Raw genomic sequence first — 245074 nt, forward strand, 5'->3', positions numbered from 1 at the left:
CGGCAGGGCGGCGCACGATGCTCTAAGGGGCGTGTCCCTCGGGGGCGCCGCTCAGCGCGTGGGGGCTGCAGCCCGACCCCGCCACGTTTCTTTAACCGCGTGCTAGCGCGCTGACTCTGCGCGCGGGAGACTCCCGCCCCGCGACGTGGTGGGGGAAGGGAGGGGCAGCTACGTCTGCGCTGGGGAGGGGCGTGGCTCGCACATTGAACACGAAGGCGCGCTGAACCCCTCCCTGTAAACCTGGCGACGGGGCCGCGCTTCTCCGAGGGGCGCGCGTCACAGGGCTGAGAGGAGCAAACCCTTTTAAAATGGGCCGGGGCGGGGGACACTCCTGGCCCTCGCCCCCACTGAGCGGCCGTTTGGGTTTGTCCTCCCTTCCGGCTCTCGCCGCAGGGAATTCTGGGAGTTGTAGTTTATACGCCCTTCAGGCACAGGGCCGGCGACAGAGCTGCGCGCTGGAGGGGGGAAGGGCTTGCACTCCCGCTCCCACAATGCACGGCGCGCCCACCGAAAGCCGTGTGAGGAAGCGTTGCTGTATCACGTGACGAAGACGTCACTTCCGTAAACACTCTCGGAAACCGACGAAACGGGGAGCTGCGCAGGTAGGGCCCGGGGCGGACCGCGGGGGAACATAGTTCGGGTCCCGGACTGGGAGTGAGGGGGACTGGCCCCGGAACCCTCCGCCGGGCGGGCGATGCTGGTCGCGGGCTGCTGTGAGAGTCTCGTGCTGTCTGGCCCCGGCCCCGTCCCCGTCCATCGCGCCAGAGCCTCCGCGGCCGGGGGAGACGTCACAGCATGTCAGGGTGGGAAGGGACCTCAGGAGGTTCTAGGCCGACCCCTGCTCAAAGCAGGACCAGTCCCCGCCTACATCGTCCCGCCGCCGCCCGGTGGCGCCCGAGCGATGGAGCGCCTGAGCCAGGTGCCCTCCCCAGCCCACCGCCGTGCAGCCTCTTGGGTTTGGGTGCAGTCTGACCAGGGGCTCTGGAGCAGTGTTTATAATGGGGGTGCTGAGAGCCATTTGAACCAAACTGTGACCCCCTGTCTATGGTGGAAACCACTTCAAGTGGGGGCGGTAGCACCCATGGTCCCATCACCTATGAATAGGGTGACCAGGAGTCCGGTTTTCAACCAGAACGCCCAGTCGAAAAGGAACCCTGGCGGCTCCAGTCAGCACCGCCGACTGGGCCGTTAAAAGTCTGGTCTGTGGTGCTGCGGAGCTAAGGCAAACTAGTCCCTACCTGTCCTGCTTGCGTGCCTGAACCCCAGAAACAGCCAGCAGGTCCAGCTCCTAGACGGGGTACAGGGGACTCTGCGTCCTGCCCCCGGCACCAGCTCAGCACTTCCATTGGCCAAGAGCCTGCGGGCGAGAGCGGCGCACAGAGCCGAGCCGTCTGTCGCACCTGCACCTAAGAGCCGGATCTACTGCTGGCAGTTTCCGAGACACGCACGGTGTGGTCTGCGGTGCCAAGACAGGCAGGAAGCCTGCCCTAGCCCCCCTGCTGCTCCGCTGACTGGGAGCTGCCGGTCCAACCAGAGCCCAACCCACTGCCCCAACCTTGAGCCCCTTCAAATCCGGAACACCCTTCTGTACCCCAAATCCCTCCTCCCTGGCCCCACGCAAGAGCCTGCACCCCTAGATGGAGCCCTCACCCCCTCCTGCACCCTGAGCCCCTCATTTCTGGCCTGCACCCCCAGGTGGAGCCCTCACCCCCTCCTGCACCCCAACTTCCTGTCCCAGCCCAGCGAAAGTGAGTGAGGGTGAGGGAGAGTGAACCATCGAAGGAGGGGGAACCATCGAAGGAGCAGGGCTAGGGTATTCGGTTTTGTGGGATTCAAAAGTTGCCAACCCTACCTATGAATCTGACTTGTGGCTTTTGAATTTGGGGTAAATGGCATCACAGCAGACATAGCACAAGACGAGCCCCAAACAACATCCACGGGCAGTGTCAGGATGTCTCACTCATCCTGTGAACACAATCACACGAGAACAGTCTGTACCCTGCAGAACTGCTGGCCTTGCTCTCATGCTTTCTGAAGCCAACGTTTCTGTGATGGTTGGGCATGTAGTATGAACTCACAGGGACACCCCTATGCAATCAGGCTGTTAAGATTTTTCTTGTGTCCAAAGTTGCTGCTTCATCCCCAATTCCTTTAATTTTGATCATCAATTTACAGTAATTATAAATAGTGAAAGAAAACAGCGGGCTTGGATCAGTGCATTATGGTGTCTGCGTCAACCCTGAAGACAGAGTTTCAGCAAGGCTGCTTCCTTGTAAATAAGGGCTGGCCAAGAGAAGGAAAGAATGAATAACAGAAACCCCAAGTGGGACAGAGGAAAGTTTTCATGTAAAATAGAGGAGTAGTTTTAAGTGGCAAAGGGACTGGCTTTTTCCCTCTTTCTGTTTTTCTCCATATGAAGTAACGCTGTTTGTTATACTGGTTTTTATTTTACTGCTACATTTCATATCAGCTTGCTTTTATATAATGCTCATGTTGCTACTTCTATGCAGAAAGTAGAACTGGAAAGCACCTGGGGTCTCATGTGACAAACACGTCACTTCCGTAAACACTCTAGGAAACCGATGAAACGGGAAGCTGCGCAGGTAGGGAACAGGCTTATTACTTTTTTCAGTTTTCTTACTCTGACCCCATGTGCTTTCAGTGTGAGCTTTTTTTAACTGCTGAAGGACTACTTTGAGGAAGTGACAGAATTAACTAATAAAGATTGAAGAGCAGCTGTAGGGGCACTGGCTCCACCTAGTCATTAATGTCCAGGAAATGCCATATACCAAGCTCTTTATTGCTGTTATAAAACCATACTGATGTGGTTTTTATTTGGGTACATATAGGTTATTTCTAGAATATTAATGCATTGTAAATATTACAATTGCTTCAGTCATCTCTGATTATTCTACTTAGACTATAATTGAGTAATAGTGTCTGAAAGGGTGATTTCTAGTAGACACCAGTCATGTAAAAGAACCTAAGTGTAGTAGAATAGTTTAGTTACTAGTGGGGCTCCAGCTGACTTCGAAGGCCTAGATTTGTGATCTGGTTCTGCTGCTGCTAATACAGGCTTTTCCCGCTTATCTTGAAAATCGAGTTTTTCGTTTTTGGGTAAAGCAGTTGCTGCTGATCTTTGAAGGGTTTAAAAACTAGACTCTTATACAATACACCTGAGCCTCACTACAGCTCTTTATAATAAATAATTTGTTTGGCCATTTCAATGGATATTTAACTATTTAATTCCTTCCATAAGATAAGAAATTAGTCTGAGCGCAATAGTTAACCAGCGGAAATGGAAGAAAGGAAAATCAAGAGGAGGAGCCCCAAATCATCCAGTAGTCACCTGACTCAGGTTGTTAATGCCAAGAAAAATTCTGTGCCAGTCAGTAAAAGTACAGCATTTTCAAATCCTGCACCACAAACAAATTCACAAAAACCAAAGTTAAAAAGGTAAGTCCCTAATATTCTACAAATCATTGAGGCTGGGAAAAGGAGAGACAGTTGGACTTATTGGCCTAAAAGTATTAGCTGGAGGTTAAACAGTGAACTGTTTATGTATGTAATGTATGTAAGCAGAGGTGAGTAGAGAATAGGCATGAGAACAAAATCCTTAAGCAATCTTTGTAGTAGTTAACTTTATCAGTGCTACACTGAGATCTAGTGTGGAGGTTCCAATATCAGCAGAATAGCAGAGCTTGCTGAATCTGCCACTCAGAAGTGCAGTAGATAGTCTTTCTCCATTGCATTTCAGAAAAAATGTTTTCTCTAGAAATATATTCTCCAAAATGCAAGGTGTACCACTCTAGAAATCTACAGTATCCTGCAGCTGACGTGAGAATGGACTATAATTTATCATTGTGTGCAACTCAATGTTTTAAAATACACAACAGGATTATTCCGCATATGGCAAGATATGAGGGAAATGTAATCACTGCAATATTTTGTTGTTGTTAAATTTGACCTAAACTTATTTTTATATATGAATCATTTCTGTGGATGGCCAAGCTATTAGCCTGACTTGACAAGGGGTGGTCATATGGAAATTTATTGCAGTTTCTAAACTATAGTAGTAGTTGCAGGTTATATTCAGCCAACAAAACTGTATTTACATCAGGATAAGCTACTCATGGAATAGTTGAGTAAAAAGATTGAATTCACTTGAGTTTTCTCCACACTTGTATGAGCATGCACTGTATGCAGAGTATTTAAGAATGTGTCTGCTTGGCTAACTTTCATGCAGTTTTATAGAAGAAAAATATAACTAGTGACAAGTTATAAAATCTTAGCTAATATGAATGTATACATTATCAATACCTGTTACTGCTTTAATATCTGTTCAGTGACTGTGGTTGCCTTGATATTTACTTGCCCACCCAGGGGCTTAGTTTGATGCCAAGTAGAGTTCCAGGAGTCTGCTTCCTATCAAAGTATTGTGAAGTCAAAAGGTTTTTCTTAATACTTTTAAAAGGAAAATGAGTGGATTATCCTGTGCTTCCTAATGGTAATAAGAAAGCAGATTCTTGGAGTCCTGCTTTGTATTATCAGATTGTCAAGATAGTGGCTTTGCAATTTGATCACTTTATATTTAGGTAAAATTTGTGATCCACGCTTTGTAATTTGATGGTGCAGTTAACATAGGTACGTTCACGACCGTTGTCCTTTTAAGGCCGATTTCTAGGATAGTCCTTCATTGCACTTCTTCAGCAGGAGCAAGAAGAGGAAGGTAGTCCCTTCTGTAAAATTAGATGTCTTTCATTCCTCAGAGGAATAAAAGAAAAAGCCAAACCTCCAGGAGGGGAAGGAAAAGGGGCACAGGCAGCGCCAATACAGCACTCTTTTCTCACAGATGTATCAGATGTTCAGGAGATGGAGAGGGGACTTCTGAGCCTTCTAAATGATTTCCACTCTGGCAAACTTCAGGCATTTGGTAAATATGTCGGTTTTCTTTACCCAGCTGTTGCTTTTACAGATATAAGATAGCAGTTTTTTGCAAACAGATGTGCTGGTTACAGAGAGATTGTCAGTCGTTATTAGACAAGAGGTTAGTCTATACTTGTTTAAGTAAAATTTAACTTGGTCATGATTATTTTATTGGAAATTTGAGATAGCAACCCTTTGAATCATAGGGTTATCTTTGGGTCTATGCTGTGTCAAAAAGTCCCTTTCATAGTGCTTGTGTGCTAACAGATTGTGTTCCAGTTATCATGGGACACACACAAATCAGTTTCTTGGCTTGTAGATTTAAAATATCAAGTATAAAACTACTTTGTGTATGTTAAATATTAGCGGAAATGTAACCAAGCAATAAGATGCCTTGATGAAATGAAGTAATAAATTCCAAACTAGGAAACAAATTCAAACTGTATACCCGCTAATTTTTTAATTAAAATTAAAAAGTTTAAAATTTTGTCTTATGTTGGGGGACTGAATTCTGTTTTTGCCAAATTTACATCTTGCCAGAAATAGAGTTTATATATAGAACTGCACCTTGTAACTGTTGTTTAAGGTGTGATGCTATATTACTTGGTCAAGGTGATAGGAAAAGGGGTTGGTATTGGGTAGCTTTTAGAATCTGAGTGTAGGTTATGCCTATTTCCTCTTTGTGGGTGAATTTTTGTACTATAAATTAATTACCACTGCAAACTCTTGCCTATTGTCAGAATGCCGCTGCTTCATGAACTATTGACTGAGGGTCTATGCAGATGACTCTTACCTTTAGAACCTAAGCATATCATGTGACCTCTCCACTCAATTCTGCAATGGAGTTTTTTCCAGAACCTATGCCTCATGCATGGCATCAAAGTGCTCAGTGCTCTTATTTAGGACCTAAGCCCATGGCTCTCATGAAGTGTGGTCGTTAACTTCAGTGTGAGCAGGATTGGGACTAATACAATTAATATTTGCTTTCATGCTCAGCCCATCTTACTCTTCTCTTTGACCTTGAAGTGGAATCATAATATTGTATACAACAGGTGTAAGTTTCTAGGGCTCTGCATGGGGTTACAGGGCTCTTCTGCTTAGTCATTCCTTCTGCCAAGTGCTTGAACCCTGCAGAGAAATGTGGAGGTACTTTTGCAAGGTACATAAATTAGTTCCGGGGTATCCAATTAGCTATAATTTGGTTAAATAGGAATGGTTTGGGCATGTCTGTGAGTCAGAGGTTATGAGGTGCTGGAGGAGAAACCCCAGGAACAGCCAAGTTTAGTGAGAAAGTTTAGTCTGATGACACTTTAAGTAAAAAATAAGGCCAAGTTTAGAGATGGGGCAGAGGTGGACTATATCCAGCATGCAGATCTTCCATTCAGAACAGGGTGAGAACACCACACCTTGTTAAATTATTAGTTTCTTGCCATTGAAGTCATAGAATCATAGAATATTAGGGTTGGAAGGGACCTCAGGAGGTCATCTAGTCCAACCCCCTTCTCAAAGCAGGACCAATTCCCAATTTTTGCCCCAAATCCCTAAATGGCCCCCTCAAGGATTGAACTCACAACCCTGGGTTTAGCAGGCCAGTGCTCAAACCACTGAGCTATCCCTCCCCCCCAAATTGATTGATATCACTTGATATCACATGACCCAAATACACGATCAAATACAAGGACAGAAGCTCTTATTTAAAAAGTTACAGTAGTAAACATGGAAAGAAAAACTGAGTCCTATGGAAGGTAATTGGATTTGTTTCTGATATTTGACACTTTTTTTCTCTTTACTACAAAAATCCATCTAAGATATACATGCAGTAGCTTAGACTTTGCTCCTTACCCCATTGTCAGACTCTTACATAACAGCTTTATAATCTGCTTTGTTCAGGAAATGAGTGTTCCATAGAACAGATGGAACATGTGCGGGGAATGCAGGAGAAGCTAGCTCGCTTGAATTTGGAACTCTATGGGGAGTTGGAAGAACTTCCTGAAGATAAAAGAAAACTTGCCAGTGACTCCAATTTGGATAGGCTACTATCAGATGTAAGTATAGTCAAGACAGACCATCTTCCACTGAAGTTGCTTCACAGAACTAGATCTGGGTTCAAGAACGGGATCCAGCAGTGTTGTTCTTTCTATACAACTTGAAGACTTTAGGGTCTTAGGAATTTAGGGTTCAATGTGTTGAGGAAAAACTTGATTCTAATGACCCAGGATATTTCCCATATCTGCCCAGGATTCTACTTCCTCTGCATTAATTTTGAGAAACTCTACAAGTGCCTTGTTCATCCCTCTTATTCAGATTATTCCTTGTGTCTACCAGTTTGTGCAGTTTAGAGCAGCGTTTAAGGTCCTGCAAACTGTCTCAGAGCTTAGGCTGATGTAGAACCAGCCTGAGCATCAGTGAGCTGAACCATTTTCCCTGTCGTCTTTCCTTCTATACTCTGTCACACCTATCAGAGACTAGACAGAGAGAATTATCTGGACGTATGTATTCTAAATGTATGAATCTTTTTTTCCCCTCTGGTGCCTTTTTTGGTAAACAGGAGAACTGTTAAATATCCAAAAAATCTAATTTCTCAAAACTTCCTAGTGTAGAGCTACACTTGCTTTTAAACTTGCAGTACTATCATGAAGGGTTTGTTTAATTTTTTGCAAGAGACCCTAAATTTGTGCTGGTACCATTTATAATTGTATTATCGACATGTTTACTTCATTGATTATAACTAGTGTTTTTTCCTCATACTTTGTTCATTTGTATTGCAGCTGGAAGAACTGAATTCTTCTATGTATCCTTTTTATTAAATATCATTTTTTGGTAAACATTTCTGTAATAAAGAGTTGATCAAAAACCAAAATTATACTATTAAATTTCCAGAAAATACATTTTACAGATGTTCTGTAGCTCAGGAGAGTTCAAAGGATTTCAACAGTGCTCCTTTTTGACATTCAGGGCTGTAGTGTGTCATGTTTTCAGATCCTTCTAGCTTACAGATGGCTTTCGTGTAACACTCAAACTGTAGTTTGCTGTAGATCTAAACAAAGCTTTGTGCATAGGCTATTTCTTTAAAGATTTCTTCATTAACTGTTTGTTTGAAACTTTGAAAGAAAAAGGTACATCAGACAGATATCTAAAATTGTCATAGCTGAAGTATAAAATTTTAGACTGGACATGTTGAGAAAAAAGACTGTTTAGCCAGTTGAGTGCAAACCTTGATATATACTACCCACTTTGGCTAGGAACTTTAGAGCAACCACGCCTAATAATATGCCTCCTAAAGTGTTCAGGAGTGGAGTTCTGTCCTGCTGCTGCTGATAGGGCAAAAAAATTCTAATACTCTTCAGTTTTCCGCAACACTTTTTAGGGCTCCTGTCAAAGGAGGAAACTTGCACACAAACTTAGAACATAGATCACTGAAATATGCAAAATTCAGAACTGCAGCATTACCGTTAAATGCCTAAGTATTAACAACTGCAAGTAACCAGTTGAATAACGTACATTTATATTTTTGTATACATTACCTTAAGTTGTCATTTCCATTCTTGTAAGCCTCCTAACCATTGCTGAAGGATGGCCCAGTGGTTAGGGCACCAGCCTGGGACTTGAGACACACTGTTTAATTCCCTGCTGTGATACCTACTTCCTGTGTGAAAGTCACTTAATCTCTCTGTGCCTCACTTCCCTGTCTGTAAAATGGGGATGATAGTGTTCCCCTACATTGCAGGGGTGTTGTGAACATAAATATATCCAGGAGTATAAGGTGCTCAGAAACAACAATAACAAGGACAATAGAAGTAGATGAGATAGATAAGAACTTTCCAAAATGTTTCACCAAGCCAGAGGCCAAGTGTAAAATATTTCAGTCCCAAAGGTGTATGTTTCGGAATTTGAGTAGGGTTTATTGGAAACTCTTGTGCAGCCTTGCTGATATTAAGTGAAATCAGCCCCTGCTATAAAACATTTACTATGTTACAGCATCTACAGAAATTCATGGCATAACTGTTCCCGCCCTTGTCAGAAAAAGTGGTTCTAAAATGTCTGTGCTTAATTGAGCTCTAATTATGTAAGCAACTGATCTGAGTTAGCACCTTTTAATATAAGGATAGTATTCTAATGAGGATTTCAGATGTCTTCAAATTAATAGTGAATGGTCTGTATTCTAAGAGACTTGTTTAATACATTTTCTTATGTAAATGCACAGGACCAGGGCTGTGCCCTTCTAAATACCTGCACACCTCCATTCTTTCAATCTTCCCATTTAAGATTTGTTAATAGTCTCTAAATTTAAACTTATTTTTTTAGGCAAGGAAAATATTAAATATGTATTTCATTTTTACTGTTTACATTTTATTGAAAATATTTGGATCAGGCTATTTTGTAATTGCAATAAAACAGAAGAGGATTAATTTATTTTTAAATTGGTGACAATGTGCTTAGCACTAAGATGACTTGTGATACTGTTTTTTTCCTCTGGCATGTAAACTTTGACCTTGTGTATAATTGCATCCAGTGTGTATTGATATTCCAGCATGTCAGGCCATGTGTAATATTTTGTTCTTTTCTGTCCTCTCAAATCTATCATACTCTACAAACATTAAATACCGGTATAATACAGATATTCATAAGGTAAATTATCTCTTGTGTTATCATATGAAAACTTAATTTCTTAACTCTTTGTTCCAGACAAAAACTTCATTTAGCAGATGCACAAGATATCCCAAATACCTCCACCAGCTAAAAGTGTAGGTTTTTTTGATTTAGAGGCCTCTCCAAGAAGTCATGTCTTTATTTTTCCAATGGAATCTAGAGTCTTACTTATTTTCCACAACAAAGAATTAAAGTGCAAATGCAAGTGATTATTTTCACACATTCCTGTTAGCAGATTTGTGCACTGCGATATATCAGGGTTGGAATCTATTGCTCTAACTGCAATGGTGTGCTGCTATGCTTTGTTTTATTGCCTTATTTAATATAAAAGTGTTTGGGGAAAACTTGAAAGTACATGCTCAGTGTTGTTCATATGTCTGTTGGATTTATATATGTACATATAATACGTTCACTAACATTACTCCAATTTTGACAAAGATAGCAGTGAAGATTTTTTGTAGGTGCCTTCCTGCCTAGTATGTAGACAATCTGCACACTCTTTAGTGTGTTTTGTTTGCCATTAAATGAGTGCTTATTAATTTATTTAAAAATATGCCAATCGCTATGTTAAAAAGTGTAGCATCTGTTTAATTATGGTCAGAGAAAGAGCTCTTGTATGATCAGAATTTTTACAGTCAGTTTTTTCTCTTGCTCTGTCAGCCACTTTAAAATTTCACCCAGTTAGAATTGGAATACATACTGGCAGTCCATGTCATTTGGTTTTGGCAATTTTGAATTCTCAACAATATTTAAACAGTGTCACTCCGTAATAAATCCATTCTACACTACGTTGCTTTCCATTAACTACTTTTGTTTAGTAAAGTCTTCCTTTTGGGGGGCAGGGGGTTAATGGCTGTTCTCTATTTTTAGTTATTTCAGGAGTGGGGAGAGTCTGCAATAATAAACACTGACCTTCAACACATGCCCAGTAACAAGAGGTCTGTTCCTAAAAAGTGCTTCTACAGGCAAGTTTTGTGGAGCACACGTTACTATACATATTTCAGTACTGAAGATGTTGTACTGATGGATTCACAGTTGGTAAAGCAGGCCCATAGCTAACAAGCACAAATTTACCCCACACAATGTTCCTTTCATACCGTGAAGCTGAATCGTTGCTCCTGTCTTGTAGCAGCATGAGCCCAAATCCCATACAAATTGGTACATTTCTTGAACATGGATAGAGAAAAGCCTGTGTTTGTGCAAAGACTGATTACGTGATGGCTCAAAACTTCTACCAGGGCATGTGAAAATGTGCACTCAGTGGTGCATTTGTTCTAATGTGTAGTAAAACTGTTTATTCAGATTCCATTTTTTTTGTGCGTTTGTTCTATAGCGGGAGTGAAGTCTCTCTCTCCCTTCCCTTTTGGGTTTTCTGAGCTCTTGATCTATCCACATTACTAGTGGCTGGGACAGAGGAGAGGATTCCATAGACCTTCATTGAAAGAACACAGTTCTTTGCCTCATGAGCTCCCACCTCTTTCCTTCTCAATCAATTGTAGCTTCGTCTGATCCCTAAAGTTCTAAACAGAAACTCCAACTCTGTGAGGAGGAGGCTTTAGATGCCATAATCCCCACTGAAAGCAAGCCCAACTCTTGCATCTTTTAAGTAAAGCACTGGCATTCCCTTCCTTCTCCCACCTAGAAGCCCAAATCCCACACTAAACCATCAGATTCCTAGCAAAGTTCTTCCCCCAAATTTCCTTTGTTCCGCTGTGATTTACTTCCCTTGTTACACTGTGATTTACTCACCCCTTTGTCAGTGAGACTCTTTAGAAAGAGTTTGCCACCACGGAAGACCCCTAACTCCTAATCTGATGGATTTCTTCTGGGGAGGTTGTGAGCAGAGTAGAGGAACTGGGAGCACAATACACTGACCACACTAGCAAAAGACAGTGTACCCAAGGTTTTGTCAGACTTTGGTCAGCCAATAACTAGACAGCTGCTATACGTAGGATTTTTAGCTCTAAAACTTTTTGCAAGCAGGAGTGTAGTGTTTTTATGTAGAAACTATTTGAAATCTGTTTTCAAGTACTGCAGGGAGACCTGAGGAAATGGAATATACATATATTCAAAGGGAGATGGTTGTGATTTTTGGCTTGTCAACTTTAACAGTCTCTTCAGACTGCAAGTTGCAAAGAGATTTAGTAACAAGAAAATCAATATTTAATAAGATGGTTGATGTCACCTGAAGGAGTTGATTCTACATGGGTGTTCATAGAATCATAGAATATGAGGGTTGGAAGGGACCTCAGGAGGTCATCTAGTCCAACCCCCTCCTCAAAGCAAGACCAATCCCCAACTCAATCTGTTGTTTTTTACTGTGTTCTTTACTTATATTTCCTACACTGCCACTGACTGGCTTTGTGACCCCAGGGAAGTTCCTTAACTTGCGTTCCAGTTTCTCAACCTTTACAATTAGGATAATCTTACCTAGTTCTACAAAAGCTAAGCCCACAACAGTCCCCACTCAGAATGATCTCCCTAGCTAAGAGATGCTGGCCTTTAGTCCTGACTCACTTGCAATAATGGTAGGTTGTCCCATTGTACACTAGTTTGGATGGTGCTGTGCTGTAGTTTGGTATAACTGTGCTGCTCTCCATTTGGCCTGCCCTACACTGGGACATACCAGTGCCATTCCCTTCTGTTTAGGATTGCTTCAGCCCAATTCTGCTGTGCCACTGTCACATGTGGGGTAAAGGGCCTGTTACAGTGGGAATGCAATAGATGGTTCTATGCCCATGTCACTACACGGTGTATGGGCAGCTGCAAGTTGCCAGTCTAGTGGGAGTGCGCCCACACTGAGATTTGAAGCTGTGCCGCAGGTCCTTCCCCTTTTTGGGAGGGGCACACAAGGCAACTGTAGCCTGAGTCAGGCTCTGGCTGGGAGCCCAAGGTGTAGCTTGTTGTGCAGTTCCTATGGAGATGGGGGAGTACTGACCCTCATCCAACGCAGCAATAATTCCAGCTTCCACTGCAGTTCTCCAGCGGCTTTCTCAGAAGGAAAAGCAAGAAGTATCCTCTCCTAGAGGTAAAGCATTCAAATGACTATGAACTCCCTGTTCTGTGGGAAAAGTGGGTTGCTTTATATTTTAGTTTTAGTATATTAATGTTAATAGAAAGGGCAGGGAGTAATGTCCTGCAGGCCTGACTCATACAGACTGCAGAGCAACAGGTGTAAAGATTTCAAAACTAAATCCAAAATGAACATTCTAGGTTTTTCATAATTGCTAGGTACTATGTGCATGACTGATTGTAACAGAGGCTAGAGATCAGAACTTTAAGAGGGTAAGAAGGTTACATTCCTCTGCCAGAGAAATTGAGGTATTTTTTTAAAATGAAAACTGGTGCAGATATGAAAATGCAAATGTAATTTGCAGGCAAGCAGCATGGCGGGACAAGACATTTCAGCATAGCTTTTATAGCACAATTTAAAATGGGGACAAAGTGCCATCTCATCAGCAGCTATTCAGTAAAGACCTGACACAGATTCCATAAAGGGAGAGGGGATGGGGAACATAAACAGACCTAGCATTAGATACAGCAGTACTAGGTCCATAAACTAGAGGAAATCTGGTATCCTCACCACAGTAGGTCCCCTTGTTATCAGAGAGGGACCAAGCATTGAATGGGTATGGAGAATAAACTACTCACATACAGAAATGGCAGCTTTCTAGCTTATGGTTGAGATACAATGGTGGGCAGAGGGGGGGGGGGGAAGTATGCACCACCACAACCCAACCTGTACCTAGTAAATACAAGGTAAATATTTATTTTGAAAATAAAATTCATTGGTCTCCAGGATTACAGTTCTTGCAGTTTTCATGAGTCCAACGTTAATTTAAAGGTAGTAAAAGGGAATGGTGACAAAAGAATTGTACATAAGTAGACTACTCAATTTATAAATTTGGCCCAACAATAGGGCAGCAACCCCTCTCTATACAAAAAAACCCATGGAATTTGTAATGACTAGAAGAAGGCACCCACACAAGAATAGGAGCTATAAGAATCACACCAGAACATTGGGTAAACCACAAGAAGGACAAGACACTTGTTATGGGTTTTAATCAGGCCGCAACTTTATTGTATAGATGCCTGGGACTACACGGCAGATAAAGTGTATAGTGCAGGTAAATCCATGCTTATTCAAATCAATTCTCTGGGGCTTCCACCAGCCCCCCTTTGTTTAATCCATGCTTATTCAAATCAATTTTCCGGGGCTTCCACCAGCCCCCCTCTTTGTTTCCATCCAGGTTCCCCAGGTTCCATCCATGGCTTGGACCTTAACATTCACCAGCCTTGTAAGAGGGTTAAGGAGGGCTATGAGAACGGGAAGGTGAGGGGGGTAGTGTTGACTCCCTGCCATACCAATCATAGGTGTCCCTCAACCCCCTCTCCCGTTCTGTTCCTTTATCCAGTACCTCCTTTTAAGTAATTTACTTAAGGCCATCTATCTGGTCACTGAACATCAGCCCAATATTACAAAATAAGTTGCGACATATGGCCTACCACCTTTTCTATTCACCAGAAAAGATCCTCCCTCATACCTGCTATGAGGAAGGTGAAAAAAACCACATTCCACCAAAGCCAAATCTGGTGGTGCAGGAAAAATTCCTTCCCAGCCCCCCTTTAAAAAGGGGAACTAGCATAATACCGACAGCAGGTCCTAATCCAGCCTGCCATTCGCCTCCACTAGGGGAGGGAGGGTAGGTGCTGGCTTCCTCGCTGCTTGGACATAGAGACTTGCCCCATCCAGGTTTCGTACCTTTATGCACATTCCTGGTTGGAGTGGGGTGGGGTGGGGGGAGTCATTGCTGCAAAGCTGACCACCGAGCACCTTTTACAGCAGTTTCTGACCTTTTTCCTCTCCCCCTGCCAACCACAAAGCGGAGCTGCCCTTCTTTGGGTAAGCCCAGACAAATTCTGCCCCCCTTTAGTTGTGGTGTAGTCATATGACAGAGGGCAGATTGCCACCTGTTGAGGCAACAGAACTTCCTTTGGTAGCCTGGGAAGTCTCCCATCTAGGTTCTTACTGACCAGTCCCAATGTCAGTTATGCGATCTGATGAAATCACAGCTCAAGCATTGGGCCTGCTTCTGTACATACTGAGGATGGCCTTTACCCAGCTGCCTCATCTAAACATAGGTAAGATTGCAAGATATAAGATTGACAGCAAGGTATTTTTAAGACACGAACTATATATAAAATGGGCCTGGAATCAGGCTTCTGGATCTAAATACCCCACTGAGCATAGGGGGAGTTGGGAGTGGGTTTCAGATCTGAATCCAAGTTTGAATTTTGAATTTTACAGTTTGCATCCATCTCTACTAAGAATTAATTAGATCACTTCACATATCTCTTTAGTTCACTGAATTTCTAGGTGGCTCTAACACAGCTGGTGTAACCAAGTATCGTTGCTGCAATGATGACCACAGCTTATTTAACACCAAGTCCTCACACTGTTAAACAATGGCAACTAGAGAGTTTAGGACTCCTTGGAGAAAACACAGTGAAATCCAGCAAAGTGTCTTCCAGTAAAATCCAGACCACTGGGAGCTTGAACACAAGGTTCAGCACTTGGACACCTATCGCAAACAAATCATTCAACAAGCAGGTAAGTTACAGTCTGGTAGAATTCAGAGTAGCAGCCGTGTTAGTCTGTATTCGCAAAAAGAAAAGGAGTACTTGTGGCACCTTAGAGACTAACCAATTTTCATAGGCTCAACTATCATGAAATGCACTGGTGCACATTGCCACATATCTTGAAACACCTCCAATGTGCACTTGCACAAGCAATGACAAGGAAACATCTTATAAAATATGCACTGATGCATGTTCATGTAAATTAGATCAGAAACCAACCTCACATTTTAAAAATATTACATCAACATCTCCTTGTCTTTTAACTGCTGCATCTTCATTTTCTTTGGTCATTTAACAGAAATGGGGCAGGGACTGTCTGTTATATCTCTGTACTGTTACTGACACAGTGGGGCCGTGGCTTCTAGGAGCTACTACAATACAAATAACTACTAAAAATAAAACGACAAACTGCTTCCTCGAGGCAAAGTATTTACTGCCATGATGTCTGACAGGAATTACACCTGTGAGGACCAAGGACTATTCATAGCAATAAGCACTGTGGCCATTAGCAAGCACATGATTGGCTCTATAACAATATTCAGGTACAATGGCATTACACATCTTTAATTTTTTTTAAATTACAGATTTATACATTGTTTCAATGTTTTTTTAACAAATTTTCTTTTTCCTTTAATCAAATCTGATGCTGCTCTTAACTAAATGGGACTATATTCCCCAAAGGCCTCATCCAACAGGCATTGCTGTGGCCTGGCACTAGGCTGATATACTCAGAAATTGCTCATTTTACCTGCAGAGGAAAGTGTAAAAGAATAAAAGACCTTGCTGAGTAGCAATTGGAGTAGATAGAGTGAGAGGAAGTGGACTCTATCCTCTTAGAACAGCGTAGTTTGATCTCCCTCTTGTACAGGGGTTTTGAACTAAGGGAGAGAGTCATTCCCACAGAACCCAAGGCCAAGGAGAAGGAAAATTCCCTCTGTTTCGTCTTAATGGTCCTTCTGATCTGTCCGTAATGATGTTAAGGATGGTGATTGTCAAGGCCACAATTTTCCTAACTGCTGCTGCTGCTTCAGGCTGCAGGCGTAGCAGAAGTCACTGCTGGCTGTTGCTGCCGGCAGGGACTGCTAATTGCGCTGCTAAGAAAGCCATTGCCGTGGTGACCTTTAGAGTGCTGCTGCTGCTGCTTTTCCAGGTGGACACTTTTCTGTTCTTTTTCTCAGGTAGCTTCTGTTCTTCCACAAAGCCTCAACCCCACTACACTCAGCCTGCTCGCTGTGGGCCTTATATGCTGGTTTCTCTCTCAAGGTCTGATCATTAACATTATTTATGAGCCTGGCTCAGCCAATCAGCTTCCAGATATTAGCATAATTGCTATTTTTTTCTAGCTCCTCCCCATTATGTCATACTTATTTTTAGACAGCTAAGCTCCTCCCTCTGATACCATCAGGTAAAGCTCCTCCTCTTGAGGTCTTGGGAGAAATGCTGTGTCATTCCCTATTAGTTGCTGGAACCATACCCTGACCCGGTGTCTTTCATAGAGGAATATTGCGTCTGCCATTTTGGATTTCTAACTTTAAATGATCACAAATTACTATTTATCTAAAGCCTTAATCTTAAAACTAACTACTGTTTTATGCAAGTCAAAGTGTCCTGATGCTATTGCCACCTTAATTATATCCATGGGGAAGAGGTGAAATTTTTACACTATTTAAACCCCTTTTTCAGTTTTTCTCTGTTGGTCTCTGTCAAAGTGCTGCAAGGTTTTTCAAAACAGCTAAAAGCAAAATCTCTTGTTACAGTGTCTGTGCAGGACATGACTGTGGTGCAAGCTGGTATGCTGTAGATTCATACTGTGGCTTGCCTTGCCGTGACTTGTCATATAGACAAGCCTCCAATTCATAGGTACATGAACTATGGGTCTGGGGGTGGGGGGCGCTGCAGCACCCCCTGGCTTGAAGTGTTTTCCATCATATACAGGGTTACAGTTTGGTTCAGTGGCTGTCAGCACCCCTGTCCAGTTTAATTTCTATCTACTAGGGTCACACTGCCTCCCTAAGCATCATTATACATGCATCAGACTTGTACAGGGCTGCATAACATACTGAATGAGATACGGAAATACTCTGTTTCCTTTCAGCTCTTTCAGGAAAGAGTTAGTCTCATAAGCCATTGGTTTGATCTGTGGACAGACAAGCAGCGCAAACAATTCCTCCACACAATGTTGATGAGATGCAGTAAATCACAACTGAAGTAAGTTTGATACAAGGACTAGCTTAGTGTTGTCTTTCCAAACAAGCAGGTATGTATGAATATGGATGTTACATAAAACACACATCAAACCAATTCTGTAATGAGATTTGCCCAGGGGGATCCCTGTAACCTTGTGGTATCCAGGTGAAGTCGTTGAGGGTTTAACACTCGTGCAGGTGTCACCCAGATGGATCTGATTGGGACCTGAAATTGTACCTATCTTTTTAAAGAGGGCCCTGTCAGTTTGGTTTAAAAAGGACACTGTCAGATTCATAAGACCTAAAAATTAACATTGTACCAAAACTGAGAGAAAGCGTGTAGATATTTGTCTAGTGCAGGCCTGAGGCTCCAGATTCTCCATCTTTTCCCCTTTTCATTGCATCAGTAGGGAAATAAGAAAAAAAATCTCTATCGCCTTTCCATCTAGTATTATATATTATCGGGTGAGCACTGTCCGTGTGATCAATGCTGTGCAGAACATGGAGCAGACAAGGTTCCTTTTCCAAAGAGCTCACAATGAATGTTGCAGTTTATAGGTGGGTGGGCAGACTGCTTTGCTTTGCTTGTGCAGAGACTCACTGGAGTCAGTGTGGTTCCATGTGGGCACAACAGCCTGCTCCATGTTATATTGCATAATCAGATCCCAAAGATTCAGCTTTGCAAGGTACTGAACACAAAGAGTTCCCACTGGCTCCTAATGGGAGCAGAGGGAGCTCTGTACCTCACAGGACCAGGTTTTAGTCAGCTCTTATAAACCAAGGGCCTAATCATGACATCCTTTATACACTGACTTCTATTGGTCTGTGTGTGGGTAAGGGTTTACAGAGTTGTTTCCTGGCCACTTGTGATTATTAAAAATGAGAGAGATCTTTCACTCTTTCCCTGGACGTCTTGATCCTTTCCCATCCAAACATCTGGATTGATTTGTGTGTTTGTGACCCATTGGATCACAGAAGCCCCCTTGGGACTGCCACCTGATGTACCCAGGTTACTTCTGCCCCTGCTTTCCTGCCCTGTCAGCTTAGGACTTCAGTGCCCTGCCTGGTTTGAACCAGACCCGCTAGCCTGCTGCAAACCCAGACCCAGGTCTGAACCATGTCCCCTAACAGCTGTAGGTTTAACTGAAAGCAGCTTACAGAAGTGTACCTTTCTTTAACACTCAGATGCCCCGCTCCCAATGGGGTCCAAACCTGAAATAAATCCATTTTACCCTGTATAAAGCGTATACAGGGTAAACTCAAATTGTTTGCCCTCTATAACAATGACAGAGAGATATGCACAGCTGTTTGTTCCCCCCCCCCCCAGGTATTAATACATACTCTGGGTTAATTAATAAGTAAAAAGTGATTTTATTAAATACAGAAAGTAGGATTTAAATGGTTCCAAGTAGTAACAGACAGAACAAAGTAAATTACCAAGCAAAATAAAATAAAACACGCAAATCTAAGCCTAATACAGTAATAAAACTGAATACAGATAAAATCTCACTCTCCGAGATGTTTCAATATGTTTCTTTCACAGACTGGATGCCTTCCTAGTCTGGGCACAGTCCTTTCCCCTGGTACAGCCCTTGTTCCAGCTCAGGTGGTAGCTAGGGGATTTCTCATGATGGCTGCCTCCGTTTGTTCTCTTCCACCCACTTATATATCTTTTGCATAAGGCGGGAATCCTTTGTCCCTCTCTGGGTTCCCACTCCCTCCTTCTCAATGGAAAAGTACCAGCTTAAAGATGGAGTCCAGTTCAGCTGACATGATCACATGTCACTGTAAGACTTCATTATTCACTTGCCAGCACACACGTATACAGGAAGACTTGCAAGTAAAACAGAGCCATCTACAGACAATTGTCCTGGTTAATGGAAGCCATCAAGATTCCAAACCACCATTAATGGCCCACACTTTGCATAATTACAGTAGGCCCTCAGAGTTATATTTTATATTTCTAGTTTCAGATACAAGAGTGATACATTTATACAAATAGGATGACCACACTCAGTAGATTATAAGCTTTGTAATGATACCTTACAAGAGACCTTTTGCAAGAAGCATATTCCAATTACATTATATTCACACTAATTAGCATATTTTTATAAAATCATATAGAATGTGTCAGTGTTCTTCACATAGATAATTTGCCTATTATCCAGGGCCTAATAGTTTCTTTATTGACAAGAGTCATCTCTCAAACTCCTGACCTACTAGATTACTAATAATAGAAAATGGCTACTACAAATACAAAGGTTCAACTCTTTCCAGTCTTCTGGAGAGCAATAAAACCAATCTAGTGATATAAGGGCCAGTGATATAAACATAAGTGGTTCTGATGAAATGACCACACTCTTGGCATAGTTTTGTTTGGTTTGCAAGACATACAGTTCACTAGTTACAACAATGCGATGCTCCTCTTTACATAAAAGTCTAGATTTGCCCTCAAAATGTTGCATTATGTCACTGAGTTGCGATGCTATCAATAGAGAAATGGTCAAGTAATTGAATCATAGAATCATAGAATATCAGGGTTGGAAGGGACCCCAGAAGGTCATCTAGTCCAACCCCCTGCTCGAAGCAGGACCAATTCCCAGTTAAATCATCCCAGCCAGGGCTTTGTCAAGCCTGACCTTAAAAACCTCTAAGGAAGGAGATTCTACCACCTCCCTAGGTAACGCATTCCAGTGTTTCACCACCCTCTTAGTGAAAAAGTTTTTCCTAATATCCAATCTAAACCTCCCCCACTGCAACTTGAGACCATTACTCCTCGTTCTGTCATCTGCTACCATTGAGAACAGTCTAGAGCCATCCTCTTTGGAACCCCCTTTCAGGTAGTTGAAAGCAGCTATCAAATCCCCCCTCATTCTTCTCTTCTGCAGGCTAAACAATCCCAGCTCCCTCAGCCTCTCCTCATAACTCATGTGTTCCAGACCCCTAATCATTTTTGTTGCCCTTCGCTGGACTCTCTCCAATTTATCCACATCCTTCTTGAAGTGTGGGGCCCAAAACTGGACACAGTACTCCAGATGAGGCCTCACCAATGTCGAATAGAGGGGAACGATCACGTCCCTCGATCTGCTCGCTATGCCCCTACTTATACATCCCAAAATGCCATTGGCCTTCTTGGCAACAAGGGCACACTGCTGACTCATATCCAGCTTCTCGTCCACTGTCACCCCTAGGTCCTTTTCCGCAGAACTGCTGCCTAGCCATTCGGTCCCTAGTCTGTAGCTGTGCATTGGGTTCTTCCGTCCTAAGTGCAGGACCCTGCACTTATCCTTATTGAACCTCATCAGATTTCTTTTGGCCCAATCCTCCAATTTGTCTAGGTCCTTCTGTATCCTATCCCTCCCCTCCAGCATATCTACCACTCCTCCCAGTTTAGTATCATCCGCAAATTTGCTGAGAGTGCAATCCACACCATCCTCCAGATCATTTATGAAGATATTGAACAAAACCGGCCCCAGGACCGACCCTTGGGGCACTCCACTTGACACCGGCTGCCAACTAGACATGGAGCCATTGATCACTACCCGTTGAGCCCGACAATCTAGCCAGCTTTCTACCCACCTTATAGTGCATTCATCCAGCCCATACTTCCTTAACTTGCTGACAAGAATACTGTGGGAGACCGTGTCAAAAGCTTTGCTAAAGTCAAGAAACAATACATCCACTGCTTTCCCTTCATCCACAGAACCAGTAATCTCATCATAAAAGGCGATTAGATTAGTCAGGCATGACCTTCCCTTGGTGAATCCATGCTGGCTGTTCCTGATCACTTTCTTCTCATGCAAGTGCTTCAGGATTGATTCTTTGAGGACCTGCTCCATGATTTTTCCAGGGACTGAGGTGAGGCTGACTGGCCTGTAGTTCCCAGGATCCTCCTCCTTCCCTTTTTTAAAGATTGGCACTACATTAGCCTTTTTCCAGTCATCCGGGACTTCCCCGGTTCGCCACGAGTTTTCAAAGATAATGGCCAATGGCTCTGCAATCACAGCTGCCAATTCCTGCAGCACTCTCGGATGCAACTCGTCCGGCCCCATGGACTTGTGCACGTCCAGCTTTTCTAAATAGTCCGTAACCACCTCTATCTCCACAGAGGGCTGGCCATCTCTTCCCCATTTTGTGATGCCCAGCGCAGCAGTCTGGGAGCTGACCTTGTTAGTGAAAACAGAGGCAAAAAAAGCATTGAGTACATTAGCTTTTTCCACATCCTCTGTCACTAGGTTGCCTCCCTCATTCAGTAAGGGGCCCACACTTTCCTTGGCTTTCTTCTTGACTTAAATTGACTTAAATACATCTTTAATCCCTTCCCAGTGGGTCCCAAAGCACTTTGCAAATTATGCTGTCATAGGAATCACTTCACTCCTAACAATATTCTTCAAAGAGATCTCAGGTTTTCTGAAAGGGAAGACCAACTGGGTGACAGAATAGAATCTCAACAGGATTTTAACTATGGTGAATATCTGTCTCTTCACAGGTTTACCCAAAACTGGTTTGCAGAGACGATTCCAGTGACCAAAGTGGATTTCACCAAAGTGCTGCCACGTTTCATATCTCTGTACATCTTCTCCTTTCTCAGCCCCAGGGAGTTGTGTGCAGCTGCCCAAGTCAACTGGCACTGGAAGTTTATAACTGAACAGGTGTGTTCATTGTAGGCCTGGTCCCACTCCCATGGCAATCAAGAAGAATTTTCTTATTGATGTTGATAGGAATAGGACCGGTAACTGGACATTTACAGCACTTTTAAGGCGCACTGCATACATGAAATGGGAAATCTGGAACAGCATGTTGTAAATAGCATAATTTGCAAAGCAATTTCGTATCTTGTACAGCACTCAGATAAATGCTCAACCTTCTGAAGCATTCCATGTATCTGTCTAGCACACTTAATAATAATTGGAAAGATCTTCTGTACCAGAATTTTCAACTCTTTCACGCACTTGACAAAATAATCTTTTAAACTTTGCTTTATTTAATTCACTATAACAGATTAAATTGTTGGAACCAGCTTCATCCAACCTTAGCAAGAACATCTCAATCTCTAAGAGTATATTACACATAAAGGCATTTATATTTTCTCTTGTCAGAAGCTAATTCTCATTCTACATTTCATTCTGCTGCTTTGCTTCTATACTTAACCCTGCTTTGGCGTTGGTCTTTAAATGCACACATCAAGCAACAGAACAAAATACAAAATTTAGAGCTATGTAGTTAGCTGGATATCCTAAAACTCCGTAATTTATAGAGATTGCTGTGGACCATATGGATACGGATAATGCCAGGGCTTAGCATTTTGGAATATCCACAATGCTACTGTTTGTTTTGGTCTGTCTAAATGCATAGTGTATAGCAATGCTATTTATAGAAATTAAAATAAAATAAATATTGATCTTCAGAAGCTGCTCACAGTGGTATAACAATTAGCCTACTCTTTCTCTTCTCCAGTCCTCTTAGGCCAAATATGACAATCAAAGTAACACGAAAACGCCTTTATTTGCAGGTTTCAGAGTAACAGCCGTGTTAGTCTGTATTCGCAAAAAGAAAAGGAGTACTTGTGGCACCTTAGAGACTAACCAATTTATTTGAGCATAAGCTTTCGTGAGCTACAGCTCACTTCATCGGATGCATACTGTGGAAACTGCAGAAGACTTTATATACACAGAGACCATGAAACAATACCTCCTCCCACCCCACTCTCCTGCTGGTAATGGCTTATCTAAAGTGATCACTCTCCTTACAATGCATATGATAATCAAGTTGGGCCATTTCCAGCACAAATCCAGGTTTTCTCACCCTCCGGCTCCCCCCACACAAACTCATTCTCCTGCTGGTAATAGCCCATCCAAAGTGACAACTCTCTACACAATGTGTATGAAAATCAAGGTGGGCCATTTCCAGCACAAATCCAGGTTTAACCAGAACGTCTGGGGGGTGGGGGGGGAGGGGTAGGAAAAAACAAGGGGAAATAGGCTACCTTGCATAATGACTTAGCCACTCCCAGTCTCTATTTAAGCCTAAATTAATAGTATCCAATTTGCAAATTAATTCCAATTCAGCAGTTTCTCGCTGGAGTCTGGATTTGAAGTTTTTTTTGTTTTAAGATAGCGACCTTCATGTCTGTAATTGCGTGACCAGAGAGATTGAAGTGTTCTCCGACTGGTTTATGAATGTTATAATTCTTGACATCTGATTTGTGTCCATTTATTTTTTTACGTAGAGACTGTCCAGTTTGACCAATCTACATGGCAGAGGGGCATTGCTGGCACATGATGGCATATATCACATTGGTGGATGTGCAGGTGAACGAGCCTCTGATAGTGTGGCTGATGTTATTAGGCCCTGTGATGGTGTCCCCTGAATAGATATGTGGGCACAGTTGGCAACGGGCTTTGTTGCAAGGATAGGTTCCTGGGTGAGTGGTTCTGTTGTGTGGTATGTGGTTGTTGGTGAGTATTTGCTTCAGGTTGGGGGGCTGTCTGTAGGCAAGGACTGGCCTGTCTCCCAAGATTTGTGAGAGTGTTGGTTCATCCTTCAGGATAGGTTGTAGATCCTTAATAATGCGTTGGAGGGGTTTTAGTTGGGGGCTGAAGGTGACGGCTAGTGGCGTTCTGTTATTTTCTTTGTTAGGCCTGTCCTGTAGTAGGTGACTTCTGGGTACTCTTCTGGCTCTATCAGTCTATTTCTTCACTTCCGCAGGTGGGTATTGTAGTTGTAAGAATGCTTGATAGAGATCTTATAGGTGTTTGTCTCTGTCTGAGGGGTTGGAGCAAATGCGGTTGTATCGCAGAGCTTGGCTGTAGACAATGGCTCATGTGGTGTGGTCAGGGTGAAAGCTGGAGGCATGTAGGTAGGAATAGCGGTCAGTAGGTTTCCGGTATAGGGTGGTGTTTATGTGACCATCGTTTATTAGCACGATTATTAATTATTATTATTGTAGTGTCCAGGAAGTGGATCTCTTGTGTGGACTGGACCAGGCTGAGGTTGATGGTGGGATGGAAATTGTTGAAATCATGGTGGAATTCCTCAAGGGCTTCTTTTCCATGGGTCCAGATGATGAAGATGTCATCAATATAGCGCAAGTAGAGTAGGGGTTAGGGGACGAGAGCTGAGGAAGCGTTGTTCTAAATCAGCCATAAAAATGTTGGCATACTGTGGGGCCATGCGGGTACCCATAGCAGTGCCGCTGATCTGAAGGTATACATTGTCCCCAAATGTAAAATAGTTATGGGTAAGGACAAAGTCACAAAGTTCAGCCACGACATTATCGGGGATAGTGTTCTTGACGGCTTGTAGTCCATCTTTGTGTGGAATGTTGGTGTAGAGGGCTTCTACATCCATAGTGGCCAGGATGGTGTTATCAGGAAGATCACCCACTACAGGACAGGCCTAACAAATAAAATAACAGAACGCACTAGCCGTCACCTTCAGCCCCCAACTAAAACCCCTCCAACGCATTATTAAGGATCTACAACCTATCCTAAAGGATGACCCAGCACTCTCACAAATCTTGGGAGACAGGCCAGTCCTTGCCTACAGACAGCCCCCCAACCTGAAGCAAATACTCACCAACAACCACATACCACACAACAGAACCACTAACCCAGGAACCTATCCTTGCAACAAAGCCCGTTGCCAACTGTGCCCACATATCTATTCAGAGGACACCATCACAGGGCCTAATAACATCAGCCACACTATCAGAGGCTCGTTCACCTGCACATCCACCAATGTGATATATGCCATCATGTGCCAGCAATGCCCCTCTGCCATGTAGATTGGTCAAACTGGACAGTGTCTACGTAAAAGAATAAATGGACACAAATCAGATGTCAAGAATTATAACATTCATAAACCAGTCGGAGAACACTTCAATCTCTCTGGTCACGCAATTACAGACATGAAGGTCGCTATCTTAAAACAAAAAAACTTCAAATCCAGACTCCAGCGAGAAACTGCTGAATTGGAATTAATTTGCAAATTGGATACTATTAATTTAGGCTTAAATAGAGACTGGGAGTGGCTAAGTCATTATGCAAGGTAGCCTATTTCCCCTTGTTTTTTCCTACCCCTCCCCCCCCCACCCCCCAACGTTCTGGTTAAACTTGGATTTATGCTGGAAATGGCCCACCTTGATTATCATTCACATTGTAGGGAGAGTGGTCACTTTGGATGAACTATTACCAGCAGGAGAGTGAGTCTGTGTGTGTTTGGGGGTGGGGGGGTGAGAAAACCTGGATTTGTGCTGGAAATGGCCCACCTTGATTATCATGCACATTGTAAGGAGAGTGGTCACTTTGGATAAGCTATTACCAGCAGGAGACTGAGTTTGTGTGTGTGTGTGTGTTTTTTTTGGGGGGGGGTGAGAAAACCTGGATTTGTGCTGGAAATGGCCCACCTTGATTTTCATACACATTGTAAGGAGAGTGATCACTTTAGATAAGCTATTACCAGCAGGAGAGTGGGGTGGGAGGAGGTATTGTTTCATGGTCTCGGTGTGTATAATGTCTTCTGCAGTTTCCACAGCATGCATCCGATGAAGTGAGCTGTAGCTCACGAAAGCTTATGCTCAAATAAATTGGTTAGTCTCTAAGGTGCCACAAGTACTCCTTTTCCTTTATTTGCAGATTTCCAGATAACGAAGAATTTTAAAATGAAACATCCCTCCGCTATCCCTTTAAAAAAAACAGAAGAAAAGCAAATGCACCTCTCCCACTTGAATTCATTGACATTGTCTGATTATTCATCCTCAGGAACAGTGCCAGCCTCTTCACATAAGAAAAAGTTGCAACAAGTTGAGGCAGCGGGATCGTGTATTTTTATTTGTTCCTGTAAAAGCACTAGGCACTTCATAAAAAAAAAGAAATCTCTCGAACATATTTATGGAGCTGCCATGTTTGATTTGTACTCAGATACTACGGTGATCAGTGGCAGTATGAAGCCCCAAGATTAAATAGAAAGCTTTTTGTCCTCACTCACATCTTATTGTCTCTCTCTTACCTCCTTCTTGTCTTAAGGACTGTTTGTGGGCGCCAAAGTGTGTTAAGTTCGGATGGTTCCTGCCCTACACTCCAGCAGACTGCGAATATAGCTCCTGGAAGCGACATTATATTGCCTGTGCCACCAGCTTGGATTACTTCACCCCAAGAGAGGCCACTGAAATCTATGGGACCCTCAATGAAGCAAAAGCTGAACATGAGGAGCAGGAAGAAAGGCTAAGAGAAAAATGGCTACGGAAAATGATTCGGGAGAGATTAGCGTTACACAAGAGTCAGTGGTATTAAAATAACGACCTCTTGTGAGATTAACGTTATAATAACAAACACTGTCTTCTGAAAGTGATAAAGCAGCCTAAAGTATTCAAGCAGTCAAAGACCTTTTCTTTAGGAAAACTTAGCTTCGCAGATTTTTTTTAAATTAATATTTAATATCAAAAGAGTAAGAGCTGAAAATGGTAAATATAACAATAGATTTTGTTTCTTCCATGTGGTTGTTTAGTCATATTTTATATACCTGTAGGAAAGGGATAAAAATATTCAGGCTTAATAGTGTCCAGTGGGGTTTCTAGTACATCTCAACTGTGGAAATAATAGAAACCTTAAACTGTCAGTGTGTGGTTGCTGACTTAATTTCTTTCCAGTCTGGCACAAATTGCTTTCCAATTTATGAAAACGAAGATTTGAAAGGAAAAGACCCAATACCAGGATGTCCTGTAGAAATTTTAATTATATCTACAAATACAGCCAATGCATTAAAGGAATCCTTGGTCAAGTTTAGGTCAAAATGTAGGTTTTGTATAAAATTATTTAAATAAAACCTAAGACTAAAAGAAATATTTCCACGGAATTCTAGGATATATCAGACTTTTATTAAACAGTGCTCAGCATATTGAGATTTATGTCTACAAGTCTAATAATCAGTGTATTTTATATTAGATATAGATTGTGATATTTTGTTTGGGCAACATGGTTCTCCCCCCTTCATTAATATTCGTTTGAAAGGATGTCACTATTCAGATAGTTTTCATGGAGAGCACACCTTCAGTGATGTCAAATCCTCAAGTTTTCTCTCAAGTCTCATATTTGGCATTGTTCCTAAACCGCAGCACCTGGAGTCATGTGATTATGTGAGAATCTCAGTTTTCCTTTTTTAAACAGTAGGCTTCTAGTCTTTCCGGTTAGAGAGAAAAACTTGAAAATATGAATCCCAAGTCCTCAAAAATCAGAAGGCAAATGAAAACAGTCCCCATGGTTTTAATCTCATGGCTGTTAAAACATTCTTATGATTTTTTTAAACTAAACTCATTATTTTTTGAACTATTCAGGTTGTCAACACTACTTTCATTTCAGGTATTAATATAAGACAACTTCATTTTAGTAGAATGACCAATTCCTAGCCAAAAATGAGGAGGACTTTTCAGGCAGGATGTTCAGTTTAGATAAAAATCTAAAGACTGCCCTGTAAAACTAACATGCTAATTTTCATATGGATTATTTCCCTAGTTACTGCATTGTTTCTCCTGTTAGTGTGTACTTACCCAGCAGTGGAAATGCATGGAATTGAACAGCAGTGTCTGGTGATGTTTATTTTTCAGAGGAGTTATTCAAAGCTCGACTGCCTTGGATGAGTGGTACTTGGAGCTCGAGATTTTTAAAATCGCGATTCCTGCCAAGTCAGGCCCAGACGATTCAGGACCGGGCTAGACTACAGGCAGCTTTGCAACTAATTAGGGTAATTTCCCCCAAAATCTACTTGCATTTTATCCTTTGCAAATTGTTCTTTTTTTGTGCAAGCATTAAGTGCTGAATCCTGAGATTGGTTGGAGGTGCTAACACATAGATCCTGTTTAAATCAGAACTACTTGAAATACATTCCACTTAATTAAAAGCAATTAAAACTCTTAATTGATTTATGCTTCATGTAATCCCACTGAAGTCAGCACAGACTATGGTTCACGGTTTATTGTGGACCTCATTCTGCCACCCTTAGTCATGCTGAGAAGTGCCCTACTCACTGCTTACTGCCTTTTGACCTCCAACGAGAACTTTGTGGCATAAGATACTGTGTACCATGAGTAAGGTTGGGACAGCATGACCTTAATATGTGTATAATGTTTTTGTCTGAAATATGTACGATAAAGCATAGAGATCCTGTTATACTTGTATAATTATGAGTTCAGAATGGTGCACAGTGACAATACATGACAGGCTTTGTTATAGTAAATACTGGCAGGTGTAAGTGGCTGATCAACTGGGAGACTGATGTGAGGGAGCCACTCCTGCAAAGACTTAGGCTCATGAGCAACTGCGGGTACGTCTACACTACAAAAAGCCCAACCCCATGGTACAAGTCTTAGAGCACAAGTCACCGGACTCAGGCTCACAGGACTTTTGCTACGAGGCTAAAAAAAGCAGTGTAGAAGTTCCTGCTAAGGCTGGATCCCAGCCTCGGAGACCCTCCCCCTCCCTGGGACTCAGAGCCTAGGCTTCAGCCTTAGCAGGAACTTCTACACTGCTATTTTCAGCCCTCTAGTGCAAGCCCTGTGAGCCCAAGTCAGTTACTCATATCTTTGTCTTTGCAGGATTGGTTTTTGTGTCTACTGTGTGTCTCGTATCTCATAAATAAGATTGATTGGGTGTCAGTAAAGTCTGAAAAGTCATGGCACAGAATATTTTACTTCCCAGTAAGCTTATTTTCTACTGGAAAAAGCATTTATAGCCATCAGTTATTTTAAAATGCATTAAGACTTCAAAACACACACAAAAAACACATCAAAAAGGGCTGTTAAAATGGAAGGAAGAGACTTGTAAAACAATTATTTTAAAAAAATTAGAGTCCCCTAAAGGTCATGATCTTTGCCATGGAAATCAGAAGTGACAAACGTGCAGACTTATTCTTAATACAGTTAATTTCATACTTGACTAAACTGTACTCTGATTACAGCTAGATTCAGTCTGTAATCCAACTTGTAAAGCAGTTGAGTACAATTAACATTTCTTTGTGCCTTGAAATATACATGCTAAGGTTCAAAGTGAAGCATTGGCAGAAAGTAAAAGTGTTTAGATGTAGCTGGTATGTGAGCCCAAGAAATATGCTACTGGACAATCTTCTTCTCACCCTCCACTATAAATACTCATGAACCCCCTCATCCTTGTGAAGCTCTGTATAGGATTAGTGCCTTAGTTTGTATCCATATTACTCAATTTACAAGATTGTGTCTGAGCCACTGTTAGTTGTAGTCAAGTATTGTTCTTCTGAGGAACTCAGTTAAATACATCTTACTTTGTGTCTGTCAATAATAATGTACTATCATTGGTAAAATAAGTTTAAGGTATTTTTTACTGGTAAACACAAGACAGCATTTCTTAACAGCTGCATTATGTAATCACTGAACCATATGTTATTACACTGCATCTTACATATTTCTCTCAGCATTTTTGTTTAAATGCTTTCAGGAAAAGAGTGCTCTTTCGAATCATACTCTTTCAATGCTGCTTTCTGAAGAAATGAAACCTGTAGCAAACTTTAATCTAGGAGCAGAGAAACAGCTTGTTTTGGCCTCCCTAAAAACTTTGCCCAAGAGGTAAGCAGGACTCAAGATTTTCAAAATGCTGGCCATAATCCCCAAACCACACAGAAAATGGTACCCAAAATGCAGTGATTAATAAGGGTGACAGAATACATTGTAGGAAACAGCACACAAAACTGCAGATGTTTGTGGTCATGTCAGGTGGCTTTTAACACACGAACACCTTGATGGAGCTCAACTTTGTCCATTGGTTCTAAATAATTACCACATAGGTTCCCTCTCAAAGCTGTGCTGCTCTTCCTCCGGGCTGGGAGGAGCAAGTCCACGAACTGGCTTGCAGATGATAGGTCTGGCCCATGCAAAGTCCTCCATTTAACTGACACCACTGGGGCGTAATCCTGGGGAGGGAACTGAAACTTGAGGTTGGGTAAAAACTTGGTGTTCTGTGTGGGGGTGTGACCAGAAATACTAAATTCCCACTCTAGATTCTTGGGCACAGATTGGCCTGAAGCAACCATCCTGGAGCAACCATCAGCTGATCTGGTCTTAAACCACCACCCTGAAGTTCAAAGATATGGAGAACAAGAGACTAGAGAGGCTTTCCCATGATGCAGCATACCACCCTCAACCCTGTTGCTGGTCCAGCCATAAAATGGGAACCTTGTAGAGCTATTTCATGCTAAGCCTGGATAGTGGACTAATGACAAAACTCTGAAGTCTAGAGTTGTACTTTTCATTGGCTAAATCTACTTAGGGAGAAGATCCTAAAAATTCATTTTCTTTTGTGGATTTACAAAGAACACATTGATTTGTTCTTTATGTGTATTGAGATTGTAAGTTTAAAATCTTTTCACCACAGAGCAAATGAGGGCACTGAGGAGTATTTTCCCTATCACCAGCACTGCTAAGACATAGTGTAAAAATAAACACAAAAAAGAGTGCAAATGGCTGATCTGTAGGTGTTTGGAACTCAGTGATCTCAGTAGGCAGTAGGTGATTAAGGTTAATTGTCTCACAGAAGTGGTGGCATTCAGGAGGCATGGAATAGAATAATAATACAAATTGCTGTAAATGTATTTACAACACACAACACTGCATGTCTATTTAGTGTAACTGAGGTTTAGACAGGTATTTGCATACCCTAATGGTTTATTTCTGCATTAAAGTAAAAAAAGAAAGATAATCTTTAAAGGATATGGTGCCTGAGTTTTTGCTTTTCCTTCTGTAGAAAGAATGTGACTGGAAGAAGATCCTACCCTGTGTTACCTTACAAACACTGTCAGTGTGTCTACCAAAAACACAGCAATTTTGCATATCCACTTGAGCCATATCTGGTTTTGATATCATCCAGGATTCCTGCATATGAGGTATGAATTTCTTCTAAGTCTTCTCTCTTTTTTGAATAGTTAGAGTACAAACGGGGGGAAGTACCTGAGACAGCAATCTGTTCATCCTTCCTCTGCAAAGAAAGCGTCCTTCCTGGAGTCTACTATAGCCTCAGTCCTACAAATATTTTGCTCACATGCCTAGTCCCATTAAGTGTTTACAGGATTAGGGTCTCAGCGAAAGTGCACCATAAAAAAACAAAACAAAGGAAAGCATAAGATTAAAATGTCAGTAAAGTAATACAATGGGTCTAAATCAGTGGTTCTCAATAGGGAGGGTGCAGAGGAATGTTGGGGGTCTGTGTGGTGGGACTGGAGCTAGCCCCCACAGGGGGCGGGGAGAGCGCACCACACTTCCAGCCCCACTCCGCCCCCAGGTCAGCTCCACCTCCAACCCCGTTCTGCTCTGCCTCCAGGCCCAGCTCTGCCCTCATTCCCTCTCCGCCCCCAAACCAGCTCTGCCTCTAGCCCCAGCTGCTCCTCATCCGTCCCCCATTCTGCCACTAGCTCTGCCTTCAGCCCAAGCTCTGTGCTGAAGAAACCTTGACTGTTCAGTAGTGGGGGGAGGGGCACAGACAGATTCCATTACTGGTAAGGGGCAGGGGGTGACTGGAAAAGTTTGAGCACCACGGGCCTTAATGAATCTCTAATACAGAAATTCAGAGTTTAATAGGACACTGAATAAAAAATGCTGTCTGTGCACGTGTGTGGGCTGCACAGGTTTTAATACACTGACACTATGTGATTTGAAGTAAAAAAACCCAAATCATATGGTTTAAGTACTAATTTGTGTAAGATGTTCAGTGTTATAGCTAATCAAAGACAAGTCCAGGATGCACACTCCAAAAACAGCCCATCCTGTATATTTAAAAAGTTGAACAACATCTGAGTTTCAGCAAACCATCAGTGGAAAATAAGTAGGAAGCTAAGCTGACCACCCAAGCAGTGTTTTGTTGTTTCATGGTAAAGATTATGGCCCTGATTCTAAAAATCAGTGTGTGGACGGACAGCTGTATCTGTAGAGAACACAATTAACTTCACTGGGGGTTCACAAGGCATGCCAGGCTGCTCATGCACAACGAATTGCAGGGGTGGCCTAGCTGATATTTTCCTTTCATAAAGGTTGTTGGAGAGATTATCTCATATCCATTGGCATTATGGGGCCACAGGACAAAGCTGAATAAAGAATTTCTCTGTGTAATTAATTACTAATGTGTAAAATAATAATATGTGTTGCATCCTACAAATGAATATTGAATTAAGAATGATATTTTTCTCAGGGAATTACAGGTTGAGAAAAGCAGGATTTATTTATTGAAGATATGAACTGATTTATTTCTATAGATGGTGCTGGACAGCATCAAACCTGGGGTGATTCCTGTGTTGTATGAACATTGCGGAATGACATTGGAAAGCCTCCTTTTTTACATAGAAAAGGCTCTGGATGGCCGAAAAGCAAAGAGTATAGGGATTTTTAGTGATGGAGACTCCAGAGAGATCAATTTACTTCAAGGTAGGGGCAGAGAAACTAACTGGGAACATGTCAATGCCATATCATGCTTAGGTATTCCAAAAGGGGAAACAGCATGAAAATGAAAAGTTAATCAAACTAGCAAATTGGTCACTGATCCAACTGTAATGTGTTTCTGGCAGGTGGACCTCTGTACCTTCCATTGTAATCAATAGGACTCACCCCAGGAGCAGGGGCTGCCTGGATGTAAAAGCTTGTAGGATCAAGGGTTGGTAATTAGTTAAAAGCCAGAGAAAATATGACAAAAAGATGCCATGGTAGAGCCATCTCTGCTGTCATAAAAAAGGAGATTAGACACATGATGCTAGTCCAAAGTAACTAAAGGACTGACCATGAGGTTAAATAAGGAATAAAAGGAAGACAAGAAAGAGAAACAAGCCGGCACAGAGGCGCAAAGAAAAAAGTAATAACCAGAAGAGAGAGAATACATGGTACAGAGAATAGGGAACAGAGAGAGAGAAAGAAGTTACGAAAGAAATGGAGGACAAGAAATCGCTCAGGTCTGAAAGTTAGCATATTGCCCTCAAAAAAGAGATTTGAGGGAAGACTGTGTAAGTCATGGGAAGGGAAGTAATGGTATGAGTACAGGAGGGAAGAATTTTGAGCAGAATGAAAACCCTCATGGACATTTTATTTATTTCATTGACTTTTATTTAAATGATTTTCCAGGCTGCAGAATCAGTATTGAGAACATTCTGAGCCCTGAAGTGAGAGAATTTTGGGAGAAGCTAGGTTGTGTCATATCTCCAGAGGAAGGTGGTCATGTGGACATCTTTGTTCCCCTGGGAGCATCAGGTCAGTTTTGTTTGAACTTCTGCCATGAGGGAGAATCTCCCACTCCATTGCGTATGTGTTCACTACTGAGTAGGGCTTGTTGCAATTGAGGCTGGTAGAAAATTGGGTTCTTTCTGTGGAGAATTTTGACTTTTCATTGAAAAAAATCTGAATACTGGAATAGTTTTGTGGGAGTTGTAGTTTGGGTGCCTCTTGTCCCCATTCTCCTCTGTGGGTCAACCCCCAGAGCTAGACAACATCTCATGATCCACCACAGGTATGAGGCTTCTGTTATGCACAGAGGAATGACTGTGATGCATCGTGGGACATATAGTCCAGCCAAGAAGCCTGGCTTACAGAGGAAAAGGGGGACATAGGGCATCCAAACAGCTCACATTAGACACAGTGGTAGCTGAGAGGGGGACAGTTTAACATCAAATCAAACTAAAACATTGCTTTTCAAATTGGTTCCACAAATCACATTTTTCAGAATAGAAATTTTTGACTTTGTCTGAAAGTTTTTGCTCTTTGCAGAAAAGTCAAAATTTTCCACTGGGTGAGGGGGGGGAAGAGTCTCTTTCAACCAGCTCTATTTGGGGCTGGGGCTAGGGCAGGGAGAATCTTTTTGTTCTGTGTTTGTACAGTACCTAGCACAAAGGGGTCCTGCTCCATGACTAGAACTCATAGGTGCTATAATACAAATGATGAGGGTACAGAGTCCATTAGACAGCAGAATAGTTTCACACAGCTGCTGAGCTTAGTAAAGAGACAGATATATTCTATTTCTCTCATTCTCTTCAATTACCTCAGTCTGTTTGGGAGATATTAAAGGCTGATCTTGCAAGGTGCTGAGCAAGCACCAGAATCTGTCATTTGCTCAGCCTTGCAGGGTCACCCCCTTAGCTGGCATCAAGGCAGGTCATTACAAGAACTAAAGAATAGTATCCACTCCTATTTTGTTATTTTTCTTGTCTTGGAAGGAATAAAATGCACCTCAAAGCTCTATTCTTCTCAGGGACCCCACAATCTCACAATGTGTGTCTTTTCATTGACATTAGAACTAAACTGGAGTTATTTTTCTTCATTAGGGATCTCACGCCAAAAACAGCTTTTCTAGTTTTTTGTCCATGTTAATGGATGTGATTGTTCCTTCACAGCGTCATTTTGTTAAGATACACAGGACATCTTTCATGCCATTGATAAATATAGTAGAGTTTTCAGAATAATATGATAAAAAGCATAAAAAGTACTGTTTTTCGGTGACATTTTCATCTAGCCTTGAAAAAAAGTTTAGATCTCTTTTGGTTTCAGATGAATAATAGCAGCATGGAGAAAAAGAATTGGCTAGTGTACTGTAGTGGCTATATGATGTTAGTGATGTAAATAATACAGAATTTTATGAACTAGAAAAAAGAATGCATCTTTTCAGAGGCAGGGATGGAAGTCCTTTCCCAGCTGACTCAGCTAACTGGTGTGCTCTTCAGAACCCCTACAGGAATTGCAACTGGATCTTATCAGCACAGTAAGTACAGAAAGCTGTTATACACATTTATAAAGGGAGCTATGTGGCACATCTGGTATTTGGCCACATTTTACATGGCTTGGCCCATAAGCAAAGTAAGAATTATTAGATAAAAGCAAGAGAAAATTATTCTCAACCTGCTTTTGGAAAATGACAGGTAGAAGTAGGTGTATAGAGGAAGGATGTTGGCATTTGATTAATTTTAGATGGCTAGTATTATTTACTGAAGACCCAGTGTCATACTCTAAAATCAAATCACAGATTTACATGATAGTGATCTTCAAATACTTGAAAGGCTGCCATAAAAAAGATGGAGAAAAGGTGTTCTTTTGCCACTGAGGTTCAAGACGCAATGGGTTCACACTCCAGAATAGCTGATTTAGATTAAATCTCAGGAAAAACTTCCTAACTGTAAAACCAATAGGACAATGGAACCTCCTTCACTGGAGGTTTTCAAAAGGAGGCTGGATAACCATCTGTATTGGATGGTTTAGATGCAACAACTCTTGCATCTTGGCATGGGGTTAGATTACCCTTATGGTTTCTTCTAAACTATAATTCTACAGGTTTATAACTTTGGCTACACTATTCTGCCATATTTTAAAAATTCCATTTCAGGAACAACTAAGTACTGTTTGATGTAATACTATCTGCCTGTCAGGTTAGCATAATGAAGGACAGAGGGGTTAAAGGGTAGGTGTCTCAAAGTATACATTGAGCAGAGTGAATGGGTGGGAAGAGAGGATCGTCTGGTACAGCCACATCTATATTCAGATGCTTCAAGGTCCCTGTTTTGTATGGACCATGCAATGCATGTAAAAGTGTAATTAGCAGAGGTTTCAGGTCCTGAATAAACTTGAATTTGCAAAATCCATTATGCTTTCAAAAGGGGATGTGTTTGACATTCTGTCACAGATCACTAAAAATCTATGTTTGGTGCGATCTTCTGATTCAGCATCAGAAAGTCCACTACCAACATCTTGTAGTTGTGGAAAGCCCTAGGTATAATCATGGTATCAGAAACTCAGTCAGTCTCCTGTTGAAAGGGCATCAAACTCTACTTTAGTGTCAATTACATTTTATTGCCATACTAATAAAAGTCAGAATTCTCCAGAATGATCTGAAATTTACAGCAGAGTAAACCAGGAAACAATTAATTTGTCATGATACTGTAACCACTTTTTGACCAGAGTGGTTAGCCAACATTTGGGGACTTGCATATTGTTTCTGATGGGAGGAGAAATTGATGGTGGAGTCAGGTATTTCTTTGATTCAGTCCTGTTTGTTTACTAAGAATGTACAAAGTCCTGTTTCCCTCAACATAGTGGGAATCAAACAGGAGATAGTTTCTTTGGTCAGAGTTCCAAATCTCTTTCAGGCAGTTCTCTGCTCAAAAGCTCATACTTTCAGATTTTGTTCTCTGTCTAATGCTATCCAGGCTTCTTAATTCTCTCTGTGTGCTTCTGCTGCAGACACACAGCTCTACCAAATCAGTACACCAGCTCCTGCATTGCTATATCAGTCTCCAGGGAAACACCTAAGGCTACATGGTTCAACTTCTACTCAAGCCTCGCTGGGTGCCTGCATTTTGGGTTGTGGGTTCTATTGTTTCAGCTAAATGTTCCATAAAGGAGCTTATTTCTTACACTTATGCTGAATGAAGGGCAATGGTTACAGCTACCAGTTTCAGTGAGGTTTTTGCCTAACACCCAGCATAAAAATATCAGTCCTTAGTGAATGGCTGGGAAAACAGAAGGATGGACCTCCCACCTCCACCTACTTCACTGAAGTAAAACTACAGACATGGCTCAGACTGACAGAGCTCCTGGAGGAGGCACTGAAATCTGTCCGGAAGCAGATGCAACCATATTTAAGTGAGCTGCAGAAGAATATTAGTGGCCGGATTATTGGTAAGATTTGTCGTTTTTCCTTTTTTAAACACTTCTAAAACAAATACTTCCTCAAAAAGGGTAAGAAAAAAAGACTTGAAATCTCTCCCCTCGCCCCCCAAACTTTCATGGAAACATCACAACTTTAGAACTTGTCTCTTCCTTTCCCCTTTTCTCCTGTGTCTATTTTGATGAGCAAATATTGTCTTCTGTGTCTGTGATGCACATTGTACATGACAAGTATTAAAAATAACCTACTACAGAATGAATACTTCCAGTGCATGTGTCAGCTAACACAAAGGGGCAAATGAATGGGAGAGTTATCTGCATGATCAAAACAAAGAGTGCTAAAAAAAGTTATTCAGTTGTTTTTAATAAAGTATTATATCCTTCAGCAAACTAGGTCATTCGGTAATAAGTGCGACTGCCCAAATATATGGCATCTGAACTTGCATTAAGATGCGCAGACCAGAAACCATTGCTTGCAGTTTACCTAGCTTAGGCCCCTTCTGCATCAATGCATGTGAACTATGACACCAAGACTATCTATGCCCAAGAAAAGCCTTGTCAGAATGAATGCTCAAAAACAAGAGCATTGTAGAGATCTGTAGATGTTATATTGGAAGAACTCCAGTTACTGATAGGGCAATCTACTTTTCTCCTAAAGAGATGTCTTTCAGCACACACTACATTCAGAGTATCAAGAAGTAAACTGTCTCCATGAAGAGGGTAAGGTTACATTAAATGGGTCTAGGAAACCTCTCTCAAAGTTGTTTTCTGACCCCAATGTCTGTGTTTAGACAATATCCTTTAAAGCTGTCATACAGGCCCGCCAACAAGGGGAGGGAGGGAAGGGGCAAAGGGGGCAATTGCTTTTAAATTGGCCAGGCAGGCCACAGGGCTCCTGGGCGCGTGCGGGTTAGTACTGGCAGCAGCCAAGGCAGCCGGGTGGGCATGTGGAAGCCCTGGCCATGTCAGAAGAGCATGCCCAGCAGCTCGCTGGGTGGTAGCAGCTTGCTGGGCACCAACCAGTGCAGGTGCAGCACCACTCAAATATCAGGTGGACCGCGGGCCCAGCTTGTGCGAGTGTGCACCAGCTGCCACATATGGTCCAGCTCCGCATCCATGTGGTGACGCCACGCCGGACCAGCAGCCGCGTAGGGCTCAGCTGCAGCCTGCCCTGCATGATGTGCAGCGGCAACCCATTGACTGTTCTGCCCTGGAGCCCAGAATTGCTTTCAGCAGGCCTGCTGCCACAGGTCTGAGATGTCCCTATACTGGCATAATGCCAAAGAAATGACTCTGCTTGACTCAGATCTCAGGCTGAGTTTGCAGGGCTAGCAGTGGTAGGTAAAAATATATATTTTTAAATCCAGAAAGTGAGCACATTTGCTACCATGTGATTGAGAAAAAATTGTGGGACCTGGCAATGCCATGTCTAGAGTGCTTTTGCAGAGCAGACACACACTTTGACCTTGCCTACACCGGATTTATATTTGCAGTGTCTAAGGCATTGGTGCAGCTACATCATTGTAGGTAGACTAGTGGCTAAAAACCCCAGTGTAGACCAGTTCCCTTTTGTTTGAATGCCCAACAAAATGTCAGCCTGCATGTGCGGTTGCCTATTTCCCTGACTAGAATATAGTGACTATTGTTAATGGCCATCAGGCAAGCTTATCATATCTGTTTAAAGGAGTAACTTACAATTAATGATCTTGTATTTTCAGGTCAGTTTATGTTTGATGCCATGAGCAGAGCTAAAGTACATACTAATAGAGAAACAGCCCAGACTTTCACTGATGGATTAGCTGAACTGTCAAAAAGAAGCTATGTAAGTAAAATTGCAAGGTTTTTAATAGTCGAATGATGTGGTATTTAAGGTTATTTGCAGACCTCTTCCCATTTCAGTGACTGTTGTACTAGGCTTGATGAATATTTGAGGCTTTGTTTTTTTTTTAATAAGTTCAGATACCTATTGACATGCTGGATCAGCCCACAAATACATAGGTAGGTGACGATCCATAGCTCTGAATAGGGTAGTCGCATGGACACACTTGCTTTTTCCTGGTTTGGAGTCCAAATTAGCAACGGGTCCTTTAAGAGTGGATGCTGAATGGGATGCTGGCACAGATTGCACAGTGCTTCAGACTTTCCTAGTCAATCAGCCACTCCAATTAAGCATGAGAATCAAAATCCTGGAAGGAGTGACATTAGAGCCCGTATCTCCCAATACTAAAAGAAGCCATCCTGCACTGGAGAGAGAACACAGCATGGAGAAGAGGAGTGGGATTTCTACTGAGGACAATTCTGAGCACTGTTCTGGGTGAATGGAGGTCATGGTGGTGTGATGGATTCCCTGGAGTGCAACCTGGAACTGGGGTACCACTGAGCCCTGTGGCTTACCAACCTGGGATCCCTCGCACTGTGATGCTGTGAAAAACTGCAAACCTCTCCAAGTACTGCACTTATACAGCCATCCACAGGCAGGGATGCACCCAGCTGAGTTACATGAATGTGTCCCCTAGCCATTCATGAACTAACAAGAGAGAGGCTCCAGCCAATTCTCCCAGCTCCCTAGCCTAGGACCCCAGGATGTACCATCCTGTCTTGGTCAGAAGCCTGAGCAGCATAAGTTTATTACCCAGTCCACCCCTCCCTCAATGTGGAGAGGGCATGCACCAGCTTCTGTACACTGAGCAGATTTTCCAGGCATGTCAACACACTGTTAAGATAAAATATAAAACAGATTTATTAACTATAGAAACATTTTAAGTGATTATAAGTAGTAAGCATACAGATCAAAGTCGGTTACGTAAGAAATAAAAGTAAAATTGCAGTCTGTTTTATAAAACTAGGCAGGATTTGAATCAAGCAGTGTCTCACCTGGATAATATAGTTCCTTCAGACACAAGCTGGGATTCTCCTTTCCAGTCTGGTACTATCTCCCCAGTTCAGTCTTTGTTCTCCAGGTGTGTTTCCAGGTGTTGAGTTGTGGGGGGAGAGAGGCCAAGTGATGTCACTTCCCTTCTTTTATAGTTTTCTATGGGTCAAGCAGTCTCCATTGTCTAGGTGCTCTCTCTGAGAAGTCTCTATCGTATACAATAGTCCCTAGGATAGTTGTTGTGAGGTGGATTACTTTAATGGGCCATCAGCAGCATCTGGTTGCTCCATTGTTGCACCTGAAAGGCTGGTTGTGGGTGTTCCCAACCGCACAACATTTCAGTAACACACACATAGTAAAACTTCATAACTTCACATACAATGATAGCACATACACTCCAACAGGATATTAATGTTCAACAGATCAAGACTTTTAAAATGATACCTCACAAGGCATACTTTGTACAAAACCTATCATAATTATATCACCATGGTAAATCTGGGCATGCCAGAGTACTGCTTTGCAGCACAGCATGCCACCAATGGAAAAAATGTTGGAATTTATTAAATAATTTTTCCTACACTCCTGTAAAATGGAGCAGAGATACAGGGTGTTGAAAAATTCTGTTGTTGGGTTTAAATACTATTTTTCATTCCAAATTGAATAGGGTAATATTAAAACCTTTGCCAAACTGTGCCATACAGTCAGAAATGCATTACCCCTCCCACCAGCGGCATATTCCAGGAGGGAGTTGGTTGTCATGGTAGAGTGAATACTGGCAGTATTGCAGGACATAAAGAAAGTAAGATTTAAGCTAAATGCTCTTAATGATCCTTTTCAGATGGCTTTTGAGGGTCTCCAACACATGTTCTTAAACCTAAAGAAATTTTATACAGACGGATCACATTTAAGGGGAGAGAAAAGAATAGAATAGCAAAAATAGAAACTGAAGCTTCTCTCTCTGGTGTTGATTTTCATTTGCAACCTCACTGCTGGAAAAAAATAGGCTTAGCCCTTTGTCTAATCAGCCACTTCAAAAACCGTCAAACTTGTACCAGATTGGGCTGTTTAGGGGATTGCTTTTATCTGCCTCTTTCTGGTCACAGGTTTATAGCAGTGTTGCAAAATATACAGTCTTGGTCAGCTAAGCCAGACTCTAACTAGAAGGAAAAAGGAGAGGAATAGGAAAGAGAAGAAATAAGGTAGGGAAGGAAAAAGACACATGAGGGGCTGGGGGATGAAGTCTTACATCCAAGTGGGGTTGGAATAGAGCCAGTGGAAAGTAGCAGTGTCACTTGGTCTGGTCAGGTCAGGACAGGACATCTCTCAGGATCAGGATGACAAAGGCCCAGAGTCCCAGGAGATGGTGAGAGTGGCAGCCATGATGGTGAAGCTCGCTTCAGTAGTAATTTTTTCTCCCTAAGATCTCTTTAAGAACCCCAAAAGGGAGTGATATGTGGAATATCCCATCCCTTCATTATTTTGTCCAGCAATTAGGCCTATTTTCCCAAGCATCAACTTTGGTCCATTGATTTCCAGTCCTTTACTCCTTGTTTACCAGGTGTGATCTTAACACAGTGAGTTATATCAGTGGGCCTTTTGATTTGAACTAATTTAGTCTGTCTTGATTTTCCTATCAGCATTTTTGGTTGTAGGTTATTGTGACACTTTATGAACCTTCACTCACTTTTTACAGCTGAGCTCACAATTAAGGTAAATTTGTAGGCCCAGTTATCTTCATCCCATATGGATGCAATAAGTGTTAACAAGTCAAATCCACTGGATCAGTCAGCATGAACCCCAGTCTCCTCCTCTCTCTCCTTCAGCCCACCCAGACTTGAATTTACAAGATCTTCAGCCACCATTGGCACAGGGATTGAAATTCTGAATCTCCTCCCCAAATTTCAACCTGTCTTGACTTTGGGGCGTGTCATCCCCATATAAATACACACTGTTGCTTATAAAGACGCAGCCATTAACACACTATCCCACTAGCACCTCATGATAACCCATTTTAGTGTGAAATTTACCCATTTTGACCTTGAATAATGTTTATCTTAATTTTATTTTTGGTTACTTAGGAAAATCCTTTGGAATTTCCAACATTTTTTCCTGCTGAGGAAGTATAATACAGAGAGCTTAGCAGACAGAGCTTGACATATGGTGACTAGAAGACAAATCTTGGTGCATTCATTAAGGAAGAGTGACCTCTTTCAGTGCAGCTCACTAGCCAGGGGCTAGCAGCTGCAGTGGGTTAATGGGCTTACCTTTCCATTCTTGAGGTCTAGCGTCAGTTCCTGTTTTCGGTCACAAAATAATATACATTTGGTGACCTCACTTTCGTCCCAATGGAACATTAGTCTGCATCATAAATCCACTGCTCCGGTTGAACTAGTGCTTAATCTGCTTATAAATGAAGTAGGAGGAATGTAGATCCTCAAGAAACTGCTTGGAGAAAAGGGGGCCTGAGCACTGGAAGCTAAATTTGATTTTCATAGCTAGAATAAACACTACCTGTCAAAGTTATGATAAACAAAGACATCTAATGTTAATGATAGAGCTGCAGAGCTTTAAGTATGTTATCTCAAGGGATTGTTACCCAGAGGAATAGTCTTAGTGCACTAAGATTTCCAAAGTTAATAACATTTCCCAATGAGCCATCAGCTGTTATGACCAATCACGTAAATACATATTTAGCTTTCTGTTAGCCCATGAAGTTGGCCATTATGAAGTTAGATTTTTCATTTGTGCATAAACTATACTGCTCAAGTTCAACAGTGGTTAGCTCTCAGGGAATAGCAAAGTAAAGTACACAACTTTCATAGAACAGCAAACAGCAAGCTAAGGCCCCAGCCCTGCAATTCATTGCACATGAGCAAACCTCTGGGCCCTGTGGAGCCACACCACTGAGGTCCACCTGGGCACAAGGGTTCTGACCACACACCAATTACAGGCTGGCTTTGTAAAAAGGCTTTGTGGGCACTCTTGTGATAATGGTCCCACTGTGGCACTGACCCTATAATGACTTGCACACATGTTTAATTTAAAGCATGTGAGGAGTCCTGTGGAAGTCACCATGCATACTCATGTGCTGAAAGTTACACACACATGTAAGTCTGCAAGAATGGGACTGCTTTTTGTTTGGGGAATTGAAAATATATCCCCCTCCTGAGCTGAGATCCCAAGGTGAAGTCAAGCTCATGTAAATTACGATGACTGAGTTACAGCATAAACACTCAACAATAAACACAGTAAATAGCATCACTAGTTAATGTTTCTTATATAGATGCTATAGTGCCAATTATCTATAGAATACTAATCCTAGTAAGCTATGAAATGATGTATGAAAAAAAGCTTCTGTTTAATCCTCAGGAGGATGCAAAAGAGGCTGCCACCCTGAGCCAAAAGCCTAACTGCAGCATCAGAGCAAATGAGCCAACATTTGAGGCAGTGGCTCAGTTGGTAAGGAAATCAATGATTCGTAATACCTTATTGTCTTCTGTGATGTACATGTTGGACCTGTAGTTTCTTTCCTACAGGAAAATATTGAGAAAAGTGAAAAAACTCCAGCAAAGTAGATACTGACAATGTATCTAGTCAAGTTATCAGAGGGGTAGCCACGTTAGTCTGTATCCACAAAAACAACGAGGAGGCCGGTGGCACCTTAAAGACTAAAATTTATTTGGGCATAAGCTTTCGTGGGTAAAAAACCCACTTCTTCAGATGCACAAATGTATCTAGTATTTTTTTTAAATTGTTACCCCTTATGTGAATGTCCAAAAATCATAATTCTGTTGGAATTTAGTTTGCAAGCAGACCTTAGAAAGGGATGCAACACTTCATATTATTTTTGTTGTGACTACACATGTACCTTACACATAGTTCATCCTCTGCCTCTTTGGAGTTAAAGCTTAGTCTTGTTTATGTTCTGTAATCAAGGGAATTATCATGCTTCTAGATAAACAAGAATCTTTGTTCTCTTTGAGAAGTTTAAAGTGGTATTATGCTCTACTAAGGGTGAGATCTGGGTTTGAATCCCAAAATCAGACACTTCGGGTGAAATCCTAGCTCCACAGAAGTAAATTGCAAAACTCCTGTTTATGTCATGGGACCAGGATTTCACCCTTAATCTCAGTTTGAATGAAAAAAGAATGCCTATGCAAGTGACATACTGAGCTGCCAGGAAAATGGGGAAGGGGAAAAATCGATTTTGCTCAAGCAGTGCTGCCTAGCCTTCTCTGTTCAAACATAGGTTTCCCCCGAACCACCTTTGAATTTTTTTTTTTTTAAATAAACACGTTGATTCCGCAGTGGGGACAGGATTATCAGCAGGGTTTCAAACTTAGACTGGAAGTTTTTCTAAAAGATCTGCTCTAGGAATTATTCTGGGAAATTTCCACGGCCTGTGTTACACAGGAGGTGAGACTAGATGCAGATATCCGTGGATAGAAATCGGTATCTGCAGGCCACAGGACTTTCTCGGGAACTGCAGCGGTGAAAGGAGCAGAACATGGGGCCACCATTCCCAGGAGCCAGAGACCCACACTGGCAGCTCCTCCGTCATGGTTGTACCACCTGCAGGCCCGCTCCCAGCCCTGCCCGTCCCTTCCACGCAGCTGTCTGCATCTCCTGTCTGGGAGTGTGTGCGCTGCTTGAACACAAGAGCGTGACCAGGGGCAGCTGCTGCTGAGCCTGGTGTCCACCCCAGTGGGCGGGGTTGGGGGGGCAGTACAGATGCACCGGAGGAGCTGTCGGCGTGGGCTCCGAGGAGCAGCAGCCCCACGTTCTACTACTTTCGCCGGTGCGGTTTCTGGGAGAGTCCTGCGGTTCCACGGATACCAATTTATATCCGCAGATGCAAATTTTTATCCATGGAGGGATCTATGGATGATCACAGTGATCGCTGCTGACCTTAAAATATTAAATGTATGAAACCGGAGTTCTTGTAGTTTAGGATATAGATTAATGTGTTGACAAGGGTATTTCCCTCCCTCTCTCCTGGGGTGGGGGAGGGAGACACATTGTAACTGTTTGGGGGACTCTGTTGTGTGTGTTGGACTTGCACATATGTGCATTTGGGCAAGGAAGAGGTACAGAGAAAAATTACTGATAAACATCAATAGTTTTTCTTCTTGGGTGTATCAAAACCAGTAGGTCGTATTGCAATGGTGCAAGTAGGTATTATGTTCTGTCCCTTTTTCATTGTTTTCTGGTCCTCCTCCAGCCCCAGGCCTTTTATTGTAAAGATAACCTCTTCTAACTTACTCTCCTTGTTCTGATTGTAGGATAAAAAACTTGAGAAGGACACCGCAGACGGACGAACTAAATTTGCCAGGGAGCTGCTGACAAGTGAGAAGAACTATGTACGCATACTGAAAACTGTGAGAGATGTTTATGTTACACCACTGAAAGCAGCATTAGCATCAAATCGAGCCATCCTAAGTCATGCTAATGTTCAAATCATCTTCTCTGATATCTTGGATGCCTTACAACTCAATAGGTATATTCTATATGCTGCATTTTAAATTTACTAAGAGTTTTAAATATTTTGGGTTAGACAAAAGCCGAAACAGTGCCGTTGCTGCACGGGTTATCAACATCTGTTAATGTTCCGTGACAAAGAGAAAGACTGGCCAGAATAGGACACTACGCTCCTGACTGAGGCATAGGACTTAATTAGCAGCCATCCCTCCAATCTTGGTTGACTTTTCAGGCAGATGCTTTTGGAAAGCAACGGTATCGTTACTTACTGACCTTACCTGTGAACGGTGGCACACAATGCGGGGCTTTGCAGAATATGACCAGACCATCAACATGAAAAATTAAAATCTTGTTTCCGTTTTGGTGAAATTACTGTAGATTTTACACCCTGAATGATACAAAAGTATAAAATCCTGCCTGGCTAGAACTAGTTGAGAAAATGCTGAATCCAATGAGAAAGCACAGTATTAAGATAAAAAAGGGTTATATATTGTGGAGGCAGCGTAGTCCAGAGAACAGGATACTTGATTAAGAGTCAGGAGTCTAGGGGGCATTCTCCGCTCTGTCACTGACTCATGGTGTGATCTTGGGCTACTCAATCTCTGCCTCAGTTTCCCCATATTTCTTAAATTAATCATCTTATACTTACCACATTTGAAAGGGCTTTTGAGAACTATAAATAAATCATGCCCTGTAAGTGCTAGGTATTTATCAGTCTGAGAGTGATGGTAATGTACAGGATGAAAGAAACTGGACTCTTATTCTACAACTATCCCTTTGAAGTTTTAAGATGCTTGATATGTCAGTAATAATGAGAGTTCTGATCCTGGAATCATGTGTGAATGGGCATATCCTGCATCTGCCCAGAGCCCCACTGACGTCAGCGAGGCTCTGTACTGGCACAGGAGTTCTCTGCATAAATCTGATTGCAGAATCATGGGCTAGAGAGAGGCTCAAACGAAACTCCAGAACTGTAGTTCTCAGTCAAAGTTCATAGCTCAAACCTCTCTCTAGTGGGTCAGAGTTGGACACCCCACACTTTGGATCTGGATTCTGAATCCTGAAGTTCAAGAATTTTCTTTACCGTAGTTTTGGTTCTGCCCACAATAGAAATATGAAGGTCAGATCAGAATAAGTTCCATGTTTTTGCTTCATGCCCAACTCTAGTAACGTTTAAAAAAATCCGTTTCAGTGGCAACTATTGCAAGTCTACAAACAGAAAGGAAGAGACTAGGATAAATAGTGAATTAAACAAGCAACATGATTTGGAACAAACTGAGCTTAGTAAAACATGGTTACATAATAAAAGGAAGACATCACAAGAACGTAAGCTGGAGATCTGGTTACTGACATAGTTAAAAGATGAAAAGTTATTTTAAACTTTGGATAAATAAAATCTGTAAGAGCTCAAAGCTGAGGTAATGTAAAAAACAAACTAAAATACCCCACCCTCTCATTGGAACACATCTGTCAAACATCTGAGAAGATGTCGGCATTAAGCAAACAAAGGAAAAGTACCAAAGAAAGTTCCATTAATCTAGATTCAAAGTGTTCAGACTGATGCAAGAGGTACAGATTTTAACAATGATTTTATAATATATGCCAGGAATTGAGATACGATTAATCTTACCAAGAAAAATCCACATAATCATGTTTTTATTTTCCTTGCAAGCTCTATGTGTACATTTCCCATTCCTGCAGTTTAAAAAAAAATTAGTTGCAATTCAGATGATTAAAAATAGATCCCAGGTCAACATTACACAACAGTCTCACATTCATTGGTCCTATGGTAGCTACTTGGAACTGGGGCATCAGTAGTTGAGAAACAGATATCCTATCAGTGAAAAAATATATGCATTTCCTTATGCAAAACTTTGGATAGCCTAAAAGAGGGGAGCGTTGTAAATCTTTCAAGGCAGTAAAAAAGGGCTGATTTTATAAGCTACCCACATTTTTAAGGTTTAAATGATAAAGAACTTAGAATCATAGAATCATAGAATATCAGGGTTGGAAGGGACCCCAGAAGGTCATCTAGTCCAACCCCCTGCTCGAAGCAGGACCAATTCCCAGTTAAATCATCCCAGCCAGGGCTTTGTCAAGCCTGACCTTAAAAACCTCTAAGGAAGGAGATTCAACCACCTCTCTAGGTAACGCATTCCAGTGTTTCACCACCCTCTTAGTGAAAAAGTTTTTCCTAATATCCAATCTAAACCTCCCCCACTGCAACTTGAGACCATTACTCCTCGTTCTGTCATCTGCTACCATTGAGAACAGTCTAGAGCCATCCTCTTTGGAACCCCCTTTCAGGTAGTTGAAAGCAGCTATCAAATCCCCCCTCATTCTTCTCTTCTGCAGGCTAAACAATCCCAGCTCCCTCAGCCTCTCCTCATAACTCATGTGTTCCAGTCCCCTAATCATTTTTGTTGCCCTTCACTGGACTCTCTCCAATTTATCCACATCCTTCTTGAAGTGTGGGGCCCAAAACTGGACACAGTACTCCAGATGAGGCCTCACCAATGTCGAATAGAGGGGAACGATCACGTCCCTCGATCTGCTCGCTATGCCCCTACTTATACATCCCAAAATGCCATTGGCCTTCTTGGCAACAAGGGCACACTGCTGACTCATATCCAGCTTCTCGTCCACTGTCACCCCTAGGTCCTTTTCCGCAGAACTGCTGCCTAGCCATTCGGTCCCTAGTCTGTAGCTGTGCATTGGGTTCTTCCGTCCTAAGTGCAGGACCCTGCACTTATCCTTATTGAACCTCATCAGATTTCTTTTGGCCCAATCCTCCAATTTGTCTAGGTCCTTCTGTATCCTATCCCTCCCCTCCAGCGTATCTACCACTCCTCCCAGTTTAGTATCATCCGCAAATTTGCTGAGAGTGCAATCCACACCATCCTCCAGATCATTTATGAAGATATTGAACAAAACCGGCCCCAGGACCGACCCTTGGGGTACTCCACTTGATACCGGCTGCCAACTAGACATGGAGCCATTGATCACTACCCGTTGAGCCCGACAATCTAGCCAGCTTTCTACCCACCTTATAGTGCATTCATCCAGCCCATACTTCCTTAACTTGCTGACAAGAATACTGTGGTTGACCGTGTCAAAAGCTTTGCTAAAGTCAAGAAACAATACATCCACTGCTTTCCCTTCATCCACAGAACCAGTAATCTTATCATAAAAGGCGATTAGATTAGTCAGGCATGACCTTCCCTTGGTGAATCCATGCTGGCTGTTCCTGATCACTTTCCTCTCATGCAAGTGCTTCAAGATTGATTCTTTGAGGACCTGCTCCATGATTTTTCCAGGGACTGAGGTGAGGCTGACTGGCCTGTAGTTCCCAGGATCCTCCTCCTTCCCTTTTTTAAAGATTTTTAAAGATACATTAGCCTTTTTCCAGTCATCCGGGACTTCCCCGGTTCGCCACGAGTTTTCAAAGATAATGGCCAATGGCTCTGCAATCACAGCCGCCAATTCCTTCAGCACTCTCGGATGCAACTCGTCCGGCCCCATGGACTTGTGCACGTCCAGCTTTTCTAAATAGTCCCTAACCACCTCTATCTCCACAGAGGGCTGGCCATCTCTTCCCCATTTTGTGATGCCCGGCGCAGCAGTCTGGGAGCTGACCTTGTTAGTGAAAACAGAGGCAAAAAAAGCATTGAGTACATTAGCTTTTTCCACATCCTCTGTCACTAGGTTGCCTCCCTCATTCAGTAAGGGGCCCACACATTCCTTGGCTTTCTTCTTGTTGCCAACATACCTGAAGAAACCCTTCTTGTTACTCTTGACATCTCTGGCTAGCTGCAGCTCCAGGTGCGATTTGGCCCTCCTGATATCATTCCTACATGCCCGAGCAATATTTTTATACTCTTCCCTTCTTCTTCTACTTCTATTTATATCATAACTATCATCCAGACAGATCCCAAAGCACTTCATAAGATATACAGAAATCACTTCACTGCCAGCTCTGGGATGAAAACATGGCAATTGTTTAACAGCGTATATAAACTCTAAACAGCACACTAGGACAAGAATGAGAAAACTGTATCCAATTAAAACTAGAGCAGGATTTATTTATTTTTAACACTAGGAAGAATGTAGTTATCCAAACAGTAATTTGGCCAGGAAACTGTGGAATGACAAACATCTCTCTCTATTTATTTCAAATGCAGGCAGTTTTTAAATGAGCTGACAGAAAGACTTCAAGAATGGAGTCCATCCCAGTGCTTGGGTGAAATATTCACTCAATTTGGCTGGCAGCTTCAAACATACACAAACTTCTTCAACAACTACAGTGTCATTCTGAAAACCATTGATATGGTAAGTACTATATGACTGTGAAAATACATCATACGCCAGTCTAATGCTCACATTTATTTTGTCGGAAATGCAAGCTAATATTCACACTTAATTTGGTAGAAGAAGAATTTGTTTTAATGAATTATGTTTCTTTCTATGGAATCCATTCCAATATTGATATTCTTGGTATGCCAAAATTCTAAAACTCAGGAAAATACCAGTCCTAATACAGAAGTTGCATGAAAATCAAAGGGATGATAGTCAATTAGCCTCTGCTTCTTTGAAGTCTTTATAGGGTTAAATTTGCCTTAATAAATCTGCCATTTAACACCTGTAGTGGATGTACATTCCTGATGAAGATTTTAGAAATGCCGAAGCAGTCACTTGTATGAACATATACCCTAATGCACGTACAAGGTGGGGTTTGCTTGCAAACATAGCTGTATGTGTGTGCTAATCCTTATTATGTGTCTAAGTTGGGTACGCACACATGTTTGTCTGCTTTATTGAAAGACTATTGTTTTTACACACACACACAGTCTCCCAATTAAAAAATATCAGCATGCCTTCAAAGCACATGGCACATGCACAGAGATAGAACCTTGGTAGCCACCAGTTTTCTTGTTTAGCCCTGCTCTAAATCTGCAATGGAGGCATTTAGAGTTGTTACATAATTCCAGCAAGAGTGAGTGCTAGAGTTTACAGAGACGCTTAATGTTGGTAGAACTATCAACCAGCCATTTATGCCCCCTTTTCATTTTAATATGTGCCATTAAATGTAAAAAAGATTATCCTTCAAAATTACTACTACTTCACCATTTGAACCCCCAACTCTAGGCTTCGTGATAAAACCCAGAGAACAAAGTTTGCTTGAGCATAGATGCCAGAGTATGTGCCTCACTGTTCCCTTGCTTAATCCATTCTTGCAAGTTGGAGAACTTCAGCCTGGAGAGCCATGCTCATCAAGTTCATGATCCTCACTTCTTCCTGCCAAGCGAGGCAGATTTGTGCTCGCTTTCTCTCTAAGGTTTAGAAGGTCGCCCAGCCTGAGAACAGGGATTTCAACACTGTTGCAGTTACTGTTCTGGAGGGTCAAAAGACCAAAAACAAAAAAACTTTTGTGGGGAGAGGTATGTTAAAAGTTTTGATTTACTCTTCTTGATGGATCACATCGCTTTAAAGGATACATTTGGACTAAATTCTGTTACAGCTGAGAATGTAAAAATCTTTATACAAAATAATTTTAATGACAGTATGAAGAAAAAAATCTCCAGTAAGCTGATCTCCGATAATCAAGTTTATATTGATGATCAACCCTCTACCTTTCACAGTGCAGAGAGACCATTCCTTTATTCCGTGCCTTCCTGAAAAGACATGATAAAACTGTCGTTACGAACATGATGAGGTAAGGTCTATGGTATTTACACTGTGACATAACAGAAAATCAGAATCTGGGCTTTGGATCAGGTCCACTGTGAGTATCCCAACCCACTTCCCTCCCAACTCAATTTTAAAAGCAGTGTAAACAAAGTCGTATTTGAATGAAGTCTTAGTGCAAATACATACACAAGTCATAGGAGATTATGAGTTGGCCCATAGCATATTTGTACAGTTGTTATTCTTCTTGGACTAAATGGATTCCGTATTCATGACATTTTCCAGGCTCTACACGTTCCTCTTGCCTTCCACATGGGCTCTCTACCAAAGCATAAGGACATGATCATAAACTATGAAGAAGTTTGTCAGATCAGATTGGTCAGATTTTTAATGAAAAGGACTCTGGTTTTGAATCAGTGTCATAGCGGACCATTAGCAATTGCTGTGTTATTTCTTGCAGTTGAGAGCCAGACACTTGAAAAAACTTAACTGATTAACAGACTTCTCAAACTAACAGATAGACTCATCGTGTGTGTGTGGCACATTGCTTCATGCTGATACTTGATCTAAGACCCTCTCAGTACATAAGCATCAGCTTTAGCGGGTCAGCCAAAAAAGGGCTTTCCAGTGTGTGAATCAGTAAGAGTCATGCTAAACCACTCCCAACTAGAAGTCACACTGTATAACTTACAATACATATATCGCTGAATTACTCAGGTTCCTAGCTAACACATGGATTATATCTATGTGAAAATATAGCCTACAGGAGCTGCTGCTATTCCCTTCTAAAAGGTTTGAAGAGTATCTTAATCTTCTTTATGCTCTGAGACTGCACACTCCTTCAGAACACGCTGACCGTGAAGATTTGACTGCCGCAGTCAAGATGATGAAACAATACAAGGAATACATAGATCAGGTTTGTCACCCCAATTGTCTGTATTCTCTCCTTTCAGTGTGGTATTTTTGCTTTGTCTTATGAGGCATCCACACGGAGCCAGGAGATTTAGGCGAGAATTAGACCATGAGTTGCCTTCCATCTCAGGTACTTTGCTGGGAGGAGCTGCTTCCCTCTCCAGTCCCAGAGCCAGGAGGAGACATAGGGCAGTCCCCTGAACTCTGTTCTCTCCTCATGACCCAAGTTTCTTTATAGTCCTTTCTGAGGGACTTTGTAGAAGCCAAGACATTTTTAAAGTCCCAGTTATGTCCAGTGGTGGTTCTTGATTATATCCAGTGGTTCTCCTAGGTTCGCACAGCAGTGTAAAGGGAGTATAAACTGGGTAGAGTCCCCAGTTGACCACCACCCACATAACAGGGATTTTCTCAGATGGTTAGGTGCTGCTGGAACATGATAGGGATGATAGGTTATGCATTGCAGCTGTTCTTCCCTGGTGGATGGCCCTTACTAACAACTACATCAACAGCCTTACTCCTCCTCTATTTTCTGTAGAAATAGAAGCTAAGCTGGTTCATCAGGCATGAGGAAACACCTAGCAGCTGGTAGATTTATTCCATCAGCAAGTGCCCCCCCCCCAAAAAAAAATCTCTACACACCCAACAGGAGTTCAGAGCAGAAGGATTTTGTCAAGCTCTTTGTTTACATTTCTTTGGAGATTTTACATAAGTTATTTTCTTGATCAAAAGTCATTGAGGTAAATTTAGTTTAATCAATTTTCTGTCTAACTCAAATATCACTGTACCACCTAGAATTGCCCACGAATAAATTAGGGTCTCTTATAAACCCATTGAAGTCAGGGGGAGTTTTTCCATTGACTTCTATGAGATTTGGATAAGACCCTTACATAGAACACAATCTCCTCCTTTCCCAACTTTTGTGAAGTTATTTGTGGTCTAATCTTAGTTTATTTTCCAGCTAAAACTAAACATGAGCAAAGATGAGCAAATGCTAAATGCACAAAGAATCATCCAGGGATGTCCTGTAAGTACTTCATTTTCCTTTCGAACAGTTTAATGCATTTTATTTCAGCTCTGATTTACAGCAGCACTACCCCACTGAGAGTTCAAATTTAGGTAGTCCTTCCATTATTAGTCTTGTTTTAGCACTCAAATTCTGGCCCCATTGAAGTCAATGGCAAAATTCTAAGTCAATGGGGCTCTAATTTAATCTGATATATTATATATATGTATATATATATAAATAATTCCACATGCATAATCTATTTGCAAATATGAGATTTTTAGAGGCTTTTTATGGCCCTCTCCAGTTGGAAACCAAGGCAGACCTTGGTTCTGAGGCTGGGCTTAGGACCATTCCTCAGGAAGAACTCCCCAGAATTCTGTCTCTCCAAGCAGTGCCCAAGGCAGGTTCCAAGACTCCCTTTGGAGTACCGTTTTACAGCTAAAAACTGTTTAGAAAATCCTAAGTGTCTGTTTCTTCATTGGCTTTAAGGTTTTTCTCCTCCACACACTGCAAAATTAAAGATATTGAGGCTTGTAAGGAGGGTTTCAAGAATAGCACCTTTCCTCCACACTCAGAGGGGGGACAGACAGCAGGCTGCAGCAAAACCCAGCTCCCAGGTGACATGGGGGTGAGGTCCAGGCCAAGACAGCTGAGCAGGATGAGTGGAAGCTCCCTATATGGAGATCAGGCCAGAATCAGTGACATAGACTTAAGGAGTAGGTTTTTCAAACGTTGCCTCTCCCCAGGCATGGAAGCTTGAAGAACAAGCAGAAAAGGTTCAGTGGAGTCTCCTGAGTTCCGGGGAAGGCAAAGTTGGAGGAATAAATTCCTGCTCTCAGCTGGCAAAATACAAAGATCCACGCTGAGATGGCTGCAAAGCATCCTCCCTTCCCACAAGCTGTTGTACCTATGAGGCCTTAGTTGCCATGCTCCTGTGACCTGATATCAATGAGTCATTTGTCTCCAGTGGCACTGCCTTACTCATCATTCTACGCAGTCGGTCCCCACTCAGTCCAAACCCAACTGCAGGGAATATGGGTGAAGTGATTCAGATCCCCTGCCCTGGCAGATGGGCATACCTCCTCTCTCCATCAAGCCTCCAGGGATCCCCACAGGAGGTCAAAGTGGATACTATTCTCCGCAGGGAGGCATGCAGACTTTCCTTTACCACTCCCTGGCCCAAATCCCTGAGAAAACTGGGAAGGGGTCTTATAAGGGTACGGGGAAGTAAGGCCCCTCCCCACTTTTCTGAGGGGGTTGGGCCAGGGAGTGGTGAAGGACAATGCTCACAATCAGTTTTTAAAGGGACAGTACAAACTTTTAAAACCTCTCATGAAAGAGTCTCCCCTCTAAATCCTCTAAAGAGGAGAAGAAATCTCTAAAACTGGGGTTTTAAGCAAGAAATCTCAGTCAATTACGCTTCCCAGAATTGAGTACAAAGGGCGCTTTGACTTCATAGGTCTTGGTGTTTTTAGAAAATGAAGCAGCACCACCGCCACCAAAAAAACCTTGCAAAGCTGAGGGAAAGCTGTGTAATTCTTCCTCATTTGGTTTATGAGGGTGTGATTAAGGTGGATTGGGAATTCCTTATCAAAACCTGCTTGTATTTACAGACTAGAAGTCTTCATTACTTTGTCTGAGGTTCAGCCTGCTGTGGCCTCCTTAGTAAAAGGCATAGTCATACCAGCTGAGGGATTTTTCTCAGACAGCCAAACCCACAGACAAGAGAATAAGATAATCACTCATACTGAACGCAGATACAGCCGCCTCAGACTTGAGAGTATTGGCTGCAGTCTCTCCTTGGGGAGGTCTAGGCTCAGTCTTCAAAGTACCTGTGAGAGAATTGGAGCTGCTCTGTAATGATTTATAAATATAGTATATTGACCCGGTTAGTGGGGTGTTTGTTGTATGAATATATTTGTTTAGTTTAATATAGTGTCTGTAAGGGAAAAAGCAGGAAGGGAAGAATGATGACTCAAGATAAGACATGTCTCAGCAAACACTTCATAGTTGTTAAGAGACAATGCTAGGACAGGTAAAGCCTGGAAACCAGAAGATCAAAAGAACTGTCAGGTTTACAATGAAAGACTCAAGAGAGGGAGGAGTTTGGGGGAAACATGACTGAGGTGTCTCAAGAAGTTAGCCCTGCCCAGATTACTATTAGAAAAAAAAAGCCTATAATTAAGAGACATACCTGTAGACAGTTTTAAAATCCTCTTGTTCCTACCCTTACAACAAACAATATGTTGGTTTTAAGGGGGTTGGGGGAATTTGGTCACTATATACTACTGGTCATGTACTACCAAAGGAAAGAACTGCAGGTGCTGAACCCAGTTGAACCTGCTGGGTAAGAACAATGGATACACAGGATATAGTAGCCCCAGGGCCAGCCTAAGAACTGGAGAAGTGTGGAATTCCACTCCAGGGTAGGTAAAGGCACAATGCCTGACACCTGAGGGAATGAATTCAGAGACACCAGGAAGGGGACAGAGGAGTAACTGCCTTTAACCATGATACTACCTTATACCAACAGGTGTTCTCTTTGAAACCTCTGCTCCTCCAGGTTCCAGTGTAGAAATTACAAGATTAGACCATTGTTATCTTTCCTAAGACTTGGAAGACCAAGGCTGGGATTCTCTGCAAAACAATCTAACCCCAAGAGCTTCTAATTTTTGGCGTTTCCCGAGTCTGGGCATATACCCCACCCACCCTAGAGGTACACTTCAGAGTAGTCCCGCATCTGGGAATGGACCACCTCAGAAAATGGGTGCTTAAGATAGTCAGGGAAGGCTATGCATTAAAAATTACTCACTGTCCCCGGCACAAATTTATCCTTTCCCCATAGTAAATTAAAATAAACCAACCTTAACAAGATCCCTTGCAGCATCAGAAAATTAAGTACATAATAGTCCATATACATTGGAATGATAGAACCAGTGCCACGGAAACATTTTGGTGTGGGTACAAGATTCTTTGTAGTACAAAGAGCAACAATGGCATGCAGTCTACTTAAAACCTCAAATCCATAAGGAGATAAATACAGAGTACTTCCTTTTTGGACTTGTAACTTCTCCAGAGGCATTCACAAATGCCATATCATCTCTCTCCATGTATACCCTGCTCCAACGACATCAGCAGGTTATACAAGGCCCAGCAGCAATCACTAAACAGGTCTGTGTGAACAAGTGGAAAGGCCAATTACAGCCATCACAAAACTCCAACATTTAAGCTATCATCCAAGGCAATCTTTATTTCAGAAGAGAGACAGGAGAAAATAGGAGAGGTGCTTGGAAAAATCAGAGACAACAAAGTTTCTGACTCAACTACTGAGCTAATTGGTCTCACGAATACCCAGCACAATTCTTTCTTTGTTGCAATTGCTGTCTGGAAGCAAATTAGTATATGAAGATCTTGATCCAGATCAGTACTAGATCTCTTGGTGAACTCATTCTCAATATTATTTAACAACTAGTTGATATCAGGTCCAGATACACAGATACCAGACTTCATATAGGGGGAAACATATCTGGACTTCTACATGAGTTGTGGAGGTGTGGCCCAAGGAAGAGACATGGAGTAATATAACCTGTCTCATGCTATGGAAGAGTGAGCTTGATGGTCCACTTCCAGCAGATGATTCTTCAGAAACATGGTGTGCATATAAAACTGATAAGAAGGCAGAAAACCTTCAGCGCTGCTTTGAGAAGCAGCCTTGTTCATGTCCTGGGAAGAAGCTCTCACTCTATTCCTCAGGATTCTGCACGAAAAAAGGAAAGTCCTGGCTGACCAGCTCATCAAGACACTTAAAATCAAGGGAATGCACACTATGTGCATCACAGACTGGGTTGAAAGCCTCTTGAAAGAAAATAGGTTCCTCAAGTCCAGTTGGAAAAAGCAAAAGAGGTGGTACATGAGGAACTGGAGTCTGTGGTCACCAAAAGGGCTAAAAGGCCTTTATTCCTCCGCCCCCTCCCCTCCAACCACCGAGTACAGATGGTAAAGAAAATTGTAAAGGAACAGACCACACTGATTGTAATCACCACCTCATTAATCTCAGATCTTGGCTTTCAGACCTGATTTAGATGTAACTGGAACGTACTCTTAAACTTCAAAAACATAGAACATAGTGCAGTGAGGACCTATCCTGACCCAACATCCAGTGCTGCCTAATCCATCAGCTGCAAACCTCAGAGGCTGCAACTAGTATCACTCATTCTAGGAGGGTGATCATCACCTTAGAATACTGAAGAAAAAAATCACAAGATGTATGTGTGTGACTGAGGAGTAGATGTTGGTGTTAGAAGACATCAGGGCAAAGTTGGCTGAAGCATAGCACAGTAATGTTTTTACAAGAAGGCTCACACACAGGGCGCTAAGCCAACATTTTTTGGAAACGTAGGTCAGAGAGACTAGAAGCATATTGCACTGTCAGAAACGCAGAAGAACATCGCCTCATCTTTACGTAAGATTCAGGAGAATGGCCACTCTTATCAGTCCTCTGAAAACATGCAGATTCCTGTTGTGATCTTGATCTGTGTGCTACAAGTCTGAGTAAAACTACTGTTCAGTCACAGTTGTCAGGCCTCTCTTTTCACTGAAAGGCTCTTGCCTGCTCACCACCACCTTCTCCAAAAGGGTTTCAGAGACTGGTATATTCTCAATGAAACTTCAGTTCCATGTTCTATCAAACACGGTAGTTGTGTGAACTAAGCAGGCCTCCATCCCCAATGTCACCACTGTCTTCCTCAGATAATAGGGAGTGGTATTGTTGCCCTCCCGGTTGAATCCAAACATCCTAAAGAAGTAGAAGTACATACGTAAGTTGTGAACAGAACCTACAGAGGAACAAAGGTGTATATGGCAGAGGCATACAAGCCTCAGCTACAATTCCTCAAGTTACTATGCATTTTCTGAAAAGAGCTGCAATTTTGTGGGCAGTGAGGTCACACATCAAACAGAGAGGTCTGTTAAGCTCCTACAAGATATTCCATCTTTATCAAGCACTGCAGAGTCAATCCCCTCACACCCAGGCTGAGTCAGTGCTTGGTATTATTGAATGGGGTGTTCTAACAATCTTTAAGCTCCTTTTCACTTCTCTACAGGTAAATTGAATCCTTCCTCCTCCCAAGGGATAACTTGCTGCTTTCTGCATGCCACTGTGAAGACAGACAGAGAGGACTGAGGCAGGGACAATTCTGTCTTGTGCATTTTCATTCTAGGATCTTGCACGCCAGACAGCCAGATGCCCCGTTTGGAGAACAGCATTATGTCTAGTTTTTTTCCCCCCTGCCTATTGCTCATTTGTTCAGTACTTTGAAAGAGAAGAGGGGTTTCCTCCAGGATATACCTACATTTCATAGAAGTTCTGCTGCAAGTGGTTTGAGCTGAACAGCACTTTTACACTTCAGTATAGCTAGCATTTTTCAGCGTTGGTGGCTATCATCCTGGGGAATTCTTCCTCAGGGGTAGCCCAGGCTCAGACCAAAGAAGTGCTCGGCCCCTAGTTCATGTGGAGATGGGGAATGTCCTACCGTAAAGTGACTGACATGGAGAATCCTAGAATGAAAATTTACATGTAAGAATTTCCTATATAGGCCAAGTTCCTTGGTCGGACTATATCTCCCATGATACACCATAGTCTCCCCTCAGGGCGTAAGGAGAGGGTAACATCATGGGAATCCCACAGGTATTCCATGGGAGATGTAGGCTGCAGTGGAGGACAGCCCATACAAAGAACGGGGATATGAAGAAATCAAAGTACAAGTCTCACGAGGCACCACAGCAGGATATCCAAATTATTTTGGTTTGGGGCTCAAAGTATTTCAGTTTTTGGGGTTTTTGATGAAAAATTGAGATTTTCTGTGGAAAGCAGACATGAAAAAAAAACCCCAAAATTTGTTGAAAAATAGTTGACAGAAAATTTTTAGCCAGTCCTACCTATAACATTTGCTTAATTAAACGTGCTAAAAAGTGGAAGCCAAGTGATGACTCATTCAGCCATGTCAATGTCTAATTCAGCTGAGATGTATTTCAGGAGAAGCCACAATTTGCAGAATTTTTTTTTTCTGTATCTGGTAAATAACCAAAAGATATCTGACAGTATTAATCTATTTTAGAGGCAGTACCCAGATCAAAATTCTGGCCACAAAGGAGGCGTGATTAATAAAAAACAAACAAAAAAAAATAACCCCATATTCTCTCATTGTCAGTCTGTTGTGACTTAATCTTGTAATTAGCATATCTGGATAAACTCTAAAACCAAAGTTTGGTTTCCATATTTTTTAATCCTGTAATATTTAATCCACAGAATTTATTAGAAGCCAACAGGTATCTGATTAGAGTACAAGATGTATCCCAGTTTAGCTGCTGTTCTGAGGAAATCTGTGTTTCATTCAGGTAAACAAATATATTAAAAAAATACCAAAGGGGGAGTGATAAAACACTAGATCTCACAGGTGACTGGTTACTAATTTGGAGTTGGAAAGAAGCTGTCCCAGGTCCTTGCCAATGTGCCTGAGGAAATTTTGGAGTGGAAAGAAATTAAGTAGAGGAGTTACATATTCCTCTGGAGCACTGAGGAGAGATCAGTCATTAGCATGAAGTGGTCATATTCCACTTCCATCAACTTCCTGCGGGAAGCAGGTAGCAAATTGCATTCTTCTGGTTTTCCTTTTATGAGCTCTAAGGCAGCACTGAATTAAAATATTAGATAATACTCAAGTTGGATAATCATCAGGTTCATGCAAAGGTAGTGTGCCTACATGGCTGAAGGCCACAGTAACTAAAGAATAAACTGCCTTCACATTTCTTTATCTGGTAGCACCCATCTCTTCCGACAGGTTCTTTTTTTTGTCTCAACTGTGGAGACAAATTAATTGACCAGAGTGATGATATCACTACTTAGATGTGACTGTTTCCAGCTTCAATTTTTGATTTCCATCAGAGGAACCAGAACCTGTCAGCTCTCTATCATCTGTAAAAGTTAGAAAAAATAATCAGCTCCATATTTAGGAGGTTTTCATGCTGGTGTGAAACTGAGAAAAGTCTACAAAAAACAATTCACTTGTCTGGTCATTTTCTGCATCTTTTGCTGCTATTTCAGATGTGTGTTTTAGTAAGAGCCTGTTTCCTACAAACCATCTTCTTCTGCTTCATCATACAGCAACATGACTGGAGCTGTATATGTATGAATTGCAGAAGAATTTTCCTGCTTGTAATTCTTCTAAATTACAATGTTTAAGAGTAGAATGTAAACAGAAGACATTTAAAGGAAAGTTCAAAACCTGGCCTGGATGAGGGGACAATGCAATTTAAATAGCTTAGTTCCAGAACTGAGGAGCCACAAAAATGTGTACTGAAATTAAGAGACTGGTAGTATTAGATCTAAAATTTTCCAAGTTTGTTGTCACATAAATATGAGAGAAGCTCTTTTTCAAAACCTAGTTTTGAACACTCGCAACAGGCTGGCAGTGCCAAGAATAGAAGGTAGAAGGACTCAGTCTTGATGAGAAGAGAAAGCTACTTGTAGTGAAGCCACAATTCTACTGAAAACAGGGCAACGGACAACTCAAATTCCAACTCTTCACGGTTAACAAGACAGAGCAGCCAAACAACTTGGTATAAAGGAACAGCCACTTCCCAAATGCTGGAAGTTCTAATTGGATTCTCAGTTCACCTGAAAGCCATTAGGGACTTAAATTAAAAACCAAAATTGAATGAAGCAAGCAATATTGTAGAAAATTTGAAGCCTCTGTGGATTGTCAAAAAAGTTATGTATTCTCCAACTCTATTAGCTGCAGCTTAAGGGATTCTTATAACCAGCTATGAGAATGAAGCGTGAATGTTCGATATCACCAGAACCCGAAGTTGTAATTGTAGCCCTACATGTATTTTACTTGCAATGTAAATTAATATAATACAGAACTTAAAGATTCTATCATCCCCACTTTTGTTTCCAATGTCAGATCATCTTCCCTGTGTTATTGGCCCCTTCACAATTATCACTACTTAGAAAGACAAGAAAAACATACTGATATTAATATACTGTAGCAGTATTGAATAACTCCGACATAGTTACACCAGGGGCTTGTCTACGATACCCGCCGGACTGACGGGCAGTGATCGATCCAGCGGGAGTTGATTTATCGCATCTAGTACAGTCCACCAGATCGAGAAGCGCAAGTGGAGTTGACGGGAGAGCGTCAGCTTTCGACTTACCGCAGTGAAGACACCGCGGTAAGGAGATCTAAGTACGTCGACATCAGCTACACTATTCATGTAGCTGAATTTGCGTATCTTAGATCGACCCCGCGCGGTAGTGTAGACAAGCCCTAGTTCTCAGAAGCCTCTTTAGATTTCCACATATTTCAAAGTTTTAAGCATGCAAGTAATTTTTTTTCCCTTTTGACAGGCTCTATGAACACATCAGCGATCTTAGCCTCTTTCTTTTCAACGATGCACTTGTTATTTCAAACCGTAGCATCTCTTATATTCCGTTTGAACGGACCCCAAAAACAACTTACCAGTTCTTGGCATCAGTAGCTCTTCACAGGCTTGTTGTAGAAGACATTCCACATTCAAAATGTATGTTTTATAATGTTCCTCCAGTGATCAATAATGTCAGTTTAGAATGTTCTATGCTGTGGGCTATAATCTGCTGTTAGTTTGTTTTATTGCAGTTGAATTTGGCCTAAATAAGAACTGATGTAAGTATGAGGATGGGCCCTTTGTATTTATGTGGGTGAGGTGTAAGGCTGTAAGGTACCAAGCTACAGTTCTTTACAGTGTTTCCCAAAAGCAGATGGACTAAATCACCATACAGAAGAGTTCAGCTAACACTACACTTTAGGTAATCATCACCCCTTACCCAGACCCATGTTGAGCAGTTCTGATCATTATAGAGTTCTGGCTTAGGGTCTGCCTACACTGGAGTTTTTGTTTTTTTTAAATTTCACTTGATTGCCAAATGACTTAACTAACAAGTTTGTACATGTTTGTGTGGAAGAGCCACAAGCACAGAGTGCAGGGTAAACCAAAAGTGTGCCTATCCTGGAACAAGCATTTGTGAAGTGTTCCAACTACCATGTACAAACAGACTAATTTCAGTTAATTGGCAAATAAGTTAAAAACTCTAGTGCAGACCTACCCTTGCATGGTTTCTTCCCTCCCTCTACATCCCATATAGATTAAAACACTTGTGCACACAGTGTTTTAAACAATTAAACATCACTTACACGGGAAGCTATCATCATCATCATGGCAGGGCAAGAGCTGAAGCAAAAGCCAGCATATGTCAATGGGAGACAGCAATATTGCATTTTGCCACTGTCACAGTGCAAGGCAGTAGATCAGCTTAACTCCCAGGCCGCTTACTTTAACTTCCAAATTACTATTACTAGTATTTGCCAGCAGTCAGTAGGGACTGGTGACTTTTCATGGGACCCTGAACGCAAAGGAGATATAGAACAGAACACAAGCTTGCCTAAAGTCTTCCTGTAATTTAGCAGGCAGAAGAGTATGAGTAACAGGGTTTGGAGAATGCACCCTGCAGCTGTGTTTTCCTTCTCTCCCTCCCTCCCTCCTTGAGGCTCCAGAGGCTTTAGATTTCAGAGACAGACCCACCATTAGGACTATAGCTGCATGAAGTTTTTTCCAATGCTAACTTTTTCTGCAAAAAATACAAACTGAGTGACAACAAAACATTGTGAATTTGTGTCATTTTCACTGCACTGTTTTGGATGATAAAGCCTAAAAAAATTCTGAAAAAATGGATGTGTTCTGTTGACATTTTCAGAAAGAAAGATTTTCATTTTTTGATTCAAAATGATTTTGAAAATGTACTTCATTTTATTTAAAAATTAAAGAGATTCAAGCATTTTAATTTTTTTTTTCCGGCTTAAGCAGAACACATCATTCGGTCCAAAACAATCTTTTTAGGTTTCGATTCACTGAACATTTTAAAAACATTGATTTTAGTTTGACCCAAAACATTTTTTTTCCTTCCATTTTTCAGAATTGCCAGCAAACCAAAACATCTGTTATTCACACAGCACTAATTAGGGCACCCGTCGGAGCTAACCCTTCCATTGTTCCTCCTTGAGCTCTCCTCAGCAGGTGGATTGCTCTCGTTACACAATCTAAAAGCTTTCATTATTCAATAATTGTTTCTGATATCTGGACATTTTGGCTGAATTTTACTCCTGTACCTGAAAAAAAAAAATTCAAGTTTGATCCTTTCCCTGTTCAACCATAATGAATTAGTTCTTAAGAAGTAGTTCATGCAATGCACATATCAAACAAATCGATGGCTTTGCCCATCTGCTTGAGCACATTCCACTCACATTTAACCTTCCTTGTTCACTCTGTCACTCACCTGGGCTTGACACAGTCAGTGTACACTGCACAGACCCTTGGGAAGCTGCTCTGATCTTATGTTCACTTGCTACAGTCTTACTGGTGCTTATTAGAACGTCTAGATACCTGTGGTTCTGGGACAAGTGTCTTACTTTATGGGCTAGTAAAATTGAAATGGCCCCCAGCTGAAGGATCAGGAACTGCTCTGTTGCCCGCCCCTTACGCAGCCCATGTGGGGAAACTGACCTGGACACAGCGCCTAGTATCACTGCTCACCCCTCTGCCCCCAAACATTGCTCCGCATGGAGGAAGCAGGGCCAAATAGGAGAGAAAAATCTGACCCTCCCCACCATGTGTCACCTCTGCAATGTATCCAGTTTGGGGACGCAATGCCCCTCCATACCCCTCCCAATCTCCACCTATGGTGAAATGCTTAGTAGCTTCTGTCTGCTCCTCCCCATCCCCAAGAGCCTAAGCAACCAACAGAGTAAAAAAAGAAATCTTAAACAGAGAAGGCCAGATCCATTGCTAGATTAAGTTAGCATAACTCCCTCAGAGAGCCCAGTGCAGGTCACTGGAGCTATGCCTATACACCAATTTAGGAGAATGTAGGGTTGAAAGTCAGCATATCCTTAGATTTAAAACTTTTAGCAAACACGATTCCTAAAAACATGACTTAACACTGTCCAGTGTCTCCCCTCTGATATCGATCTCACTTTGTGGGCTGTATTCTAGGGGTTTCCCATATGATACAGCTCTACATATTCTTAAATCAGACAAGCAGAAGTATTTTTTGCTATTCATTATGTCCTTAAACCATTGGAAGTCAGAATTTAAGAGTAAAGCTTATTTGCAAGATTCTATGAAACTACCACCTATCCCTTAGATAACCTATTGGTCAAGAGCAGTTAATACACTAAAGCCTTTCTCTTTCTTTTTTACACATTAACAGATATAAAGAATGCATTTATTTTACAAGGCCCAAAACGCCAGTGGATTTGTTCTATAGAGGATGAAGATGATAAATTTACATGGCTATCTGCACTACAAAGGGCAATCAACTGTAGCATTGAAAAGAATTGAGATTCATCTTAGTGTTTCAGATGCCCAACTCCTGTAGTGCGCACTAATTATTTGTGAACAGATTTTTGTGCAGTTTCCTACTGAGGACTTTTGCTCAAATTCCGCACCTTACCAAGAAGTTAGCATTCCTTTTGATAGTGGCTCAGAGAGTACCATTGTGTGTGTGCGCCTCAGACTGCAGAAACTTACAGTAGAATCAGCACTCATTGTCGACCTGTAAGACTGATCCTTTTTTGAAAAGATCACACTACTACAATCCATTTCGTCTTCAGAACTTAACGCAAAATCCGCACAATATGACTTAATGGCCTTCATAAAGATCTTCACTGTATGACAAACCGGAAGAAAGCTGCTAATTCATCGAGAATCTGCTATGAAAAGGGCTTTAGATTTTCTCCAGTGATTGCACGAGGGGACAACACTACAGTTCGGTTATGGGTAACAAGACATTTTAACTGGTATATTCTCAGTATACTACCCATTAAGTCCTTATATCATAGTTTCAAAGGGCATTAAGGAGATAGAAACATTTTACTTTTTTGCAATTTTTATTAAAGACCAAAGTCCTGGATTTTCACATAATTCCTCACTGAGTGAAAACTGTACTAAAAAATTAGTACAGCAATATGAATAATAAAGTATACAGGCTCTGGCAAATAAAAATAAGTTGTTAGATGTTACAAAGACATAGCTTTTGGAAGTGTAACTCTGTAGCTGAAAATGAAATCACCCAGCAAGGACTGCTGTAGAAGGTATTTAAGCACCATAGTAACAAGAATAGGTAAGTTACGTTTAGAATTTACATGAACAGCCAGCTCATTATCTTTCCTCTAGAATTACTATTTGTTCTGGCTCTGTTCTTACATTTAAGAATCTAATGTCAAGGAATTCTCGCAATTTGTTTTCATGGAATAGAAATGTGTTCATTAAAGGTTAGGACATACAATGCTTCGAACACTACTTCTCAAGAACTTCCTTCTCAGTAAAATGATGAGATTTTGTGCTTACTATTAAAAAGCAGATTAAGACAAATTCTTCTGTAAGTGTATTTTGGTAAGTTATTTTTAGGGCTTGTCTACACAGCAAGTTACTGCACCGCAAGCCAAGGTGCGAATCCGCAGTGTTCCAGCTTGCTGCTCAGGAACGTCCAATACGGACATTACCACAGTGCTGTGAAACTCCCAAGGGCGGCTGAGCCTACTGCTACCTCAAAGAGCAGTACCACTCTAGAACTTTCATTGCACTGTAGCAGTGACCACGCAGGACGTTACTGAGGGGTAAGCTGGTGCACTATAGATCACACCCTGGCTTGCAACAGAGGAACTTGCTAGGTATAGAAGCCCTTAGCGAATAAGACTTATGAGCACACAATAGAGGTGGGAGGAGAAGTGTATCTCAACCTACCAAGGCCCAAATGAAGAACAGAATGTTTGGCAGACTCAATGAAGGACAGAAATTATTCATGTAGGAAATTTAAAAATGCTGTGGATTCATTCCTTTAGTATAACTAACTTTTTATAACCTTCATTTTGTAATTCTCTAGTCTGGATGTCAGATATATTTTTCAGTAATAAGTGATAAAAATCCAGTCCATGTAAGACGGAACTGGTGCCTTTGGGATGAAAATGAGGGACGCTTGAAATGGACAAGAAAAAGCAGGAAGAATAATTTATTACACTGACAGTCTTTTTAAAGTAGCACTGCCTTTAAAAAAAGGCTTTTCACATATTCAATTTTATTTTGTAGATAAACAGACATGGGAGAGGACAATGAATGGGTATTGAGGGGGAAAAAGCAACAGTTCCAGCACTCGGAATGGTGGAAGAAAAGAGACAAATTAGTAGAGAGAAAAGATGGGGGGGGGGGGAAGGTGCTAGAGGGAAGAGAAAAATCAGACCAAGAAATTGATGCTGCTTGTTATAGCAGCCTGTAATAAGTTTCCACAATATGCATCTGATGAAGTGAGCTGTAGCTCACAAAAGCTTATGCTCAAATAAATTGGTTAGTCTCTAAGGTGCCAAAAGTCCTCCTTTTCTTTTTGTAATAAGGTAAGTTTTTCCAAACAGTTTGAAGAAAAATACTGTGTGCAAACACGTATTTGTGTATGAACTGTATCGGCATTTATCCTTCCTCCCCTATTTATTCCCTAAACTACTCACACTGCAGTAGCACGCAGCAGCATCATAGATTGCAACCACATTCTCCTGGGCACTGTACAAATAGAGAGTCTCTGGCCCAAAGAGCTCAGAATCAATCTAGGATTATAACAAGATGCAACAGGTAGCTAGAACAAATGGGAGACAGAAGGGAATGAGGAGGGAACATTAAAACAATTATGTTTTGCATCCCACCTATTTCCTCTAGGAATTAGACAGAATTACCTTTTACTGAAAATAAATCCTGCCCACATTTTTTAGATGAGTTAACTTTTGATGACCACCACGTAATATGATGTTCTTAAAACAAAAGACTGTAGTGAAGATGAGAAATTAAACTAGCTCTTTAGATAGTTCAGATTTTTTTCTGAATTAAAAATTTGGTTTAAAGTTCACATAATGAGTATTCAAAATAAATCACAAGAAATCTTTAAAAAAAACAGTCATCCTATTTCTCCTGCCTAGATAGAAAAGTGGCATTACTGCAATTAAGCTCTTAATTTGATGTACAATTTTGTTGATTCCATTGCAAGGATTTGAGACATTGAGATCCAATCATGCATTCAGGATTTGAGAGTAAAAGTTTTTTTTACATTTAATTCAAAGGTCTGAATGTCTGATTTATGATTTTTTTTTTGAAAAAAATCTATTTTTATAAACAAAACTGCATGGACAATTACATGCATACAGTTTTAAAAAAAAAATCATTTTCCTTGATTGTACCAGAGGACCCAGCTGGAAAGTGCAGCATACGGTCTTTCAGTGTTACCCAGCTCCTTGATAATTAGTTACAACGGTGAAGTGATCTTAGACTATTAACTTTTCTGGGTTGCCTTGCATTTCTCCTTTTTGCTTATACCTGATTTCACTAAATTTAGTCTGACACTTAATCTACTAATTGACAACATATTGTGCAAGTGTGATTTCTATATAGGCAGTTTATTTTTTAAACAAGTTATTCATTATAGAAATCTCAATCCACCTACATACAAATAAAAAGATCCACTTTTTTCATTTCACAGTGTGAAATTCATTACTTCTATGTTAAGGAATGCTAGTTTGCAAAATATGTACAAAAGAAAACAATGTTTCCATGACATTTTCAAAAAACATAACTGGAACAGGTGTTAGAGTAGTAAAATTCCCCCACAGTATTTTTGAAAACTGCAAGTATCCTGTCAATGTACAGTAATCAGAAAGGGAAACATACAAATTTATTTTCACTGTCCAAACAGAATTGCAAGTAGTAAATAGCATAAACTGTGGAAAATTTGATTTAAAATGTGCTTTTCAATAATCAATTGGTAACATGGTTAAGAAACTAATTTAAAACCAACAGTGAAGCAGGGAAGGTCAACGACTTCTAAACTGTGATCCATTTAGTTTGATTACATTCAGAAGGTACTTTAATAAATTACATTATCTAGATTTCTGTGAAAGTACCTTCTTTCACCCAAGAGTTACACTGTAGCAGCATTCTGCTTTTATACAGGATACCTAGGTTTATTTATAAATTTAAGATAATATCCATTCTACCTTAGTGCTTTTCATCAATAGATCTCAGAGAGCTTTGCAAAGGAGGTCAGTATCATTATCCCCATTTTACAGATGAGGAAGCTAAGGCACAAAGAGGTAACACGACTTACCAAAGGTCTTCCAGTAGGTGAGTGGCAGATCCAGGAATGGAACCCAATCTGAGTCCCAGTCCAGTGCTTTAGCCACTGCACCACACTGCATCCCTTATGCTTGTACTCTAGAAATGAGACAGTTTTTGCAGCTATATTAACATAAATGAAGGCTAGCCTCACTTTACCAAGAAAATCCAAGATGGCCAACAGCTGAAAACTAGAAAAACGAAGGGATCTACTGCTCCTTGTGACTGCCATCAAAAAGATTTAAAAATATATTCCTGCAGATTTGTGAGTTTTACAAGTTCCAGTTAAAGATGAATCAACAAAATTAAAATATTGTGCTGTTTTATTGGTGTAAAAATCACACAATTGCTAGTTCTGATTCTGCTGAGATACATCCATGCGGTTTAACATCTATGATCCCACAGCCAGAAGAAGCCATTAAATAGAATATCTGCTGTTAGTCAGCAATTAATGCAAATTTACAAATGAGATCAAAAGGTGTGTATCATACAATATTCAACAAATCCTAATACAGTACATCAACCCAAACAACAGGATACACTCAGAGAACTTTTTGTTAATAGTGAAGCCTGTCTATATGCCAGAAAAATAAGGCCTGGAGACAAGGTAACAGAAGGTAACCCAGAAGTCCTAAGAAACAAACTGTTTATTTTTTGGCTGGGAATTAGAAGTTCAGAGAGGTATTGACACATTACTTGACAGTACAATCTGTTACAGTAAAGACTGGTGGATATGATCTGTTAATAAAAGGTCATGTGTGAAGCATGCATTTACAGGTAGTGCTCAGGAAAATGTGCAATCAATACATTGGGAATTAACACCCAATTCTTTTCACAGAAGGGATGACCGAGGAAGGTCTGTTACGTGTAGTATCAGTTGTACCATAGGTCATTTATATGCATGCGGCTGAATCAAGATCATGAGTGGAAAAATGTGAACACCTGGCAATCTGGTCACATACTGCACAAAATATGAAACAAAGATGAAATAACCAATTTTAGATGATATGGCAAGGTAGCCTGCAAGAAATTCTGTGGCAGCCTGAGGGAGCTACTTTATTGCAAAAAAGGCAGGCTTTCTGGAATTGTGAATCACTTGCTAACTTGTGAAAGGAGGTTTGGGAGATCAATTTTGGTTCACATACCAGATTAGTTTTCCTGTTTTATACAATAAAACAAATGCTGCAGTGTAAGAGGCATTTATAGTATATGTGTGCTTTAATGTTAAAAGTTAACTGACGAGCTGTCCTTTTCTTTGACATGAAATATAGAAACCATTAGGTAATTAATTCCAGTTTGAAGTGTTTGGCCACTGAAACTGTGCAAACTCAACTCCAGCAGAAAGATCATCCATTCCCAAGGAAATGGCAGGGGAGGCAGTGCCAAGATACATAACATTCAAGGAAAAAAGTTATCCTGATTTTTTGGATTGGAGTTAAAATGCACAGATGGACAAACTGGACAAAACAGAATCACAAAATGTAATGTTGAAAAGAGCGCACTGAGCTGAATGAATGGGTCTTTCAATAGGCTTTGAACCCAATCCCCCTTTCCAAATTTAGTAAATTCACAGTTAACGGCAATTGGCTTATAGGTGAGAGAAGGGTCGAAGCTGTTCCAGTTGGACTTCCAGGGAGATTCTCTCTTCAAGAACATCCTGGAAAGGAAAGATTTTCAATTTACAGTCCAAAGTGAAAAAACATTGTGAAAAAATTCTTACTGTGATCAAAATAAGGTAAATGTTAGCATCAGCTTTGGGCCCTCACCTCAAGTTGTTCTTTAAAGAATACAAGGACCCCCTCCCGTCAGCTGAATCAGAGCCTCGACTAGTGAATTCTGCACACTCTGAATGAGACCTTTGTTCAAAAATAAAGCCATTTAGCAGGCTACATTCCTTTTTGTGCCACCTACATACTAGGCAAGGATAAGTAGGCATAAATTTATACACATGATAAATAATTTTCAAATAAAATTGGGTGAAGAGTGAGGCAGAATTTCACTTGGTTAAAGTTTCATGAACTTGAAGTTTGTTTTCAGTGAATTTCACCCATCCCAACTGTCTTTAAAGAACTATAATACAGATTTGAATTCAGACTTGTCAGTTTTCTAAATGACCTGCACTCCTATCTAGCCAGGATAGCATAAATTCAACATTTTAGCACATTTGGATTGGTTTAGTATGAAATTCATAACTAAGATGAGGTGCTGAAAAAATAAATTAGGTAAAAGTACACTGGCATCCAAAGACAAATTCAAAAGGTAAAGCACAAGACAACAGTGAGCAATTTAACTAGTTAGGTTAGACTGTTTTCTTGTGTTTATTTACTGAACTGCAATTTTTGCATTTCAGACATTTTGGGCCTCTATTTTTTCAATAATATGCTTATGAAATGAATCAGTGTTTTGTGCTTTACATTTCATTAACATGTTTCAGGATTTGATTCCTCCCCCTTCAAGGCTGAGGGAAAAAAACACAAATGCGCTTCTAAGTGTTTTTGCTAGTTTTCCAAATACAGTAACTCCTTGCTTAACATTGTAGTTATGTTCCTGAAAAATGCAACTTTAAGCGAAACAATGTTAAGTGAATCCAATTTCCCCATAAGAATTAATGTAAATGGGGGGGGGGGTATGTTCCAGGAAATTTTTTTTCACCAAATTTTATTTTATATATATATATATATATATATATATATATATATATATATATACACACACACACACACACACACACACAGAGTATAAGTTTTAAACAACAATTTAATACTGTACACAGCAATGATGATCGTGAAGCTTGGTTGAGGTGGTGAAGTCAGAGGGTGGAAGAGGGTGGGATATTTCCCAGGGATTGCCTATTTGCTAAATGATGAGCTAGCAATTGGCTGGGCCCTCAAGGATTAACATATTGTTGTTAATGTAGCCTCACACTTTGCAAGGCAGCAAAAATGGAGGGAGGGGAGACAGCATGGCAGACAGAGACACTGTGTGTGCGTGCGCGTGTGTGAGAGAGATGCGCACTGCCCCTTTAACTACGCTGACCCCACTCTAAGTACACTGCCTTTTTAAGTAGATCACCAAGTTGAGACAGCAGCTGCTGCCAGCAATCTCTCTCTGTCCTGAGCCCTGTTGTGTCTCCCCCCTGCTCTATGGAGATGGGGTAAGCCGGGGGCCGGAGCAGGGGGGAGGGGGACACCCCAACATTAGCACCCCTCTTTTTACCCCCAGCCCTGACACAACAAGCAGGAGGCTCCCTGGAAGAGCTCCAGGGCAGAGGGCAGGAACAGCACATGGCAGTGGGGGAGGGACAGCTGAACTGCTGGCAATTGATAGCCTGCTGGGAGGCTGCCGCACAGGGAACTTAGGGGAGCAGGGAGCTGATGGGGGGCTACTGGTCCACCCTGGTTCCAAGCCCCCACCAGCTGGCTCCAATGGGCTGCTCTTTCTGCAAGCAGTGGACAAAGCAGGCAGCTGCCAAACACTATAAGGGAGCATTGCGCAACTTTAAAGGAGTATGTTCTCTAATTGATCAGCAACGTAACCACGTTAACTGGGACGACTAAGTGAGGAGTTACTGTACCTTCATCTCAGAACAGTGATATTAAGTGTACAAGTTAATAATTCTTCTAGTCTTATTTTTGCTATACTTAACAGCATGTTAATTAGTAATATCAAGATAATTAGAAACAAGAAGGCATCTTGTAGAAACACTTCAACACAAACTAATTTTCTTGTCCTTTCTATTTTCAGAGTTCCACAAGAGCACATTGCAAATAGCTATCTCCTGTAATCAGACTCATAGAAATGTAAAGCTGAAAGGGACCTTGAGAGGTCATCTACTCCAGCCTCCTGCATTGAGGCAGGACAAAGTATACCTAGACCATCCCTGTCAGGTGTTTGTCCAACTTGTTCTTAAAAACCTCCAATGACAGGGATTCCATAACCTCTCTTTGAAGCCTATTCCAGTGCTTAACTATCCTTATATAGTTTTTGCTAATACTAAACCCAAATCTCTCTTGCTGCAGATTAAGATGATTACTACTTATCCTTCCTTCAGTGGACATGGAGAACAAATACTCAGTCACCTTCCTCTTTATAATAGCCCTCTTTATAACATATTTGAAGACTTATCAGGTCTCCTCACCAAATCTTTTCTCAAGACTAAACATGCTTAGGTGTTTTTGTTTTATTTGTTTATTAACTTTTCCTCATAGGTCAGGTTTCCTACACTTATCATTTTTGTTGCTTTCCCCCGGACTTTCTCCAATTTGGCCACATTTCGTTAAACGTGGTGCCCAAAAGTGGACACCGTACCGCAGCTGAGGCCTCATCAGTGTCAAGTACAGTGAGACAATTACCTCCCATGTCTTATATAAAACACTATTAATACACCCCAGAATATTAGCCTTTTTCACAACCATACCACATTGCTGGCTCATATTTAATTTATGATCCACTATGTTATCCACAGATCCTTTTCAGCAGTACTAGTGCCTAGCCAGTTATTCGCTTACGTATAAAAACAGCTTAACATTTTAAATAGCTATCTCCTATGCCCTCACCCATATACAATGTGTGTGTTAATGTACACAGTTCTCTATCTCAGTACTTAAATGGCCCCATCACTATGCTATCTCAGCCTACACATGTGCACACACTTACTTCTCAGAAACTGACATACAAAGAGAATGATGGTATTACCTTTAACTGTTGCTGTAATTCACTATTCAATCTGGCCAAAACAGTGTTTGTTTCCTTATTGCGTCTAATTGATGCCTGAATTGCCTTCTTGTCTTTCCCCACGGACCTGAGGATATATTAAAGTGTTTTTTAGAAGTCTTTTCACTGCCAAGCACTCCAAGAAATAACTTTGGTAAGTATATTCAATTCCTTAGTCCCTATTTAAAGTGTTCAGCAAGAGCTGTACAGAGGACACTTTTTTACATAATTTAGTGATTCTTCCAACTTATTTTCCTTTCTACAGACTAGAACACATAGTACACTAGCCTTGTTTGCACAAAAGCTTTGCATACCCGTTTCCTACAGAACAAATACAATGAATTACATTCTTAAATTGCTATAATAAATTTACACCTTCCAGACTACTGATACAATGCCAGATTGACTTTAATTTAATTTGATTGTGTTTTGCATAGACTTGAGGGTAAAGTTCAAGACCATCCATACTCACCAACTTTATTTAAAATTAACAATACAACATTAACATTTACACAGCACTTTTGATAGTCAATGTATTTTGCAAAACGTTAGTAAGTTTTTCATCCAGACAACTGGAGTGCCTTATTAGGTATCTCTCAACACTACTCGGGACATTTTTTGGGAGGATCTAATTAAAAAACCTTTAACATTTATGTTGACTCCCTCAGTAGTTTTATATATATGATTTACAGCCACAATCAGTTATTCAACACATTGTAAATCTCTTGTAGCTCTTCCGTAAGCTAACAGTTTTATTTGCTGTTTAAATGTGAACTTCCCAATATTAGACGTATTCATACTCATCCTGGGTTACCTAGGGATAGATGGCTGTGAAGCAAGAACAGCAGCTATGACACCTGTTTTCTGTGTATTCTCCTCAGCTTCAGGTCTCAGCTCATCTTCCGATTTTAACCTTCTGCGAATAGGCTTTGGTGGTGGAGCAAGAGGGGTGGTGCCTTTCCCCTGGGAGGCAAAAGGCAGCCCATAAGCAAACATCTCAGTGAATTATATTTCTGCTCAAATCAACCGTCTGTGCAAAACTTTCTGAGAAACTAATTTATTTACTGTACAAGTTCTGAGACATTGACTCATTGTCAAGGTCTACTTGAGTTCTCTCAGGCAGCATCAGAAAAACTGCATGAGAATAACTCATCTCAAGGGAGTAGTAATTGACCTTGGGGTATAATTTTATATATATAAAGTAACTGCTCCAGCCATCTGTTCCCCATGGACTAAAATCCTAAAAATAACCCCTGTAAGAATCAATTTTGGTAACAACCTGATCATTACATGTAAGCAATCTAGCTTCATTAAAGTGAGCCTTTACTGTCATAATTTTAGATGAAAACAGCCCAGCAAGCATGTAATATTTTAGCCAAAAATGTAAATATTCCAAGAAGTTCTGAGCCTTTGAAAATGGAGTTTTCAAATGGAAGCTTCTGCAAACTCAGGTGTAGCAGTCACTAACTGGCAACTGTTCTAATACACATTCTTCTATGTGTTAAAACCTACACTTTCCCCTTAAATTTCATTTTACGTACCGCATTAACAGGGACACTACCAGCTGCCTTCTCTTCAACTCTGGCATCTGTTTTGGAGACTCTAAGGGAGCCTGCAGAATCAGAGGGTTTTTCAACCTACAGAGAATGAGACAGTTTAGAAACACTGTATTGTTATGCAAATATTTAATTCTGTAACAATTAGGATGATAGCCAGGTATGTCAGACTGGTATGTTCTCCGTTATACGAACAGAGTTTACATTGTCAAGTCTCTTATGTGAAACCAAGTCATCTTTAAAGGCTCAGGGATGGAGAGACAGGGCTGTAGCTGACTACCAGCACCATCCTAGCCGCACTACTCTCACTATTTCTGATCTGCAATAAGATCACATCAGAGACATGAAGGAAAGTTACATTTCATGAGAGGCAGCAACAAGAGAGGATTGCTGGACCCTAAATTATAACCTCTTGCTACCGGAGCTAACCTCAGTATAAAGAGACGACCAAATAATAAAAACTTATTTGAAACTCTTCTGATCTAAATCAGATGTTACATATTATTTATACTATAGTAACTCAAAGGCCTGCAACAAAGATCAGGGCCCCATTATAATGCTAGGCATTATACAAAAACACACACAATAAGATTGTACCTGCCCAAAAGAGTTTATAGACTGGACAAACAGTGGACAGGGAAACAGGCGCAGGAAGTGATTTATGCAAGGTCTACTGGGTATAACTAACAGGGTACACCAGTGTATAACACTAAGTGGTCTACAATATATCCATTTACACTGACCTGCAAGACTTCTGAATGTGTTTCAATTTCATCCTCCTCCTCTTCATTTACACCTGATGCAGCAAATGCCTCAAACTGGCTGAAGTCTGCAAAATTTGGCTGTTCTGGTATTTGCTGAGGTGAGGTACTGGTATGAGCTATTAGGCTTTCAGCATCCACTGGGCGATGCACATGAGGACCTGCACCCTATAGCAAAACAAAGATGACAGTAATTACTAATACTGTGTTCTTGAAATAACTGACATAACATAGGAGCAAAATCTTGTCCAAACAAGAGTTTATGCAAGAATGCTAACCAAGGACAATTGTTTAATGTATTACTGCAGAAGTTACTGCCTTTGTTTAGACTTTTAATAATGCTTGGAAGTTTCTATCCTGTCACTAGAACAAACAGGTTTCTTACCATACAAGTACAAAATGACTACAACATTTGTAACAAGGGGCAGAACACTTTGGTAGTCCATTATCAATGGTACAAAAATGATCAGTGGTAAAGTTAAACTTCTTTCCTTTCACCTAAACTGTTTTGTTTTCCATTTTTCCAAGTGTACTTCTCTTTGAATGGATAAAATCTATCCTTCCTCCAAACTGCTCTTCTGGAGCAAAACTGAAACAGCAGGAAGGTGAAAGACAAAAAAGGGCAGATGGAATATTGGAACCTAAAGGCTACACAACAATTCAGAATTGAACAGTGTGAGAGGAGAAACCATGCAGCAATACCAGGGTGTGCTGGAGCAAAATGTTGGTCCATTGCTTGGGAGTGTTGTAGTGTTTGATGCCAACGGAAGAGTACCTTCAAGCATAAAAGTGGCATACCAATCATTTAAAGCGCTCCTGGATGTACCTTGTGGCTTTTTAGCGTACAGCTTGTTAATTTTAACCTTTTGTTTTTAAAATAGTTTGGGAATTATACAACATTCTCCCCTGAGAAGCAGAAATATGAAGGATAATTATTAGGGGAAGTATAACCTTTATATTGCCTCCTATTCTGAATATACATGTTTATCAACAATTTATTTTAGGATTAATAAGACTTTTTGACCCCTTTTCTGTGTCATCTCTAAGAAGTTAAGCATTCTTTTAGGATTAGTTTGCAACAACCACTTTCAACTCAATTCCTATAAGAAAAACAAAAACTAAGGATAATGAATGATTCCCAGTTTATATTTACTGATATAGTAAGTGGCTGGAGGCTCACAAACTGCTACTTCTAGAAGAGCAGCTTGTCACTTTGGGGAAGGCAAACTGAGAAGTCCCTTTTTCTTCCATCCTCTATCCCAGTCTCAAGGTTAATGTACTTTAATATTTAAAGTAAGGTGGGTGGCTGGCAGTAAAGTAGATAAAACCTTTTCCTACTGTGACATGCTAATAAATAACATGACAAAGTGCACATCAAAAAGTTTTTAAATTGTGTTTTTAAAATTAAGGTTATGCATGAAGGCAGGGTTTTTTTGATTAAAAATTCCGATGTGAACTAGCATGAATTTAACATAGAACCCATTTTAAATATTTAGGTTATATTTGATCCTGATGTTAGCTATAACCATGAGGCAACCCCTGCAGCTAACTAAATAGGACTTTGTATTGTGTCACCAAGAAACTTCATGGGGTAGTTGCAAAACTCCATGTATTAAGTGGGACCCTGTGAACACTAGAAGAATAGGTGATATTTTAAATGTGTTAGCCAATACATCTTAACACATTTTTAGACACCACTTGGCACTTGTGGTAAACCCTTGTCTACACGCTTTAAAAAAATGTTTTAGCCAGTCAGGGTCAACCCACACTTTTGCCTAAGATGGTTACTTAGGCACTCCCCTAATAGGAAGAGGGAAGTGAGTAATTTCCGCAAAGCAAGGTTCTGGGGACATGAATGTGAGCAAAAATTTCATAGCACTTAAAACTGTACATGCCACCTGTGACGGTTCTCAGGGTACCCAGAGCTATGAGTCACCTTTGTTACCCTTGCCTCCAATGAGAAAGAGTCTTTTCTTATGGTAGCTGGGTGACAGCTCCCTGATGGTGACAGCTCTTCCTTCGCCAGGCAGGTTAACAATATGTGCACTGCAATCCCTGAGTCTCTGACTCATTCCCCTGTGATACAGCCCAATATTGACTGATCACAGAAATTTCAGATGCTCTGCAATCAAAGGTGCAGTGTACCATAATTTACCAGTTTTACCTTAAACCACCACTACTGTCAATACAACACTTGTGAGCACTTATAATAAAACAAAAGTTGGTTTATTTAAGAAAGAATAACGATTTAACTAGTGAGAAAGTGATCATGGTAACTGCTTACAACACGAAACAGAATCCTTAAATGCAAACCCGAGTTTACACTTATCAATTTACCTTTCATATATAATAAAGTAGGCTGCCCCCTCAAAGTTGAGCCCATTGCAAAGCTGGCGAATTTCACCAGAACCAGGATAAACGCTTTCATGGAAGCTCCCTGCTCCTTAAGGGATTTCCTCAGTGATGGAGCCACAGTGCCCTTCTCTATACTACAGCACTTACAGCAGTGCAGCTGCACTGATGCAGCACTTGTGGTGGAAATGCTCTAAGCTGACGGGAGAGCTTAACTCCTGCCTCGGTGAGAGGCAGTAGCTATGTTGGTGGGAGAAGCTCTCCCGCCAACATAGCAATGTCTATACCGGTGCTTAGGTTAATACAACTTACATGTGGATTATTCATACTCCTGAGTTACGTAAAGTATACCAAAGTAACCTGTAGTGTAGACAAGCTCTATGTCATACTGAAAACAGGCCGGGTGAATTCCTGCCTTGTTGAAGAGTTTCTTTTCTACCTTTAAATGGTTTTGATTGTTTGTCATGGTCTCTCATGGTTTTCCATTGACTGTTTTGGGATGTGGCAAGGATCGACAATAGAACCTTGCAATGCCTAGCCAGCTGACTAGGGACTGATTAGCAACTCCCTCTTGCTTGAATGGATCATCAAGACACACTCAGGTGACTAATTTCTACTCCGAGTCCGTAAAGCATACTTTAGATAAATACATTATTCCACAGACATTACCCGTACATACATCTCAATAAGTTTGAGTCTTGACAAGTTACATGCTTTCTGTAGATATCCAGGAAGAGCAACATGTAAGGTAAGTATCCTGTCAGACATATGTTTGGTGCAGTGAGTTAGTCAGGTTTCAGGTGAGAGTTCACAAAGAACAGGGGACCTTTGCCAAGGGGTGGTCTGTCTCACCACCCCCCAACTCACGGCCCAGTAGTTGTATAGCATATTTCTGTACTGCTACCCAGGAATTATTCTGGGGATGGTGTCCATAAGTTTCTGCCGCTCCCCACCTCCCATGTGGCTCCTGGACCAGAGACACTTCCCACTGACCTCAGGAGAAAAGTACTTCAGGTCTCCGTTTAGTCCATTGCTTCCCTAGGAGCAGGTCCTCATCTTTCTGGGGAAGCCCTGCAAGGTGGCAGAAGCCTAGGCTTGAAAGTTCTGGTACACATTCATACCCCCCAATGTTTCCAAAAGACCAGCCTTATGTGCTTACTTGCTGCACATATTTTAAAGCAAAGTTAAAAATTCAACAGACTGAAAGATTATACTTGGGCAAAGAATTATATACACTATTTAATTTTTTTAAAAATTGTCACAGAGTAAGTCAACTTCACCTGTGAGGGTGGTGGTCTTGGAGGCACTGCAGGAGGGTAGGCAACAACTCCAGCTTGTTGCTGTCCTGTGAAGAGACATAGGTTCTGAATGACAGTTGGATGACAGGGCTATTTCCATATGTTAGGACATGCTCATTGCAAATATGATGAACATGTATTTAGTTTTCCACTCTGCTAACATGAAAATAAGCCGTGTTATCTGCGCATAAGGTAACATAACCAGGACTGTTTTTCAGTGAGTGACATGCCACAATTATACTGTAGCCAAGGATAAAAGGTGTCAGCTATATTTAAGATACAGAGGTAAAATATAAGTATTAATTAATGTCACAACATACAGCCTACAGGTCTCAGGCATAGCCAAATTAGGCCTTAAGATGAGTTAGCTATATTACAAAGGTAAGTTAGTATAAGTAAATTGATGATAAGCCTGCCAAGCTTGTTTCTGTTTGAGATATCCTGATGTTTTAAAAATAATTGCTGAGTTTGGATAATAATGTCTACTAGGGATTAGCTGACACCACAAGGTAACTGTTGGTGGCCAGGGTGAACTGTTAGAAACTTCCTTAATGTTGCTGTTACTATGGTGATAAGATGACAAACGTTAATGAGTATGAGAACTAACGAATTAGCCTATGAAAAACAAGGCACCCCAAAAGCAGCGGGGAGTGAAAATTCAAATAATGAAAAGGGGTAAAAAGCTTCCTAAATATGTATGAAGTCCAGTGGCTGTCAGTGTAACGCATCATAAAAGCTATACCCTCGCCTGTGCCCCTATTTGTGGGGGAGGGGGAGGAAGAAGGGGGGAGGAGAGAAGAGACATCAGCATGACTACCACTGATGGTGATTAACACTTGTTTTTCACCAAGACATATGAGTAATCCAAATATTAAACGTCCTGAATTGGTGTCTCCTTTACCAGACTGCAGTGTGTATTGTATGGTTGGCTATTGTGACAAAGTTCTTACTCTGCGTTGGTGGGTCCTGCGCTTATTGGCAGATTTTCTCACCTCAGAGGTTCACAGCAGCCCTCAGTTTGGCCACTTTCGTGGCTCAAATCTGCCATTCACTCAGTTAGCCTCATCACTGGCCAGCATGGGGAAAGGAAGAACAATAATCCCCTAGTGGAGACTTTCCCCTCTGGTGGAACCCACAGTCCAGTTCAACTCTTCTGGTATCAAATAGGGAGTTGGGGGGATGAAGGGAAATCCCAGGGCCCTGTGGATTGCAGCTGTCTACAGTGGCTCCTGCAACAGCTGTGTGACAGCTACAACTCCCTGGGCTATTTCGCCATGGCCTCCTCCCAACACCTTCTTTATTCTCACCACAGGACCTTCCTCCCGATGTCTGATAATGCTTGTACTTCTCAGTCTTCCAGTAGTACGCCTTCTCACTCTCAGCTTCTTGCGCCTCTTGCTCCCAGCTCCTCGCACACACACCACAAACTGAAGTGAGCTCCTTTTTTGAAACCCAGGTACCCTGATTAGCCTGCCTTAATTGATTCTAGCAGCTTCTTGATTGGCTGCAGGTGTTCTAATCAGCCTGTCTGCCTTAATTGTTTCCAGAAAGTTCCTGACTGTTCTGGAACCTTCCCTGTTACCTTACCCAGGGAAAAGGGACATACTTAACCTGGGGCTAAAATATCTGCCTTCTATCACTCTCCTGTAGCCATCTGGTCCGACCCTGTCACACTATTAAGAGAAATTATTGTAGAAAGAGCACTAGATAGCTTCTGTTGTGCACCGTGGGGTCCCCCTTCTGTTGATAAACTTCTCTGCTATAGTCAATCTTGTGGGCTGAACTCTCACAGATTAAAGTAGGTGTAAGCCCTCATCTTGGGGCGAGCAACTGGTTAAATCAAACCATGACTACAGAGAAGGCTACAATACTGTGGCCTCTTTGGTCAAACACAAAATTGGCAAAAGCACAGAGCAAGAGACTGAGAATCAGACCTGCGTTCTACTCCTCACATCATTAGTTTGTTATGTAAACTTCTCTACACCTCAGTTTTTTCCCCAGCAGAAAAACCTTTGTACAGTACTTTAAGATCATGAGCTGAAATTATAAAGACAGCATCTCTGTCAATAAAACAGTAAGTTACCTGTAAAAATCTTCTGAGGCTATAAATCTATTACCATCCTTTTGCATCTGAATCTGCATCTGTCACAAACTCCTACTTTTGAGCACTTTTGAATTTGGAGCACTTTCAATTTGAAATGTGGAGTCCTCATTTGGGTCACTGGGGTTCATGGCTCCCATGCTCTTGTTTATCCACTTGACTACACTGCCTCATGTACTGACACTTTATTTAGGAACTTACTGTTTTAATTAAGTTGTTGATTGAGCCACTGTTTTCCTTTAAAAGGGAGTCTACATTTTAATAAAAGCTATCAGCAGATTTAACCCTTTCAGCCTTTCACTTCAAACCTAATGCTGTCTATTTAAAAATAAAGTTAAAAAAATTTCTCTGAAGAAAGTGTTAAGATAAATATGTACTAAACAAAGTAGCAAACACATGGACATATAATGTACCTACCTGGAGTAACTGTAAAGGATCTGTTCATATCTAAAGATGATGATCGAGAATGTGAAGGATGAGGCCTAGGAGGAGGTGGGGGTGGTGCCGTGTTGTCTGGAGATGTTCCTGAATGTGACCTGCAAAACAAGTAAACCTCTGTAGAGGCTTAGACGCCCAGAACCGTAGAAATTCAATTGGAAAGTGCAACCCAAAACATCTATATGAAGAAATCTTGTTTCAAGATTAATAGCTGCCATCAGCTCCTTTTTCCCCAGCCAAATTTACTTTTTAAAGCAAGAAACTGGTGTTTCCTGCTTCTGATAACTGAATTTCTTGTTTTTATACCTTTATTTTCTCTTCAAAATGCATATTAGCCCTCCTTATTGCACTCATTACCTACTGTAACGTTTGTGGAAGCTTATAGCGTCTGACAGTAGACATCCCAAATGTTAATTCAGGAGAAGGTATGCAATATCCAACCTAGACTGGAAGCCATTATGATCAGGACTTTTGTCAAACATGCAAGTTTCTGTCAATAGCCTGAATAGGAATTGCTTTCTACTGTTAAGTGGGATGGTGTTAAAGAAAACGGAATTTCCAGTGGTTCTGCCTCACTCATATACAAGTCAGCCTTGAGCATGATCAAGCTGAGGAAGTCTCAGTGTATGTTTGCAGATGTGAGTGCTAGCTCTTCCATCTGAAGTTTCTATTACCTAGTGCATTTGTTTAGGATCTTGAGAAATACTGCCCTTATCCTTGGGCATTTTGTTATTTTGTATGAAGCAAGACATATTAGTAATGTCAAGATCCAAACACAAATGCAGATCCTGCAAAGACTTACACCTTTTAGGCAGTGCTTCTCAAACTTTTGTATTGGTGACGCCTTTCACATAGCAAGCCTCTGAGTATGACTCCCTTTATAAATTAAAAACACTTTTTAAACATTTAATCCTCTTATAAATGCTGGAGGCATAGCAAGACTTGGGGTCTCGCAACCCCGAGAGGTCACAATCCCCAGTTTGATAACCCTTGATTTAGGGGAAATCTGATGTAAAACAAAATAAGCCCAAACTCAGAATGAGGTTAAAGAGATGAAGTCTTATGTTGCTGTAGTACTAGCTGAATGAGATTTTTTGTCTAGAGTACTTTTGGTGCACTCATTTAATTAAAAAAGAAACTTGGGGGTGAGTCTATACTACAGAGGCCATGTCAGCATAACCCTGCAATGTAGATGCAGCCTACACTGACGGAAGGCGCTTTTCCTGTCCGTGTAGCAACATCACCTCCTCAAGCGACTATGGCTACATCAACAAAAACCACCATCTCAGTAATGTAAAGATTTATATAGAAGTAGACAAAGAATCAGCTTTGCAATTAAGTAACACTGGAAAACACTTTCCCACCTGTTGTACTACAAGTTAATAAAATAACCAAAAAGGGTTTGTAAACAGTTTTAATAATGTTTACTACATGAAGTCACTAATTATTTTAGTTTTAAGGTATAACTTTGAAACTGATCCTATGCTGTTAAACAGCAACGTTGATTTCCAGTCCTACTGTACAAAGCGCTGCCCCCCCCCCCCACCTAGATTTTCAGGGCTTTTAAAAACCTCTTTTATATATGATGTTCTTATTTCGTAAATCATAGAATAGTAGGACCAGAAGGGACCTATCAAGATCATCTAATCCAGTTCCCTGCACTCAAGGCAGGACTAAGTATTATATAGACCATCCCTAGGTTTGTCTAACCTGCGCTTAAAAATCTCAGACCGAGATTCCACAACCTTGCTACGTAATTTATTCCAGTGCTTAACAACCCTGACAGTTAGGAAGTTTTCCCTAATGTCCAACCTGAATCACTCTTGCTGCAATTTAAGCCCATTGCTGCTTAACCTCTGAGGATAGGACAACGAGAACAATTCTTTCCCTCCTCCTTGTAACCACCTTTTATGTACTTGAAAACTTATGTCCCGCCTCAGTCTTCTCTTCAGACTAAACAAACCCAATTATTTCAATCTTCTCTCATAGGTCATGTTTTCTAGACCTTTAATTGTTGTTGCTATTATCTGGACTTCCTCCAATTTGTTCACATCTTTCCTGAAATGTGGTGCCCAGAACTGGACACAGTACTCCAGTTGAGGCCTAATCAGTGCAGAGCAGAGAAGAAGAATTACTTCTCGTGTCTTGCTTACAAAACTCCTGCTAATACACCTCGTAATGATGTTTGCTTTTTTTGCAACAGTATTGCACTGTTGATTCATATTTAGCTTGTGATCCACTATGACCCCAGATCCCTTTCTGCAGTATTATTTCCTAGGCAGTCATTTCCCATTTTGTTTGTGTGCACCTGACTGTTCCTTCCTAAATGGAGTATTTTGCATTTGTCCTTATTGAATTTCATCCTATTTACTTCAGACCCATTTCTCCAGTTTGTCCAGATCATTTTGAATTTTATTCCTATCCTCAAAAGCACTTGGAGATGCAACCAGAGAACCATATTTAGTACTTATCTATAAATAACCACTGCAGACTTCTAAACCAAAGAAACTGGCTGTATGCTAGGTGACAACCAACTGCTTATGCATTCTTGTTTTTCAAAAGGAACCCTATATATGAAGTAGAATGTTCTCATGATCGAACATGGAGTAATAGCTGACCAGCCAATTCTAGGCTTGCCACTTTAATCAAGCAGTATTGTTCTGCTGCACCAGAAATTTTACACATATTTAGGGCAGACTGATACACTTCTCCCATATAACACTTCTCCCATATAACACTAGGGAACAGGTTGCCTCCACTTTTGATTGTTAAAATAATGGCCACCATAAATCTTTATTTGCCCTTTCAAATGCTAGCTATTAAACAGCCAGAAAGATCATTTGGGAGGGGGAAGGTGTGTTTTATAACCTTTAATATTTCTTCTGTTACTACTCTACTGACCGTTGCCGAGTTACAGTGCTTCCAATCTGTTCTGGATCTGAAGTATAGGAGTCTGAACTGCTGTAACCATCTGCTGGTAAAATGAAAGTACAAAATTTCATTTTCATTTTTGTAGTGTTAATTTATCAAAATTTAATTATGCTAAAAACAGCAACAGGTTATATTACCTAAGCAGCAATAGAAAAGATTTCAAGTCCAAAAAAGAAATATGTACCTTACTGTTGTACTTCCCTGTACGATACCATCTGGGCAGGATTCTAAACCCTGAGTCAAAGTAACTGAAAGTCCCCAAAGAAATTAACAGTAATACAGTCATTGGCAGAAAAAAGACAATGCCAACTATGTGAACTAGTTGGTGTATTTTGTTTTTAAAAGATTGAGTAAGACCTAAGAATCAGACTTATCACTTCAGAACCTTTTAAAATACATCACAAGACAAAAACAAGCAGTTAACGAGTAGAGATTCCTCTATTTTGTGAACAATTTTTGCAGGATGGAGGCCTTGAAGCAGAATTCCTTCTTAGAGGCCAAATCAATCAAAACCTTTGTAAGACATATAGAGATCAGTACCATGTAACTGCCCTGACACGTATCTGAGCAGGGCAGCAGCTATGTCTTGGACTGAATGAACTTTGACATGGGTTTCCAGCTTTAGGCTAGCCAATTTGCAGCCATGTGAGATGCAACCACAGAAATATTTAGATACAATCCTCTTACGTGATAGTACTGCCTTGGGAATTTGTCAAGTTGGGTTGACTGTTAGGATCTAAGTAGCTCAGAGTAGAACCACTAAAAACTTCTCAAGCAGACAGAAAGGCTCTCACACGTGAATGTGGAGGTGGAACAAACTGGCAAAACTGGCTCATTAAGGTGGAATTCCATCACCATCTTGAGGGGAATCTCAGATGAGCCCATACCACGGCTTCATTCTGGGGAAGCATGGTTTAGTCGATAATCACTACAGCATGAGACTCGCTATGACCTGAGGTTATTGCAGTCAGAAAAGTGGATGCCCATCTAAGAAAACTGAGTCTCAGATAATGAAGTCTCCTTTTGAGTTAGTTAGTATCTTTGGCAGAATATATTAATCTCTTATGACACAAAGGGCTTCCAAAAAAGAGTCAATACCACAAGAACCTGAAAAGAAGGTGATACAGTGACACTGGTTCATGAGATGCCAAAGTAACTGACAAATGCAGTTGGATGAAGTTAGTCTAAATTAATCTCATAGGTCAAGAAGCTGGTGAAGAACAGGTAAAGAGATCCACAATGTCCTGTTTATAGCTCAAATCTTTTTCCATCTACCATTTAAAGCATCAGTATTAATTTAGAAGAGTTCATGCATATCTAGAATTTCTCTGGCCAAAAAACCAATTTGGGTCCCTGAGATCCATGACACACAGAAGTTTCCTCATCTTTAATTATCAGGAAGCATGTAGAATAAAATCCCACCTATCTCATTGGCATGGGTCTGGATTTCCTATAGTATCTTTCACGAATAAGAGTAAGTTAAAAAGCATTCTTGGCTGAGTAACAGGATGGATTCAATAGGACTTTAAGAAAACCTAATGTTTTGGCTCTACAGAATATGTTTAGGCCCCACATTATATCCAAGACCTCTGGAGCTCAGGACAAAAGGTTACAGTATAGCTCCAAAAAACAGGAGTTCCTGGCAAACTCTGGCTAGTAATATATTCTAGAACCCTTAAAAATGTTCATTGAAAGGAAAATTAAAACCTTTATATTGCTGCTAATATGGAGGCAGAGTGCCCTGAGCACCCTAGAAGTCAGCTTTACCATCTCTTAGTAAAGGATGGTAAATCTCTCTGGGCAAGAAACTGGCTTTATCACTCCAACAGAAAGTTACTGGACTTTTTTGTAATAGGATGGTTTCTTCTAAATATGTTTGGATAAGGCAATTTGGGCATTATACAATTAATTGCAACAGTACTTCACTTCCCTTCCCTTGATGACACTGGAGGAGCGTGAGTAACTCCTGCAAGGATGGGGAAACAACTCTGCAAAAGTCCTCTCTTGCACATTGTTCAGAATTTAGATTTTTTCCTAATTCTGTCAGTAATGCTAGTTTTCTACTGGTCTGAGTAAAACTTTCTAAAAGGGAAGTACTGCAGGAGTGTATTCCCAGAGAGAGAACAACTTTATTTTCAGGTAGGTAACAGCCAGTTCAGGGAGGAAAGAAGCTGCGTTCTAGAGGTCTGTTTACTAGGTGCAGATCACCAGCTTCTTCATAACCAACCATCCCATTCCCCAGTGTATTCCAGCATATCCTGGGATGGCAGTCTGGTCTGCAAATCTTCTATGTCTCCTACATCTGATGATTCTAGAATTTCTTAAAGCCAATAGCAAAAGCCTACATGATTTAACCAGAATTTAACCTAATTTAAATAAGTAATGGATTCAAAATTTCTTACTGAAAGGTTCTCTCATGCAGCACTGCTTAGCATTTTTTTTTTTTTTATAAAACCTGGAAAAAAGAATTTTCTCCTTGCTCCAAATATTACTTGCGTTCACTTCTTCTCATGCAGTGACTCTGCAATTCCAGCTCCAGAGGAGTTCAAGTAGCTAGGCAGACTGCAAGCCAACCTCTTCTCCAGCTACTGCTTTCTAAAGAAAGGGTTTATCCTCTTCCCCCTCTACAATCAAGTAACCTGTGCAGAGAGAGAAGACCAAGTAATGGTAGTGTCTAAAGATCTTTTCACTTATTATTTGTTGGGAAATTTCATCCCTTCCTCTTGAATGTGGACTTGGTCACAGTGATCCAAGCACTTATTACTTCCAGACAGGATTACTGAAATTCACTGTATTTGAAGCTGAATGTGAAAATGCACAAGAACCTCCATGGTCTAGGCTTCCGTGAGCACATCAGACCCTTGCTTGAGTCCCTCCACAGGCTCCCAGTCATTTTCAGATACTAGTTTAAGGTCTTGGTTCTGATCTTCAAAGGTTATGGTTCAAGCCCCAGATACATTAAAGACTGAATCTGATCTGTGAATCACCGAGATAGTTGCACTCCCTCTAGGGAAATGCAGACCACAAAGCCCAGAAGGAAGCACCTGAGAGCTAAGAGCAAAGCACTCTCAGTCAAGGAGATCTGGCTATGAAACAAGCTTCCAAAGACAGATAAGTCCCATCCGATTGTCCATAGGAAACTGCAGAATTTTCCTCTTAGAACAAATCTACCTACTACAGCAAGAATAGTACTTCCTTCTACCCAAATGACTCCCTCCTCGCTCCCTGCCCAAAAAGCCACCATACAAATGAACCAAAAACTAAACAAAATGAAGTCCTCAAGAATTTTTAAACTGAAAAGGGAGACAAGCTACTGGCTCCACCAAGTTCACTAGGGACCTTGCTATTGATTTCATATGCAAGGTGCTCAGAGACTATGGTGATGGGCAGCTGTATAAAATTATCAGAAAGGAATAAGGTAACCTTCCTGGACTACCTGATTCCCCTCCTCATCCGTTAGTCCATGATGAGGAAAAAATCCTTAAAGAGACCCTCTCACATTTTGTGTGTCACAGTATTAGAGACCGTCAGTTCCATGGCATTAACTGGTTTCTTGAGGTATACAGATTAGAATAACCTTCCAAATTATTTTCTGTATGTAATTGTTTGTAATAGCATTTTGCAATTTCTCCTGGGAAAGGCATAGGCTTCCAGTGTTTGAGAAGGGTCTTGGATTTGAGACAGACAACTTCAGCAGAACATCAGGCCACTAACTGAAGAGGAATGTGACCTCTATTTTCTTTTATTCCACTACCCTCTTCTGTTACAGGAAGAATTCTTCCTGGTATATCCAGAGTTGCAAGACCTTTTACTTCTATTAAGGCCCTGTAGAATGCTAGAATTTCTCTCCCCGCATAATGATTTCCACCACTTTCAGATTTGTCCAGTAGGCAGCCACGCACTGATTTGGGCTGAGGATACCGATCTTTTGGCTTGTGTTTTGGTCTTCCACAAACAGAATCTCAGATACAGCCTTGTAACTGATATCAATGCCTTTAAGCCCTTGAGGGGAAAAATAGAATGCATTCATACAGGTTTGCCACAAAATAGAGACAGTTGATCTTGTTCACAATATTTTCGACATTTTATCATCTTGAACTTGGATTAAATCAGTGTTTAATTTCTTCCGTCAAGCTAGCATAGACTAGCTAAGAACATGGACAAAAGGAAAGGCTTGACTCTTACTTCCACTTCAGAAACATCTGTTTTGCAGATTTAATGATTTCTGAGGGAAATTCACCCTTGGTAGGAAGTACTCTAAACTTAGAAGTGGCTGCAAGAGATTTTTAAGCATTCACTTTACTGAAACTCATGTAACTGCACTATTTTGGCTGGGAAATACCAATATTTATTAAATTATATCCTCCACAAATGGATTTAGAAGCAAAGTGGAGTCTCTTTTTGGTTAGCGGTAAGAAGCTACTTCCTTATTAATATCCTCTTATCTAAACTGAGCCTGAAGAAAGCAGCTGACCTTTCTGTCCATAGGGCGAAATTAACAGCCTTCCATATGATGCTAGGTCAGATTTTTGGAGTTGGATAATTCTCCTTGTATAGGGGATCATGGTGCATAAATACTTCTTCCATTTCTCACGTATTTGCTTTCCTTTTTATATTTTTTTTTTGGAAACTTCTGGACAAGAGAAGTCAACAGGTGCCTTCATTTCCTCACCACCTGCACCTTGTCCATATCATGGCTTGAGAAAACATCTCCGCTCAATGACCTTTGACTTGCCTACATTTACCCAGTAGGGCAGAAGACTACACAACAGTACAAGAGGGGTTGCTGGCAGATTGCTGAAATAAAATATATACAGGCTAGCGTGATGAGAATTATAGAATTAGAAGAGGCATGGCATTTGCCTTCTCCTGTTTAGTGGCTGCAGGCTCCTGCCTTCTTTTCCACACTATTACTTTTGTCTCACTTGTCTGCAGGGCCAGACTGCTCTAACAAGGAGTGAGAACCAGAAAGAGCCCTTTCAGAATTCAGGCCCTGAATGGAGCAGCAGTCTCCTACTACAAGATAGCATGTCATTGTACATTTTCTCCACCATATTGGAAGACTTCTGAGTAAGGTCTGGGCACTCTGCACCAGGAAAAGGGACAGGGAAAGAGAGAAGGGGCCCAAAAAAGTGACCCAGAAAGAAAACTATACCACTGAAATAGAGTTCAAGAGTAAGGGAAATGCTGTTGAAAAAAGGGATCTATTGACGGCCTTATACGGCTGCTGCAGAATGTTCTGCCAACTGATGCCATGTGATAGTTTTAAGCTACCCCCATACTTCATGACAAAGGATCCAAGAGGACTAATGTCAGGTATTGATTTCTACTGAAGGAAATTATACAATATAATGAACAAAGTGAATGGAAAACAGTTTCAGGAATAAAAACCAGAGATTAGATACTTTAGACTAAGATCTGATTTGTGACTAGTCTGTGTGATTACATAGAACAGGCTAATTAAATCTGTACAGTACAATATATATATTTGTGTAGAGAATATTAAAAACCAAATTACTGCAACCAGGGTAAACAGAGGGTTGACAAATTAACTGTACCTAGAAAAAATGTCAAAAGTCAATCACAAGGAATTGTGGTATTTGGCTCACAATTTTTCAAAGGAACTGAAACAGTGACAGAAGATGCCTCCACTCCCTTTGGTATACAACAGTTTTCTAATCTTCAGAAAATATGTTGCTATTTGGTTTTGAGACAAGAGTGGGATCAAGCTTTACTTAAAGCTATTTCTGCTGGAGATAAAGAATAGTGCAGCCAGTTTACATTTCTGGGATTATGGCTGAGAACAGGAAAATAGTTAATTTCTTACCAGATTTTGGATTAGATCCTCAAATGGCATAAATTGGCATACTTCCAATGAAGGAGCCAGAGAAGCTATACCTATTTTTATCTGCTATTACCTATCTCTTTATCTTTTTTTAAGATGGGAAGATACTTCCTAAGTCAAAATACTATGCTGGACATTTGTTTTACTAAGTTTCTTGCTTTTCAGAAACAGTTTGTGCTCTTATTAGCTGGAGAGATCAAGAACAATAATTCAGGTTGACATTCCTTTGAAGTGTGATAAATGGGTTAAAACAGTGGTAACCAACCTAATTACACAGGAGAGCCACATAAACCTAAGCACAACCTTGTGTGAGCCAAACAGATTCTACATACTTTTGTGAAGATGAAAATGATGTAAACATAACAAAACACTAATGAATCAGCCGTTAGTATACTGTGTTGAAGCAGGTCATGGGTCTTATGAAATGCTCTGGTGGGTCTTGTTCAGCCCGTGGGCCATAGGTTAGGCACCACTGGGTTAAAAGATACTTTGATACTTACCAACTGTATTTCCAGCTACAAATTTTGATGAACTCATATTATTTTCTTCTGAGAGGTCAGGTGGTTTCACAAGTAGAGGGCTAGTGGGATTAGCAAGATCTAGGTGAAAAAAAAATTATTGCTATTCTTTTTATGTAAGATTAAGTGATATACAAAATACACTGAAACTATCCTTCTCCTCAGAGGCCAAGTCTTCATTAATGAAAGTTCAGCCCTAAACCAAAATTTTGCACTTGACTGGAATTTTAGAGATGGGTAAACTACAATGATACTATCCACACCACTATAATTTTAAACACAAACTATTAAATTCATAAATAAAAATTAAACTTTGAAACTTTACATTTCAATATTGGTATATAATTGCACCGGTTAATAGGCATATATCTAATAACTTTTCCATACATATAATCTTATAAAACATTCATTTCTTATGTCAGTCAGTGGTGAAATGCCTGAGTGTATGTATCCTTACATGCTTTCAGACATTTGTTTTGTCCTTCTATGTAATATTGTAAAATTACAGTCAAGTTTATAAAATATTGCAGTTTTAGGTTTTAAGTTAACAATATGGGTCCCATTGTGCTAGGCGCTATACAAACATGACATAAGCAAGTCCCTGCAATAGATCGCCTACCTTGATTATATACTCTTTGGGGCAGGGGCCATTTGTTATAGATCTACGCGGTGCCTAGCAAAATGGGGCCATGTCCTCTAGGCACTACCATAATAATGTACATTGGTATAAGACATGACATCAGACAAGTATGCCTTTAAGAAAAAACAAAAAAAACAAACAAACAATGCCCTTGTCAAAAGTTCTAAATGAATCTAAAATAAAATCTAAATTGATATATTCACTGATGCACATCAAAAAAACCCTCACTTTACTTCCCCACTCTTCTGAAAATCATAGGACAGTAGGCTCTGCAACATGCTCTGGAGGTCAATAAATTCATTATATGTCAGACCCAAAGGAGAAGCAAATTCCAGACTAAAGGGTCTTCCCCTACAGACTATTAATTCAAGCGCCTCATATGATCACAAACCCCAGAGTGCAGCAAAAAGAAGTGATCTCAGATACACAAGACCCAAACCACAATGGGTTTTACAGTTAAAGCTTAATAACCTGAACTGCATTTGGAAACAAATGGGATGTCAATCAATTTATGATTCACTGGTGAAGTGCACCCCATATAAAGAGTACTGGTAAACAATCTGGCAATTGCTATCTGTACTATATGCAGTTTCCAAGTGGTGTGCAAATGAAGCCCTATGTAGAGTGTGAATAGGGTGTGAACAGGTATGAGTAAATTGGCAAAACTTGCACCATAGAGGCATGTTTCATCTCCCTTGACAAATGCAAAAGGAACATGCTCTTGGCTACTGACGCTATCTGGAAATCTCTAGAATTTACAGTGTTAGCACATTATAGGAGCCCATGCGCCTCACCCAGCAAAAAAAATGAAGGTTAGACACTGGGCAATAATATGGCAAGATTGTCAGAATCAAGAGATGTTGGAGAATGGGCATAGAAATAAGTTGAGGAAGACTAGCAGGTTTCAAATGGATGAGATGAAAGCCTCCAGCAGTAACAGACCAAATCTCTATTTTACTAAATAGAACTGACCAGACTAAGTATCAAGTCATAGTCCAAAGCTCCTCAAGCACCTCAAGAACTTGAGCATGCAAATCTGGGAAAGTTCTCCCACTCCTGACACAGATCTGCATATTGATGCTTCCAATCTACTCCAAACAATCTTATCGTAGAAGCAGATGGAGAAATTCTCACAGCAACAATAAACCCTCTAAATCATTGTGTCAGAATGCTCCTCTAATTCATGAGGTTCTCCACCACTTGGAATAGTTATACTGGTTGCAGCCCCTGATACTATTGTCTAAGTGCAAGGACACAAGGCAGAATTGTTATGCAAGAAAATCGAGCTCTAAAAGTCATCACCACGTAAGTATTCAGTAAGATGTTATACGAACACAGCAGCTGCTTTCATAATTAGCACAAGACTATAGCTTACCACTTCCAGTTCTTTTAAGTTCCATTTCCTGCATGTGGATTTTGCTTGGAGTCATTCGAATGGGAACTGGGTGAACAATAGCAGTATCCTGCAGAGAAGGAAGAAAAGTTTTTATGTTTGCTTTAAAATGATTCTGTTAAGAGCTGCTTTTGACTGCATTCAGTTGCAGTTCCCAAGCTTATATTCATAAGCAAACATTTTTACTGAGTTCCTATGAACTTGATACTATGGTGATCGGTGGCAATATAAAACCCTGAGATAGAACAGGTTTCAGAGGGGTAGCGTGTTAGTCTGTATCAGCAAAAACAATGAGGAGTCCTTGTGGCACCTTAGAGACTAACAAATTTATTTGGGTACAAGCATCTGATGAAGTGGGTTACAGCCCACGAAAGCTTATGCCCAAATAAATTTGTTAGTCTCCAAGGTGCCACAAGGACTCCTCGTGGTTTCTTTCTTTTTTTTTGGGGGGGGGGGAGGGGTGGGGAGAGAAAGAGATAGGACACTGTCCTTAACAAATATCCTTAAACTCTGTGCAAGTGTACAGGTATTTAGACTTCTCTACAGTGGTCTCCAAACTTTGGTCTCTACTTCATAGATATCTGCTGGTCACACTGTACTAGCTGTGTCTGTAGCTGCTAAGCTGCCTCAAAAGACAGCTAAATACCTTAAATACTTTCCATTATTACCTTTCCCTATAACCAAATGGCTTGGTTGCCACAGGTGTGTTGTATGTCCATGAAACATGAAATGTAGTCCACGCTATGAAATACTCTATTTCTTTTTAAGCTTAATATTAGGATCATTAGATGTAGACATTTCAGAGTGCTCCATGTACTTCTGATGCTTCAAAAATGTAAAATTAGAATATCCTGGAAACTCTTACGGCTTGACAGTCTAAAAATTCTACTGTACAGTAAAATTCACACTATTTCAAGGAGCCCATTAATATATTACAAGGCATGATGGAAGCTTGTGTTCTATTTTGCCTTTTTTAAGATACCCTTCAAGAGATGTCTAACATGCCACCAAAAGACAGAGATAGTGGCTCTAAATGTCAGCAACAGTTATCTATATGAAATACTTCTATGGCCACTGTCAGACGAAATGGGCTAAGACATGAAATGGGCTAAGCTCTATAAAGGGCTACCAGATTTCGCACTCATATCCCCACCAAAGCCAAGCTCTGCACTCAAGAGTGCTCAACTCCCACTGAAGGCAATGGCAAATATGCATATGTATCTGGGAGGAGAACAGTCTTAAATTTAAAACTGCTCTTGAAAATTAATGAAAGCAAAAATTAACACGCTTTAAACTGTGTTTCAGTTAGCTCATTTTCACAAGGCCGAGTACATGTATATAACATGAGTAATTTCTACATTGTTTAAACTAACCTGCCCAGTACTGGGAAGATAAAAAGTTTAAATGTATACTGCAAATGTAAACAGAACACTTCCTTACCACAGTTCAACCACCACTATGAACATTAAAAGATCTTTAGGCATGAACATGGTTTGAGAGGATATCATGCTTTCTATGGAAGTTTTTATATACAGATCAGTCTTCTATTGTAGCTATCAACCGTCCTTCTGAATGTTCCATATGTACTCTGAAGTATGGCTATTACAAAAATCTTGTGTAATTTAAATTTAGAATAGCTTGATATAATGTTGCCCAACTTAGTTAAGGGAATGTCAGTGACAAAAGGCAAGTTTTATTTTTTACTGATGTATTTGAAAAGGCAATGTCAGCTTTCCCAAACCCAAACTATAAATTTAGTATTACTCCTCCCTTCCTTATTCCTCATATGTAAGCTCCCTGGCCCCTTTTTTTTTTCGTTTTGGCCCAGCAAGCGGTTCTCCTACAGCAAAGAGGGTTTTGAAGAAAGTTAATTTTGTGATTGCTCTTTAGTCAGTCACTAAGGGATGTTCCAGATAACTGACTCCCTGGTTCTGAAAGGCAGGAGAAAGCCACATCAAGTTTCAGTATTTTAAACGCTGTGCTGTGGTGTCATTGTCCAAGATTTCTGTGATACGAACACTAACTTGGATTTGCTGGTATTTGGTCTTCTGGTAGCAGAATATATGTACAAAATTAAATTGGTTTCATCTTGCCTCAAGATTCAAGTAGTTATGTTAGCAATAAAACTAAGCTTCATAGCTGCCTAATATTCTATAACAATCTACTTTTCCAAGCAGTGTTACTGCTTTATACTGCTTGTTACATTTCAAGTCAAGTATATGTCAAGACTTTAAGAAGGTGATTAAGCCAATATTTAATAGACACAATATAGAAAAATCAATCTGTTAAATGATCCACAGGACAGAAAAAATATATTCCCCATCTCAGTTGATTCCTTGTCATTTTTGCTAATTATTGCTAAAAATAAGTTACTGACTACAATGCAAGTTGAACAAAGCAATGCAATAGCTACAGTTCTCGATTAGTTAAGCATTTCCTAATAAGTATACTGTAAGAAATGGAGGCATTTAATAGTTGTAAAGTGATTTAACATTCTTCCATGAAGGAGTAATTAGCTTTAGATAAGTTATGTTTACCCTGAGCAATAGGGATAAGTACATAAGAACGGCCATATTCGGTTAGACGAATGGCCCATCTAGCCCAGTATCCTATTTTCTGACAAAGGCCAATGCCAGATGTTTCAGAGGGAATGAACAGAACACGTAATCATCAAGTAATCCATCCCCAGTCACCCATCCCCATCTTCTGGCAAACAGAGACTAGGTATATTTCAGAGCATGGTTTTGCATCCCTGCCCATCCTAGCTAATAACCATTGATGGACCTATCCTCCATGAACTTATCTAGTTCTTTTTTGAACCCCGTTACAGTCTTGGCCTTCACAACATCCTCTAGTAAAGAGTTCCCACAGGATGACTGTGCGTTGTGTAAAGAAATATACAGACAAAGAAGGCATGTGTGTTTACATTAAGTTGTAAGGCAGATGTTTTAATTTGATTTTTTTAAATCACACATTTGAGGGAAGCTTTTGGACTAAGTTTTTTGGGATAGAAACTATTTATACAGTGCCTACCACAGCGGAGCTCTGACTGTGGCTGGGAAAGCTAGATGCTACTGTAATACAAATATATCAGCAACAATGGTATTAACTCAGACTTACAGAGTTATTAAATTTTTAAAAATAATTTATATAATCTAAGATTTTATGAAATTAAATAAATTTACTACAGTAAGATATGTACTGGCCCCTACACCTAGTAAGGTGTTAACTATTAATCACTATTCACTGCACTTCTGCAGAGTTTCTAATGCTGCAATTAGCGCAGTTGTATTATTGCTAGAGTAACTTGATAGCAGTATTATGTATGACTATGAAGTACCACACCAATTTTGGAATACAACAAGAACATGAAGTTTTATATGGATGTTCAGATAAACTGTATAACTCAGTTATGAGTCTTTATGTGCACAACATCAACAAGGCATAAACAGAAGAGAGCTATGCTGAAATCCAAGTTTGGGTGACATAGCTGTAAGATTTAATAAGACTATTGGTTCACTGGGGCTCTATTGATTATATTTTGTTTACATTCAAAAAGTCTTAAATAAAGCATAATAAAATGTACACATCCATCAGTGTCACAAATCATTTCCTTACACAGATTTGATAGCACTTTTATTGCATCAAAATCAAGAAAAACATTGGCTGTACTCAGCTATTAAGAGTGAATGGAAAAAAAGGAAATCTCTCTTCCCATCATACACAGACGAAATTAATAAGCCTGCCACCAGTCCCAACCAAGCAAGAATCATGCATAATAGCTAAAAACACAATGTATGGAAATTCAGTGTTAATAAAATTAATTTCAAACAAGCAAGCTAAGTGATTGACTTACAGGATCAGCTGGTGCAATGTTAGAATCAAATTGGGTCAGAGTTTGTGAGCTTGAAGAGCGTTCACTAAATGTCTCCCACTGCTGAACAGACAGAGGAGAGACAAGTCAGCATAATGAGAAAGATGAGTAAAAGATCACTGGAGAAGAAATTTAGCATAGTAGTTCAGAGGTTGCACTGGAGGGTGTTTGTGTATCATATTGGCTTGACTTGGAACAAACAACATACATTAAGGGACTATTTCACAGTTTCAATATGACATTGATATACAACCAAAAGTATTACCTTTCTCTAAAGTTTTGATCAGAATTGTGTGCACCACACTGAAAATGTAGATATGCACACAATTTAGAAGCTTTTTATGTGAAAGAAATATGCAAACTGTTGATATACATACAAGATAGAGAAATGGTTAAAACATTCAGATTCTGTAAAAACAGAAGTGGTGCCACATCTTGTACATATTCATAACTATAAATCCTATGCAGAGGCTTCTCATGTTTATATACTGGCAAAACCAAAAAAGTGTTTAACATTTAGTGTTTCTAGCACTCTCACAAAAGTCAGCTGACATACTGAATTGAGCATAGAATATTCTAATTAAAACAATCCTTTGACTTGCCAGTGAACCCCCTGAGAAATGATTCTACTCTGCATGAGCACCTTTTATTTTTTTTTTTTTTACAAAAGTGCATAAGTTTTTAAATTATAACAAACAATGCAAGCAATTAAAGAGTTCAAACACATTTGAGTTTATCAACCAACAACAAGTCAACCTCTGATCAGTTCTACAACATATGGGCCATGCTATATTACAATACATATTTGCCAAACAAGGTCCTCATGCTTGGGAAAAAAAATGCAGCAGCAACCGGAGCAATTGAGAATCAAAGATAAGATTACTCTTTGCAAGAAGAATGCTGAATGAGTTACATATCTTGTAATTAGTAGAATGGCGAGTAAATATTAGTCAAATTTCATTTCAAACACCGGATCAGAAGCTTTTTGGGATAAACGTACAGTAAAGATTTATTTTTTACCAAATGGTGTTAGTATCCACATTGAAATAATATATTCCATTGTCCAATTCCTACAAAAATGGAACATTTCCAGAATATACAGAAAAGAAAATAGTATTTAAAGAGTTGAGCCCAACCATACTCATGCATTGCCTAACACCCAGCCATTATTTAGGGATTTGTCTGCAAATGGAGCTATTCAGGAACAACTCCAAGTGTAGAAACATTTATTGCGGAATAAGTGTGTTAGGTTCCTCTGTATCTTAACCCACTTTAAAAGTAATCAAGCAAAACAGGAGCAAGACACACTTATTCTGAAATAACTGTCCAAACATGGAGATATTCAGGAATAGTCATTTTTGGACAGCTATTCCTTAATAACTCCATGTATAGATAAGCCCTTATACTCCAAACTTCAACTTTCAATTTATAGGAATAATCCATTTGAGACATATTACGCCAGTATTTTATGAGCAATTAAGACTCGAAGTATCTATGTTACAACCTAAAGCAATGCTAGTTCTTCCATCTCTTATGGACATATACCGACATATCAAATATGGGTATTAGCACAGATATACCTGTATGCTGAACCATAAGATCCTACGTTAGATTGCTCACCTTATAATTATACTTCCTGAAAGACATAGTGCATGACACTCATTCTTGGATCTCAGCTCCCAAGTGCCAGACAGGCAGAACTCCTTAGGGTATTAATGTTTTGTTTTTATCTCTGAGCACAGAAGAATGTGGGTTTGTCTACACTTACTGGGGGATCCACGTGTGGCGATCAAGGCATCGGTGGTCGATTTAGCAGGGCTAGTGAAGATCCGCTAAACTGACCGCAGATTGCTCTCCCATCGACTTCAGTACTCCACTGGATTGAGAAGAGTAAGGGAAATTGATTGGAGAGTGTCTCCCATTGAGATCGCATAGCGTGGATCCCGTGGTAAGCAGATCTAAGCTACCTCGACTTGAGTTACACTATTCATGCAACTCAAATTGCGTAGCTTAGATCAACTTTTGCCTGCAGTGTAGACAAGGCCTCAGCCATTCCGACCCCATTGGAATAATGCTCAAAGTCAACACACCTTGCTTAAAGCACAAATTCTATGGGCAATCCCATCACTATAGGATCCTATATAAAGAGCTGTTGGATCCTACTTCAAATTGTGTCCACTCCTACCAGAACCTCTAAGAACCTTTTTACGTCAAGAGTATGGAAAAAGACCTCAAGGAGATGGAAATGCAGTAGGCATGGGAAGAATGTTGGCAATACAATAGACTCAGTAAGGTGGAATTCCAACATCAACTTGGAGACGGCTGAGTCCACAACCGTATGAAACACCCCAGAAGGTAGGCCATTAGCGCCTGAAGCTCACTCTACAATATGAAGTCATTACCACCAAGAAAATGCCTTTATATAAGGAACCTGGGTTCACATCTACCAACTGGCTTAAAAGAGAACCTGTGTCAGCTTTGTCAAGAATATATGAAGATCCTGACACCAGCAGCTTCTCAATAAAGTGTTGCAAAAGGATCTTTCAAATGATCTATTTAAGACTAGTTTATAAAAGGCTGAAAGGGCAGCCAAATGAACATAGCTAGAGCACAGAGGCCATGTCTACATTGGGACACTGAGGAAAATTAATCCAAAATTAACTAAAGGTGTGAATCTAAAGTGGATTAAACTGCATAAAATTTGTGTTGAAACTCTCATTCAGACTTAAAGTGGCCTTAATTTAGGTTAGTTAATTTTGTTTCTTTATTCAAAAATGTAAAGTTTAATCCACTTTAGATTCACACCTTTAGTTAATTTGGATTGAACTTCTTGAGTATCCTAGTACAGACAATCACATTTTGACTGTTGAAGTATTTTGCATAGGCCAAATGAAGTTGTTCATGTGGGCCCATTTGTACCCCACTGCAAATGTTTTTTCACTTAACTGCAATTTCTTCTTACAGATGGGTTCTGAAGCCACGAGAGGCCTTTAGATGGTACTTTTGAGACACCATAATGCAAAATAATGCACACTGGAAAACATAATCCTAACTATACATACACAATCATGAGGTTTAAATTAGCTGTTACCACTCAAGAAAGATCTTGAAGTCATTGTGGATAGTTCTCTGAAATCATCCACTCAACGTGCAGTGGCAGTCAAGAAAGCGAACAGAACGTTGTGAATCATCAAGAAAGGGATAGATAATAAGACAGAAAATATCATATTGCCTCCATGGTATGCCCACACCTTGAATACTGCGTGCAGAAGTGGTCGCCCCATCTCAAAAAAGATATATTGGAATTGGAAAAGGTTCAGAAAAGGGCAACAAAAGTGATTACAGGATAGAACAGCTTCTGTATGAGGAGAGACTAATAAGTCTGGGACTTTTCAGCTTGGAAAACAGGCAACTAAGTGGGGGGATATGATAGAGGTCTATAAAATCATGAGTAGTATAGAGAAAGTAAATAAGGAAGTGTTATTTACTCCTTCTCATAATACAAGAACAAGGGGCCACCAAATGAAATTAATAGGTAGCAGGTTTAAAACAAACAAGTATTTTTTCACACAATGCACTGTCAACCTCTGGAAAACTGCTTGCCTGAGGGTGTTGTGAAGGCCAATACTATAACGGGGTTCAAAAGGGAGCTAGATAGATTTTTTGAAGTTAGGTCCATCAATGGCTATTAGCCAGAATGGGCAAGATTGGTGTCCCTAGCCCCTGTTTGCCAGAAGCTGGGATTGGGTGACAGGGCATGGATTACTTGATAACCTGTCTGTCCATTCCCTTTGGGGCACCTGCCATTGGCCACTGTCAGAGGACTGGATGCTGGGCTTGATGGACCTTTGGTCTGACCCAGTATGGCTGTTCTTATGTACCATGCCTGTAGAGCTCTAAACAGGGTAGGAGCCAATCTGTTCTGGAAAGGGCTCCTACACTGGAATAGAATGAGGTGTCCTGACTGGGAGCAATAATTGAGGGGAGAACCTCAGTCTGACAGAATGGGCTTTGACCGCTTGCAAATGAGTTAAGAATCATACTTGTCTGGTCAGTTTGGGGTTATTCAGATAACTTTTGTTCCTCCTGAACTTTGCTAGGACACTTGTTTCCACAGGAACTAACTGAAGGGCATAGAGGATCCTCCTTTTCCCAATGGAAAGAAAAAAATGTGACCAGTCAAATTGGACTCTTCTCCATACCAGAGGCAGAAGAATATTATCTTCTTGCTCATGTGAGAGGAAGAACTTCACCTCTTGTGTTTTCCATTAAAAGAAAATCTGATGCACCACTTCCTGAACTAGAAACCACTCAATGAGGATTTACCAGGATTGCCATCAGTCCATAAGAGTGTTCCTTTGCCACTTGATACATGGCAATGAGGAATGTCTTATTGGACAGAACTCACTCTTGCCCACATTTTAGTGGCCCAGGAAATGTGACCCAGTACCTTCCCACACATCTTGAGGAAAAATGGGATTAGATGACAGTAGGTGGAACAATTGATAAATTGCCCCGTTTGTTTGTTGCCTCTGAAGCATCTGGCATTGGTCACTGTCAGAAGACCCATGGCCGTTTTTAAGCTACATGTTTGATTGTTTAAACCAGAACCGCCTTTTGATTAACAGGTCTCCAAACATCTTTGATCTCATTTCTAGAAAATATCTCCTGTTCATGGAGAGAGAAAGTTTCCTGGGTGTGGAGTCACTCTGCATGGGCTTTCTAGACTGCTACTAAAGCAAACACAAACATGAAGGTATGTCATCTGGACACAGTCTCTGACCTCTGCTGGGATTTCAGAATCTACTAAGTTGTCTTCAGATGAAACATGCCATAGGTATTATGAAAACCTAAGTGGCCAGGAGATCCAACATTCATAACAGGTCTAAGTAGTTGCCTTCTGGCATCAAGCCATACTTAAGTGTTTGGCTCTGAGGGATTGTTTCTAGAAAAGCCAGAGTTGTTCCCCATAATGCCTTTGTACTCAAGGTACATATGTAGCCACATGTGACACCACTGAACAGCATTCCCATCACCCAGTTAGAAGATGCAATAACCTGCTCATCCATTAAATAATTGCCTCAGAATTCTCAAGGGATTGAGTATACAGTCAAAATCTTGAGACAGAAAAGGAAGTCACAAAAAATAAAACTTCAGAATGAATAAGTGCTCAGTCTGGGAGGAAAGTTTTGGATTTTCCAGAGCACCAAGCTAGAGGATAAAGACCTTTTAAAGCAACAAGTGAGAGGGAACCAACTTATCTGTTGAGTTAAAGAAGGAAGAAGCCAAAGTCCTTAATATCCAAAGTAAAGGTTAGACCATGGAACTGAAATTCATGAGATGTGCTGAGGCCAGTACCTCATGTGTATTCCCAAGCTAGCAGTGGTAAGTGCAGCAAAACAAGTATAAAAACAAGGATCCAAGCACAAAGCCGGAAGGAGTAAAGCAGAAGTTCTCAAACTGTGGTTCGTGGACCACCTGTGGTCTGCAAGCTACATTCAGGTGGTCTGCAGATAGTTCCCTCTAAGGACCCTGGGCGGCCGCACACAAGAGAATGAAGGGCCACCCACCTAATTAGTAGAACTGCGCAGGTGTGGCTCCACTAATTAGGTGCCTGGACCCTGGAAATGATTCACATGTAAGGTGAGGTGGTGACCTTGAGGGGATTAAGGGGTATGTGGGAGTGGGCAGTGGGGTAAGAAGAGGGGCTGGGGGAATTTAGGATATGCAGGGTTGTGGCAGCCTAAGAAAGAGGCAACTTTCCTCAGCTGCAGGGCTGCGGCTGCCAGGGAGAGAGACGGTCCTCCTTCCCAGCCTCAGCTCTGTGGCGGGGGAAGATACCCTGTCCTTCCCAGCCCCAGCTCGGGAGGCTGCTGTGGCAGGGGAGAAAGGGAGAGACCCCCTCCTTCCCAGCCCCAGATCAGGAGAGAGGGTACATCCATCGCCTTAGAAAGGTAAGACTATTCATATTAAAATATGAATTGTGCACTTTTATTTGTAAAACAAAAAAAAGTTAATTAAGTTTTTTTAAAATATATTGCTTTTATCCAAAGCGCTTTACTACATGCATCTGACAAAGTGGGTATTCACTCACAAAAGCTTATGCTCCAATACATCTGTTAGTCTATAAGGTGCCACAGGACTCTGCCGCTTTTACAGATCCAGATTAACACAGCTACCCCTCTGATGCTTTACAATAGTTAGCTAATGGAACAAACAACATTTGGAAAGATCATTAAGTGGTCTGCAAAAAAAAAGTTTGAGAACCACTGAAGTAGACCATAAAGGACACCCAAATACTGTTGAAGCTGAATGTAATGAAGACCTGCAGCAGCAGCTGAAGAGGCATAGCTCCTGTAGGGCGCCCCGCTCTGCATGGTCAAAGAGGAGCTGACTAGAAAGATTAAAAAAAGCAACAGTTAAAGGGAAGAGTTAGTGCCTGAGCACCAGGGAAGTCCTTACAACCCTAAACACTTTAAAAAAACTTGGAGTTCAGCACAAATTCCTAGGGAAGAAAAATTGAGTGAAAATCCTTCAGATGGTATCTTTCAAGAAGTATAATAATCTTGATGTTAAAAAATTAAGTTCATCATACTATCATTTATTTTAACTATGCAGCCTAAGAAATAATTAAATGCAATATTAGTACAATTAGTCTTTGCTAGTATCACTTAATCTGGGTATTTTCCCAAATCCTTGTAGGGCTGTAAATTGACACAACAAAATCTCAGTAGAAAAGAGCCACAGGCCACTTTAGGTGAACAAAATTATCTAAGACAGAAGGGATTGTGGAGCAACTGTACTAGTGTAGTGAGGCTGTCTACCAGAAACCATTACAGGTTATTTCTTCTTTCTTGTTCTCCACACCAGTCTAATTCAAGAAATAGGTATGTTATGGATTGCCAAATTACTGGGACGTCTGTTAAAATCAAATCTTTATTGTAACTATAGGTACTATATGTTGGGAATACAGCTTTTCAACAGATAATGGTATGACCATATGACCTCCTAATTCTTAAAAGAATTTACCCTATGACTGTTTATACCTGCAAAATCCATTTTACACCATGTAGATATAATTTAGCATTAGCTGAACACAGGCTAGGAAATCCAGAGAGCATTTAAGTACAAATTCATTCTTCTAGATGCATTGTATGTAGATACAGGTACATTCACCTTACAGTGAAATGTTATTTATGAAAATTGCTCCGGGTAATATGTTTACAAAGTAGGAACAATATTTCCTTTTTTCAGCTGAAAGTAATAATTTGCTGGGTCCCAGCAGGTGACATTTCAGGAGAAAACAAACATTTTTATTTGTTTTCTCCAGCCAAAATTTCCCATATGGTGAAAACTGAATTCAGACATTACTTGGCCTGAAATAGGAAAAGGTTATATTTAAAATAAGGTATTCTTGTTCAAGTGATGAGAGTGATGTTCTTGCAGTTTTTCTCATAGCATGTTTCCATTGTGGGTACAATATGGAACTAGAACATTCTTATGAGCAAGAAATTAGAGCCTAAATTTAGTCTCAAGTCCATTTCTAGGCACCTAAATCATTAGTTTTCAAGAGTGCTGAGCACCCATTGTGGATCTCTCTGAAATACTACAGGGAAGTACACATCCTGTTAAACATCACTGAAGTCACCTGGGGACAAATGGGAGCTGCTGGATAACGCGCACTTGAAAATTTATGCCACTTATTAGGTGCCTAAATCAGGATATGGAAAATAACTTTAGGAGCAACTTATTTAAAAAAATCTTGGCTTGTATCATTTTAGTCAAGTGTATGTAAAGTCAGCGTTATCAGAGTATAGAAAAAGATTTAGTAGTTCTCCTACTCTTCTAGCTGCAGGAATGTTCACACAGAAAGCAACATTTAAAGATAACTTGGGTAGCTGAATTCAAAAATTTAGAACAAACGTCCTCTTAAAGACTGATGCATGTTAATATTTCACAAAGGTATTGTTAGTTTACTTGACTGAAATCAGCTCACTAATTTATTACAGCTTTGAATGGTCTTGCAAAGTTTTTCAGGCAATGCCTTCCACTAGTGCCACCATACATTTTTGTGGGATTGAGGCTATCTTGCTGGTGAATTACTCATTTCAGGATTATAAAGCATCTGCACTAAAAATGGCTGTCCATTTAAGATTTTTCATGTGTCAGATTCAACAATTCTATTAGATGATACATTGCAGTCCATTATACAACTAATTTACTAAAAGAATCTGTCTCAAATTTTGTGCTGCTGTAGTCTCCCACTTCACATTTTGAAAGCGAAGGTAATAAGTGAACAACAAATTCTGGTCTCAAAACTGACTACTCGCTCAAACTGAGTTCTCCCACTCTTCTTCCTATTCAGTTTGTAAAAGCTATTTCCTACTGAAATCCAAGAGATTTCCTGCAGTGGGCAGCTCATGGACACTGAATATATGAGATATCTGGGGCAAACAGTTCTAGAGAATCAGTTAATTAAGCGCCCCAGAGCCTAAACACCCACAGCTTTGGACATGCACAGAAGCAATCCTAGAGAACTCCATGATTGTTTCACTGCAAATAGCCTATATTCAATGAAACATATACAGTGCTTTGTGGCTCTACTGCAAGAGCTATTCTTCTAGGCCAATATCTCTTTACATGCTATACTATAGCTCCCATTATTTTTGTACTTTACCATAATAACCAGTATTTCCAATACTTTTCTAGTTCTTCTGCACCAAAGGAATATAGATTAAACCCTATATCATCTTATTTATATTGTGGTAGCACCTAGGAACACCAGTCTTGGAACATATGGACGCCATTGTGTTAGGCACTGTACAAACAAAATGTCTTTCCTTGCCCCAAAGAGTTTATAATGTAACACCAAATATTAAAATAGTTCTAAGAATTAGCTGGTTTATATCCTGTGTCTTACGTCATATTGTCAGATCTGTAGAAGCAGGCTGACTCTTCAAGCCAATCTTGATAAAAGATCATTAAAACAATGATACTGAAGCACACAGTCGTGGAATAAGTTGCTACCTTTAGTGATGTATCAAAAACTGAAATCTAAATCACTTGTTTGACATGGCTTAATCAGAAGTCCTTTAGATACTGCTTTGTTAAGTACCAAGGATACATAATATAAAAATTACAGTTAGTAAAAAGTTAAAACGTTAGCAGCAGTAGCTCTGATTTCAAAGTAATTTGTGATCCTGAATCACGAAATTAATAAAAAAAATGGATTCTTTATTCTGCTGATAGTGTTTTCAGTTTAAACTTTCACTTAACTCCATCATTAATGAGACTTGGAAATCCCCCTGGATATAACTGTACTGCCAAAATAGGAGTATTTTGTAACTTAGCATTAGCCTCAAAAGAACTTCAGAGTACAAGATATGGAGGGGTTAGTTATATACTAACCATTTATTATTCAGCAAGCACACTACAAGAACACTGTACTAAGGTCAAGCAGAATTTAATGATATTTTATACATCATGGGCTCCCTACTTATTTGGGAGAAAGGAAACATTACCTTTAACATGATATTTTAAATGCTTATGATTTTCCTATGTTTTAGTAAAAGATTAACTGCTCTGTTGAGGACATTCTTCAGAGCCAGCGTACATGCTTATAGTACTTCTACTGAAGTGGGGTTTCTTAAAAAAACAGAAATCTTGCATGATTATATAAAAAATGATAGAAAGTTTAATGCATTTAACTTGCGGTTTCATGTTCATGAAATAACATTCTATATATGATGTAACATGAACCTATACACAGTTTAGTTAGTGGCCACTAAATACTTCTCATATAAGATGAAACTTTTACTAACCTCGCTGCTCTGATTTAGTTCTGGCCAGGTCTGGTTTAGGGATGGCATTGATGGAGACTTGCTTGGAGGTGCTTCTGCTGGAGAGCTGGAGTAACCTACCTCACCAGACTGATCTCCAACTTCTGAAATGACAGGAACCACTATAAATCAAAACAAACATTTAATTGAGCTCGTCGTTGAAAAGCTGCTGATGCCTCATGGAAAACATAGGTTATGTCTACACTACTGACCTTATAGCAGCACAACTGTACCGCTGCAGCTGCGCCACTGTAACATTTCCTGTGTAGCTGCTCTATGCCAGTAGGATAGAGCTCTCTCGCTGATAATTAAACCATCCCCAATGAGCAGCGGTAGCTATGTTGGTGGGAAAGCATCTCCCACTGACCTAGCGCTGGTCCACACTGGTGGTTTTTTTCACTCCCCTGATTGACAAGTTTTGCCGACAAAAGTGCTAGTGTAGACAAAGCCTCCATTATTTTTTATCCTGCACCCTACAACTCCTTATTTGCCTTTTAGACACCTACATGAAACCATCTCCACCTGCTTCTTCAATTGGTTCTTGTAGAAATAGTTTTGTCACTGAGAGGACAAGCATCTAATAGTGCTTTACATCTTACTAATTCTTACAACACTTGTGAGGAAGCAAAGTATAACTCCCATTTTACAAATAAGTGATTTGCCCAAACAGTTGCTGACAGACAACTCAAGAGTTTCCACTCTTAATTCCCATGCTCTAACCTTCAGGTAGTACTGCCTCTCCCAGGATCCTCTTGAAAAACTAGAACTTGAAGTATTATTCTGTATCTTACTCCTCTTATTGCTTAATATCCATGGGCTGCACATAATGGAGACTGGGGGAGGCTAAGCGTTCCCAAACCTTGCGCCACGGGAAGTGGGAGGGGGAAAAGGACAATGGCAGATTACTGCACAGGCCCATGGCGCCTGTGGCCAGGGGCCCCAAATTGGCTGGAAAAATCTCCCCCCGCTACAGCCGCGGATCTGAGGAGCTCTCGCTCCCTACCACAATCTCAGGGCTGCAATGGGGGTGGGAGGGTGAGAGGGAGAAGAATGAGAGGTGGACAGGCCCCACAGGGAAAGAGGCAGAGCGGGGTGGGACCATTGGTGGGGCCACAGACGGAAGGGGTGGAATGGGGGAAGGGCTCTAGGCTCAGAGCTCTGGCCAGGCTGAGAGCACCGCTTTGATTCTGGCCAGGAATGAGAGCTTGATTCTGCCTGGGGCTGAGCTCTCAGCCTCCCTCCGTAGCACAGACTGAGCTCTCACCCCCTCTTTGTCCCAACTGGGGCCATGAGGGGAAGGGGTCGAGCTCTCAGGCCTCCCCAACCCTGGCTGAGGTCATAGGGGGGCTGGGAACAGTGAGCAGGCATGTGACCATGGCTGGTAGAGGCAGGGCCTTGGCCAGAAGAGGCAGTGCAGGGGGATAGCCTCCCCAAGGGGAAGCTTCACCCACTGCCCCAGTTAATATCCCAAAAAGTAAGGGCAGATTCTTGGAAATTAAAAATATATTATACAATTTTCTAGTCTTTGATGAGGCATCAGCTGTTTTAACTGTATTTAATCTCAAGAGTCAGGATTTATGGGTATTATGTTAACACAGTGATGGCAGACGTTTGAAACTAGGAACTTCTGTTTCCTGGTGGTATAACATAATGAGCAATCTATTTGATAGTTTAGAGAATGCGTATTACACCATGATGAGACAAATTTCAAATGAAAAAAGTTACAGCATTTCACCTAAAATCAAAACCATACTGGATATCAAACAAACTTCCAGTATGAACAGAAACAACCTCTTTACTTGAAAGACATCAATATTGAGAGATTAAACATCAATACAAATTGTAATCTGAATATAAAGACAGAAGAACATATAAAAGATCTATTAAACCACCTAGTCTGCTCTCTGATATCAAAGAACTGTTCCCTGCAATATATTCTTCACTGTTTGAGTTAACCTTCTTTTAAAAAACTCAAGCAATTGGGCTTCCCTTCACTACTTTTCAGAGATTATTCCAGTCTAACAATTGTCATATTTATGATGTTATTTATTCTGATTTTTCCTTAATTTCACCCCATTTCACCGAGTACTACTGAATAATCTCTCTCCCTTTGTGGCATTAAGGTATCTAACAAGTTTTTGAAGCACATAATTCCTCCCCCACCAATTTTCTTCTGAGCATATTATATTACAGAACAGTAGCACTGTATGCTCTCCCCTTGCCCAACTCCCAAAAATCATGTAACATCAAAGTTTTGAAGTTCCAACTTTTTGTGCCCACCTGGGCCTCAAACTGTGGGTATATCTATGTTGCAGCTGGGAATAAGCCTCCCAGCCCAAGCAGACAGACTCAAACTATCTTAGTTTGAGTTAGCATAGTAAAAACAGGAGTGTGAATGTTGAAGCTCAGGCAGCCAGTCAGAGTCTCCGCTGAAGCTGCAAAGTCTACACTGCTATTTTAGTGTGCTAGCTCAAGTGAAGCTAGCAGTCTGTTACCCAGGCCAAGAGACTCACTCCCAACAGCAGTACAGACATACCCTAAAACACTGATTCTCCATAATCTGCTCAGAATGAATTTCAACTAGTGTCTGGCACCATTCCCTCTTTGGGGAAGCAACATTTAAAGTGTGATTTAGGGTAAAAAGTTAGCTCTACCGTGTGTCTCAAGCAAAATTAATGGGGCCAATGACAGTCATTTATGCACATACTGCAGGACTGAGGCTATGTTGCAGACCAGAGTATTTACAGGCAACCTGATGTCAGAATAAGTGGGTGTTCCATGTGACATACTATGGTTACTGAACTGCAGAGTACCCATACAATGAAAGTTTGAGTCCTGCTCTCAGAAGCTTTCTGAGAATGTGTTGCTCTGTCTGAATTCTGCAATAGCTCCTTCTGGAATTTTGCCCTAATAGCAAATATTTTGGTTTAAGAGCCAATACTTCAAAGTACTCTAAAATCTGCACACATTTCCAGAGCTTATTTTAGAGGTACTACCAAGGAAATTAGCAGTAAAGAGGAAAGACTAGTAAAAAGCAGCAGCAGGGTAATGTAATCTTAGGGCACGTCTCCATTACAAAATTAAATCTACTTAAGTTAGGTTGACTTAAAACAGAAGGGGCGGTTGGATGGGGCAGAGGTTTGGGGAGGGGGGTGGTCAGGGGATGGGGAACAGCGGGGGTTGGACAGGTGTGGGAGTCCGGGGGCAGGGGTGTGGATGGGGGTCAGGGCAGTCAGGGGACAAGGAGTAGGGGGCATTGGATGGGTTGGGAGTTCTGAGAGGGGCAGTCAGGGGGCGGGAAGTGAGAGGGGTCGGAGGCCGGGCTGTTTGGGGAAGCACAGCTTGCCCTACCCAGCCCTTTCGGAACCCCGATGTGGCCCTCAGGCCAAAAGGTTTGTCCACCCCTGTTCTATATAATACAAATCACATGGGCTAAAAACACAATCTCTGCTTTCATTTAAAAAACGCAATCACCCAACTCCAGGAGCTGGTGCTTTAAAAACCCCCTATATCACAAGATTTGTCACAAGACAAATTCCCAAATATTGCCAATATTGGGATTTTCTGCTCCCTTTGCTTGCTTGAAGATTTTTATACAGAAGTTTGAACCATGCAAGTGTTACCTTAAGAGTATTTTAGGGAAAAAAGATCATTAAAAGGTTTGTGTTCAGAAGTTTTGTATAAAAGAGTTATTACTGAGGCAAAGTAAATACAATACTTGATATCAAATATAGGTAATTTTGCAACCCAGACAGGGTGGGTATTATGACTTAAAAGATTATTTTTTATTTGCTGCAGATTTAGCTGATTTTAATGCAACAGATGACCACTGAAAGACAGAACACTATGTCTTGCAGAAGGAGATCTGGTCAGAAGCTGGGGCTTTTAATACCTGGAAAAGTGGTGTAAGAATTCTGACCCTAGGTCAGGGATTCTCCCAAGAATTTTTTTGATGGCCTCTGTGTGGGGCCACCAATTCTTCCTGGTAGCTGCACTGACCAATTTTCCTAAAATACTTAATTAACTTCAGGAAAAACAAAAATATGCATATATACATGTCCAAATCATTGTTTTATTTATGTAGGGTGGTTGTGTGTTTTTTTGTTTGCAGACAATAATAAAAATAACGTACAGTTGTATTTTGGTGCCCTTGGCCCTTGCTGCTTCCTCTAGCTCTCCACCCATTGCCTCTGGCCACCTCTACCTCCCCCCATGGATCCCAGAGTGGTGACAGGTCCCCTGGAAATCCCCCTTCAGCAGGGACCTAAGCAGAGGTGGGCCCCCTGCGGTTCTTCATTAGCAGTGGGCCTCTGGTTTCCACCCAGTGTTCCCCCGACCTCAGATTCAATCATGAGTATTTTTAGTAAAAGTCATGGGGCTGTGATTTTGTTTTTTGCCCATGACCTGTTCCTGACTTTTATTAAAAATACTCATCATTATATCATAGTCTTACTTATGAGAGCATGTTAGTATATGGGTATGACGATCAGACAGACATTTAAGGTCTATTTTGAGCACCCGTATAAAGACCATTAGGCCTTTAGATTTAATAAAGAAATTTATGGTTGAATGGTATCGTGGTGATACCATGTATGTAAAAATGAACAAACATCACCACTACCACCACTCCCCCTCCCTTTGGGGGCTTGTCCAGGATCCCACTGACATAATTTTGGTTGCTCCAGACCCTTGGACAGAAGGGACAGCATCCTATCCTCTAGGGCCACTATAAGGGTCTTTTACAGGGAAGTTCAGGAAAAGAAAGGAAATGGAGGGTATATTAAGTACCTATGCATATCCATTTTTGGCAAAGTACAGCAGAGGTCCATTGACTGCATGGAAATATTGACTAGGAGAACCCCATGGGAAGTTATGGGGAAAAAAACTAACTGCAGCTTTCTTAAATAATCACAAAGCAAACAAGGCACAGTTTGAAGGCAGCGGGCTTTCAGGAATTGTATTTGGCAGCTACAGTTCTGCAGGCAAAGTATACCACCTTGAGGAATGAATGTAGAAAAAATAAGAATCAGCTCAGTGAAGCCATAGAAGCAAAGCAGCTAATAAGCTGAATGAGAAGACCGAGGATGTATGTTCCCAACACCTTGTCGCCAGTGAAGCCTGGTAGGCTACAGTAGCACAAAATGACATACTGAAGTTAAAGTATAAAGTGCTAGATGTGGAAATATGTGAAATTAAAAATTACAAACTCTGAGAACACTGCAAAGCTCAAAGAGAACTGAACAATCAGGGTTAGCAGAGGTACTGGAAACAACATTAGGTGAGAAGGGAAAGGAAGATGCTCGGTTTGATAATGAAAAGTTATGCAAGTATAACTCTGTACAGTCCCACCCAATAGTACTCATAGTAGTCAAACAAATTATCTAACGGGAGGTCAGGCGGTGATAACTACCACCTGCCTCCCCAAAGCCTTAACAGTCATTTTGAAGGAAACGGGTCTGTAAATGACCAACTATGATGATTGCTTAGGCATTTAAGGCACATTTGCAGCAGCTGTATAAAGACCATTCGGCCTTTAGATTTAATAAAAGAATTTTGGTTCAGTTGGTGTTGTGATGATGATGATAATAATAGGTATTATTATTCCTACAGGTAGACTGAAGGATTAGGTAGGCTTTCTACAAAATATGGTCCAGGAGCAAGGGTTTAGTTTAATAAGCTAGAAAGTACTGTAAGTTTACCACTTTCTAACTTGACACTGTAAAATAGTGAGAAATTAAGTCTGAAAAGCACCCATTCCTCAGGTCTCCACAGATCCGTAAGCTATAAGTAAGGCAACTGCTACTTCCAAACAGGTATACCTTGACAGTCATCCAAGAAAGGAACAGATTTAGCTTGTTTTTCTTTTAAGGAAATGGCATTACTGCAGTAACCTGGCCCGAATGCAAATTTACAAGAAAAAAAAAAATAATGGAACTACTTCTGAATTACGTGAATGGTTTAAGGCTCTATACTCAGGTGATAGTGGAAGATATTAAAAATGTTACTCACATAACAGGAATTGAAATGTGAATTACTGCACATTTCAGTGCCAACAGACCATAAAATGTCATCCAAGCCACCAGTCAACAAGAATACTGATATAATTTACTTATAAACAGCATGAGACTTCAAACATGCTAAGTGTACATACAACTCGTCTGACCAGATGCTCCGATATTTTTAATTCACATCTTCCTTTCCTCCTGTTTGTTTTCGCTCTGTGACACTTTCTAAATTATTTAGGGCAAAGTCTTAAATACTGGCACAGCCCTTTGCACAGTGTGGTCCTGACCCTGACTGAGCTCCTTAGAGCTACTGTAATGCAAACAGTTATCCTCCAGCTTTTGATGTGTATGTGGAGAAAACTGCTGATGTGACCCCATTCAAATTCAACACATTGGAGGACAGCAATGTAGAATAAGATACTATAGGATTGTTACATACATCTGCAGCCTCTATTTAGATGATCTGGTTGTCCTTTCTGGCCTTAAACTCTAGGACTATGATTTGTGTGAAATTCTAAGTGGCCCCAAGATATTGTAGACAGTATTTTTTCTATAAATGTAGTAGTACATGAAAAGCTTACTTTTACTTGACATTTGATTATCTTCTTCCACTAGCTTTTGCAATTCATCATGCAGTAACAGACAAGAAAGTCATCTCTGTCCCAGAGACACTACAATCTAGTTTAAGGTAGAAGCACTGTTTAAATAGTACACTGCATGATCCGGCAATGGTTTAATCCAAGAATTGAAGGTAGCAGTTTAAATATGATTTGTTACATACTTTCTGATCACAAAAAGTATATGGTTATGCAGTGTTTAGAGGAGGAATTTGCCCAAAAACATGTAAGAGTGGACAGCAAGTTCCAAGCATAGAGCACAGCAGCATGGGAGACAAAGGAAAAATCCGTTAAGGAAAGGACAGAGAGGTAAGGGTGTCATTTTTCAGATCCTTGAAACAGAGGATGAGAAACGTGAATTTGATACAAGAGGGAAAAGCCAGTGATGTTACTCAAATAATTCTGCTCTTAAAATAATTTTCACAATCCATTAGGTGTCATATTTTGGCAGCAACTAGAGGCCTCAATCAAAATCAGGGTTCCACTTTGGTTGATGCTCTGTACAGAGTAGAAGACTCTCCTTTGCCCAGAAAGCTTATTATCGGAGAAAAGCTGCATCCCATTTTGCCCAGCCCAAAGTACACATGGCAAGATATGCTCAAATACTATAAATTGAATTTGAAAAAAAAAATTCTTACATTTTTGTGAATGCTGTTGGAAGCAAGTTTTATTGCAGTGTGGCTTTCACACAAGCATTACAGAAGCTCAATTTATTCGTGTCTTTAGGCTGGTCTGCAGTAGAAAAGTTGAATCCATGTAATTTGATCTGCCAACTAAACTAGATGTATTAGCTTAACCTAAATCGATATAAACGAGGACTAACAGGTTTAAATGCATCTATAACTAGGGGCTTGCACTGGTGTAGCTACAACAATTTAGTTCCACCAGTAACTTTTGCTAAAGCCCTTAATCCTACTCAAAGAAAAGATCTTAATTCACTAAAGACTGAACATTTTACTGTGAGCGCACTCAAGTCAACCCGTTTAAATAAAATAGCAAGTGAGCTCTAAGAATATTCTAGAGTTGCCTACATGAAGCAAGACACGAGGCCTTCACAAGCACAGCCAGGATTAATGGAGCGGGTCAGAGACTATCTACCATGCTAGGGTCCCACAGCAATGTCACAAGAGTTGTCATTTTCATAATGGAGATCAGTGCCATCTTGATTTTTATTTTGGAAAAGCTTTCCCATGATTTGGAAGGCCACTTCACACCTCATATATAGAGCTCATTGTAGCATTTTTGACCAGGAAATTTTCAAATTTTAGATGAAGCTGCAGCCAGCTGCAAAACTTTCTGGTTTAAGGTCTGGTCTACACTTCAAAGTACAACTATTTTGGTTAGAGTTGATTATTATCACTACTACTACTACAACAGTAATACAGGTAAAAGCCTTAGGGCAGATGAATTTATACAGGCATAAAGATTACTTACACTAGAATGGTTATTCTTCCCATATGAGAGTAGGTATACCAGTAAAAAGCACCTTTATACTGATGTAAAAGATTCCACACTTCGGGGAGCAGCTCCACTTAGTTAAAGCAGTACAACTGTCTAGGTGCAGACAACCCAAATCAATGTTCAATGCTCTTAAACTGCTTCATATGTGAAAAAGATTAAATGAAAGTTTCAGATTCAAACTTGGAGGTTCAAATACAGCTTCTGTCTTTAGAAGTGGGCATTAGTAAATTAAGCCTTGGAAGAATGCCCCTAAATTTTTGAAGTTAACGTAAAAGGAAAGATAGCTATTGCACTTAAGTAGAAACTTGGTGCACAACTGAAAGCCAGAAGTGAAATTCATACTTTCGAAGTAGAGAGAAGAAGAGTGTCTGACTGACTTTTAGAGTTACCTATATCAAATATCTAAATCATTTTAGCAAAGATTGGCAAATACTTCAGCTCATGAGAGGAAAACACTGAAGAATGACCACTAAAAATAGATATCCCTATTCAGTGGTCACCATACCATGCACACCCATAGCAGAAGGAAAAAAAAGTTGTGTTCCTACTGATTTTAAAAAAACAAAAAACAAAACAAAATCACCTGATTTTTTTGGGTCAAATGACTAAGATTTAAGATTTAGTAGTAGTACTAATTTGCTACTGTCCTTAAAAGTGAAGTAAGAGGAAATACAAATCCAGTTTGTATCCTTTTTGCCTCTTTATGACGTGTGTCATGGCCCAACTGGTTTCTATTGATTGCTAAATCTTGTCTAATTTTTTCCCCTAGAAGGCTATCAATGACTGGTAAACTAGGCTGATAAAAGTCACCAGTAACAAGGAAGTGACACCTGAAAACCACTTCCTCCAAATTTAACTAACTTTCTGGTAATACCTTACAACTGTCATAGCGAATAGCTGTTCAAGCTTCAGTTACTCAGCATCTTCATATAAAGGACCAAGGAAGCTCCCATTCTAATTTCCTTGGCCTTTCTACAGCAAAAAACAGCATGGTCCAACGGAGAGGGCACAGAATGGTTTCCATTCTCTGCCCTTCCATAGGCTCTGCACACCTCAGTTTCCTCATCTGTAAAATGAGGCTAATATTTTCCCACCTTAGTAAGCATTTTGAGACATATGAAATTTTTTTGTATTAAATATGTATTCAGTGTGTTAAGTATTACTTAATTTTAATGCCAATTATTGTAAGTCCTCCAGCGCAAAAAAAGAAAAGATTTAACATTCAAAGCAAGTTTGGTATTTCTGAAGTAAAATTTTAATATAAATTTCAGGGCTTCTTTATGCACTGTGAAGAAGCAAAAGATGAGCACAAAACAATTTACTTCTATATATATCATTTACAGGAAATGGTAGTTTGCATTTTCCATTCAAGAAAATCAAAGTGGTTTACAAATATTAATGAACAGGACGCATCACATCCTTGTCAGGTAAGTAGTCCATTCTACAGGTAGGGAAACAGGCACAGAAAGATTAACTGGCTTATCCAAAGTCACAGAAGTCTGTGGCAGAGCTAGGAATAGTATTCAGATCTCCTGTGCTTTAACAACAATGCCATCCTTCTTCTCCCATAGGTAACAATGGCTGTATGTAACATTTTCACCAGCATTTATATGACTTAGGAGCCTAAGTTCTATTTTCAAAAGTGACTTTGGCATTTAAGTACTAAGCATTAAAACCTCTCAAGTCAAGCAAACACTTTTGAAAGTTTTACCCTCACGTATTACATGACTCAGGATAGTGGATCACTTCACGTACCATCATAAAATAAATTAAAACTTCTAAGTTTATTTGCAATTCTGCAAATATCAGCTATTTGGTTGTAACCTTAACTGGATTGTCATCTGGACATACAATGAAGGTTCTTTAGCAACACACATCTTACCTGTTGTGTCTTCCAAATCAATCAGTTTGGGCATTAAACTTTCAGGTAGTTTTTCAGGTAAGTCATAGCCATTCTTCCTAGCAACTACCAGATGAAAAGCAGCACAGAACTCATCCAGTGTCAATGCGCCATCTTTATCAAAATCAGACAGTTCCCTAAAAGGAAAACTTACTATAAATAAAATCAAATTCCTCTCTAAACCATTTTATTTTCAGATTATATTCTTTTGTTGCCTTATCTGAAAGACTGTTAGATGTGTATTTTATATAATTCCATTTCCCGTGTTAATACTTAGGACCTACAGTGCTATGCATTTTGAGTGTTCTTTAATGACAGAGATGAGTCTTCATTAATGACGGGTTCTAAAATTAACGACTGGGTTTAAACTCATTTAATATTACATTCTAAGTCTTTAGTTTACTATCCTTATTTTCTGCATTTTTAAGCACTGATGGTTCTGCTCAGCACTATCTGCAAAAATTAAATTAGTGGCAGATAATACAGCAGTTTTTCAGCATGTAGATATTACAGTTTGATACTTTGCATACTTTTATTTAATGAGGGAACAATCTTATTTAAATTAGAATCCAAAATGTAAGTTATCTGAACAGCTAATGAAGGAGACCAAATCTGCGGAGGACGAGTTATTGAATGATCATGTCTGGCATTGTAGCACTCTTTCTACACTGAAATGAAGAGTAAGCTTTTTGTTTAAGTCATTGTGGGACTTTAACAAACTTACCCAGAAGCATGTGTGACTAAATGAAATACGCATGACAAAAATGCATCTTTTTCCGTGCAATTTCAACACACTTTGGTTGTGTGAAGTACCTGACATTGTGGACTCTAGCTCCCTGTTAAGTAGGGGCCCAGTCCTGATCCCACTGAAGTCAGTGGAAAATGTAATATTGGCTTAAATGGGAACAGGATTGACACTAGAATAGCACTGGCATTTTGTGCAGGCGACACTTTCTAGGAAGGAAGATGAAAGGTGCTGACTGATTGTCAGACAACCCTAATATGAAATAGTGCAGTTCTCAAAAATAGCTACCCCAAACTTTGACACTTCACACTTACCAAATGTGAGAAAGCTCAAGAATAGGTAGTTTTGATTTGGTAAAAAATTCTTTAGCTGCAGACCCTGAAATATTAAAACAATAATGCTTAATATTTATTGCAAGCTTACCATTCTAAGGCTCTTAAAGTTTATGGTAAAAACAATTAAACAATTTAGCAAAGGGTCTAAGGGAATAGTGCTAATTAGAAGAGTAAGACTAGCAAAGCTGACCTATTATAAAGACAAATTAGTTTCAAAGCTTCAGTTTTTTTAATCACAGTGGAGCTGTACTGTACCAATAATTCAGTAAACGTAGGACTTGACAAAATGATATATAAATCCACGTCCACCAGCACGCTGTCTTTGAGAATACAAAATTGCTATACCTATAGTAACTTCTGTGTTTAAAGAACTCACCTGGAATAAAGCCGTTTAGATCAGGTTGAATGGTTTTAAACTGATTTACATAATACTGCCTTTGTTCATCAGTTATTTTCCAGGGATCATCATAACTACTCGATTGCCTACGAATTTCATTTGCAGTTGTAGCTGATGCTACAGTTCGTACTGTTGTCTGGTCCTGCAATGAAACATTTTTTCCTCAGTATTATCTGTCTAAAACAATCACATGGACTGCCATTGTCTCTAGACTACTTGCCTTCAAAGTTTAGTTATTTCTTGTAGAAGTTTAAGTGTTGCAGGAAGCTGTCAGCAAATTGCATATTTGGGACTATCAAGCTATAGGAAATATTTCTGCACATTAAATGGTGTAGAAGTGATTGCAATTATGTAAGCAACAAAAAAGTATGGAGTGTATGCAGAGAAAGCAAAGTACAAATATTCTCAGTTACTTTTAAATTTGGCTTTTCAAATGTTAGCAAATTTTTAATTTTGAAAAACTTTACTAGATTAAAAAGGTATAATACTTAACAACGCAATGATACAGAAGTATCTGTTGGGTAAATAAGCATAGAACAGATTTCTGAACTCCACAACATAGTAAATTTGGGTCCACAGTATGAGTCTGCAGTGAAAGTATGAAAAAGATGATTGCAACATTAATTTGAATGAAGCAAATCAAATGAATACCAATAAAATGTCACACCTGGACAGAAGCAGGATGCATGGCTAAAAGAGTACTGGTTGGTGGGGTATCTGCAAAACTGACCCAGTTTTCTTGATGTGGTGGCGGGGAATGGCCAGACCATATGGGATCACCAGTAGTAGATGAGCCTGAAAGCAGAAGAAACAGTTCCCTTTCAAAATATAACAACCTGAGGAAAATTTAAGAAAACTTTAGCTGGATGAAGTCCATGGAAAACCGAAATAAATGTGCTACCTAGAAAAGCACATTAAAATTGTGAAGACAATCAGAAACCAGACTGTAGTAATGTGAAAAAAATTCAAAGGCTATTCTCCAATGCCTTATTGTAATATTAGTATTTTATACTGAACAATACTCCTTTAAATATACACAGTAAAGAAAAAGGATGGGATTGCTTACTGTCACTGGTATTTATAAATTTTAGAAAAAGATCTGGGTTGTGAACAGGTGCTATATCAAGAATAATTAAAATGAAACTTCTTCATATTTTTCCCTTCAAAGAGAACTGAGAAGAGAAACCAAACATTGTACTGAGAGGCAAAGAAACTAATTCATTTATTTAAAGTTGTCATATGGCATTCCTGCAATTCAGATATCTTGTGCTATTTCTATTTTTTTCCTTCTTAATGTTTTGATTTGTAATTCCAGCAACAGCTCTTTTTTTTGAGCATCCGTTTTCTTGATAACTATAATTTAATAACTTAACTCTGTTGCTAAGGTAGTGTGACACTTACTCAACAATACTCGAATCTCAAGTCCGTAAAATTATGTAACATGGTGGTTGAGAGGCTTACCAAAAGCCGTACAGACTTGTTTTTCATAAATGTGTTCTGTTCAGTGAACTTATTTTGATTATGTAGTGTTGGATGTTCAGTGCTTTAATAACTTAATTATACTGATGTTTAAATATCTATAGCAGCTTTTTTTTTTTGGCATCTGAGTCACCCAATGCCAGGGGTATAAAAGTCTCAAGCTCCTCCAAAGTTGTGATTCAATAAAAAAAATGAAGGAAGTCTTGGGAAGGAACAGGATAATCAGGAAAATTTTAAAAATTTGCAAGAATCACAAGACTCAGGTCTGTTTCCTACATCAAGTAGAAAATATTAAACTCCTGGAAGACCAAGGAGCAGTTGTGAAATTGGCTCCCTTGAAGATTTTAAACAGAATGAAGGTTGTACAGTGCTTTTGTACAACCAAATGCAATATTGAGGTTATGTTAAATTCTCACAAGCACATTTCTACCTCATGCATCCAGTGCTAAAGATGCAAGAAGTGGGTTCATAACTTACTATTTGACTCTCATGATACGATCATGAAGCCTACACTGCACATCCGAAGAAAGGAGAAAACATTCACCACATTATAGTCTGTTAACTCTTCAACTTGGAGCCAAATTTATGCAGCAAGAACAATTAAGCTGTTCTTAGGATGGGTGTCCATAAGTAAGTTACCATGAGAGAACTTTGTATATATAAGCAGTTCTTTCACAGAATTTGAGTATTATCAACAAATCCAGGTTCATGGAGATTATGGATAGAGAACACATCATTGTTAGTGAACAGAATAGGCAAAACCTCAAAAAAAAAACAAGGTAATGAGACATAACTAAAATGTTAAGAAAAAATTGTGACTGGGACTATTTATATGTAATTCCAGAATTACTCCATGTTTATATGTATTAAGATTAAGTGTGATGAAGTTACCCTTTAGGCTGGAGACTTGATTAGAGAATATTAAGTCACTTTTTTCAGAAAAAAAACTACTCAGAAAAACAAACTGTACAGAAAACTTTTACCTGTTACTCTATCTGCTAGTGTGCATAGTACATTGTCGGGGTCTATTATACTTTACATACATTGCAAGAAAAAATACAGGATATTACTTAGATTTGTTTCCGGAGAGCTTTCTCCCACTTGTAAATAGGGGAAGTCTAATATAGGGGGAGATGTTAGATTACTTAGTTTCTTCTAGCTATCATTGTAATTAATAGTTTTAGCTATATTAGTAGGCAAAAGGTGCTACAATCCACACCCTAAACATTAACCTGTGCTTGGGATTCCTAGCTGGAACTATTGTTTTAGTTCTCTTGTGTACACAACTACTTCCTCAGACCCATTCCTTGTATGCCAGTGAGCTAGAGTAGTGTTTAATCCAACAGTGCTGAGAGTAAAGGGGGTAGTGATCTCAAATTGCTCTATGCTTCCATACTCTTCCTTAGCAGCTAGCCTAATTAGCCAAAAAATTAAGTAGGAGCAGCTCAACTAATGCATCTCAGAAGAACTTCTCTTCCTGTTTCTGTGCCTGTGGTGGGCCCCACAGATAGTGAGCCAAATCTTCACTCAGCTCTTCATCTCATCTCAGATCCTTTGAGCAGTGGTTACAGCACGACTGGGGGAATAGGTGGAATCTGAAATTGCTCCCATTCCTGTAAGTTCTCTCAGGTCTGCAGCTGGACAAAGTTCTGGACAGAGGCAGAGCCTAGTCCCCATCCTGAACATGAAGTTCAGCTGCAGGGCAGGATTCACCTGCCTGAACAGAAGCAGAATTACAAGAGCAGCTTTAAAGATGTACAATACCTGCAAATGCAAAATACATTCAAAAACATGTATTGAAAATACTATAGTACAGACAGTTTTTACATAACTTAACCAAACAAGGTTTAGTTTAGTTGGTCTGCCAGGGATGCCTACTTTGACTATGGTGGATGAGGGATAGTTGAACTTTCCAAGTTAGTCTTACTGGGTATGGAGGTCTGAGAGAACTTGTCACCTCCCCCTCAACTACTGGCTTACCTCTTAGATCCTGCAGACCTGAAACAAAAAAGTCGCTAAAGTCAATGGAAGGCTTATATGAATTACGGTTCCTGGACATCTTAAGTTAATGTCTTCCTACTTCTACTGCTCCTGTATTATGTTTACTAAACCTTGGCTGCTTGCTTTGCTTTTGCTGTGCATTGTCGGCCATCTGCTAATGAGAAGACAGTTTCCTTCATGATGAGTTTTTACAAGCTTCAATTTCACACAATGACACTAAAACTGATTCTGTGGTGATCATCAGACTATCACTTGTAGTATTTCTATTCCTGTCAGAATAATGGTTCAGCATTTCTATACCATCTGTGCAGGATTATAGTATCAAAAAATTAATTGCAATAATTGCTTTTGCATGGGTAGGCTTGGAAGGATTCTGTTTTTATTTTATAAATTTGAACAGGTAGTTGGTTTTTTCAAAAGTGCCAGTACTCTATTTTTATCCTGTCTTTTTTTTTTAATATACTAAACAGGAAACATAAATCCTCAAAAGATATGGACTGTTATTCTTTTATTTCAATATAAGTTTAGCAACTTATTATAGATGAGTTCTTTTATGTGAACAGATGGATCAAAGTGTTACATATTACAGTCAGCCAGAGCCTGGCTTATACTGATAAACTAAATGCATATGATTTTTTTTTGCTGATAACTAATAAAGAATTAAATACTGTATTTAAAACATGATTTTATACTATCAAACATCTGGTTATTCAAAGTTTAGCTACTACCAAAGAGGATAAATTGAGAAATTAAGTCTTACATTTTATTGACTGCCAGATGAAGTAAACAGCAAAAAAATGTACTATTTATCTGAAAATGTTCCCTGTAGAAGTGCCTAACTGACAAAGTCCCACTGACTTTCAAGTGGACTAAGCCCCTAAGTGATTTCTGAAAATCACTGGCTCCTGAAAATTCTGGCTCCTAAGTCACTTATGAAAGTTTTACCCTTCATCATATGCTTTAACTTTTATTCCTGAATTTCAATTAAGACTGAATTCTTCACAGGTTTTGAGGTGAAGAGAAAAATGGACAATTACTCACATTTATCAGATTTTTACTGAAAACTATGCTTCCAAGCCTAGTCATAGTATACTTGCCATATACTTCCAAAACTCTCGTTTCACCTGAAACAGTAAACAGTTACATATTCAATTTGAATTGTGGCACTAGAATTCCCTAGGGGAAAAACCTGGTAGCACCAAATTAATTACTACATCTTTTAAGTAATCTTAAGGTATCAGCAGAATTGTTTTCTTTTTAGGTAGTACAATCTTGTTTTGTGCTTCTAGTTACTTTTCCATTCACTATTGTTGGTATATGGATTTTTGGGGAGGAGTAGGGGAAGTCTGTGAACAAGTGAATAAAGGTTATTTAACTTTTAACTTTTCGAGAATCACCTCTGTTCCTGCACACGTGAGTTGGAGCTCCCTGGTATTGAGTTCACAGAAACTCTACCAAAGCCACGTCCATTTGGGCTGGACAAGTGCCCCTAGTGACATCAACATATGACGCTTGAGTGCAGCCCCTAACCACCTCAGCTTCTTCTCCTGAACTACTGAGAAGACTCTTGAAGAAAGTTATCAGTAAAGTATCTCTTCACTGGTGCACAGTCCTTCAAAGTCCTCTGTGCATGCACACTTGTGGGAGAGTAAAGAGCAACACCTCTTGGAATGCATGGAAGGCCAAGGAACTCTCAAGTCTCGCCTCTAACTCTGAGAATAAGACTAATGCACAGTGCTTAGTAAAAGCATGAACTGAACTCCATGTGGCTGTGCTATACATTTCTCCTATGGGAATCTGTCCTTAAATGTGTCACTGAAACAGCAGTAGCAGGGTGAATAAAAATCAATGATTTTAAAAAATAAAAATTAGATTTTTTATTTAAATCGGATTTTTTGATAAAATGCTTTTTTGAGGAAAAACCTATCTAAATATAGTTTTAATTAAAATACATTATAGCTCTAAGATATCTCATCATGGAATAGGGATTATAAATTCTAATTCTATTTTATGAGAATATATTCATGTAATGTTTAAAAAAAGTTTTGTAAATGAGGTCCAATAGTTCATGGATTAAGGACCCAATCTTATGGGGTTCCAGGGGCTTCTGTATAGATTATTTAGGTTAATATTTCTATCTACCCAATGGGACTCAGTGCTCAGTCTAGAAGATACCATCAGAGATGCTTAGTTTTGTAGTTCTCAATCTGTGGATTTGTCTCCAGAGATAACAAGCTTAACAACACCAAAAATGTTTTTAAATATACAGAGGTGAGAAATAACAGACCTCAACATTATTGTCCCTCTGCAAATTTGTGTCAATCCCTTACCTCTCTCTAAAAGTGCAAAGTTTCAAAAAGTTCAATGAATAGAAGATTGTTGGGAGCAGAACAGATCTGGACAAGGAAAAGAAGTCTGGAGATAAATGTGAGAAGGGAGGGACAGGCAGTAGAAACAAAAGTGGAACTGTTTGAGCAGCATATTCCAGAAGTCTTGAGGTCTTTCTGAATGTAGCCTTCACTGATTTGAGATCTACCATATCACTCTCTCACTAGAAGGGAAAATCTATAATGCCAGCAGGCCGTAAAAGAGACCCAGTTTGGGAATATTTTAATGAAGTTCCTCTACCTCAGGGTAAGACAGGCATGCGTGCAAAATGCAAGCAGTACAACAAAGAAATGCAAGGCCTGGTTGACTTAATGAAACAACATCATAAGAAGTGTTTTCTCAGGAGGAAGCTGCATTGAAGATGAAAGGAACATGTCTGAACATGCAGGATCTTCAGGTTGGTAAACTTTTTTATTTCATACTTCCTTCTTAAGGACTGCCTGTCGCCCTTCCGCACTATTCTTGAATTCTCATGTTTGAGCAAAATATATAATTGTTACTCTATGATACTATCATTTTAGATGCAGTTGTGATAAAAAATAAATAGCTGTAATAGGCAGATCTTCCTTTTATAATTTCATCTTTAAAGTAGTACCATCAGTGAATGCAATGAGTAATACTAAATGAGCAAAAAGAACAGAGAGTACTTGTGGCACCTTAGAGATGAACAAATTTATTTGAGCATAAGCTTTCGTGGGCTAAAACAGGTAATAAATAACTGCATTGACTTAGTTTATGAGAATCCATTCTCAACATACAGGATTCTGAAGACTATCCACCTTCAAAATCACCATAATTTTCTATAGTTTCAATTATTCATTTTCTGATATATCTGTAAAACTAATCAGAAAAATTTTCAAAATAAATCACTTAAAAATGTATAGTGTGTACCTTCTAAAAATGAAACCTACATCTATCTCTGAGTTGTGAAGAATATGTCTTAAGGTTATAACAACCAACAAGAATGCACTTTTATGGAGAAAAAATCCATGATTAAAGAGAGTCTTCCTGACTAGTGATTTAAATCAAATCCACCCTGAGCAGTTGCTTATGGGGAATGGGCTTTAATTCCTCTCACCCCCATATGCCACAAATAATCTGTTAGGACTAAGACCTTCAATAATTCTCTTAAAATCAAGAGAGCTTTCCTCACATCCAATGAGTGAAGATGGGCTCACTGGGATGGGAGTGAAAGTTTGGAAGGAAGACAGAGACTGGTTGATGTAGAAGTCTGTCACCACTTTAGGATAAGTTTTGGGTACACATGAAGGGATCCCTTATCTTTGTGGGGGTCTGCCACTGAAGCCTGTAACTCAATTCTTTCTAGCTGTTGAAATAACTATAAGGGAATGCAGTTGCCAGGCTCATGCAAGTATAGCGAACAGTCCAGGATCAGAGAGATATGGGTGGATTCTAGGATAAGCCCTTTACTCACAAGGTTAAATGCTTCCAAATTTGCCCATATTTTCAGGTTGCAGGTTTCCTGAACTACAAGATAATCCTTCTCTTCACCATGGAGAACAAATTGAGGTGGTTTGGGGCTGCATTCCCACATAGTCACACTCCAGGGTTAACTGGGAATATTGATAAAGTTCCAAAGAAAACTGTTTTAGTAAAGATTCTATTTCTAGCCCTATTATATTATGAAGTAACAGACCTTAAAATGGTGTCATTTGATTACCACCTTATTCTGCCATGACACTTCAACCATCATTTCATTTCTGAAAAGCTTTTAGCAGCTAACTTTCTAACTGCTGGATCTGGAGTTTAAACTGCTATGCAAAAGGAAAAAAGTTTGTGCTGTTTTTTCTCTTGATTAGGTATAAAGGCATGACTTTTTTTTTTGTGGACGGAGCAGAGAACCTGTTTCCCTTTCATAATAAGTTCAAGCATTTGTTTTGTTTTTTTCCCTGGGAAACTCTGGAGAACTGGAGTAGTAGTATGTTTGTGACAGATCAATAACTGAAGCTTAGTTTGAGAGGGGAAGCAATTTGTATTCAGATTATTTAAAACTTTTGTTAGCATCTGTTTAATTCAAATTCCTGAGAAACACCCAAGAGAATAGACTTTTGTTAGAATAAACTCTCCCACTTAATTGGGGTAAGAATCCACATGGGCCTCCAAAAACTATTCCAGCAAAACCAAGAAAAGACTTTACATTCCTGAATTTAAGGTAAAAAAAGAAAATAAAAGCTTGCACACACCTTTCAGGCCTTTTTATATCCTAAACAAAAGGGCACAAATCCAAGATCCTCTACGACTACACAAAAACCTTCGCTTCTAGCAAACTACAAGATCGCACTAAAATGGTGTCCTAACTGAAGTACCAGGCAGCAAGATGATAATCAGAATGATCTGATTGTAAGATCCATCTCTCACTCTGCCTAGGCAACAGTAACCGTTTTGTCAACAGTAACCACAGCTTCCAAACAGCATGAGGCATGCTAGTCAAATCCTGACAGTAAAAGGAATACTGGACCTTAAAATTATCACTGGCCCCTTGATCTAGTAATCCAATTTTGGCACTGGTCCAAAAAAAAGCATATAGAAAATATCAAAACTGAGAACAGTATAGTTTTTATTCCTTGAGAGGTGACAACACACCCCTGAATTAAAGAGTTTGTTTTTCAATGCACACACAGGTGACAATATATTTAAACAAAGAATTCACACACTTTGGTTATCGGCATCCAACAGGTGCAAGTTTACTAGCACCAGGAAATAGTTAAACTACTATCTTTTGGCTAATAAGCCTTTCAGCTTTCCAAACTCTAACAATATTCTGTACTTTATAAAAGGTTTGGTAAGAACCATTTCCATACATCACCACCCAGATGTTAGTTGGGTCTATGCTTTGACTTGGCCGCCAACACAGAATAATTAAATGATCAAAGAAGCATGAAGCTTGGCTAAGGCATTCCTTTAGAAACTGGAAAAGACAAATGGAAGATTAATACCAGCAGAAAAGACAGTTCAAGGATTAAGGTACTAGCCTTATGGAGACCTGGGTTCAGGTCCCTGCCTGACTATACTTCCTGAATGTCCTTGGGGAAGACTGTCTCTGGTTCTCAGCTCCCCATCTGTAAAACAGAGGTAACAGCCTTTCCATGCCTCAATGGGGTATTGTAAGGATGAATGTACTAAAGACTATATGGTGCTCAGACACTATAGTAATAGGGGCCAAATGGGTAACTAAAATAGATGAAGTTTTTTTCTTGGGTGAGAAGTTCAATATTCTTAAACATTGAGGGATTCAATGTAGAACTTGAGGAGAAGGTAGTACAGGGGACACAGGCAATGAGTTGTCCCCTGCAAAAAGGTAACCCTAATAACTAGTCCTAAATATCAGGATAATCTTCTCTAAATCCTAGCATGAGACACACTGGATTTATAGCTAGAGAGACCTGGATCACCTGTCTGGATTACAAGTGAAAATATTGTGGTCTCATCTTTAAAACCTCTTGGAACTTTTGGAACATAACAGAAAAGTGGCTCAATTTGACAGTTAGCTGATTATTCAAGAGAGACTCAAGACTGGAACAGGAAGGGAATCTCCAAGGTTAGGACCATTGGCAGAGCTGGATTTGGAATTTTGCAGAGCACCGCCCAACACCATCATTCTAGCCTGTACTATTAGACCCCCACTTAAATAAGAGTACTATCACCACTTCTCTCTCTCTCACCCCCCCACCCCCCTTGTGTGTGTGTAAAGCACAGCTATGATTCATACCAAGGTGCTAGTTGGGTTAAGAAAAGTCTTTCCACTGTGAATCAGGATGGACATGGTTTGCCATGAGCTACAACAGAATATTAAAACCTATTCTAGCTGGAAACTAGAGATAGGAGACAGCATTTGCAATACATATAATCCTGCTGCAATGAACAATTTTGAATACAGTAAATAGTGTTTCAGTGTAGGAAATATCTGGAGGAAGTGACAAAAAACAGAATTTAAGAGGGTTGAGTTTTTGGTCAAATTCTGACAGCATTTTAGAGTCAGTAAATTCATTCACTGAATAGGCACTGAATAGGAATATTTTTGCCAGAACTGACTGATTAATACAGAATTCTGCAGCAAACTACTGTAGTTATGAAAAATGAATAAAGAGCAAGTTACTGACGAATCCCTGGAATCCACTGGCTTTGAAAACTACAAGACAGCCACCAGAAATAGCTCATCTGCATTTGAACTTGTAAGAATCTAGGTTCTCAAGTATTCTACTATATGCAGGGGTGAAGAGGGAAGTCAATTTATCCATTAAAAATGCAAATTAACTAGGGCTGTTAAAACTGTTTGACTAAACCTATTCTGTGGTACTCAATAAACGTGTGACATGTGCACAATGAAGAAACTGTATGATCTTTATATCAGATAATTTATAAGCATGCCTAACTACTAGGGCAGGATACTTGTTGAGACAACATAATTGGCACAACCCTCTGCATACGATCTAGACCAGGGGTAGGCAACCTATGGCACACGTGCTAAAGGCAGCATGCGAGCTGATTTTCGGTGGCGCCCACACTGCCCGGGTCCTGGCCCCTGGTCGGGGGGGCTCTGCATTTTAATTTAAATTTTAAATGAAGCTTCTTAGACATTTGAAAAACCTTATTTACTTTACATACAATAGTTTAGTTCTATATTAAAGACTTATAGAAAAAGAGATGTTCTAAAAACGTTAAAATGTATTACTGGCACATGAAGCCATAAATCAGAGTGAATAAATGAAGACTCGGCACACCACTTCTGAAAGGTTGCCAACCCCTGATCTAGGCTTTCTATATGTCCCTGAAAATAAAAACAAATTTTTGTCTTTTCTCAGGACTTGACAGCTCAAGAAAATACCATCAGACAATTCTCACATAAGAAGTTCCCTGGTCCTCAAAGTATGGTCAATAAAGGATGTACTGAAAAACAGTAGTCCAATTATAATACACCTTACTAATCATAAGTATTCAAATATAAAAAATAATCCAAATGCTAATTTAAAAGATAATATATTGTAACAAGAAATAATACTAAAAGCAGAAGTGTAACCTGAATTAGGATTCACTTGTAAGTAGAAAACCTGGGAACAGTAGGGGAGAGGAGAAAAGAAAGTGGAACTTGTAGAAACATTGGGATCAGACAAGATATTTTGTTACTATTCAAAAAGAAACAATTAACACAGGCCTACTGGATGTACCAGCACACAGAGTATCAAACTATTAGTCCACCATAACATAACTCAAACCACAAGACTTTAAGAATATGGATCTTAAATATACACAGAAGCGCTAGAGAAAGTAAAAACTCAAAGTATTAAGGTCTCAGTTTTGAAAAAAAATCTGACAAGTTAATTAACCTACTCTAAGAAAGAAAAGCATAGTTGAAAACATACAATATAGTAGTGTCATTGCTTTCCCCTCAAGCTCCATTTTTACAGTGATAGGGAAGATTACTGCTAGTTTCAGGAACATTACTCCTGAGGGAATTCTCCACCACTGGACACATGCAGAATTCATGTCCCCTCCTCGCCCCAGATGTTTTTTTTCCTTCACAAAATATAGTTCGGCTGGAGAGGTGCTGCAATTACACCTTTTGCCCACCAGGGGCTACTGTGGTGCCAGAAGAGAGGGCAACCAGCCAACAGAGAGGGAGGGGGAGGCTGTGTTCCTCACAGTGCCAGGTGAGGAGGCACAGGACAGTCAGAGCAGGGCACACAGGACTGCTGGGTGGGGGTGTCACAGACTGGGGTTCAGAAGGGCCGGGGGGGGGTCGGGGGGGGACACACCACAGACTGAGGCATAGGCTCAGGAGCTAGTGATTGCTTTGAGGCAGGGGCTGAATGGGGGGGGGGGGAGGGGAAGAGGAGGGCTGCAGGGCCAAATGAGTATGGGAGGCAGATGTACCTGTCTCAATGGGAAAGGCTAGGGGTCAGCCTGGGTCTGCACTGGGGAGGTTTCCCAACTCCCTAATAATACTACTCCCCCAAATTCCTGTTTCTTACTTGTCCCACCCACACTCAACAATCCTACAAATTCACCTCCAGGCTCCTTCCCTCTCAGTCAGCTCCTCCGTTACCCCGACTCCTCCCAAGCATTTTCATTGCTTCTGCAGGGTGCAGGAAATAAGTTTCTGTACTGTAGTTTAAAAGAATTACTCAAAGTTCTGCATTAATATGCCTGGTAAGGAATCAATTTGTCAAAAAAACCATTTCTTGAATTTTTTTTTATTTTTTTGGTCTGTATTGTTACAGACATACTTGCTGACAGGTATTTTGAAATAAATGACCAAAGTAACTGAAACTGGCATTATTATATTGTGTTATTTTGACAAATAAAATATGTAGAATTTTAAAATATTGTCCACAAAATTTTTAATTTTTTGGTGCAGAATTTCCCCAGGAGTAGAAAACATCAGTTTTATACTGCTATATATTTCGTTTAGGGACACATGCAACTGTTCCATCCTCTCCCTCCTGTCACAATCTTTGGCATTTTCCACATCAGACTTAGGTGATGAGCCTGTCACAGCCGTGCTGCAGATTATGCAGTTTTGGCAGGCACCAATTTAACAGAGAACTGCAACAGAGGTGCGCTTGATAACTGTGTAGAGTGATACTTTGTATTCCTGTCCTTTTTCTGCTACTTATTCTGTCCATAGTGAAAATGTAAATCTAAGCTGACCTAAACTTTAAGCTTTTTTTTTTTAAATTCCACAACGTCAGGCAACACTTGAAGGATAACATAAGACATTTATACCTGGTTGTGCTTCACTAAATGGAGCCCAAAAAGGCCCAGGTCCAGCAAGAGGTCGTTCATTATTCCCTCCGCTGGGATGGCGGTTGTGCTTCCTCCATGTATGTGGAGAGGTTGGTGGGGACTGCTGTGGTGAAACAACTGGAGATGTGGACTCCTAATAAAACAAAGGAACTTTTAAAAATTTTGTACTATATCACTAAAATCATAAAAACCTATCTAAAAACCATTATTTCTAAAAACTGTTCAGCAGATTTAAAATATTCCTTTTTTGGAACAGGAAATATTTATAACAGTGACAGAACAGCAGGAGTTAGGCACAGTATAATTGACACTGGATATATTTTTCCGCCACCCAGATCTGCAAATCCATCATGATCTGGACTCAACATTTTTGACGGACAACAATGGGGCCAAATTACACTGGTTTTGCAAACACATGAATATGGAAGACTAGGTGACCATAAAGCTCTTTCACTTGTGACAGAAGCTGCATTTAAACCCAGGTGTTAAAAGATGAAAGGTTAGTAACTGCATAACCCACTATCCCACCTAGCTCACGCCAAATGGGTTATATTCAAGCAGTTATTTCCATTTCAAAAGCAAGTTAGAGGTAAACATACAATTTTAAATTAGTAGGCTACCGATATTTAACTTATTTGAAATAATTGCATCTGAATGTTTTTAAACAAAAAGAAAAGTGTGACTATCAAAAACATAGCTCACTATTGGTCACACCCATATAGTGGCTATGGCATCAGAATGCTTCTGAAGGAGAGTTTTATCCTGCCCAGAACACAAATGTGTTCACAGCTCAGTTCCCACTGAACAAGGACAGGTGTTGGATCATATTAAAGAAGTTCTGTATTAAAATAAGAAATGAGTTTGATTCCCCATAGTTTAAATCCCAGGGTATTACTAATTAAGAGGTCTCTTGGTTTTTGGTACTGTTTCTCTCCCTCTCTGTGTGAAACTTGCAAGCTGCTAATTGTGTTAGTACATTCTAAGACAGAGTCTGTTCTCAAAGCAATTCTTTGTAACTACTCACACAGAGAGAGACTCAAAGCAATACTCTGTAACAGAAACAGCACCCAGAGACTCCCCGCCCTTCTGTTGTATTCATCTCGCTTTGTTAACAATTGTGATTAAAACAAAGACAGAGGATGTATGTGGATAGATGCTTGGTGTGGATAACTGAATGATCAGGGAGGTGCCAGCCTAAGAATCCAGTGTCCATCGGCTGAAGAAGGGGTCAAGTGGAAATAACCAGAGGACCCCCAGAGTGCAGACTGGAATCCACCCAACAGCCTCAAGAATGGGAGAACCAAAGAACAAGATAACATCTAGCAGCACGGAGCCATCAGGAATGTGCCATCTGCTGATTGATTCAGCAACAGCATGATGAAGCAATTCCCATAGACTGGCATAGGAAGAAATTCCTATAAAAATGGACTCTAGAAAGTGAGAACTTTGGGGTCTGATTCTGCAAACCAACTTCCAGGAGCATCAGATGAGCATCTGACAAGGCCCTGCTCCCTCCTCATGTCCAGGCCACCAGGCCAGTGGCTTGGCATGAGCAACTCTAAGGCTGGTAACTATGATAACCTTGAAGAACCTGTGTGTGTATGAATGAATGTGTGAATAAATATGAAATTGAATGGAATATTATAGCTATAACTAACTTACTACGATTCTTTCTGTATTCACAACAAATGTGGCCTTTTCCCCTTTAATAAGATCCTGCTGGTTTTTATTTTATTGGTATAACACAGGAACAGAGGGTCACATGTGTAATCCCTATGTGAAGTCAGCCTTTCTAAACAGATATTGTCAAGTTGCTCCCTTTCTCCAAAAAGTAGCATGCAGAAAATTGAAAAACATGCTCTCTACAGCTCTGTCTTTCCATTAAAAAAATCTTAGAACTCTAACCAAACTATCTAAAAGGCCTTTGTTAATAAATCCAACAGGTGCCTTGTATACGAATTGTGTCACCTGTACTTATGACTACAGTAGTTTAAAACAGCACACAACCTGTTGCAGGGAACAGTATAAGACAGAAGTTATTGACTCCCTGATATCTTAAAAAACAGCACAGAAAAAACTGAAATGCCCCTTTAAATAATGCTTCAAGAAACGAGGAAGATTTTTATTAATTAAGAATAGTGTTTCCATGTTAACTAGCCCATACAGCTACAGACAAGGTCCAACCTCCCATGTAGCCAGTTTAAAGGTGAACTGGTAAACAAAAAAAGAGTGTGCTGTTCACTACTCCTTTTTGATCTATAAACATAAATAACACTATAATGACATCAAAGAAAGGTGAATCAGAGAGCAAAGAGCTTAAAAAACATCAGTACCTGATTTCAGTATAAGACAACTGCACACTGAGGCACTTTATATATTAAATGGGCAATAAAAGTCACAAGTTTTCTTTTGCTCTACAGTTTACCCTTAAGGCAGCAAGATTAATGCTGAATAGATATATAAGCTATAATGCTAAAGCAGCTGGGGTCAGCTTCAGAAAGAAAAATATCCAAGAAAATTTTACCCAGAAATTAAAACAGGACATGCATCTAAGAAATAGTTTGTCAACCGTTAAACCTGATGTTTGGTTGCCCAACTTCAAGACTGAATGTCTAGACTAGACTGAGCCCTATTGTTTGTGGGTGAATTAGACTATCCTAGTCTCAGACACTACCTTTTTCATCTTGCCAAAAATGCATAAACCAGTATGCTGTGAGAGTTTAATACTCTACAGTTAATACAATTGATAGTGCAAGAATCCCAAACGCTTCCCATTCCTCAACACAGGTTTCAATCTACACGTGATAATTTCACAACAGATTCTAAAACAAAACCTTTAGGGCCATGATTCATTAATTTCTATGCTGCTTGTTACAAACTGTTTTCTCATCCCTTTTCCTTTGGTTTCCATGTCCACTGGGTTACAGGCAGGCCCTGTGTATTTGGCAGTTATGGTTTGCAATTTGGTTGCAAGGGAGGCCTGACATTTAAATATCTCAGTTTTATCTTCACTATGAGCTACAAAAAAAAACTTCCAAAGAAACATGGAAGGAAGGATAGTCAGTGGGAATCTACAGAGACAGCATACTTCGAAAACTCCAGTTCAGTTACTGGTAAGTGAGCTTCCTTCTACACAATGAAATTTTGTTGTTTTTTATTAGTTTGTTTTTTAAAGTTAAGTTCAGAAGGAGGCCTTAGGTGGTAAATCTCTGAAGGACCACCTCCTGCAGAACCCCACCACAAATTATGGAAATTTTCAGCAAAAAGATATTCAGTTACAGGTCAAAAAAGGTTGAGCACAATTTCCCTAGCCACTAGGGCCTTATCCACCTTGTGTGGGCTTCTTGGCCTGATGTGTAACAGATGTGTATATACAGTAGGCTCTTTTCCTAGTTGGATAATTGGGGCAAGGATTATCCCCCTTTTTGGGCTTCCTTTCCCCCTCCTCCAAAATCCCACAAATGACAGAATTCTTATAAGGTTTCATCCTGCCCAGAGAAGAACTTGTGGACCTCTTGAGATATAAACTATGGAACCTCCCTTACCATCTAAGTGAGGTCTAGGTAGAGTGGATAAAAACAGATGAATTTTTAAAATCAGATTAATTTAAATTTGATTTTTTTTAAATTTATATTAAGTCCATTTTTCTTTTTAAAAATAAACCTGTTAATTAAACTTGAAATTATGACAAAGCAGTAACTGTGGTTCTTCAACATGTGTCCCTATCTGGGTTCTCCACTTTAGGTGCACACGTGCCCCATGCACCTGTGATCGAAGATTTTCACTAGTAGTATCCATTCATTCTGCACATGCACTGCTGATATCCTCATGCACTGCACCGAGGCTACACGATGCTACATGGGCAAACTACCCTCAGTTCCTTCTCTAACGCCGAGCCTCAGAAGGAAGCCTTGAAGCAGAGAGGAAGGAGGACAGGTAGTGGAGCACCCTAGATTTAACAATCTATTAACAGCTGCAGCTTGAGTTCCTGGTTATTTCGTGCCCTGGATTTGAGGGCCAAAACAGAAGTTACACTTCCGTGGGATGTGTGACTTTCCCAGTCAGCAAACACAGTGCGCTTCACGGACTAGGACAGCCTTTTTACACGAGATAATATTTAAACCTTGGTGAACTGGAAATGCCTGTCACAAGCAGATTTCCGTGGAGGAAATAAAAATCTTTTCAGCAACCAGTAACTACCTACAACTAACAAACTAAGCCCTGGTCAACACTACAAACTTATGTCAGTATAACTACGTTGCTCAGAGATGTGGAAAATCCACACCCCCAAACAACGTAGTTATGTCAACATAGCACTGTCTACAGTGGGAGTTATGTCTACGGGAAGCCTTCTCCCATTGACATAGTGCCACCTCTTGGGTAGGTGGAGTACCTATGCTGAAGGGAGAAGCTCTCCCATTGGCATAGATAGCATCTTCACTAAGAGCTGCAACAGCACAGCTGCATTGTCGCAATACTACGTGTAGACAAGCCCTAAGTAGAACGAACTCTGCATGAGGAACGCACATGCAGACATGATAAATTCTGTGGCAGGTCGATGCAGTTCAGAAGGAACTGAGGGCAGGTTGCCCATTCAGCCTGATATAGTCTTACTGCTGGGCACGATTATCAGCAGCACATTCGTGGGACAGAGACACTGATAATAAAAATCTCCAATCAAAGGTGGGGTGCGTGGGGCACATGCACACCTGAAGTGGAGCATCCATAGGGACACTGCTCAAACAAGAACCTACATTAAGGCCTAAACTTATAAATTATGAAAACTACACAAAAATATGCTGCATCAGTTAATTAAATGGTGCTGCCTTTTTAATTACAGAATTTTTGGGGGAATGTAACTTCTTAGGCCTCCTCAAGCTTTAAATATATCACAATCTTATGTACTGCACTGCAGTATCTTATTATTTTTAGTCTTTATTCTTTTCCAAACATACATACTTTTAGTTTCTTCTACAGAAAAGCTTTTGGTTTCAGTTTAGCTGGAAGTGCAGAGTATTTTCTACATGTGGATTACTTCATTCAAAGCTAAGAAATCAACCGGGAGTTGAAAAAAGCGAGAAAACTTGTTTTCCTGGGAAAGGATGAGATTGAATTCTAAAACCGAAGGAATGGAGCCAGATTGTCAAAGGTATTTAGGGTCTTAAAGATGCAAATACATGCTTAATTATGCTTTTCAAAAGCACCGATCCTGCTTAGGTTCGTACTCCCATAGATTTCAACTGGAGTTAGGCACCTAACCTGCTTTGGCACTTTTGAAAATCCTACTAAGCACCCAAATGCCTTTGAAAATCTGGCCCAGGGTGACCAGAAACAATCACTCAATTCACTACCTTTAATAGTTCCTTTGTTTAATAAATCAGTTTTGAAGGCAAAATTTGTTTTGATAAACTTGTTTTTCTTATGCACCCATAATGTTTAAGGTAATTTTATTTAACTAAAATCGGGCTCTCAAACAATTACAAAAATAATTGCAATTAATCACAGTTTTAAGCGCACTGTTTAACACCACCACCAATTTAAAATTATAAATATTTTTGGATTTTTCCCCTACATTTTCAAATATATTTCAATTACCACACAGAATACAAAGTATACAGTGCTCACTTTATATTAGTTTTGATTACAAATATTTGTACTGTAAAAAAGATAATTGTATTTTTCAATTCATTTTCATGGAAGTATTGCAGTGAAATCTCTATCTGGAAAGTGCAACTTATAAATGTAATTTAAAAAAAAAAAAAACTACTCAAAAACAAAACACTTAAAATTTCAGAGCCTACAAGTCCACTCAGTCCTACCTTTTGTTCAGCCAACTGCTAAAACGGTTCTCAACCAGGGGTACGCCTATCCCAGAGGGTATGCAGAGGTCTTCCAGGGGGTACATTTAGATATTTGCCTAGTTTTACAACAGGCTACATAAAAAGCACTAGCAAAGATAGTACAAATTAAGATTTCATTCAATGACTTTATACTGCTCTATGTACTATACATTGAAATGCAAGTACAATATTTATATTCCAATTGATTTATTTTATAATTATATGACAAAAATGAGAAAGTAAGCAATTTTTTAGTAATAGTGTGCTGTAACACCTTTGTATTTTTAGGTCTGATTTTGTAAGCAAGTAGTTTAAGTGAGGTAAAATTTGGGGATACACAAGACAAATCAGACTCCTGAAAGGGGTACAGTAGTCTTGAAAGGTTGAGAGCCACTGTGCTACGACAAACAAGTTTGTTTACATTTACTGGTGATAATGTTTGCTGCCCACTTCTTATTTACAATGTCACCTGAAAGCGAGAACAGCTGTGTTCTACTTGATAATGACCCAAAGCTGTGCACCTTCATTTTCATCATCTTAGTCAGACGCCACCCACAGAAGGTGGATTTTCTTTTTTGGTGATTCAGGTTCTGTAGTTCTGAGTGTTGCTCTAAGGCTTTGACAGCATGTTTTCCATGCCTTGTCCCTCTCAGATTGTGGACGGCACTTCAGTTTCTTAAACCTTGGATCGAGTGCTGTAGCTGTCTTTAGAAATCTCATATTGGTACCTCCCTTGCGTTTCGTCATATCTGCAGTGAAAGAGTTCTTAAATCTAACATATGCTTGGTCGTCATCTGAGACTGCCATAACATGAAATACATGGTAGAATGTGGGTAAAACCACAGAGCAGAAGACATACAATTCTCCCCCAAGGAGTTCAGTCACAAATTTAATTAACATTTTTTTTTTTAAATTAGCGTCATCAGCATGGAAGCATGTCCTCTGGAATGTTGGTCAAAGCATGAAGGCATACAAATGTTTAGCATATCCGGCATGTAAATTACCTTGCAACGCCTGCTACAACAGCGTCATGTGAACACCTGTTCTCACTTTCAGGTGACATTGTAAATAAGTGGGTAGCATTATCTCCCGTAAATGTAAACAAACTTATTTGTCTTAGCTGAACAAAAAGTAGAACTCAGTGGACTTGTAGACTAAAATTTTACATGTTTTGTTTATGAGTGCAGTTATGTAAAAAAATTCTACATTTGTAAGTTGCACTTTCACAATAAAGAGACTGCACTACAGTACTTGTACGGAAGTGAATTGAAAAATACTATTTTTTACAGTGCAAATATTTGTAATAAAAAGTAATAAAGTGAGCACTGTACACTTTGTATTTTGTGTTGTTACTGAAATCAATATATTTGAAACTGTGGAAAACATCCCAAAATATTTAGAATACCAATTTAAATTGGTATTCTATTAACAGTGCAATTAAAACTGCGATTAATCACGCTTTTAAAATCTAATTTGTTTTGTGTTAACTGCTTCAGTTAACTGCAATTGACAGCCCTACTAATAAACAATTTTAAAATGCTGCTTTCATACCTTTAATTGAATTTCAAATTTCCATCTGCATACAGTTTGACACAAATCAAATACAAAAATCTAGTAAATAAAGTATGGCATTCATCACATTAAAACATTTAAAAAGTAAAACTCTGAATAGAAGTACTTTAAGCTACATAATTGCTTAAATTAATGTGTATCGATAAATCCAAACAGCTAACAAGCAGTGTTCAATTTAACACCCAGGGCTGGCTGAAAATCAACATGCTTTCATTGTTATTACCAACCAAATGAGAATGAACTAGAGATGTAAAATATTAAACAGTAAACTGTTAAGTATTAATCCTACCATTAAGCCACCCTAACCGTTAACCCCCTGCACGCAGGTCTTTAATTGGTTCTCCTGCAGCAGAGACCAACCCCAGCCCCCTGCTGGCCAGCTAACCCCAGCCCCCTTATCTGGGATTGCTAAATCTGATCTATCCACCTCTAGGCAGTCACAACAGTGATAGGGTATTGCCCATAGGTGCCGACTCCAGGGCTGGAGCACCCACAGAAAAAAACATGGTGGGTGCTTAGCACCCACTGGTAGTCCCGCCGATCAGCACCTCCTGCCTGCCACAGATCAGCTGTTCCACAGCATGCAGGAGGCGCTGGGGAGGAGCGAGGGCAGGGTGTGCTCGGGGGAGGGGACTAAATGGGGCAGGAAGAGGTGAGGCAGGGCGAAGAGGGGCCTTGGGCAGAAGGGGTGGTGTGGGGGCGGGGCCTGGAGTGGAGCACCCCCCAGCACATTAGAACATCAGTGCCTATGGCCAGACCTTCAGAGTAGACTCAATAGCCTTTTATTAGTTAAAGCTATTAGAAAAGTGCTTTTTTGTTATGCAATTAGTTTTTATTGAAATGCCAAGAAGTTTTGACCAGCTCCATTACTTAGCAAAGCCATTGTTAGTCTCCAAAACCCAAGTAGATGTTCCTTCATTTCCTGAAAGACCCTGCTATGATCTCATTATGAAGAAAAAACACCAGAGAGTGATCTACAGAATGCTCAGAAGTTTCATGAAGCTCTCCAGTCACCTATCCCTCCCCTTCCTCCTCCAAAAGTATCAACTGAGGCAGACTAGCTTCCAGAAGATTAGGAGTCTGTGCTATCTGTCTGGACTTTGGAGACAAATTAAGTGACTCAACATGTCCCTGTACCTTTGACAAGACACGAAAAGAACTCTGAGTAAGAAGAAAAGGAGTACTTGTGGCACCTTAGAGACTAACAAATCTATCTGAGCATAAGCTTTCATGAGCTACAGCTTATGTTCAAATAAATTTGTTAGTCTCTAAGGTGCCACAAGTACTCCTTTTCTTTTTGCAAATACAGACTAACACGGCTGCTACTCTGAAAACTGAGTAAGAAGATACTGGGGCCACATAAGTCACTTGCCCCACAGAAATTAAATTGATAAAAAGGATCATGAGGAAAAACTGTCTCCAACCAGCCAGACAATGCCTAGACAGCTACTCAAATCTTAATGGGCGAAATCAGAACCAAGGAGGGAAGTCTCAAAGAACTATGCATCTGCCCTTCAGATCACAGCCTGATATTCAAACTTGAAAAGCCACATCTGGAATGCAGATTTACAGAGCAGCCAACTTATCCCAATACTAACAGGTTCAAAGGCACAACTAGATTTTTATAGAAATAAGACTAGTACTTTTGAATAGGGCACCCAACCCCAGACTGACTCTCTCTAAATCAAGAGAATGTCCAATATCACATTACAAACCTAAAGCCCTCCAGAGACCACATATAACTTCCAATGGTGTACCAGATCAGACAGCATCTTCATTACCAAGCTCCATGAACCTTCAAAACCAATCCACCTGAGGGCAACATTTACTAGTCTGATTTTAGAGAGATTACACCGAAATAGATGCAAATCAAATAGGGAATCCCAACAAGTCACTGAAAAGAGCTTTAAGTACTAGGACTGTTTCTCTTCTAAGAAGCCACTTTCCCCTTCCTCAGATCATCTCCCTGCTTTGTTCCTTGTTCAATAAGGATGTCCATCAATGGAACAAAGGACTGTTTATATTCTAATGAGAGTTCTTCATACTGATCCACTGCAGGGAACCTGTACGGATCAGATCTGTAGAAAAATCTATAGGTTTCAGCCTCTGGGATTCTTAGGAACAAGCCCTTGAGGCCTTCACCAAAAGAACAACCTTTTATCATTTGGCTCTACTCCCTCCTCAAGCTGAGTGAATACTGCACAAGGCTGAATGCCCTTTAAAGATATTCCTCTACAAACAGCAGGGATACTAAACATGTTAATCAGCTGTCAGTATTTTACCACAATGTAAAAGGTGTACCTTCTCAAGATGAAGCACCTATGCATCTCCCAATCAGGCCACCAACTATACTAACAGAAAAACATTTGTAGCTAGGGTAATATAGTGACACAGTTACTAGAAACTATCTAGACCACCAGAAAGAGAGAAGAAACTTGGAATAGATGTTCCAAAGCAGTGCTGGGAAAAGAATAGCCTCATTTATAACCACTGTTTGGAACCACAATTGGTGTGCAAGATCCTAATGTTACACTGTCTTCTAATGCAAATTTGTTGTAGGGATTTGCAGAAACAGTTTCACAAAGGAGAATCCTTTATTATTTGGGACATAGAGCATACAACAATAATCCATATATTGTCCTTTATCTGCGGCAGAACTTCACATATGTTAAGAGTTGTACAAGTTGAGTTTCTTGATCATATGGTATGTTCATGTGTACATGTCATGACAATACAATACTTAAAGTGCATATTTTAAGAGAGATAGGCATACTTTGAAAGCCAGTAAATATAATTTTACTAGACATTAAGTTCCTTGCACTAGGACTTGAAGGCACAAAAAACTCTTGGGTTTATGATTTTAAAATAACTGGCAACTTGATAAGTCTTAGATCAGAAACTGCAGCTGCCATTAAAGAGGAAATAAAGAAACCAGACACCATAACCGGGGTAGTGGACACAGATGCTATCTCAGCGAAACCTAGAAAAATGCCAGGTTAGGTCCATTAAGAATGTTATACCCATCCACAGGAGCAACATGCAGGAGAAGATCTGAGATTCTTCATTCTTTAATGGGAGACGCACTCTAGGGGGCTGCTTCACACCTATCTGTCCAGAGCTCCAGGAAAGCTAGGATCATAACGGCCAAACTATCTTCTGCAATGCCAGTGCTGCTTGCCCTGCTCCTTTTACCACAGGCTGCTCCCACTTTGAAAGCCGCACTGCTGCACACAGACTAAGCTGCTCTATTGCCAACATACACCCCAAGTTTCTAGGTAGCATGTCTCATCCCTACTTTCTGTGGGTGTCTCAACTCCCCTGATGGAGCCCAGGAGAAAGCATACAATGGGGAGGAAAATGGGAAAAATGGGAGAGTTAGCGTATGCACAGGAGTATGGGCCTAAAACCAATTTTCAATAGTTGCACTCCATATGACACCCTTCCTGGCTTTTATTTAGGAAGTGTATTCTATCTTCTAAGCATGGAGAAGAGATAAAGTCCCAAAAACTCAACAAGCCAGGAAGTCCCTAAACAAGGAATTGTCAGAAAGCACAATTAAGTCATAGGTGTATTCTCTTGCCATTTCTCCTCTTTACTCAGCTTATCCCTTAGTAGGAGAATTAAAGAAACTAGTGAGTAAACGTTGGTCATGTTTACTGATGGTGTTCTAAAAATCATCAACATACTAATGAAAAAATCCCACTTTAATGCACACCAGTGTCTTTTTTGTTCTTATGCAAAAGAATCAGGAGCTCTAGTTACATTCTTGCAGAGTGATCTTCACCAAGAATTCACGCATGCTTGCTTTTACTGAAGTGGAATAAAGTGCTTAGGTCACTGAAGGTTTACTCTCATTCCCTCAAAAACAAAACACAGATGTTGAAATAAGATGAATTAATTAAGTAACACATTTAACTGTAGAATCTGATTAGTATTTATGATGTTAGCAATGTTCTGGTTCTCATCTGTTGATTTAATCTATAAAGCAGAGTGCTAAACTACTGAATAGTAAGATACAGATAAATACGTTCCAAGGAAAGGTTAGAACACCTGTTTCTTAAATAGTGTCGCATTTTTAAGGGAACGAGGAGGGGAATTTTTACCATCCCCACCACCAGGTCCAAAAAGAACTGCTGACTTGTCTTTGAGACAATAAATTTATATCTAGATAATTTATGTTTAATACATTACAAATTTGTTCATAGTCAAAAACTGGACATGTGTGAAGCCTGATTGCTTGGGTGTGTATAAATATATACTTTAACTAGAAGTGTAGCAATTTTGGAAGTGCACCTGCAACACCTGTGAAATGACATTAAATGCCACCATTTGGGATCCAGGCAACAGATTTTAAATCTTTAAAAACTTAGCTTGATTTGAAATGATTAGGGGTTGTAGTATCAATTATGAACTTAAACACTATATATTGGTTTTTTTTTTTTTTTTTTTTTTTAAGAGAACGAACCTACATAAACCAAACCAAACTATCATGTGACCCCTCACAATAAGCCATAACCCTCATTCTCCCTTCCCATTCAATACTTCATCAGTTATCATTGGTAATATTTCCAGACTTAGATTTTAAGCAGATCTGAGCAGAAAACCTGTCTCACACCACAAACACTTACAAGCACTGCGTAACTGAAATAAATAATAATAAAGTTTTCATATATTTAGTTTCAGAGTAGCAGCCGTGTTAGTCTGTATTCGCAAAAAGAAAAGGCATACTTGTGGCACCTTAGAGACTAACAAATTTATTTGAGCATAAGCTTTCAGTTGCATCCCATGAAACGAGCTGTAGCTCACGAAAGCTTATGCTCAAATAAGTTTGTTAGTCTCTAAGGTGCCACAAGTACTCCTTTTCTTTTTGCATATATTTAGTAACACTTGCATGAATTTGTTTTAAAGAAGCTAATCCAAAACAATAGTGTAGTAACGCTAGTGGGACGCACACCACTATGCTGACACCATACCACGAATAAAATTCACTTAAGTTTTAGTTACCTGTTGATCTGCTGATGTACGTTGCTGGACTGCATCATGGCTCACAGAGCCTTTTTTTACTTGAACACGGCCAGGTGGGGGAGGAATTACGCCTGAATATGGGGTTGAGTTATCTGCATCTGAAGAATACAAGGCTGTGTGTCTCGATTCCTGTTCGTTCTTTGGAACAACAAATCTGGGCAGAGGGAGGTCCTTTACTGTTAAAACAATGATATATATTAATAGTATAGGGTATTTTTTATTATACAAAAAAGAATACTTAAAAATGACTAGCTTAAAATGTAATTCTATTCTAAAAGATACCATGGAATTTCATATCTGTTGTCTCTCCATGACTTACATACTGAGTTTGGTGCAATTTACAAGCAAATGCAACCTGAGATTTCTTTTTTTTGGCTCCTGCTAAATTCTGTAAAATTCTACATCACAAATCCTGTTACACCTATGGAACCACACAATTTTCTATAGGGTTCCATGCATGCAAGATGACAGTTTGGTTCTGCAATTGTGACTTAGTTTATTCTACTGATATGCAAGAAAGAATTCAGCTCATTCTTTCATAAATATATAGGCTTGTTAATTATACTTTCTATTACAGTTTTGCTTACTGTACAAATTTAATCCATTATAAATTCCAGGCATGCTTGAAAAGTTCTTAAAAGTCTTTGCACTTAGGGTGCTTCATCTATAGATCTAGAAGTTAAAAACTTCACTAAAGCATTTAGATACAACAATGCATACAGACAGTAAAGTGGTGCCTTTTTTATCTTCACAGTAGAAACCATAATTCAGCCTTTATTTCTCAAGACTTAGCTAAGTATTGCATAAACACATTTATTACTCATCCACTTTAATCTTGATGAATCTTTTCTACATAAGTCGCTAGTAAGCTATTTTACTATGATACTACCAAGGGATGTTCAGTTACAGTCAGATTTAGCAGTAATTTCATTATAAACCCATTTTTGAAGTCTACACATGCAACTTTACCAAGCTAAGAGGTACACAGCTTTACTCGGTCTCCCCTTGGAATAAATTTTGTTACTAGGCTGAGTGAGAAATAATCTTGTTAAATAGCTCTGCCATCCCTCTGAATCCTGACCTGTAAATGGTCTTCCTAGTCCACTGCCAGTGAAGTCAAATTATGCAATTTGTTGTATAGCATACTTGTAAAAAAAAAACTTTTAAGAACTTACACACATTTGCAATCACAACTAATATGAGGGAATTAACGTTATGTGGATTAATTTTGCTGGTTCTTATAGCTATTTTATTAAATAAAAATTAAATACACTGGTACTATTGTCATTAAAAGTAAACTAAATTCTTCATACAATTTGTTAGTTATTGTGTAGACTAATTTTTGTTTTGCTATGAATTTTTGTTTTGAATGTTTAATGTTCAATCTATATTTGAATATTACCCTTTGAATACAAAATGCTTTAACAATTTTGTTAAATATAACCAAGGAACAACCCAACAGTTTAGTAAGTAGCATAATATGCTAACGGGGACACCAGAGTTCAAGCAAAACCTTTCACATTCTCACCTATGTGTGCACTCAGCATACTAAGAACAACATGTTGACCTCAGTGCTAAGGTGGGGTGTGACCCACACTGAAAAAAAATACCATTTTAAGCTTCAAATACTTCTCGTCGAACTTCCTCCCACCCTCACCTTGCCTTCATCCACAAGAGCAAAGAAATTCAGTGTAAGATGACTTTGTTCTTTGATGTTGCAATACTTAGGGTTTGCATGCTCATCTAGAAGCCCCTCTAATAGCTAAATGACTAATCTCTATCCTGTCCTGCCTAATTAATTTTTATTTTTGCAGGAGACCGTTTCCCACACCACGGTAACAGAACAAACAAGTGACATGAATTCACAGTGACTATCTGCTCATTTTATAATTCCCAATTAGGCAGTTATCCATGAAAATGTCTTTCCAAATTAAGTAGCAACCCAAAATTTACTTCGCTATTTCCAGCATAGTAATTAAAGCAATACAAGTATTGTCATTTTATACAAATACTTCAGAGCCATATATTACATGTCCACAAGTGCTTAACTATAAGTCTTTTTCAATCTCTCTCTGAACTAATCAATCAGCTGAGACAAGAATTATGCTTGGTAGATGCTAACACTAAGTACTCCAAACTTGCATCAACTGTAGCTCAAGACTTGAAAAACCCACTCACACAGGCCAAATGGACGTATTAAATAGGAAGTGGACAGACCAGGACAGTCTGGTGCAGCACACAGAGGTGGGGCTGACCAGCAGGCAAAGTAAGGAAAAGGGACTGCTGGATGGTGGAATAGGGCTCTCCTCCCATTCAGCAGTTCATGTAAAAGGGGGTGGGGAGAAGAGGAGTGGGCTCAATATTCCCTTCAGCTAGAGAGAGGCTGCATAGAGGAGCAGAGAAAGATGAATGAGAGAGAAAGTGAAAGGGGGAAAATGAGGAAAAGAAGAGAATGTTAAAAAATAAATGAGAGAATAAGGAAGGATAGTTAGTAAGAGAGGATGAAGAAGGTGGGTGGGAGTAAGGAGATAAAAGTGGAGGAGAATGTCTTCAGAGGACATAAGCTCTAAGAGTTATTGGTTTTGCAGAGAGAAAACATTGAGGGAACATCAGTCCCAGCACTTAGTGTATGTCTATGCTTAAAACACTGTAGTGGCTCACCTGCAGCACTTCAGCATAGGTACTATCTACGTCAATGGAAAGGCTTCTTCTGTCAGTGATGGGAATCTACCTTTCTGAGAAGCTAAGCATTATTTAGAGCAAAGGAAGAATTCCCCCATTGACCTAGCACTGTCTACACTGGGGTTAGGTTGGATTTCACCCTCCAGAGGGTATGTCTACACTACAAAATTAGGTCGATTTTATAGGACTTGATTTTTAGAAATTGATTTTATAGTCGATTGTGTATGTCCCCACTAAGCACATTAAGTCGGCGGAGTGTCCTCACTACCGTGGCTAGCATCGACTTACAGAGTGGTGCACTGTGGGTAGCTATCTCACAGTTCCTGCAGTCTCTGCTGCCCATTGGAATTCTGGGTTAAGCTCCCAGTGCCTGATGGGGCAAAAACATTGTCGAGGGTGGTTTTGGGTACATGTCATCAGTCGCCCCTCCCTCCATCCGTGAAAGCAATGGCAGACAATCGTTTCGCACCTTTTTTCCTGGGTTACCTGTGCCATACCACGGCAATCATGGAATCCGCTCAGTTCACCTCTGTTGTTGTGAGCATTGTAAACACCTCGCACATTATCCTGGAGTATGTGCAGAACTGGGCTAAGAGACGCCAGCACGAGGACAATTGTGATGAGGACATGGACACAGACATTCCTGAAAGCACGGGATGTGGCAATTGGGACATCATGGCTGCAGTGGGGCTGGTTGATACAGTGGAACGCCGATTCTCGGCCCAGCAAACAAGCACAGATTGGTGGGACCGCAAAGTGTTGCGGGTATGGGATGATTCACAGTGGGTGCGAAACTTCCACATGCGTAAGGCCACTTTCCTTGAACTTTGTGAGTTGCTTTCCCCTGCCCTGAAGCCAGGAATACCAAGATGAGAGCTTCCCTGACAGTTGAGAAATGAGTGGCAATAGCCCTGTGGAAGCTTGCAACGCCTGACTACCGGTCAGTTGGGAATCAATTTGGAGTGGGCAAGTCTACTATGGGGACTGCTGTGATCCAAATAGCCAACGCAATCACTGAGGTTCTGCTATCAAAGGTAGTGACTCTGGGAAATGTGCAGGTCATAGTGGATGGCTTTTCTGCAATGGGGTTTCCTAACTGTGGTGGGGTGACAGACGGAACACATATCTCTATCTTGGCACCGGACCACCTTGCCAACCAGTATGTAAACCGCAAGGGGTACTTCTCAATGGTGCTGCTAGCACTGGTGGATCACAAGGGACATTTCAACAACATCAGTGTGGGATGGTTTGGAAAGATGCATGATGCTCACATCTTTAGGAACTCCGAGCTGTTCGACCAGTTGCAAGAAGGGACTTACTTCCCAGACCAGAAAATTACTGTTGGGAATGTTGAAATGCCAATAGTTATCTTTGGGGACCCATCCTACCCCTTGCTCCCATGGCTCATGAAGCTGTACACAGGCAGCCTGGACAGTAGTAAGGAGCGGTTCAACTATAGGCTGAGAAAGTGCAGAATGGTGGTAGAATGTGCCTTTGGACGTTTAAAAGCCTGCTGGTGCTGTTTGCTGACTAGTTTAGACCTCAGCGCAACCAACATTCGCATTGTTATTGCTGCTTGCTGTATGCTCCATAATATCTGAGAGAGTAAGGGAGAGATATTTATGGTGGGGTGGGAAGTTGAGGCAAATTGCTTGGCAACCAATTTTGAGCAGCCAGAAACTAGGGCGATTAGAAAAGCACAGCTAGGCGCACTGTGCATCAGAGAGGCTTTGAAAACCAGTTTCATGACTGGTCAGGCTATGGTGTGACAGTTGTGTGCATTTCTCCTTGCTGCAAACCCACCCCCTTTGTTTATTTTAATTCCTTGTAAACCAGCCATCCTCCCCTCTTTGGTCACAGCTGGCAAAGGAAATAAAGTCACTATTGTTTTGAAACCATGCATTCTCTCTTTATTAATTAAAAAAAGTGAGATAACTGACAAGGTAGCTCGGGTGGAGTGGGGTGCGGGAGGAGGGAAGGATAAGGGCACATTGCTTATTGTAGCAACACTACAAATCAAAACTGTGAATGACAGCCTTCTGTTGCTTGGGCCATTCTCTGGAATGGAGTGGCTGGGTGCCTGGAGCCTCCCCCCCTCGTTCTTGGGCATCTGGGTGAGGAGGATATGGAACTTGGAGGAGGGCAGGTGGTTATACAATGGATGCAGAGGGGGTCTGTGCTCTTGTTGGCTTTCCTGCAGCTCCAACAGATGCTTCATCGTGTCAGTTTGCTCCCCCATTAGCCTCAGCATCACCTCCTGCCTCTGCTCTTCGCGCTCACTTAATGCTTTCCTGGCCTCTGCCACTGAATGCCTCCGTGCATTAAGCTGTGTCATATCAGTGCGGGAGGTCTGCATGAGCTCGGAAAACATGTCATTGCGAGTGCGTTTTTTTCACCTCTCATCTGCGATAACCTCAGGGGACGAAGATGATAGGGGGAGCGTAGACATTTGCACCTGGGGGAGATAAAAAGGGAGAGTAAAATTTAAGATGATACATTTCTGAGAACAAAAGGGAGACTTTCACAGTGAATCAAGCAATTCACAGCAGACAGTACTTGTGCTTTAGGTACAAGGTTGTATTTTGCCTTTTATATTGAGCGCCTGGCAGTATGGTGACATCACAAATGGCTGGGCAAAAGAATTCTGTTTCCAGGCAGCCACGGTAAGCCTTTTGGTAAGCGGGGTTGGCTTCTTACGCCTTCATAACATGTGGGAATGGTTTCAAACTGCAGCGCCATCCTTTCCCACAGCAAGCAATGCCGGTTGGGTTTCACATTTAGAAGGAGGGGCTGCGGTTTTCAGGTGGATGTGCAGCACACATCTCCCCCTCCCCACCATGTAGCTATTCTCTGGGATGATCCCTTTTAGCCAAGCGCAAACAACCCAGCATGAATGGGGTCCTTTTACTTTTCCCTTACAAAAATTCCCATTTCAACCAGGTGACCATGAATGGTATCACTCTCCTGAGGCTAACACAGAAAGATAAAGACCAAATATTGCTTGAATGCAACCAAAACCCAGGACCATTCGCTGCCATGCTTTGTGCTGCAATGATTCCAGACCACTTGCTACTGGCTTGGCATTGTAAAGTGTCCTACTGTGGAGGACGAAATAAGGCAGCCCTCCCCAGAAACTTTCTGCAAAGACTTTCAGAGTACCTCCAGGAGAGCTTCATGGAGATGTCCCTGGAGGATTCCCGCTCCATCCCCAGACACGTTAACAGACTTTTCCAGTAGCTGTACTAGCCGCAAATGCATCCCAATTCTTCAGGGCAAATCAAACATTAAACACTATTGCTTTTAAACCCTGTACTGTAGTTACAAGTGTGCACTCACCAGAGCTGCCTTCTCCAACTTCAGGGTCGGGAATCCCACCTTGGGAGGGTATTGGCTCCAGGGTGATGTAGAAGGTCCTGGCTGCCAGGGAGAACGGATTCACTGCTTGCCTGCTGCACATTCTCCTCCTCCTCCTCCTCCACAAAATCCCCCTCTCTGTTGCATGAGACTCCCCCTTGCAGGTGTCCACGGACAGTGGTGGGGTAGTGGTAGGGTCCCCCCCTAAAATGCCATGCAGCTGATCATAGAAACAGCATTTATGGGGCTCTGACCCAGAGCGACCGTTTGCCTCCTTTGTCTTTTGGTAGGCTTGCCTGAGTTCCACTTTCATGCAGCACTGCTGTGTGTCCCTGTTGTAGCCTCTCTCTGCCATGCCCTGTGCGATTTTGGCATATATATAGCATTTCTTCTTTTTGATTGAAGTTCGGCCTGCACACATTCTTCTCCCCATACAGCAATCAGATCCAGGGTCTCCCTTTCGGTCCATGCTGGAGCTCGTTTGTGATTCTGGGGGTGGAACTGAATGGTCACTTGTGCTGCTGTGCTCGCCACTCTGACCAAACAGAAAATGAAATTCAAAATTTCCTGGCGCTTTTCCTGTGTACCCGGCTAGCGCATCGGAGTTCAAAGCGCTGTCCAGAGTGGTCACATTGGAGCACTCTGGGATAGCTTTGGGAGGCCAATACCACTGAATTGCGTCTGCACTACCCCAAATTCGACCCAGCAAGGTCGATTTTAGCACTACTCCCCTCGTCGGGGAAGACCACAGAAGTCGATTTTATGAACCCTTTACGTCGACGGAAAGGGGTTGATTGTGTAGATGCATTCATTTAAAAATTGACCTAATGTGGCTAAATTTGACCTAACCCTGTAGTGTAGACCAGGGCTGAGAGACATAGTTAAGCCAACTTAATTTTCTCGTGTAGACTCAGCACAGGTCAGCAGATAACCATGGTGTGGAGAGGGTTGACAGCACAACTATTTTTCACACTGGTGAGTTACTGGGTTGGATAAGTTTTTCAAGACCTTCTCTAACTGGTTCAAACAACTCCTAAACAATTAAAAATATTTACAGTGTTTCTGACATGTATGAACCAGTGCAATATAGTCTATTAGAGAGCTGCAAAGGCAGTTTATTAATTTACATTAGCTTTTTTGGGTGTTTTGGAAATAATCCCCTTGGACACAATCTTTAGTTTGTTTTCTCCCAAAAAGGAGAGGTTGTATATTTCTTCTTTATTTCTTGCTATTGTAAGTGTCTTTTTCACTGGAAGTCTCCTTTCAATCAACATCTCATTTAATACTAAAAAAGCATTTCACAGAAACAACCAAAACAAGTCAAGTTATCTGAAAACTAAAAAGAAGTCAGGTATCTAATCTCCTTTGTCAGGTTTTAGTCTGGTACATTCATCTCAGCATTAGCATCATGTAACAAATTTTATTTTACCACGTACTAACAGAGTTGAATGGTTTATTTTTCCAAAATTCTCTGCTAACAACATCAGTGGTGTTCTTAATAAATGCAAGAGATTTATGTTCTTGAAAGGCCACTTAATTGGGACAACCAGAGGAACAGCTAAAGGAGGAAAATTCAGTTAATAGTGGAATGACCAAGCCAGCATCTTAGGCATAGAAAAACTGGTGCATGGACTTACCATCTGCTACTTCTAATACTGCTCCTTTCCACTACATACAAGAGCATGTGCAGTAATTGTACATATATTTTTGTACAGGCACACTATTATTTACATATTTACTGTTAAGACCAATCTGAGTTTAACTAGAATAGCAATTATTTTGTCAAATATTTCATCCCAACAAATTTTGGTTTCAGGTTCTCCTGAACAAGTTTATGTATATCGTTACCAAAAAGAATAATTTTGCCTGCCATTAATTAGGAGCATATATGGATTCTATTAAGGCCACATGGATCCTACAGCCACGGAATTTGTCAGTGAAGTCCCCCAGTTATAAACACTGTGTTCCAGTCCAAGATCAACACAGAACTCTCAACTCAAGGAGATACAGCTATGGTGGCATTACGCCACTGCTGCACCTTCCCAGAACCTCAGCTATTCTGCAGCCCCCAGGTTAGTACAGGACAGCTCTGGGGATCTGTTTAAGTTAGGACAGCATGAGAGATTGCCGTACGGGCTACAGCACTGCTTGAAATCACCACATCACTGGTGGCAGCACTCTGACCCCACCCCTAACATGCCTCTTCCAGCACACCACCTATGCCAGGGCTAGTGAGAGGATCCTCAGAAGGCAGCCTGACAGTCATCTACTGCAATGCCTGCATATGGAGAGTCCAGACCTTGCTATACACAGCACTTACCGTGCCCATTCACACCACTTCACCCCTCTTACCCCATCAGGTTTTCACCACAGAATCTTATCTTAAGACATCATCATAAGAAAGTTTGCTGTAGTCCCCCTGGTTGAAAAACCCTCAGTCACATGAGTCAAGTCAGATGCCAGCTGAGTATGCAATAGCTCTGGAGTAGACGATCTCTCATTCATCTCAATCAAGACTCCATGAATTCATTGATTCTGTGGCTATGGAATATGGCATTGTCCCTATCCCTGAAAGAGGTTGGGGAACAAAGATCAGCCTTACTTTAAATCTGAGAAAACTAGAAAAAAAAATCTAAGTGATATTCTGCAAGATTACCTTTCTTCAAGTTCTCATGGGCTCCATTCTCATTGTTCCTTCTTTCAAGATTCTCCATACCAATTTTTTAGGATTACATCTTGCTCCTGATTCCAACTGTTTGATTTTGGTCTGCAGATTCACTATATCAGCACTCTCACCTACTTGATTCAAACTGCAGTCTCATCTAGTCAGTCACATCTAATTTTATTTAGGCAGCACCAGGAGCTTGAAGTGACTCTCAATTCTGAGTCTTGAGCTCTGTCAGGTCTTTTATATCATTTTTGTAGCAGGAAGGGAGATCTTCTCTTTGCTTTCAGGGAATCCTGTCTCCTGGAAGTTGAAATGAATCCTCCTGAAGTATGAGACTGCAACTTTACTTTATGAAATGAATAAGCTTTTGATTCCTTTGGGGGTAGTTGCTGAATTCTTGCTGGATGATTTACTAGTTCAGATGGAGAGTCTGGAGACCTGATGGAAATGAATTCTGTAGCTACCTATTTGGAGTTGGAAGTTGAACGTGCCATCCCCAGCAAGTGCCCCTACAGATAATTTTGAATAGCTAGCTGTGTCAACACTAGTATATTTAACTTTAATCCCATTACATTATCTGCTACTTTCACCACTTAACCCTGACAAATAGATCAGTTACACCACCGTGGGAATTGGCGTACACAAAAAGGTTCTCTTTCACTCTGCATACCTTGCAATAACACTTTGTTTTAAATTAATTTAATACTTAGCACAGTTGAACTGTTTTGAGGACTCCATGTCCCTAGATTAATTTTATCCCTTTTACTAGCTAAAATCCAGTTGTATCTATATAAAGACACTTTAAATTTTGGTTTATCCCAAACTTCCCTTCACACTTTTTTCAGTATGTATAAGTGAACAATATACCAGAGTAACTGAGACCATAACACAATAGTCCACCGGATTAATCTATTATAATCTGTGAGCCAACTGCAATAAATTTCACTAACCTGCTCAATAGTGTTTAAGCATTAATTTCTAGATTTACCTGTATTTAAACTTTCCACTCTTAGAGGGAGACCTGACTGGGCCACAGCAACAAGTTTCAAAGCAATATAGAACTGACTTCTTCCAAAATATCCAAGTCTTGTTGCACCACAAAGTTCCATAATCTGTAAGAGAACAAATATTAGTATTTATGAGAGGCAAATCAAAATGCCAGATATTCTATCAGAAACAGCAGCCACCTTTAAGTACAGACATAATACAGAACTCTTAAGGTGGTAAATTTGTCAATGGCAATGCTTTACATTAACTAGTCTTGTCTTAATTTCTTTGCATGGAATTTTTTGACAATAGTGGGTCATGAGTAGGGTCCCTGTTTTCTGGAAATTGCTGCTATTATCACATTTTTCCCCCAAAAATGACTTAATTTCCAAAGTCACCATTCAAAGAGGGAGGGGGATGGCGGTGGCACATGGGCAGAGGTGACATGTGGGTAGGGAATGCAGGGTCACATCCCCCAGATTTCTGCTAGGAGACAGAGGCAGAGGCTGGGGGCTGGCTGCTGATGAGACTCGCTGCCAACTTCTCCCCTCCTCACGCAGGCTTGGGCTTGGCAAAATCACCATGGAGCTTCCTCTGGAAGGGCAGGGCAGCTGGCTGCTGATGAGACTCGCTGCTAACTTCTCCCCTCCTCACACAGGCTTGGGCTTGGCAAAACCACCATGGAGCTTCCTCTGGAAGAGCAGGGCACCTGGCTCCTTCACCACGTTGCAGAGCAAACAGCACTCACATCTGCTCTCAGCAGTGTCCACAGCGCCTCTCCCCAACTCATAGTTGGCTCCTGCCGTCTCCCCCTAGCACACAGCTGGCCTGGAGCTAGCCCTCAGTGCCTAGCATCTGTCCCCCACCTCCCATTCACAGCTGGCTCTAGCCCTCAATGCCCAGCATTTTTGTGCTGTAAAGGATTACATATTGCTCACGTTTGTCTATACATGTATTTTTTTTAGTATTAATATAACTTATATCTGAAATTTTTTGAAATATACATATTTGAAAATCTGAAATTACTGTTTTAGTTGCTGGAAAACACTGACCCTAGTCATGAGACATTGTTTCATAAGAAGAGTTGTGAAAGGTACAGAACTGTTATTAGCCAGTGGAAGACGCAAGCCTGAAACTTAGGTCTTCCTGGTTCCCATTCATTATTTGTATTCGAAATCTGCTTCAGGGGTTCTCATCTCATGCCATGTGGTACCTCCAGTGGGAGACTGAAAGCTGGGACCATGTTCAGGATCCAGGGTATAATCATGAAGCAGTTCAGCCAGCTGCTACAGTTGTTCCATCAGCAGCTGGGGTGTCTCTACTTATGGAGGTATGCTGCTGTAGTAGTAATAGCTGGGGCCCAACCTTAAAATGGTTCAAGGATGTTAGCATCCTACCATTTATGCTAAATGTAAGGCAGAGATGGAAAATTATGATTTTCAAAATCTTGTAATTCAGCCAAACCTAAACAGAATTCCATGGCACAAACTAGAGTCACATCTCTGGCTGCACTCCCCTTGCTGAATTTCAGTTGAGAAGTTAAAAGCTTCTAACAAAGTCAAGTTTTTTATAAAAGAGTGTTAGACAACCTTAATAGATAAGTTTGTTGCCAGATCCCTTTATAAATTGTCAAACATAGCAAGTGCACATTTCTAATTTATCATTTTAGCTACCAATGCACAACATGTCCAGTCAGAACACAAGAAATTTCCATGAACATATACTGGAAAAGAGTGGCTCAACCTATTATGGAAGAAGAATATGCAGGGCTCAAGCTATATTCAGCTGATGCATGACCCCTTGGTTATTTTGGCCTGCTCCAGGGCACGGTTTGAAAATTAGAAAGTTGTAACTCAGTGTTACTTCTCAGCTTCTCTTCCCCCTCCCCAGCTTTTTTTTCTTCTCCAGATGGTTGAGTGAGAGAGGGGAGCCATCCTTTACTAGGTGCTCTAAGCTTGGGAACTGTCTGAAATTCCTACCCTGCTCTTCCTGGGACTCCCACAGTTAGAACTACTCTTCCCTCACTGAACTGCTGCATTTCAGGGGAGGAAGTACTGAGCAGCTTCAGGAAAGAAGGAACAGCAGCTGCACTTCTAGCTCACAATCAGAGTTGTTCACAGGTTTTAGTGGAAGGTGTGGGAGGCAATGCCCCAATATCTCCCCACACAGCAAAGAGCCTGATTCCAACGCTTAAAAGTCGCAAGGCATGATTCAGGGAACAGATTTTTAATTTTAATCAAATACATTTTCTTCTTAACCATCACTCTCAAGAGACACAGGCTGGATACTTGTGCTTTAAGTAATGGCTAAGTGAGCATTAAGACATTTGTCAATCAATTATTCTCTCAGTGCATTAAAGTGCATCTATATATAAAATGCACAATAGGACAGATGCTTCTTTTGTAAACCTGCATATTTTCAATATTGTAGATCAAATGTATGGAGACAGTTGATGAGTAAGAATACAATTTAGTCACAGATTCCATGACTTTCTGGGAAGTCAGTGACTTCTTCCAGAGTGGCCAGCAGCCAGCCCCAGGAGCACTGGTCCTCAGGCTGAAGCAGCAGCCGGGGTTTGGTCTGGAGCAAGGGTGGTCAGCCCCTGGCAGGAGCAGCTGCTGAGGGACAGCTCCTCGCAGCGATCCAACTGTTAGTTGCCCCCACCCCCGGGTATTTTTAGTAAAGGTCTGGATAGGTTGCAGGCTTCCATAAATTTTTGTTTATTTCCCGTGACTTTTACTAAAAATACCCATGACAGAATCTTAATCTTATTAACAAGTTACTCTAGATAGCTACTTTGTCTTGTAGAATCAAGTTATTTGGAGACATCCTGGACATACTTGGACAAACTTATAGTGGATATAGTGTACTCAGGTTTTCCAAAAGCCTTTGACAAGGTCCCTCACCAAAAGGCTCTTAAGCAAAGTAAGCTGTCATGGGATAAGAGGGAAGGTCCTCTCATGGACTGGTAACTGGTTAAAAGATTGGAAACACAGGGTAGGAATAAATTATCAGTTTTCAGAATGGAGAGAGGTAAATAGTGGTGTCCCCCAGGGGTCTGTACTGGGACCAGCCCTATTCAACATATTCATAAATGATCTGGGGTAAACAGTGAGGTGGCAAAATTTGTAGATGATACAAAACTACTCAAGATAGTTAAGTCCAAAGCAAACTGCGAAGAGTTACAAAGGGATCTCATAAAACTGGGTGACTGGGCAACAAAATGGCACATGAAATTTAAGGTTGATAAATGCGAAGTAATGCACACTGGAAAACACAATCCCAGCTACACACAAAACGATGGGTTCTACATTAGCTGTTACCATGCAAGGAAGAGATCTTGCAGTCATTGTGGATAGTTCTCTGAAAACATCCACTCAATGTGCGAGCGGCAGTCAAAAAAGCTAACAATGTTGGGAATCATTAAGAAAGGGATAGATGACAGAAAATATCATATTGCCTCTACATAAATCCATGGTATGCCCACATCTTGAATATTGCCTGCAGATGTGGTCTTCCCATCTCAAAAAAGATATTTTGGGAAAAGGTACAGAAAATGGCAACAACTATGATTAGGGGTATGGAACAGCTTCCGTAGGAGGAGAGATTAATAAGACTGGGACTGTTCAGCTTGGAAAAGAGACGACTAAGGGAGGATATGACTGCAGTTTATAAAATCGTGACTTGTGTGGAAAAAGTAAATAAGGAAGTGTTATTTACTCCTTCTCACAAGAACTAAGGGTCAACAAATGAAATTAATATGCAGCAGGTTTAAAACAAATAAAAGGAAGTATTTCTTCACACAACGCACAGTCAACCTGTGTCAGGTTTCAGAGTAGTAGCCGTGTTAGTCTGTATTTGCAAAAAGAAAAGGAGCACTAGTGGCACCTTAGAGACTAACCAATTTATTTGAGCATAAGCTTTCAAGAGCTACAGCTCACTTCATCAGATGCATTCAGTGGAAGGGGAGAGAAACAAAGGTTCTCTCTGTCTGTTGTTGCTTTTGCCGGGACTAGAGCAGGAATGCAGGTCAGAACTCCTGTAAAAAGTCAGTAAGCAATCTACTTAGATATGCATTAGATTCTGTTTTATTTAAATGGCTGATAAAATAAGTTGTGCTGAATGGAATGTATATTCCTGTTTTTGTGTCTTTTTGTAACTTAAGGTTTTGCCTAGAAGGATTCTCTGTGTTTTGATTCTGATTACCCTGTAAGGTATTTACCATCCTGATTTTACAAAGGTGATTCTTTTACTTTTTCTTCAATTAAAATTCTTTTTAAGAACCTGATTGCTTTTTCATTGTTCTTAAGATCCAAGGGTTCACCTATGCAAATTGGTGAGGATTTTTATCAAGCCTTCCCCAGGAAAAGGGGTGTAGGGTTTGGGAGGATTTTGGGGGGAAAAGACGTTTCCAAGCGGGCTCTTTCCCTGTTATATATTTGTTAGACGCTTGGTGGCAGCAACAATAAAGTCCAGGGGCAAAAGGTAAAATAGTTTGTACCTTGGGGAAGTTTTAACCTAAACTGGTAAAAATAAGCTTAAGGGGGTTTTCATGCAGGTCCCCACATCTGTACCCTAGAGCTCAGAGTGGGGAAGGAACCGTGACAACCTGTGGAGATCTTTATCAGAGGATGTTATGAAGGCCACGACTATAACAGGGTTCAAAAAAGAACTAGATAAATTAATGGAGGATAGGTCTATCAGTGGCTAGTAGCAAAGATGGGCAGGGATCGTGTCCCTTGCCTCTGTTAAGCAGAAGCTGGGAATGGCCAACAGGGGATGGATCACTGGATTATCTGTTCATTCCCTGTGAAGCGCCTGACATTGGCCACTGTCAGAAGATAGAATACTGGGCTAGATGGACCTTTGGTCTGACCCAGTATGGTTGTTCATATGTAAACTTGTACATAATGTGAACTCCCCATTCTTGTGAGCAAGCAGGGAATTAAAATGTATATTTCCTGTTTCTTAAGCGTTCAGCACACAGACCTCTTGTAATTTCAACGCTCTGCTGGTTCACAAGAACAGAACCAACAGAGGGAGATTAAAAAACAAGATATAACAGCATTTTTCAAACTTTCTGAGCTGGGCCGCCCCTCCACCCCACCCTCCCTTCGAGTTACAATGTTTAGTTGTGCCCCCCAATACTTGCCCCTTCCCCCTTGGTTTTCAGGATGGGGGAAGACATGTGTGATAGTCTCTGGGCGCAGAAGTGTTGATACTGATCCACAGGCTTGGTGGCCTGCTGAGGTGAATCAGGGGGTGAAGGAGGTGCACAGCTGGCCCAAGCCACCTGGTGTCATGGCTCCCCTCTCAGAACATTCCTCCCCACCCCCTTAGAGGTTTTCAAACTGCAGGGTGTGCTCCCCTGAGCTGTAAGAACAAAAAATGCATGCTGATTTGTCAACAGTAGTTCACCCAAGTTACGCTTGCAAGAGTATTTAAGTGCTTCAAGTACAATTTTCAAATATAAGTTAGGGTTGCCCCTCCCAACTTTTTCTTCTAACATTACCTTTCTGAATTTAAAAACCTATCACCTTGGGTACTACTCTTCAATTTGGGTCCAAAAATATAACCAAGAAGCTACCTCAAACAGCCCATTCATAAGCTAGATAATGCAAGGGCTGTTGCCCTAAGCATCTGAGCGTGGAAGCTGAAATCACAGCCCATATAGCTGATAAGTCTCAAACAAACTTAATGTTCAAAGTGTAACAGATAGCAACTTTAAAAGCTATTCCCCCTACCATTCCCCCCCACTGGCGAAGCTCCTGCTTCTCAACAGGATCCACTAGATATGTGAGAAGTGTTCTCAAACAGCTCAGCAATGCATAAGCCAAGAAAATTCAGTCTTGGTGGATACTTATCCCAACCTGAAGACAAAGCTTCAATAAACTGGAAAATGGTGCTAAAACAGAGGTGCCAGGACCAAATTAGGACTAATGGTTACAACTTGGCTGCATACCAACTGACCTGTAGAAGACCTCCTGAACCAACAGAACCAGAGAGAAAACTTAAAAGGAACTCCTGATTCCAGACCAAGAAATGGGAGTTGTCAACGTGTCGTTTTGTTTGACTAAGAAATAGAACTGGAGACAATGGGGGAATCTCATGGGACCTAAGCCTCAGTTGGGACCTTACATAACACAATGCCACACTGACGCCTAAGACAGATTTTAGGTGTTGTACAAAAATTCTGTTCAATGAATCTGTCTGGACATATTTTTTCTCTGGCAGATGAGTTTTGGTCTTGCTCAGAGGGAGAAAGTCTTGCAGGCTAAACAAAGCTTTCAGCTCCAGAACTCTCCTGGGGAGCTTTCACCCCTTACAGTCCACAGAACTTGAAAAGGATGAACGAGGTGAACTTCCCACACCACCATCTGGAAATATTACTGTAGAGACGTGAGAAAGGAATTCCTTGATGAACATACATTACCTTGAGACAAGGTGGGTTAGGTAATATCTTTTATTGGACCAACTTCCATTGGTGAGATAAAAGAGCTCTGTGCAAGCTCTGTGTCTTCAGGTCTGGGAAATGTACTCAGAGTGTCACAGCTAAATACAAGGTGGAACAGATTATTCAGCATAAGTAGCTAGCATATATTTCAAGGCAAAGTGGCCTGTTAACACTACTCAAGCTTGGGGAGGGAGGGGGAGCACGCAGCTAAGATGCGGGTTATCTGTTATCTACTCAGATGGATGGCACTTAGATCTCACAAGAATAGGCTCTGAGGAGAAAGTCTGAGATATACACCATAACATACACAAAAACTGCCTTCAAAGCAAGTATCCTCCTCCAAAGAAGTAGATCACATCATTGAACACGCCCCGCAAATAAAACCCCTCTGACCACACTCACCCAAGTTGTCACCTACCACCCCATGCTGGAACCCATACAGGGTATCAAACAACTACAACCCATATTTGATAGGGAACCCACCCTGAAATAAATCTTTCCTGAAACCCCTCTTCTCGCCTTTTAACAAACCCCCAACCTCATCATCAGAATCAAGCTCCCCACGGAATACGACTCATTGACTCAAAACAGCACCAAATCCTGCCAGAACAACAGATGCACAAGCCTGCAGACATATCTCCACTACTACAATGATCAACACTCTCCACAAACACACCGTTCAAGATCTATGGGTCCTGCACATGCCTTTCACAACATGTGATGTGCAGGTGAACGAGCCTCTGATAGTGTGGCTGATGTGAAGCTATCCTGAAGGACAACCCATCACTCTCTCAGATCTTGGGAGACAGGCCAGTCCTTGCTTACAGACAGCCCCCCAACCTGAAGCAAATACTCACCAGCAACCACACAACAAAAACACTAACTCAGGAACCTATCCTTGCAAAAAAGCCCACTGCCAACTGTGTCCACATATCTATTCAGGGGACATCATCATAGGGCCTAATCACATCAGCCACACTATCAGAGGCTCGTTCACCTGCACATCTACCAATGTGATATATGCCATCATGTGCCAGCAATGCCCCTCTGCCATGTACATTGGCCAAACCGGACAGTCTCTACGTTAAAGAATAAATGGCACAAATCAGACTTCAAGAATTATAACATTCAAAAACCAGTTGGAGAACACTTCAATCTCTTTGGTCACTTGATTACAGACCTAAAAGTTGCAATTCTTCAACAAAAAAAACTTCAAAAACAAACTCCAACGAGACACTGCTAAATTGGAATTAATTTGCAAACTGGGTACAATTAACTTAGGCTTCAATAGAGACTGGGAGTGGATGGGTCATTACACAAAGTAAAACTATTTCCCCATGAAGAAAAGGAGTACTTGTGGCACCTTAGAGACTTAACATTTATTTGAGCATAAGCTTTCGTGAGCTACAGCTCACTTCATCAGATGCATGCGCAAATAAATTGGTTAGTCTCTAAGGTGCCACAAGTACTCCTTTTCTTTTTGCGAATACAGACTAACACAGCTGCTACTCTGAAACTTTTCACAAAGCAATCACTCTATATCTGATCTATCAGTCCTCATCCTCAAAGGAAACCTGCACAACACTTTCAAAAGATGAGTCTGGGAGCTTAAATTCATAACTTTGCTAGACAATAAGTATATGTAATGGGCCATAAATTCAGTGTGTCTATTCAAACAATCTGTAACCCATTAACAACCCACTAACAGCACTAGATGAGGTGGACTTGAGGGGGTTTCAGGATTTCTGTGCTGTGACAACACTGCTATGACCTTGGCACTGGGTTCAATCAGACAGTTAGGACGGGGGGCCAAGACACTGCTTATGCCAGGCACAGAGTCACTTACAGTAGTTGATCTCTAAAGCTGAACTTACAAATTGCCAGACTTTCAACTGGTCTTGAGGAAACTCCCACCCCAGGTATGTTCAGATGACACCTGTGCCCACTGATATAATTTCTTCTTTGTTCTTTTAAATAAAGAAATCTGTACTGACAATCTATCCAGAACAAAAATAGCTCTGAAATAGCTGGAAAAAGAGAAAGGTTGAGGAAAGTGTCACAGACACTTCAGTCTAAAATTTACCTACATTCCAAAGAAATGTGGCATCCCCTCACTTTAAATGTTTAGAATTATCTACCTCAGAAATAAAGAATTATGAGATTAGAGTTATTTATACTAAAGGGAATTAATTTCACAGCATTTTAAATCTCTGTTAAGAATGATATTTCTGATCCTCTCATTTTGTGTCTTTGATACACAGTATGCCCCATGTTGGGACACTGGTAGGTTGAGAGACATGCTCCCACCCCGACGATCTTATAGTATAAAGACAGCCAGTATACAGAAAACACTGAGAAACCCAAGAACAGGATATAGATATTTGTGTGATGCCACGTAAGAGTTTTATCAACATATGTTTGGGACTGCAAGACTCATGAGCAGGAAAGCCACAAGACAGATATCCACCTTATCACAAACAAAGGCTGAACATACTTTGGACCGCACTGTCACATCAGAAACGTTCGTTCACAAATGTTTCAAGAAGTATTAACAGGTTTCTCTGGACTATGTTTTAAATCTCTTCTCTAAAGCAATCTTTCCAACTCTTGAGTTATCCTCTACCCAACTGTACATTACCAGGAGGGAACCATAAAAGAGCCTAATCTTTTGTTACATAAAATATCAACAAACTGAAAGATCAGGTATCTCTGGGCCTTCTATGGATAAAAACACACACCGCGCCCTTCACGAAAACCTGAAGTCTCCCATTTTCATTAACAAAGCTCCCATTTCTAGTTCAGCAGGGTAATGAGATGTAAATTAAATATCACTGTTGCAGGACTGAATCCTCTTGCATCCTGGGCCTTGAGACAATAATTCTGGAAGCAAAATTCCACAACTGGAGGTAATGGAATGTTTCTCTGCAGTTTTGTTTTATTTATTTATTTTGTTTGTCAGCTATTTGAAGTTAAGCAGGTTTGAGTGCTAGCAGTAGTCATCGAAGAGACAGCTTAGTGGGCAGAGAGTAGATGAGCAGATAGATTGCATGATTAATTGCAGAATCTCATGACAAGTTTATATCATACTGCAATGTATTACATAAATATATTTACACAACATATTAGGTAACTTTAATATTTGTTTTTTGATAGCCTCTGTGCTAGCCACTGTACACATATGCATTGTAAATCTGGGGCAGGAATTATCTCAATCTAAAAGACAAGGGTTGGGGACAGGAATATAATGTCAGCAAATGAATGCTGTGATCATGACAGCTTTATTAATTACATTTATCTAACTGACTTATAAAACACAACAAGTTACCCTTGCCAGGAAGATGTAAGATCGGAGGAGTGATCCCTGAAAGTCTGGTCAGTAGGGACTGAGAGTTGTTCTGATGATTTTTTTTAAAGCCAAGTTTGATGAGTTTTGTAAGTTCAGATGGCCTTTAGTCTAATTTCAAGAAAACACTTATTCTGTCTGAAAGGTGAGATCATATAGATTACTGACATCTGAATTTCTTTAAAGAAATGTTCTGGTAACTGGACAGACAGACAAAACTACACATAACTTTAACCAGCTGAAATGCAGAAAGCAGCATCAAGGAAAGGAAAGAGCCTTGGATCTCAAAGTCCTCTCTGCACAGCTGTCAAAAGTAACTGGAACCAGATCAGGACCACTGCTCTTTATGTAACCTCATGACTGAAAATTCAATTTGAAGGAGCGTACAGGCAGCCCCGAGAGTCACCACTTTCCAAAGCGTTGGTTCCCCTATCCGCTTTCATGCTGAGTTGGCATGCACTCCCAGGGAGTGGAGATACCAACAGCTTTTTCTTCTTTGAGTATTAAAGATTAAAACTCACTCTACACAAGCCATTAATACCCTAGGATCAAGCCACTCCAGAAGTTAGGTGGAGGGCAACCTTAAAGAGTACTGAGTTGAAGATGCAGGAGAGGGGCTAGCCATATGCAACGGACATTAGTGGGCCCTGACTGACAACAATTTTAGAGGGAGCTGGCAGTGTCCCCTACATGTAAGTTGCTTAATTTCCATTTTAAAAGATTCTTTGTATTCTCTGTGAGAGGCTTTAACACTTCCTTTATTTGCATCAGGCCTTTAGAGTTTGGGAGGGAAAAGACTTCTCTAGCCTTGAGGCTTTGCCCCATGAAATTCCATTCGCTGGGCAGAGTTATAAATGGTTAAAAAATACCATTTCCTTTCTCACTTGCTTCTCTCTGGAAAATGTTGGCAGCCTGTCAAAATAGCTGAGCATGAACATTCTAAAGATCTATGCTCACATTGCTACCAAGGCAGCAGCAACAGACACTGCACTGGAAATCCCTGAGAGCTACTGAAGCAGCTCTGGTCAGAGGGAGGCAGTGGGCAAGGGCACGGGCACGTTTGGCTCCCCAACCACAACTGAACAGTCCATGTTGTCCCACCATCCCATCTCATGTGCACATGCGCTCTAGTGCATATGCATGACAGTCCAATTACATGATCACCTAATAACCCCTCTCCCCCTTAGGCTCTATATTATTCAGCGCACAGACTGGATGTACGAGGTTGCACATTTGGCTTTTCCTAATTTTGGAGTGCTGGGCCTTGCAACCTAAAGAAAAGTCAAAACTAAAAAAGTTTAAATTTGTTTTAAAATATCTGTTCAAAATCCAGGGCTTTCTGTTCATTGCAATAGGAACTGAATTTCTTCCTGAACTTTCTTCTTGTACTACCTATTAGCAGAAAAATGGAAGCCTGATGGCTTAAATTCCAGGAAGTCTATACTCATAAAAAGAAAAGGAGTACTTGTGGCACCTTAGAGAGACTAACAAATTTATCTGAGCATAAGCTTTTGTGAGCTACTGCTCACTTCATCGGATCCACTGCATGCATCTGATGAAGTGAGCTGTAGCTCATGAAAGCTTATGCTCAAATAAATTTGTTAGTCTCTAAGGTGCCACAAGTACTCCTTTTCTTTTTATGGATACAGACTAACACGGCTGCTACTCTGAAATATATCCATAAAGAAGCTTAAACTCCCAGTGTTTGAGTGATTAGCTATTTTCAAACTTAAACATATCCCAATAAATATTTTAATGTATTAATACAAGTATTGACACAAGAATTTTGGGTTTTGTTTTAAAATACAATAGTGTGGTGTTTTTCTTGCTTGACCAATTCATTTTTGGATAACAAGTCCTGACAGCAATTAAGTAATGTTGTAATATTACTATCGCACAGTAATTGCAAAAGGAAGTAATGAAGTAGGTAGAAAAACAGTAGGTGAAAAAATTAGAGATCGCACCCTGGCTGCATTTATAAATATCATGGCTGCTACTGTTTACTCCAAGAATTGTGACCAGTTTGAGCCCCAGAGAGGAAATCAGTTGAAGCCCATAAGCCTGCTACTCCAAGCTGGTGCCCTGCCTTAATTTATTTTCCTCTCAGACACAAAATGAAGATGTAGAATTAAATAATGTCACTGACCTGGCTGTGTATTGCTTTTCTGCCTCTGTTAAGATTTTGAAGGCTTGAAAGTCTTCACACCTGGTCTTTATTGGAACTTTGTTAACAGATTTTTGATAACTAACAGCTTAACTGACCTGTTGATGAACTGCATTTTTACTTATCCCTGCTCCTTGGATACTAGCTTTCAGAGTTAGATATTTTACATTTTAATTTGGGGGGGGGGGAACAGGACAGGGCTATTAACATTAATTCTTAGACAATTAAGGCATTTTAGAAAACCAGTCTTGCTGGTTTGAAAACTGCCTTACTTCATTAGAATGGAACTTGTCAGACTGAATTGCAAGTGGTTCACTGGCAGGGGAAGCTACTGAGGAGCCAGGCTGGGAGTCTGGCACCTCAGGGTATGTCTATCTCCAATGCAACTAAAAACCCATAGCTGGCCTCTGCCAGCTGACTCAGGCTCATAGGGCTTGGGCTAGGAATCAGTTTAACTGTGGTGCAGACGGTCAGACTTAGGCTGGAGCCTGGACTCTAGGACCCAGCTGGGGGGGAGGGTCTCCCAGCAGCGCTTTAGCATTGCCAGTGTAGACTAGCCATTACACTGCAATTAGACACTGGCTGGTCTGTGTAAGCTGACTTGGGCTTGCAGTGCTTGGGCTAAGGGGCTGTTTAACTGAGGTACAGATGCTCAGACTCAGGCTGTGGTGGGAACCCTCCCACCTTCCAGAGCCTGATAGCCTGGGCTGAAGCCCAAGCTCAAATGTCTACACCACAACTGAGGAGCCTCTTAGCCTGAGCCAGCTGGCATGGGGTTTTAAATGGCAGTAGATATATCCCTAGTGAGCCACAGTGAGACAAGCACTGCTGATTTCACAAGTAATGACATCCCTCTAACCCTCAGGGGCAATGAGCAGAATGAGTGGGAAATCTGTGATCCCCATTAGAGGAAACATGTAAGCTGTTTACAGTGAATGTGTGGCTGTGTAGAGGAGAAGGGGTTCTTTGTGCTATGGCTTAACTCTGAATTTAGGCAGAGGAAGAAGAGTAGAAGACTTCCTGAGGTCCAATAGGAACCCTACATGCAGGAGTAATTCACATGAGAAGTACTTTTATGGCCTTCCATAACACCTATGTTTTAGGTATCAGATAGTTTCATTGTTTTCCTTGTTTATGCAAGTTTTATCCAGAGAAAGATTTCAAAAGCTAATAAAATGGGATTGTAAAACAGATTGGCAAAGGGTTCAGGAGTGTATAGTAACAAACTAAGATTATTTAGGACTTCAGACTGAAAAGATACCTTTAAACTGATAACTGTTTATGTTGAGGTTATTGTTAGGTACGCTAAATATCGGATACAGAAAGGAATTCTCTTTCCGGCTTAGAGAGAAAAAAAAGGGTGCTTTCACACTGAGAAAGCAGAGAAACTGCCCATGAGCATGGAAGGGATTAAGCAGTTAGCCCCGCCCCATTATACCTGCAGCTAGTTACTGCCCTACCTGATAGGAAGGATGACTGCCACCCAAGGCAACCACTAGGGAACACATTCCGTCTCCCAGGCTTCAGCCAAGGGAGACTGCAGAGGAGACCTAGGAGCCTTCAGCAAATGACATAACTGGGTGGCTGCAGTCCAGAGACATTGTGGGGTTTGGCTGCACCAAACTTACTGCTGTCCTGCCTGGAGGAGCCTGGGACTGCAGCAGGGTACCACCCAACATCCACAGGAGGGAGCTCTGGGCAGCAATCCACCCCAGCAAATTGAACTATAAGTGCCAGGTCCCAAACTGAAGGAACACTAGTTGGTAGTAGCCCAGGGCAGTGGATTTAGACTCCCTGCTCGGAGAATCTCCTGTTCAGAGGAGAACTCACACAGGGCCCTAGGCTGGGACCTGGTGGAATGAGAGATCCCGGGTTCTCCTACCACCACTGTCTGAAAGACTGAGGCATCTTGACCTTGAAGTCAAGTGCACCAACCACTAAACTACCTGGCCATCCATGTACCCTATTACACACACACAAAGAAATCACAAGATTAGAATGAATACATAATCAACCACTTCGTATACTTAGTCCAAGTTTTGACAGCTTTGATTAACACCAAAATGTGAACATTTGATACATTTCTAAAATTCTGGTCCAGATGCTAGTATTTAGGGTGGGTATTAAATTATCCCTGTCCCTCTCTTCATGTCTTTTTTTAAGCTATTTTCAAATAGGGTTGAGGATTGATAGTGAACATTAGTTCAGTTTTGTGTTGGCATAAGTCTTTACGAGGGGAAGCTCATCATGTGAGTTATTATAAAGCATGATAATTTTGGATCAGGTTTAAGGGTTGGCAAATGTTACACTAGTAGGCTGCCCAGACAAGATCAAGTCTAGTATAAGCCTTGTCTACACTAGGAAAATTTTAGCCAAAATTTCCTACCATTGCTAAAAACAGTGGGAATGTTTACGTAGACCAGACACTGCTGATATCTTAGATCAACATGTTTTCTGACCTTGTCCAGAGTAAATCTAATTGACTGTGCTTCAACCACCACTGAACAGTCCACAATAGGATTTTTCCAATGCTAACACGAGTAGTAATTGAGCATGTTTGCCACAGTTCCAGATATAAAAGTCAGAACTCAGCTCTCAGGTTACAAACCATAAGAGCCAACTTGGTACTAGTAGAAAAGAGACTGTGTAAATGCCTTATTGTTGCAGAGAAAAGAAACAAGCCTATCAATCAGCTCAGGGGAGATAAGTTAAAGGAAACAAAAGAAAAATATTCCATTGCAACAATGCATTTTAGACAAATTCATAACTTTGCATATATCTTTTGCAAATTGGGAGTTGCTAACTGTATACACAGTGACTACACATTTTTTGTACTTACAAATAAGCTTGTGATGCATTTATCTCTTGCCACTTCCTATTAAGGAAAGTGGTAAAGCACAAAGTGCACATAAGCACATGCCTCATGTAGGCCTATGAAACAAGTACAAGGTATCCAAGGTTAAAGATTTGTGGGTTTGGGTTGCCTAACTTCAGATTAAATAACTGAAGGTTAATTGAAAAACAAAAATAAAAACTGAACTACAAATCTGGATACTGAATGAATGCCCTCATGTACTACACTGTTGTGAATCTTTAGAAGAAAAAGTTTAAACAATTTCATCTAAAGGTGGCTTGTAAAGAAAAATAATGGGTTTCTCTTTTTTTAAACTAGGAGGTGCATAAAGGAACCCTAAAAGTTTAAGATTCCTCTAATTAAAAATTCAAGTCTTATTTATAGAAATAGTAGGGGTGTGACAGTACATACACTAGGGAAACCTGTTGAATTCAGAGGGCACATTCTCTCTCTTTATTCAGACTATTTAGAACAGAATTAACTACATTAAAAAGACACCCAAGATCCTGACAAACAGCTGCAAAAGCTTGGGCTTTTGGGGGCAAGGGGCGCCGCAGTGGTGGCAGGGAGAAGGCAGAAAGGATTCTACAGTCCTACCTCAGAGAAAGCTCTGAAAGGAGACTTCTAACATAACAATGAAAAAACAGGTAAAGAGCCCAGATACTATAATGATGGAAGCTATTAGCCTGAACCTGCTCTTACTGAAGAGAATGTGAAAGCTCCCACTGACTTCAGTGGAAGTAAGATCAGGGCCTAGTAGATGCGCATTCCCAATATTAAAAAAAATGTTCAGACCTGTTTTCTTGTAAAATCAATCACTAAAATGAGACAGCCACTTGTCTCCCATCTTCAGGTTAACCTTTAAAAAAGTTACATAAAATAAGTTTGTACTTAAGCGCACGCTCACCACACTGTTTATTTGGGGCAATTTACACTTTAACTCAGCTTTCATTTGCAATTCATCTTTTATAGCTTCTGCTTTCATGAGCTGATAATTTACCTTTAAGAGTAGATTTTCACAGTAAGTCCTCATCTACATTAGAAAAATGTATGCTTAGCTGATTTTTTTTAATTGCTTTTGAAATAGGGTATTTTATATCATATAGATGAGGCTTTAAAAGGACAGATCTGGGAACTCAACTTTGACAGTATGTCAGATTTTAAAGTGTGTAACAAGATTTTACTAATAGCTAATGCCAATTTTTAAACCTACAGCAAGTTCTCACTACCAACCTAAATTGAAACCTAAAGCAGCAGAGAATGAAAACACTGTAATAACTGTGAAACTAAGATCACCACCACATTACTGATATTTTCGTTTTCTTAACTTGTTCCCCACATACACGTCCAATCTATAATCTACTCTGAAAACTGATCTGCATTTTTAACTTGACTTATTGCTACTGTATTTGAACTGATGGGTTTCTCCTATGGAGCACAATAATTCCCCTATTAATTTCAAGGTAATTTAATTATGGAAACTATTCTGTTACCATAATAGCCAACAGCAAATAAGGATAGAAAACAAAGGGGTTTCAAAGCTTTTGGAAATTGAAAGACTAGAGACAATTAGTTTATTAGACTGGCAACTCTATTTTTTAACCATATTACTTGAATAAAAGAATAATAATAGAGGACTGTCACTTATAAATAAGACTCGCTGGACAATGAAAAAAGGTTCCCCACTCCGGCCACCAAGAGACAGCCTTAAAATAATATCAGCTAGCATTTTAATCACTTTCTTAAAGGTTATCCAGTGCAACTGTAGTTGTAAAAAGCAGATCCTGGAGTAACTGTATAATCCATTCATTTTTCATACAGTCTCTAATGCAAAAGTAAAAGTCATTTAACTTCAGTCTGAAACATCAGCACTGATTTTTATTAAATGACAGGTGCTCTGAAAAGAGCAGTAGACAGGGAAAATGCTTATTTAATCCTCCCCCCCCCCCGTAAGATTATTTTGCAACATAGGATCCTGCTTTCATGATATAGTAATTTCAGAAGAATGTCAAGCACAGAAATTATTCACAGTGCAGTTAAGTAAACTGTTACAAGAAAGTTCTAGGCTCATACCAGATAAGAGCAAAATACAGCACAAGTGCATAAAATGTTCTGTGATTATGCAACTTTAGCAAGAGTTATATAAATGCAGTACTCAAGTCTTCTAAACATTTACTTCCATATCCATGAGATATTTTGTCCAAAAAAAAATCTGCTATCAAATATAAGCCCTAAACCAATGCAATAGTAACCAACAAGCCTAACAAAGTAAAAGAAAAAGGGAAAATCATGGAGGCCTAATTTAATGAATAATTTCAATACTACACTAATGAGATTCACCAAGAACTGATTTTAAATTACTTTTGAGAAAATTCTCCTATTTCATGTTCTAATTTATTACACAGGCTAAAACTTACATGTGCTTCTGTCATAGTGACAAAGAGTTGTCACTTTGGATGGGCTATCACCAGCAGGAGAGTGAATTTGTGTGGGGGGTGGAGGGTGAGAAAACCTGGATTTGTGCTGGAAATGGCCCAACCTGATGATCACTTTAGATAAGCTATTACCAGCAGGACAGTGAGGTGGGAGGAGGTATTGTTTCATATTCTCTGTGTGTATATAAAGTCTGCTGCAGTTTCCACGGTATGCATCCGATGAAGTGAGCTGTAGCTCACGAAAGCTCATGCTCAAATAAATTGGTTAGTCTCTAAGGTGCCACAAGTACTCCTTTTCTTTATGTGCTTCTGTACTTTTTCAATTTAATTCATCGGTGTACTTTTATTCTAAAAATTAGCATGTCACGCTTCTGTTAACAGGACTTCACTTGATAATTCAATGCCAATTTACTACCCTAACTATTCTAAACGGGTGTTAAAATATAGCCTGATTTATCCAAACTAAGTGAAAATACAAATATTTATTCTGATGGACAGGTTTTCCTTCTGCACTTGATTTTTTTACATTTAGATTCTTTGTTAGATTGAAGCCTTTAATTTGAAGGAAAAAATTCATATTTGTTTTAAAAGGCAATTGTGATTGAGAATGTTTGAGTACGGAAATTAAATATCCATAACTTCTGCACAATCAATGGATGCAGGGAGTCTCCATAATTTTTTGGCATCTAATAAAGTCAGAGTTTAAATTGTCAACATAGAAAATTATTTCTAGTTCTTATGGTTTCAGACTAGGTTTTCAAATGAAAGCAAATATGGCATTGTCTAATTAAAATTGCAGATTGACTAAAGAAGTGGCAAAATCCTCATCCATGCAAAATCAAGGAGTTCAATTTCAAAAAGCACACTGCAGAGAAGGGAAGGGTATCATGGTCTCCAACTAGGGTGATCAGATAGAAAGTGTGAAAAACCAGGACAGAAGGTGGGGGCTAAATAGGAGCCTACATAAGAAAAAGTCCAGAATATCGGGACTGTCCCTATAAAATCAGGACATGTGGTCACCCTATCTCCAACTGGTACAGTCACTAGGACTGCAATAGTAAAGGCAGACTGGGTTTTGGTACTCCTCAATACAAGTAGTTCATGGTCAAGTTATCCATTCTGTGGCCTCCCTTGGTCTGTCCATAAACCAATCCTCTCTGTTACCAGAGGGTAGTGCTTCACAGTACACTGATAGTGCACAAGTTAAACATGTGTGGCCTCTCCACTGTGTGCCCCAAACAATGAACTGCTGCATTTTGAACACTATTTACATGCATATGGGCCTGGAAAGGTATCAACAACTCAATCTCAACTGCTTGACTCTGAATCCTAATTTAAAAATACACAAAAGACTTCATTATGAAACAGCTGAGGCTGTCACACCTTTCCCCCATTTGCACTTCTGTGCACAACCTTTAACCATTTTATTTTTTGTCCCAATGCTAGTTTAGTAAAGAAGAACTGCCTGCAGAATGGCAGTTAAACGGATTAATGAAAAGCTTACATTAGCAGAGTTAAGGTTGTGGTGCATGGTCTCTCAGTTGCGGTAATGGTAAGCTGTGTGTTTTTGTGGGTGGAGGAGTAAAGGGATAAACCATTAGGTGGCTCATCTTTTCATTTTCTTGCTCTTAAGGGTTTGTCAAGCATGTGTGTGTAGCAACTGTAACTGCTTCACTACAAATATTTTTGTATCTTAGTTTATTTAATTCATAATTGAGGGGTGAGACTTAGAAGCAGAAGTGAAATTTTTTTGGGGTGCATCAGCAGCTGCGCATTATTAGCCTTCTCTGTTATAGAATAAAATCCAACAGAAACGTGGAGCTTCTCAGAGAAGGTTGTGAGAGCCTTGCTCCCAACCATCTGGCTTGTGGCACAATGAATAACTTTTAGGCCCAAGGAAGGACAAGCGAAACAAAAATTCCCACGAAGTCAGAGATTCTGATTTTTAATCAATCCTGTACTGATTTTAACAAAAGACACCTTAAGATTTCTAGTGCCTCTGATTAAGAACTTGTGAAGAGAAAAGGTTATAATGGAAATCCACATGTATACATAGACCCAGCATTCTTAAATTTGGGGCAATTTGACTGGGCTAAATAAACTCAAAATCTATAAAATATACTCACATTTTGGTTGTTTAGTACTAACTGTTACATTCTATAGGAACATGGGAATTATCCTACTGGATCAGGCCTGAGGTCCACCAAATCTATTCTATTGTCTCCTTCCTCAGTGTCCAGCACCAGGTATCTCAGAGGAAAGTGGAAGAACCCCACAGTAGGCAGATGTGGGATAATCTGCCACCCACACTAGGTCTCATCCTGACCTCCCGTAGCTACAGCCTGAATTATACCCTGAAGAATGAGGTTCAACAACCTTTCCACAAATTTGTGTTATGTTAGCTCTGATTATTCTTGATATCCATACAAATGCCTATTCCCTTTTCTTCAATCACTTCCTGTGGCATTGAGTTCCACGGTTAAGTTAAATGTGGTGTGAACAAATTTACCTTTGGTTTTGAGTGTTCTCTTCTTGGATTATGAAATGAGAATAGACGTTCCCATTCTTTATTTTATATACTTTTCTAAACTAAACCCTAGTCTTTTCAGTCTTCATATGAGAGTTTTTTCCATGTCCTTGATCATTCATTGCTCATTTCTGAACTTCCCCTAGTTCTTCAATATTTTTGAGACAGGGTGACCAGTACTGCACACAGCATTCCAGATGAAGCCACATTATTGATTTACAAGGGCATTTTACATCTTTTGTATTATTTATCATCTCTTTCCTTATGAACCCTAAATTTGTTTGGTTCAAAACTGCAGCTGCCAATTGATAAGACATCTTCACGGAGCTGTCTACAATGACACCCAGGTTCCCTTTCATGAGTTGATGCAGTTCATTTGCAACTGTGTAAGATATATAAGTAGTTTACATTTCTCTCTCCCAACACGCATTGCTCTGAAAGAGAATATTACTCTGAAAGAGAATATTCACCTCCTCTGAGACAGGGTAGGTAGGATTTGAATCTGTGACCACTTCTGTACAAAGCACAAGATTACACTACTCCACTAAGCTATTGCATCAAGTAAACAGTGCTAGCACTGTACTATTTTATATATATACACACAACATGGAAGAGACACTAAACAAAATAAAAACATATCGAATTGTGTTATTGTGATGAGTTTAAGGAATGTGGGAATCTAATTCAGAATACAAATACTAATAGTGGGTGGCCCTCGAGATCTCATTATAAAATATTTTTTAAAATGAGTTTTCTTTTAGTTTTGAGATTTAAAAAGTGTAGATCATGAAAGAAAGATAAGGACTTCAAATCAATAAATAATCAGACAACCAGATTTCCTAGTAATTTAAATTAATTTTGGCATTTAATCCTCACCACAATTTTTACACCACCCACAACTTATCACCCTCTTCTACTGAGCTGGAGCACATGATCTGGTTCATTTTAAACTCCTTTAATCTACTCTAACCACTTGCTTTTGTGTGTCTAAAAAGCAACACTAATGCCTCCTGATTAAGTGTGCACAAGCTTCTGAAATTAAACCCACTTCTGAGTTGCAGAAAGTTGACATGCATGTCCTTGTTGGTCTTGGGCTACAGTAATGCACTCTGACTCTTCGCTGAGGCAACAATGAGCCTATGAGGTGGTATGGCTTTCTGGAAAGAATACTTTGCTCTGCTTAAAGCATCTTTCAGAGAACTCAAAGAACTTCACAAATGTCAAGGCCATGAACGCATTATGGTGGATGCGGTGATAGCAACAAGTCATGACACACAGCTGTTGCAACTACAGTTCCCCTGTGGATTCTTTTCTAGGAACTATGCTAGGCAAACTATGCTAAATTATCTCTTTAGCTACACTGGTAGCACTACTTGTAACTGTGTAACACAGCTCTCAGATTTCAGAGTAGCAGCCGTGTTAGTCTGTATCCATAAAAAGAAAAGGAGTACTTGTGGCACCTTAGAAATTAACCAATTTATTTGAGCATAAGCTTTCGTGAGCTACAGCTCACTTCATCGGATGTATGAAGGGAGCTGTAGCTCACAAAAGCTTATAATCAAATAAATTGGTTAGTCTCTAAGGTGCCACAAGCGCTCAGATGAATCCCAGTTCCCACTGGTCACAGAAGTATTGCTGGAATTTTGCTTCCATGCACTGCTAGTGGGAATCTACTGCCTTAGCACAACCTAGCCAGTACTACATAGTTTTAAAATGGCATTTTTTACAAGTAGATGCCAAAGCGCTTTACAAAGATATGCAGGTACTCTATTTTTGCAAATTAGGAAACAAGCACAGAGTTATTTAATTATTTGAACAAGGTCACTGAGCCTGTAGCATCATCAGGAATAAAATACAGATTTCCTGTTTCCTAGTACTTCCCAGCACTTGCTTTGGATGGACTTCACTGTAAAGCTTTTGCAAGTGACATACTTCCCCGCCAGTAGCCAATGTTACCCAGGAGCTCAGCAACTTAACCTCCCCAACCCAGCAAGTTGAGACCTCTGAAATATATATTAACCCCATACTAACAGTACGATCCCAAGACTACACGCGCAGAAATCCCCCCACCCCCAGTTGGATAAGCCTAATTACCCGGCTCCCAGCACTGCCCGGGCACAAGCCCAAGCACAACAGGAGTCGATGGCGCTGAAATTGCCATGCCCACATCATATCTCGGGAGCACGGCGACTGCCCTCGGGCAGGTCACATCCCCCACCCCAGCCTGCAACGTTAACCCCAGGACATGCCCCCAGCGCAGAGCCCCCGCTGCAGGGGGAAGAACAGGCTCGGGGCGACGCAGGGGGGTGCCCAGCACGCGCGGCGGGGGGAGCCCTTGAGGGAAGCCCCCCGGTGCCTTCAGGGCGGCAGCCACTGGGCGGGGCCAGGCGCCCCCGGTTGGGGGGATGACAGGGCGGTTGCGGGAGGCAGAATCTCCCCCCCCGCACCAGGGGGCTGCTCAGCGGGGGCAAAGGGCGGCGGTCCGGGGGAGGCGGTGCCAGCCCGCGGGCCCGCTGGTGCGGGAGGGTAGCGGCCGGTACCTGGAGCACCACCTCGCTGGGCAGCTGCGCGGCGCGGAACAGCTCCAGCACCCGCCCGTTGGGCGCCACCTTCTTGGTACTCTCGGTGTCGCAGTAGGAGAAGAGGTCGCAGTAATAGCGCTGCTCCGCCTCGCTCAGCGTCAGGCCCTCCATCGCGCGCCGCCCGCCGGGCAACCGCCGCCCGGCCGGGGGGGAGGAGGGGCGAATCCCGCGAGCCGCTTCCTCTCGGGCCCCGCGCGCGCGCGCCCCGCTGTCCCTGCGAGGCTCGGCCGCTGCGCTCGCGCTGTGGGGGCCGCACCGGAAGCGCGGGGCCCGCGGGGTGGGCGTGGCTATAAAGTTTCTCGGCCCCGCCTCCTCCTCCTCCTCCCCCAGCGAAGCCGCCGCCATTTACTGAGCCCCGGAGATGAGAGAGGAGGGAGAAGGAGTCTACTGAGCAAAACACGCCCCTCCCCCAGACCCGGATGTGAGGTCAGGCCGGCACCCTTCGTGTGCCGGAAGGTGACAGGACCGAGGCGCCTGCAGCGCCCCCCGTCTGCGTGGCGGGCTGAAGCTTGGTGCCCGCCCCGGTGCCTGGGCTGCTCCCCGGTGCTGCCTATGGCAGGAGGCGGGTCCGGCGCGTTGAGCGGCGGCTGAGTTGTGTGGCTCGCGGTGGTGACCCCTGTTTTAGGCAACGGTTTTAGGCATCCCTGTTTTTAAGGAACCATCCCTGGACCGACCATCCCTTATTTCAGTGACTTGCCCCATAAGTAAGCGGGGGTGGGGGCTGAGTCAGACCTTTGCAGAGCAGCACTAAGCAAGGTAACTATTGATCACAGGTGCGGGAACTACGGGTGCTGGGGGTGCTCCTGCACCCCCTGGCTTGCAGTGGTTTCCATCATATACAGGCTTTACAGTTTGGCTGAATGGCTCTCAGCACCCCCACTATACAAATTGTTCCAGCACCCCGCTATTGATTAAACCTTGTGCTGAGCGTGAAATCAGCCTGAAGAGCCCTTGTCTGTTAATCAACACTGAGCACAAAACTAAAACAAAAAACAGAAGATCAAAGTCAGAAAATCACTATGGGAGGGCCAAGTCTAGGGACCACTGATGGAAGGAAGGCGTGTGCAGACCTCTTAGGATCCTACAGACAAATTATTCATCTATAAAACATAATTTTGTTAGAAAAGGAGTATTGGACAACTTATTGGGAAACTAGAAATGCATTTGTCCACTGGAACCAAATATAACAAGTATGTTGTAATGTTTTATTCATTTAAAGGGATTGTCAATTAAAACCTTGCAGTCTCAAGTACCTTCCTACTGCTGTGAAGAGGTAAATCAATGTGGGTTTCAAAAAGCCAGTTGTACATGTTGAGGCTTATTTCTGAAAATATAACTGACATATTATATACCGAAAGTTTATTTATAATTAATTTTCTAAATTCCTTTTGCATACATAACACTGTGGAACAGATTTTTCAAACTCTGCCAAGTGCACTACTATAGTGTCTACTATAACTCATCAGGGCTACAGAAATTTCTTTTGTCCTTGACCTTCCATGGAAAGACAAGTGGGTTAAGACTAGAGATGTGCAGAAAAGGTTTAGAAAAATTCCAGTAGCTCTGAATGAAGAGCTGGACTTTTGCTACTACTAATCCTTCCAAAAAGAAGGAACAGTAGGTGGCAGAATAGTTTATTCCCAGATGCAAAATCATTATGATCATGCTGTCAAGTTTTGTGAATCAAACAAGCCCTTTTTCTAATTTTCAAAAAATCCTGGACTCCTGTCGAAAGTATTTGTGTAAAATAAAAGTGTTCAGGTAAAATGCAGTCACTTTACATATATTTGCAGTCCCTACATCTGTAAAATCTTCATATATCATTTATATATTAATGTATTGCCCTATATAATTCCTCTCCATCTTTGATATTTACATTCTTCAAATCTTTGTAGACCCGTCTTCATGGGCACTTAGCTAAATTATATCCACTTAACTCTTAATTTTTCCTCATATGTAACTGTTTTAATCAAAGCAGAAAAAATCAATAGATCTCTATGCATAGATTTATTGGGGAAGATTTTACATTCCTGTAATGAAAACATCAGGATGCACAATGGGTCTTTATATATGACCACTATATCTTAAAATATTCCAGGGTCCAAAACCCTAGGTAACTAAGGCCCTAATCTCACCAACTCTGAAGCACATGCATAATTTTAAACACATCAGTATTACAATTGTAGTTAATGGGAATACTGTCAAAGTTAGGCACATCTTTTTAAGCTTGGCATCTAAATATGTAAACTACAGTTATTTCTGTAACACTTGTGTAATTTTGGAAGAAGGGTAATTGGTTTATTTATTGAGAAAGTAATAAGAAAAGTTATAACATAATTGTGTAAGTGGTGTTCTAAACAAGAACTAGTGATTTTACTGATCTTTTCTATCAAAGTCCAAATATGTCTTTCACATTTGGGGCACGTCTACACTGGTAAACTTACAGCGCCGGCAGTTACAGTGCCGCTCAGAGAACATTGAAGGTAAACCGCTGTTGTGTGTTCACACTCTCAGCTGCCTGCGCAATAGCGTGTTTACACTTGTGGCACTTGCAATGATATTAGGAGCGGTGCACTCTGGTCAGCTATCCCTCAGAGTACCTCTTTTTCTTTTGCCACTAAGACTTGTGGGAAGACGGAGGGAGTTGCGCGGCATCCTGGGTCCTGTCCCAATGCCCTGTGATGCAATGCTTCATGTCCCAGCAATCCCTATGCTTCTGTTCACATTTGGCGCCATCTTTCAACGGTTTGTGTACTGCGCGCCCTGCCTCTTCAGCCTTCAGGAATGGATCCTGAACTGTTGCCCAGTATGCTGCTTGCTCTGACCAACACGAATGACAGTGGAGTTATTCCTTAAACTACAAAGGCAAGAGGAGTGCGACATTGATCTCGCCACACGTACTAGCTATGACACGAGATTGCTTGTGACATTCACAGAGGTGCTGACTGCAGTGGAATGCCACTTTTGGGCTCGGGAAACAAGCACTGAGAGGTGGGATCACATCGTCATGCACGTCTGAGATGACGAGCCGCGGATGCAGAACTTTTGGAGAAGGAAAGCCACATTCATGGGACTGTGTGATGAGCTCACCGTGGCCCTGCTGCGCAAGGACACGAGAATGAGAGCTGCCCTGTCTTTGGAGAAGTGCGTGGCGATTGCACTGTGGAAGCTGGCTACTCCAGACTGCTACCGATCGGTCACTAACCATTTCAGAGTGGGAAAGTTGACCGTTGGACTCGTGTTGATGGAAGTGTGCAGGGCCATTAATCGCATCCTGCTCCAAAAGACCGTGACTCTGGGCAACATGCGTGACATTGTGGATGGCTTTGCACAAATGGGCTTCCCTAACTGTGGAGGGGCGATAGATGGCACCCACATTCCAATTCTGGCACCAGACCACCTAGTCACTGAGTACATTAATAGCAAGGGGTATTTCTCAGTGGTTCTCCAGGTGCTAGTGGATCACCGTGGGCGTTTCACAGAATCCCAATGTTAAGTTAGATGTCTACACCAAGGTTCCATACCCTTCAATGTTTATCCAAAATCAAACTTTTACCACCCTAATGCTTTATCACAATTGGGATTTTTACCTAAAGCTTCATGAAAATAGCCTTACCTCACTGGGTAGTGATCAATGGCTCCATGTCTAGTTGGCAGCCGGTATCAAGTGGAATGTCCCAAGGGTTGGTCCTGGGGCCGGTTTTGTTCAATATCTTCATAAATGATCTGGAGGATGGTGTGGATTGCACTCTCAGCAAATTTGCGGATGATACGAAACTGGGAGGAGTGGTAGATACGCTGGAGGGGAGGGATAGGATACAGAAGGACCTAGACAAATTGGAGGATTGGGCCAAAAGAAATCTGATGAGGTTCAATAAGGATAAGTGCAGGGTCCTGCACTTAGGATGGAAGAATCCAATGCACCGCTACAGACTAGGGACCGAATGGCTAGGCAGCAGTTCTGCGGAAAAGGACCTAGGGGTGACAGTGGACGAGAAGCTGGATATGAGTCAGCAGTGTGCCCTTGTTGCCAAGAAGGCCAATGGCATTTTGGGATGTATAAGTAGGGGCATAGCGAGCAGATCGAGGGACGTGATCGTTCCCCTCTATTCGACATTGGTGAGGCCTCATCTGGAGTACTGTGTCCAGTTTTGGGCCCCACACTACAAGAAGGATGTGGATAAATTGGAGAGAGTCCAGCGAAGGGCAACAAAAATGATTAGGGGTCTAGAACACATGAGTTATGAGGAGAGGCTGAGGGAGCTGGGATTGTTTAGCCTGCAGAAGAGAAGAATGAGGGGGGATTTGCTAGCTGCTTTCAACTACTTGAAAGGGGGTTCCAAAGAGGATGGCTCTAGACTGTTCTCAATGGTAGCAGATGACAGAACGAGGAGTAATGGTCTCAAGTTGCAGTGGGGGAGGTTTAGATTGGATATTAGGAAAACCTTTTTCACTAGGAGGGTGGTGAAACACTGGAATGCGTTACCTAGGGAGGTGGTAGAATCTCCTTCCTTAGAGGTTTTTAAGGTCAGGCTTGACAAAGCCCTGGCTGGGATGATTTAACTGGGAATTGGTCCTGCTTCGAGCAGGGGGTTGGACTAGATGACCTTCTGGGGTCCCTTCCAACCCTGATATTCTATGATTCTATGATTCTATGACCTAGGGGTTACAGTGGACGAGAAGCTGGATATGAGTCAACAGTGTGCCCTTGTTTCCAAGAAGGCCAATGACATTTTGGTATGTATAAGTAGGGGTATTGCCAGCAGATCGAAGGACGTGATCATTCCCCTCTATTCGACACTGGTGAGGCCTCATCTGGAGTACTGTGTCCAGTTTTGGGCCCCACACTACAAGAAGGATGTGGAAAAATTGGAAAGAGTCCAGCGGAGGGCAACAAAAATGATTAGGGGACTGGAACACATGAGTTATGAGGAGAGGCTGAGGGAACTGGGGATGTTTAGCCTACAGAAGAGAAGAATAAGGGGGGATTGGATAGCTGCTTTCAACTACCTGAAAGGGGGTTCCAAAGAGGATGGCTCTAGACTGTTCTCAGTGGTAGCAGATGACAGAACAAGGAGTAATGGTCTCAAGTTGCAGTGGGGGAGATTTAGGTTGGATATTAGGAAAACCTTTTTCACTAGGAGGGTGGTGAAACACTGGAATGTGTTACCTAGGGAGGTGGTGGAATCTCCTTCCTTAGAAGTTTTTAAGGTCAGGCTTGACAAAGCCCTGGCTGGGATTATTTAATTGGGGATTGGTCCTGCTTTGAGCAGGGGGTTGGACTAGATGACCTCCTGAGGTCCCTTCCAACCCTGATATTCTATGATTAAAGCAGGCTGGTCTGGAAAGGTGCATGATGCATGCATCTTTTGGAACATTGGCCTGTTCTAGATGCTGCAAGCAGGAACTTTCTTCCCGGACCAGAAGATCACTGTAGGAGAAGTCAAAATGCCCATTGTGATCCTGAGAAACCCCGCCTACCCCTTAATGCCATGGCTAATGAAGCCATACACGAGGCAACTTGACAGCAGCAAGGAGCAGTTCAACAACAGGCTGAGCAAGTGCAGAATGACTGTTGAGTGTGCATTTGGCAGTTTAAAAGCCCCCTGGTGATGCTTGTGTGGGAACCTGGATCTCGCTGATGACAATATTCCTATGCTTATAGCCATGTGCTGTACGCTCCATAATATTTGTGAAGGGAAGGGTGAAACCTTCACTCAGGGCTGGACCGCAGAGGCTCAGCACTTGGAGGCTGAGTTTGAACAGCCAGAGACCAGGGCTATTAGAGGGTCACAGCGCGAGCCCATAAGGATCAGGGATGGCCTGAGGCAGCAATTTGAAGCTGAAAGCCACTATTGCTTGGGATTGCACTGCTTGTAATGCTAGGGGGTGATTGGTGCATGTGATGTAAGAAGGGGGCATAACATAATTGTATGGTGCTTTGCAGTGTTCTTTTTGCTTTCAATTAGTAGAATAAAGATTGCCTTCAAACCAACACAATTCTTTTATTAAAAGACAACAACCAGAGGAGAGAGTCAAACGGAAAAATACACCAGCAGGGAGGGGGATGGAGGAAGGGAAGGTCCCAAAATGAGGGGGGTCCCGGGACAGCTAAAGGTTTGTGTATGTCCAGGGATCATACCCAACCTTCTCGTTTGGAGTACAGTGCAGCGGGTACTGTACTTCAACAGGGCCAAACTGCAGAGGGATGGGTGTTGAGTGCAGTGCGTAGTGGGAGTCCACAGTGGAATGCTGTGGGTAGAGAGTGGAGCCAGGAGGTTGATAAGAGCGTGTTGGCGGTGTGTGGGGAGCGCATGGGAAAGAGTTTTGCAACAGCAGCTGCAGGGGAGGGCGGGCATGGAGCTGCTCAATTTGAAGAGCTAGTAGCGCCTGGAGCATGTCTGCTCGGCGCTCCATAACGTTTAAGAGCCACTCTGTGGTTTCTTTCTGGTGTGCCGTGTTCTCCTTTCAGTTCCTCTTCTTGCTGTCCCACCACTCCTTCAATTCCTGTTTCTCAGTGGCGGAGAGCATCATAACCTCAACCAGAAAGTCCTCCATTTTTCTTGGCTGCTTTCTAATTCTGCGCAGCCGTTCTGCCGCCGATAACGAAGAGGGAGGCTGGGCTCCCAAGGTCATCTCTGTGAAGTTTAAATGCAACATTTTACAGAAGCAGTATTGTTTGCAACACAGACAACATTGATTCAGTGCTTTAAAACACAGCCAGTACTCACACACCTGTCACTAACTGGCTGACCCCAGGCAAGCACACATGTGCCACAAGACCCCAAAATGGTGAGTAGATGCAGTGGCAGGATAAATCACTCTTCCTGGACCCTCCTGTACATGAGCCAGCACTGTATGAGGGGCCTGATAATCATTCCTGTCCCCACACTTTCCACAGGATGTGATCATAATGGAAGATATCTCTCTGCTGAATCAAGGGAGGGTCTTCTCCAAGCCTGTGGCTTCTGCCCTGGCCCCTATGCAGCTCACCTGTGTGCAGCAATGGTCCCCACCCCCCGTGATGGCACAGTGGCGCAGGGAAGTTAGCATTAACGGGGCAAGAAACAAAGCAGCTCTGCCGAAGAACCTGTGGCAGCGGATTGCCCAGTATCTCCACGAGAGTTTCCTGGAGATCTCTGAAGGAGATTCCCATGAAGTGAGGGAGTCAATCAACAGCCTGTTCCGCCGCTCAGAGTAGGCATGCGGAGGGAGACAACCCTGCTTTCTGCAACCCTCCTGCCTCCAACAACTCGCTTCAGCGATTCCCAAAATCAGATCCACTTACGAGGGGCCTCCTCTCCTGTCCGCGCTTTGCCAAGATCCGACTGCTGTGACTGGCTAGCCTCCTCCAGGGTAGAAAAGAGTTCCTGGCTGCATGCATCTCTGACCTCTGAGTCATCCTCTGCCTCTGGGTTCCCCTCCCCTTCCACAGCCTCGTCCAAGATTTCCTCCTCCTAGCTCGGTCCACTCTCAACTGGCACACGAGCCAACGAAGTATCCACAGGGGCCTTCGCAGTGGAGGTCAGGTCACCACCGAGTATCACGTCCAGCTCTTTGTAGAACTGGCAGCTTGTGGGCGGAGCACCGGAGTGGTGGTTTTACTCGTGCGCCTTGTGGTAGGTGTTCCACAGCTCCTTCACTTTTACCCTACATTGCAATGTGTTCCAGTCATGGCCCCTTTCTTTCATGCATCATGAAATCTGTCTGTAGGTATCATAATTCCTATGGCTGGAGCGCAGCTGGGACTGCACAGCCTCCTCTCCCCAAATGCTGATGTGGTCCAGCAGCTCCGCATTGCTCCAAGCGTGGGATCGCCTGGTGCGGGGAGCAGGCATGGTCACCTGGAAAGATGCGCTGAGACCACTGCACGCATCACCGAGCAAACAGGAAGGGGACTTTCAAATTTGCAAAGGAATTTACGGGGTGGAGATGACGGTTGGTCACCTGTGGGCAGGGCAGTAGAGTTCAAACCGATGTCTGGAGAGGTGAGAACAGGCATTGTGGGACACCTCCCGGAGGCCAGTCACCGTGCCGTAATCGACCAGGATGTCTACACTGGCACCACTGCACTGTAGCCCTGGCGCAGAAATCTCTATGCCTCTTGTTGGGGTGGTTTTTTAAAGCATTATAACTGCACAGTTTCTGTGCACTAAGTGGCTTGGCAGTGTGTACATCTCGGGAGTTACAGCGCAGAAAGCTGCTTTACTGCGCAGAAACTTGCCAGTGTAGACAGGGCCTTGGTTGCTATGGCTGCCTGTCTCTGAATCAAGGTGAGAGGGAAAGAGGAGGTTCTACTTTCCTCTTAGCTCACTATTCAGAAGGCCTTGTTTATGTGAGTATCAAGTCCCAACCACCCCCTACTCTCTCCAGCCTCCCATATAGCCACCCCAGCCTAGATAGAGAAAAAAGTTACATTCTTAGGAAAATACCATTGTGAAATTAGACTAGCTTAAAGAATCATAGTATGACTGGAGTCATCTCAAGGTCTTTAAGGTAGCAAACAAATAAAAAGGGAGATTAGAAAATACATTTAAGAGCTGAAGGAGTAAGTCACCTGATTTTCTTTCAGGACTTAGACTTTAGCATAGAGTGCTTAGTATGTTCCTGAGTACAATAAAGCAAAGTGTGGTTTTCCTCTGAAAAATGTGTAAAACTTGCACCTTCCTACTCAACAGATATATTTCCTGAATTCATTTGCATTCAGAGTTATATCAGCTAAATTAATGGACAAAAAAATATTGACTACTTTTTATACTTGTTGGTACTGGAGAGCCAACAGAGTTATGTGAGAATGAACTGGATTCTATTCCGACTCCCAAATCATGAACAGAATTGTTATACAAGTTCCAACTCTGGGGCTAAATTCTGCCATCAGTTACACCTGTGCAACCCATTTGTCATTTGGGGACAGTGAGGTTGTATATGTATAACTGTGAGCAACATTTGGCATACAAAAATCTTTATTATTAGTGCTAATTCATGAGCCAGAAAAGAAAAGAACAGCTAGACTTTTGTATCTCAGCTTGAGTTTATAGAGTAGTGTTAGCAAAACAATATTATGTTACATGTAAATTGCACAAATTTGATGTGGAAGTCATCAACATACAACTAGAACCCCTAGAGTTATTTGTACAGTCAATTTTCAGAACAGAATCACTCTTAAAGGCTAGTATTACCTAACAAACGTTGCATGTTGAAAGCTGATTTGAAAACAGTACATAGCATTTGTTTTGTCAAAAAGGTAGATCTTTATATCGAGCTTGATGTTCATACCCTGAATGTTTTACTCAATTGGCTACAATGAGAGTTTTGCCTGAATGACAACTGAGTAAGACATCAGGATATAGCTCCTAGAGTATGAAAGGTTTCAGAGTAACAGCCGTGTTAGTCTGTATGCGCAAAAAGAAAAGGAGGACTTGTGGCACCTTAGAGACTAACCAATTTATTTGAGCATGAGCTTTTGTGAGCTACAGCTCACTTCATCGGATGCATACCGTGGAAACTGCAGCAGACTTTATATATACACAGAGAATATGAAACAATACCTCCTCCCACCCCACTGTCCTGCTGGTAATAGCTTATCTAAAGTGATCATCAGGTTGGGCCATTTCCAGCACAAATCCAGGTTTTCTCACCCTCCACCCCCTCACACAAATTCACTCTCGTGCTGGTGATAGCCCATCCAAAGTGACAACTCTTTACACAATGTGCATGATAATCAAGTTGGGCCATTTCCTGCACAAATCCAGGTTCTCTCACCCCCTCACCTCCCTCCCAAAAACCACACACACAAACTCACTATCCTGCTGGTAATAGCTCATCCAAAGTGACCATTCTCCCTACAATGTGCATGATAATTAAGGTGGGCCATTTCCAGCACAAATCCAGGTTTTCTCACATCCCCCCCACCCCCATACATACATACACAAACTCACTCTCCTGCTGGTAATAGCTCATCCAAACTGACCACTCTCCAAGTTTAAATCCAAGTTAAACCAGAATATCTGGGGGGGGGGGAGGAAAAAACAAGAGGAAATAGGCTACCTTGCATAATGACTTAGCCACTCCCAGTCTCTTTAAGCCTAAATTAATAGTATCCAATTTGCAAATGAATTCCAATTCAGCAGTTTCTCGCTGGAGTCTGGATTTGAAGTTTTTTTGTTTTAAGATAGCGACCTTCATGTCTGTGATTGCGTGACCAGAGAGATTGAAGTGTTCTCCGACGGGTTTATGAATGTTATAATTCTTGACATCTGATTTGTGTCCATTTATTCTTTTACATAGAGACTGTCCAGTCTGACCAATGTACATGGCAGAGGGGCATTGCTGGCACATGATGGCATATATCACATTGGTGGATGTGCAGGTGAACGAGCCTCTGATAGTGTGGCTGATGTTATTAGGCCCTGTGATGGTGTCCCCTGAATAGATATGTGGGCACAATTGGCAACGGGCTTTGTTGCAAGGATAAGTTCCTGGATTAGTGGTTCTGTTGTGTGGTATGTGGTTGTTGGTGAGTATTTGTTGTTGGTAAGGACAGCTCTCCAACACGAGTTTCTACAAGCCATTACCCTATGATCCCACTGAGAGTTACCAAAAGCAACTACAGCATTTGCTCAAGAAACTTCCTGAAAAAGCACAAGATCAAATCCGCACAGACACACCCCTGGAACCCCGACCTGGGATATTCTATCTACTACCCAAGATCCATAAACCTGGAAATCCTGGGCGCCCCATCATCTCAGGCATTGGCACCCTGACAGCAGGATTGTCTGGCTATGTAGACTCCCTCCTCAGGCCCTACGCTACCAGCACTCCCAGCTACCTTCGATACACCACTGACTTCCTGAGGAAACTTCAATCCATCGGTGATCTTCCTGATAACACCATCCTGGCCACTATGGATGGATGTAGAAGCCCTCTACACCAACATTCCACACAAAGATGGACTACAAGCCGTCAGGAACACTATCCCCGATAATGTCACGGCTAACCTGGTGGCTGAACTTTGTGACTTTGTCCTTACCCATAACTATTTCACATTTGGGGACAACGTATACCTTCAGATCAGTGGCACTGCTATGGGTACCCGCATGGCCCCACAGTATGCCAACATTTTTATGGCTGATTTAGAACAACGCTTCCTCAGCTCTCGTCCCCTAAAGCCCCTACTCTACTTGTGCTATATTGATGACATCTTCATCATCTGGACCCATGGAAAAGAAGCCCTTGAGGAATTCCACCATGATTTCAACAATTTCCATCCCACCACCAACCTCAGCCTGGTCCAGTCCACACAAGAGATCCACTTCCTGGACACTACAGTGCTAATAAACAATGGTCACATAAACACCACCCTATACCGGAAACCTACTGACCACTATTCCTACCTGCATGCCTCCAGCTTTCACCCTGACCACACCACACGATCCATCGTCTACAGCCAAGCTCTGCGATACAACCGCATTTGCTCCAACCCCTCAGACAGAGACAAACACCTACAAGATCTCTGTCAAGCTTTCTTACAACTACAATACCCACCTGCAGAAGTAAAGAAACAGATTGATAGAGCCAGAAGAGTTCCCAGAAGTTACCTACTACAGGACAGGCCTAACAAAGAAAATAACAGAACGCCACTAGCCGTCACCTTCAGCCCCCAACTAAAACCCCTCCAACGCATTATTAAGGATCTACAACCTATCCTAAAGGATGACCCAACACTCTCACAAATCTTGGGAGACAGGCCAGTCCTTGCCTACAGACAGCCCCGCAACCTGAAGCAAATACTCACCAACAACCACATACCACACAACAGAACCACTAACCCAGGAACTTATCCTTGCAACAAAGCCCGTTGCCAATTGTGCCCACATATCTATTCAGGGGACACCATCACAGGGCCTAATAACATCAGCCACACTATCAGAGGCTCGTTCACCTGCACATCCACCAATGTGATATATGCCATTATGTGCCAGCAATGCCCCTCTGCCATGTACATTGGTCAAACTGGACAGTCTCTATGTAAAAGAATAAATGGACACAAATCAGATGTCAAGAATTATAACATTCATAAACCGGTCGGAGAACACTTCAATCTCTCTGGTCACGCAATCACAGACATGAAGGTCGCTATCTTAAAACAAAAAAACTTCAAATCCAGACTCCAGCAAGAAACTGCTGAATTGGAATTCATTTGCAAATTGGATACTATTAATTTAGGCTTAAATAGAGACTGGGAGTGGCTAAGTCATTATGCAAGGTAGCCTATTTCCTCTTGTTTTTTCCTCCCCCCCCCCCAGATATTCTGGTTTAACTTGGATTTAAACTTGGAGAGTGGTCAGTTTGGATGAGCTATTACCAGCAGGAGAGTGAGTTTGTGTGTGTATGGGGGTGGGGGGGATGTGAGAAAACCTGGATTTGTGCTGGAAATGGCCCACCTTAATTATCATGCACATTGTAGGGAGAATGGTCACTTTGGATGAGCTATTACCAGCAGGATAGTGAGTTTGTGTGTGTGGTTTTTGGGAGGGAGGTGAGGGGGTGAGAGAACCTGGATTTGTGCAGGAAATGGCCCAACTTGATTATCATGCACATTGTGTAAAGAGTTGTCACTTTGGATGGGCTATCACCAGCAGGAGAGTAAATTTGTGTGGGGGGGTGGAGGGTGAGAAAACCTGGATTTGTGCTGGAAATGGCCCAACCTGATGATCACTTTAGATAAGCTATTACCAGCAGGACAGTGGGGTGGGAGGAGGTATTGTTTCATATTCTCTGTGTATATATAAAGTCTGCTGCAGTTTCCACGGTATGCATCCGATGAAGTGAGCTGTAGCTCACGAAAGCTGATGCTCAAATAAATTGGTTAGTCTCTAAGGTGCCACAAGTACTCCTTTTCTTTTTTTAGAGTATGAAAGTTTCTTTTGACCTATGAGAGTAGATATTTCAGCTGCTGGGATTTACTTTTTCCAGCTACTGCAACATCTGTGAAAAGGCATTGCCACATGAGGCTCCAAAGGAAGAGCAAGCTAGAAAAAAATTACAAATATCAAGTTATAATGTTTAGGTTTCTTATGCATTATGGGCCAGGCGGTCAGCTGGAGTAAACTGGCATGACTCCTCAGACTTCAATAGAGCTATGCCAGTTTATCCCAGCTGTGGGTCTGACCCATAATATTTAGTTATACTGAAGTTATACATGTTAAGTCTCAAATATATACTCTAGTTCTAATATCTAAAAGCTTCTGAAGAAAATTCTGACAAGAGATCTGACCAATGAAAGATAAGGGCCAAATTCTGCTGTCAGTTACATCAGTGTGAAACTAGAGTAACTTAATTGAAATCAAAGGAGTAAATTTTGATCTACATTCGTGTAACTGGGACCAGAATTTGGTACTAAGACATAGCAGTGTCTTCATTGCACTGCCAGATCTATTTCTTCAAGGCATATCCATTTTCTTACTACAACAGTAAGATGTACACTGTATATCCAGAAATTAAATGTTCTTTCGTACTTCCTAGGCTACTTAAGAGGAGAAAGGACTTATTTTCCTGTTATGGTGTAAATAATTTTGGACGCAAAACTCCTACTATTAGAGCTTCCTCTTAAGCTGGAGCTATATAATAAAAATTAATGACAATTGTGTCTTTGTAGTGTAAAGTAAAGTGGTTATTGTTTAAATGTAATTACTATTGAATCAGAACTGAAATATATAATACAATGTTCTAAATTCAGTTTCTTCACTTTTTAAAACACCCTGTTCTATTCCAATTGTGCGGAGGTTCAGAGCGATTGTATTCAATACGATGGGTACAGACTTAACTGCTAATTCTACATAGTGCCAAGGGTCTCTGAATTAAAGAGGCTTCTATATAATTGTTGCCCTGTGATTCAATACATTGTATGCCTTCTAAGAAAAGGGACAGAGCTCATAATGCTCAAAATCATTCATATTTTTCGTAAGATGAACATATTAGAAATATATATACACACAAGACAGATGGATAGATATACACACACAGAGGAAGACATAAAAACTTGAATTTATATAAAAATTTAAGTATATCACTAACAAGATCTAAATAGCTACCAGAGGAAACTGCTCTCCTCTTGACATCTTCCATTCCTACTCTGACTCTCCATGGTGAGTTTATTGCAGAGTAAACTGGTTCACCCATGACCTAGTCCTTAACCTTCTCAAAAACTCTCCCTCCAGATCCCAGAATAAGGAAAATGACTTCTCAATATAGGTCAAATTAAGAATGAGGAGGTGCAACTCTACTTGGTGCAGAGTGTCAGTAGATATGGGATAAACAAGCTGTCAAAAATTCACACTGTTATGCAATTTGTTCACATCCCACACACATCAAGTTTTCTCACCCCATCTGCCAAAACCTGCTCACACTCCTCTTAGCACCACTTTATGACCACTCAGCACTAAGAGGTATGACATAGGTCCTACCCCCTGACCAACCAGCATTAAGGGGTATGATATAGGTCCTGCCCTTTGAGCATATGCTGTGGGGAACAGGCTGGACTTCCACTAATTATGCTGCTTCTCCCCTTGACCAATCAGTGAGGTGGAGCCAGAAATCACTATCCTTGATATCTCCTGAGACTTTCCCCCACGAAGGCATGCGCCATATGTGTTTGTTTTTACTTCTGGGGGGTGAGTCATCCTCATGACCATCCAGCCTCCAGCACCTTCCACCAACTGGTCTCAGTCTAGGCCTCCATCTAGGCCTGAGTGGGAGAGTGAGCTAATCACTGAGCCCTTGTAAGCAGTAGAGCACCCGAGCTCCAGGCCAACCTGAGAGGGTATCAAGGCCGGAAATCCGACCTTTAGCACTTAGCTGTTGGCTGTTTCATAGCACCACCCCAGAAACCTGCAAACCATCCTTGACCCTGGGATGTTGTTCTGGGAAGAAGGACTGCTAAGCAGAGATGGGATGCATCTATCAAGGAAGGGGAAGAGCATATTTGGATACAGACTGGCTAACCTCGTTAGGAGTGCTTTAAACTCAGTTCAATCAGGGCAGGAGACAAAGTAAGTAAGACAGGAGACAGGTAAGTAAAAAATGAGGAGACATCAGAGAAGGGTGGGTATCTGGGGGGAGCACAGGCCATTATAGCAGGAGTAAGGGAGAACATGGGGGGGGCGTTCAAATTAATATTTTAGATGTCTGTATAATAATGTGAGAAGTGTGAGGAATAAGCAGGAAGAACTGGAAATGCTAGTTAATAAACACAACTATGACATAAAGCATCTTCACCAGATGTACTGCAGTGGCACAGTTGCACCGATGCAGCTGTGCTGCTGTAGCACTTCTAGCGTAGACAAGCCCCTAGATGGGGCTACTATAAGGTGGGTTCATAACTGGTTGGAAAACTATTCCCAGACAGTAGTTATCAGTGGTTCATTGGACAGGCATATTAAGTGGGGTCCTGCAGGGATCAGTCCTGGGTCTGGTTCTGTTCAATATCTTCATCAATGATTTAGATAATGGTATAAGTGCTTTGGAGGATCTGGACAAACTGGAGAAGTGGTCTGAAATAAATAGGATGAAATTCAGTCAGGACAATGCAAAGTACTCCACTTAGGAAGGAGCAGTCAGTTGCACACATACAAAATGGGAAATGACTGCCTAGGAAGGAGCACTGCAGAAAGGCATCTGGGGGTCATAGTGGATCACAATCTAAATATGAGTCAACAGTATAACATCATTCTGGGATGTATTAGCAGGAGTGTTGTAAGCAAGACACGAGAAGTAATTCTTCTGCTCTACTCCACACTGATTAGGCCTCAACTTGAGTATTGTGTCCAGTTCTGGGCTCCACATTTCAGGAAAGATGTGCACACATTGGAGAAAGTCCAGAGAAGAGCAACAAAAATGATTAAAGGTCTAGAAAACATGACCTATGAGGGAAGATTGAAAAAAAAATGAGTTTGTTTAGTCTGGAGAAGAGAAGACTGAGAGGGGACATGATAACAGTTTTTAAGGACATAAAAAATTGTTACAAGGAGGGAGAATATTTGTTCTCTTTAACCTCTGAGGATAGGACAAGCAGCAATGGGCTTAAATTGCAGCAAGGGTGGTTTAGGCTGGACATTAGCAGGGCTTAAATTCAGCTAGAGATGTCCGGAGTAGAGCTCCGGTAAATAATCAAATTCTCAAGACCCCCAGTGCCTCCCGTGGGACAGAAGCCCTGAGCTCTGGGAGGCCCCAGGGGAGGGGCTAAAGCCCTGATCCTGGGCACGCTCCATAGGGCAGAAGCCCAGAGCCCCAGCACCTCCACATGGGGCTGAAGCCCCGAGCCTCAGTGCCTCCCTGTGGGGCTGAAGTGCTGAGCCCCAGCATGCCCCATGGGGCTAAAGCCCCGAGCCCTGGCACCTCCCACAAGGCTGAAGCTCCAAGCCCTGAGAAAGTAGTTAAGGACATAGAGGTGGACAGTAATTGGGATAGAATACAACATGATTTTACAAAAGGTAGATTGTGCCAGACCAACCTGATCTCCTTCTTTGAGAAAATAACTTGATTTTTTAGACAAAGGAAATGCAGTAGATCTAATTTACCTGTATTTCAGTAAGGCATTTGATACAGTTCCACATGGGAAATTATTATTTAAATTGGAGAAGATGGGGATTAATAAAAAGAACTGAAAGGTGGATAAGGAACTGGTTAAAGGGGTGACTACAATGGGTCATACTGAAAGGTGAACTGTCAGGCTGGAGAGAGGTTACTGGTGGAGTTCTTCAGGGATTGGTTTTGGGACCAATCTTATTTAACATTTTTATTACAGACCTTGGCACAAAAAGTGAGAGTGTGCTAACAAAATCTGCAAATGACACAAAGTTGGGATGTATTGCTAATACAGAAGAGGACCGAAATATCATACAAGAAGAACTGAATGACCTTGTAAACTGGAGTAATAGAAATGGGATGAAATTTAATAGTGTAAAATGCAAGGTCATGCATTTAGGGACTAACAACAAGAATTTTTGCTGTAAACTGGTGACTTATCAGTTTGAAGTGACAGAGGAGGACAAAGACCTGGGTGAATTGGTTGATCACAGGATGACTATGAGCTATCAATGTCATGCGGCATGAAAAAGGCTAATGGTCCTGGAGTGTATCAGGCGAGGTATTTCCAGTAGAGACGGAGGTGTTAGTACCATTATACAAGGCACTGGTGAAACCTCATTTGGAATTCAGTGTGAAATTCAGGTTTACCATGTTTAAGAAAGATGAATTCAAACTGGAACAGATGCAGAGAAGGGCTACTAGGATGATCCGATGAATGGAAAATGTACTTTATGAGAGGAGACTCAAAGAGTTTGGCTTGTTTAGCCTAACCAAAAGAAGGCTGAGGAGAGATATGATTGTTCTCTATAAATACATCAGAGGGATAAATACTCGAGAGGGAGAGGAGATATTTAAGTTAAGCTCCAATGTGGACCCCAGAAGAAATGTATATAAACTGGCCATTAACAAGTTTAGGCTCGAAATTAGGCGAAGGTTGCTAACCATCAGGGGAGTGAAGTTCTGCTTCAGCCTTCCAAGGGGAGCAGTGGGGGGAAAAAGGCTAACTGGCTTCAAGACTGAGCTTGACAAGTTTATGTAGGGGATGGTATTATGGGACTGCCTATGATAGCATAGGCCACTACCAGTAGCAAAAGTCCCCAACTGCTGGAGATGGGACACTAAATGGGGAGAGCTTTGAGATACTACAGAGAATTCTTTCCCAGGTGTCTGGCTGGTGGGTCTTGCCCACATGCTCAGGGTCTAACTGATCGCTATATTTGGGTTCTGGAAGGAATTTTTCCTTTGGTCAGATTAGCAGAGACCCTGGGGTTTTTTTTTGCCTTCCTCTGCAGCCCTCGGCCCATGTCCTAGCCTCCTGGGGCGCACTGCCCAGGGAGGTGGAGAGTGCAGGGCTCCCCACAGTGGCCCAGGCTCCCTGGATGGCTCTTATCATGTCCCAGCTCTGGTTTCCAGCAGAGTCATGGACCCTCCACCTCCATGTGCCCTGGGCCATGATGGGGGCTCCTCTCGGGTCCCCTGCACCACTGGCAGGTTGAGGGTCTGTGTGGCTCCAACAGCCTGGCCAGAGGGTGGGGCTTGGGGGGGGGATAGGAAGGGAAGGGGTTGGATTCCGCCCTGGTGAAAAGTGAACGGGCCAGGCCCTCTGGGCCCGCCTCTTCCAGCACCACTGGGCGTAGCGCGTCTTCACCAGATGCGCTAAAGCGGTGTAGCTGCATCTGTGCCAATATAGCACTGTAGTGTAGACTTGCTCTTCGTGTGTGTGGGAAGGGTGAGGGGGTGTTTTTGTTTGTTTGTTTGTTTGTTTTAAGGATTAACAAGTTGTTTATTACCTAGTTTTGTATTCATATTTTAGTTTTACATGTTTAATCTTTATTCTGTGTCTGCGTTTTTCCCAGAAAGGAATTGTATATGTTTATGTGTTGTCTTGCATAGGCTGATCAATGTTTTGATATTACGTTTTTGTTTTACTGTATTTTGTCTAGTATAAAACGCTAGAGCTTTATCTAATTTTAGGGATAATAGTGTAAACTAAGGGAGATTTTTCTATCTTTGTGGGGAAAAATTGTGTGTGGGGGAATTGTTTGCATGCTTTTCATGGTGGGTGCTTGCTGAAATACATGCTGGTGTTAAAAAGGTCTGTCTGTATATTAGACAAACAAACACTATTTGTAGAAATAACCTCAAATGTGTACATGTGTGTGTGTATGAAATGGATTTGGTAAAGCAATGCCTTTTATATGATTTTTAAACAGCAAAAACCCTACTATTTTATTTTAAAATCTGTTAAGACCGTTTAATATTTTTATAATAATGTTGTCACCCATAGTACTGTCAAACCAAGAGAGATTCTTAGACCAGAGTGCTAATATGCTCAAAAGAAAAAAAAAAGCCATCAGAAGAGGAAAATCATCCAGCATTATCAGCTGACAGACAGCTGAATGCTAGTAACTACGTTTTGATTATTTGTTTTGTTGTTTGTACAGTTTTGTTTCTAAGCAAAAAAATAAGCGTGTGGGTGAGAAAGAGACATTATGGATTTAAGCTTTTGGTGAATTGTGTAAAGCAGATACTTGATATAAATTGGAACATTTTTTCCCTAATCAGACCTGAGCAACTCTCCTGATGATGAAGTCTCTAAGGTGCCACAAGGACTCCTCATTGTTTGTCCTGATGATGACATATTCAAAACTCCAATGAAACCACCAACACCAGAACATCCAAAGAATGGGGAATCCACTCTGAGACCCCTAACGACACCATGAAAAAGCAACAGAAGAACTCAATCAGAAAGTCATCACAGGCCAACTATCAGATACATCAAGCCAAAGGACAAAACAAAAGAATCCAGTAAAAAAACAACAGCTCTAGCTCCTCAGTGATGGACAGACATCACATCATGCCCACAAAGATTTACAAACCCAGAGCATGTGCTTTAGGGATTGTGAATAAAAAATAAGGATTGAAAGTTCCCACACCACAACGCCATTCTCTTCTGAACTGATACTGTTGGTGAAATATGATCTCTCTTCAAGGATTGTGACAAATTTGTTAAAGCTGTTTGTGAGGATTATGATGCTTTGTGAGGATTACCATGCTTTGATAGATGCTTTTGTCTTAGCTTTCAGTTTCATCCAGAGTTGTACCCTCTATCTTCAGAGGGCAAAATTTATGTGGCTTTAAACAATGTGAAAAAACCTGTAGTTCTAAACAAACGTGATTAGGCATGGGTGTCAAGACTGCACAGAGGAAAGGGTATAAAAGGGGTTTGAATATAAGTAGGGTTGTGCACACAGTTTGAGAGGGGCTCGTGTTGGGGGTAAGACCAGGGGTGCACAACTGGTTTTGTTTTGTTTTGTCAGACCAGTAGGCTTTATTCATTTACTGGAATACAGTTTAGGAAGTCCTTAGGGTAATCTAGACTAGAGGAATGAAGGTTAAAGCATATTCCTTTCTGGTTAGACCCAGCCCATCCAAACTGTAGTGAACCCGGTTGTTCAAGCTCTGTCTGTTTCTCCTTCTGATTTCCTCTGCCAGACTCCAGGTAAGAGCCCTGACTGTCTCCAGCAGCCAACACTTATCCCCCACCTTACACTTCTCTGTTGTGGGGAAAACAATTTAGTGGTAAGAATGTGGATTTAAGGGTATTGGGGAATAAGTGTCTTTTTATTTCCTTTTATTAATTTACATATATGTGTGTGTGTGTGTATGTGTGTTTATCTTAGTGTTTTACATTTTGTTTGGAATTCTGCCCTTTTTAAGACTGGGCACTCTATGTATTGCTGGGTTAGATTTATGCTTAATTTTAAGAACAAACTATTTTTAAATTGTAGATTACTTTTTGAATGGTCAGAGGTGGCTTGACTAATGTTGTTTTAAATCCTCTTCAAGGTTTTTATTTATTACTCAAGGTTCAGCCCCTGTCTGTGGGTGAACTCTCATCAAATCTAATTATGAATAATTTTTCCAACCCCAAAAGAACCATTGTTAATCCTGATGGAGTGTTAAGGAAACTTGGGTGGATGATTACATCTGTTCCATCGTTTTTACACGATCATTGAAGGCAACAGAACTAGTTAAACCAAAGACCCCAATTCAGATCAATGGTTTTGAGTAAGTACTATTGTTCTCAAACATATGGCTCAAACCTGCAGGTTTTATAAGGATATATAATAGTTTTTGCTTTATTTTAAACACAAGGCTTTTAAGTTCCATTGGATTCTACTATAAGCAATCCACATTTTGCTGTGAAATAGGTCTCTCTTCTTAAAGACACAATAGCAGGGTTCTTGCAATCTGTTTTATATAAAACACATACAAGCCCTTGAAAGTGCAGGCATGGATTTTGTCATCTTCCCCCCACCTCCCATGTGCGGCCCTGTTGGCCTGACTGGAGCCACCCTCCCCCTCAAATATAGAAGTCAAACTACACCTATGCTAGTGGTGTAAGGTCTGAGGCCTTTTTCTGCAGCCATATTTGGAGAGCAGCAGCCAGGAGCCAAGAAACAGGAAGTCACATTTTCACATTCCATCTAAATTACATTAAAACAACGTAATATCAAGCTGTTAAGACGGTGATCATGTCCTAATAGTACCCACCATCACCAGATAAAGAAATAGATCTTAAGATGTTAAAAAACAACTTTGTTTGATAGCATTCTGTCTGGCAAGGAATCACTTATCAACAGTTGTGGTTGCGAAATCTCTACTTCTTTATTGTTTTGTCTTTATAGTCCCCACTTCTCTATTGTTTATCTGTATGGTTTCTGTCTGATTCTTGGATTGTTTCTCTCAACTAAGGTGTTGGTGTATGATTGGGTAAGGAATTGTTTCACAATATGTTAGGATTGGTCAAAGAATTATTTTGTAATATTTTAGTGAAATGATTGGTTCAAGTACAGCTAAGGAGGACTCAAGTTTCACTATATAAACTGAAGCCCAAGGAGACCAGCTGAGAAAGGAAAAGGAAAATAAAAACAAGAAGGAAAGACCTGGAAGAAGAAGAACTCTCTTCCAAGACATAGCCCAAGAGCAGAGCTGCTAGAATCCTATGCACAATCGTAACATGCAGCAACCAGAACCTAGACGAGACCGACCTTGCATGGCCAGGCAAAGTCCACCTGTCTGATCAGGATTGGTGAGCATAGCATTGCATGCTTAGCGTGTGCTTTCTGCTTGGTGATTGTTAATAAATAGAGGTTAAGGATATAACTGTATATCTCTTTCACTGTAAAAGTTCCCACGCAAACCTGCAGAAGAGTATACCCTGAGCCCTGGGAACTGGGTAAGAGTGGGTACTTAAATGAACTGGGTTATGCCTTGTGCCCTGGGAACTGGGTAAAGGTGGGTGCCGTAGAATGTGTGGGTAACAGTGGGGTCACTTCAGCATCCTCTACTCCATTTTATTTAAAGCCCAATCAGGCCTTGTAACAGAACCACAGATAGACACAAAGGCCTTTTCAATATATATTTATTTAGATACCAAGTTTTTATTACATTTTACATCATCTGTTTTTCCCTTCATCATACTGTGACTTAATCCTTCTTAGTTTTCTTACAAACGGTCTTTTTTTAAGTATGGTTTTGTAATTTCTTGTCCAGAGCAGGTGGACAATATAAACCATTAAGCAGCTCACCTTCGGTTTGGTAATTTTGTTTAAAACACCATCAGGTTCCTGAGCACTTTGCATAGCATTTCCCAAGGCCACCCCTTGAGCTAAATTTTCTTGGGCTAAACGTAGACATTATGTTACATAAGCTAAGGCAATAACAACAGTTAATAAGCTTTCCAAAAATAGATCCACAGAAAGGGCCCTGAGTTTGCAGTTTATATCTCTGGAAATTCAATTCGCACAGTTGTGATGCTGCTGGCCTGATGTATCTATAATACAACCTTCACAATCTTCAAAAAGTCTCTCCCTGACAATGCATAAGGATACCGTAAACACAGAAACACAGAATAGACTGTATAATTCCTTTGTGCTCATGTCACGATGCAGGGTTAGACAGATCTATGCCTAGTGCCCTCCTTAAAGCCAAATAGCCATTCTTATCTTCACCGTTGATAGTCTCTTGAACACTTTGTCTTGGTATTAAGCAAAACCAATCTGGGCCTGTTTCATCTTTGTTCTCTGATCTAACACCATCCAAGTCCTCTGAGCTCTGTAGAAAGGCCTCGTTCAGCTGCTGAGAGACTTTCTGAAAAGAACCCCTCATTTTAGATTATTCAGCCCTGGTTGGTTCCTACACCTCAGCATGCCAGCCCCCTCAATATTTTATGACCTATTTGCCTGTGACTTGGCTCCATGGTTCTGATTGTTCAAAGGAGACTCCCCAGCCTTGTATGAAGCCTCCCCCTCCATGTGTTCAGACAATGGGTGGGCATCACGCTCATCAGATGGCCTCACAATTACTTGGGTCTCCCAGTCTGGTTCTGGAGTCTCCAGAAATGACTGAGCCAGAGGGCTCTCCTCCTTCTCCTCAGAGATAGTCACTGATGTAGTGCTCTCTCTGCAGGTACCTAACTACCATTGGAGCTATAATGAACTCTGTAGTTCTCATGGGCGTGGTGCAGGAGTCATGTTTTCTCTCTGGGTTTTCACAATTTCTGAAAATGGGCTTTTTAAAGGAGATGCCTCTTTCATACTTTGAGGGCTTGCAGGTTTCCATGAAGGTGCTACCAAACAACCAACGGCTAAGGCTAGAGGCTGGATTTCTGGCCTAGATATCTTCTCTAGTTGGCCCACAACTTGGGGTTCCCATCTCCCAAAAGCACCCACCAGTAGGCTTGCTTTTCCGCTTGAGCCTATGCAGTGGTCTAGACTGAGACCAACTGGCAGAGGGGTGCTGGGGGCTGGCCACAGAGAGGCATATTTACATAAGACTGTGAAACTTTGACAGCTTGTGTATCACTAAACTACTTGTGTCATCTGTAGGACTTTTGGATGCTTCTTCTTCCAGGAAGTTCTCCTAATGTGTTTCAAGTCCAAAATCACAAAGCCCACCATGACATCACATGCTGTTGTCAGACAATTTCTCTAAACTGGGTTTGTTTGCCAACTAATTTTCTGTCACTTTAAATGCGACCACAAGCCCAGTTCTAATGCTGATGGGCTTCCTTAACAACTTGAAATTATTATCCATTAGAATGCCTTAGATCTGTAGATGCTCTTTCCATTATGCAGATCACAATCAACAAACATTTGGAAAGGATTGCTCAAAGTTGTAGTTTTTTAATTTTGCTTTTATTTTAAGTTCAAACATATGTGAAAAATATGTATAGTTCAGTATAAGAAAAGCTAATATTTAATCAGGAGATTATTACTATTTGATTGATCAGTAAATTTGTTGTTTTAATCAGTTCTAACATGAATTATTTATATTTATTAAGTAATTACCCACGAACAACTGTTGAGTAAGAGTTAGATCGTAGAAGTACATCTCCCAGGGGGAACTCTGGGACGGACTGGCACAATCATCCACTAGTCTTTTGTGTAAAGTGGAAGTGCACATTCATAACCCATGTTAGCAGAGGGCTCATCCAGTGGCTTGCCCAGTAGAAGATAACACCCAGTTAAGTGGACTTAAGAGGTTAGGTTAAATGGTAGAGATCTCTGCTGCATTTCTGAAAGGCTTGAGTTTGGCAGGATGTTATGCACACTGTTCCATCCCTTTTAAAGGTTCAACCTGTGCCCTTCCCTGCACTTGATGAACTTCATGGGCTGATGAGGAGGATACATGGCCTCACCTCCAGCCTAGCCCTTTGAAAAGATTTGTACTCCTGACTACACAGAGAGAGTAGCCCTGCACTACCCTGAATGTATGGACTACAAGTGTTCCTTGCCCATGAGTAGGGTGTAAAAATGGGAGGAAGGGAGACCCTTCTCTCTGCTCTCCACTTCACCTGCTTACAGGCTAGGAACTGTTTAGTCCTAAAAGAGGTAGAGTAACTGACTCAATAAGTGATTATACTGCAGATGTACATCACTGGTTGGAAAGGCTGTAGTTTTGGAATGAGTATCTGTTATTTATTCAATAATAGGTGAAATAATTATAGTTATGTGACCTAGCGGCGGATTAAAGATTTTGCCACCCCTAGGCCCTGAAATAATTGCTGTCCCCTCCACCCCAGCTTACTTCCGCTCCGCCTCCTCCCCTGAGCGTGCCGCCGGGTCCTGCTTCTTCCCGCTCCCTGCCAGTGCTTGTGCACGAAACAGCTTTGCGAAGGAGAGGGGGGAAGGGGAGAATGCGGCATGCTCAGGAGAGGAGGCAGGGCCGGGCGGGGATTTGGGGAAGGGGACCAATAGGGGCTGGGAGGGGGCAGGGAATGGGGGCGGGGAAGGGGTGGAGTTGGGGCGGGGGTGGAGGGTGCGAACCGGCGCCGGGGGAAGCAGCCTCTGGCTGCTATTATAAATTTGCCGCCCCTGCAAATTTGCCTCCCTAGGCCTAGGCCTTGTCGGCCTAGGCATTAATATGCCACTGATGTGACTGGGGTCCCAGTGCGGGTTAGCTGTAGTCACTCAATTAGGGTGAATTGCAAAGAATGGGGCAGACAATCCCCACAAAGCTGGTGGATATTGCAATACTTAGATTTACCAAGCCAGCATAAAACAGCTTCTTTATTACCTTACTGGTTAACAACACAGTTCCCTTAAAGTGATCCAGCCTCAGGACTCCATCCAGGTAACTAAGTCAAATATGATGATTTCTGAAAATCTTATTTCATCATATAGAAGAAAAGGTTCTACCAATCCCAAAGGATCGCACACATTACCTCCCAGGTTACTGAAAATTCCAGATCTTACCGAAATGCACACTACTGCCAATTCTTATTAATGAAACTAAAATTTATTAAAAAAAACAAAAGAAAGAGAGAGAGTATGGTTAAAAGATCAATATATATTCAGACATGAGTTCAATTCCTAGAGGTTCAGATTCATAGCAGAGATGGTGAGCTTTGAAGATGCAAAGAGTTCTTTAAGAACTAGTTCATAGGTTATAGTCCAATGTCCCAATATCATATTCAGGGCATACCAGCATAGCTGGGACCTCAGTCTTGTGACTCAAACTTCCCTCGATGAAGCTTAAGCAGATCTGAGATAACAGAATCAGGACCCAAGGATCTTTTATCCAATTCCATGTTCTTTTTGACACGTGGGGGTTCAAAAGGTAATTGGCATGACTTTGAAGGAGGTCCATCATTGGTACTTAGCTATAGAATTAACATAAGACAATCTGATTGTTCCACCACCATTCACAGATTATTTGCTATATATCTCAAAGAGAGATGAATACAGAGATATCCCATGTTTACAAGGTCATTTAAATGCTGGGATGTTCTTTTGATCTCTGAATAATCAGAATACAGCATAGACAGGGACTGTAGATTACATTTTGGACCCTACTTATACATATGTAAATTTACAAAAACACAAACATTATCTCCCCACATGTCTTTTGAGGGTTATTTATTTTACAGGATGTTTAACCCTTTCTAGCCATATGTCACAAGTCATATGCAGCATATTGATTCTAAAGCAGGCCTCTGGGCCTGCATTACTCTTGCCTTGGCAGCAAGAAAATGTGGGACTTAGTTTGAAAGGAAGCCTGGGAACTGTGGGTGACTAAAAGGCATGATGAGAAAGAGATCAGACTATATAAACCTCTATTTTCCTCTCACAACACAGAGAGAAAGATGTGGTGGTGGGTCTCCGTAGGATGGGCCTTGGAAGGAGTCTGGCCAGTGACTGCTGCTAAAGGTGTCTTATGCAGAGCTGAGACATGGGAAAAGGGAAGCCCTGGGTAGGGCTATTTCAATTATTTTGGAGGGATTTTGAATGGATGGGCAATAAAGCAGAGCTTGCTGAAAGACAGGGGTGAACATCTGCTTCTTTTTAGAAGCCCAGAGCTGAAGATTCTAGCAGAGGAAAGGTACAAGCTCCCTGTATCCATTCCCCACTGTATTTGGGTGGGAGTTTGTTGTAAGATTGGCAACAAGTCTGAAACCCAAGTAGCCAAAAACAGGGCAGATACTTTTCATAGCTCAGAACGTTTTGTTGTTTATGTTTGGTCCTTGTACCACCACCAGGATGAGTTGGTTCCCTTGGAAGAAACACCTGGGAAGAAGAAACCCCCCCAAGAAGATTGTTTATTTTGTTGAATTTTTGTCGACAGAATTACCCTGGAAAGGGTGGAGCTCATTTTAGTTGGAGAGCCATCTTTACCTGAAAGGGAAACTGAGGCAGCAACTGCATTGTCACATGACCAGGTTAGAGGTCTGCAACATTACAGCATTGTATAGTTTTCAATCAATCAAATGCAAGTTCATTGTGATGCAGCCTTTGTACTGTTAGTGCCACTTCTACAAAGAGATATCCAAATACATTAACCTAATTAGATGTGCTTGTCATGTAATCAACCTTATTAAGAGTTGTAAGGCTTTGCTTTTCCAAATGAGGCATAGTAGAAAGGAGCCAGGATGCCCTAAGAACAATGGGTCTAAACCTATTTTTCTCTTGGTTTTATAAAGAGATTTTGAAGGAAGTGGAATTGTTCTGTTTCCTTACATCCAACCTGCTGGAAGAACAGTCAGTGCCGGTTAGTTTTTGTATGAATTTCAGCTCCGAGTAATGAAGCATGTGTGTTTCTTAAGTAACAAATGAATGAAGTAGAAGCTGTATTTGTCTTGGTGAGGTACTCTGCTTGCAATTGTGATGGAAAAAGTGAGGAGCAGTCAGAGTATGGAAAGAGAGCATCTTCCCCCACAAAAGGCTTGTAAATGTACCGATTGGAAATCCACTGGGAGGATCCATTACTACTGAAGTTTACGAATTTACTTGCATAAAGAATCATTGGTTAACCAGTGGAATGGGTGGTAAGTGTAGACAGTTCAACCTAAGTATTAACATCACTTTAAGTTACTTGATACTACCAGTTGTATCTTTGTTGGTTTACAACTGTGATCAAAGAACACAGAGGATCACAGAGATATGTTTGATTGAGATGATGCAGTGTCATGAATGTTAAAACGGCAATTATAACACACTTGTTGAATTAAGGCTCGATTCTGGAGGTGTTCAGTATCACAACTTCAGTGGGAGTTGTGGGTGTTTAGCACTTCTCAAAATCAATGCACTTGAACAGCAACCAACTCCAATAAATCCAGTGACAGAAATCTTCTCATGTCTCCTTCCACTCATAGGTCTGCTGGGTGGCTGTGAAATATGCTCCCATGGCCAGTAGCTGGGCTTGATATTTTCTGACAAAAATTAAATGTAATGACTTTTGTCATAACAAGGTTTCACATGTTAAATACATCAGTCTTAACAAACACCCAGCCAGAGTTCTGTTGTATTTCAAAAAGATTTCCTTCAGACAAAGTTTTGAGGCACTTCTGTCATGAGTCATAATTAATGCTTGAGCACTAAGAAGGCAATTTCTGTCAAACTAATAAATACAAATATTAAATTCAGAGCAGAATTTGAGGTGATGTAACTGTCATCACTATTACCATTAGTTGACAACTGTATGCAGAGCAAGACTTGTCAATTTTCTGAAGAAGTACAAGTGATACCTGGGTGGAGGAGGCACTTGCTTAATAAAGAGGGCTGAGTGTATGAGGTAGAGAAGAAGTCTTAGCCTGCGGTTAGGGTGCTAGCTGGTGACTCAAAAGAGTATGGTTCACTTCCTTGGTCTACTGCAGACTTGTGATATGACCTTGGGCAAGTCACTTGGTCTCTCTGTGCCTCAGGTCCCCATCTGCAAATGGGAATGATAGCACTTCCCTACCTCATAGAGGTGATGTGAGGATGAATACATTAAAGTATTTGAGATGCTGAGATATTACAGTAGAGAGAGTCATATAAGTACCTTAGATAGATACAGGCAGTAACTGAAACATCTCACTACGCCCTTCCTTCATGCACTCTTGTCCCCAAACACTACTCCACAATCAGCATCCATAATATCAACACTTCCTGAAAAACACATCATTCCCCATGCCCTGCTACATATAAAGACCACCCATGCAAAAACATTCTCTACCAACTCTGCTTTCATGCACAATTAGACAGGCTTCAATTTCAGTTTTATAGATTTCAAGTGACGTCCACCAAGCATACCTTTAGGGTCATCCTGAAGCTCTTTTAGCTCTCTACTGTATTACTAACATTATGGGCCAATCTTGCAGTCTGCACTCAAGTGGAACACTTTCTTCATTCCTGAGAGAGATTTATGCTTAGGTTAGACCAAAGGCAAGTTGCCTTGGTAATGTACATCAGATTTTAAGGGGTACTTGAGGAAGACTCCTCCTTCTTTTCTAATCCAATGTTAAAAGAGTTATACTGCTAAATTTAGGGAGAAGGAGGGATGAATTCCCCAGAAGCATATAATGGGATGTGGATGTGGATATGGGCAAGGGCAGGGATGCACTGAGGCAACTTCCTAAAGAGAAACCTACTTTATAAACTAATCCTTCAAACATACAAGTGATTTGAGTAACTGTGTGAGTGATCCCATGTAACTCAGTGGGATTACTCATGTAAATGTTGGCAGAAATCAGTGTCCACAATGGTGGACAGTAACTAGCTTTTCTATTTCTGATTTCTCTGTTTTCCTGAGGTTGGTCAGCCATGCTCACTATCCTTTACATGATGATTTTAAAGTAGGAAATGGGGCCACTACTGTCAGCCTCTTCCCTCCATGTCTTTCGTTATCCACTTCAGTAGTCCTATAAAGTGTGCTTAGAGGGACCCAAAGTACAGCAGTCACCCCATAAATATCAAGAATTCAGCATCCATGTTGGGCCTTGAAGTTAAACAAACAAACAAAAAGCCACATTTGAAATAAAAAAAAACAGTTTGTCCTATAATAGAGAAGAGGTCCAGTAAATGCGTGTGAAAGATCTTCAGAATTAATTACAGGTTTCAGAGTAACAGCCGTGTTAGTCTGTATTCACAAAAAGAAAAGGAGTACTTGTGGCACCTTAGAGACTAACCAATGTATTTAAGCATAAGCTTTCGTGAGATGCATCCGATGAAGTGAGCTGTAGCTCACAAAAGCTTATGCTCAAATACATTGGTTAGTCTCTAAGGTGCCACAAGTACTGCTTTTCTTTTTGCAGAATTAATTAGAAAGAGTTTCTTGAAACATCAGAAATTCCAAGGCAAGGAAAGAAGCTTAAAGCATCAGTAATCTTCAAAAAGCATCTTCAGAAAAAGGATCTTCAAAAAAGAACTAGATAAATTCATGGAGCATAGGTCCATCAATGGCTATTAGCCAGGATGGGCAGGGATGGTGTCCTTAGCCTCTGTTTGCCAGCAGCTGGGAATGGGTGACAGGGGATGGATCACTTGATGACAAGACTACCTGTTCTGTTCATTCCCTCTGAAGCGCCTGGCATTGGCCACCGTCGGAAGACAGGATACTGGACTAGATGGACCTTTGGTCTGACCCAGAATGGCCATTCTTATGTAACTTATGTAAGTAAGAAGACAGTGGAAATATTTAGGACACACTTTAACGATGCCACCAACATGACTTCCACAACATGTGATAATAGGGTCACCACCTGAAAAGAGACAAAGAGGGTGACGTAGAACAACATTATGCAGCACAACAGAGAAAGAAGCCAAATCCATCAATAAGACAATCAGAAGCCTTACAGACCATCATAGGACTGAAATAAAAGCGAGAAATTGTTGGATGCCCTATGCGCCTGAGGGTGCAGGAGCAAAAAGAAAGAAGATGACCTTCTGGAACTAGCATAAAGCCAGAGTGATTGGCTTTGTGCCAGTCTCCAGCATGGTAGAAGAGTGGGATAAAATCCAACCCCAAACCTATGGTCAGGTTATTGGGGTTGCAATCCAGGCTAATGTAGCAGTGACAGAGGAGCAATCACTTTAAAGGCTCATATAAAATTTCTATTTCAAGATGCTACTACATCTTCAGAATATTCTTGTTCTGATTTCTCAGCTGAAAACCCATTTATAAATGCTATTCTCCTGAGAGACTGGTATGGCTCAAGCAACAATATAATTCTCTATTTCCAACTGCAACAGTCTCTAGGTTCTTGCTTGCCCCCATCACATCTCTGAGACATCACTGACTTGTGGTCAGTCTGTTTCTCAGATCTGCAGCCAGTAAGTCTTCTTTGTTCTCTGTGGAAATGTTCTACTTTTCCATTATGTTAGAGACCTATCTTGGATGGGATGTGGCAGATTGTCTGTTACTTGAAGCCTTGAAAGCAAGCCTGGGTATCTGTTTAAAAGATGTTACAGTTCAAACAGAAATTATGACTAAGGCTGTGAGTCTGTCATGGAAGTCCTGGAAAGTCATGGGTTTGGGTGACTTTTTGGGACCTCCGTGATTTCTGCAATGGCCGGTGCAGCTGGCCCGGGGGCCACCTGAGCAGCTCGGGCAGTTCCTGGGGTAGCTGCACCTCGGGCCACCACGCCTCCAGCCCCAGCAGCAGCAGGATTTTGGGTGTGGGAGGGGGCTCCGGGCTGAGGCAGGGGGTTCAAGTGTTAAGGTGAGTGAGGCCTCTGGGTGGCACTTACCTAGGGGGGCTCCCTGGAAGCGGCGAGATGTTCCTCTCTCAGCTCCTAGGCAGAGGTGTGGCCAGGTGGCTTTGCGCACTGCCTCTGCTTGCAGGCACCGCCCCTGCAGCTCCCGCTGGCTGCAGTTCCCAGCCAATGGGAGCTGCGGATTGGGTGCTCAGGGCAGGGACAGCGTGCGGAGCCCTCCTGGCCACTCCTCCGCCTAGGATCTGAGGGAGGGATATGTTGTCGCTTCTGGAGAGCCATGCGGAATCAGATAGGGAGCTTACCAGCCCTGCCAAACCCCTCCACCGAGCAGCAGCAGGGGTCTTGGGATGTGCACCCCGCCTGCCCCTCCAAGCACCACCGGGGGTCCCAGGCCCCCCAGAGCACACATGCTGCCCATGGCCTGTCCATGACTTTTACTAAAAATACATGTGATTAAAACGTGCAGAAATTGCTAGGTGAGGTTCTATGGCCAACATTATACAGAAGGTCAGACTAGATGATCATATTGGTCCTAACTGGCCCTAAAATCTATGAAGCATATCCATTAGAACTGATAGATAAAGAGAGGCACGGACAACCATCTGTGGCTTTTGGTCCAAACCCAATAAATTTTTCTCTGTTGGAGGACTACACACAAAACAAACCTTTATTTCTCCAAAAAAAATGAAGAGAAGGGAAAAAAGTTATATTTTTGATAGCACATCATGGGAGAGAGAGGAAATCTTGCATTGTATCCCTTCTTCTTTGCCTGTAGATTGCTTAAGTAGACTGTAAATTCTTTGGGGGCATTGACTTGGGTTCTTATGTCTGTAAAGCACAGCACACTTTTGGGTACTCTATAAATAATATTTCATTTTGTTAGAGCTTATCTGTCAGCTGATGAATGTAAAGTTCCTTGAGTTTGTGCAGGAAATAGTACATTATTTTCCTGACTGGCTCTAGTCAAAACTTGCTTCTCCATCCACAAAAATAGTGGATAGCAAGTTAATAAAAAATCCCAACATAAAAAAAAAATCCCTTTACAATGGGAGAGCTTAGAGACTCTCCAGTTACACTTGCCTACACAGAGTTGATGTTTCCGGGGTCCCATTCAATGGGTGAGTTAATTCACCTAGCAGCCTCTGCCTGAAAGCTCTGTGGCAGCCTAACGACTGGGGGGAGGGGATCTCGTGCAGCAGACAACAAAAAGATCAGGGAGAGAGGCTGCTGGGGGGAGCAATAGCCCCTGCATGACCTCTTGAGCTGGGGCTGTACAAAGGCAGACTCTGTGTTGAATCCCCCCCGCCCATTCTCATAGGCTTCCCCATTCCCGTGGGCGGCACTTTCTCCCAGCATTTGAAATATACTTGTTGCAGCTCTCTCGGCCTCCCGCCGCCACTTCCTCCTCCTGCACTCGGCACCTCTGGCCGCTCCCTTCTGATTCCTGCAAGAAAAGCCGCCGGGCGGGCAGATAAGCGGGTGAGTGGAACCTGCCCCGGCTGGCTCCCCAAGCCGCGGGGGGCACCGTGCCCGGGGAGGAGGGGAAGGGGGCTGGCCTTTGCACACCGAGCCTTCCCCGCACGCGGCCGCGGAATGACTGCAGAGCCGCAGCCGGGGAGTCCGCTCGCGGGGCAGGGGCGGAGGTCTCCGTTCCCGGGGTTGGACCGGGGGAGCCCGCGGCAGGGAAAGGGGCTGCTGGCTGCACCCTGCGGGCAGCGCTTCCGCACCGGGACCTATGTGACACCGCACTGCACCTGGCTGGGGTGGGAGCCCCCTGCTGTGCCTGCCGCACGCTGCGTCCCAGCTCCGGGGAGGCCACAGTCCTCCGCCGCGCCGTGGATGGAGGAGCGGGGCAGTGTAGGGCAGACCCAGTCCGCAGCGTCGGGGCTCACAGGCCACGAGGCTCTGTCCAGAAGGGGGCAAAGGAATGTGCGGCGCGTCCCCTGCGCCGGGTGGGGAGTTCCTCCCTCCGGGTCTGCACTTCGGGGCGCTGCTGCTGCTGCAGGGGCTCGCCACGGCCCCAGCAGTTCCCACTCTCCACGCCCCGCACCCACGGGCCTCCCACAGGCTGCCGTATCGCCTTTCTGCTCCATGCCGCCTTGCTCGGCGGGAGAGCAATGCGGTTGTTGGTAGTTATGCACAGGAGGACAGAGCGGGATCTGGAGGCAGCAGGAAGGCAAAGCGCACGGGATGAAGTGTGGTTAGAGCCCATACTCGATGAGCCCTATGCTACTCCAAGCGAGGCACCATGACCAAATAGGGTGTGTGGTATATATCAGGAAGGAAGTTAGTCATTCTCCAATTGCAGACCTGTTATTTACTGAGCACTAAGCTAATGCACAGGAATGTGCTTACGGCCCTTTAAACACAAACAGGGACCCAAGGCAGGTTTGTTTAAAACTAAATTGACAAATTTGCAAGACCATCAGAGAGTTCCCTGCCAAGTCTTACTCATTTGGAGAGAGTTTCTAGCAGTTTTTGAAGCAGCTCCTTTGGGAGAAGAGCTTTTCTGCTTGTTTCAATAAACCATTTACAACATCACTCAAAAGAAATCTCCGCCTCATGCGAGTTGTCAGATCTCACAGCCTTGAGTTTAAAGGGCAGCAGACAGGTTGGTCAGAAAAAGAAGTCTTTTTACTGCATTCTCACTCGGTATGCCTTCTTTTTAATTGTTATGTTTAAAATTTTTGCTCAGAGGGATGGTGTCTTGAAATGGACATCTTCCACTCTGATCCTTAACAGAATCTTTTAGCAAGGTCCCTGCACTCATGACTTCTATTGACTTCAGCAGGATTCAATGAGGAAATACGGTTCATGCTAGCAGATCTTCAAGCAGCATTGGGACTTGGGCATTATCATGGTGCTGCAGTGCCACTATAGTTAAGGTTGCATCATGATTTCTGTTAAAAAAATTGATCTTTCTAAGTCCTCTATAATTGACATGCTGAGTCAGATTCCTTTGAAATTTGGTGTGTCTTAAGAAGGTTCAGGGTAGGGCTAATGATCCAAATTTAGGGTCATTCGAGCATGGTGTTCCAAAGATATAAGTCTTGAAATAAATAGCAATGTTTCAAAAAGTTTCCAGGTGGTGTGTTTGGGTTTTTTGTTTGATCTTTTGCACAGTGCTAGGGATCAAACTGCCAATGTGATGTGGGTCAAGATGGTCTCAGTCTGTCAAGTTTTACCCAAGGTAGTGCACGGCACCCACTAAATCTTTGGGGGACCTAAATTGAGAATGTTATTTCATGTACATTTTTTACAGTAGGCCTACACCAATAAGAAAAATTACTCGACCAATTTCCATTCCTGTTGTTTTATATGCTTTAAAGCTCAACACTTAGTAATGCTCTAAAATCTGATTGGTTAATCAGCTTGCTTGGAAACTTGGTGTGCCTCAGGGGGGTGCTGGGTAGCATTAGTGATGCAAATTTGGGGTCATTTGACTGAGGGGTTCCTTAGTTACAGGCCTCTGTACACCCCCTCAAAAGCCCAGTTTCCCTCTGCTGCCTTGTACTGTTAAACTGAGAGCTACTAAAGACTGGATGAATGACATGCCTCATTGAGATTGATAGTGGTGAACTCAGCCTTCAATTAATATAACTAGGCATAAATTAATGACAAGCCCCTACCTAAGACAAAAGGAGTTTTGCACTGAGTGGCCGGAGTTTGCTGCAATTTGTCAGTCATGGGTGGCAATTTTATTTGGGGGTGGAGGGAATATAATAAAAGTATTTTGGGGGGAAAAGTAGAGGAGAGGGGAGTGGTATTAGGGGATGGAGGATTGGAAAAACATGAGGAGAGTGGTTTGGGGCTGCAGCAAAAGGAGTGGGCTTAGGGGGATGCATGGTAGAGGAGGGAAGAGAGGTGAGGGAGTCCTTGCCCCCCGCAGCTCTGCCTGCACACCCCATCCCTGCACCCCATAGCTCTGCCAATGCACCCCAAACTTCCTGCACCCCACAGCTCTGCCAATGCATCCCAACCCCCCCTGCTCCCCACAGCTAGACCTGTGCACCTCAACCCATGTACAAACCCTTCACACATCCACCAATTCCATTTGACTATAAGCTCTTTGGGGCAGGGACTTCTCATTATTATAGTGCTGTGGTAGTGCCACTCTAATTGAGGCTGCATCAATTCCTCTAAAAAGTGGCAGGCTTAGCTGTATTTCTTTGACATTTGGTGCCTCAGCAGGGTGCAGGGTAGGGGTCATTTGAGCTATGGGTTGCAAAGATATAAGGCCTGAAAAAATAGCCATTTTTCAAAAAGTTTCTAGGTGGGGTCTCTTTGCTTAGAGCTAGAGGTCAAATTATTGATGGGATGTGGGTCAAAATGGTTTCAGTCTGTCGAGTTTTACCCAAGACAGTATCTGATCCTTTATATGTGTATGCACCTCATGTATACCATCAGATGTAATACTTCATGTTGCTTGCTACAAGTTCTCTTTCTTATAATGTGCTTTTATTCTATGGGGAAGTTTACTGTGAACACAGCAGAATAGGCAGTAGCCAGAATAACCAGAAATTTTATTATATCAGGTGGGGAAGAGCTAGACTACTTTGGGGGGGGGGAGGCTATGAGGGGATGAGGGATTAGCCACAGGGAGCGGGGTTGTGGCTGTGGAGGGGACAGGAAATGAGGATGGGTGGTAGACAAGCTTTGGATTGGTTGTTTGAGAAAATCTGTTTTACTTACCCATCCCCACACAGACACTCCCCAAGGACAAGTGGCTACTTCCTGATCTTGGGGCAAATTAATATGGTGTTTTCAAAGATACATAGTGTGGAGGTTTGGAACTGACACCACAGGTACCTTGACTACTGAGGGAAAAGAATTTATAGAAACATGTGTGCTGCCAGGCTTGCCAATATGTGGATTCTGGGTGGATCATGAGGTGGCAAAAGTTTGTGGGAGAGCAAGGAGTACATCAAGACATGAAGATTGCTGATTACAGGTAGATTAGATGGAGAGAGGTGTCCTGAACTGGCATCATCTTTTGCTCACTCTGCAGCATCTAACCAGTGATGTAAGAGGTGGTGATCTACCAGACATTATGATGATTCACTCTGGTGGAAATGATCTGGGCCTTATTCCTGGTGCACGCCTCATAAAATGTAAGTGAGCAGATTTGGATTGCATCAAAGAGTTCTGTCCAGGAGCTGTAATAATTTTCTCTGAAAACAATTGCTACAGCAACAATAATGGAAGATGTGTTGAAAGAACATTAAATAGGAAATGGGAGGGTTTGTGGCTGACCAGAAAAGGTGTATGGTATAGCAATGAAAAATACAAGTTCTGACACCTCTGGGGTACATCTGTTGGAAAAGGTTCAGAGGATCTTTCTCACAAATCTAAAACTGTCAGTATTTTGGAAAAGAAATCCCGCCTGTGATTTCTCTCATGTGTCCTAACACAAACTCCACCATCTGAAACACGACCAGGAACACCATTCCACTGTAACACAGCTGTCCTTCAGTTGGTGGTAAGTTGTCCTCTTGCACAATGTTGAGTTAAACAAAACGCAAACATTTCAGCAACTATGGGGTTAGCAGAGTAAATGTATGGGTGTTAACGGGGCATATCGGGGCAGTGTGGAAAGAGGTTAAGGTTGCATTGGCAACCTTAATGTGCATTTCCTAGTTTTCAGAAATTTGAGTTCTGCCAGGGGATGACCTACCACTAAGCAATCTTAACTTTGAATTAACATACATTTTTGCCATTGAATTGTAATAGTTTTAGGACTAGATAAGCAGTAGTCATAAACCTTACACCAGCATATCTCAGTACAATACAAACATCATAAAGTCTGACCATGTAGGTCCAATCCTGATTCTGCTAAAGTTAATGGAAAGTTTAGTGGAAATTTCCACTTCAGTGGGAACAGGTTCAGGCTTTTAATCTAGCATAGCATTACACTGAGTAGCTAGTAACATCAGATACTTTAGACATATTTTTGGCGATAAAAATGATGTACAAATTATTACAATAATAAAACCTAGTTTTTCTACAGTGTTTTTCATCAGTAGATCTCAAAGAACTATACAAGGAGGTAAGTATCATTATCCCCATTTTACAGATGGGAAAACTGAGGCACAGAGAGGCACTGACAACATATTTCCAGGTATGCAGGCAAAATAATATTACATTCTTCTGCCAGGCAAATTTCTAGGATGAAAAGTGAAATTTAGTTTTCCTAATACCTGGTGAAAATCATGTTGGATGCCACAAACAGCACTAGTATAATGAATGTTAGAGTTGACATTTGCTTTGACATTTGGCATGAAGGATTTATTCCAAAGTAAAGTGAATAATATCTAAGGGTATGTCTACGCTACCTGCCGGATTGGCAGGCAGTGATCGATCCAGCAGGGGTCGATTTATGGCATCTAGTCTAGACGCGATAAATCGACCCCCGAGCGCTCTCCCGTCGACTCCTGTACTCCACCGCCGCGAGAGGCGCAGGCAGAGTTGACGGGGGAGCAGCAGCAGTCGACTCACTGTGGTGAAGACACCATGGTAAGTTGATCTAAGTATGTCAACTTCAGCTACATTATTTACGTAGCTGAAGTTGCGTAACTTAGATCGACACCCCCCCCCCCCCAGTGTAGACCAGGGTAGTATTGCTTAAAATAATATCTTTGTGTCGATTCTTCCAGTTAAGCATGCCTTATACAATCTCCTTTGACTTTTCATGGGAATTTTGCATAAAGAAGTAGTTCAGACTTAGTCTCCAAGATGTTCTTTCCTAAACTGATGGTGGTGGGGGGGGAATCTAAATTAATTTTAAACAGTCATTTTCAAATATAAGTCAATGTTACTACTTACAGTAGCAAGCACTACACTTGGTAGTGTTTGAAGGATCAGCTCTTAGACTGTAAGCTCCTTGGGACTTGGGGTTGTCTTCTGTGTCTTGTACAATGCAAAGCACTTTGCCATCACTTTAAATTAAAAAAAAAATGGAACTTCAAGTTTGAAGAATTCATTTGCTCCATCACCTAATATAATTAGAACTTTGATATCATGTTGCCATTTAGTTTTAAACACGTTTTGAAGAGGTGGCAGCACTGCAGCATCTGCTGTTGGAATATTGTTCAGCACTTGCTAATATCCACTTGCATATTCATGATCAATCATGTTATCATGCTTTAGGGAGGTAATGTAGGTTGGATGAGGTTGTGTGTGCCAAATCCCCTAAACCCATGCACATGTGAGTAGCCTGTTTTCCTATAAAGCCACAAAGTTTGTGGAGCTGGCTTTTCTAATAAACTTTTAACACAAGAGGAAGGAATTATATAACACTGAAAAACTAGCATAATGGGGTGTCTCAATGACTCCATGCTAGACTTGCTCACTTTACATGAACAAAGATTATTTTTTCTAGATGCCAAGTTTGCAAACTGAATCTGGGATCAGAAAGTCACATTTTGTCCCTGGCTCTTGCATGTGTAATAAAAGATCTGAAAATGGGACTAAGTTAAAGATTCTTTTGGTGCATGACAGAGAGAGAGAAGAACGCAGCCCATGCTTCCATAGTGGAATTTGCTTTGCTGGGCTAACAGGAGTTTAAAAGTACTGTAGGAAAAACTTACTGTTGTCAGGTCAAAAGAGAGCTGATCTTACTCTTAATAAACACATGGAACAAATCTATTAAACAATAAAATAATAAAACCTATTCTGACCATCACTGCCCTCTATTTGATAAAACCCAGTCAAAAGGGTTAAGCATTTCTCATAGAAGTTCTGGGGTTTCAGAATATAAATGCCATTCTTGGCAGAGAGTCAATGGTCCCAATCTATCTTCCATGAACTGGCCATGTCCAGTGGACCCATTCAAGGCATCACATTCTAGTGAGATGTGCAGTTTGCATCTCAAAATAACCCTTATCGCACTTGCCCAGTCAGGTTTCTTTGTATTTGCTTGTTGATGTACATCATACTACACTGCACTATGATCTTTTCAACTCTTACAAACTAAGCAGGGTCAAACCTGCTTAATTTGTCAGTGGGAACCCTCTAGAAAATGCTAGGTGCCCCAAGAAATGTCAATTTAGTAAGTGGTCCTCTGCCCTCTGCATCAGCATCAAGTAATGTATCAGCATGGTGCAAGGTCGTATTGCCACTGCCTTTTAAATGAGGCGCAAGAGACCCTGAAAACCTGTGCACATTATAAATCCCATGACATTTTTCAAAAGCACAGGGTTATTAACCCTGGTATTTTGGCCAAATAACAATTTGGGTAATTACAGTCTTTTTACCAAATAAGTTCTCCTTCACTTCCTGCCCTAAACTATTGTATAGCATTGACTGTTGCCATATTTCACAGCAAAGGAAGTTGCATTTAGTGGGCCAAGAGAGTCTTACAAAACATATTCAGGGGCAAATTTTGTCTTTTAATAGTTCTTTGGGATCACGGTGAGTGAAAGTAAATATTGGCATCATTGTGACAGGGCATTTGTCTAAACTTTCCCAGCACTGCTAAAACCAGTTCAGTTCACTGGCAATAGTAAGGTGGGAGTACCAGTGTAAATAAAGTATCAGTGATCACTGGCCTTTTAACCCTTTTTGTGTTGTGTAAACCTGCTCTGAGCAGGATTAGGTTAGTTTGGGGTAGATCCTCAACTCAAGTAAATTGGCTTAGCTCCATTGACTTCAATGGAACAACACTAATTTATACCATTTGAGGATCTGGCCTGTGGTGCTGAAAACACCAGTGGCTGCCTGGAGCCTTTTCTAGAGTGCTCCCAAGGTTGCTCCCACTGGTGGAGCTGCACTAGCTATAGTAATCGTGGGAAATTTTAGGGGGAGAACCCTTTTTAGACACAGCTATTCAGTCTTTGCCATGCATTTCACTTTAGAATGCCATGCTAATACCTGCTTAGAGGTTACAAATGCATGACTGTGGGCCCAAAGTAAGGTGCTGAGACTCCCACTGATGCCATATTGCAGGCAGAAAGATGAATGGTTGGCAGGAAGCAGGGAAGACTGACAGGGAAAAACAGTCAGGAAAGTTTTAAGGGCTACCTGCCTGTCACATGATCTAGCAGGGGATTTAAGGAAAGGATGTGTCCTCTTTCAAGGGCTGCTGGCTGAGACAGGCAACAGCAAAGCTTCTGGGGACTGAAGTTGGTCAGATGAATTGCTTTGTTTTGTGGTTGGTGTTTGAATAATAAATTGTGCCTGGAGGCAAGGGCCGGAAATGGACTCAGGTGTGGCACTGGCTCTTTCCTGGGCTGGTGAAATAGTCACCAGCTTACAAAGCTATATGAGATTTTAAAAAATTAATACATTTGGGGTTCTTTTTTGTTTGCTTCTAGCCTACAGAGTGCATTTGTGTCACATTTTCAAGCTTTCCTCTGAAACCATGAGGACTAGAAACTTACCCTTTTAAAAATTGAAACCTGCTTGTCACATAATCACGTCTCCAAAATCTGGGGCTTTGAGTGAAACATCAATATTGTCAGAGTCATGATAAAAGTATGAGAGTTGACAACACTGGAGATATATAAACAAGGATCAGATCAGATGAGTTAAAAGAAATTGCAGGGATTGGTCTTAATACCTTATATCTATCTAAATATACATTTACTCTATTTGTAGACAACAATGAATGTGGAACATGAAATTAACCTCTTAGTTGAGGAGATTCGGCGGCTGGGGACCAAAAGTAAGTACTGTAATCTCACTGATCACACAGGTCTAGCCTTACTATGTCAACTTGTGAACTTCACATCACTCATCAACCAATAAGGCTTGGGTCCCAGTTCTACGAAGACTTACATATATGTTTAACTTTGACTTCAATGGCACTACCCACATTGCATAACAGGGACTACTCTTATGCATGAAGTTAAGTACATGCATAAGTCAATGCAGGTTGGGGGCCTTGGAATGAAATCCTGGCTCCATTAAAATCAATGGCAAAACTCCCATTGACTTCAGTGGGGCCAGGATTTTACCCTTGGTCATTAGCTGGATGGGAGTCTTCCAGTTTCAGCTCAGGTATTATGGGAAGTAGCACTCTTCCCTTTGAAGTCAATAATGAAGTAATGATTCAGCATGATAATGGCATAGAGAGGACACTTATAAAGTTTGCAGACAATACCGAGATGAGAGGGGTTGCAAGTGCTTTGGAGGATAGGATTAGAAATCAATATGATCTTGACAAACTGGAGAAATGGTCTGAAGTAAATAGGATGAAATTCAATAAGGACAAATGCAAAGTACACCACTTAGGAAGGAACAATCAGTTGCACACATACAAAATGGGAAATGACTGCCTAGGAAGGAGTACTGCGGAAAGGGATCTGGGGGTCATAATAAATCCCAAGCTAAATATGAGCCAACAGTGAAACACTTGCAAAAAAAGCAAACATCATTCTGGGATGTGTTAGCAGGAGTGTTTTAAGCAAGACACGTGAAGTAATTCTTCCACTCTATTCCACGCTGATTAGGCTTCAACTGGAGTACTGTGTCCAGGGGTGAAAGTAAAATGCAGCTCTTACCAGTACGTGGCTGCTCTACCTCCTCCCTCCCTCCCTCCCTCCCCAGAAGGGGCATGGCCTCGGGCAGAAGGGGCAGGGCTGGGGGTCAGCGTCCCCCAGCCCTTCCATCTGCGCTCCCTGGCCCGCGCCGCCCAGGGCTCCAGCGGCGATTTAAAGGGCCCGGGGCTCCGAGCCCTTTCAAATCGCAGCCCTGGGGCAGCTACTTCTTTTGCCCCCCTGCCCCCCCACTGTCAGCGGCCCTTTTTTTAACATCGCTGCCTTTTTTGTGCCCCCCATCGGTGGTCCTGCCGGGTCGTCGCTGCCCCTTTTGCGAGCCCCCCCCCCCCCCCCCCCCGAGTTGGCGGCCCTGCTGGTAGGGACCTGGCAGAGCTGCCGATCGGGGATGCAAAAGGGGCAGCGACGTTAAAGCGTTGCTGCGGCATCACCTTAAGCAGAGTTCTTAAAGCACTGCTGCTCTAGCGCTTTAAAGTCAGCGGTCCGGGCCGGTACTGGCGGCTACCTTTTACCAGTACGCTGTACCGGCCCGTACCCCCTTACTTTCACCCCTGACTGTGTCCAGGTCTGGGCACCACATTTCAGGAGAGATGTGGACAAACTGGAGAAAATCCAGAGACGAGCAACAAAAATGATTAAAGGTCTAGAAAACATGACCTATGAGGGAAGATTGGAAAAAATTGGGTTTGTTTAGTCTGGAGAAGAGAAGACTGAGAGGGGACATGATAACAGTTTTCAAGTACATAGAAGGTTGTCACAAGGAGAAGGGAGAAAAATTGTTCTTGTTAACCTCTGAGGATAGGACAAGCAGCAATGGCCTTAAATTGCAACAACGGTGGTTTAGATTGGACATTAGGAAAAACTTCCTGACTATGAGGGTGGTTAAGCACTGGAATAAATTGCCTAGGGAGGTGGTGGAATCTCCATCATTGGGGATTTTTAAGAGTGGGGTGGTCTAGATTAGGGGTTCTCAACCTTTTTCTTTCTGAGGCCCCCACCAACATGCTATAAAAACTCCACAGCCCACCTGTGCCACAACAACTGATTTTCTGCATATAAAAGCCAGGGCCAGTATTAGTGGGTAGCAAGCAGGACAATTGTGGGGGGCCCCATGCCACAGGGGCCCCTGTGAAGCTAAGTTTGGCAGTGAGAGATAAAAAGGCACCTTTTAAAAAGTGGAAGTCAGATTCTAGTGAGATAAATAGAAAGGAGCATAAACACTGCCAAATTAAGTGTAAAGATGTAATTAGAAAAGCCAAAAAGGAGTTTGAAGAACAGCTAGCCAAAAACTCAAAAGGTAATAACAAAATATTTTTAAGTACATCAGAAGCAGGAAGCCTGCTAAACAACCAGTGGGACCCCTGGACAATCGAGATACAAAAGGAGCACTTAAAGACGATAAAATAATTGTGGAGAAACTAAATGAATTCTTTGCTTCAGTCTTCACGGCTGAGTATGTTAGGGAGATTCCCAAACCTGAGCCGTCCTTTGTAGGTGACAAATCTGAGGAATTGTCACAGATTGAAGTGTCACTATAGGAGGTTTTGGAATTAATGGAGAAACTGAACAGTAACAAGTCAGCGGGACCAGATGGCATTCACTCAAGAGTTCTGAAGGAACTCAAATGTGAAATTGCGGAACTATTAACTATGGTTTGTAACCTGTACCCAATGACTGTACCCAATGTACCACCTTCTGTACCCAATGACTGGAAGATAGGTAATGTAAAGCCAATATTTAAAAAGGGCTCTAGAGGTGATCCCGGCAGTTACAGACTGGTAAGCCTAATGTCCGTACCAGGCAAATTAGTTGAAACAATAGTAAAGAATAAAATTGTCAGACACCTAGATTGTTGGGCAAAAGGCAACATGGTTTCTGTAAAGGGAAATCATGTCTCACTAATCTATTAGAGTTCTTTGAAGGGGCCAACAACCATGTAGACAAGGGGGATCCAGTGAACATAGTATATTTAGATTTCCAGAAAGCCTTTTACAAGGTCCCTCATCAAAGGCTCTTATGTAAATTAAGGTGTCATGGGCTAAGAGGGAAGATCCTTTCATGGATTGAGAACTGGTTAAAAGACAGGGAACAAAGGGTAGGAATAAATGGTAAATTTTCAGAATGGAGAGGGGTAACTAGTGGTGTTCCCCAAGGGTCAGTTCTAGGACCAGTCCTATTCAACTTATTCATAAATGATCTGGAGAAAGAGGTAAACAGTGAGGTGGCAAAGTTTGCAGATGATCCTAAACTGCTCAAGATAGTTAAGACCAAATCAGACTGTGAAGAACTTCAAAAAGATCCCACAAAACTAAGTGATTGGGTAACAAAATGGCAAATTAAATTTAATGTGGATAAACGTAAAGTAATGCACATTGGAAAAAATAACCCCAACTATACATACAATATGATGGGGGCTAATTTAGCTACAACTAATCAGGAAAGAGATCTTGGAGTCATCATGGATAGTTCTCTGAAGACATCCACGCAGTGTGCAGCAGCAGTCAAAAAAGCGAACAGGATGTTTGAAATCATTAAAAAAGGGATAGAGAATAAGACGGAGACTATCTTATTGCCCTTATATAAATCCATGGTATGCCCACATCTTGAATACTGTGTACAGATGTGGTCTCCTTGTCTCAAAAAAGATATACTGGCATTAGAAAAGGTTCAGAGAAGAGCAACTAAAATGATTCGAGGTTTGGAACGGGCCCCGTAAGAGGAGAGATTAAAGAGGCTAGGACTTTTCAGCTTGGAAAAAAGGAGACAAAGGGGGGATATGATAGAGGTATATAAAATCATGAGTGGTGTGGAGAAGGTGAAAAAGGAAAAGTTATTTACTTGTTCCCATAATATAAGAACTAGGGGCCACCAAATGAAATTAATAGGTAGCAGGTTTAAAACAAATAAAAGGAAGTTCTTCTTCACACAGTGCACAGTCAACCTGTGGAACTCCTTGCCTGAGGAGGTTGTGAAGGCTAGGACTATAACAGGGTTTGAAAGAAAACTGGATAAATTCATGGAGGTTAAGTCCATTAATGGCTATTAGCCAGGATGGGTAAGGAATGGTGTCCCTAGCCTCTGTTTTTCAGAGGGTGGAAATGGAAGGCAGGAGAGAGATCACTTGATCATTGCCTGTTAGGTTCACTCCCTCTGGGGCACCTGGCATTGGCCACTGTCGGTAGACAGGATACTGGGCTGGATGGACTTTTGGTCTGACCCATTATGGTCGTTCTTATGTGGCGGGGCTCAGGCCCTGGACTTCCACCCCATTTGGTGGGACTTTGGCTTTCTGCCCTGGGCCCCAATGAGTCTAACACTGGCCCTGCTTGGCAGCTCCCTTGAAACCTGCCCATGGCCCCCTAGGGGGCCCCGGACTCCTGGTTGAGAACCACTGGTCTAGATAATACTTAGTCCTGCCACGAATGCAGGGGACTAGACTAGATGACCTCTCAAGGTTCCTTCCAGTCCTATGATTCTGTGGTGCAAGGGAAGAGTGCTATTGTAGGTGGTTGTTCAACGTCTTTGAAAATCATTTCCAAATTCCATGAACTTGCTTAGAACAAAGACTATTCTTTTCACTACAATATATCACATTTAACATTCTTAGAGCTCTACCTTTTTTAAAAGAAGTGTCTATAATGATAAAATAAGAAATGTGTGCAACTAGGACAGAGGTGGGCAAACTACGGGCCCGTCCTGTCCAGCCCTTGAGCTCGCGGCCGGGAAGGCCCCTCCCCTGCTGTCCCCCCTTCCCCCGTAGCTACGCCACCAGCACTCTGGGCGGCGTGGCTGCGAGCTCCTGCTGGGCAGCATGGCTGGCTCCGGCCAGTAAGGGGATGGAGGGGGGGGGGGGTGTTGGATAAGGGGCAGGAGGTCCTGTGGACCAGTCGGGGACAGGGAGAAGGGGGGGTTGGATGGGGGGTGGGGTCCTGGGAGGGGGTGGTCAGGGGACAAGGGGTGGGGGGGTTGGATAGGGAGGGGAGTCCCGGGAGGGAGAGGTCGGGGACAAGGAGCAGGGGGAGTTGAATGGGTTGGGGATTCTGAGGGGGGCAGTCAGGGGGCAGGAAATGGGAGGGGGCAGGGGAGCCAGGCTGTTTGGGGAGTCACAGCCTTCCCTGCCTGGCCCTCCATACAGTTTGGCAACCCCGATGTGGTCCTCGGTGCAAAAAGTTTGCCCACCTCTGAACTAGGATCTGGTTTAATAATTTGTTATTCCAGCTTTATGAAAGTGTAACTCTGTTTATTTCTATTTATTTTAATAAAAAAACCTGTTAATTAAATTTTGTTTATTACATAACATTATCTGCTTGTTAGAGAGAATGTAGACTGAGTGATTGTTTTGAAATTAATTTGTACCACTTCAAGAGAGCTATTTTTGTGAGGCAAAGAGGGACACATTAGCTTTTCAATTTGGACTTTAAATGTTAACCAGCATAAGAAACTATTTTAAAACAAATCAATTTCTACAGCTTCAATAATAATGTCTTATAGTGCTTTTCATCCATAGATCTCCACTTTACAAAGAAAGGTAAGTATCAGAGTGGTGAAGTGGCTTGGCCAAGGTCCCACAAAAGATCATTCACTGAGCTGGAAATACAATCCAAGTCTCCTGTCGTGTTTTGACTGTATTTCATATCAATACCTCCAAATATTCCTCCAACTGAAGGACAATCTGCATGTGTTGTAACACTCCTATCTCTGATTTAGATGCTGATGGAAAGCTGAGTGTGAAGTTTGGTGTGCTCTTTGCTGATGAAAAATGTGCCAACCTCTTTGAGGCCCTAGTGGGCACTCTTAAGGCTGCAAAACGAAGGAAGATTGTTACTTACCCAGGAGAGTTACTTTTACAAGGTGTTCATGACCATGTCGATATTTTGTTACTGCAGGACTAATGCAGTTTGCACTTCTCCTGTGCATTAGTTAATTTGTTTCAGGTAAATGATATGCAGACATTTCAGATCAAGGCAAATCATCCTAGTGTGTTTTGATGTATTTTTCTATAACTTTCTAGTAAAAAGGAGACTGTCTTATTTTGGAAAATATTTCTTTTTGTATTCCTTCTGTGAACATTACTGTAAATGATTGTAAGGTAAAAGACACAAAATCTCTCTTTTTAACTCAGGTAATACATTTAAAAAATGCATCTCTCAGTTATTGTCACCATGAAAGAAGAGACAGAACTGGTAACTTATCTGTGTTTACAAACCAAAATCTGCTGTGAAAGTATAAAATAAAACATGCCTAAATTTATATAATTGTTGTTGTTTCCTTTCATCTGTAGAAAGCAAATAGAATTACTCAGTTCAATCATTTAGCCTTGTTACTTAAAGTGAGCTAGATAAATGGAAATAGTTTTGCACTATAATGCCACCTTTTATTTCCAAATTCCATGGGGAGAAGGCGAGAGCAGGAGAGGCAAACTGCAGAATTTGTTTAAATCAGGAAATGGGCTTGATTTCCCCGATCATAAAGATTAACAATATTGATCATTAGAGGAGTTCAACTTGTTCATCTTCAGTCTTGTCTACGAATTTCATGGAATCTTCATGCTATTTGATTCCTTTTGTGTAACTAAAACAAGAAGTGAACTTGTCAGCATGGATCACCGTGAATTTAACAGGAAATTTAGCTGGTGAGAAAGGTAAAAATAAAGCAAAGTTAGTTTTTTTGTTTTTTTTAGTGGAAATAAAAGTGTTCTAAAGAGTCAGATGTGTATATAGGCTGGCTTCAGAGTGGTCTGTGTGAATGGACTGGGTCCTTACTCCATCAGCAGCAAAGCACACAATAGGAATAATTCACCCTGCGTTGCAGTCACACTAGTTCATCTCCTCCACCACACTGAACCCTCCTAGTTCAGATCCACCCCTTCCCCAATTCTGCCACTTCTGCACCACTTCTGTAACCCACTACCGTCCTCTGAGTAGGAGGAGGCACTGCTGAAGTGCACCTACAGCCCAACAATTCCCCATTGCTTCTAGCCCCATAAGAGTTGTGACAGTGGGAAGCACAATTTAAGGTATCCCCAGCTACCTTTCATAGCCTGCATCTTTATCCCCAGCAGAGAACGGGGGGAATGGTATTCAGCTTCCCCTAGGTCCCTGTGCAAGTTAGTCCTGGCAAAGGTATGAATCCGGCCCACAGGCCCAGAGTTACTTCCAAACTCACTTCCTGGGGTTTGGCTTTAGTGGTACTTGCACTTTTGTCTTGATTTCTCTGGTGGAATTCAAGAGAAGAGAGAAATTTGTATGTCTGTTCTTAAGTCTGTCTGAAAAGTGTTAAGAAATATAGTTTGTTCAATGAATGTGTTGTTTACAGAAAGCCTTTAGTTCCATTAGGTTCACTCCATCCATCCCCACCTTAACTTTTAGATCTAGGAGGGAATGGATGAAGAGCCTTATCTACTTGAGTTCCCCAAACACTTTGTTCAAAATTAGAGTATCCATGAAAGGAAGGACTCCAAGTCTGAGTCTGTGACTAACACTTTTTCACAGAAGTCACTAGCTTCTCCTATTCCTTTGTCCTGTCCCAAATCAGTAACTGAAAGTAAACTTTAGACCAAGCAGGAGAGAAAAAGGAGAGCTTCTATTAGGTAGACAGCCATCTTACTAATAATTTTTAAAGGGATTAATATACCTAGGAGTGGTGGTGTGGGGGACAGGCAACAGGGAGTCCAGAAGACTGTCTACTATTCTGTTCCTTGTCTGCAGCCAGATCTTCAGAGAGCTGTAAAAGATTGGTAAGTAACTCAGATACAAGGAAAACTGATCCAGGCTACAAAGTGCCTGAAGAGTGGGAGGCTACTTTTATTTTAGGCACAGGAAATTCACAAGCCATTAGGGAATCTTTACAAAGCTTTAAATGAGTATCATTTCCATTGCTAACTCCTTAATATATGCAAACTTCAATGGCTCTATTCCACGTGATACCAATACAATTTATAGTATCAACGTGTTTTGAAATTGCTGACATTTTTTGTTGTGTTCCATAATGTCATATCTTCCTGTAGATTTGGAGCATACTTTCCCAAAGAGGACAAAATGAAGTTCACGCAGATATTCACAATTAAAGCAGTGTTTTCATTTTATGGTTCCATATGCTAGATTGCACATAACCATATGTGCTCGTTTCACTTCCACCTATTATGGAGCTCAACCTTTTCTACGCTGATAAGAGGATCCAAGGCTTCTGGGAGTATTGTGCATGGTGGATACACAAAGAAAACTTGTTCCAGTGGATCTCATGGGTGTCCTAGAAAGTTCAAATGATATTATGCAGGGTTGCCTCATTTTCAGGATAGGGAAGACAATGCTGTGGGAAGCATGGAAATAACCTTGAAAGTTCCAGTTAACCACAAGGGCACTGAGAAACTTCACTCCAGAAATCAAGAGCAAGTCTATAACAATCAGTTGAGACAGTACTGTGAGCGTGTAGTGTATCTACTGATGGGGAAGTGAGGATTCGTTTTAACTCTCTGTTCCTGAAAGCTTAGAATTTATGGTATGACAATGCTGTATAACCAAAAATATTGCTTTAAGTGCATACCACAGAACATAACTAAAGATCTCAGCAGTCAATGTTTGTGTAGAGTCTTAGCTGAATCCACTGTAGCCGTCTGCATCCATGGAATGAAGGTTCAAATATTGGCAGAATATTTAATAAGTGCGAGACCGATTCTGTGGATCCTCTTGCCACAAGTAAATATCATCAGATCTGTGAATGAATGCACTGGGTAGTGGATTTGGCTACAACAGTGTCAGACATAGCGATGGAAAACAGGTCAGAGAAATGGCTAGCATGCGTAAAGTTAGAATGGGTATATCTACCTGTGCTGCAGTCTCACCTGGGAAGTGAAAACTCCCTGGCTGAAAATAGCACTATAAGAAGCATGACGTTGCAAATAAGCTGTACGTTTCCTTGTCTAGAATAGTGTGTCATGTCCTTTCTTGGGCAGGGGGAAAGGCAAGTCTGGAACATGTTGGTTCTGCAATAGATCTTTATCACAATATTCACTTTGCACTCAGTCACAGTCAAGCAACAGAAAGAAGTAAATGAACAAAGTAAGCTGAAACAGAACAATCCAGAACTGGAAAATGTGTCATCAGAACTCTGACAGCCATTTGCAACACACTTGTATGTGGGTGGCCTGGGTCAAAGAATATGAATTTGATGATCCCGACAAAATGCTTCTAAGGCCTGAATACCTTTGAAATATAGTAGTTAAGAAGACATTTTTGTTCAAAGGAAGTACCACAAGGTTGTGACGCTAAATATCAAATGCTGAGGCGAGGCACTGAGTGCCAAGAATACTCTCTGGTTCCCCTGCTGCCTGACATTGCCAGTCCAGCTGTAGTCAGAAACTTGTCCGTTAAACCTATGTTAGGCTGTCCGGTGGGGCGTTTGTTCAGAGACATCACATCTAGCATAAAGGAGGCAGACAAAACAATTAATGAGAAGTGCCACCACTAGAGGTCAAACATGCTGCTAACACAGATAACGTTGAAAGCACAACATTTCTGATTCTGGTCAAGGCCTAATTGCCCCTCTGCTCCCAAGGCTTGATCTTCTGAAGGTTTCTATTTCAAAGGCAAGAAGTCTCCAGAATTTTTATTTAAGGATGGATGGCCTTAAAATCAAACTAAAAGCAAGTTAAAAAGTAGCGCCATTACAACAGTGAATTTGAAGGATCCTTGGAGTGAATATTTGCAAGATTAGTTTTAAAAACGGGATATGCTTTCGCCTTGAATAATTGCAAAGACAACATTTTCAGAAAGCCAATGAACTTTAAGATCTGGTTATTTAAAGTTACCATTGGAAAACTGTTCTAATGAATTATTCCCAATGGTGGCAGTTCTGGTTAGTTTCACCACTTTGAGTATCATTTTAGTCACCTAACACAGTATAATGCATATTTAAGCCACTGAATCTTGTCTTCTGGCAGGTACTTTCTGTATATTTCCTGAGGGAGTATTCTCTCACAGTGTAGCCTAGATGTCACCACAAATTATACTTATCTTTGCCAAAGCACCTGAGAGGTTAAATATCAGGCTTATACCTGGGGAGAGAGGAGAGCTTGATCTACAAGCACACACTTGAAGTCTTGTCAGATCAAATCTGTATCAAACTTCCTTTCAGAGAAAGGCTTAAAATTAGACCTAAATGCTTCCCAGTACAGCATTTTCACAATACAGAACTCTCATGTTCATGATCCTGCTCCATCTGGCGCTGATCTCATGTGGTCAAGGGTCTGTGTAGGTACCCAGTGCTGCCCAGATTCTGGTGGCACAAAGGAGTCTTAAAGCCATGCTTTGCCCTCCCATGCTGGTTTATGCCTCTGTGCTGTACCTCCTGAGAGGCACAGCACTGACTCTTCCCCTGTATCTTTATTTATATACACACACACCATATTTTTTCAAGATTCTGGATTGGATTTACCATTTTTTGGCAGGTGATGGCATCCTGTTACCCTGCATGTTTCTTTTTCCATCAGGGTGAAACTAATTTGAGATCTTCCCAGAGGAAGAAGGTTCAGTAAGTTATGAACACATGTAAACAGGCACATATAACAGAAAGTATTTACTGGCCTTTTGAAAGCAAGTTGGGTGGAGGAGCACAGTCAGTTTCTTGCACGGTTGGGCCTTTTGCAATGCTTAGATGAAAGGTGCTATATAAATTCAAAAGTGTTTTCATTTGAATTATGGAGAGGCACCAGCCACTCTCCATAGCTAAGGCTGCAAACAGATTCCTTGGCAAAGGTTTATTTTAGACCCCACTATAACTTTGTCTTGGAAGGTTAGTTTGGCCTGAAAAGACGATGTTTTGAAGGCAATGAGAGATGAAGGCATTCAGTGCCTCTTAGGAGTTCAACACCTCGCAGAATTAGGTCCAACGGGTAGGATCCACAAAGGGACGTAGGTATTGCAATGCGGTGTGTCACAGCACCTAACTTTTAGGCACCTGGAAACTCACAGGAATACCCCAGCCATCCCCAAAGCCCGAGTTAGGTGCCTAGGGTCCCCATACAATGAATGGGGAGAGACAGGCACCTAAGAATGTGATCCACAAAACGTAGCATGCTAGGCAGGAAGCTGCCTAAGTTAGCCAATGGGTCATGATGATGAGAGGGATATGCTAAGCACTATCTCTTTCATGATGGTAGGCACCTAAGTCCAGGCTGCAGGGAGGTGCCTGTCTCTGCTTGCAGTCCATGAACGGGAACCTGCCATTTGGAGCCAGTTGGGCTTAGGTGCTTCAGTTCCTCCATGGCTCTCACCCAAAGTGCCTAGCTACCATGGTACTTGGTGTTCTTAAGATAGATAATTGGACTGACAGAAAGCACTATAAAAACAATTATGTCTCTAAACCTCTGTGTGGTAGGTAAGTATTCCCCTATTTGAGATGGGAAAATTGAGACAGAGATGTTAAAGGGCTTGCACAACCTGTATTATGGTAAAGCTGGGAATGGAACCCCGGAATCCCACCAGCCAGTGCCATGCTGTTTATTGATAGGGACTATCTCCCATTTCAACAACCCCAACCAGCACTTTTTATAACTGCACAGTACTAACTAGATAAATAATCAGAAACCACAGTAATTGGACTTCTCAGAAATGTTTTGTTATAGATATAAAACACATTTAACAGTTTGCAGAAAAACAGTGTTTGGTTATTAGTCAAACACTGCGAGAATACACTGCATCATCATGAAAAAGAATATTTTAACACAGTTGAGACTCCATTAACAGATGTGTGCCCTAATAAAGTTCTTTTACCTTTGGTTAGACAATAGTCAGTAAACATGTGTATATGATTTTGTTGAGACCACTAAAACTAATAATAATTTAGTTTTAAAGTTATAATGGTATGCAGGTGAGGAAAACAAATTGTTAAAAAGGATTTCAATACCATAATATCACTGATTTCAATGGAGCCAGGGTTTCACCCAATATGCTTTCATTCCATTTTTTAAAAGTCAGTAAAAGCAGGTTTTTAATTTGGATTTAAACATTCCATTATAGTGCTTGCAACCTAGCATTGCCAAATTGTGCTGGTGCATGAAATCCAGAGAGTGACACGGACCTCAAAACTCTCTAGAAATGAAAGTAAAACTGACCTCTAAAAGAGTGAAGAAGGGCTGAAAGGAAACAGTAGAAATAGTGCAAAGTAAATTAGACTGTATTTGTTCTTGTTGATTTATTCTAACCTAAGGTGTTACTATTAAGGTAGGTAAGGAAGTTAGTGTGATAACATATTTTTTACCCTGACCATGTCCCTTTTAAATGAAGAAATAAATGTAATTTAGAAGCATAGAATGTAAGGCTAGAAGAACCGCTAGATCAGGGATCGGCAACCTTTCAGAAGTGGTGTGCCGAGTCTCCATTTATTCACTGTAATTTAAGGTTTCACGTGCCAGTAATACATTTTAACATTTTTAGAAGGTCTCTTTCTATAAGTCTTTAATATAAAACTAAACTATTGTTGTATGTAAAGTAAGTGAGGCTTTTAAAATGTTTAAGAAGCTTAATTTAAAATTAAATTAAAATGCAGAGCCCCCAGTCTGGTGGCCAGGACCTGGGCAGTGTGAGTGCCACTGAAAAATCAGCTCACATGCCGTAGGTTGCCTACCTCAGCACTAGATCATCTGGTCTGACCTCCTGTATAGCACAGGCCATCAACCTCACCCAGCACCTACATACCAACCCAACAAACAAAATGAGACCAAAGTATTACAGCTCACAGGACCAGACTATTATGTGTCACAGGCAGAAAACAGGAGGGACTGAGATACACCAGTGCTTGAGACCCCCACAATGACAGGGAAATGATTAAGTGAGATATATGCAGATAACCCTGGCAAGTGGGAGCGAACGCCTATCCCTGTAGTGCCTCCAGAGGGGGGGGAATGGGCCACTAGGGTTTCGTGCTGGATCCAGAGTGAGGAGTTGTGGGAAGATGCCCAGCCAGCTCTCTCTTCCTTCCTTCCAGTCTGCCTGATCCTGGGATTCCCTGCACAGTGCCTGCTGCTGCTGCCTTAGCAGTGACCTGGGTCTAGCTCCTTAGAATGTTTATGTTCATTTATTTTGGCAGGCTGCCACAATTTTGCTGCTGATACAAATAGCAGAAGGGAAATGACAATTTTCAAACCAAATTTTCAATTCATCCAAACCTGAATGGAATTTCATGGGACAGAGAAAAGGACTTCTCTTCTGCCAGGGCTTTTCTCCTGCCAAATTTCAAAGACCTGCTGCAAATAATGGAGGTGTTGGAATTCCTATAAAATAAATAAGTAAAATCTAAATACAAAACTTTGCAAGAATCTTTTATGATAGCAAGTATTAGGCAACCTAAATATAGGAGTCATCACCAGCTTCCCATATTATTTCTTTCCAGTTTACTCTTTCAATTAAGCCTTAGTCTTTACCCAGATCATGGGAAAGGATGGGGAAAATTATTCAGAAATGGTTGTGCACGTTTTTCTTTCTGTGACTGAAGCAAATGGCTTCTGGTAGAAAGGGGAATGGCCAAGCGCTAGACGTCTGATCCAGACTTAAGTTTTGTCTGTCCTAAAGCTCCACTATTGCTACTAGGGGTGGAGCTCCACGAGGCTAGTGCAGGGGTGAGACATGTTAAGGAAAACTCAATGTTGACTCAGCTTCAGAGTCAGGTTTCATCTTTTGATAGTTCAAGTCTATCTGGCTTCTTTGTTTTTCATTTTGGTTGGTTTTTATTTAAGTGATAGACGGCCATTTTTACCATCCAGGCTAGCTTCTCTAGGCATTTTCTTCAAAAAGGACATCTCCACAGACTCATACACACACCACTCCTCTGCAACTATGCTGGCTCCTTTCTCACTTCCAGTTTGTACCAACTCCACTGCTGCCTGGGAACCAATCAGTTTGCCACCTTGGGTACTTGAGATAGCCTGGTTGGCTGGCAAGCTCAAGGAGGCAAGTGAATTGATCTTCAGACTCCTCTTCCCCTGCAGAAAACAGCCCTCGCTCTCCACTGCCTTGCACTTCACATAGTCACTTATACCTATGCAAGATATACAATGCTACCAAATCAAAAATAGAATGTTTTACACCCACTTTGCACAGGTGCACAGCAAAGAGTGTGCTGTACTTTGAAGCTCGCGGAGGGTCTAGAAGGAGAGTCAGACTGCTGCATAGATTTCAGGATGCTTGCAAAGATGCCTTAGTATCCTTTGGACTCTGTGGATGATTGGGAAAGGAGTGCAGAATGCTGCTCTGGTTGGTGGTCAGCTTGTAGATGGAGCGAAGTGGACTGCATCAAGCTTTGAGATGACTGGAGTCAGAGGAGGAAAGAATCTGCTGTGGATGGGCCTGTCACTTGCACACTGGACTGAGCAACTATCAAAGAACTCATCGGTGCATACCCCATGCTCTGTAAAGAGTGACAGTGCTCCTGATTGATTGCACAGGTGCAAGTGACTACGTAAGGTACAAGCCAGTGGAGAATGAGGCTTGGTGTTTCCAAATATATGCAGATCCTAAGAGGGTTAGTTTTGTTGGAAGTTTTCCAATACAAAGGGCTCAATCCTGGGCTTTGTACTTGGGAAAACTGCCATCAATGTTTGTTGAATACAGGCAACAGCTTTGCCTCAGTGAGGACTACAGGATTGGGCCAAACACAGTCAAGTGGGTTTGGATTTTTCAAGAATGTGTCTTTTCCATTCCTAAATCTGATTTTTTCAAATCACTACCTTCTGCTGTAGTAGAAGTGGTTTATATATTTTTAGCAGTGCTGCAAACTTCAGCCTCAACCGAGGACTCTTCTCTGAAAATATTATTGCTCCCCAATGACTTCAAATCACTCTACCCTGTGTAAAATGAGCCACAAGATTAACACTCTTAAACTCCTCTGTTTGGCAGAGATTTACATTTGGATCCAGAGGATGTAAAAGCCAGTTTGATGAGAACAGAAAGGATACTTTATTATTTTGTATATTCAGATACAAAGGTATTTCTCGCTGCTTTTACTGTCATGGAACGAAAAATGTGGTGGAGTCAATGTGAGTACTGCTGAGTTAGAGGTTCTACCTCTCTCTACACTAGCAAACTTTAGTCATTTTTTTGGCTAAAAAACAGACAAAACATCCATTACTTTATGCCCTCCAATACTATATACACTCTCTGCTCTTCACTACCCTTTCTTTCCTCTTCCGCGCACAGGGCCAAACCAGAAGAGTGTATCACTTATAAAAGGTCCAGCTGCAATACGAAGTAGATTAAAAAGTAATGATCATCCAGGGATTAAAGTATGTCCCTCAGAGCTCCCCCTCCTCCTGCCTCTTTACTAACTAGTGAAGTGTGAACTCAAGTTGCAGTGGGGGAGGTTTAGGTTGGATATTAGGAAAAACTTTTTCACTAAGAGGGTGGTGAAACACTGGAATGCGTTACCTAGGGAGGTGGTGGAATCTCCTTCCTTAGAGGTTTTTAAGGTCAGGCTTGACAAAGCCCTGGCTGGGATGATTTAACTGGGAATTGGTCCTGCTTCGAGCAGGGAGTTGGACTAGATGACCTTCAGGGGTCCCTTCCAACCCTGATATTCTATGATTCTAAGTGGGGCTGCATCAGGCAGGAGAATCTGAAGTGAGAGCAACAGGAGGAGCTAGGACCTCTGTGGGGAGTGGATGTGCTGCCAGCCTTACCTTGAGTAGGTGTACAAGCATTGGCACCTGATGGGAAGAGAAGAATTCTTTAAGATGGAAGCTCCCCGTCTTTCTTCTTCCCCTTTTTTTTTTTAAAGTCAGGAAGATCTCTTCCCTTGCCCTCCAAGCGGAAAGAGGTAGGATCTGGTGCCTCCTCCCCTAAGAGAAAAGGGTGACTGTTAGTGGTTTCCCCTCCCCTTGCCAAAACCCAGGGGAAATAATTCTCTCTCCCCCCCAGCTGGCAGCTGAAAGCCCCCACTGCCACCACCCTGTAGAGCTCCAAACCCTGTGCACATAAACACTTTCTCACACACACTTTTGTTTGACTAGCAGCGGGCCTGCTTGGGGAGATGGACTCTTCAGATTCATTCAATTCTTTCTCTCGGTCTTCCCATTGCTACCTCCCATCCCATCACACAAGCCGATGCAATGTCACTTTATCACATGACAGCAATCCCCATGGAGACACACAACCACCAGAACTGGTGAGCCCCCCTTCTCATATTGATCTTTAATCACTCATGCTTAGCCAGTAACTTTGTAAAAGCCTCTGAACCCTGCTTTGGATTCCGTCCAGCACTCTAAAGCAGTCGACCTAGTGATCTCGCACGATGGCTGCTGAGCTAGTAACGTTCACAGAGACTTATGCCTCAGTATCAGCCCAACAAGCTACACGTACTGAGGCTTCACAGAAACCTGAACCTTTGCATCATCCCTACAAACTAGCACTACATTCTGCTTCCAGTTACACCAGTGCAACGGCACTGAAGTCCATCATGCTGCACAGGAGGGGAAAATTTGGCTCTAGATGTCTATAGCATGGTCTTAACTGCTGGAAGAGCTAGCCTTGCCGAATAGAAGTATCTCCGCGCCTGCACTAAAAAACCCACAAACCAGACAGACTTCAGCACTAGCCGCGCATAGAGGGAAAACCCCTGGGAAAGAATGAGCAGACCCTAGTAGGTTTTTTGAAAGTCAGCACAGAGACCTACTGATGTGTATACAGTATAGGGCAAATCAATTGCAATCTCCCCAGAGTGCTGAACATCTTGTTTTCTCCTATATGTTTGATGTTCATTTTTTACATTTTCTTTCTTTGTATTGTTACAAGATGGAAGGGAAGCTCTGTGTAAGCTGAACAAAACCTGCTTATTTGTTTCAAGACTTGCAGTCTCAAGGGCCCACAAGCAGTGAGTCCTACAGAGAGTTGTATAAGATTAATAGTTTATAATAATGATGGGTAAGCTTTTATATTTTTTTAATATGGACCTGTTTCTGTTGCAGGAATAGACTTATGAGTTACTCTGTAATGGATTTGAAGCCTGATCTATGATTTTTTATAATACATGCTGACCCATGGATACACTTTACTATCAGAATGAACTGCTCTTAAAATAAAATTCACAACAGAGCAGCAGCCATAACAGGGCTCTCATCAGCAGGACCCAGACTTTGTGCATGATGAGGGTAACAACTGGTGTGGAGAAATTAATAGACAGCCATTGTCCTTGCACCTGGTCAGCGGTCTCACAGTCTGAGACTATAAACAGGGCAACCACAGAGAAGACTGGCAATTTTTTTCTGAAAAGGCATAAATTAAGCAATAACTATAGTAAATATATAATGCATAAATTGAAAGGATTAGTAAAGAATATAATGAGAGATGATGAACTTTTTTTTCCCAATTAACAAAAGCTTTTTAGTCCTCGTCTTATGAAAAGAAAGGGGAAAAGATGCTCTTATAAATCAAAAAGTGGGGAACAGCTAGATGAGGGAATGCAAATCAATATCCCAGCACACAGGACTAGACATTAATCCTCATTAATCTATGTAGATACTGCAGCAGTAGTAATTTTGATGGTTGCTTTTGCTAGCTAAAGCAACAGAAGCCTAATTTGCACATAAGGCTCATCTGTTCGTAAAAGAAGGGAAGGTGGAAGAACAGCAAATGATGAAGGTGAGTGAAGCTATCCTTACTACATAATGTGGCAGCTATATCTTATGCAAAAACATTTTTGTTTATCATAGATATCATCAAGATTCTGAATTTGTAATCATTACCATCTTAGTAACAATGGGGGCTGGGAGGAGGATTGGCCTTGATTCAGCAAAGCAATTATGCACATGCTGAAATTTAAGCCATACTTTAGTGAATTGGGGTAATTATACATCTGATTATTGCTCCTCAAGCTCATTTGGGCACCATTAATAATGGACAACAATTGTTTTGCTGGACTGTTTTTTTTGTTAATGTAAACTTTAAGTAGTTTTTTACAATTCTCCAACAATAGATGTGTAAACTGATGCTAGTGTTCAAATTAGTAATAGCAATTGGTAACAGCGCTGTAGCTCACGAAAGCTTATGCTCAAATAAATTGGTTAGTCTCTGAGGTGCCACAAGTACTCCTTTTCTTTTAGCAAAACCTATGCATCTCTCGGGGATTAAATTAAAAAATGGAAGCTTGAACAAACAAATACCAAACCAGAGCTTCATATATAATAATTATTTATAACAGAAGAATAATTCCCTGCACACAAATCATTCAGCAATAGAAAGTGGATTTCAGTGACAGAGTGTGCTTTTTCAATGGAACTTTTAAAATTAAATCCAGTTTTAAAAAGTTTTAAAAAGTGAACTCACCAAAAGTAATATGAAGGTCACTTCATTGCTTTACATGCAACAATTATTGTACATCCACAGAAATTGATAAGATCAATTCATTCCTACGTAATTGTCTGTGGAAAATCTTTAGTCCATTGGAAAGAGTTTCTTGCAATGTCAGAGATTCTAAGAGCAAATCAATCTAAAGCATCAAATAGAGTAAGAAGATGATGGACATATTTAGGACACTCTTTAAGGATGTCACCAACACAACTACCATGGCAAATGATAGTATGGACACCATCTGGACAGAGAAAAGGAGGGTGACCGAGAGAAACATTATGCAGAACAACAGAGACAGAAGCCAGATCTATCAACATGACACTCAGAAGCCTGAACAGCCTAGCACAAGGCTGAAATAAATGGTGGAAACTGGTGGATGCCCTATGCCCCTGAGGATGAGGTAGGATAAAGAAAGAAAAGATCTTCTTACAGGCTGTGAGCAGACTTGTTAAGATAGCACTTTGGGCCTTTGCAAAAATATAATTAATTGAAAATTCTCTAATTGTCTATACCAATTGTCTATATTAAAGAAAAAATGACTCAAGAATTTGTGGCAACTGACAGATTAAATATTTAGTTTCTTTTTTATTATTGTTTGAAAATCATAATAGAATTGCTAACTACTTCTTGTCTGATACAAAAGTATCCTTCTCCAGACCTTCATTTTGAACTCCATTAACCACTATTAATTTTTTTTATTAAGTTGCACAAAATCTACGAATACAGACTAACACGGCTGTTACTCTAAAACAGACAACAATGCTGTCCAGAAGTACCAGAAGTAATTTGATAGGCATAAAAATAAGGAGGAATCCCAAATTCAGTGCATAACACAACTAAATACAGTAAACTGATCTAGTAGGCCTTACTTATAGAAATAAACCATTGCATTAATTATGGCCAGATACTTTCCTGGCACAGAGTTTTATCAAAAGGAAATGTATTGAGAAAATTTGTGTATCCAGGCTTGGAAATTTCCAGGAAGAGAATACAAAAAGGGGAGTTTATCTAGAGCCAATTATATCGTTATTGTAGTGCACCCATGTAACAATGGGCATAGTATGGATTAGCCCTAATTTAACACTTTAGATACACATATTTTGCATACTGAGAGCAAGATTGCCATTTTGCAGTCTACCCTGTGTATAATTGTGCTGCTCTGGAAGTAGACCAGGAAGCAGATTGTGACTCATATTTGCAATCTGTGCTCCGGATCATACCCTGTTCTGAAAGGGTGGAGTGGGGGAAGGAGGGTGGATGATGACGTACCCTGTGCCATCCCTATATCTGGCACAATGTTCTATACATTTCCTGACTGGGACAGAGTTTTGACTCTGCTCATTTCCTGCCCCTTCCTACCCACATGGATGGAGAGGCATTTAGCAAACCCATGGAAGCTGCTCTCCCTTCAGCATGGCTACTCAAGGTACGGGTAGCCAGTGCAGGGGATAAAGGCGTTGCCTTATGTCCCCTCACTCTTATATGTGGACAGGAAGGAAGGCTACAGTCTGGTCCATAGTGTTTTGTGGTATCATATACCAGAACATCCTGTTGCAAAATATACACATAAGGGACAGTTAAGGATGCTGTGGGAAACATACCTTTTATTTTCCTGACTTTTGGAAGGAAATTATGTAAATCACTTTTAGAAGAAATTACGTCAGCCCTGCAGAACCAACACAGCTAAGAGGGAGTGAGCTGATCCCAACCCATCTTGTGCGTCAGCAACGGAGTTGTTTACTAACAGTATGTCTACACTACAATTAAACACACATAGCTGGCCCGTGAGCTGACTAGTAGAGCCCTGCAAATCCACAGATATTTGCTTTATATCCGCAGATATCCGCATCCACGGATGCGGGTATCAGCAGATCACGGATCAGATGTGAATATCCACGCAGGGTTCCACTGTCTAGGGCTTGCAGGGCTCAGGCTAAGATGCTGTTTAATTACAGTGTAGATGTTTGCGTTTGGGGTGAAGCCTGGGCTCTGAGACCCTCCCACCTCACGGCACTTACATAATACCCTAAATTCCCTCTAAGCTGCATGGCTGCACAGCTGCCTATTAAGCCCCGTGCAGGGGCTCAGGGCTGCAGCGGGGAGAGATGCCTCTCCCTACCGGCCCCAGTATAGAATGGACCAAAGTGGACCTGCCATGGCTAGGGGAGAGGCGCCCTTCCCACTGCCCCAACACGGACCTGTCCCAGACTTGCCATGGCTGGGGAAGAAGCGCCCCTTCCTCGGCCCGGCCTAGGGCTGCCAGAGCTGCCACAGCCAGGGAGAGGCACCTCTCCCACTGCCCCAAGCTGCTGTGGTGAGAGAGGGCTGCGGCGAGTCCTCTTTCCCCACTGCAGCCCTGGGGCAGCCTGCACCCCCAAACCCCTCATCACTAGCCCCACCCCAGAGCCCAAACCCTGCATTCCCGGCCCAAGCCCAGAGCTTTCACCCCTAGCCAGAGCCCTCACCCCCTGCACCCAACCTTTTGCCCCAGTCCTGGGCCACCTCCCGCACCCCAAACCCCTCAGGCCCAACCCCACCCCAGAGCCCACACCCTCAGCCAGAGCCCTCATCCTCCCCAACCCCAACTCTCTGCCCCAGCCCTGAGCCCCCTCCCGCATCCCAAACCCCTCATCCCCAGCCCCACCCCAGAGCCTGCACACCAGCCCTCTGCGCCAGTCCTGAGCCCCCTCCCACACTCTGAACCCCTTGGTCCCACCCCCACCACATGAATTTTGATATGTGTACCAATATGAAGGTGATGTGTCACATATCACCTCTATATTGATGCACATAACAAAATTCATTCCACACAGGGATGTAAAAAATTAGAGGAAACACTGGAGGGGAGTATATAAAAAACAGATAGAGAGAAGTAGTAACTATGGTTTAGTGCTAATTTCATTAGTCTAATGCCTCAGTTGCATATATTTTGCATTTATAGAACAAGACTGTCATTTTACACTCTACTCTGTGTGTAACGGTGCTGCTCTGGACGCAAATAGAATTAAATAAAATAGAATTTTCAAGTTAAATCTTCTTTGCTCCTAAAGACAAATATTTTATTTTAATTTATATATACATTTTAATTTTATCAACTTGAACTTGGCCTTTGACCATGCCTTTCACGTGGTCCAATAAAATTGTAGGGTTTGGGGGATTTCTCCTACAATGTCATTTTAGGTTGTACTTTACACTTTATTATAATCTTGAATTCTCTCTGTCTTCCAAAATCACCTCAAAGAAACACTACTACAAAAACCTACTTTCAGCCAGCATGGTGCTCAGACATTATGATAAAGAGGGCCATAAAAGTACCTAGATTGACGAGTTATAATGCCTTATATTCTTGTAAAGTTTTTCAGCCAGGAAGATCCTAAAATGCTTCACAAGCTCTCTCCTTGGCATTCCCTTACTCTCTGCAGCAGTACTGCTTTTAGTGTGGGACATACCTTGCTTTCTGTGCGAGCAGATTCTAAATAAAATAACATTGTTCTAATTAATTTATTGAAAACAGAGAATGTTTTCAGAACATCACCCCTGCTTTGATTTTCTAGTCTCTGTGCTTTGGGCAGCATTGTGTGCCCCGAATTTCTGTATCATCTGACTGCCTGGATGTATTTTTTGTGAGGTACTACGCTGGATTTTTGTTTTAATGTTTATGTAAATAAACTACATAATTTACCATGAGGAACAAATTTGAGTCAATATCTTTAAATACAAACTACATTTCTTATCTTCTTAGAAAATCTTGTTAGTAGACCTAGAGAAAGGCTACTGACTCTCTTTCAAGTATGTTCACATACCAATATTTTTGGTCAGTATAGCTAGCTATTTTCTAAACCACCCACCTGAAGTTTCAGGCTAAAACTTGCAGTTTCAAAGGTTCAGAGGAGGAGTGAATTGTTTGGGAACACTTGTTCAATCAAATAAACAAAAAATAAATGCAAACAAAAGGAATTCTATATCAGCTACAGTCAAATCCAATTTTTTAGACAATATTTCCAGGATTTACCAGCATTTGCAGCAGAGGAATAGATAAATCAAGATACATATGATTAACTGTTTTGCCAACCTCTTCCTCTTTGAATTATCAAAGCAGGAAATCAATAATGTAAACATGTCTAGTTATGATAAAAAAAAAATTCTGTCTCATCAAAAAAAGTATAAAGAAATGGGAAGAATCTTGTGGCAGATGGGCTTCCAACTGACTTCTTCAAAAATATTGCATATAATTTAACTCCTTATGCAGCTTTTAAATAGCTCATTTGAGAGTAGAATGCTCCTACCTACCCTGCTTATGGATGTGTGATAGCTGTAATCTTTAAGAATGAGTTTGCTGCTGGGGTTTTAAGTTATGTACGGGGGTGGGGGAGGGAAGTACACTAGAATTTTTGGCTTCTTAAAATCAACTTTAGAAATGACTTAATATGAACTAGTCATTGTTTAGAATAAAGAAAATGTTATTTTAGACGGAGGTGCCATGCTCATGATTGACATTTACATGTAAAGAAAACTGCCAAGAGTTTTGCAGACATTTGTGGTATTGCGCAAGTGTACTTTCCTTTTAAAATGGAAACTTGCAAGTTCCTACTAATGCCCTGTGAGTCATGACCTCTTTTACTGCATATTCAATGACAAATGTAGCAGCAGCAGCTGCTGAAAGGTATCCATGTGTTAGAGGTAAGGAAAAATGGCACATTTCCCCTGGAATTTTCATTTTGAAGACAGAAGGCCAAAATCCTGTACTCATTAGAATCATAGAAGGTTAGGGTTGAAAGAGACCTCAGGAGGTCATCTAGTCCAACCCCCTGCTCAAAGCAGGACCAACACCAACTAAATGATCCCAGCCAGGGCTTTGTCAAGCTGGGCCTTAAAAATCTCTAAGGATGGCGATTCCACCACCACCCTAGGTAACCCATTCCAGTGCTTCACTACCCTTCTAGTGAAACAGTGTTTCCTAATATCCAACCTAGACCTTTCCCACTGCAACTTGAGACCATTGCTCCTTGTTCTGTCATCTGCCACCACTGACAACAGCCGAGCTCTATCCTCTTTGGAACCCCCCTTCAGGCAGTTGAAGGCTGCTATCAAATCCCCCCCTCTCTCTTCTCTTCTGCAGACTAAACAAGCCCAGTTCCCTCAGCCACTCCTCGTAAGTCATGTGCCCTAGCCCCCTGACCATTTTCATGGCCCTCCGCTGGACTCTTTCCAATTTGTCCACAGCCTTTCTGTAGTGGGGGCCCCAAAATTGGACTCAATAGTCCAGATGTGGCCTCAGCAGGGCCGAATAGAGGGGAATAATCACTTCCCTTGATCTGCTGACAATGCTCCTACTCATGCAGCCCAATATGCTGTTAGCCTTCTTGGCAACAAGGGCACATTGCTGACTCATATCCAGCTTCTCATCCACTGTAATCCCCAGGTCCTTTTCTGCAGAACTGTTGCTTAGCCAGTCGGTCCCCAGCCTGTAGCGGTGCATGGGATTCTTTCATCCTAAGTGCAGGACTCTGCACTTGTCCTTGTTGAACCTCATCAAATTTCTTTTGGCCCAATCCTCCAATGTATCTAGATCACTCTGGACCCGATCCCTACCCTCCAGCGTATCTACCTCTCCCCCCCAGTTTAGTGTCATCCGTGAAATTGTGGAGAGTGCAATGTATCACATCGTCCTGATCATTAATAAAGATGTTGAACAGAACCGGCTCCAGGACCGACCCCTGAGGCACTCCGCTTGATACCGGCTGCCAACTAGACATTGAGCTGTTGATCACTACCCATTGAGCCTGACAATCTAGCCAGCTTTCTATCCACCTGATAGTCCATTCATCCAATCCATACTTTTTTAACTTGCTGGCAAGAATACTGTGGGAGACCATATCAAAAGCTTTGCTAAAGTCAAGATATATCACATCCACTGCTTTCCCCATATCCACAGAGCCAGTTTTCTCATCATAGAAGGCAATCAGGTTGGTCAGGCATGACTTCCCCTGGGTGAATCCATGTTGACTGTTCCTGATCACCTTCCTCTCCAAGTGCTTCAAAATGGTTTCCTTGAGGATCTGCTCCATGATTTTTCCAGGGACCGAGGTGAGGTTGACCAGTCTGTAGTTTCCTGGGTTCTCCTTCTTCCCTTTTTTAAAGATGGGCACTATATTTGCCTTTTTCCAGTCGTCCAGGACCTCCCCCGATCGCCACGAGCTTTCAAAGATAATGGCCAATGGCTCTGCAATCACATCAGCCAATTCCCTCAGAATTCCCAGCATTAAATAAATCAATCGGAAAACTGAGTTCTCTGATATGGATTGAGCCCTATGTAGACTAAACAAATAAATGTTAGAAGTAAACATTTTAAGACAAATAGGGAGACTAAACATACGAAAAGATGTCAAAGAAATGCAATAGAAATAAATTGGACTCTAAGTGGGAAGAGGAGGTGAGGACACCTAAATGGCCCAGAAGAAAAGGAGAAGGAGAAATACAAAAAGTTACAAAAAGCAGCTGGGCAAAAGCAGGAATGCTTTAAATGTGATATCTCCAGTCCAGTGAAATGGCCAAATGAACAAGATGGATTGCGAAGTCATTGCTCAAGAAGACAGAGAAAATTAGGGACAGACCCACATTTGGTCTTGGTGAAACACTGGAAGGCGTAACTGACTGAACATGTCATACTGCTTAAAGAGTTCAGGCAGAGAGACCCAGTCAAGATAAAGACAAGTGCTGGATGGTTGTTTGCTATTGTGGAGAGAATCTGTGAACAGGCCAGCTCATGCAGGAAATCATCACCACCAGAACAGGCGCCACTTGAAGACTTGCAGTATGACACCTGCAGAACCTGAGCAGGACCAATCCAGTGTCACATCGGACCAAGAATCTAGGACCCAGGAAGAACCTCTGAGGGAGGGGTCACTGGAGACACTGAGCTGTTCAAGGCAGAGACTGTGATGACCCAATCAACATCCCGTGGTACTATTGTTGTTTGCTATCATGACAGTGGGAGTATGTGCTTTAAGAGGGTTGTGGACCCAGACCGCTTTCCACAGTGAATCATGCACTGGTCACCTCTGACTCCAGCCCGCATTATTAGTTAATTTATATAGGCATGTGTAATTGATTTATTATTGTATAGTTAATTGATTTAAAAGGATGGATGTAGTGACTGTGTCTTTAAGAGGCTTGGTAGTGGTACATGCAAGAAAGTAAACTGGCTGGATCCAGTTGCAGCGCACGGGCAGCGTGGTCTTGAGCGGCTTACAGTAGAGGTTTGTATGAAACTACTGGCTGTGTCTCTGTGTTACACTTCGTGTCCAATACCAAGAGAAAAGCATTATGAAGTTAGTGTTTCTGTCTCTAAAGGCTGTTAGGCAAAGGCAGTAGGCAAAGACAACTAGGCAAAATAAGTTGACAGTTTCAAAGACACAGAGAGCTGAGCTGCTAGCCGTTTCTCCTGCTTAAGGCTCGTCTGCAAATTAACCTTTTCTCTGCCCAACACAGGGACCAATCCCTGCTTTCTACTCCCCAATCAACAGACAGCTTGTCAATAGTTCTCTGACTTTTCATAGAAGGCTGTGACTTGCCACCAGGAAATCTCCCGAGACTTATATGCAAGGGTTCCATACATACATTCATAAATTCCAAGGCCAGAAGGGACCATTGTGATCATCTAGTGAGTCTGACCTCCTGACATAACACAGGCTATGGAACTTCTCCAAAATAATTCCTAGCAGAGATCTTTTAGAAAACATCCTATATTGATTTTAAAATTGCCAGTGACGGAGAATCCACCAAAACCTTTGGTAAATTGTTCCAATGGTTAATTACTCTCACTGTTAAAAATGTACACCTTATTTCCAGTCTGAATTTGTCTAGCTTCAACTTCTTGCCATTGAATTGTATTATATCCCATGTGTGCACTTAAAGATTGTAATCAAGTCACTCCTTAACTTTCTCTTTGTTAAGTTAGATAGATTGAGCTCCTTGAGTCTCTCTCTAAAAGGTATGTTTTCTAACCCTTTAATCATTCTCAGGGCTCTTGTCTGCATCCTACATTCAGCTGATTATCCACACTCCCCACAAATCTTTTTCAGTCACTCTTTCCCAGGATAGAGTCCTCCAACCTAAGTATGGCCTACAATCTTTGTTCCTAGATGTATACACTTATATTTAGCCATGATCAAATGCATATTGTTTGCTTGTGCCCAGCTTACCAGGCAATCCAGAATGCTCTATATCAGGGACCTGTCCTCTTTGTTATTTACCATTACCCAATTTCTGTGTCATCTGCAACTTTATCTGTGATAATTTTATGTTTTCTTCCAGGTTATTAATAAAAAAAAAATGTTAAATAGCAAAGGGCCAAGAACCAATCCTGGCAAGACCTCATTAGAAACATCCCCTTGATGATGATTCCCCATTTACAATTATATTTTGAGACCCCTCAGTTAGCCAGCTTTTAATCCATTTAATGTGTGCCATGTTCATTTTATATCATTCTTAATTTATAATCAAAATTTTGTGCAGTACCATGTCAAATGCCATACAGATGTCTAACCATATTAGATCAAAATGATTATCTTTATCAACCAAACTTTGAATCTCATAAAAAAATTAAGTTAGTTTGACAAGATCTATTTCCATAAACCTATATTGATTGGCATGAATTATATTACTCTCCTTTAGTTTTTTATTAATCAAGTCCCATGTTGGCCACTGATAGGCCTATAATTACCAAGTCATCCTGTTTACTGTCTTTACATATTAGCTCAATTTGGGGCCATTATTTGTGCTGGCCATTTACCTACGGCATTTTTTTTCTTTTTGAATATTGAGATCTTTTCACTGAGTTGTCCACCACAATGCTTGGATCTTTTTCTGGTGATGTTACCACTAATTCAAAAATGCATCAGTTTAGAGAGATATTTTCAAGTGTTCCTGCCAGTGCATTCATCTATGTCAAATGTCATTATGCCAGTTACATCGCTCTATTGAGTCCTTCTGGAGGTGCTCACAACCTCCCTGCTCTTCATTAACCTACATAATTTTTATGTTCAGCAAATTTTTCTACTTAACTATTTATCCCTTCTTAGGGCATTAAATAACAACTAATCCTATCCCTTGGGTATCTACTCTTAATAATAGTGCTTTACATATATTTAGTACCTGTCTTTGTGAAGTGCTTCACAAACTACATCCTAGCAAACACCACCAAAATGCAGACATTTCTGGAGGGGTAGCCAGTTGGTACACAGCATACTAGTGGTGGGAGAGAAAATGTTGTCCAATATGACAGGGCAAATCTCTAAGGTTACAAAAAATGCCATGGATTACTTAGTGTCCATATAGGGGAGTGAGGAACACATTTTCTATGATCTGATACAAAAAAGCCTTACCCTATAAACTGAATAGCACTCCATTTTCTACCTCAGGAGGATGAAAGGCTTGCCAGGATTTGAGCCTGCAAAGCAGGGTGTTTGCAAAAGTGATATTTAAACCATTATATTGTTGTGTCCAGAGTGGCCCTTTACCATGTCACTCTTTCCTTAGTTCATCATTAAAGCAAAATGGGTAGCATGCTTCTGGGGACAGATTTCTGAGGTCAGAATGGCATCTTTAACTTGAAACGTCATCATTTCTGTGGGTTAAAAAAAATCAGTCCCTTAACCTCTTATTAGGCAGCATTGGTTTGCTGATGTATTATAGTCTGTACCAGTGATTTTTTCCCAGCCCTTGCTCTTCTTTCAGACTAGATTCATTTCACTGTTCTGAGAAATCACTCAAAAGACATAGGGACCAAATCCTGGTCTCATTAAAGTAAGTGGAAGTTTGCTCTTGATATCAGTTGGATCATGATTTAGCTGTCCTGGTATTCCCCTTATTCCCTCAAGTTGGCCACACTTTCTCTGCTCTGCTAGTGATTTCTTTGTGAAATTCTTAGAGGCAGGAAGGAGTGTAATTCAGAGGTTTCAAAGCTCTGGACTAAGGTAGATAGTGCCAGATAGCAAATAATAGCACAAGTTATTGAAAAATAGGTACTGGTGGAAGAGTCCATCTGCCCTGAAAACTGCAGAACAGCTAAAACATCTAAAATGTGGATATCTATGGGCAAAGAAACTGTCCATACCCTTTTAAACTTTTTGTAATCGGCCTTTGTAAGAGTGTAATATACTAAAGGTGGCAGCCAATTAACTGGAACATTAAGGGACAGGAAAAATGTACAGGATGATTTGGAATATGTTAAGGAACTGTAACAAGATGGGAAATGTATGACCTCAAAAGTCTGGCTCAACTTCATAGTCTCCATATTGGTGGAGAGCACAAAAGGACCACGCGACAAAAACACCAAGTGGGAGATCCATCATCAACTACATAGGACCATGATCTCAATCCCTCCACAAGACCCCATTGCCATCAGTATAGATGAAGTGAAAGAAGGTTTAGCTGCAATGAATAAAGGGAAGGCGGACAGTGGAAATGGTAAACCTCCAGAATTTCTTCATCAACTAAGCCCCATGGAAGTCCAGTGGCTGGCAAAACTGTACACCAAAATTATGGAATCCGGATGCATGGATGGTGGGAGGCGATAGTTATTGCCATACTCAAACCAGGCAAGCTGACCGACAACCCAGGAAGCTATAGGCCAATATCACTCCTACAAACTCGTGGAACGTATCATCCTCCAGAGTCCAGCCCGAATGGGGACCTAAACACCATGGAGGAATATTTCCAGAAATGGAGGCTCAAGCCAAATCCTCACAAAAAAACAGTCACTGCATTCCATCTTGATAACAGGAATGCTAAGTGCACCCTGAAAGTGACCTCCTGCAGCAACACGCAGCCTACCCTTCTGCAACAGACCCTACTCCGACCTATCTCAGACTGAAGCTGGATCACATGCTAAACCTCTATGACCATATGAAGAAAGTAGCTGCCAAGAAGAAGACAAGGGTTAACCTTGTCCAGAAACTGGCAAGCACAACCTGGGGGACATCAGCAACAGTGTTCAGCTGGACATCAACAAGTTGAGTGTGGCTACTTTTGGTCCATATTACTGCACAATACTTGGCTACAGAGTACACAAGGGCCATTGCTGATGT

The 245074-nt window shown here is 41.3% G+C and overlaps 4 protein-coding genes and 1 long non-coding RNA gene across 20 annotated transcripts; 3 read left to right on the forward strand and 2 right to left on the reverse strand.

Annotated features, from left to right (window-relative positions):
• Window positions 1–497: 497 nt before the first annotated feature.
• On the forward strand, window positions 498–10879 carry CCDC28A (coiled-coil domain containing 28A). 2 transcript variants are annotated; one of them, XM_073337478.1, is made up of 8 exons: window positions 498–602; window positions 2511–2603; window positions 3260–3456; window positions 4770–4933; window positions 6817–6971; window positions 7695–7717; window positions 9613–9671; window positions 10447–10879. In XM_073337478.1, exons 3-7 carry the CDS (start codon window positions 3299–3301, stop codon window positions 9665–9667), a joined length of 555 nt encoding a protein of 184 aa, XP_073193579.1. In that variant the 5' UTR covers window positions 498–602; window positions 2511–2603; window positions 3260–3298; the 3' UTR covers window positions 9668–9671; window positions 10447–10879. The 2 variants fall into 2 exon arrangements, with proteins under 2 accessions (XP_073193579.1, XP_073193578.1); XM_073337477.1 differs by having other exon boundaries at window positions 9613–10879.
• Window positions 10880–10980: 101 nt separating this feature from the next.
• Window positions 10981–71179, forward strand: ECT2L (epithelial cell transforming 2 like). Its single transcript, XM_073337461.1, has 21 exons — window positions 10981–15187; window positions 17312–17424; window positions 21892–22054; window positions 26429–26681; window positions 28006–28142; window positions 29867–29994; window positions 31169–31307; window positions 32670–32838; window positions 33526–33651; window positions 35060–35152; window positions 36880–37062; window positions 38769–38872; window positions 43295–43384; window positions 45208–45422; window positions 49585–49732; window positions 51043–51116; window positions 51848–52004; window positions 52959–53024; window positions 59314–59402; window positions 61417–61589; window positions 64312–71179. Exons 1-21 carry the CDS (start codon window positions 14996–14998, stop codon window positions 64440–64442), a joined length of 2943 nt encoding a protein of 980 aa, XP_073193562.1. The 5' UTR covers window positions 10981–14995; the 3' UTR covers window positions 64443–71179.
• Window positions 68558–175456, reverse strand: REPS1 (RALBP1 associated Eps domain containing 1). Of its 14 annotated transcripts, none has more exons than XM_073337463.1 (21): window positions 175050–175450; window positions 152734–152857; window positions 143021–143217; window positions 130584–130737; window positions 121329–121448; window positions 118639–118766; window positions 117951–118113; window positions 117554–117617; window positions 116477–116631; window positions 106494–106633; window positions 96655–96735; window positions 92781–92868; window positions 90748–90846; window positions 84373–84442; window positions 81451–81569; window positions 78915–78979; window positions 75265–75450; window positions 74507–74602; window positions 73780–73928; window positions 72948–73053; window positions 68558–69909 (listed from the first exon to the last, which is right to left on the reverse strand). In XM_073337463.1, exons 1-21 carry the CDS (start codon window positions 175434–175436, stop codon window positions 69841–69843), a joined length of 2760 nt encoding a protein of 919 aa, XP_073193564.1. In that variant the 5' UTR covers window positions 175437–175450; the 3' UTR covers window positions 68558–69840. The 14 variants fall into 14 exon arrangements, with proteins under 14 accessions (XP_073193564.1, XP_073193566.1, XP_073193565.1 ...); XM_073337465.1 differs by having other exon boundaries at window positions 84373–84445; window positions 118702–118766; window positions 175050–175449; XM_073337464.1 differs by having other exon boundaries at window positions 84373–84445; window positions 106494–106615; window positions 175050–175449.
• A 32100-nt stretch (window positions 175457–207556) lies between these two features.
• Window positions 207557–221646, forward strand: ABRACL (ABRA C-terminal like). Of its 2 annotated transcripts, XM_073337481.1 has the most exons (4): window positions 207557–207637; window positions 211167–211269; window positions 215753–215819; window positions 221359–221646. In XM_073337481.1, exons 3-4 carry the CDS (start codon window positions 215759–215761, stop codon window positions 221541–221543), a joined length of 246 nt encoding a protein of 81 aa, XP_073193582.1. In that variant the 5' UTR covers window positions 207557–207637; window positions 211167–211269; window positions 215753–215758; the 3' UTR covers window positions 221544–221646. The 2 variants fall into 2 exon arrangements, with proteins under 2 accessions (XP_073193582.1, XP_073193581.1); XM_073337480.1 differs by lacking the exon at window positions 211167–211269 and having other exon boundaries at window positions 207558–207637.
• Window positions 221647–221678: 32 nt separating this feature from the next.
• LOC140909066 (uncharacterized) lies at window positions 221679–231477 on the reverse strand. The gene is made up of 4 exons (XR_012158064.1): window positions 231320–231477; window positions 228815–228919; window positions 223285–223374; window positions 221679–222280 (listed from the first exon to the last, which is right to left on the reverse strand). It is a non-coding gene; the product is annotated as an uncharacterized lncRNA (long non-coding RNA).
• Between the last annotated feature and the right edge of the window lie 13597 nt (window positions 231478–245074).

The sequence above is a fragment of the Lepidochelys kempii genome, chromosome 3 (genome assembly GCF_965140265.1).
Source record: "Lepidochelys kempii isolate rLepKem1 chromosome 3, rLepKem1.hap2, whole genome shotgun sequence".
NCBI classification, from domain to species: Eukaryota; Metazoa; Chordata; order Testudines; family Cheloniidae; genus Lepidochelys; species Lepidochelys kempii.

What these genes read in the sequence shown, in the direction of transcription:
- CCDC28A (XM_073337477.1), top strand. Translation starts at nt 3,299, where the DNA reads ATGGAAGAAAGGAAAATCAAGAGGAGGAGCCCCAAATCATCCAGTAGT. An exon ending in CAAAAACCAAAGTTAAAAAG is followed by an intron (nt 3,457 to 4,769) that starts GTAAGTCCCTAA and finishes TTCATTCCTCAG; the next exon opens with AGGAATAAAAGAAAAAGCCA. An exon ending in TGGCAAACTTCAGGCATTTG is followed by an intron (nt 4,934 to 6,816) that starts GTAAATATGTCG and finishes TGCTTTGTTCAG; the next exon opens with GAAATGAGTGTTCCATAGAA.
- REPS1 (XM_073337462.1), bottom strand. Translation starts at nt 175,436, where the DNA reads ATGGCGGCGGCTTCGCTGGGGGAGGAGGAGGAGGAGGCGGGGCCGAGA. An exon ending in CCAGCGAGGTGGTGCTCCAG is followed by an intron (nt 152,858 to 175,049) that starts GTACCGGCCGCT and finishes GTTCTCTTACAG; the next exon opens with ATTATGGAACTTTGTGGTGC. An exon ending in AGCACTGTAACTCGGCAACG is followed by an intron (nt 81,570 to 84,372) that starts GTCAGTAGAGTA and finishes CTTGTTTTGCAG; the next exon opens with GTCACATTCAGGAACATCTC.
- ABRACL (XM_073337481.1), top strand. Translation starts at nt 215,759, where the DNA reads ATGAATGTGGAACATGAAATTAACCTCTTAGTTGAGGAGATTCGGCGG. An exon ending in TCGGCGGCTGGGGACCAAAA is followed by an intron (nt 215,820 to 221,358) that starts GTAAGTACTGTA and finishes TCTCTGATTTAG; the next exon opens with ATGCTGATGGAAAGCTGAGT.
- ECT2L (XM_073337461.1), top strand. Translation starts at nt 14,996, where the DNA reads ATGATGACCACAGCTTATTTAACACCAAGTCCTCACACTGTTAAACAA. An exon ending in CCAGGATTCCTGCATATGAG is followed by an intron (nt 31,308 to 32,669) that starts GTATGAATTTCT and finishes TTATTTCTATAG; the next exon opens with ATGGTGCTGGACAGCATCAA. An exon ending in TTCTGAAAACCATTGATATG is followed by an intron (nt 49,733 to 51,042) that starts GTAAGTACTATA and finishes TACCTTTCACAG; the next exon opens with TGCAGAGAGACCATTCCTTT.